This window comes from Copadichromis virginalis, linkage group LG3 (assembly GCF_057382275.1).
Source record: "Copadichromis virginalis isolate Kocher_CV1m ecotype Utaka linkage group LG3, C_Virginalis_male_GT1.1, whole genome shotgun sequence".
Classification (NCBI taxonomy): Eukaryota; Metazoa; Chordata; class Actinopteri; order Cichliformes; family Cichlidae; genus Copadichromis; species Copadichromis virginalis.
This window is the reverse complement of record NC_140620.1, coordinates 51,674,503-51,962,860: the sequence shown is the minus strand read 5'-3', so window position 1 is coordinate 51,962,860 and position 288,358 is coordinate 51,674,503. Positions and strand designations below refer to the sequence as shown.

Sequence of the window (288,358 nt, the reverse complement as noted above, 5' to 3'; positions counted from 1 at the left end):
GAAGTACTTCATGCACTACGGTCTACCTGCACGAATACACTCTGATCAGGGCAGAGACTTTGAGAGTCGACTGATCAAGGAGCTGTTGTCCATGTTGGGGATTCGGAAGTCACGAACGTCTCCCTACCACCCGCAAGGTGATGCGCAACCGGAAAGATTCAACAGAACCCTTCTAGCAATGCTCGGTACCATGGACACTGCAAAGAAACAGTGTTGGAGCCAGCATATCACCCACCTGGTACACGCGTACAATTGTACAAGGAGTGATGCCACGGGGTACTCACCTTATTATCTCATGTTCGGGAGAGAAGCTAGACTGCCCATCGACGTCTGCTTTGGAATCTCGCCAAATGGTGAAAGTGAGTCCTCCTACCAACAGTATGTTTCACGGATGAGAAAAGAGTTGCAGGACGCATACAAACTTGCATCAAATGCAGCTACAAAAAAGCATCTGAAGAACAAAGCACATTATGACCAACGCGTGAGAGATCTGCCTTTGGAGAAGGGAGACAGGGTTCTCATTCAGAATGTTGGAATAAAAGGCAAGCATAAACTGCAGGATCGTTGGAAATCTACACCGTATGTTGTAGTGGAGAAGTTGCCTAACCTGCCTGTTTATAAGGTAAAACCAGAACATGGTCCAGGTGTACTCAAAACTCTCCATCGAGACCACCTGTTGCCCATTGGTTATATGGTCAGGATGCCTAATCCATCGGATGACACAGGACACATTAGGAGACCCGTAACCAGAGCACATCGTGCCCAGAAAAGTCAAGCAGTTAAACCGCCTGATCCAGTTGAAGAAAGTGACACAGCATCCTCAGATGAAATGTTTGAAGCTGTCCATAATCCGCAAAGTTTTGGTGTGCAAGAGGTCAGGAGACAACTGGCAATGCCACATCAGACTTCGGAAGAGGATGACACTTCTGAGGAGGAACATTTTGAAGAAGCAGAAAGTCAACCAGTAAGAGAAAGTGAAAACTCATCTGGAGATGATACACCTACTATGCTGGAATATGATGCTCAAGAGACAAATGAGTCTATGGGAGAGCAAGAGGAGGAACGGGAAACAAGTTCACCCTTTTCAAACAGAACCCGAAGTGACAATTCTCATAGAGGTACAAGAAAGGAGAGTGAACAGTTCTCCACATCCCGAAAATCCCTCAGGAAACCAAAACCACCCTTGAGATTGACCTATGAAAAGCCAGGTCACCCATCTTGTGAGCCTGTTACCATCATGCACCATGGTATGGTCATTCAACTAAAATTAAACCCTCCAGACGTCAGTGAAACAAAGGGACGTTCTAAGTCATCGAAGAAGTTCTTAGGAAGTGAGGATGACCATCACCCTGTAAAGCTAAAGAGAAGTCAGAGGTGTGATGAGGACATCTACACGGTTAGAAGGGGGAGGATGTAGCCCTGTCTGCAATTATTCGGGCTTGCAGTATAAAGAAAAAGTGTACTGTAATAAAAAATGGTTAAACTATAAATAGTTGATAAAACGTTTAAAAATCATATGCTTTGGTACAAATGTATTTCATTTACAGTTAAGAGTCCAATAAGTAAAAGGGTTTCATGATTTAGAGTTCATTTTCTGTGCACACTAAATATGTTGGGGTGTAACCTAAGTTTATTTACCCATCTAGTGTCAGTTATCTCAATATGGTATTGTCATTGGTTGTTGTGCTGACAAGCCAGTCAATGTCACTCTTCTCTGTTATGGGGGCGGGACAAGTGGTAAGGTTTGTGTGAATCTGTGGGAGCGGACACAGAAGCTAAGTCCGAAGAGAGAGATGTCGTAAGGCAAACGTGGTGTGGATTTTGCATCTAAGTGTGTCATTGAGGTTGACTACCCGTGGTCCTGATAGTACTTATTTGTGATCTGCAAGAGGTAAATGAGACTGTGTGCCTTGACATTTGTACTGTAACTATTCGTTATAGTGATATAATATCGTGATATGTGATGCTAACTAGCGACTTGCTAATTAGCGCAACTTACCGCGTTATGTGCTGTGGATACCATGCTGTATGTTTAGCTCTGTGATTTTCAGCAAAGCATGCTAATGCTAAATCGTTATGTGATAGCATTTGGTATTGTAGCTCAAGTGTTTTAATGTGTTTAGAAGCCGAGGGACGCTCTGAAAGGAGAGAGAGGTTTCTGCCCGGATGGACCCTGCTGTTTCCTCGCCCCTGACTGTTGTTTTCTTACCCCTGACTGTCTTCACTACTGGTGAACTAACTGCCCGTTTCTGATTGCCCCACTAACAAACTCATTGGACTCGTGAGTACTAACTGGAACTAAAGTGCACATATTTTGTTTATTGCTCAGTTTGAGTGAAGCGGCCATCAGTTTTAGGCCTCACCGCACCCAAACTTCGAATCAGGCCTGCATCAAGCACCGTGCTACAGGTGTAGTGTGGACAGGTTAAAGTGTGTGTGTGTGTGTGTGTGGGCCCACTGTTACACAATCGGTTTAAATTGAGTAAGTGTGTAGTTGATCAAAGTTATTGTCAAAGGTTGAAATTCATCCATGTTAAAGGTGTGAGCTGTTGTAGCTGAAATAACAGTTGAAATACCTAAAAAGGAGGTATTTTGGGTTGATAATCTTTTATTTAAAATCCATGTAGTCATTTTTACAGTATTTTTGTTTGTTTATTTGAATTCAATCCATTTTATTAAAGTAACTGTTTATTTTATTCATTTCTTTTGTCTAAATAAATACCCGGTGAGGGATAAATTTGTGTAAAATACAGTTGTGGTGGTCCTTATTATAGCAATTAGAGGGTATCAGGTATTATTATTAGTAGCACTACGAACCCAGGCCCAGTCTCATTGTACTATATACTCTAGCTTTACCATAGCTACGTGGGACCTGGGTTACAGTAATAAGATTATCTTCTTTTTTTAACAGGCAGATAAAGTTTTGCATTGGCATTGGCTAATTTGCCAATTGTATGTTAAATATTCAAAAATGTTTTTGCTCAAAACATATGTGCACTATATGTCAGTAAAAATACTATGCAAATATTGCTGTCCTTGAATGCTGAGTAAACACTGACAAAGCACTGATTGTGTCTCTTGTACTTTATCAACGCAGTGTCTAAAAACTTTGCACCGTAGTGGTTAAAATCTCATTCTAATAAGAGTTAAAAGCGCATTCGGTTATTAGGTTTACAGGGTTACTGAATTATGGTTAATGGTTGGTAGAATTTTTTTTTAACATTATCTGCCAATTACATCTGCCACCCTTCTCCAAATCTGTGCCCCTACCTGGCCCCCCCAACAAAAATTTTCTAGACACACACACACCACTGCTTGGTGGGTATGCAAGTGAAGAGAGAGACTACATCAAAGGACACAATGGTTTCATCTGGATCCAAGGTAAGTAAAAACGGCAAAAACGAAACAACCAGGTCGCTGGACACACCGCTCCTGTGTCAGCGGAGAGCAGGCACACTTTGCTCCCTCTCCCCCACTCTTATGTTTCGGTGTTGCACTGACACGTCACGTGACTTAGACACTTTGGGGGTTGTTAAGTTGTTTACATATTAATTATATACATTTTTTTGTTTTTGTTGTTGAGAATTTTAATTGTAATTTTTGTATTATAGTTTATAAATAGTATTTGTTTTAATTTGTGTACTGGTTTGCGTGCACTTAAGATTTAAAAAAAAAAAAAAAAAAAGATCGCCACCAGGGCAGACCCGATGACATTTTCATGCTTCGCAGCATCATTTATTCTTACAATAATCACACGGTTGCTGTAACAGTACATTCAACGGCTTCAGCTCTCCCGCTGGCAGCCGTACACATCACCACCACCAACCCTGCAGCGGCATCGCAGAACACACCCTGCCACATACCCCCCTCGCCCGCTTCACCTCACCTCGCGAGCAGGCGAGGGAATTGGCCCGGACCATCGGCGCCCCATGCCCTAGCCCAGCGACGGGGAAGTGTCCACTCTGGCGGTCGCCCGCGCCTCCAGCGGAAGCCCCGGAGCTGGCCTGATGGCCACCCATATGGCAAGCAGCGGTGGCGCAGTAGGCGTGGAAGTGAGCTGGGGTTCACAGGTAGCTGGGCAGACGGCCGGCACGCAGGACTGTGCAGCCTGCGTGCCGAAGTTGACAGCATGCACCCCCGCGCACCTCGACCTCCGTCTCCAGCTTGGCAGGCGCGCCAGCCTCCGGCTCACCCCAAGCCGTGCGCTGTCCACCCTTACAGTGATCACACGGTTGCTGTAACAGTAGCCTACATTCAACGGCTGCAACCCTCCTGCTGCCAGCTGTACACATCAACACCAAAAACAACAACAGCACAAGCAGCGCACAGGTTTTAAGCCGGCGAGGCATCATTGTAGATGCCGTGAAGGGGAGTCCATCTCATCTGCAGGGGCATCGCAGACCACGAGCCGCAACAATAATAAAAAAAATTTATTTAATTATGAATAAATAATTTCTCCTAATTATGTCCTGGGTTTTAACTAATTAATTATACCAAAGGAAACATCACACAAACACTTAAGGTCATGAAAATTAATTGCGATTTAGCAATTCAATGAGGCATCCACCTTATTTATTGAAAAGTATCGTATCAGTATTGGTATCGGCGATACTGGCCCGAATTTACTTGGTATCGGATCGATACCAAAATATGCAGTATCGCACACCACTAGTGTTTGGGAGTTCCCTTTCAGTCGATTCACTCGGTACAACACATAAGCATGGGATATCACGCCCTCGCGTGTCCTGGCTGAAGAAACCTTTAATCACGCCTTTAAGGCAGATGACGTGTGATGACACGCGCACGGCCCTGCCTGCACATATAGCCGCTGTCATCACAGTCATCCCTCAGTTCGATAGCCGCTCTTCACCAAGCCAAACTGCTCAGTGGGGCCACCTTGTGTTGTACCTCGTTCCTCTCCTTCAGGGAACAGAAGTTATAGACATAACTATTCGTTCCCTTTCAGTCGATTCACTCGGTACAACACATAAGTATGGGACATATATACACGCCCCACAGAGCAGCCACCAAACCGGAATCGGACCACCACATCCTTAGTGAGTGGTAGACCCAGCAGAAAGGACAGCATGAGCCACCGAAGGGGCTGTAGCATCCAACCGATAAAACTGCACAAAAGTGTGCGTTGATGCCCAACTAGCTGCCGCACAAATATCAGCTACAGGCACCTCTTTAAAAAGAGCCCATGAGGTTGCCATCCCCCTGGTGGAATGAGCTCTGACCCCGTGGGGCAAAGCAAGACCACCGGTGCTGTATGCCAGTGAGATAGCTTCTATAATCCAGTGGGACAGCCTCCGTTTGGACAGAGCTCTACCTCTATTTGGATCAGCGAAGCAGACAAACAGCTGGTCACATAAACGCACATTCTGAGTGCGCTCAATGTAGGTGCGTAGCACACGCACTGGACAAAGAGAATGCATCCTCCTCTGCTCCTCAGATGCAAAAGGAGGGGAGCAAAAGCTCAGCAACTCAAACTCCATTGAGCTAGAAGATGCAGGCATGATCTTGGGAAAATAGGCAGCATTTGGATGCAATACGACCTTGTGGCCATCAGAAGAGAACTGTGTGCACGAGGGATGCACAGAGAGCGCATGAAGGTCACCCACTCGCTTTGCCGAAGCCAAAGCGAGAAGTAATGCAGTCTTATATGAAAGAAATTTAATATCCACAGACTCAATGGGTTCAAACGGGGGGCTACAAAGGGCCTCCAGCACCAAAGACAAGTCCCAAGCAGGCACACTGGACTTAAGCACGGGCCTCAGCCGGCGAACTCCTTTCAGAAAACGTATGGCGAGGGGATGTGCACCTAGTGTCACCCCGTCAGAACCAATATGACAAGCAGATATACAGTGGGGCAAAAAAGTATTTAGTCAACCACCGATTGTGCAAGTTCCCCCACTTAAAATGATGACAGAGGTCAGTAATTTGCACCAGAGGTACACTTCAACTGTGAGAGACAGAATGTGAAAAAAAAAAATCCATGAATTCACATGGTAGGATTTGTAAAGAATTTATTCGTAAATTAGGGTGGAAAATAAGTATTTGGTCACCTCAAACATGGAAAATCTCTGGCTCTCACAGACCTGTAACGTCTTCTGTAAGACGCTTTTCTGTCCCCCACTCGTTACCTGTATGAATGGCACCTGTTTGAACTCATCATCTGTATAAAAGACACCTGTCCACAGCCTCAAACAGTCAGACTCCAAACTCCGCCATGGCCAAGACCAAAGAGCTTTCGAAGGACACCAGGAAAAGTATTGTAGACCTGCACCAGACTGGGAAGAGTGAATCTACAATAGGCAAGCAGCTTGGTGTGAAAAAATCTACTGTGGGAGCAATCATCAGAAAATGGAAGACATACAAGACCACTGATAATCTCCCTCGATCTGGGGCTCCACGCAAGATCTCATCCCGTGGGGTCAAAATGATCATGAGAACGGTGAGCAAAGATCCCAGAACCACACGGGGGGACCTGGTGAATGACCTGCAGAGAGCTGGAACCAAAGTAACAAAGGTCACCATCAGTAACACACTACGACGGCAGGGAATCAAATCCCGCAGTGCCAGACGTGTTCCGCTGCTGAAGCCAGTGCATGTCCAGGCCCGTCTGAAGTTTGCCAGAGAGCACATGGATGATACAGCAGAGGATTGGGAGAATGTCATGTGGTCAGATGAAACCAAAGTAGAACTTTTTGGTATAAACTCAACTCGTCGTGTTTGGAGGACGAAGAATACCGAGTTGCATCCCAAGAACACCATACCTACTGTGAAGCATGGGGGTGGAAACATCATGCTATGGGGCTGTTTTTCTGCCAAGGGGACAGGACGACTGATCCGTGTTAAGGACAGAATGAATGGGGCCATGTATCGTGAGATTTTGAGCCAAAACCTCCTTCCATCAGTGAGAACTTTGAAGATGAAACGCGGCTGGGTCTTCCAACATGACAATGATCCAAAACACACCGCCCGGGCAACAAAGGAGTGGCTCCGTAAGAAGCATTTGAAAGTCCTGGAGTGGCCTAGCCAGTCTCCAGACCTCAACCCCATAGAAAATCTGTGGCAGGAGTTGAAAGTCCGTGTTGCTCGGCGACAGCCCCAAAACATCACTGCTCTCGAGAAGATCTGCATGGAGGAATGGGCCAAAATACCAGCTACTGTGTGTGCAAACCTGGTAAAGACCTATAGTAAACGTTTGACCTCTGTTATTGCCAACAAAGGTTATGTTACAAAGTATTGAGTTGTATTTTTGTTATTGACCAAATACTTATTTTCCACCCTGATTTACGAATAAATTCTTTACAAATCCTACCATGTGGATTCATGGATTTTTTTTCACATTCTGTCTCTCACAGTTGAAGTGTACCTCTGGTGCAAATTACTGACCTCTGTCATCATTTTAGGTGGGGGAACTTGCACAATCGGTGGCTGGCTAAATACTTTTTTGCCCCACTGTAAATGTGTTAAAGTATAACATGTTTATTAAATTACTATTTCTGTTTTTCTTTTAATTAAGTAGATGTCATGTAAGAACTTTAATAAGTTGCTCTTGTTTATGATCAATATTTAGATTTGTTTCACAAAAACCATTCAGTTTGTATGTCGTGTTGCATGAGTAAGACAACAAATCAACAAGAAACACACTCAGGGAGTGTGTGAGTTATCTGATATCAAATAAAATTTCCATCTGTGCACAAATGTTTTTAAAGAGTGATTTAAAAACATTTAAATTTAATGTCTCTTTTCATTCATTTCTGTCTCTCTCTCTCTCTCTTGTGATTGTTGACATGACTGAAACTCTACCTTAATTTTTGATATGTATGTTTTTTGAACACGTGACCTTTTCCCTATTTTCTTAATAACAATGCCTTTGTTGTAAAGCTACACAAAATTAACATGCTACATTCATCCAAGGTGATGAAATTCTTTGACAGTTGCTATATATAGTACACTTTAGGTCAACACAGTCAAAAGTTTGGACACACTGTCACGGATTTGCTGTGTGGTAGGCAAGATGTGGAGCAGGCACGTGCAGAGGGGGGGGGGGGGGGGGGGCTTGAGCACCCGCCCCTTTCCTGATGGGTGCCCAAAGTGCCCTTTTGTTGAGGCAACTTTTTAAAAAAAAATCTTTTTATTTTATTTTTTTTTATGTGTGTGTGTGTGCATGCGAAGTCCTGTCTGTGCCCCTCAACAATAATATTTAACTATTAATCACCTGGTTCAATGTGCCCCTTTTTAACTTTGAGCACCCACCCCTTTAAACCTCTCTGCACGGCCCTGATGTGGAGTCAAATGCAGGACTCAATGAAAAATTGAAAAAATGGACTCTACACATGTTTTATAGTTTAGATTCCTGAAAGTAGCCACCCTTTGTTTTCTTGATATCGCTGCAAACCCTTGGCCTTCTCTCAATAAGTTTCATGATGTATTCACCTGAAATGGTTTTCACTTCATAGATGTGCCTTATCAGGATTCATTTGTGAAATTTCTTGCTTCCTTGAGATGAGATCATCAGTTGTGTTGTGCAGAAGTCAGGTTGGTACACAGCTGACTTCTGACTGATACACCCTAAATATTGCACGGTTAAAAATAACCCAATTTGTAACCCAATGCTGGGTCAAATATTGTTGTTGTTTCAACTTAACAGGGTTGGGTTACTGGTTTGACCCAGCACTCTGGGTTAGGATAACTATCCAAAAATTGGGTTAAATTGACCAATAACCAACTTGAGGTTAATAAAATTGGGTCAAAACTCAAAACCTATCACTAGTGTTATATTACCTTTAGCATTTAGGTTAAGATTTCTACTTACTATAAAATTCAGCATATAAAAACTAGATTCAAAACAGATTTTCTCAAAAATACGTTTATTGCCATATGATACATAAAACATACAGCAAACTTCATACAAAATATATCAATGAAAGTAAAATGCAAGTAAAAAAAAAAATGTACCAAAAAATATATATAATTTATTATATCGATTACTTCAAATCAGTCTTTGGTTACAGCACATGTTAATACACATGAAGACATGCTATGTAAAGTCAGCTCTGTTTTAGAACAAATTACATGTAAAAACTCTTAACTTTAAAAAACTGAAGAATTTATGATTTTTTCAGTACTTAACATCAGTGTTGGTCAAGTTACTTGAAAAAAGTATTGGCCAAATGTCAAGGCCACAATTTTTTTGTTGTCTGGAGAATTACGATCTACAATCGCGTGGATTACATGCCTTTTAATAATATAAAACTGGTGTCACTGAATGTGAATGGTCTGAATAACCCAATCAAAAGAAGTAAAGTGGTAACAAAACTCAAAAAAGAAAAGGCACAGGTAATATTCTTGCAGGAGACTCACCTGCCCCAACAGGAACATGAAAAATTGAAAAGATTTGGTTATAAAAACACCTATTACAATTCCTACAGTAAACCTGTTTCTCCATCACCTGTTCAGCTCTGATAATTCAGTAAGGACATCTCCTGGTTTCATCTTCATGTTTCCCTCTCACCACATATCAAAACCCACATCATGACCAGCAGCTTTACAGCTGTGGCTCCAGCAAACACCAGCTGATACCTGAAAGTAATAATAAATACATTCTAACAACAGCTGATCAAGCTTAAACGTGCTGCTGTTGTTTAGCGCGACCTCCGCTGGTTTCCTTTTTCTGGCTCAGAAAGAAAAGCCGATCAGCTGATCATTGATCAGTTCAATTAGCAACTTTTTGGCTGAAGTAGTACGGACTAATCGTGTTCCTTTTTACCTCAACTTTAAAGTTCGATCTCCTCGGCTGTAATTGGTCCAGCCCAGAATCGATCATGACCAACTGGCCAATCCACCACCATTCATTTATACCGTAAAAAAAATAAAAATAAAACCCCATCTGCCCATAAAAATGAAAAATCACGAGCGGCCCACCAGGCAAATGCACGGTATGCCCGATGGCTAGTCCAGCCCTGGTTGTGTGTGAGACTTTAAATCATCAAACTGTAAATTATACATTTTAAATTGATCCCTTTACCCCGAGTCCTAAAGTGTATATTTATTTTCTTACTCTTCTTATATATATTGTTTGTTTACTTGCACTGCTGTAACTGGAGTCTTGTCGTTTCGTCTCTCTATATACTGGACTGTATGTAGCGGAGATGACAGTAAAGTTTACTTTGACTTCAGCAGCAAGCAGGCGCACCGAGGGCTCTCGCGCTCACTTTTAGCATATAGAATTTCGAAATAACATCAGTGCAATGTCTGGTGTTTTGTTGGTTTGTTTTTATTTTGTTTTATTTTGCGAGTTGGTTATTAGACGCTGCTCCAGCCAGCCAGAGAATTCCCCGCCGCCCCGCCCTCTCCTCCCTGTGCCGCAAGCAGCAGGCGCACCTCGCAAACGGAGGGCGCCCTTACTCCCAGCAGATGGGCGATAGAAAGCCGATCGGTGCCTATGCCATTCCCACTATGCGCTGGCATGACGTCGGGGCAGCATTTTTTTTTTTTTTTTTTGGCCGATGCCCGTGATGCTGCCCCCACCACAATGCCGCCCTGGGCAACCGCCCATGTCGCCCTTATCAAAAACTGCTACTGAATGCAACACCCAATCTCATACTTTGTTCTATATACAGTGATCTCTAAATAGTTTGTCAAACAGAGCAACCTCAGCCTTATTTCAAATTATAACTTTAAAGGATTATATCAAGCATTTTTAATTAGAAATAGCTTTCTTCATCACAAGCTAGCTGGTGTTATCTGTTAAAAGACCTTTAATGAGTGGGTAAAGTTCAAGAATAAACCAATAAATTGCATTATCAACCTTATAATTTTCAAACTGTTGGAATTCATTTTTTTACTAGTTCAGTGATATCTGATCATGTCAGCCGGTGATCAGCTGTGATCAGCTGATCACGGGGCCGGGGTTAAAAGAGAGACGCCACCCACCTGTTCGCCGCTCAGACATCATTCTCTTCATGTCAGGAGCTCCGAAACTCTGCCGACGTCAGTCTCCGCCTGACACCCCGGCTGGGAGGCTCTATGTACCATCCCGGTGCCGTCAGAGGCCTTGCTCTGGGCTCACTCCTCCCCGCTCTCTGGTCACCCTGGGCCCGACAGGACCCTCCAACTCCTCCGTCGTGCCTTCTGGTGGCCCTCCATGGCTCGGGACGTCCGTGACTTCGTTTCCGCCTGTGACACCTGTGCTCGGGCCAAGTCCTCCACCCAGCCGCCCGCTGGCGACCTTCGCCCTCTCCCTGTGCCGAGACGTCCCTGGTCCCATGTCGGCCTTGACTTTGTTACCGGCCTCCCATCTGTGGACGGTCTTGACACCATCCTCACCTTTGTGGACCGGTTTTCTAAGGCGGTGCACCTGGTTGCCCTGGCCGGCCTCCCCTCCGCCAAACGGACGGCCGAGCTCCTCCTGGACCATGTCGTCCGGCTTCACGGATTCCCCAAGGACATAGTCTCCGATCGGGGGCCCCAGTTCACCGCCAGGTTCTGGAAAGCCTTTTGCCGCCTGATTGGAGCGTCTCCCAGCCTCTCGTCCGGTTATCACCCTCAGACCAATGGGCAGGTTGAACGGACCAATCAACAGTTGGGGCGCTTCTTACGGTGCTTCGTCTCCGCCCAGCCGTCGCTTTGGCCTCGTTACCTGGTGTGGGCTGAGTTGTCTCATAACCTTCACGTCTCTTCCGCCACCGGTCTCTCGCCCTTTGAGGTCTGTCATGGTTTTCATCCTCCTATCTTCAGCCATCAGGAAGCGGGGGTCGACGTGCCTGCGGCTGAACGGATGGTCCGCCGCTGTCGTCAGGCCTGGATCAAGGCACGGGCTGCCATTACCCGGGCCAACGCTCTGTACACCCGGCAGCATCGTCGCCGCCACCACCCGGGTCACCCCTTCCAGCCGGGGGACCGCGTCTGGCTCTCCACAAGGCACCTGCGGCTGCGCGCCGAGTCCAAAAAGCTCACTCCCAGGTTCGTCGGCCCGTACGAAGTCACTGCCCGGCTCAACCCCGTGGCTTACCGTCTCCGGCTTCCACCCGCCATGAAGGTCCATCCGGTTTTCCACGTCTCGCAGCTTAAGCGGCGCGTCACTTCCTCGCTGGCGCCCCCCCCCGGGCCCCACCCCCGCCCAGAATCGTCGATGGGGGTCCTGTCTACACTGTCCGGCGGATCTTGGACTCCCGTCCCCGGGGCCGGGGGGTCCAGTATTTGGTGGACTGGGCTGGCTACGGCCCTGATGAGCGCTCCTGGGTGCCGTCCCGCTTCATCGTGGATCCTTCCCTCATCTCGGATTTCCGTCGCCGCCGTCCTGGCCCGTCGGGTGCCGGTCCTCGGGGGGGGTCCTGTCAGCCGGTGATCACAGCTGATCACGGGGCCGGGGTTAAAAGAGAGACGCCACCCACCTGTTCGCCGCTCAGACATCATTCTCTTCATGTCAGGAGCTCCGAAACTCTGCCGACGTCAGTCTCCGCCTGATTCAGCAACCGTGAGTGTTTTTCCCCTTCAATCCTTTTTCTCTTCCCGGCTCTGCTTGCTCTCCGTCTGTAACGACAGTTCCGAAGCCACGCTTCGTGCACTGATCGTTACTAGAATAACTGCGTGTCTGCTCCAAACCCACCACTAGCCGTAGCCGCGCTTGGGTCTAGTCAGCACGCTACACAGGCACGCCGAGCTACTGTGTGTAGCTCGCCCCGCCGTGACAGATCAGGTCACAGTCTAGTTCAGGGGTCGGCAACCTGCGGCTCCGGAGCCGCATGCGGCTGTTTAGTGCGGCTCCGCGTGGTTTGGGAAAATAAATTAGAAGTATTTAGCTGACGTGTACTTTATTTATGTTAGTTCTTTTTTTAACTTGTAGTTCTATATTGGAAGATTATTGTAATATTGAAATATAAAAATAAAATTATATTCTATTATTTTTTAAAAGTCAGGTCAAGGCTCCAAAAGCCCAAAGGCGATATAAGGGTGGCGGCTCACAACAGTCGTTGTTTGCTACATGGATCACTTTAGTTCAGCTGGGTGTCTTTCCTTTTGTTATATTTCTTTAAGAGTTCAAAATGTGTTAATTACGTAAATAAAATGTCATTTTCTCTGTAGCACTTCATGGATTTCATAAGCAACACACTTTAGTTGTTCACACAAAGCATAAAGGCAAAAAACAATATATACAGTGTTATCTTCATTTTAGATGTCAAAAAGTATTTGCGGCTCCCAGTGTTTTCTTTTGCGTGGAAACCGGGTCCAAATGGCTCTTTGGGTCTTAAAGGTTGCTGACCCCTGGTCTAGTTGAAAATGGCAGCTTGTGAAGAATGATGTGGCTTCTTCAGAATTAGTCAAGAGGTGGAGTCAATTGAAGATCCTGGCACATTACCAACCCAACTCCTGAGTCATGGCTTTTGAACCAATACTTGGTCACAATAACCCAACTTATGAACCCACGGCTTTTACCCAGAAGTTGAGTCATGAAAATAACCCAGCATTTTTAGGGTGTAGTGTATACACTTGCAAAAAATAAACAGTAGCTTTTACTAAAAGGAAAAATTGTGACTTATTTGAATCACATTAAATATTTGTGCTTAAAATTAAACTACATCTGGCCTAAGCTGAAAAATGAAATCAGTGCAGCTCACATGTAGAAAATTCTGCATATTTTGCAGGGTCCTAAAAGTTATCCATGTAGAGTTTTTAAGGAACAAAAAAGAAAGTAACTGCACCCAGCAGATTAAAGGAAACCTTAAGTAATCGCGTGACATTTACTGGAGGATGGATCACTTATTGATGTTTGTTGGATCGCTTCACTTCTTATTAAAAACTGGATGTACAGTACACCTGAATAAATATAAATCTTTTACCAAGGCATGATACTGAATAACATCCTGTTTTGTTGTTCTTTATATTTATTTCTACTTTCATAGAATATTAAGATGAAAAACAGGAAACACAGTGGTGGAATGTAAATCAACACATTTATTGTAGTCTATCTTATAATCAGGTGCTGATATAACATATGTTAAATTTTTTCATTGAATCAGGCTAATATATTGTTCTATTGTTGTTTTTGATTCAGTAAACTTTCTGAAAACACAATTTAAAAAACAACTCATCAGGGCTTCTGCTTTTCTTTTCATTCCAATTATAATTATCACACTCTTAGACATAATATTTCCACTGTGGGATTTCCACCCGCCAGCAGAAGTAACACTTCTCCATGATGTCAATAAATATCATGGTACCTAGCACTTGTTTTGAGAGTTTTGGACTCATATTTTTTTTTAATGATTTTAATGGTTTTGTTCATCATTTCTTTTGAAAATTTAGGTTCTCAGTATTGTTTATGTATTATATTACTCTCTGGCTGTTGTGTATGTTTACCTTTACTTTGTGTATATTATTCAAGTCTTGCATTTTCTTTTTGCGCCTACAAACTAGATTTGCCACACCAACAGGATGGCAAATCTAGTTTGACATCTAGTGACTTGTTCCCATCAGTGGAAGTGGCAAGTTCTGGGGCCATTGTTGCAGTGATCTCTAAAAGCCCTCAGAGCTCAGTTGTGGTGTCGCGCTCCTCCCTGACCCCCCCCCCTTTTTGGAATTTGATTGGGTTCTTGGGACTAGTGATGGCAAAATAAGGGAAACTGTGAACCTTTTTGAAACACTGTGTCAAAAATTGGTTCATAAGCTTCATTCATTAATATCATGGTTGACATCTGCTGGCAACAGTGGTTGATGTGCAGCCAAAAGCAGCCTTGCGAGTGTGATGCATCTTTCAAATGTATTTTAAAATGATTGTAATAATTTCTCAAATATACTGGCAGTCTGACGTCATTTTACACATCTTTGTTTTGTGTATTCCTTAGAAAAATCTCCCCGACTAATTTGATCCACAAAAAAAAAAATAAAAAAAATAAAACATTGTGAAATATTGTAGATTGTTAAGTATATACTGGTCAGCGAAGGAGTTCGTGTCATCATGTTTGTTCTACATTGTCAAGCATCATTATAGAAGCTGGCACATCATTAAGATTTATTTTTAATTAATAAAAAAAATTTAAATAAAAATAAGATTGAATGTGTTTTTGTTCTTTGTGAGAAGGTAACATTAATAACGTTTTCATGGGCCTTTTCATTTCAGCCAGTCACAACAGTCCGCTTAAAACGTGGTCCTCATTGCATTTTTGAATCATCTTCTGCTGAGCAACCTTTTGGACCATAAAGAAACTTTCCTTAGCTTTATAGCTACAACTGTGTCTCTTGTATGAGGATGAAGTCACATGAAACATTTTCTGATGTAAGTAGAAAAAAAACAGAGAAGAGACAGAATCAGAGCTGGAGACTCTTGCCTGTTTAATTTTCTCCATGACAGCAGAGGCTGTTTTTACTAAAATATTTTAATGAATTTACTGCACAGTGTGCAGCTCTCTCTCTCTCGACAGAACTCAGTGTAGCTCACCCAGCAGTCTCTTTCTTGCTTTCTCTCAAGTGGTAGCCAGGGACATCACCACGCCACCAAAGGGGGGGCTGGGCAGCAAATTTGGGGCCCTCCAAAATTTTCAGCTTAAAACAAATTATTATACATTTCAATATCTTATTTTTTTTTCATATGTACTTATTTTCAGTGATATCTTTAATAGCAGAATATCAAATAGGCGTAAAAGTTTTTTTTCTGTCTCTCTTTGTTATCATATTTGCTATGACATGTTTTTTTTAAGTTACTCATATTTGACAACAGAATAATAAAACAGGAAATTCTGTTTTGCCACCCTAATATTTTTAGTGGTGCCCATATATCAACCTCTATGAAAAAAATCTGGAGGTGCCACTGGGGGTATGATGAGAAACATTAATTCAGTAACTCCAGGGCTCAGCCTAAATGGTTCCGGTTCATAGAAGATGGGGCTGGCGGCACATTGAAATGGAACGCAGCCCTTCTGTGGAAGAAAGGGAACAGGAGCAATGGGACGCGCCTGGCTCACCCAAAGCATCAGCAGGCCAGGGACATAAAAAATGTTGGTCATGTGAAATTTTGGAGTTTATTTGATATGTTGTTTTTGTTGTTTTGTTTGTTTGTTTGTTTTCCTCCAACGGTAGGTGCAGTCATGACGCCATTTTATGTTCAGACCACCTTAAAGGTCTCCAGCACCTATTTTCTTTTTGTTGATCGCTTGACCGGTTTTGATGCACAGATTTGCAGTCTGATTGTGTCACTGCAGCTTACAAGTTTTGGCAAACAAGTCTACGTCAGAGCGATCACAGGGAGGTCTTTAGTGCAACACTCTCTTTGTATTTGTGAACTTTAATTTCAGGTTTTGTTATTTTTGTTTCCAAATACATATTCTTTGCTGCTAGAAGCAGTATTTACAGGATATGAGTCAAGTCCTTATGTATCTTATCTTGCCAAAATATAAATACCTGGTTGTAGGACTAAATTCATTTTCAACACTTGTTTCAAAGGTGTTGAAAATAATCCTATATATAAACAGACTGGTCGGTATGGGCCAAAGCATCTAGTGTAACGAGTATCAGATCAGCAGTAACGTGTTTAGCTGCAGGTTCACGTTAAAACGCTGTCTGTCTGACTGATGTGAGCTTTCTGGGGAAAAGGTGGTCTTATCAGGAGAGATGGCATCCACACTACTTTACATGGAGCACCGCACATTTATAGAAATCTGACTGAATGGATTCAAAACCCCAAAATGTGGATCTCCAGACCTTGGACCAGGAAGCAGAGTTACAGACTTACACACATCTCTGCAACCCCATCCCCATAGAAACTGTCCTGGTCATGACCACTAAGAGACAAACAGAAAACCATAAAAAATAATTTCAGTATAAAAAGTCACAAAGAATGAACAATAAAACATCCTCAACTACACCAAAGAGTAAAACAGTTACAGGAAAAGAATTAAACATTAGGTCTCTCTCTTCTAAATGATTTAATAATGATCAACATATTTATTCTGCCTTACAGAAACAGCATTGCACATACTGAAGGCTCTCACTACTTGATAAAAGTCTGTTCATTTCCTTTTTGTATTCAGCCTCTGTATTGATCTTCCAGTTCAGCCTGTTTTCAATGTACTATGAGTATAAGGTACTTGTACTTCAGCTGATGATTGTTTCAAGATTACATCACAAAGTTATCCATCAGTGCTTCGAACTCCTCCTCCTGCCATCACTATTAAATCCAACCTCTGCAGAATCAGAGTATTTCTGAAGGTGTCTTGACTCAGACTTGTACTGAAAGTCTAAGTGCATGAAGTCCAGGACAGAACTGTCCACCTGTGGAGCTCCTACTGCACATCACTAAATCAGACAGAGCTCGGCCCAGTCTCACATACTGTGGTCAGTCTGTCAGGCAGTCAGTGATCCATGAGGTGGTGTTTACTGACATTACTTTGCTTTTTTTCTCACTAGCAGCAGCTGAATCATTTTGAATGCACTTGAGAAATCAAAGAAGGTGATCATTAACCCTGCAGGAAGTAGATGATTTCATCATCCAAGTTCAACAACTACAATCCATCACAATAACTGATCTCTCAAAGCAGACATGGCTCTCTTATACCTAAATACAGGTGAAGGATTAAACTGCTCACCCTACTGTCTAAAACAGGTATGAAGAACAGGACTGCAACAGCTTAGGTTTTTCCTCATTTATCTGTTCATTGCCCTTCTTTTCTGTGCTGCAGGCTGTGACCCAGTAATCAGTCTTAATGTGCCGTCTTAAAGCACAGTTAAGTTTCTAAAATGCATCAGGAAAGGGGAGATCTGGAGGATCTACTATATCCTGAGTAAAGTGTTTTACCAATGATGTATAAAAGAGACATAACAAACAGGGAGTGGAAACAGGACTCTGTAAATATGTAGGAGTGTGCTGCAACAAAACAATGGACAGCAGCATCTGTGCCAAACATCATTTTTAACTGACTTTGCTGTAATGGCTCGGAGGCATGAATACCTCTCGTCTTAGCTCCTTTCTCTTCATGTCTTCTTCACCTTGTCTGCTCACCTGTCATGTCTGAGGGACTGAGCTGCAATTTGATGATTGGGGAAATAAGAGCAAAGGAATCAAGGATGTAGAATCCAAAATATAAGAAAAGGGGGAATAATTTGTTTCTGTGTTATCTTAACTGTTAAACTGCATTCAGTATTTCCTGGATGAGAGAATTATTCTGTCTCTGGCACAGACTTAAAAGTCTCACTCATCACACGGACCCAACCAAATACTTTAGTAGTAGTCTGCTGTAACGAAACAATGGATGTGCTATATTTAACTGGCATTGCTTTAAAACGACTAAAGCAAGGATGTCTGATATTGTTAAAGCCTCTTAGCTCCGCTCTACATGTTTTCCTCGCTTCACTTGCTCACTTCTCTGGTGGGAGGAGCTAAGATATACTGATAGGTTCAAGGAAATGAGAGCAAAGAAATCAAGGATGCATGAACTGAAAAATAAGAGAAGGAAGAATTTGTTCATTTGTTGGTTCGGCTGTTTCCTCGCTGTTGGCATTCCCTGGATGTCAGAGTTAATCTGTGTCAGCTACTTGACACGTGAAGACTGAAAGCACACGCATAAAGACCTTAAAGAATTAGACAAGGAGGATAAGTTCAGTGAATGTTATCAGCAGATTTAAGGTAGGGCTTTACTCTATTTGTAGCCATTGTTTAATAGAACGCACACTTGTGTAGCTGCCCAGCAGAAATCATTGCACTCTTAGCTACTTCATCCAGCTCACTCACCAACACCTGTGACGCCGAACTGGCAAATGGACTGTTTCTTATTTATGTTACACTTTTCTACTCTAACTGAGCAATCTAAGTGCTTTTTATTATAAGCTACAGTCAGGTAGAGCAGAGGGTCCCTAAATATTCATATTTTTAGGAATCAAATTAATAATAATAATAATAATAATAATAATAATAATAATAATAATATAACTGTCAGAGTGGAATAAACTCTTCTGTCTCTCAGACATCCCTGGACAGCAAAGAACCTCTTCCTTTTTTGATCTTTTTGTTTCCAGTCTTTAAGTTTTTAAGAACTTTTCATGTGAGACTGCGAAGATTGTCCACCCACAGCTGCAAAGTCTTAAATCTTAAAAATAAAATAAAATAATTAGTAAAATTACATTCAGAAAATCGAAGAAACATTACCCCAGCAGTGTAATGAGTCATGATGGGTAATGAGTAAGTGATAGGTTTGTAGCTCGAACCTATTCGCTGGAACGTTAAGGACAATCTGCTACGCAGCAAAAAGCAAGACTCAAGGCACCAAAGTTCTCTGGTTTACTCATGCATGAGGGAGACCTGCCTAGAGCCAAGTGTCGTCCCACCACTTGACCTCCATCAGACTCTCAGCCAGGCTCGCCATAGCACTCCTTTTATTGTGGTTACATGAATATGCATAGGGTCATTAACATATAGCATCTTACATAGGTATACATGTGAACAAAGAATACTGTGTGTGTGTGTGTGTATGTGTGTGTGTGTGTGTGTGTGTGTGTGTGTGTGTGTGTGTGTGTGTGTGTGTGTGTGTGTGTGTGTGTGTGTGTGTGTGTGTGTGTGTGTGTGTGTGTGTGTGTGGTACTGCTGATCAAAGGGTCATATACATGAAAGCACAAAGGCAAACATCCTTGGTCAGGAAGAGGGTAGACCCCCCCTCACCCTAGATGGTTCACCCTAGATAACACGGTGAGGAAGTCCAGCAGTTCATCTAAACAAAAAGCACTTAGACTAGAACAGACGTAGCTACGTTAATCCTACCATAAAACAATAAGACAAGGTACGACCTCTTCCCATGCTCCCAGGATGTAGGTGTGGAATACACACCAAGCCTTTGTAGCCTGTTAAAGATCACACATCCTATCACTACACAATTAATTATACACCTCTAAGCATACATGGTTAAATATTTCTAAGCATAAATGACAACCAACAATACAAAATCTAACAGTAAGTCAGTGAGTTAAATAGCAAAGCATCACACAGTTGCTGCAGACCTTTACAGGAACTCTATTGTTTTGAGATCTGGTGGCTGTGGAGGCCATTTAAGTTCAGTGAACTCCTTTTAATGTTCATTATACCAGTTTGAGATGATTTAAACTTTGGGACATGGAACTTCATCCTGCTAGAAACATCTGTCTGAAGGTGGGTGCACTGTGTTCATAAAGGGGTGGAGATGGTCAGCAGCAACACTCAGACAGGCAACGGCATTTAAATAGCTGCTCAGATGGTCCTCAGTGATATAAAGTACATCAGCAACAGCAGCATGAACTGTTGATACAAGGCAGGATGGATCTAGGCTTCCATGTCATTTTGTGCTAAGTTCTGACCCTAACATCTAAATGTCACAGCAGAAATCACACAGCAGTTTATGAAATATTCAGACCAGCCGGTCTGGCACCAAAAACCAAAATCACTTTAATTACTTTTCTTCCCCATCAGCAGGTCATCTTGAATAAAATTCAATGTGGAGCTACTCTTTATAGTCATGGGTCGGTCGTGAACGAAATGGCTCTTAGAGCCCGGTCTTTGACGTGAACGACGCGAGCCTTATTTTTTTGTTTTTTTTTCTCACCCTCTCTCTGGCACTTTTTTTACGCTTCACTCCGCATGCGAGCCTTGTGCTTTACGCTGGGCAGAGGGGGGAGGGGCGGTAGTTACACTCAGTAACACAGGAACAGAGCAGGAGGGAGAGAGAAAGAGCCAGGAACAACAACACCACATTAGAAAGGTATAGTAATCACTATTTTCAATTGCGGATGATAAAGGATTCAGAAAGTTTATTCATGCAGGTCCATATGACAGAAAATATGCATGTTCTTTTTGTTTTCATATTTTAATTTATATTTAATTGTGTTGTAGTTTGCAGTGTTTTGTGTTGTGTCACTTTAAATTTGTAAAAGGAAAAAGCTGAAAATTTAAATAGTTAAAAGTTGAAATGTGAATAGTTGATTTTTGTATTATATGATTTATTTATAACATTTTATGTGGAGTAAATAAAAGTATATTTACGGTGGCCCCTACAGACAAAGCACATACAAACTTCAAATCACGTACAAACTCTGAAGCACGTACAAACTCCAAAACACGTAACAACACATAAAAACTCTGAAGCACGTAAAAACTCAAAACACATACAAAAGACAACAGGAGTGCTCCAGGATGCTAGGGGCAGTGTTGAGCTTTTGTTACCTAGTGGCTACACAAGCCAGCAAGTACCAACGACCAGATTTGGTGTGTGGTAATAACAGGTAAATTAACTTTTTTTTTTTTTAATTATTTGACTATATATGAATGCTTGTGTATAAATACACAAACAATACACATATGCTTTCATGCTTTCAATTGTGTAATTTAAGTGATCTAGTAGCTCTGTTTTGGAAGTTCAGTTCATGCTAGAAATGTGTTTTGGAGTTTGTACGTGTTTTGTCTCTAGGGGCCAACGCATATATTTATATATAAACATATAAATAAAACCACTTTTTTTTTTACATTAGTAATTCCTTTTGTGCATAATTTTATATTATTGTTAATAATAAATTAATTAAAGCAACAAAACAACCTAAAGAGCCGGTTCGGAGCCGAAAGAGCCGGCTCTTTTTAGTGAGCCGAACCGAAAGAGCCGGTTCTCTAAAAAGAGCCGGAAATCCCATCACTAGCTCTTTATCATAATCCTGTCATAAAATAATAACAACAATATTATAAAAAAAAATAAACGTATTCAATACAAGAGACCTGAATGCTATAAATGTTTTGTCTTCCACACCTCAGTTAGATCATGCTACTTTAATAAAAGTGTGTTTGTGGAAATGTGAAATTATTGTAATTCTTACTTTCGTCTGTGAAATTAACCCTGAAGTTTATAATTATATATATAATAAATGTATTCCACATATTTCATGTCTTTAATCTGCAACACAACAGACAAAAAAAAAAAAATCTGATTTATGCTTTTCATTGCTCAACACTAAAATTGCACAATATCAAATGATGAGTAAAAACTATTACTAATATCATCAATATTTCAATTATCATTATCATTATCACAGTTCCTTCTTGCTGCATGAAGACAACATCGTTTCATATCAGCAGTGAGTTGGTGCCCCAGCATTTGGATGCTCCTGCTGGTGAACTGGAGAGCTACATCATGACCAGCTGCAGTAAGTAAAAGAAAGAAAAATAGCCTCCAAAATATTAAAAATTCACAAAATTCAATTACCAATACATGGACATTGCGCACAGTGTAAAAAAAAGAAAAAAGAAGCTTTATATGTAAATGTTTTCAAATTTCAAATGATTTTAAATCTTACGACTTCCATTATAATAATAATAATAATAACGATAATAATAATTATTAACCTTTTTTGACTTCCTTCTTGGACTTTGGAAACCTAGGTTTCTTCAGTGGAACTTTCTCCTTCCTTTTTGCCTTTGTCAGGCGTTGTGTGGAGGCGAGGAAGAAGGAACCCAAACGCAGGACTGGCAGGTAGGTGAAGGTTTATTATAGGGAGTGGGTGAACAGAGGGTGAACGGACACTGACTGGCTGGACAACCGAACGGCTGACTGAACTGAGGGAACACACGGGAAGGACAACATAACATCAATGACACGACAGTGAACGAGTAGAAACAGAGGGCTTAAATACACAGACTGATGAGGATGATAATGAGAGACCGGTGAGTACACAGCTGAACATAATCTGGCTAATGACACAAGACGAGCTGACACAGGAAAAGCAGGAAGTGAGCACATGGAAGTGGCAAAATAAACTGAACATGAACAAAACTGAAAACACTGGGTCACCGACCCAGGAACCCTGACAGTACCCCCCCTCCAATGGCCGGCACCCGACGGCCAAAAGAGAAAAAAACCCAGAACAGGGCGGGCGGAGGGGGCCCAGGACGGAGGGACGGAGTCCACACCGAGACAGGGACGGAGTCCACACCGAGACAGGGACGGAGTCCACACCGAGACAGCACCGGTGGGCGGCCACGTGGTCCGCGGCCGAGACGAGACGGTTCCGGTGGGCGGCCGCGAGGAAGGCGGCGGCGACCACTGAGCCGGTCCGGTGGGCGGCCACAGCGGTCGAAATGAGACTGTTCCGGTGGGTGGTGGCGAGGAAGGTGGCGGCGGCCACCAAGCAGGTCCGGTGGGCGGCCGCGAGGAAGACGTCGGCGGCGGCCACCGAGCAGGTCTGGTGGGTGGCCGCGAGGAAGACGCCGGCGATGACGTCCAGAACATGGCTGGCGCGACGACGCGGCAGCTGCAGGACCAGGCGAAGCAGAAGCTGAGGCCGAGGCCGGACCAGGCGAAGCAGAAGCTGAGGCCGAGGCCGGACCAGGCGAAGCAGAAGCTGAGGCCGAGGCCGGTCCAGGCGAAGCCGAGGACGGACCAGGCGAAGCAGAAGCCGAGGCCGGTCCAGGCGAAGCAGAAGCCGAGGCCGGTCCAGGCGAAGCAGAAGCCGAGGCCGGACCAGGCGAAGCTGAAGCCGGACCAGGCGAAGCAGCAGCTGAGTCTGATGCCGGACCAGGCGAGGCAGTGGCTGAGTCTGATGCCGGACCAGGCGAGGCAGCGGCAGCCTCTGGCTGGAGACAGGCAGGGCCAGTAGGCGCGGAAACCCCCGGCTGTGGAGCAGGAGAGCTCACAGCTGGCTCTGGGTGCTGTGGCTGCAGGTCCGGGAACTGAACGGGATGGTGGATGGGCGACTGGGAGACAGGAGGCGACTGAACTACAGACTGGACAGGAGCAGACTGGACAGGGGCAGACTGGACTGACTGGACTACAGACTGGACAGGAGCAGACTGGAGGACAGGAGGAGACTGAACTAGAGTAGACTGGAGGGCAGGAGGAGACTGAACTACAGGGGACTGGAGGGCAGGTGAGTGAACTGCCTGGACTGAGGAGACTAACGGATAAACAGAGGTCGGTGAGGCTAATGGCTGAGCTGAGGTTGGTACAGCTGATGGCTGAGCTATAGACTGAGCTAATGAGGGAGCTAATGCTACAGCCTGGGCTAGTAAGGCTGGTGCCTGAGCAGGGGACACCTCAGCCAGCCTAACCAGGGATAAAGCTAGTGCGTGAAAGGCTGGATCAGGTGGTGGGCTGGTGAGTAAGCGGGATAGCTCTTCCGAGCCTCCGGAGCATGAGGGCACTGGCTGGAGAGCCTCGGCTGGGCCTCGGGGATGGTCAGATTGGATTCGGGCTGCCCTCAGCCTGGGTGCTGGGACAGGCACGGGAGGTGGCCCCACCTGAGAAACAGAAGCGGGTGTGGAGGTAGACAGGGTCGCAGCTGCCCTCCTCCTGGGAGCTGGCACTGGTGTGGGTGTAGACTGGGCTCTAGCCATCAGAGGAGGTGAAACGGCTGAAGGGGAAGGCCGAATCTGGGCTGTCGTGCTGGTGGGAAATGACTGAGTAACGGGTGTGGAAATAGTGACGGTGTGTGTGTTACTGGCAGGTTTATTGGGGATTGTTCTGGTTTTTCTGCCACCACTATTTACAGTCTTTGGAGCAGAGCAGAAAAACTCTTCCCAGTCCACGTCCTCGTCTAGGAGGGAGACTCCCCATGAATCAGAAGTGAGTCTATTGTGCGTTTTAAGTGAATAATCAGATGGTGAGTGCGAAAAACAGTCACTGGAGCTCACCATCGGGAGTGGCTGAAAGTAGTCCGTTTTATGGCGGCGTGTGCGCCGCTTTTTCCGGGAAGAGGAAGCGGCCAGGGTAAACAGCAGAGCCTCTGGCGCGGTAGCCTCCGTTGAGCCGAGGTGGGAGGCGTAGCCGTTGTGCCGTGGCGATGGTGGAGGTCCGGCGAATGAGGCGGCTGGTGTGTGAGCGAGGAGCGGAGTGGTGAATGAGAGACCGTCTGATACCCAACCTGACATATAGACACAGACATACAGGCACACACAGATACAAACATCCATTCCCACCCTCATGCTCTCATATGCACTTACTCCACACTCAACCTCTACGAACCGGGTCTAGGTACCCTTGCCCCTGGAGGGGGGAACTGCACCCAGACCCAGGTGGTGTTACCCTTTTCCCTGCGGTGGGGAGAGGCAGACCGCCCCGACTCCGCAGCAGCAGGGAGGCCCCACACTCCACACCGCAGTCGGACGGCCAACTCCTCCTTCTAGCCCCCCCGCTCCAGCAGCTCGCAGAGAATGGGGGTGAGAGAAGACTCCAAACCTCCCTCCACCCGCTCATTGTAGTGTTGATGCATGTGTAGCACTTACGTGGAGTTACATAAAGTACCAATGGATAATTACCAAGGTAATAAGTAATTTGGGCTAGTATCAGAAGACTGAGAACGACTCTTAGAGCTCTGGTACACGAATGACAGAGAAACCAGACAAACACAGTTGTGTGGCTTTAATAGTACTTTAGTGATGTTAAGCCTTGTAAAAGAAATTTGTAAACAACACAGTATCACAACAGGTTTTAACAGAATGTCAAGTATAAAAATTTCCCCCAACGTAGCAAAAAAATAGAATTAAAATGACTGATATATTGAAAATCAAAAATCCAAAGTTACCCAAAAGGGTAACTTTTTTGACGAGGAACGCCCAAGGGTTAAATAAAATTGTGCACAAGTAAAAGAATTAGTCTTTTTTAAGTCCAAATGGTACCGGTGGGGCCCGTGACAAACAGGTGTATCCCAATAGAATTCGTCCGACAAGGAGTGTGTGTGTGATTGTCTGTCCTACCGTACTACTTGTACAGTAGAGGATTGTAGTCCATCAATGTGCAAATGAGTGTGCGTGTATATGTACATGTACTTGGGTTGGCTCGCCATCCTGGAACACTGGAACACTCTGGGTTCTGGAATCGCTGACCTGGTCTTTGGATTCGTCCCATATAAAAACCTGACCTATAAACAATGGCCAAATATATGTCACGTGCCCTTTAAGGATAACTCTCACAAATTAACCTAAAGTAGTGTCACAGTGCAGTAACAACTATTCAGATCAGCTATCGTCAATTCAATCATCATCAGTTCAGTCATGTTGTACAACATTAAAATATCAAGTTTCAAAGGTCAGAGTATCAATATCCAAAATTTCACAGTATCAAGGTTCAATTATTTGTAACCTGCAGTAACATTAAAGATTATCTACAAGGTCTTAAACATTCAGGAATTATAGTCACCATATAATTCACTTTCATTGTAAACATTAATTACATCCATCAAAATAAACTCACTGTACATATATATCTAATCACAAATAAATAAGTATATTACCCCTTTTAAGAAATGGAATAATATGCAAATGCTTATCAGAAATTGAACAAAGTGCAAATAATCAATTTCAATAACACGTAAACACAAGGACTCAGTCCACAAATAGGAGTATTAAAATAGACGTGCTTAATCCCGCTTGTACCATAGGCCTACTAGTACAAGTGGAAATACACTAAAAATTACCTCCAAGTGTTCAATACTGAGTATTGTAAAACAACTGATTGACATCAAAATTTAAACAAGAAGCAGGATAAAGTCTGCTTACAATTATCTCTCATAAAGTTATTTTTAGCTGCTTTAACCATTTACAGCTTTTCACATGTTAATGACTTAGTTAATGAGCTAACTAGCATAACAACAGTGCGTTTCAGAGACATCCAACAACTGTACCCACACTCTGCACATCATGTGTCTGATTAGCCACATTTAGCTTACCGCCGTCGAGTGGATGCTCAGCATTTACGTGGAGCCACAGCTCAGTAAACCCTCCGGTTTCGCTCTGCCCTTGACAACAACAAGTGCAAATACATAATTTGTGAAAAATATCAGTTTAGATGTTTTTTTTTTTAACTCGTTAGAGGTTAATTTCTCCAGCTTACCGATAACAAAAGTTTTAGTCCCTCTGCTCTGTTCGGCTGTAGAAGCAAGAGACTGAAAACTTGGGAGCTGGTACTAAGGAGGGACAAGAGCTGCCTAGAGCTTCACCGATTGGCTGACATGTGAGGAGTGGAGTAAAACAATAGGCTCTCATCAGAGCTCATCAACCCTCTGAGAAAACTTAACCCTTGTTTGACCAGAGCATATCATATATAATCTGCGTCCCTTCTATGTTTAAATAAATATTTTGATCTCATTTCACTTTCATTAACCGGGACAGTAAGAACAGAACAATGAACATTAAATGTTTTAATTTTTCTTCTCTTTTTGTTTGAGATGATTTTAGGAACTGGGTTACACATGTGTGTTCTAAGGTGCATTTAAAACCCAGGAGGGCATGGAGCTACCTGCCAGAGAGCAGCAGGTAAGCGCATAGTCCCTCCTGCTAGCCCTCAATGTCTACGTGTATTTAAAATTGAGAGGTGGGCAACGACACCAGGGGTGAGGTGTACACCCTGATGGTCATTTGGAATCCGTGTAGCGTGCCCACCCCCAAGATCCTATATGTATGTGTAATGAGAGTGTGAGTAATGTGAATGTCTAAGTTGTGAGATAAAATTAAGACAGAGGCAGCCAGAAGGAGACGGGGGGGGGGGTAGCCTCCTCTGCACCCTGGTGACACACCCCTACTCCAAGGCCCTGCATGTGTGGGTGGTTGTGGTGGAGCGGGAAGAGGGAGGCAGCTGGAGATGGGAAGGGAAGGAAGGGAGGGCAAGTGACCCCTCCCTGGGGCCAGCTCCCCCGCTGACCGCAGTAGGCACCCCCATACTCCGCGACCCGCCAGGGAAAGGGGGCCCAGGCCCATCCAGACCGGGGCCCAGTGCAGCAGCGCCGCCCGGCCCCACAGAGCCCGGGACAGTCCACCCAACTCCACCACAGAGAAAACTGCACCCACCCCACCATCCACTCATCTTCCAGACTACATAAGACAATAGACGCCCAGGCTGAGATCTTCCTCCACCTCTCCTGTATCTCCCCCTCCTGCAGAGAGAGTTCCTGAAGAGAGGAAAGCTCCTGCAAGATGTGACAACCTCCCTCACCAGTTGAAGAGCCCCCCAGGTGGCTCGACGCACCGGCGGCACCTTGCGCCAGGGCTGGGCCCCCATGCACCCACCCGCCCACAACCCCGGCAACACACCAACCAGGACCCAAGCCCCCGAGGCCCAGCCAGGGCCCCAGCCCAGAGCCTCACGCCCATCCCGGACCCACCCAGGGGCAGCCAGGCTACCAGGTCAGTAACCCACGTCCGTCAGCACAGACCCTCCCCTAGCCCCGCTGCACGCAGCCACGAGGAATCCGTCACCTGAGAGCCAACAGAGCCCCTAATTGGACATGACCGCTACCCCGGGTTGAGCCCCCAAGAAAGATGCCTCCGGGGAACCCCCCGACACCCTAAGCCTGTCCCTACCCACACAACAATCACAACAGTGAAGGCGGGACCAAACTATGACCCCCCACCCCCACTAGGTGATGGAGCTGATCAAAGGAGCCCAGAGCAATTGATCTGATGTGGTGGCAGAGGCTGTATCAAGACTAATGTAATCTAATAGATAATTTCTATATTGGTTAGAATTCAGATTATTTTTATTTTTCCAGTTCATAAGGACAGTTTTCTTGGCTATGCATAGGGCAGTGAAAACCATATGGGCTATATTCTGGCCAAATACACAAAAACTGATCACTGACATATGCTCTTCTCTTGTGATCAGTGACCAGTGTTTTCGCTGCAGTGATACAAACTATGAATGGCACCCTTACAAGAGATACAAGGAAATTTACCCAGACTGGAAAATCCCTCCAGATGAGAGCTTTAAGGCATCAGACTACTGGAAATATGTGATGGCGAAGTACAACAGAGACTTTGCCAAACAGTATAATACAGAAGCTGCTGATATTCGGTGTTGTTTCACAAAAGAGGATGTAAAAAAAAGACTCAAAGAGTCTTTTAGCGTCCAATGAGACTACTAGAATTTCAGCTAATTTTCTTCTGGTGTAAAGAAAATACAAATATAATATATAAAAAAAATTAATTATAGTTTACAATAAGGAAAGAAAACAACTACAGTTTGTGTTCACCTTCACCTGAGTCTGCATTTAACACATTTATTAAAAAAAATCTAGGTATATCATGTTTATTAAAAGATTCTTTGTGTTTTTCTTCTAATTAAGTAAATGTCACGTAATAACCTTTATTCATTGCTTTCATTTATGATCAAATATGATCAAATATTTACATTTATGTTTTTAATTCTCATTAATAAAACAATAAACAAATCGAAAGAAGCAAAAACTTACAGCAGCAGCAGCAGCAACATTCACATCACTGCTCCTCCTACCCCCTGCTAGAACCAGGCTGACCACCGGCCAAGATCAATGAACATTTACTCCTCTTATTTCTTTAGAAAGATAAAAGCCAAAGGAAGACACAGAGACTGTGAGAAACCACCCAGAACACCCATCGGCCAGCTATCGGGATAGCTAACATCCCACTGACGGTTTCACAGAGCAGACTGGCTCCAGCTCAACATTTCCTCTTAAACAGAAAACATGCAGAGCTTTGGAACTCTGTTGAACTGTATTGCACAATCAAGTCCTTAATAGAAAGCATAATACAGTTTTGATGGACTCAACAGCAGCGGGGTCAGCAACGGGTTGGATTAAATGCATCATATATCTGGCACTGCTTCTGTTGACACATGACCAATGTATCTCTCCCTGTCACTGCCACGATGATCTACGAAGGTGTTGAGTCTCCTGGCATTTGCCCTTCAGATTAAAGAACCACTAGTCTGGGACCAACTCTGTAATTTAAATGAACTTATAGGAAATAGTTTAGTCATATTATAATAAAGGCTGGGTAATAAATGTTTCCAAAGGGCAACATGAGAAACTAGGACTGTTGTGGAGGATCGCACCATGAAGCTTAAAAAGAGATCAAAGTAATATTGAGCAGAATTGGGTTCAACTCACTGGTAAATGGACTGGTTGTAGTGTTTTTCTGTTCTACCTGAGCCTGCAGGTTTTAGATCTCACCCTGGGTCAACACACCTGAATCAAGTGATGAGTTCATTACCAGCCTCTGGAGAACTTCACGATATGTTAAGTAAATAATTTAGCCATTTAAATCAGCTGTGTTGGATCAAGGACGCATCTAAAACCTGCAGGACACCTGCCCTCGAGGCCTGGAGTTGTCTACCCCTGCTCTAGTGACTGTTGACATGACAGTCAAAGGTTTGGACAAACCTTTAATGGTTTTTCTTTATTTTTACTACTTTCTACAAACTGAATAATAATAAATTTAATAATTTCCCCCAGGGATCAATAAAGTATTCTGATTCTGATTCTGAAGACATGAAATATATAAAGCAAGATATATGGAATTTTGTAGCAAAAAAAAACTTGATAAATAACTCTAAACACGTTTTATATTTTAAATTCTTGACAATAGCCACTCTTTGCTTTGTTGACAGCACTGAAAACCCTGGACTTTCTCTCAATAAGTTTCATGATGTAGTCACCTGAAATGGTTTTCACTTCACATGTGTACCTTGTCAGGGTTCATTTGTGAATTTTCTTGCCTCCTGGAGCTGGGACCATCAGTTGTGTTGTGTAAAAGTCAGTCTAGTACACCTGACCTCTGACTGGTAGTGTATTGTCACGGATTGCCGGGGCAAGCCGTGTGGAATTGTAGAAAGGGACCAAAAAGGCGGCAGCTCTGGTGCAGGTGAGTGTTTATTTACAGGGGTGGGTAAGTACAAACAGCGGTGGCGACAAAACATGAAACTGGAAACCTAAACTGGGTAAACTAATAAGACAAACCAGAAACGAGGATGCAGGGAGGTCCGGGGAGACGCAGGGAGACCGAGGGGAAACAACACAGACGAACCAGCAACTACCATGACAGAAGACAACTTAAATACACTCAGAGAACACAGGGAGATTACACACAGGTGGGGAACACAGCTGGGAGTGATTACGTGACGAGAGTAGGGAGACAAACTGAAACCACTCACATAAGACGCAGACCTTCACAATAAAACAGGAAACACATACACGCAATGACACAACACACCAACTTAACACAGACTGGGGGACACAGAACATAGGAACATGAACCATGAAACAGAAGAGTACAAACACCCAAGGTAACCAAAACCACAGAATACTAATACACTAAACATAAACACGGAGTCGCAGACTCCGGACCATGACATGTATACAGTACCATAAAACTAAACTGTATCTTTTATCAAGTCTAAAAACTAAATTCAGATTTATTTGAATCATATTAAACATGTTTATGCGTATAATTTAACTACATCTGACCTTCAAAATGATTTGTTAAGCTGAAAAATGAAATAAGTGCAGCTTATTTGTAGAAATTTCTGCACATTCTGCTTATCCCTCCTCCAGGGTCCCAAAAGTTAATTGATCTTGGACTCAAGTTATCCATGTAGAGTTTTTAAGGAACAAAAAAGGAAGTAGCTGCATCCAGCAGATTACAGGAAACCAGAAGAATCAGACTGGCATTTGCTGGAGGATTGATCATTTATTGATGTTTTGTGGATCGCTTCACTTCTTATTAAAAACTGGATGTACAAAACATCTTTTACAAAGACATGATACTGAATAACATCCTGTTTGTTGTTCTTTATATTTGCTTACTTTCAAAGAATATTAAGATAAAAAACAGGAAACCCAGTGGTGGAATGTAAATCAACGCATTTATTGTAGTCTAACTTATAATGAGGTGCTGATATAACATATATTACATTTTATTACACATTAAAACATTGTATCAGGCTCTTATATTGTTCTGTTCTTACTTTTAATTCAGTAAACCTTTTGAAAACACAATTTTTAAAAAACTCAGTGTTTCTGCTTTTCTTTTCTTTTCATTCCAATTCCAATTATTACACTCTTAGAAATAATGATAATAATAATAATAATAATAATAATAATAATAATAATATTTCCACTGTGGGATTTCCCCCCACCAGCAGAAGTAACACTTCTCCATTCTGCTAATAAATATCACAGTACCTGGCACTTGTTTTGAAATTCTGGGGCTCATAACTTTTTGAATAATTATTGTTTTGGTTTTATTCATCGTGTCCTTTGGACCTTTAGGTTGTCAGTATTTTTTATATATTATGTTACTCTCCAGTGGCTCTTGTTATTTAGCTTATTAGTCAAGTCTTGCATTTTATGTTTTTGCCTACAAACTAGATTTGCCAGCCTGTTGGTGTGGCAAATCTAGTATATAGGGTCGGAGAACTGGTGTGACTTGTTGCCATCATGGAAGTGGCAAGCCCTGCTGCCATTGTGCCAATGATCTATAAAAGCCCCCAGAGTGCAGTTGTGGTGTGGCGCTCCTCCGTGACACACCCCCATTTTGGAATTTGGTTTAGGTTCTTGCGCCTAGTGATGGCAAACAGAGGTTTCATGAAGCTCTGAACCTCTTTGAACCACTGTGTCAAAAACTGGTTCATTAACCTTCATTAATTACACTCATGGGTGACATCTGCAGGCAACAGTGGTTAATGTACAGCCAACTGAAGCCTTGCACCTATATTGTGATGCACCTATATTATAAAATAATTGCGAGAATTACATGAATGTCCTGGCAGTCTGACTTCATGTTACACATCTTTATTGTTTTTATCTCATATTAAAAAAATCTGCCTCACTAATTCCATCTATAGAATAACTATAAAAAAATAAAACACTGTGAAACATTGTTGATTGTTCATTATATACTCTAAAGGGAAGATAATTTTTACATAAGGCAATGAGGAAGTTGCAATGTGTTTATATGGAAATTGATATTGTCAGTTTAATAATCTCACATTTATTTATTTCCCACATAATATGGTATTTATTAACAGTCAGTAAAAAAGTCACCCCATGAATGATAGAGACCTTTAAGTATATTATATTTGAAAGAACACTAAGAGTAGACTTAGTGTCACAGGATTATTCCATTACTAAATGGAATAATGCTGTAAAGAATGTTATTAATGCAGTTATAATGATGCAGATTATATGGCACCAATAAAATAATTTCTGTATCTCCACACAGGGTTTTTCAAAGTTCAGTTCTGTTAGTTTCCACATGCCAGTTGTTGTGTGCTAAAAACAATGGCCACCAGGCCAAAGCAATGGTTTTGACTCGATCAGTGTTAACCCCGCCCCCTGGGTTTGATGGGTGAGGTTGATAAAAAATTTTCATGGTGAGACCTGAAGGAGTCAACTGTACCAAAATGAATTAATTAAATACACCATTAAATAATTAGTTAAATGTGTTAATAATTAATTAATTAAATGTGTCAAAAACATTTTTAATTAATTATTTCCTATTTTAATTAATTATTTCCAATTTTAATTAATTATTGCCACACTTAATTAATTATTTAATGGTGTATTTAATTAATTCATTATGGCAGTCCTGGCATTCCATACTAAAAGACTGGCTATCTGTAAAAAGTAATGGTTTTGACTTGATCACCGTTAACCCTGCACGCTGACTTTGATGGGTTAGATTGAAATAAAATCCAATTCATGAACACAGCAGCTGGGCCAGGAGTGCCAATGTGAATTAATTAAATACATCATTAAATTATTGATTAAATGTTTCAATAGTTTATTAAAATTGGAAATAAATCAATAATTAATTAAATGTATTGTGGAGGTTTGTAAGCACAACACGAGAGATCCCAGTATTTCACTCCAACTTTAATCTCGGCTTATCACAACTAAACACTCAAGGCACCAAAACCTAACCCTCTCACTTCCCCTCACACTGGAGACACCTGGTGGTCCACCACAGTATAAAAAATTAAATGTATCATTAATTAATTACAAATGGAATTAAATACAATTGATAGGTTTGTAGCTTAACCCTATGCACTGGAACGTTGAAGACAATGTAATTACACAGCAAAGCAAGACACGAGTAGGCAAAGTTCTTCATGTTTCTCGTGCACGGGAGAGAACCGGACAAGCGCCGTTCCTTCGCTTGACCCCAGTTGCTCTCGTGCGCTCCCCCGTAACACTGCTCTTTTATGGAGGTTACATGAATATACATAGGTTCATTAACATATGACGTCTACATACACACAAAGAGTACCTTGCCTGTGGTTTTGTAAGTGTGTGTGTGTGTGGGGTCAGAGTGTGACCCCATAAATGACTTCCCTAAACCTGCTGGTCTGGAAGTCCAGCAGTTCATCTAAACAAAAGGCACTTAGACTAAAACAGATATAGATACATTTATCCTACCATAAAACAATAAGACAAGGTACGACCTCTCCCATGCTCCCAGAGCACTCTGGAATGCACACAATGTCTCTGCAGACTACTAAGCATCAAACCTCTATCAATCTACAACTAATTATAAAACTCTAAGCATATATAAGTAGATATTTCTAAGCATAAATGATAATCAACAATACAAATCCAACAACAATAATTAAACATTTTAAATTAAATGAATGACCATTAAATAATAACATATTTGTTTAACTGATTATTCCAATTTGTATAATTAATTACACATTTAATCATTTAATGATTAATAATTAATTCATTTTGGCACTCAAGGCCCCGGACGCACCTGCACAGCATCCGCAATCACGCCCCGCCGAATTAAATATTGTACTGGGTCCTGTGGTTGTTGTGGTAATGTTGAGCGGGCAGCGGGAGAGCTGCAGCTCTGTGTGCGTTGTAAACAGCAACCGGCTAAGTATTAATAAACAGTATCAAAATGCCACTGGGTCTGCCGTGTATGTTTACATCTTACTTTACTGACCTTTGCCTTTTCTTTTCTTTTGTTTAAAAATTTTAGGATGCATGGCTCAGCCCTTGCAGAACTCATAGGCCAGCAACTGGATTTCTGTCTAGTAGGGCTGCCACGATTAATCGACTAGTCACGATTACGTCGACTATCAAAATCGTCGACGACTGATTTAATAGTCGACGCGTCGTTTGAAGCTTTGTAAGATCCCAAAAGACGCAGGAATAAGTAGTAGGATTTAAGAGTGTAATAACGGACTGAAACAGAAGATGGCAGCACTGCATGTACAAGGATGCCAGCTGCCGTTAAACCCCGAAGAAGAAGAAGAAGAAGAAGAAGAAGAAGTAGCTTTGTCCCAGAATTCATAGCGCAGCCCAGCTCAGTTTCCAACAATGGCGGCAGCTAGTTAGTTTTAATATTACTCTTATTATTCTTTCTGGGTCACAAAATAAACATTTAACATATTTTCAGGCGAGAATGTAGCTGTGTAAACCTCAAATATCTGCTCAGTTTATCAAGACACCACATATTTTCAAAAGCGCTCCGACGTTTTCGGAGACATCTGTTACCCACTAGCTCGATAGCTAGCCGGGGGCCATGAGAGCACCGGACTCCCGGCAGATCGTTTTCAAACCCACCGCCCTACTCAGGTTAAACATATATAAGTCACTTAGATAACTTAAAAATGTTATTGTTTGGCTTTTTTCAGTATTTTATTTGTTCCTGAGTAAATCGGCTGAGTTTATTAAACTCCACCGAAACAATCTGCACATTTAATTAAAATTCAATAAACTATCATCTTGTCTTTATTTTTAGTTAGCACAGACCTTAAACACTTAAAGCTGTAAGCTAATGATAGTTATATAAGAGCAGATGCTGCTGGTGCAATAAGCTGTACTTTTACGTTCAATGGATGATGATCTGATTAGTCGACTAATCGCAAAAATAATCGGTGACTAGTCGACTATCAAAATAATCGTTTGTGGCAGCCCTACTGTCTAGCAGTCTAAGGTCTGTTGATGGCTGCTTCAAAGTTGTTGTTGTTTGTTTTTTTTAATGCAAGTTACCCATGCACCCAGGTTTGGGAATTCCTTCACACTGTCATCTATCCCAAGAATAGATGAATCCCAGGACATGAACCAAATATGACCAGTGTTGGGTAAGTTACTTTAAAATAGTAACTTAGTTACATTACTAGTTACTTCTCTCAAAAGTAACTCAGTTACTTCAAGTTATTCGTTACTTTCAAAGTAACTAGTTACTAGGGAAAGTAACTTTGGTTTTACTCAGAATTCTCTTGTTAATGTGTTGCTTCCATAACTTTGCCAGTCTTCTAGCTTGCTTACTTGCCACAAGTGCACTGTGCCACCTACCAATAGAAAGGAAAAGATAATGTGCATATTTCCACGAGAGAAATCCCACGCCTGGACCGTCATTGACTGCTGCCATGATTCTAGCCTACGTCACAGCGTCATGTGCGCCTTTTACATCCAACACAAAAACTGCAGTCGTGGTGCTCTCGATTGTACTCAGAACTCGGAAATTCTGCCTTCTGAATAGGAAGATGTAGGTAACACCAGACTGCACATGAGCTGCATACAGAGCTGGACTGGGACAGAAAATTGGCCCGGGCATTTTGACTAGAGACCACCATTATAGGAAAAATCATAAAGCCTTTGAATGAAAACAAACACTGTTGTGACAGTGATGCACACTGTTCTGATGGTATATATGCATTAATCTATCAATCGTTTGTTGTAAGATTCAGATAATGATTTATTAAAAGCCAGACATTTTAAATGAGAATAAGAAAGAAAAGTATTTCTTTGTCCCCCCCTTTCCCTGTTAATGCCCTACCTGGCCCCCTGGCAACACTTTGCTAGATCCGCCCCTGCACAGTTACCAGCTGTCAGCTACCTAAAAAAGGATCCTGGGGTTATTTGTCTCTCAGAAACAGTTCATAACTTCCCTTCAACTCATTCATGTCACCTAAAAGGTAAACCTGTTTCTCCATCACCTGTTCAGCTCTGATGATCCAGTAAGGACATCTCCTGGTTTCATCTTCATGTTTCCCTCTCACCAGATAACCAAACCATATCATGACCAGCAGCTTTTTTGCAGCTGTGGCTCCAGCATCGAGTGATGGGAGAAGAGAGCCGGAGATCGACAGACGGATTGGGGCTGCGGCTGCAGTAATGCGGACGCTGCACCGGTCCGTCGTGGTGAAGAGGGAGCTGAGTGTAAAAGCGAAGCTCTCAATTTACCGGTCGATCTACGTCCCTACCCTCACCTATGGCCACGAGCTGTGGGTAGTGACCGAAAGAACGAGATCGCGGATACAAGCGGCAGAAATGAGCTTCCTCCGAAGGGTGGCTGCCTCTCCCTTAGAGATAGGGTGAGAAGTTTGGCCATCCGGGAGGGGCTCAGAGTAGAGCAGCTGCTGCTCCACATCGAAAGGAGCCAGCTGAGGTGGTTCGGGCATCTGACAAGGATGCCCCCTGGGCGCCTCCTGGGTGAGGTGTTCCAGGCATGTCCCACCGGGAGGAGGCCCCGGGGCAGACCCAGGACACGCTGGAGAGATTATATCTCTCGGCTGGCCTGGGAACGCCTTGGTATTCCCCCGGATAAGCTGGAGGAGGTGGCTGGGGAGAGGGAGGTCTGGGCCTCTTTGCTTAGGCTGCTGCCCCCGCGACCCGGCCCCGGATAAAGCGGATGAAGATGGATGGATGGATGGCTCCAGCAAACATCAGCTGATACTAGAAATTAATATTAAATAAATTCTAACAACAGCTGATCAAGCTTAAACGTGCTGCTGTTGTTTAATAATAATAATGGATTGGATTTATATAGCGCTTTTCAAGGCACCCAAAGCGCTTTACAATGCCACTATTCATTCACTCCCACATTCACACACTGGTGGAGGCAGCTACGGTTGTAGCCACAGCTGCCCTGGGGCAGACTGACAGAAGCGAGGCTGCCATATCGCGCCATCGGCCCCTCTGGCCAACACCAGTAGGCTGTAGGGTAGAGTGTCTTGCCCTCTTTTGGCGCAAAGTGGGCGATAAACAAACAAGAGAGCCGATCAGCTGATCACTGATCAGTTTTCATGATTGAAGTAGAAACGGGAGAGGGAGGGGGGAGAATGAAAGAAGAAGAGGCAGCTGTGCAGCGTAAAGACACAGAATAACTCCAGCTTTGTGCCTTTTTCATTGTAGCTGAATTAGGGGACAAACTGTTCCTTTTCACCTCAATAAGAAACGCGTAATATTTTCTCTGAATACAAGACTGGACGGTTGGCAACTCTAATAACTTATGAACAAAATAAAGTGCAACATCATCAGAATCAGAATCAGAATCAGAAAGGGTTTTATTGCCAAATGTTGAGCAGGTTTACAACATTAGGAAATTGCTGCGGTGCTTCAGTGCAAACATACTTTCATAAATTACGCTAAAATAGACATTAAAATAAAAATAAGAATAAGAATTAAAAGTGCTAAGTAGATAGATATGTACATGAGTGCAGGTGGTGATCAGTGCCAAACATTGAATGATGCAGTGAACACAGCGTAGGGTCATGTGTTAGTGGTGGGAACAGTCTTATGGTTATTGTTCATGTGTTCAACAGCAGAGGGGAAGAAACTGTTCTTATGGCGAGAGGTTCTGGTGCGAATGGACCGGAGCCTCCTGCCTGAGGGGAGCAGGTCAAACAGACTGTGTCCAGGGTGAGAAGGGTCAGCTGAGATCCGAGCTGCACGCCCCAGTGTCCTGGAGGTGTACAGGTCCTGCAGAGATGGGAGTCTGCAGCCAATCACCTTCTCAGCAGAGCGCACAACACGCTGCAGTCTCTGTTTGTCCCTGATAGTGGCTCCAGCGTACCATTAACTTCATAGCACCCACCCAGCTGTATAGAAACTCCCTCATGCTAGCTAGCACGCAGTACGGAAAAAGTCAGCACAACGAAAATAAACTGCACCTAAACTTGGTTTATATCTGACCCAGAGAGACTGCAGGTCATAACTTCTTACCTGAAGTTCAGTTCACACTCGGACCGGCGGCCGCTTCAGGTCTCTCCTCTTGCCTCCCTTTTCCTTCATCCACCTGCTGGCTTCCACCACTTGCTAATGTTATTGAATCTGTGGAAGCTCCGCGACAGCCACCACACGAAGTAACGAGTAACGACCCTATCTAAATCCCAGTAACGACTAACGCGTTCCTGATTTTGGCATAATAACTAGTTACCGTGCTCGTTACCACAATAATAACGTAGTTACTGTAACGCGTTACTTAATAACGCGTTATTCCCAACACTGAATATGACAAATCGAGTGAGAGCTCATTTAGCTATGATGGAAGCGTAAAATGTTGCTCATAAAGGTGCATGAAATTATCTGAGAAGGAGATTCCCTCTTGCCACTTTTCTAAGTCTTGCCAAGTGTTGATGTATGTTAAGCGATGTATGTTAAGCAGAGATGGGCAGTAACGCGTTACGCGTTACTGTAATCTGATTACTTTTTTCAAGTAACGAGTAAAGTAAGGGATTACTATTGCAAAATCGGTAATTAGATTACCGTTACTTTCCCGTAGGAACGCTGCGTTACTGCGTTACTAAAACCGTGATTTTTTTGCGAGAATGTCTCATGACAGTGACGTAAGCAAGTGCGCCGTTGGTGACAACAGCTGTGTCCAGATCAACAATGGATCATATATCGATTGTGGGAGCGAGTATGAGCGTGCAGCGTTTAAAGCGTGGAAGTACTGACCTTATTTTGAGTTTGATTCCATAAAAAGTGACAAAAACATTAGCGTCCGTTGTGCGTGGGAAGAAAACTTTTTACAGCGAAAAAAAACCCCCTAAACTTTCAAGCAAGCACCGAGTGCGCAACGACGTAATGGGAAACTCACAGAGAAACTCGCGGATTCGTCAACTGACCGCAGCACACCTGCACCAGGGTAAACCTCCGCCTACCCCCAGTCCTGCTTTACAGGTGAAAATAGAGCAAAACGACCACTGAGTCTTTGACTTTATTTATTTTCTGCTGTGTTTTACTTGCATCTATTTGAAAGAGTGAGTGTAAACACAAAAAATATTTTATTTTATGTGCTGGAATGTGCAGAAAATAAGTTTAAATATTAAACTAAGTTCTTCAAGTCAGAGAATGGTGCATATAATTTAATATTTATTTGATGCATAAAGTTAAAGGATTAAAACTGATAAAACAAGTTAAAAAAAAGAGACTTTTCCATTTGATTACATTTTGTATGATGGATTATGTAGAAAAAGTAGAATTGGGCTGAAAGATCTATCGCTTTATCACCTCTTCAGGTTGTAAATCGTGTTTTTAAAAAGTAACTAAGTAACTAAGTAATTAATTACTTTTGAAAATAAGTAATCAGTAAAGTAACGGGATTACTTTTTGGGGGGAGTAATCAGTAATTAGTTACTGATTACTTTTTTCAAGTAACTTGACCAACACAGATGTTAAGTACTGAAAAAAATCATAAATTCTTCAGTTTTTTAAAGTTAAGAGCTTTTACATGTAATTTGTTCTAAAACAGAGCTGACTTTACATAGCATGTCTTCATGTGTATTAACATGTGCTGTAACCAAAGACTGATTTGAAGTAATCGATATAATAAATTATATATATTTTTTGGTACATTTTTTTTTTACTTGCATTTTACTTTCATTGATATATTTTGTATGAAGTTTGCTGTATGTTCTATGTATCATATGGCAATAAACGTATTTTTGAGAAAATCTGTTTTGAATCTAGTTTTTATATGCTGAATTTTATAGTAAGTAGAAATCTTAACCTAAATGCTAAAGGTAATATAACACTAGTGATAGGTTTTGAGTTTCGACCCAATTTTATTAACCTCAAGTTGGTTATTGGTCAATTTAACCCAATTTTTGGATAGTTATCCTAACCCAGAGTGCTGGGTCAAACCAGTAACCCAACCCTGTTAAGTTGAAACAACAACAATATTTGACCCAGCATTGGGTTACAAATTGGGTTATTTTTAACCGTGCAATATTTAGGGTGTATCAGTCAGAAGTCAGCTGTGTACCAACCTGACTTCTGCACAACACAACTGATGATCTCATCTCAAGGAGGCAAGAAATTTCACAAATGAATCCTGATAAGGCACATCTATGAAGTGAAAAACCATTTCAGGTGAATACATCATGAAACTTATTGAGAGAAGGCCAAGGGTTTGCAGCGATATCAAGAAAACAAAGGGTGGCTACTTTCAGGAATCTAAACTATAAAACATGTGTAGAGTCCATTTTTTCAATTTTTCATTGAGTCCTGCATTTGACTCCACATCAGGGCCGTGCAGAGAGGTTTAAAGGGGCGGGTGCTCAAAGTTAAAAAGGGGCACATTGAACCAGGCTGAATAACAACAACACACATTCATCAAGAATCTAATATGGGAAGGGCAAGGCTGTGTTGATCTGAGACTGTAGACATTAAAAAGTCCACAGGAGAGGTGGTAGCTGATTAAACAAGTGTCATGAGATAATAACAAAATGCAAAGATTGGTGACAGCGCTTGGAACCATAAGGCAATAAAAAACTGTGAGAAATAATTTAGGCTCTGCCTGTGAATCACTCTTTGCTTCTCTTCTTCCTTCCATCCCATCATTTCATATATCACTCTCCCACTTGCTATGTGAGAACAAGGCACAACTCCACTTATCTCTCTGCCTTTACGGAAGTTTCTTTGTTATAGCTAACATGTTGGCAGGCATGTCAAGCTCCTGCATATAACTCAGATCTTCCATAGCATTGCAACAGCCTCTTAGGAATATTGTGTAAGCATGAAGAGCTTTCGTGTCCTCTGCTTTTATTGAAGACCAAGCAAGTGCTTTGCTCATGTAAGCCGTGGCAAGTTTATGTTCATTACCAAAATGCTGCCGTAATAAAGACTTTGCCTTTCTGAATCCTGCTTCTGAAGTCATGTGTAGGCAACTCCTTACAAGTTCTCTTGGTTGACCCTTTGTGTGTTGTTCCAGATAATAAAGACAATCTCCAGGGTTTTTATTTCTGCTTTCAATGTTGTGTTCAAACGATTTAATAAAAGTCTGGTACTGAAGTGGATCTCCATCAAAAACTGGGATCTCCTTTTAGGTAATGAAGAAAGACTATGTTGTTGGATTAATAAAGCAGTGAGTTCGTTTTGCTTACTCATGACAGATAAGATGTTACAGTCTTCTTCATGACTAGAAATTTGAGAAGGTACATGTTTATTGTCACGTGAATTTCTAATGTCTGACTGATATGTCAAGGGATCTTCAGAAAGAGTCTGAGGTTGTATTGGAACTCTGCCTGTGGTTAAGAGGGATTGTGAGTCTGCAACATTATGCTCCCTAAAGATATGCACATGTTGCCTTTCATGTACAGGAGTATCCGGATTAGTATTCAACACTTGAGTTACCTTCTGTCCCTTTTCAAAATATGACTCCATACCATCTGATATTTTTGATAGTTTACTTTTAATACTGGATCCTTTTGAGCCTTTCAGTACTTTCATTTTTGCAACCGTGGCAGCTATATTTGTTTCCAGCTCCAGTTGCTCCCGCTGTCTCCTTAACTGTGTTTCATGTTCCTCCAAGGCATGTTTATCCTTAAGCAGTTTTTGCCTTCCCATCAGAGCAGCTGCTTCAGCTTCAGCCATTATTCGTGCTGATGTTGTACTTGATGCTCTGGAGTTTGAGCTTGAAGAACTGATTTTACTCTTTTTGCTTCCTACGTTTGAAACACTGTCACCTGGCTGTATTTCATCTTGTATGTCAGAATTTGTTTTAACCTGCTTTGGAGATGTTAAGATGTTATTTTTATCATTTGTGGAAGAAACCGTCTCCTTTGATAAAACAGGCTCAGCAGAAACGGGCACATCCAAAGTAACAGCAGTAGGCACTTTCTCAGCTTCATTGTCTTTTTCCATATATGGTCTTCCAGCTTCAAGAAGCCACCGTTTCACATATTCAACAAAATCATCATTACATTTTGTTATGCGTCCAAACCAGTCAATATGAGCATCTTGTTCATCTTTAGGAATCAATAAAATGAATGCATCATGAACAGCTTTGGCATTTTTATAAAAATCATTCAGTTTTTCCAAGTTAAGCAGCACAGCTTTTGCATTGTCATCCTTGTTCATCAAGTCTTTAATATCACGAGTTAACCCTTTAATCTTGTTAACATGAGCTTTTCGCTCTTTCTGCAAAGTTTCCATTTTAAAAGCAAGTGCTTTAGCCGTCAGTTTTGCAGATCTTTTTTCTTCCAGTTCATGTTCGGCTTCTTTTATTTCACTCATCGTCACTTTTTCACATGCATCAAAACAACATTATATTCCACAGCTTCAAAGATAGACCACAGCCAATACTTTTCTTCCGTGTAAACCATTGCGCAGCAGCGTCACAGGCTGTCAAAACCAGAGCAGAGTCCTCCAGCTTGCCGAATCAAACACACGCACGCACACAACGCAGATCAAACCAATGTCCCCAATGGACAAGCGATGACACTTACAAACTGTGTTCAAAACATCCAATAATACACAGAGTGAATCCGCGTGTCCTACCGCTTCTGAAGTGTCTGTTGCGCTGCGTTCCACCATGCCAGTGTGACGGTGCCGTTTCCAATTACTCATTTGAGAACTGCGTCCACTCATCTGAAAGCTCCGAGACTCCAAAACATATATCCAAAAATCCTCTTGTTTTGATGCGTGCAATAAAAGACAAGATTTTCTGTTGCGACTTTCATCCGTAAATAAAGCCGCGGCCGGCCGAGTTGGTTGTGTCCCTGTGACGCGCCTCCAATAATCCATAATGAATCGTACTTGTACTTTGCGCATTTATTTTAAGAACAAAACAAAAACAAACATTTGCGCTTTCAATCAATTTACAACTAGCGCATGGATTAACTGGTGTGCCAAAAAATGACGGTCAACAGAAAAGTTTGCCCACAAACCACTCACCCAACACACCTGCTGCGAACACAGACACCAGGTAAATAGACTGTGACCACACCCACATACCATCACCTGAGACGCAGGTAAAGCTATACACCTGTGCCACCAAAACAAAAAGGAAAAACATAAACATTGACTTTGGCTCTTACACTTGTTAATAGTCATTATTTTCCTGTATAACTCGTTGGTTGTTACAATAAAAACTGTCAGTTAAATATATCATATAGGAGACACACACAGTGATATATGAGAAGTGAAATTAAGTTTATTGGTTTAAAGAAAGTGTGCAATAATTGTTTAAACAAAATCAGGCAGGTGCATAAATTTGGGCACTGTTGTCATTTTATTGATTCCAAAACCTTTAGAACTAATTATTGGAACTCAAATTGGCTTGGTAAGCTCAGTGACCTGTGACCTACATACACAGGTGAATCCAATAATGAGAAAGAGTATTTAAGGGGGCCAATTGTAAGTTTCCCTCCTCTTTTAATTTTCTCTGAAGAGTAGCAACATGGGGGTCTCAAAACAACTCTCAAATGACCTGAAGACAAAGATCGTTCACCATCATGGTTTAGGGTAGTGATGGCCAAATGAAGCTTTCCGAAGCACTGAAGCTTGTATTGAAAAACGGTTCATTACTCGAAGCTTTTCAACACAGTCCTCTCTGGAGACATCTGGTGGCCAAAAATACGAAGAGCAGCTTGAATCCACAAAATAAAACCAACTGCTTCATTATGATTGCCTACTCTACAGAGTGGAGTTTTGTCTGATATTGGGCCGCTGTTGTGTTGCTTTGAACGTGTATTTTTTGGTGGTTAAAAAAATGTGTTTTATTTGTTTAATAAATAGTTTTGACCAGTAAACTCTGTTTGTTTAAACATGCACCATGGTGTGGTCTTCCTTTGCTTGTGACTTCTTGATGTTAGTAAATACAATAATTGAAAATTGCCACGTTAAATATAATATATACATATAATAATGTACAACACATTATGGAGTATGCTTCAGCTGTGAGGTCCTGCCTCCATGCACTTATGCAATTAATCGCTAGACAGGTGTATTTATAAATAAAATTATATTAGGGAAATTTTCCCAGACATATTTTTGACCTGGGGGTAGAATTGATTGTGAAATGGAAAAGGAAAATGCTTATGAACTTGCAAATTAAAAACATGATGCATTTAAGGTAACCCTTTTTCATTTTTATTTAAGAAGAGAATTTGTTCTAATGTGCGATGGCCGAACCTGCTCCTTTTCGTGGAGATAATTTCTCCTGCCTTAAGGAAAATCCCTTCACATGGCACAGAGGAGGCTGGAGTGCAGAGAAACTGGTAGAGATGCAGTTATACAGTCTACCTGGGCCCCACAAGCTATCAGCTAAAGAGAATAAATAAATTCAATTGCTGCACATTTGGCAGACTAACATTTTCCGATTAATTAAACAATAAAATATATATTTTTACAACATTACATGTAAAGAGTCAAGTGGAAGTTTTTCTAAAGTTATTTAATGATATTTATATTGAAGCAGATTTTTGACATTTTACCTTTTTCCCGTTTTCAGATATAATAAACACACACAAAACAAAAGCAAACGGCCAGAACACAAAGCTGGAAAACCCACCCGATTGACAAAAGTCAACTCAAAATTCTCCCACTCACAAACTCTTAATACACCAAAGAAACACATGACAAGCAACAGGGGTGGGTAAAGGGTGAGAGACAGCCGCTTTAGACAGTACATCTGGGCCTGCAGCCTGTGCGCTGGTCTCCTTGATCCACCGTCAGCATCGGAAGGGAATAAGCATCAAAGGCATTTGGAAAGGGAGGGGGATGAGTGTGTGCATATCAGTGTATATGTATGTGTGTGCGTGTCCAGAGTTCAGTGAGACAGTGTCCTTCGCCCTGCTAGGCTAAGTAAACAGTCTTCCAGCCAACCCAGGTGGCCTTGCATGGAATGGGAAGGAACAGCCTAAACACAGTCGTTATCAGGGTGTTTTTGTTCAGCTCCAGCCTTCGACCGCAGCTGGCGCCGAAAGGGTATCCGCATGAAGTGATGATAGTTTTTACTTTAGTGTGAAAAGCTCATATGAATTTCAAAGCAGTTCTACAGTCCAACACTGGTCTCTCACTCTCCCGTTAGAGAGCCGCAAGCTTCGCCATACTTGCGTTCTGTGATGTTGTCATTTCTTGTGCTCAAAGAGCCGATTTCTGAGAACTCACGACAGTGTGCCTCCCCGAGATGTCATCCAATTTGCGCTCAGAGATGTTATTCCGAGCTAGCCCTTCCGAGATGTAATCCAGTCTGCAGTCAGAGATCTTATTCTGAGTATTCACAGCAGCTTTTATCCGTGCTGCACTCCATGAGCCCATTTTGAGAAACTCACGCCTCTTCCCATCGTTTCAATCCCAGCGGGCAGCCTTGTGGGAGTTTGAACAGCCGGTTCCGCTTTCTTAATTCTGCGATAAGTCAGGGCCAAGCCAGCTCCGATCAGCAAGAACCCTGTTACCATGGTTCCGAATACGTAGATATCTTCAGCACTCAGGCTCACCCAAGCCCAAACTTCTCGTTGAGAAAGGGGTGTCAATTGCATTTAGGGACCAGTTGATCCAATCCATAATTCCTCTTTTAGGTTTTAGAGAACAGACTGTGAGAGAATGTTCCAGGGAAAAGTAATACAAAAAACACGAGACTAGACAAGGACATAAGAGGCTAAGCAGGGAAGCTAAGGGAGAGGAGGAGAGGAGAGGAGAAAAGTGCGACCGCCTTCGTCAAGAGCAAGAGCAGACTGAGATTCCACTCAGTATCTGCAGATTCTGGAGACCAATGTCCAGGAATCAGTGACAAAGCTGAAACTGCGCCAGGGCTGGATCTTTCAACAAGAAAACGACCCAAAGCACTGCTCAAAATCCACTAAGGCATTCATGCAGAGCAACAAGTACAACGTTCTGGAATAGCTATCTAAGTCCCCAGACTTGAATATTATTGAAAATCTGTGGCGTGAGTTAAAGAGAGCTGTCCATGCTCGGAAGCCATCAAACCTGAATGAACAAGAGATGTTTTTGTAAAGAGGAATGGTCCAAAATACCTTCAACCACAATCCAGACTCTCATTGGAACCTACAGAAAGCGTTTAGAGGCTGCAATTTCTGCAAAAGGCGGATCTACTAAATATTAATTTCATTTCTTTTTTTGTGGTGCCCAAATTTATGCACCTGCCTGATTTTGTTTAAACAATTATTGCACACTTTCTGTAAATCCAATAAACTTAATTTCACTTCTCGTATATCACTGTGTGTGTCTCCTATATGATATATTTAACTGACATTTTTTATTGTAACAACCAACGATTTATACGGGAAAATAATGACTATTAACAAGGTTGCCCAAACTTTTGCATTCCACTGTATTTAAATCCTCTGTTTTCAGTGTGTCATTGTCAGATCGTCTGCCTTGTTTTCAGGCCTAGATTTCATGCCAAGTTTTCTTATGTCAGGTCCATGTTCCTGTTGTAGGTTTTTATTTAATTTAGCTCACCCAGTTTAGTTTATTGTTAGTCTTGCCTTTTGCCTTTTGTTTGCAGTTATTTTGCCAGCCTCAATAAACAGTTTGTTTTTGGTTATTCAAGTCACGTTTCACGTTTTGTTTCATCTACATTTGGGTCCACCTGTCACTCTACACACAGTCAGCCCCGCTGATTGTGACAAGCTATTTTCTAAAATAAAAACCATGTGTAGAGTTTATTATCAATTTTTTGAATTTTTCATTGAGTCCTGCATTTGAGTCCACATCCTGCCTACCACACAACAAATATGTGACAGTGTGTCTAAACTTTTGACTGTGTTGATATAAAGTGTGACATATATGACTACTGTGAAATAATTTCATCACCTTGAATGAATGTAGCCTGTTAATGTAGTGTTACAAAAAAGCATTGTTATTAAGAAAATAGGGAAAAGGTCATGTGTTCAAAAAACACACATATCAAAAATTAAGCTGAAGTTCCTGTCATGTCAACAGTCACTAGAGAGACAGAAATGAATGAAAACAAAAGATATAATAAGCTCCCAGTGTGAAAACCCCAGTATATAAAACATTTGTGCACAGATGGAAATTTAATTTGACATCAGATAACTTCCACACTCCCTGGGTGTGCTTTCAGTTTGTTTGCCGTTTTATTAATATAACACACAATTTTTGTGAAACATAAATGTAAATATTTGATCACAAACAAAAGCAGCTAATAAAGATTCTTACATGACATCTACTTTATTAAAAGAAAAACACAAAGAATCATTAAATAAACATAATGTGCTTTGATTCTGTTCATAAATGTGTTATAGACTCAGGTGATGGAGAACACAAACTGTAGTGGTTTTCTTGTCTTATTAAAGTATAATGCTTGAACATATACATTTTCTAATGATAGCTTTATATAGTATGATATTTGGATTATTTTATCTAGATATTTTATTTTTCTGTACTCCAGAAGAAAATTAGTTGAAATTCCAGTAGTCTCATCAGACACAAAAAGACTCTTTTAGACTTTTTTCTGCCTGATCTTTTGTGATGTCATTCCAAGCAGCAGAAATATCAGCAGGTACTGCATTAAATTTTTCAGCAAAATCATTGTTGTACTTTGCCATCACATATTTCCAGTAGTCTGATGCCTCAAGACTAACATCTGGAGGTATTTTCCAGTCTGGGTAAATTTCCTTGTAACTCTTGTAAGGGTGATATTGATGGTTTGTATCACTGCAGTGAAAACACTGGTCACTGATCACAAGAGAAGAGCATATGTCAGTGATCAGTTTTTGCGTATTCGGCCATCTGAAACCTCCCAGACCTCCAGGCCGATGCAGTGCAGCAAAGTGCTCAGTATGACCTCTTCCTCCTGCATCACAGGGAGCTTTGCAGAATGGACACTGTTTGCCACAACCAACCAGTTTGTTGAAAAGCTCATTGTGAGGCTGTACATGGAGATGCTGTAGTTTCATTTTAAAGTTCAGTGTCTGAAACTCTTTTCTCAGAACTTGTTCCATCTCATTCACAGACACTGTGAGCCAGTCAGCAAACTGTTCCTTGTCAGCATTATTCAGGAACATGAAAGCATCAAAAGCATCCTGGGAAATGACTAGTTTATCACCAAGTTCTTTACAAAGATCTTTAACAAATGTCTTCAAATGATCACTCTTTCCTCTTTGGGCCATGTTGATGGCATCTTTTATGCTTCTGATACATGACTGGAGATGTCGGTCCTCAAACTCAGATATTGTGGACACAGTTGAAAAGCGCTCCACTATTTGGTTGAGTATCCATTTCTTGACATACTTCTCATATGAGCAAATATAGCTCACATAGTTTTGAAAATCATCCTTTGAAAGTAAATCCAGTAAAACTGAATACTGGAAGGACATTCGTGTGCTGAACTGCTCACATGTCAGCATTTCACCAATGATATCAGGTCCCAGACATCGAGTGATAAAATATTCAACAGCAGGCTTCAAACATCGGTTGGTGAATTCTTCTGCCTTCTTCTGACACTGGTCTCTTTCATGGAACACATCAATGAAATCATCATGAAACTTTTCCTTGTTTTTCATCAGACATCTGTGGGGATCATTTGCTTGGATGAAATCTTCGTGCATTTTCTGAAACTCTCTGGCTGCAAATACACAGATGTGCTGTTTTAGAGAAACTTCAAACTCAATGTTTGTCCTAACATCTTGATTGTTATTTAGTTTATAATCAATTATGTATAGGATCTCCTGGATGTAAGTATCTGAGTAGTTGTTTTTTCTTTTCACTTTTTCTCTCACAAACTGAGTGCAGTCATTGATGATGCTGTCAGCCAGTTTTTGTACAGCCATAGTGTGATCTTGAATTTTGAAATATTTAGCCAATCTGCCCATTGCACTTGTATATTTGAAAGGCTCTTTTCCACAATCTTGTAGACTTTTTCGACTTAATAATTCACATGCATGACTCCCCCTGTGTGACAGATTGATTCTCAGGCAGTAAGATACGCTTGTGAAGACATTTGTGATCTTTTGTTCAAAAAAAGAAAGTTTCTCCAGTGTTTCATTCCACATCTTATCAAACTCTTTGTCCAGCTCTTTGTCTGTCATCTGGGATTTTCTCTTTCTGCATGTATCTATTAACACACAAACTGCCTTTTCAATCTCTTTTATATGATTTTGTTTTATTATATCAATTTCTGCCATCCCCTCTCTGATTTCTGCTGCTGCTGTGAGCTGATTAAAAACACTCCTCTCCATTTCTTTTCGAAGGCTCTTTGCACTATTTGAGAATTCCTCTTTGTATCCTTCAACCAAAAAATCTGTTTGCTTGAAATACTTTGTCAGATCTCCTAGAAGCTTTGTCTCCCATATGGACAGCACTGTGGAGGCTTCACCTTTCAAACATTTGAGAAATTCTCTCATGTCAGAAGATTCAGATTTTGCTGCAATTGTACCAAAATTGGAAATTCTTGTTTCTGCAGTTGTTACCCAGGTGTACATCTCTTTTTTGAATTCACACTCCCATTTGTTGAATTCTGTGCAGAGTCTCATGTATGCATCAGCTCCGAGGCTGTTTCTGGAGGTGAAGATGAAGTTTTCATGCTTTACTGCAGTCCACAGACTTGTCACCCACTCTTTAAACTCCCACATATCATTAGCAGATGACTCACAGTTTCCCAGCAGTTGGATGATGTGTTTCTTGAGCTCATATACAGCCTCACTGTACCCTGCATTGACTGGTGCCATTGGTGGGTTTCCATTCCAGAGTACAGGAATGTACCAGTTCCCAGTGTCTGGACTGTACTCCATCACATCAGTGAAGCTCTTGTTCTCCTCTTTCTTTTCCATTTTGGCTGCTGCCTGGGTCATCTCATTTAACTGTTCCAGGAGCAGTTTCCTGTCTCGTAAGTTCTTCTCATGGGCTGAAACATCGGACACATTCTGGTGAACAAACACACATTTCGGCTTTTTGCCCACCTCCTTCATCCTGAGAAAAGCATGCACAACTATTTGTAGGATGTCCTTCATTTCAGTTGAATTCTCCATTTCAATGTTGACAATAGTGACATCACTCAGCCCCACAACAAGTGTAGCAAGCTCATTGTCGTGCTCATAGTTGTTGTCTAGTTGTGCAAGTTCTGGTGACTTTAAGCCCTCAGTGTCAATGATCAGCATGAAGTCACAGTTTAGGACTTTTTTCATGTCTTCATTGATTTTGATGAGCAACATAAAAGCACCTCGAGTACATCGACCACTGCTGACTGCAAACTGCACTCCAAACATGGTGTTAAGGAGAGTGGACTTTCCTGTGCTCTGAACTCCAAGAACTGTGACTACACGTATCTTTCTGTTTGGAGACACCAAGTCACTGAGCTGAGAGAGAACATCACTCACCCATCTGAGAGGGATGTTGGATGCATCTCCATCTACAAGCTCAAGAGGAAATCCATCAAGCAACAACTCTGCACACAGTTTGGGCAGATGCTGCAGCTGTTGACGTGCTGGATCTGTTTGTGGAAGGGACAGTGAGGTTTCATAGATCTGACCCATTTCACGGAAGAAGTGTTCAGTCCCCAGTGAGCTGTTGGAAATTTGTCTGTCAATTTTCTTGATTTCCTCTTTGTTCTCAGAGTTCTTACATTTTTCTTTATATTTCTCCCGGAGTTCAGACAGTTTTACACGAGACATGTTATCGAGGTTCATTCGCATCAATTTCAGGAAATAAAACCTCTCTGTTTCTGTGCTTGATATTGCATTAATAAAGCACGTCATAGCTGTCAACATGCCATAAGAGTTTTGTTTTTTTCGTAGTTCTTTTTTCCTTTTCTGAAGTTCGCTTTTGTAATCTTCTATATTTTTAGACCCAACATGTTGAAGTCGAAAATCTTCCTTCTCTAACCAGGTAAGTAGTTTCCATATTTCACCTTGTCGTGGAAGCTGATCTTCTTTGAATCTATGGATATCTTGAATTTCAGCAGTGATGGCTTCTGCATTTGTCTTTGCAGTCTGGCACTCTGGAGAGTCTTCATCAACCAGGATTCCCAGTTTATAGGCAATGTCTGCCATCTGCTCTATTGTCATCTTCATTTTTGAGTTTTCCACCACATTACTGACTTTTTTTCTCAAACTTTTCACAAAGTCTGCTTCATTTTTCTGTTTCTTCCTAATAATTATGATCTTGTCTTTAGTCAAGCCCAATTTGTTTGCTACTTTTTCTAAAGCATCTTTACTGAACCGCTTGCTGTAATAGTTACCCACTAAGAAGATCTGTGCCTTGTGGTGTTGGTTAGTAAGTAGACTGCACTCAGAGTCCAAATGGTCAAAGAACACAAAAACTGCAGCAGATGTCTGACACAGAAAGGAGTATTGTGTTTCAAAAGATTCAATGTCACCACGAAGGTTAGCTACAGCCACTGGCTGACTGAAAATATCAATGTTTGTGTTTCCACCAGGAAGATACCAAGTAATTTCAGTCAGTCCGTTGGATATTCTTCTTGGACTGTCACCACACTCCATGTTGCAATGAACAAAGGTGTCATGGTACTGCTGAGAATTGCTCAAAAGCTTATTGAGAATTTCTGACTTGGACGAGGAGCACTCACCCAGTCTGACAAAAGAGATCATTGGAAGTTCAGACAGAACGATTCTGTCTTCAATGAAGCCCTTGGATTCTGACAGAGACTGAGGTCTGTACTTTTTAACAATGTCTCTCATGGCCCACAGCATGAGTGTGCACTGATTGGTGTCACAATTGGGAAGCAGCAGAGGAAGAGAGAACTGACATGTGGACATTTTTAGTGCCATTTCCTGCTGTACAAAACCATCAGAACACAGAAAGAGAGCAGTGATTATGTCAAGAGGGTTCACCTTGTCATCTGTGTTTGAACTGTCAGAATCAAACTCTGTACTTCCTGAATCCTCATCACCGCTTGAGTCACACTCTGAGGTATATGTCACATTTCTAGCTGTCACATTAACCATCATCAGTTTCTTTAGAAAATGCCATAGTTGGTCTGATTTACACTTTGCAGGTTCATCAGTGATGGTTCTTTTTGTGATCTCAAGTATTTTGCTGAGTGATAGTTTCTCTCTGTAGTACTGCTCCAAGCCCAGGTCCTCCAATAACCTCTCCAGCTGTGTCTCTGTGGATACAGAGAATCTTAATTTTAACAAAATACTGGCATTTTAAAAGGCCATTTAAAACATGTTTTAAATCAATTAATGATTTTCTTTATGCAAGAACCTTAAAATATCCTCATCTCGTTTTTTTTGGGCCGCAATGACTGAAAGGTTTTCACACAGTATGGTATGAATACTGTATGACTGTTGTAATCTTGTTAGCTGTTGTATATTATTATTAATATATATCTTTTTGCTTCTCACTGGATTTTAGTTCAACATGTGTAAGAAGAGAAATACAATTTGGTTTTATGTTAAGTTTTATCCTATATTTTTATAGTAGAGTTTAGTGGAGGTTACCCATATGGAAAAGAAATAGTAAAAACTTATAAGTGATTACTCATGAAAGTGGCCACTTTCTCATTACTTTCATATATTGTTTTAGTAAGTATCCAAAACATACAAGTTTCATTATATAATTTTTCAAGGGATCTTATATCTGTTTTCACTCTTGTATGCTTTTCATACAAGTTTCACACAAGACAGATACAAACTTTATAAGATTTATATATATCTTTTCCATATGGGTAGTTACTGCCTAATGAACTGTTCTTCCTCTGAGACAATTCAAAATGCTGATCCACAGGTCTAAAGTTACATTCCAGTATGTTGTCCAGAAGTTAGGTTCTGTGGGAACTGGTCCCTGTGCAAAATCCCTGGAATTTTTTAAAGGCCCTGCAGAAATGCTGTGCACTGTTCTAGCTGATGTATTCAAGTCTAAAGCTGGACAAGATAATGACCATGTTAACACAAGTGTGTACAAAAAATAACACAGTGTTATGTACTTTAAATACTTTTTACTCTTGCCCACTATATTTTCCACTACATGGCAGGGAAGACATGATATCTCCACTTCACAGTTGTTGTAAAATCACATCAACAGTGTGATCACTGAAAGGCTTCAAAATAATAGCACTAATGCCATCAGTCAGATTCATCTATAACTTTAGATTTTCAACGTTACAAGTGAGGCTGTAACAATAACTCCACAAAAGCAAAGAAAAATGTGTTTGTTTGGCTCACATGCTGTTATGATGAGGTCAAACGTATGCACAAACAAATGCAGATATGTTTATGTCATTGTAGCTCCTGTTTTTTACAAGAATCTGAATTTGATCATCTACATCAGGAAACAAGTTGTAGCGCTCCTTGAACACCTGTTTTTAATTTGTGTTTGCTTTGAGTTACTGAATCTGCACTTTGTAAAAGGAAAAAAAATATCTGAAATATTTCTTAATTTTTTTTTCCAGTAAATTCCTTTCACTTACTTGTGTTCATAGACGTCTCAACAGACAGTGTTTCACTGCTGTCCATTTCTTCGGGAGCCTCAAAGGAGTTTTCTTTGTTTGATTTTATGTTGCCGAGAGTTGAGCTGTTCATTTATCATGCACGGTTTCTCCCCCCATGCAGTGGTAGGAGCAGGATCAGGATCTGTGGGGATTAGTGATGTTAATAATAATAAAGCATTTTACTTACAATTGCTGCTCACAGGATGCACATAATATCAAGCCTTTTTACTAAAACATGATATTGTTACTTCATTACATTAAAACTTTAAAAATCAATCTTTACTGCTTTTTTTTCACTGCCCAGCAAATTTTTTTATTTATTTATTTATTTTAAATCTGCCATTTTCCAGAAACTAGATGATGATGGATTCAAAAGCAGCAATAAAAATATTCAATCACATACACTTTTGTGCAAATCCTTTTTTTTTTTTTCACATTTCTGCTCATTGTGTTTATGCTTCTCCAACACAATTTAAAGTTTTTTTCACAGGTTCCTTTTAACTGGACAGAATTGCCGACTGGCCTGGATGCAAACTAATTTCCAGTATGCAGCAGGAGACATTTTAAGCTGGCCTTTGCGCTGTCAGTGAACAGCCTCCACTCATCTGCATCATAGTCAGAACCAAATGCACCCAAAAGCACTTTTACATCAACACAACAAGTGAAGTCATCACATAAATATTTTCTCATGAGAACAATATTTTTGTTTCAGGAAAGTAGTTCCTTGCCTGTCAAACCCTGTCATCCCATCCTCCTGTCCAGTTTAAATAGGCATCTTCTCTCTGAAAGTAATAAGAGGAAAGTCTGAAAGTCTGTATACCACAAAGGCCACCACCCTGACAATCAAAAAAAGGGTAAATGGGAAAAATACCTTATTAAGAAGGGTGTGAATTTAAGGCACTTGTGAAATCCTGCAGGCCTAATACAGAAGATATCACTTAAAAAGTGGCACAACACAGAAGACAGAAAATTATTTTATGTTGGATTACTGTGTGGGGCTTTTATTTGAAGTCTGAAACTCTTTGTAAAGTGCTTTACAAATAAAGTCATTATTTAAATTATTTTAACTGCTCTGCAGAGTAGGAGTACTCAGATTACTCAAATATTTTAATGAAGTATAAGCAAGTAAGAGTCCTGTATTTTAAGTCCTGCATTAAATTAGAAAAGCATTAAAATATATTTAAATATTCTAAGGTAAATGTAGTTATTCTGCAGAATAAGCACACGCCTTTTGCGCAGACTCAGGAAAGATCTTGCGTCGTCATCCAGCACCCACTGTTCTCAACCCGGAAATCAATTTATCGATCCCTCTGTGATGCATAAAACTGTTTGTCATTACAACATTAATGGTGTTTAGACTGAACCAGCTGCTTCTCTCTGCTGCACTTATTAAAATGTTCTTATTATGTGACAGAATTCCTAAAACAATCATAAATCAGATGATACGCAGACACACACACTGAGATATCTGTTACAAAACATCAGTATTAAAACAACTCACCTTTACATAACAGCTCTGCTTTTTCTTTTCTGCTTCAGGCTTTTTTCTTCTTTATGCAGTAAATTTACGGACAAACCGTCCTGTAGATCTCCAAATGTGGCAGCAGTGAGAGCGCTCCTGCTATTCTGTTGGTGTTGGGGAACTATGATTATTTTCACTTTTGTTTTAATGACCACGTGACAAGTCTCTACGTTTTTTTAATTTACAAAAAAAATAAATAAATAACGGCAAATTACCAAGAACAAAGTTTCCGTTTTCATTTTCCTAACTTCGAATGGATCAGATATTAGAAAAGGCAAGGCACACGTTGGAATCAACGTTTATCCTTAAAATGAAGCATAAAGAAATAGAAGAATTGCAGATGGTAAATATTCTGAATTATTTTTGTTATTATATGTTCGAGTCCGTATGTCCTGAATATAAAGCTTCTTGTTTTCGCTGTTTATATATTTTGCGTTCATTCATTTTATTTCAGAAAGTCTTAAAGCCGCAGGCATCAACACGCCTGAAGGCGGCGCTGTGACCCACCTTTTCCCAGCCAGTTATCGAGCTTCCGGTACGCAGAGAATAAACTACCAGTTTATCTAGAGAAGCTTGCGGTACAGCTTAAAAAACATGCTCCGTATAAACTGGCCATGATATAAAGAAACATTGTGACCTGAGTCTGTGCTCTGAAGGTAAGAGTACTCCCAGGATGGAGTGACACAGAGGAAACACTCGTGTTTCATTTACACGGTTAGCTTAGCTTAGCCACTGCACTGTTGTTTATAGCGTTAGCACGTTGTTAGCGAGTTGCTCCTAGAGCAGTACATCTTTATTAATGTTAGATTGAGACACTGGGTTTGTTCGGGATACGGACGTTATCGTTACTGGAAGATGTGATAACTATATGAGCTCACCAGCACAGCTCAGGTGAGCGTATCTGTAGATGTTTGTATGTATTTTCATTTCGAAACTGATTACTCGAGTTATACAGGGACCGTTCTCATCTTTCGCTCTTTTTGTTGTTGAATTCACTTTTATCTTGGGCCAGCTTGAACAGCTGCAAACCACAAGATGATTAAAAATCTAAAAATATTATTTGATTTATTTTTCATGCATTAATTGTTTTATCTAGTCATGCACAAATAAGGTGATTTGTATTCGTGTGTCCTTAAGGTAATTTTCCTACTACCAACGAAACAATATAAATTAACTGAGATTTTACAGGAAGTGACTATATTTGCTAATGTGACTCCTACTTATTCTCTTTAAGCTTAGCCTTTTAACCAGACTCCTTAAGTTCTACTAAGTGAAATGGAAAATGCATGACAGAAACATGCACTACAGGGTAGACTGTTTACCACTGGGTAAATACTGAGCAGATACTGCAGATAAACTACAGATACATTTATTCAACTTCAAATTTACTAACAGATGATAAACTTGATGGATAAAATGCAAGAATCTTAAATTTGTTTCAGCTGCACCACCGTCATCGGTCTCAGAAATACTCCCATCATCTCCAGCATGGCATCATGATGAAATGGGTTTTTAAGAATGGGATGAATCATAAATAATAGGAAATTTCCATCAGTGAGTCCACGGATAAATGATTGTCCACAGCTCGGTACAGGTTTTTTGAAACAGTGATTACTACATACAGTGGCGAGCAGCTTATTGACAACCTGACGGCTGCCTTCATGTCCACAGAGCAACAAAGCAACAACATCACTACATAAAAATGCAGGTTAAAGTGTTCCAGCATGTACTCTGATATTGACTGGATGAAATGAAAGTGTGTGTCAGCTAAATACTTTATTTGCAGCAGGAGAGAAGGCGTCAGAAACTTGAAGTTTATCAAAAAAAAAAAAAAACCTGCCACTGAGCTCGCTGATGTCAGCTGCTGGGGTACAAACTCAGGCCTGTGTTTAAATTAACTTAGTGAACAGGAAATGGTGGACTTCTCTCATCCCAGGGTTACGTCTGTTTTCACTTAACCTGCGCTCTAGAGACTCCGGATGCTTAAATGTTGAAATGTTGTGTATATGTCACCTTACTGTCGGTTTTCTATGTGCAGATATAGAGATGATGCATTAGATCCATTCTGAATAGTATTTCTGAAAGGTATCCTGAGGCTAATCTGACCATGTTACACCACCTTCTGTCTACTTTCCTCAGCTTCTTCGTGTGGCCCCACCTGCTACCTCAACTTGATCCCCTGGCACAAATCTAAACATGACGGAGCCACGCAACCCCAGTATGTCCTCCATCCCTCAGACGGGCCCTGCACACACAGACTCCAGCTCACCTGCTGTTGAGATGGACCCAGTGGAGTACACACTAAGGAAGCGTCTTCCCCGGAAGCTCCCAAAAAGACGCAACGACGTCTACGTCAACATGAAGACGGACTTCCGGGCTCAGCTGGCGCGCTGTCAGAAGCTTCTGGAAGGTGGGGGTCACAGAGAGATCTGTGTTCACGGCTTGGGCCTGGCCATCAACCGGGCTATTAACATTGCCCTTCAGCTGCAGGCCAGCAGTCAGGGGGCGCTACAGCTGGCAGCCAACACCTCCACAGTGGAGCTTGTGGACGACCTGGAGCCCGAAGATCCGGACGAGGCCGGAGAGCCGATGACGCGTACACGTAACAATTCGGCCATTCACATAAAGGTGTTCTATCCTGACGCTCAGTGACCAATCAGGAGGTTTCCTGTGGATCAGCCTGAGATTCTCCATTAGTCCTCAGGCCCTGTTTGTTCCTTCGTTAACCAGTAGATCACAAACACTGAGTTTATGTGGAGAGCCACCTTTGCTATTCTTGTATTGTATACATTTTTCAGTCTGCATGCTTTGGAGCAACACTAGTGTGCACTATAATTTATACATATGCGGCTGTGCCAACTTTTTTTTTTTTTTTATGTGTATAATGTTTGTGTGTTCAGGTTTTAAAGATGCCGATAAGAAAGCAGCAAACAGGTGTTATTGTTGTAAATCTCCACTAGGTGGCAGTAGCAGCTACAATAAACATGCCAGGAAGTTGTTACTCTGCAGACTAACTTCTATAGCTCCATCACAACAGTGTTTTGTCAAATTGTTTACAGTGTGAGTTCAGCTGAGGGTCACTGAGACGTAGACTCTGTTTAAATGTGATTTGTGTCTCTGAACTGCTGCTCAAAATGTATATAATGAATGTTGGATTGTTTGAAATCTGGGTAAAAATAAAAACTTGCCAGAGTGTATCTTTCTTTAACTGTTATTTCTGTATTCGTGGCTGGAAAATTTTTATGTGGAACCAGTAAATTCTGCTGTGGCAGCTTGTACTTGTGCTTGCTTGTTCACCCCATCGAGAGGGGGGAAAAAAGGCAAAAATAATGAACGAGATGCACAAACTTCCCCTTTGTTGTGTTTCCATCCATCCTTTCTTTATCCGAGAACAACATTTCGTATTTAAATAGGGAATCATACAGTGATGGGACAAAACAACACAAAACAGGAAAGAAAACGCATACAAACATCCTTAAAAACATCTTGCACTTGCACGACAAGATATAAAAATAAGGGAAAAAACAAGGAAGAACACTTAACTAATCTGAAACAGTTGAGCATCCATTTTACAGAAAGCCTCGAGTTCCCAGGGCTCGCTGATTGCCTGGCTGAGGTTTGATGACGAACAATAGAGGGAGGGAGAAGACGGCGTCGCGTCAGCCTCTGGAAAACTATTTGCAATTACAGCCACACAGGATGTAAATTGTACGTTTTTCCAGACAGTCTGGCTATCAGCGTGTAGAGACTGGGTGAGTGTAGTCAGGCAAAAACAACAACACGGACAATGACGTAGCAGCTTCACAGTTCTCATGTAACCCTCCTCACTGACCTCTCACACCCCCAAACTCACTGGAACTGAACATCAGCTATGTAAGCCTTTGTTATTTGGAAAGGACATGCAGTGTCAAACAGCCAATCAGGTACACACAATCATCAAAAAACTAAAGAAGAAAGAGCAGCAAACACCTTTGCAAATGTGTTCAGTGTTACACAACAAAACATGACAAAGAGCCCAACTAGCATGTTAGACCTGACACTACGTCAAAGATTGAGCTTAAAGTAGAAAAATCTGTATAAATAGTAATTCCTCAACTTAAAAATATATTAAAATATTCACTGAAAAAAATCTGAGAGACTGTTTCTGTGAGGCAAAGTTGAAAAATGTGGAAACCATGAGTGAGGCCACGTTAGTTTCTGCCTCCAGTAGTGAAATTGATGCCCAGGTGTAGTCAGTATTAACTGGGTGTTTCCCTCTAAAGAAATAAGTGTAAGGGTCAGACTCGCTGAAAACAGACGCACACGGACGACACTGAAACGTTCAGTCTTAGCTCACCCTGAAGTACATTCACACACAAAGTGCAAGAGAGTGCCAGTAAAACAGCTATTGGAGCAGTGCTTCCCAAAAGCATCACTTTGGTCTTTGTCACCGTGTCCATGAGTCACATCTACTTTCCAAGGTGCGTTCATCTCCTGTCCATCCAAAGCGTTGCTGAGACAGTCCTATCCTTTCAGCTCTTCCTCTGCATGCGACGACTGCTGCGTCTTTCTCATTCCACACCGCTTCCAGCAGCGTGCAGGTTAACCAGTGTCACATTTCTCCTCTTGCCTTTGGAAACACAAATTTCTTCGCCCGGGATGGGGCGATCGGTCGATCAGCTGACATCTGGCTTGCATGCCTGTGCACTTGAAAGAAGAAGGTGCACTTTGCCTCGCAGGAAGTTGACGTGGACCTGAAGCAGATCTGTTGCTAAGGACACCCTCCATGTTCCCTCAAGGTCTGTTTCATTTGCTGGTGGTGTAAATTCCTGAAAGAGAATACAAAGAAACACGATGTGACCCCTGAGTCATGTTCTTACGACAGGAGTTTGTCCTTCAGGACAGTTTGGACCTGAATGTCTGTGACTGTGCTCCGTTTGTCTGTTGCCAAAGAAAGAGTCTCTATTTCACTTCAATGCAGTAAGTGAGACCATCTTAGAAACAAATGCACTGTCTCTAATCATCAAGTACATACCTTTCCCCACATTTTCCAGATTTTTTAACAGTAATATTATTTTTTATATGGTTTATGCAAAGTAGCAATGATAAGAATAAAACATGCATCACTCTTCTGCAATGCCTTTTCCTAATCTTGCCCAGCACATGTCGAGTGGCGTAGATGTGCTGGAACACAGTGTACTGATGCTTCACCAATTTTTCCCCCAAATAACAAAATTCGAGCCAACATTCACAGCTGGCTCGATTGGTTATCACAGTTATTAAGACAGACAACAACAAAAAATGTGGGGTCAAAGTTGTGATCGTGGTATTTAGGGCTAGATTTACTATTCTGCACAGGTGCAAAAACTTCTTTTCACATCAAAAATCTTGTTTACCAAAGAGCATTTCCAAAAATGAACCATAGGGGTGGAAGGACTCACGGTGCACTAATTTATATATAAAGATGCAGTCTGTTCCAATATTCAACTACTAAGAGCCGCACAAATTAGTGGCTCCAAAGTTAGCACACGCAATGAGGGTCAAGTGATGTCCTAGTAACAGTAATATTGTGGAGGCTCAGGTTTTACACATCAGTTTCTCTATGGAAACAGTGTAGCACTTAAGATGAATGAAAGGAGGCTGAATGTTTATGATATGAGGGCCCTTTTTTTGCTGCAGCCTGTAATAAATAAATGTAGTATTACATAGTTTAAGATTCAAACACTGATAGTGACACACTAACAAAGTCCCATTAACAGCTGTGTGCACACTTCTGTAAATATTTTAATTATGTATCAATATTAAGGTAGAAATGCAACCGAAAGCCTGAAAGTTCAGCTCAGTCTATTCTGCTTGGTTTCATTCACATATTAACATCATAAGTGAAGAGCAGGAGGGGACTTGGCTCTAAACGTGCAGTGTGAGAACACGGGGAAGTTGCAGGACAAAGTTTTGGCACTGCACTCACAGCTGGAGCCATCTCCCAGAGTACCAGTTACTCACTCGTTCATTGAACACAAATCACATTAACTGTGACAACCGAACAACACATGCTTTTTTTTTAATGTTAAATTTAGTGTTAAACTGTTATGTTTGTGTTCTGAGAGGGAAATTCCAAAAGTAGCTTTTAAAGCACCCAAAGATGTTTTACTTTGGTGCAGACTGTCTGTGCAAACCACAAATCATTTAATATCCGTTTCTTTTTCTTCTGCTCTCAAATCTGTAATATACTATTGACCTTGTAGTACCATATCACCCTATTAGAGCACTTTGCTCTCGCTCTGCAGGCCTACTTGTTGTTCCTAGAGTATTTAAAAGTAGGATGGGAGGCAGAGCCTTCAGTTTTCAGGCCCCTCTTCTGTGGAACCAGCTTCCAGTTTGGATTCAGGAGACAGACACTATCTCTACTTTCAAGATTAGGCTTAAAACTTTCCTTTTTGCTAAAGCATATAGTTAGGGCTGGACCAGGTGACCCTGAATCCTCCCTTAGTTATGCAATAGGTGTAGGCTGCTGGAGGATTCCCATGATGCATTGAGTTTTTCCTTTCCAGTCACCTTTCTCACTCAACGTGTTAATAGACCTCTCTGCTGAATCACACTTGTTATTAACTTCTGTCTCTCTTCCACAGCATGTCTTCATCCTGTCTTCCTTCTCTCACCCCAAGCAGTTGCAGCACATGGCCCCGCCCCCCCTGAGCCTGGTTTTGCCGGAGGTTTCTTCCTGTTAAAAGGGAATTTTTTCCTCCCATTGTCGCCAAAGTGCTTGCTCATAGTAGGCACATATGATTGTTGGGGTTTTCTCTGTATGTATTATTGTAGGGTCTACCTTGCAATATAAAGCGACTGTTGTTGTGATTTGGTGCTGAATTGAATATACACTACTGAAGTGTCAAACTGCTGCAGTTCTCTAACTCTGATATTATCTTTGTAAATGCATGCAGTAGAATTCAAAATTCACCAGAGAATAGGAGAGGGAGAGAGATGGCATCATAGTTAGGGAGTGCATGGACATCTATCCCACAGGAAGTAATGTGAAAAGAGAGAGTAGATGTGTCCGAGGAGGAGAGAGCGGTGAGCAACAAGTAAGGAGTGATAAGCATGGTTAGACAGAAGACTTCATATATTTTTAAAGTCAGTTTGATCCCATTTGCTTAGTTATAGTTGAATAATGGTCAAAAATGTAGAGCTTTAGAAGCAGATAACTCAAAAGTGCCTGACTGATGTGCTCCACTACAAATAGCACTGCACCTCTGCACATGCCTGACCCGACTAAATTAGCTGACTGCTTTCAAAACCCACTACCACAGCTTATACTGCTCATTAAAGAGGGTCTAAATGGACAACAATCAGATATCAAAGCAAGATCCCCTTTGGTTGTGAACCAAATATTGCACATTTTGGCACCTGACCATGACCATTTGCCCATGTACACAGTGACAACACAGTGATGTTTGCTGGGCAGCTGCTGACCTGTTATTCCTGAATTACTACCTGGGAAGCTTCTCCAACTCACCTGGATGTTGAGACTACGCAACACAGCGTTGATGCTGAGCAGGTTTCTGATGGTGTTGTCTATGTGACTGTGCATTGCTGTGTTGGTGACCGACGTCTGTAGCGTGTTGAGGGACTGTTGTAACAACCATAAGCCAGTCTGCACCTCCTGGGCTTGTTCCTGTGCCTTGCAGGAAAAAAGAACCGGGGGCAGGATTTAAAGACCGTCCCTATACTAGAACAAACGGAGCCAGTAATAATGATCAGATTAGAAACGAACAGGTACTACGGCTTTGCCCACAGGTCGACTGAATTTGATAGCTGATTTAAATCTGCTGCTTAACATCCAGCAGTCATCAGTGATTACTTACATTTTTCTTCTCCCATACATCAAAGTCTACTGTAGTCTGGGGGACGGTGACAGACTGGGACAGGCCACAGCCTTCTCTACATGACTTCTGCAAAAAGAGAGAGAGAGTATTGATGACTTCAGCAGACAAAGAGTCTTTAGAGGACAACATAAAGCAACCTTCAGCTGCTCTCAGGTTTTAATGCATGCATACATTTTCCTCTCACCATAGCACCTTCTGCGTCTCGTGCTTCCTGTATGAAATGGTTCAGGACCCTCAGGTCACAAATTGGCCTCAGTGGGGATGACAAGCCTGGCTGGGTCCAGTCCAACACTAACAACAGCAAGGCAAGCAGTCCTGCTTATCACACACAACGGACACACAAACACATTTCATCAAAGTCTGGCGATGGTTTGATACCACTTCACATGTCCAGTACCAGCACTGAAACTGTGACACTGAGTTTCTTCTGAGCTGAAAACACGTTTTACATTTTCATTAACAAAAGAAACGTAACTTAGTTTTCAAACCATCCGCTGTGTTTCTAATGATAAATCTGTCTTCATTGCATGTTGCAGTTAAGCATTTACATAATTTTTATGCTGAAATCATATCAGATTTTTCTCTACCATCCATATATACATCTTCAAGTTAACAGCATGGCTTGGTGCATAATTTGCACTTGTAAGAGGGCAACAGCTGTGAGAGAAAGTGTGGGAATACTGAATAATATAAGTTTAGTTTAAGACATAACAGCCATATTATAATCATGGCACTCAAGAGGACTTCAGATATATAAGGGATAAGCATAGTCAAATATAAGCACAATCTAAACTTTTGTGTATGACACCACAATGTGCAAGTGATATGCACATTAACAGTTAAGCATGGTTCATTGTTTCACTAACATTTTAAAATGTCTTTCTCATGCGGACTCTGCAGGTCACCCCTCAGGTAAAGAGCTGTGAGGCTGGTAATTTTCCATTTGTTTTACTTCTCTGCTTGTTTGTAGGTCAACTTTGACCATTCTTTCATGACATGCTTCACGTCAAAATAATATTTTATTTAGGGGAACAGGGAGAAGATGAGCCTCTTGATGTTTTTGTGCATCCGTCTAACCAGCATGAGCAAACAAACAGAAACCTAAATCCAGACCGATACAAAATATGAAGTAATCTAGTTCATAGAGCAGCCTAACGTAACCAGACAAACCAAGAGGCACAGGCTCTGATGCCAATGGCTGGGAAACTTTACAAAGAAGCAAGCAGAGCAAATGTTCTACATAGTCTTAAAGTAACACTTCTGCCCAGGTCAGGTCCATCATTCTGAAAACAAATTATAAGAAAAAATAAAGTATCTTAGTAAGATACTGTACCTCAGTGCTCCTTGGTACTGGTACTTCAACTATCTGTAACTCTACTGGAAGGATGGAACATTGATCCACCAAACGATATCGTCTCATTTGATGTTTGAGCGCGGTCTAGCACGCCAGCCCAAACTCTACCATTGGTGTCCGACTGGGTTAAGAGCTGGTGCCTACAAAGGCCACAGCAGATGATTTACAGAGATCTGCTGAGGAAACAAGTGGACCTAAACCATGCAAGCAAAATAACCACCACTGGCTAACAGAACCAGGTCAGATCATCTCAGTGGAGCCATCCAGATTCTTTTTTTCCTCACTTATTACCCCTCTGGGAATTTTCGTACGTATAGCCGCATAGCCAGGGATCCTTCAGAAAAAGTAATTCTACCAAGTGATAAAATCGTGACAACTATTTTAAATACACAACTACAGAAGAGACATCAGCTAAAGGAAAATGCACTCAAATGCTGAAGAACACAAAACAATCTATTTATTTGTTGTCACACTTAATTCAGACCCCTGCTGTCCTGTGACCTGTGTTCAGTGTGAGAACATGTGAGGCTAGAGGACTGTGTCAGTTAGCCAACAAAAGCCTTTCTAGGAATAGTGTACCTAACTTTGATGCATTGCTACTGACTGAGCTGCTCAGTCTTAGTATGTGATGCATTACTGTTTAAGCTGTGTCACAACAGCATGATTCGGCAAATGAAACCATGTGATCTGCTGCATTATGAACAGAAACCTGCAGATACCATGACAGTGCAGGAATGACCTTGTTTAATCCTTGCTGTAACAGGGTATTTCCACAGCTGGGACATTAGTCAGCTGTGTTTCTAACTTTTTCCCATGAGCATAAAAGAAACTTGTCACATTCATAGAAATCAAACCACATTCTGAACTCTAACGATACACTTGGAAATCTTGAGGGTCATGTGGGCATCAGCCTTGTTCCTCTGTGCCACATGTTGAATGCGCTCTTTCACAGCAGCCTGGCTGTGTGACGCAAAAGCATGACAGAAAATACAGATGATTTTCCCAGGCAGATGGGGCTGATACAGGTCACATTAGGTTCTCAGACCTCCTCATAACTACAACAAATTGAGATGGTTTCCAATATTAGATGAAGTCTTTTGAAAGTGATAACACAAGAGAAAACATCAAGAAGAGGTCAACAGCCCTCTACACCTCCCGTTTTCCTCGTTGGCAGTGACATGAGGATTGTCAGTGGCACATCTGCTTCTATATAACTGGAATCTGGGCTTTTTCACCCTCAGTGACAGAAAGTTTAATTGTTATTTGAAAAATAACAACATATAGTTACCAGTGCAGTCTCTGATAAAATAACATATGCAAGTTTGAGAGGCAAACTGGTCTCTGCTTCTTTTTTTTTTCATCCGATCTGGCATTTGTTAGTGTGTGTGACTCAGCTTGAGGGTTATCAGCGAACTTTTCAACTCCACCACTGCCTACGTGAGAATTCATCAATCTAAAAAGTGTACGCACATGCATCCACTCTCGACTTTCTCACCACGATGGTGGAGTTTGCGGCCCAGGACTGCGGCCAGACTGGAAGTTAACAGGTTCGCCTGCCAACGGCTGCCAAAACCATGTTGCTATTTTAAATTGAAATCAGCAGTCCACAAGTGGCAGTACTTTGGATAATGGCAAACTTCAGGCCAGGTATGTGACAGATGCTTTGCAAAGGTGACCGGCCGACTTAAAGTTGGCACTTTTGGTATGCGTTATTCTATCTAACTCTCACAAACACGTGCAAAAAGACTGTAGCATTTTAGATGGCACACAGGGCTGATAAGGAGATCCTATTTAAAACACATATCACCAGTGGAATGGTTGCTGCTGAATGCTTTGCAGTCTTCTACTTTGAACAGGTCTTCCACATGATAAAGTGCAGAGTTGTAAATAGGTAGCTATCAGATGACACAGGTCTGACATAATTTCCTGTTCTGCTGGAATCCCTTATAGCGGTCACCCTTTGATAACCCTTTGCTCTTTTCTGCTGACTTAAGTATGCAATGACTGTGCCAGAAAGCACAGATTCAGCTTGCATGTTTGAACATTTTCCAGTATGCTGTGTCACGCTAGAGAAACGCAGTGGAGATGGATTTCCCCAATGAACGAGACAAAAAAAGTCCTCAATACTCAGCACCTCATGTAGAGCAGCGATTTGCAGTAACAACTGCTTCATCAGCAGACTTTTTTTTGTCATAAACATGCATATTCACTCCATCATACATTTGTTCCACCAAATACAATTCATTGGCTTTATTTCATTTTTAAATGTTAGTATCTTAAATAATCAAGAGCCTCTGGGTGTATTACAGTCTTAAAGCACGGTTCAACGTATAACTATGCTACAGGGAGTAAAGCACAAAAGAAGAAAAATGACAATCCTGTAGCACAGGACTGTCATTTTTCTTCTTTTTCTTCTTTTGTGATCTGCGAAAAACCGGAAAAAGTAGCAACTTATCTCCAGATGCTTAAATCCCAAACCCCAGAACCAATATTCTTCCATACAGGATAAGCTGTACATCGAGAAGCCTAAATGCAAGCATCCATGTGTCATCAGCGTGATGAGCGTGTTCAAAAATGCCCAGCACAGAGACCGCTGTGGCACGCAGGTCATGCACACCAAGCGAGGCACCAAAATAGAAATCTCACATGCGCTCTTACCTCTACCTGTTTTCTGCAACATTCGCAAACAGGTGCAGCATCTTTAAAACACATCGTGAAACAACTAAACACATGCGCAGGCGTCACGATTCAGGTTCCGTCCAACAGATCCAATACACCACCAAGTGCGCTGGTCTCTGCGTGAATCCCGACCAGCGTGCAGGTCCGTGTAAAAAAAAATAGGTGCGTGCAGTCACCTTCCACACTTTGCATCACCGCTGTGCTTTGGCAAAACCTTTTATTTACCTCCCCCAAGGATATAGTGATAACGTGATAGCCCGCAAGAACGACTACGCGCCTTTCTACGTACCGCGGTGACATTAAACATCAACCCACCATGCAGTGACTCATTGCGTAAAGAGTGAAAATAGAGTAACTAGTAAAGCCAGAGTACAGAGAAAAAAACATGAAGGCATGCCCATAACTCACTGGGAAACTCCATAGCGGCATCCGCATAGCCCCTCACAGGGTCCTCGCGGTTTGGCCCATAGGTCCGTCTATTGCCCATTAATTGGAAACGAAGCTCTTTTGTGGATCTCTTGTGCACTTATCCGGTAGGTGTTTCTAAAAAGTGATGCCGTTTGATTTTTTTTATTGATGACTTTGAAAATATAGTTGCATTGTTTTAGTGATGACAATATAAGCCGCTCCTCCCTTAAGGCAAAATTTTTCTTTCATCGTTATCCAAATAATAGCCCCATCGGTGTTTAGATAACAAAAAGTAAATAATGCCTCAAAAAAAGCCGCGCAGACACTTCCCATTCATTGTCTGGGTGCTTTCAGAAACGCTCATTAGAATATATTTATTGCCGAAAATGACAAAAGAAAACTTCAGAAATGCTTTCGTTTGTTTTCTCTTTCTTTGTTTTATACGCCGTTTTTCATTAAAAAAGCGTATTTGTTTTGAGGTGGAGTTTGGTAAAGAGGGACGGTTTTTTGGAAAGTTTACATACATTAGCAGCTTAACCCCCCAAAAGTTACGTTTTCTTAAACGACTTCTCTTTTGTTCTATGTTAATAGATTTTTTTCGGGTCTGTGTTTTTATGTTTCACAGGTGATTCTCATATAGACACTCTGTGCCCACCAGCCTGTGACCAGGTAAATTGGGTCATGTGTAAAATGGGCTGTTAAATATTTATCAAAGACAAATTTTGAACAAAGAAGGCAAATAGTTTATTTAACATTTAGATCTCAAGAGAATAGTGTTTGTGTTTATATTTTATGTAGAAATATATTATTAATCTATTTTGTGGCTTTGTTAGTTTCCATTGCTCTGTAATGAAGGATATTTGGTTTCACTTTCCCGTTTCTTGATATTCCTCTGCTCTTCTCATCCCATCTTCTAGCCACTGATTGTATTTCCTGTCTGAAGTGACATCCTGTCTCTGTTTTGTACCTTTCCCCCATTTTTTAACATTTCTTCCCTCCGGAAGAAAAAGTGATAGGCTTTTTTTTCTTTTTTAAAAAGAATTCCATCTACCTTATCCTCTAGCCTATCCAAACTGAGAAGTAAGGTGCAACCTGGATAGGTAATTGCTGTTTCTTAAGTTATTACGGAAAATATGTAGCATTTCAAATATCACTGCACTACCTATTTTATCGCCCCATCCCTGAGCTACCGTACCTTCCTTAGCAACCTTAGACCAATAAAACCAGAACACATCAAATACATTTTTGCAGCACTTTAAAAATATCTAAGTGAGGAGGGGAAATGAATCAAGTTTGTGTTCTTTTTGGTTAGCAGTGATTTTTCCTTGAAACTCTCAGATGGATGCCATTTTTGTCCAATCACGTTCTTTTTGTTGAATCATCAATACTGAACATAACTGAGGCAAGTGAGGCCTGTACTTCTTTAGACGTTGGTCTGGGTTCTTTTGTGATGGATGCGTCATCGAAGCACTCTTGAAGTATTTTTGGTATGCTGGGAAGTTTCACCACTGTTCTGTGTTTTAGCCTTTTGTGGATGATGGCTCTCATTTTGGTTTTCTGGAGTACTGTTAATTAATGGTTAATCAAGGGGGACAATCACTTTTTTCACTCATGGTCAGTTGGTTTAAAAATGTTACATTTTTTGTTACATTTGTTAATCTCCCTGTTATCTACAATTCTGTTGCCATCTTTTATATTTGGGGGTCAGTTTGACTCAAAAATGATGCATTATTTATCCAAGAAGTTACCATAGCATGAAGAAGCATGAAACAAAACACACTTAGAAGGATTTTATTCATTATAGAGATGAAAAAAAGAAACAAAAAAACATATAGAAAGTCAGTTTTGGCATTGTGTCAGACTGTTTAATAGTAGTGTTCTGTGGATATGAATGTAGATCTTTAAGACAGCCATCACCAAATGAACTTTATAATAGTATTCCAGATGTGGTCTAGGTGTCCCTCATCTCTCACTATGAATTTCAGCATGTCTTCACGTAAAGTAAATGCTTCTGAAGAATACTCCTTGCATTTAGATTTTCACAGTTCTGGTGCTTGCTGTATAGGAAAACTGGAAGCACCATGGCTCGGTGGGAGGACATTTTTCATTTCCTTGATGCAAAAGATAACAGTGACTTCATCAGGCAGTTTTCACTCTCCTCAACATGGTAATTCTTCGTATTCAACAGCTCCTCCTATAGCATGAGTCTAATACGTCACACATTGCAGTCACTTTGTCACTCTCTCTGGCTCTGCCTCTAATCAAAGCATATGGCTTGGGAGAGCACATGGAAGCCTGCAGAGACATGGTGAGTGGAAAGACTGACCTTCCCCTGTCAGCATTCCACAGCGTCGCTGCTTTCACCTTCTGACATGTACCCTCCTGTCCAAATGAGGAAACCACTGAAACTTTCAAGTGGGGCACAACCAAGTCTTTCCTACTGTTTCCATAAATGTGCCTATTTCAGCCTTGTTATCTCTACTTTTCACGATGCTGCTATTTATCTTGTATCTCGGAGATGGCTGATAGCTATGCTGAGAGTGGTCAAAGGAGCTTTGAAAGAAAAGCGTCTGGACTTCTTTAAGTTGCTTGAAGACGTTTCACCTCTCATCCGAGAAGCTTCTTCAGTTCTAAGGTCAAATGGTGGGGAGTCCCAGATATAAACCTAGTGGGAGTATCCCCCCAAAGAGGGACAAAAGGACCCCCTGATAGTCCTCTAATCACATGAGCCAAGGTGTGAAAACGGGTGTGGGTCACAATCAGCCAGGGTTTCGGGTGAGCTCATTGTGAAACCTGACCCCACCTTATCATGCGATTTCCTGAGGTCAGATGGCCCAGGATGTCCCCAGACGCCTTAACGCCCACTCACATTTGACCTTAGAACTGAAGAAGCTTCTCGGATGAGAGGTGAAACGTCTTCAAGCAACTTAAAGAAGTCCAGACGGTTTTCTTTGAAAGCTCCTTTGACTTCGATGACCTGGATGACTGAGAACCTTCACAGACATATGCTGAGAGTGAAATATTTTTTTTGCAATTTTTGAAGGTAATGTAGCTGCTACGAGTTGAGTGACAGGAGGGACAACACTAATGCTCTCATTCTTATAAGATGAGGATCTCTCATAGTTAACATCTGCAACATTAGGCACATTCTTCTGTCAGTTTCATTATCCAATAGCATCTAGAAAACTGGAAGGTTTTCTATCAATGTGAGAGTTTGACGGGAGTACGCATGCATGCATGAAAGAATAGCACAGAAGCCTGTTGTGCAAGCTTTTATATAATTTCTTCTCGTCTATGATATTCAAACGATCACCTGCCAACATCAGAACAAATTTTACATCGAAACAGTTTGACACATATAAAACTTATTGCATGGATCTTCCCTCCACTGTGTTTGGCAACTCATTCCTAGTTCTATTACTACGAGATTCATTAGGTCAAGCACTTGAATCAAGGCAGCTCTTTAGGAAGGCATGGTCTCACTGTGCACATCTTGTAACCTCCAAATTGGTAGACAATGTAGTACATAGCTCACAGGAAAGTATAACTTTCAACACCCCCAACTTCCCACAACCAGTGACATGCATCCTCAAATGTTACAACTTGCACTCATTCAGGAGGAAATTCTGAATGTCCTTCACGTCACTGTAAAAACAAACAAACACACATAGAAAAATAAAGAACAGACTTAAATGCTGAAATAGTTCTTTGTACAAGTTCTAGCTTTACATTCAGCAGGTTGTCCTTACCTGTGATGAGTGGGAGACTCTTAGCTGCCATTTTCAACTTGATGATTCTCAATGGAGAACTTTTGCTCTTTCCACCCAAGAAGCCTCGACTCATCTCGTGGAACTAGAAATGTTTTGGAACTTTATAAATAATTTCCCTTTTAGTATAATAAAATAATCGATTTTCTCGGTTTTTGAGACATCTTAATTTTTTTTACTATGTTTAAAACTAGTTCCATTTAATCAAGTGCACAATAAGCTTAGTGTTATTTAGTCATTTAAGCTACTTATTGCTTTACAAAGTCTGTTAGCATGTGTTAACCTGAACTTACATTAAATATGCAAAAAATTTACAAAGATTTGGTGCATTTCTCTCTCCAGTAGAGTTCAGAGACTAGATAAAAAATAGTCAATTGTACCAACCATCACAAACCTCTAAAAATTGGAAAATAAAATCCCTATGAACAGTGTTAATCTTGAACATTACTTAATCTGTGGAAGGTAAGTAAAATTTGTTGTGAATAGTGCAGTCGAGCACCATTCACAACAAATTTTACTTAAGATACTATTATGCTGCTGCAGCAATACCATTTAAAAATCACAACACATTCAAATTAATTAAGTTCTAACCCCACCATGACCACAACCTATTTAAAGTTTCACTGAACTACATACAAAAACATAAATCAAAACTGACCCAGGCACATGGAAGAGCAATCTCATCCATCATCTAAACAAAGCATCTGCTACAGGAAGATGAAGGCTATTTAAAGGAAAGTGTGAGTGTTGGAGTTCATTCATGATATTCTTAGAATAGTTTTCATTCAATATGACTTCCTCATGAGACAACGAAACAATCAGAAGTAGGACAAACATTAGGAACCAGAATGGCGTTACTAATTCTGTGCACAATAATGAATTTAATCAGTTTTATTTACTAAATAAGATCAAATTGATATTATGTCATGTGAATGGTAACGATTCAGCTCAATGCAGGTCTGTTAAAAATGTTATGCAGCACTCATTCTCTGCACTTCAGTCAGGGGTATTTGTGTCCAGTGCCCTCGTGCTGACAGTCCCTTTGGAGCCAGAGTATAGGAAATATATTGAAATTTCCTGGAAGTCCCTTCTGTGTGTGATAAAGGAAAAGGGTGTCCTTCAGGGGCCACATGAAAAAGCTCCGTCAGACAGGAAGTAAAGGTATGTTTGCATATGTATTATCGTAAGCTAACAATGCAATGGTCCCAGTATGCAAGGTCCCAGTATGACATGAGGGTTAAGTGACACATACAGCTTTACTCACAAATACTTGGAAACCCTGATAAGTCACCAAGCTTACATACCCCCACGCTTACCGTTTCAAAATCCTATGTAAGCTGCACGTATAACACACACACAGACACACACACCGACACACAGAGAAGTTAATAACCAGATATTAACTATGACCAGTGATTCACTACAACAGTCATGATTGTCCTGATGTCAGTAAATAAAAAAAATAATATTAAAAAAAGTTTCTCAATTCACTTTTAATCAAAAGCCAAGAAAAACAACTGGAACATTTCTGCATTTGTTCCTTTCCTAAACATGCAACATCTAAAACACCAGCTGGAGGACAAGTATGAACTTAAAACAACTTGATTCAATGTATTTCAGGTATTTTTCTAAGTTCATAGATATAACTCTAGACCCAGATTCTGAGTCAGCTTTAATTGTACATGTCAATGCGGTGCTAAACTGAAGCCAGTGCTGACAACTGTGCTGCACTGTTTGCTCAAAGGGCTGTTTGCTTATGTCTGGGCCAACATGAGAGAGAGAGAGAGGAGAGGGAGACAAGGTACGTGCTGCGAGCCATGCTTCATGATCAGAGCAGAGGATTGGGGTGGGAGGTGAGGGATGTGTGGGGAGTGCGGGGGCAGGGGTGTCCAGTCTCAGTGACTCCTGGTTTGGAATAGGACACAGTTATTGAATTTAGGATGACATGGAGGAGGGGAGATGTAAAGTTGGGATGAACCCAATTGCACATTCCTCGTGCCATGAGCTGGGGGAACTGCAGGAGATGCTGCACCGTACTTTATAGGAGACAGCCAAAGAGCACAGCTGTTAGCGTATGTGTGTGTGTGTGTGTGTGTGTGTGTGTGTGTGTGTGTGTGTGTGTGTGTGTGTGTGTGTGTGTGTGTGTGTTTCACTTTCTATCTAGGTTTTTGGCTTGGACCCAGCTAGGTCTACTCCTCTGGCGCGCCACAAGACAGGAAACTGACATAAAAGAACAGGGAAACTCTCCGTGAGCGACACAGGAGCCGAGGCAGGAGCCAAGACAGTGGTCACTGACAAAGTCAGAAGTTATTGTTTCAGGTTACAGGCATATACTGTGACAAGAACTGTATGTTATTGGAGTTATTGTGATTCCATTGTAACGGCCACAAGCTTGGAAAGAGTCCCGGGACAGGGATTTCATCAGTGAAACCGATGCCTTGACCTAATGCTGTCATTTAACCTCCAGTGGAACTCCATGCTACTGTGATCACTTACAGATATTCATTTGTACTGAATGCTCCTCCTGCAAATAAAAGGGGGATACCTGTAAAGGGAGCATTTGACCTACTAACTAGAATTGGGATATAAGGATAAGCTTGTGTGAACACCTGTGCTTCTAGCAATCTAGAAACCATCAGCTAATCTACTAAGCCTCCTCTAGATGCAAAGACCAGTTTTATTGTTCCAGTATAGCCAGAGTGGACAATTAATATGTACTTCAAGGTATCCAGTCCAGAAGGCTGCTCATGAATGCAGACACACTTTTTAAAAAGCTAATTAAAAGCTCTTATGCTGAATGTATACAATCCAGTATCAAGAAAGCTGCAATCCTTAATCCGAGGAAGAGATTGGCAACTATCATTTCAGATGTGATGCAACATCACGAGTGACCTAAACTGCATTCCTTACTCTGTAGCTAACTCTGTGTTTTAGCTCCTCAGATTTTCCCTATTATCTTTTGTATAATTCTTTGAAAGCATAACCACTTATTTTCCTTACATTTAGTCCTCTTCCTGTTGCCCATCTGCCCTCTTTGGTATTTCTTCTGACCTAACTGCCCCTAGTCACACTCCCTCTTATCTATTGGCCACTCATCACTTGTCATTTCCACTTAATGCCCTTTTCCCTCCTCCCTGCCATTTCACTGACTCGCTGGCCCTCTATGGCCTGAGATTTAGGTTTAACATTCCACCTCAGCCTCTTTCTTCCATTTACATTCTTCACTGTGCTGCTGTTCAATGAGCACACGTTTAACTTTGACTCTTAGTTTTTCTGGTAAAGGCAGCAGTCCCCAACCTTTTTTGCGCCACAGACCGATTTAATGTCAGACAATATTTTCACGGACCGGCCTTTAAGGTGTCGCGGATAAATACAACAAAATAAAATAATACGACCGAGACAGAAACTGTAGTATTTTGTAAATATAGTCATAAACGTAAATTCACTGTGTTATTGTGTAACTTTATTAGCAGCGTCCTCCTGAAATATGCCAACAACATTGAGAGTAACATCCTCCTCTCTGCCCCTTAATAATGCTCTCTGGTCGCTATGGTAATGCGAAAATATTTCTTTCAAAATAAGACACAACTACAACACGGGAAAAGACCCAGGGAAACTGAGTTAATAATAAAAACCCTGAAAACCATCATTTTTACACCCGAGCCTCAACTCTCGTGGCCCGGTCCCAGTCCGTGGAGCAGAGGTTGGGGACCGCTGGGTTAGACCACACATTTTGACTTACAACACCATAAGCCTAAAACCATCCAACTTTAATTGAAAACCTCATGGCTCTCGGATACAATAGTTTAAAGACGCCAATATTTTCCAAAACAAAGCACTCCCTTAATTTTGCTTACCACCTATCCAGGCCAGTGAACAACGCTGTAGCCCTCATTTTTTATTAGGTCTTCAAACAGATTCAGTCAATACAGCTCATAAAGCACTTTGTGAGACTGGCAGAACATATCTGAGTGTATATTAAGCTATAGCCCAGATTTTGTGATATCAGATAGCATAATGTCATCTGAGCTCCAACTGAACACAGGAAACTCTTCTCATTCTACACAGGACCGTCCACTGGATATGTGCAAATCTCATGATCATCAGGCAACATATACAATACAATAACAAGCAGACAGTCTAGAAGCTGTCCATCTAAATAAAGGATAACAGCCAGTACGGTACAACCAGAAAGTACATCTTCAACGTCAGTGAGGGGAGTTTTGGAATATACATGCATTTGCTAACTAACTTATTCTGCAGCCATTAACAAACACCAGAATAAACACCCCGAGGCTGCTTTTATTGTTGCTGGCGACTTCAACCACACCAACTTAAAGACAGTCCTCCCCAGATTCCACCAACATGTCTCCTGCCACACCAGAGGAGACAAGACTTTAGACCATGTGTATTCCAACCTGGCTGGAGCCTACAAAGCCACACCCCTCCCCCACATTGGACAATCGGACCATCTCTCCCTGTTCCTCACACCTCGGTATTCACCACTCATCCAACGTGTGAAACCTGCTGTGAGGACAATTAAAGTGTGGCCAGAGGGGACAGACGCAGTGCTCCAGGACAGATTTAAAAACACAGACTGGAATATGTTCACCCACACAGACCTGGACCAGTACGCCTCATCTGTACTGGATTACATCTCCAAAACCACAGACAGTGTCACCACCCAGAAACGGATCACCATGTACCCCAACCAGAAGCCTTGGATGAACCGGGATGTTCGTCTCCTCCTGAAGGCCCGCAACACCGCCTTTAGGTCAGGAGATGCACACGCCTACAGTACAGCCAGGGCTAATCTAAAGAAGGGCATCAAAAAAGCCAAACACCATTACAAAAAGAAGGTAGAAGAACACTTCTCCATCTCCAACCCCTGACGCATGTGGCAAGGACTCCAGACCATCACAGACTACAGGACCACCAAACCCTCCCCCGCATCCTCTGATGTCTCCTTCCTCAACGAGCTCAACAACTTTTATGCTCGTTTTGAGCGAGGGAACCCCACAACCACAACCAAAGCAGACGTGACGCCAGACCACCAACCTCTGACTCTCTCCCCCACCGATGTAGGAGCGGTGCTGAGCAGGATCAATGTCCACAAGGCTGCAGGCCCTGATGGCATCCCCGGGCGTGTTCTCAGAGCGTGTTCTGGGGAGCTTGCAGGAGTGCTCACAGACATATTCAACCTGTCCTTGGCCCACGCTGTGGTACCGGCCTGCTTCAAATCCACCTCCATCGTCCCGATACCCAAAAACTCCAACCCATCTTGCCTCAATGATTACCGCCCAGTAGCACTCACCCCCATCATCACTAAGTGCTTAAGCAGCTGGTCCTAGCACACTTCAAATCCTGTCTCCCCCCAACCCTGGACCCCCACCAATTCGCATACCGCCAGAACAGGAGCACAGAGGATGCAGTCTCCATCGCACTGCACTCTGTCCTCTCACACCTGGACAACAACAATACCTACGCCAGAATGCTGTTTATAGACTTCAGTTCAGCATCAATACAATCCACCCCTCACAACTCATCAGGAAACTGACAGACCTGGGCATCAGTTCCCTCATCTGCAAATGGTTACTGGACTTCCTGACCAACCGCCCCCAACATGTCCGGCTGGATAACCGCTGCTCATCTACCATCACAATGAACACCGGTGTACCACAAGGCTGTGTGATGAGCCCTTTCCTCTACTCCCTCTTCACCCACGACTGCAGACCTGCTGATGGTTCCAACACCATCATTAAGTTTGCAGATGACACCACGGTGATTGGCCTCATCAGTGACAACGATGAGGCCGCCTACAGGGAGGAGGTGGATCGTCTGGCTGAGTGGTGCGACAGAAACAACCTGCTGCTTAACACCGAGAAGACCAAGGAGCTCATCGTGGACTACAGGAGGAATGCTGACCCACATCCACCCATCCACATTAAGGGGACGGCTGTGGAGCGTGTGAGCAGCTTCAAGTTCCTGGGAGTCCACATCTCCAAGGATCTCACCTGGACGACCAACTGCTCCAAGCTGGTCAAGAAGGCTCACCAGCGCCTCTTCTTCTTGAGGACTCTGAGGAAGAACCAGCTGTCCTCAGACATCCTGGTGAACTTCTATCGTTGCACCATCGAGAGCATCCTGACCAACTGTATAACAGTCTCTTACGGGAACTGCTCTGCCTCGGACCGGAAGGCGTTGCAGAGGGTCGTGAAAACTGCCCAGCGCATCACCGGAGCACCACTTCCTGCCATAAAAGACATCTACAGGAAGCGGTGTCTGAAAAGGGCTGGGAAAATCATCAAAGACCCCTTTCACCCATCACATGGACTCTTCACCCTCCTGCCCTCTGGGAGGCGCTACAGGAGCCTCCGGACTAAGACCACCAGGTACCGGAACAGCTTCTTCCCCACAGCTGTCAGACTCCTGAACTCTGCCTCCTGACATCTGACCCACGTTAACACATGGACTGAACATACACACACACACAATGGACAACTGTACCCTCAAACACACAATAATAACATGGACTGAACCACCACTCACAACCACTAGCACTTTATACAGCCTCTGTAGGAATTATCCACATATCTCACTTATCTTAACTGCACTACTGTATAGCTCTGTGTAAATAATCATTCTGTACATTCGATAATCTTTAATCCTACAACTGTTTACAACTTGCATAGTTCCCATTTCTGTATAACTGTATATCTCAGATTTCTGTAAAGTTATTTATCTCATATTCTGTATAGTTTTTCATATTTATATCCTGTTCATGTCACGGTTCTGGGTCCGTTGGACCCAGTATTTTGAGTTTATTGTGTTTTGATTTAAGTTTGCATCAGGGATTGTGTTCTTGTTCTCTTGTCGTGTTATGGTAATGTTTATGTCTATTATTAGAGTTCCATGTTTCTGTTTATGTGGGTTTAGTTTCATATGTCATTTCAAGTCTGTCTCTGTCTAGTCTGTGTCTTAGTAAAGTGTGTTTTGTTTCCTGTTTTATTGTGAAGGTCTGCGTCTCATGTGAGTGTGTTCAGTTTTACCTTTGTCTCGTCTTGTTGATTATTCCCAGCTGTGTCCACCACCTGTGTGTAATTCCCCTGTGGTTCTCTGTATATTTAAGTCATGTCTTCCGTCATTGTTGTTGCTGGTCCGTCTGTGTTTCCACCCTGCCTCATCTGTGTGTTTCCCTGCAGTCAACCATCATCTGTTTCCGCCCGCTCTCATTCAGGTTTGTGCTTTGTTTCCCAGTATAGTTTAGTTCTCCGTGTTGCCGTTTGCCTCTCCTTTTGTGTTCAATAAATCACCTTTTACACCTTCACGACTGCCTGCGTGTGGATCCTCCTTTTCCTCCTCCGCACGGCTCCTCTCACTCGCCGTGACAGTTCATATCCTGTACATAGCTTGTACTCACTACAGCCTGTACATACTTATAGTTATAGAATATTCACAACATACTTCATACCGTGTACATTATAACATACCATAATAGACCCATTTCTGTAATATACTCACATATCTATATTATTGCTAATATATATTGTAATATATCTATATCACTAAAGCACTTCTGGATGGATGCAAACTGCATTTCGTTGCCCTGTGCATGTGCAATGACAATAAAGTTGAATTCTATTCTATTATTTACTACATTTATTTAAATCCAGTAACCTACAGCAGAGGTTTCTAACTTTTGTCATCCAAGTTCCCACACAGATGGACTTGAGTGGCCTTTTATCCTTAAAAAAACCCATTATTTGATCTAATTTAAAATGCATTTTAAAACTCTTTTTAAACATGATCTTAGCTATTCATTGGCTTAATCTGTAGATTTACTGCTATCTGTTACTTTCAGCTTTTTTTCCTACCTATTCATTTCCAAACCCCTTTTAGTCTGCCTCTCAGTACTAGTGTACTTCTGTGCCTGGTTGGGAATCGCTTCCCTCCACACAAAAAGATGCCTATCATTCTGGACATCACGCTGCTTTTGGACATTCAGGTCACTGTCTGGTTCATGTCGTCTCATCATACAAACAAAGACTGAAATCTGCTTAACCTGTGTATAAAACACTGATAAGATGGACCAACAAGGCAAAGAAGGAACTTCAAGTTTGCTTTGACTACACAGACTAGGTCGTCTTTGATCCTGCAGCCACTGACCCCTATGAGGTGACTGACACCGTGACCTTACATATCAGCTTTCGTGAGGATGTGTGCATTCTCACTACAATGAGACGTGTCTACCACAGTGACAAGCTATGGTCTCCTGAGCTGAAGGTCATCCATGAGGTCAGGGAAGAGGCCCACAGAAGACAATGCAATCTGAGCAGCTACGCAAAGCTCCTGTGCCAAGCCATAAAACTGGAAAACAGCTAGACTGAAGCATTTTTGACAACTGGTCAAAACTGTCCTTTTCTAACATTTAAATTAGTCACTGACCTCAGAGCGTTTTACGACAGGTTTGATATGTCCATCCAAAGATAAAGATGCAGCAAACATTAAGCTGTAACACACTTTCAAACATCTGGAGTCTCCAACAGACTCAATTAGCACAGCTGCCCTCCACATCTGCTTCCTCTTTACAGTATTTTTACCCCATACAAGACTCTGTACAGCTTCTGAAGTTGACCAGTGACAGCGTGTCTTTCAACAAGGCAGCGTATAGTAAGATAACATCAAAAGACAAATGAGAGACTAGTTAGAGAAATAATAAGAAAGATGCCAGAGAGAGTTCAGACTGTGATGATGAAAATAGTCATGGCAGTTATTGACTTTCAAGCTCGTTAGAATGGTCTCTGTTTTATATGGTGTTTACACGTGTTTGCCAAAGTTTCAATAAATCGCTGCACCTATTTCCCATTTTCCTAGCTAAACATAAAAAGAGGGGTTGCTCAACACTTTTGCACAGTGCTGTAGACCAGGGGTGTCCAACTCCAGGCCGCGAGGGCCAGTGTCCTGCAGGTTTTAGATATCACCCTGGGTCAACACACCTGAATCAAAGGATTACTTCATTACCAGGCCTCTGGAGAACTTCAAGACATGTTGAGGAGGTAATTTAGCCAATTAAATCAGCTATGTCGGATCATGGACACATCTAAAACCTGCAGGACACCAGCCCGCGAGGCCTGGAGTTTGACACCTGTGCTGTAGACCATCTGGAGATTTAGTAGACTTAATTTGAGGAAGTTAAAGTTAACTTTAAAAATCAACTATTAACAGTTACAAACATAAAAAAAAATCTACAATACTGCACTAAAGAGCCTCATTTCAGGTATTTCATTCACAAAATTATTCCTTTACAAAAGAATAACATTGCTCTGAGATCTGTGACACAAGTTAAGTTATTCTGCATGAGAGAAAGGAGAAAACATCCCTGGTCCACAACCTCCCTTTGTCAATTTTATTACATTAATATAATAGATTATATTCAGGGATAGAACCAGGTGTAGTGTTGCAGTGATAAGATCACACAGCTCACTGTGGTTTCCCATTTGGTCCTTAATGTTTCCTTTTAAAGGACTAGATTAGTGTTTCCACTGCATATGGCATGTAATGAATCACTAATCACGCCTTTAAAAGTTTGTTGATTTTACCCCAAAATATGGATTTAATTGTTCCCATCCCACCCCCACATGCTGTACTTGTATTGTGCTTTATTAAATAGCTCAGGGTAAAGACCTGTTATAATCAGTGTCTCCAGCTCATCTCAGCAGGGCACTGAACATGCCAACTGACATTGTGAATACCATTATGGCAGGGTTGTCCAACTCCAGGATTCGCGGGCTGGTGTCCTGCAGGTTTTAGATGTGTCCTTGATCCATCACAGCAGATATAACGGCTAAATTGCCTCCTTAACATGTCTTGAAGTTCTCCAGAGGCCTGGTAATGAAGTAATCCTTTGATTCAGGCATGTTGACCCAGGGTGATATCTAAAACCTGCAGGACACTGCCCCTCGAGGCCTGGAGTTGGACACCCCTGTATTATGGTATTTTGTGAGAAAAGAAGCAAGAAGTGCTTGCCTCTGCTCCTCACATAGATAAGATTTGTTAATTTGTCTATTTTCAGGGGAAAAAATAGATTATTGATGTTATAGAAAACACAGCTCCAAAAAGACCGCTCTGGGTATACATTTTTACAATTAAATGAATTGATCCATAGGAAAACCACTTCATTATCAGTGTTATTCATTGTTCAGCTCCTCAAGTTTGTCTCAAGAGTACCTGTACCTACCTAATTGTGCAGCTAAAAAAGGGGTTTTCAGCGACTGACAGAGATGTGAACAGGGCCAACTGTCTTGTCAGCCTCGTCCTTCGTTTCTGTCAAAAACATGTACAATTCTTGGAGACATGAACTTATTTACATTAATCTGAAGGTTAAAAATGTCAGCTTAATGTCTAAATAGGCACAATGGCAACTATTGTAAGCAATCCTAATAGATTAATGAATGTTTGGATATTTCTTGTGATGGCCCTTAAAGCAATAACACAAACTGAATGTTTCAGAAAGCAAACCGGCCTCATACATTACATCACCTGATGTACAGTCTAATGTCATACTCACCACATCTTTCTCCATCACTGTTGTCTGAATGAAGCTGTGAAAGAAATTAAGGTAAAGGGACCTGTCTAAATGCTGTCACTTTAACAAATTCCTGAACACACCAGTAGTACAGATACTATATTGCATTTAGAACAACTGGTAAAAATAACCTCAATGATTGTGTATATTGTGTTTGTAAAGGGATGTCCAACCTGTCTCCAGCTGAGTCGTGTGTCACCAGCAGACAGGTTAGAGCAGCATTCACACAGGTCACTGTCTCCCTCTGTCGTACGCTGGCTGAACAAAAGACACATGCTGACCTTTAGATGGGAAACTACACCTTTAACAGTACATCTCTCATCAGTGGATGTGACCTGAGATGAAACTGACAAGTATGAAGATATGAAACTGCAATGTTTAAAATTTTAGAAGCCTAAACTGAAGGTGGGCCTGTGAAAGAAGCAGGTTTTTTTCAAGCTTGCTATGTAAGCTTTGTTTCAAAGTGGCCATAAGATGGCAGCTGATGAACATCTTTAAACAGAAACATTAATTAAGCACACTAGTCCAATATTTAATTCAACAATATTACAGTTCTTCCCTAACGTTTTCTACACAGGCAGTAATTTAACCTTTTTTGTAATTTAACCTCTGTACACCACCTCAGTGGATTTTGAATCAAACACTAAAGATGTGACTGAAGTGCAGACTTCAGACTGACTGACGGGTACAGTTTCAAGACCACTGATGATGGGTTCTATACTTCAGGATTTTTATTCACATATTAAATAGAAACCTTATATTTAAATCTATGTTAGTTTGTACTGTTAATGTTCAGCCTCTGATGCGGGTTTGTGTATAAAAATCCCTAGAAATATACACCTTTATAAAACCCTTTGAAGTGCACAAAGTCTGCACTTCAGTCAAATATTGACTGACTAAATCCACCATGGTGTCGTACAGACACAAAAAAAATACAAAAACTGCCAATTGTCCAACAAATTATAGAACGAGATGAGTTAAAGTCATTTATGGTAGAATGTAGATGGAAAGTCTGGCAGTAAACTGTCCATAAGACATGTGTAATGCAGGAGGACTGTATCAGACTTGGACATGATGTGTTTTGTGTTCTATTCACAAATGACTACAACTGTATTGACTTTTTTCTTATAGTCAAAAGAAAATACTCAGCCCTGATTTGTGATAAATCTGTAGCCTTGCAAGGAGAGAGGGTCAGGCTTCAATGTAGCTACGCAAGAGTCGACATATACAGTGACAGGAGGGTGCATCAGGGCCTCCACTCTGGCTTCTAAAAGCACTGCTTCCCCCTGCTGATACACTGTGGAACTACACTGAGAGGTGCACACATCTGTGGAACAAGTTTTCTTTCCAGTGCCTGCTTCATTTAGACTCCACATACAAACAATATCGCCAAACTAGAGAATGAATAAGACTTCAGTTTAACCTGCCAAGATATGAAGGGAGAACTGCTGCAGTCCAAAGACACTGACCGTGGATGTCATTGGTTCCCAGGTTAGGCTTAGTGGTTCTCGACTTACTTTTTGCTTCCTGTATTCACACAAAAATTACACACAGGTTATGCCAGTGTTTGTCATCATATAAACACACAGGCGTTGAACTCAGTTTAATCTGGACAAGTTTCTTGTTACTGTTAACCGTTTGAACCCTGCACTGTTGGTTTTCTATTCTAATCATTCAGCTTTTACTTTTACTCCACTAAAGTGACCAGCTTCGCTTATTTTGCCAGTGATACAATTTGTACCGTTAGCCAACAATTAAAAAAAAAATCAGCCATTTAAACTGTTTACAATTTAACTACTAGCTATAGTAACATAATTGATCAATTAACAGTATACAACAACACATTACATCATTCATATACTTTTAGCGAGCCGTATGATTTGCCCCCTTTCCCGCCGTTTATTGATCAATTATAGTAATTTATCTTCCTTTTAGATGCCATTTTCTGCCTTTTATCGGTTACGTTGAATTCAAACTTGCTCTTTTAATCCTTTAAGATACCAGCTGAGCTTATTTTTACACTGGACTCAGTCTCACATTCTCGTAGCCCTGCAGAGATAACCATTTCAGCTTCAGACACCGCTTCCTTTGGTCTGCAGGAGCTTTCCTGGGACAAGTTTTCTCCAAGTTGAAAACACTGGGGACTGAACGTCTGTCCTGGGAAAACTGATGCTTCTCGGCTATTCTCACTTTGTTTTCGCCGCATCGCATTTGAAGTGCTTTAAAGAGTTTCTACATTATTTTGGGGGCAAAACGCAGATATACCAAAACTACGAAAATGTAGGCGACACCGGTGTGTTTTCCCTGGGTAGCCATTGCCAAAGAGAAAACCCAAGGCCTGAGAAATAAACGTGGTTGTACACAGGTGTACTCCGCCGTGCTCTCGCGCGGTGGACCGTGGATTCTACTTTCAAAGACTGTGGGGGAAAATACAAACATTTTTATTCACGCTATACTTAATAAAAAACAGGTGCTACATTAAGCAATTTTGTTTTGGTGACCTTTTTTTTCTTGTCAACACACTGCATCCTAATTCTATTTTATCAGTACACATATGTGGAAATATTCATTTCAAGATAACGATATTTTCGCACACTCGAATATTTGTTTGTTTAGTAGTAGTAGCAGTCGTAGCCTACAGTAATTTCACTTTCAAACGACTGAAACCGGTGACTTTTTGTGTTTAGAAACAAAATGAAACGAAAAGACCGAAAGGCTCTTGAGGGCATAACTGTGAGTGGAACCAATGTCAAGACGGAACTCAGTTACTCCTCTTAGTGTTCCGTAGGGATAGTTATTGTAGCTGTACTTAGTAAGCGTCGGATGTTTTGAAACTGCTGACGAGTGTTTGGATGTTATATGTGTTTGTAAAAAATAAAAAAGGACAGAAAAGAGGAAAAACATGGATAAAAAGTCCGTGCCAGCGCCGTCAGAGGAAGAGATTGACTGGGGAGGAAGTGGAGCAGGAGGGAGCAAAAATTTACAAAAGGACAAAACTTTATTGAAGAATGTGCACACTGGTCTTCCTAATCCACCTTCGGGTGCTATAAAATGTTCTCTAATAAAAGGAGACTATCTCTACTTCCACTATGGATGCGATGGACAGGATGACAGAGGCTGGGGATGTGGCTACAGGACCGTTCAAACGCTGTCTTCGTGGATTTGTCATAACTGCTGTCCGCCTAAGAACCACTGCAGGCCGGTACCAAGCCTCCCCGAAATCCAGCAAGCGTTGGTAACAATGGGGGACAAAACCGACTCCTTTTCAGGCTCCAGGGAGTGGATAGGAACATTTGAATGCTCTCTAGTCCTCGATCATTTCTACGATGTTCCCTGCAAAGTGGTGCATGTCAGAGGCGGAGGGGCCGAGCTGGAGCATGTCGCAGTGGCTGAGCTCCATCAGCACTTTGAGAAGCATAACTCTCCAGTGATGATGGGAGGAGACAGAGACAACTCCTCAAAGGGGGTATTGGGGGTGTGGACCGGGGATAAGGGGAGCTATTTGCTGGTTCTCGACCCGCATTACTATGGATGTGACCTGGACAGGACAGAGCTGCAGAGGAGAGGGTGGGTGGCATGGAAAAGAGTATCATCTCTGGATCAGTCTTCATTTTATAATCTGTGTCTGCCACAGACTGCAAGACTGCTAAATGTGTTTTAGACATTCAGTATGGTTGTTTCAAAATGAGCTGCAGTGCCATCCTGTGGTTAAACTCATTAAAGCTCTTGAAGAGCAGCAGTACCAGTCGTATATGTTGGTTTTTGTTTTGTTTTTTTTTTTATTAGAAATTTGAGGATCAGTTAATTTCTTGGTCAAAACAGTGTGTTTGGCTTCTCAAATGTCTTCATTTTGTGTTTTTGTGAAAAATATTTTTCAGTATTCTACAGGCCTACATAGACCCTTGACAGCTGCTCATTTTTATTTCACATTTTGTGCACAAGATCATTTACTACAAATGCATGCGTCTCCTGATCATGCTGGATACACAAAGCCATCATAAACTGAGGAAAGTCTTGTGATCACCTACACATGATATGTGCTGGACAATGCTTCAATATGCACTGAGAAAGAGATCTGTACGCATGTAAACATATTAAATGAGACAAGCTTCATTTAGGCTCACTCAATTCTCCGTTTTATTCCTTCCATCATATAATTTAATTTGACATGACATCTGGGTTCCATTTATTTCTCGAGCTACATTTCTGCCAAGAGATCAAAAGATCACCTTTTATATCATTTATCTGATACACAATCTTTATAGAAAATCTGGAAGTTCTTGTCCACATCCATCCTCCCCTTGAGGAATTTCTCTAGGTTTTTGAGAGGAACCTCCACCATTTGGTTGTTGACACGATCATTTAGCCCATATGCACCAAAGACAGGGAACTTATAGCGCACAAAGTACGGCGCATTTTGGTCGAACTCGGTGCAGCAGTAGGCCGACCACATGTACTCGGGCACAGCTACCCGGTCCTGGTTGTTGCGACGGATCGTGTGTCCAGAAGTGGTGACCCCGGTGATCACAAAGGCTTTGCCGCGGCAGTAGTTGTTGAGGCGCTTTCGGACGATGTCTCGGTGTTCCGCCCAAGGACCCATGTTGAACTCCCTGATCTGAGGCACCACATTCGTCAAGGTGTAGGTGGACGCCTTGTCTAGAGGGTCAGCCTGATGCTCATCGGGATTTAGTTGGCCGCGTTCATACTGAACCACATCGGCGTAGTCCTCCAGGACTGCCTGGGAGTCCTCAAAGTTCATGTGCATGTTTGCAGACTGGGGGAAGGGCTCCATGTTACTGCTGCTCTTTTCTGAGGCCAACTATGGAGAGAGAGAAAATAAAAAGCAAAGTAGTTTTACTCACAGTTTGCACACTCATTTTTTTCTGGGAATGGTGCAAAGACTCATGGGAATAGAGATGATATGATGGTATTGTTTGCTTGTGCGACTGTTTAAATAGACCAGTAGTTGTCCAATAACTCAGTGGAAATGTGAATAAGCTCATATCTTGTCACACTTATACAAATATAGGAGACAAAACTCATGGTATGTGGGCAAAGAGTTGAAGTTATACTTTTAAAAAGATAATCTGTTTATGAAGATTAACCCCAACCTGACACACCAGATGGCTGCCTCTCCCTTAGCCTGTTTCTGTCGGAGGTTTCTTCCTGCTAAAAGGGAGTTTTTTTTCTTCCCACTGTCTCCAAGTGCTTGCTCTTCGTCTGATTGTTGGTCTTTACCTTACAGTATAAAGCAGCTTAAGGCAACTGTTATTTTGATTTGGCTCTATATAAATAAAACTGAATTAAAATAGGAAGACAAAAACAGTATAACAGCATCCAAAGGGTTGAGAGTCAGCTACTAAAGCTTACAATAAGCGCAGCCATGAACTGTAAACTCTGTTGTAGTTTACACAAAGCACCGTTAAAAGTTGACAAATCTAGCTGCCAGTGCTTTTCTGCAATTAAACAGCCACTTCTTACAGAAAAGAAACGAGCTTTTGTCATTTTTAGAGAAAAATGCCAAATTTGCATAAATGGTAATGGCAACACTATCTCAGTGAAATAGCACACAGAGCTAATAAAGCAGCTTATCTCAGCTTTACATTGTTTCTATTACAGTAGCATAGTTGCTGCAGTTCTTTAGCTGCTTGTTAAGAAACATCAGGTGATATTGCCTTTACACTTCCAAAAATGTCAAGAAATCTCCAATGACTGCATGTGAATAGATACAGAGTACTGTGAATATATGGTATATATAGTGTGAATAGTATTATGTCAGATATATAGCACACTGTATGGGCAAACATGCAAAATTGAGAATGAAACCAGGCTTCTGTTTTATTTGTTTCATCCTTGACTGAGCTCGCAAGCACTCTCACCTGAGGCTCGAACATCCAAGGGAAATCCACCTTCTTCTCCCCGTCTGACTTCTTGAATGTATAGGCTGAGTAGATGGGGACGTGTTTGTGTGAGTCGTACAGGGTGACATAGCGGGGTTTGTCCTCATACCGCTGGCAGATCTTCTTAAAGGAGTTGCTGAGGTATCCTCGTGGTGGTGTTCCCATAAAGAGAGAGTCCTTGCAGCGCTCCGCATGGTTGAAGTCTCCCACAACTCCTGCCTGGGACACTTCAAGCAATCCACACATTAGGAAGATCATGGCAGCTGCCGTTGCTAAGGCCCAATTTGTAAATGTAGGTATCATCACTGCAGCTTTTTTTTCTCAGCAGCTCTCTTTTGTGTCTTTTTAGATGTGTCTTCTCTTGCTAATGTGTCTCTAATTCACCTGTGACACACCACTGCAATCTACTACTGCCTAACAAGTACAGCCTCTGTCCCAGCTCTATCACACCCCACATTTCCCTTCATGCCTCACCTGCACTTCAAGCGAGCAATTCTCTCATTGTAAAGGCTTTTCCATATATTCAAATTCCCACGAGTGTCGTAGCAGTAGTTATCAGTCACTGAGAGCATTTTATTACTGTAAAGTGCAGAGGACAAATGGCACTCACTTCAGACCTTCAATTCAAAAATAGCCTTTCTTCCATCGTCGGCCTTGTTGCAGTGAATGAAGCTGAAGTTTAATGAAAGAGTAGAAATGGGAAACTCATGTTTTAAAGCCAGTTTTTGTTTAAAGTGTAGAAGGAGTCTTGCATTGGAGAATTTCCACATATCAAGTTTAGATTTTTCATTTCAGCAGCAAATTAAAAAGCTCTATCCCATCATGAGCTGGTGCTGTAACTTAATATGCATATGACGTCTGATGACAGGTTTCAAATTGCCCAGAATATGTCAAAAACAAAAGTTCAGAGACAGTTTCATTCAGTGGTTTATTCCTGTGAAATATATGAGAAAGTTACATTTTGTTACATTGCAAGAGTGTTTAAAGTACAGTATGGCCCCTCCCCCACACCTTTCCAACACGTGAACAACCTACTAATGTAAATCCTCCCCTCCCCCCCCCTCCTTGATAGCTGGCTATGCCTCTGCCTTCAAAGTAAAGGTTATGCAGAACAACAAAAAATACACGTGATATCCAGTGTCAGCAGATTTTATGACCCGCTTGGAAGCTTTTGTTTTACCTGATGTAACGTGTCATATAAATTACCATGCACAGTAGAAAAAGCACAGGTGTAGATAACAAAAGAAATTCTGGTTGCAAATTTCATGGATACTGTTAGCGATAGCTCACTGTCACACTGTTATAATTTAGCTGGATGTTTTGTTGGCACATGATGGCACCTCATTTTACTTACAAACACCGCAAAGATCAGTGACAAATTAAAGGAAAAATTAGTAACCTGTATATCTCTTTTATGGTTTGGATTCATCTGTCCTCTTTGAAGGGGCACTGCAAGTTAAAAGAAACTTTTCTATGATTGCAACATTTTATTCTGATGGGTGTGGTCTCCTCTATGATGACAGTGCCCCAATCCAGAGGGCATGAGGATTACTGAATGGTTTGATGGGTATCAATTTAAAGCAGTTCATAGATTATGGCCTCTGTAATAACAGGATTAAAACCCAATTGAATAATCACAGGACAAAAAATCATAAAAACACCAAATAATAAAGGGAATAAAAAAGATACAGGAACGTCTGTTGAGAGATTGATGTTCCAGAGACCAATGAGAAGGTACACTGGCACTCTTCTGGTAGGACTACTTTTTTTTGTCTTTCTTTAATTTGTCAAATGTTGAAATATCTCTAAATATTTTCCCTATGCAGTTTTCTCAGGTGCTTGTATGGAACAGTCGCCCACAAAGATCTGAAAGTTCTGGCTTACAAATTCTGTCTTCTTGAGAAACTCCTCCAGTTTCTGGACGGAGACTTCCACCATGTCATTGTTCTCATCCTCGTTGAGGCCATAGTAAGCAAAAGATGGGAATTTATAACGGTTCATAAAAGGTGTGTTGTGGTCATAGTCAACACAGCAATATGCTGACCACAGGTAGGTGGGAACTGCAATGCGGTTCATGTTTTCCCGGCGGATCATCTTGCCAGAGGTGGTGACCCCGGTGACAATGTGCGCCGTTCCACGACAGTAGTTGTTAAGCCTTTTGCGGATCATGTGTTCCTGTTTGTCCCAGATTAGGTTGTTGACTTCAGGCACCACGGGTACCACATTGGTGAGGGTGTAGGTAGCTGCTTTGTCGTCAGGTTCATTCTGATGCTCGTCCGGGTTGAGCGTGCCGCGCTCGTAAAGGATGGCATTTGTGTAATCGTCAAGAACAGCTTGGGCATCTTCAAAGTTCATGTGCACGTAACTCCGTGGAAAGGGCTGCATCTCGTCTGTTTCAGAGGATGTGGACAGCTGTGCAGAGAGACAGACCCACAGCAAATGAGGGCATGAGCATGACTGAATGCGATTACATGACTACGCAACAAATTCTTACGCACATTTCAAAGCAGGGAACTTTCTAGTTTTCTTTACCTGAGGTTCGTACATCCAAGGGACATCCATACATTTCTCCCCTTCTGAGCGTTTAAATATGTAGGCAGAGTAGATCGGTATATGGTCCACAGTGTTGTACAGAGTCACGTAGCGTGGCTTTTTGTTGTAGTACTGACAAATGAACTGGACGGAGTGGTGTTCCAGTCCTCTCGGTGGCGTTCCCATGTAGAGGAATTCTTTGCACTCTGGAGAAAGCTCTTTTTCCACTTTGCCTATCACTGCTAACATTATGCTGAAAAGTAGAAAAGCTGTCTGTGCCCAAGCTGCCATAGCTAGGAGGGATCCTGAAGCCACTCTGGTAACAAGTTAAAGCTGTTAAATAGTATGTTAGGTATATTTTTGAGCTCTGCTACAAATGACTGCGTGCGTCTTTATGCTCAGTAAAACAGCTCATACACATTTCCCACTCTGCTCTCTGTAATCTGGCCTCAGTATGCAAAGTAATGCCATCTTTATACCTTATCATATCCACCCACAGCTGGCGAAACAGGGACTATGGCCAATGGTGCCTCACACTGGTTAGAGTAATGTTATTTCTTTGAACACATCCTCCCAGATGGTCAAGCATTTATCAAAAACACAAAGCTATACTTGCAATTTTAAAGTGCCTTGGGTTTTTAAAGACCGTTGTGCGTCATTATGAACTTTATATTTGCTACCAATGAAGTGTATACTCTACTCTACTACTACTGATATCACTGACAAATGCAGAAAAAATACAAGTTAAGTATATCAGGGTTACATTAACGTACATTTTTGTGTGTGTACACTCATGTTGTTAAAAACCCACCATCTGCCTGTTCTGCACAGCCTCATTTTTAACAGGCACGGTCACATGTATACAGTGAGTGTATCCTTACAGCCATCCTTTTTTTCAAAGTAGTAACTATTAATCGCTGCATGTGATGCCTTTAAGGTACATGTGTAAGGTTTGGGTTTTTTTCTTTTTACAGAAACATGAGTTACACTCTCGCCTAAGGATGTAAATGCTGCAAGTACAGAATGCAGACTACTAAAATGACTACAATTGCTATGATATGATCATGGCTGCATTCTATGTTATCAAGACTGTTATGACTGTTGGTAGCTGTAGAATTCCCACAGAGCTGCATAAACTTGCTAACAGCTATCTCAGCCCCACAGTTATTAATTCTAACTGCCTCAAAAATAATAACTTGCAGCACAACAACAGGGTAGTAACATGAAAGAACTTTTATTTGCAAAATTAAGAGATTACTAAAATAAAATACAGAATAAAATACATTATAAATAAAATACAGAATGATTGTGCCACAAAAGAGGCATATCCTGAGATATCATTAAAACCAGCTTATTTGTGTCCTCTGTAATGGACATTTGTTTTTGGTCTATAGCTTTTCACTCATTTGAGCTTGTCCTGATGTACTAAATAGAGGAAATCCTGGGCTTTCCATTGATATCTCATGTGTTTGGGTGGCCCCTTTTAGCTCCAAAGAGGAAGGAAATCACAAAAAAGTTCAAAGTTCTTCTCAGGAAGATATAACAAAATCAAATACGTGATTGTGACCAAATGCATATTTTCAACACTTTCCAGACATAGAAGCACTCATTTTTTCCAGCAGCAATATGTGACATGCTGTTTTCTATCTGCTGGTCATCCTGTGAAATGCAAAATAATGAAACATTTTTGGATAAAGACAGAATATAAGTTAAAGATACTCGTGGTTGCTCAGTTCTTATATATGGCTATAATTTTCTTTCCATGGAGGAATTTCTGAAAATTGTATTTTACTATATAAATAAGTGCACATTTGAGCTTTATTTCTTCAGCATTACCATATACAGCACAGGTCAGTAACAGTCAAATTCTTCTCCGTCACCTAGATCAAAAATGAGGTAGAATATTTAAGCACAATGTTTTAAATTTGGTTTGAACATCTGGACTCTGAAATTGAGCACTTTAGAGTTCATAATACAAATAGAGTCGAGGAGAACAATAGGTGGGATAAAGACAAAGATGTGGACAAATTACAAGTCAGGTCATTTTGGCTTGAATGTATTCAGTTTAAGTGCAGGAAATTTTAACAGCTATGGCAATTACCCCAGGAAGGATTTAATAAAGATGCCATTGGGTTCATAATTTGTTTCCATAAAGGCAAGATTAATAAATTGTAACAATTCAATGGCTCTATTCCTTTCTAACTGAATTATACTTTAATTTATTCAATAACATGTGAAGCAGGATTGCTCAACACTGTAAAGTTGGCTTAGTCTTGTTTTTGCAATAGATGCATTTCAACATTCCTGCATTACTCTGCATCCTGTTAAAAAGTCTGCAACTTTTTTTCATGTGTGAAACCCTTTTTTATTGCCAGTGTGTGAAACAGACTGCAATGTGACTTTAAAATATACTGTTTGTTAATTTCTGTGTTGCCTCTAAGAGCCTGTGAGTGAGACAAGGACATGACTATTATGGTCACAATGCCTCTCCTCAGCTCCCAAAGATAGCACTGACCAGCTTTAGCTAAGTATAGCATACAAATGGACTCAAAATAGAAAACCTTAGCAAGCAAGCAAATTAGCATTAGCCAGCGAGCTGCCAGTTTCTCCATAAAAGTAGGGTAAGCTAACACTAGCCAGAAAGCTAATGGCTAGTTTTATCTAATGAAGCCTGTCTATCTGTAGGACAAAAACAGCAGAGAAAGCAGGACAGACTTCAAGTCAATTATAAAGTTTTTCTAAAACCAAGTCATCTTTCTTAAAACACCTCTGGGTAGTTGTTTGGGCTTTTAATTTGATTCATTAATTGCTAAACATTAACTTTAACAAAATAATTGTCAGATTTTTTTAAGTGGTTAAAAACACTGAAGAATATTTTTTAGAAAACATGTTTTCCTTTTATTCAGGTTTTCTCTGAGCTGGCTCATGTTAGCTAACACTAGCTTGGCTACTAACTGCAAGCTAGCTTTTGACAAAATACTGTTTTTCATGTAGAAGATCAACTATGAAAATTCCATCATACTAAAACATTGGTAAGGTCTCTCTTCTTCTTTAAGGGATTTTCTGCCACACATCCCTTGTAGAATATGGCCATGTCACTGTCTATGTCAGTCTGGCTCCTTAAGAATGTCTCCAGAGTCTTTAGAGGTACCTCGACTACACTAAATCCAGCCTGTTCATTCAGCGCATAGCCGCCGTAGCTAGGGAACATAAACCTCACTTCATATGGTGAGTTATGATCAAACTGTGGACAGCAGTATGCCAGCCATAAGTGTTTTGGAATGATGAGACGGTCCCTGTTATTACGCTGAATGGCAGCCCCTGAAACAGTCACCCCTGTCACTACAAAAGATTTGCCGTGGCAGAAATTGTTGAGACGTCGGCGAACGATGTCTAAGTATGGGTTCCAAGAGGTTTCCAGGAAATCTGTGATCAGTGGAACTATGTTGGTCAGGGTGTAAGTGGAGGATTTGTCATCTGGTTCTGCTTGGTGCAAGTCAGGGTTTAGTGGGCCACGTCGATATCCTACGGCATCCGTGTAGTCCTCTAAAACAAGCTGGCTGTCCTCGATCAGAGGGGGAGTCTTTTCACTCAGGGGAAGTGCCTTCATGTTACTACTCTCATCATTTGAAAGCAGCTGTAAGAAGAGGAAGTAAAAGAAACATGACATTTAGCAATTTTAAAGTCCTCAATCCACAGGCCAAGACACTTAAATAAGAGCAGTAAAGCCTGGAAGCATCTTAATCTAAGGCAGGTATTACACATCATATTTCACAGCCTGATTGTTTGTTCACATGACAGTTAAAAAAATATAGGTGTCAGATTCTTAATCCTGTGTTGCCAGATTCAGGTCAGCTTAAAAAAAAGAGCCAGATCCAGGAGGTCAGATGTACCTTACCATAACCCAACCAACCCTATTCTGGATGCCGAAACTGAACACACACACATCTCTCACACTAAAATATAATTGGAAAGCTGGTTGTCAGGGATACCAAAGTAATTATGGTTTATAATGACTCACATCAAATGAGCTAGAAAAAATAACTTGCCTTAAGTGTGCTATGGATGAATACAGTGAATGTGCTACAGAAGAAATGTTGAAGCTAGACATTGATTTTAAAGATGTTATAACATTAATATCAATGTTTTCTTTCACTAAAGTGATGAATAAGAATATGTATCAACATTCCAAGCTAGTCTTTTAAGTTATTAAATCATCATGATTGAGCGATTATTTCAACAGTACAATGCTGTCAAAGCTTAAAACACTCACAATATTGAGATATGTGCTTATTCAGACTTAGTGAAAACAGATGAAATACGGTGATTTATGTGAAATCAATATGTAGCAAGGAGCAACAATTAGTCAAATTCAGCGCCAGAAGGTATTTCTTTTAGCCTTGAGTCCAAGGCTGAACCAGAGCCAGAATACACCAAGCCTTAGCACTTGAGGCAATTTATTTCTTCTGGCCCATTGGATATGAGTCATTATAAACCAAACCTACTTTGGTAACCTAAGAGGCTCTGTTAATCAGCTTTCTTAGAATACATATTTAGCCAACACAAACAAGCTTCGACTTTAACTCTCATCTTTCAAACTGCCAAACTGTGTCTTTAAAATAGAGGTGTGTTTGAGGGCATGTCTGGGTGATTAACAGCTTATACTGTGCTGTTGGGTCTTTGGTAACAAGCACCAGACTGATTTGAAGTAAAATTAACTCATGTAAACTAAAGTAACTCTGGGAAAAAAATATAAAAATTCTAGTACCCGGTATATGCACTGTTCTTGTATAGATTAGATTTTTTAAACAAAATGTTATCATGCCCCAAAACATGTAACATCTCTTCAAAAAGTGGCAAGTTATAGCTACTGTGCTGCTCTGAGGCTCTACCTGAGGCTCATACATCCAGGGGGTGTCCATCCTCCTCTTCCCGTCAGACTTCTTAAAGATGTAGGCCGAGTAGAGGGGGAGATGGCGACTGCTGTCATACAGTGTGGCGTAGCGAAGTTTGTCTGCATATTTCTGGCAGATCCACTTGAGGCTTGTTCCTCTGATCCCTGCAGGCGGGGTCTGCATGTAGAAGAATTGGCTGCACTCTTTGAAGCTCTTGGACACAGTGGCGCTCACCAGGTGGGACGCCATCAGCAGGGTGATGGGGAATAAAGACGTGAAAAACAGATGCATCCTCACACAGCTGGAGTTGCCTGAAGAAAATATAACTGGGTTATTTCTTTATCGGGTCTGACATGTTTGCTATGGCTGTTGCGCACCAATAAAAGACCGAGAGACTCAGACTCCATACTCCGGTTCGGCTTAACGTGTCATCCTGTATCAGCATTTCCTTCAGCAGGCTAGTACAATGACAGCTGGACAGAGACGTTCTATGCAAAGCAGCAGTGGCTCAGGTTGGCCTGGTTGGCTGGATACCTCACTTATCTGGTTTAGTCATGCAAGTCTGCACCTTTCTACCTTTCTAAAAATTACATCACCATGTTCACTCTATAGGCTAGGCTTCCTACACCCGTGTGTTGTTGTAACTTTATATTTTCTATATTTCATGCAGCACATGGTCTTATCAGTATGCACTATGTAAAAATGTAAACTCCAAAGATACTGGACAACCTGGATGGATGATATGGATGTTGTACAATATAAAACGTTGGGGTGTTGTAAATGTAACTCAAAGCAGGACACAATGATTTACAAGTTACTTCCTCTTGAGTTTGCAACTAGTCATAGTAATGTACTTCTCTGACTTTACTTTATAATTTGTGTTATCGCAGTTCGTTTCTAAATTAGGATTCCTTAATATTAGAAATTTCCATTATCATGCTCCTGCACTGGTCGTCTCCTGTGGCCTAACACTTCTCTGAATCGAGGATGGGCTGGATTCATTTGAGCTCCTGAAGTCCTGTTCTTCTGTCAGTATTTAAGGACCAGCTCCACCACCAGATTGTCGTCTTCACTAGAGTGGTGATCCATCTCCTTGATGACCTTTGCATTCTCCAAGCACTGATGTCCTCTTTTTCTCAAATTCCTGTGACTCTCATGTGGCGGAAGAACAAACCATCTGCAAGATGCAATCACATCTCACCGTCAAGCTGGTCCATGTTTTCAGGAAATCCTTGCTTAAACACTCACCTCAGCAGCTGACTTGCCTGCCCATCCTCCAACAATTAGGAAAGCCTGCAGAGATCGGATCAGTGGCCCTACCCATAGTAAGCATCCTCACCACCTTCTGACACCTTTCATAAACAGCTCAGCATCAGATTCTGTCCGGACTGACTTTCTTTTCCTCTGTCCTAGGGTAATTCTACCAAGTAGCTGGCTCCATTCCCGTGGATCCGCAGTTCCTCTGTTTTTGCTCAATGCTCTACGACATTAAAGCCCCTTAACAGTCAAATACTCACTCTTGGGTCTTGCTTCAGAGTCTGTTGGTAATGGCTTTAAACGCCTTGACAAAAATCTCCGTAGCCAACAAACATAAAAACTCAATTTAATGTTTTGAAGTAAAAATTAATTCCTGGACTGTTAAAAACAACGGATTATATTTTACAGTGTTCTGTCTTCTGAGATTAAACACTATGTCTATATTAAATATACATATGCAGCATGTGAGGTGATGTAAAAGTGTAAATAACGCAACAAAATATCTAATTAACAATTGAATCACTTCCTGTCTGTAAAAAAAAATCTGAAGAATGAAATAATGTAATGTTTGGTTAGTAAAAATATCACTTTACATTGTACCACAGTGTTCTACTCTTACTTCCAGCTAATGTAACAATAACCTTTTCAGAAATGCTGAAATGGTCCAACTGAGAATAATAAACTCAGCCGGCTTCTTCCTGCACCTTTCATTCACAGCATCTCAAACAGTGCTGCTGGCTGTGTGCCACGAGGCCCACTTTCCTGCTTCACTAGCCAAGCTGAACGCTGCAAGAACAGCACCTGGGACCAGGCTAGCTGGACATGGCTTTGATGTGATTGCTGTGAAGCATAAGTGAGCCCATGTAACTGACATGAACATCTGGCAGCCTTCACAAAATCCTTCATAGGGGGAAACTCCAGAGGTGTTAGTGCGGTTGCAGAGAACTGGGTACGCCTGAACCCAGACATGAGCAATCATTCTGCATGAATCCAGTGTGGAATTCATAGGACGATGTAAAACCATGACAAGCTGGGACATGACCTGAAGACCAGAAAGACGTTAAGAATGAACTCTATCAAGACTGGTGATATTAAAGGTTGGGCACTTCAAAAAACAATTACGTTTCTGCAGACAGTTTGAGCAGAGGTTCAATAATGTGGTGGTAGTATAACTAAATTCCTCTGCTTAATCAAAGCCTTCAGAAACTTTAAGAAAAGGTTGAGAGGCAAACAATATACCACCATCTACAGCTGCAACATCCCCTACCAGCTGACTGGTAGAGGGTCCACTGTCTCTGTCAAGGGGGCCAGTGCCCACATGTTTTCCCAAACTGATGGTGTTATTAACCATCTGAACATTGTCCAATATGTGCTTCATTTGATTAACATTGAGTTGAAAACTATTTACTTTGCAATATATGGCATATTGGAATAAAATATTAGAGAATCCACCTCAAGAAAAGCTGATATTGTTTCAGTTTGTTTTTTAAACAAACTGAAGGTAATCCACATTCCATATTGAAATTTGCAACTAAGTGTTTTGATGACACTGAGATAATATGAGAAAATATTTATATGCAATGAAATTAGTCATCTTCAACCTGTTTTCTTTCCGCTGTCATACAACAATTAGAAGTTGTAAGATTTTTTTGTGCAAAATTATCATACATACTATTGTAACTATTATTCGTTTTTAGTTTTTAATAAACTACATTTCTGAAATTTACTTTACCAGCAACTGAAGAGGGCAGGACTGCTACTTTCATCTTCATTAATCCCCATTTAAACCATCCGGTTGTGTGCACACTTGTGCTGCTGTGCATTTAACAGCACCCTCTAACGACTAACTCCCACAACTACCGCCAGAAAAGCATTGCGCATGCTCAGTAAGTGTTTGCTGCCAGCACTGCGAGGCATACAATTCACTGTTGAAACAATATTTAACTGTGCTTTTACGCTCAACGCTACTGACAGCAGCGTTTGTGAATGCAAGTTGAATGGAAGTTAATTTCATTGCTATTCTGTGACTGTTGCCTCGCGAGTTTGCATTGCTCTGGCTGTGTTGTGCATTTAATACAATTGCGTGCTAACAAATGCTTTCGCTCGCCAGCTTACTGGCTAAATAACCCTTCCGGACGTTCTGCCTGTAAAAGCATCGCGGCGTGCAGTACACTCCAGTGTCCAGGCTGGTAAATAGGGGTGTGTTTGCCCTGCTACAGCATTGGTTAGGCGCTTGTCAATGTCCAGTCACGTGGTGTCACACTGACGGCCATGTTTCCGAAACACAAACAACAAGAAGAGCAGCGACTGGGAGCCAGCAGACACATACTGATACGCAGAAGCGACCGTTGGTGGAGAGGGGAAAAAAAATAATAAATAAAATACAGAGCACGACTTTCTGAAAGTACTATTCTGTCGAATGAATACGTTTACAGTGTTTAAAGAGACCAATGCATTCGATAAATTGGCTGTAGACACGCCGTGCAGACAAGCAGTCTGGTAGCTATAAACAGTGAAGGTAAGCCATGGTTCCTCTTTGCTGCCTGTCTTTTAGCTAGCTGGCTAACGGGAGCTAACATGCTAATAGCTTCTGCAGCTCGAACGGGTCGGTGTTATCTGTCATGAAAAAAAAAACATTTTCACTGAGTTGTTTAAGAGCTAAAATTCTGTTTCTGCTGTTGTTTGTTTTGTTTACAACGCATTAGTACCGACAGCGGAGTGGCGCTGGTGGTCGTCCGCACATTAGCGGAGCAGGCCGGGGACTCAGATCCCAATACTCCGCCCCCTTTGCCGACATATCTGGTGTCATTTGAACCTACAAGCCAAGGCCTTTACGATCAGTGCATACCTTGTGCTAAGTTACGAAGCAAGCTAGCTAGCAACTGCTCATATGCAATAGAAATATGATATCGAGGCCAGTGAGGTTGTAACTAGGGCTTTATTGCACTTTGCCCACAAATCAGTTCGCTCTAATTGGCTTGAGAGGCGAGCAGGGTACGCGCTAGCGTAGCTCGCCACAACTGTCGGTAGCTAACGTCAACTCCGACTGTTCTGTTTAAATGTTAGCCACATTTAGCACCATCGGTATAGTTAATTTAGTCAGAGTTGCAAGTTTGCTTGCACTTGTATCACTTTGAGCCACTGGTACCGCTCCCTTTTACTCAGAGTGGAATCTTTATCCCGCCACGTTTTGGAGTGCATGAGTTTTGCTAATATTCATACGCACAAGAAATCCCATATTCCGACCTTGCATTATTTATTTAATTATTTATTTATTATAATTTTTTAAGCAAAGTTGATACAGGGTATTAAACGAAGTTAAAAAAAAAAGTCTGTTGGACGGCGCATAAAAGTAAAGAAAAATTTGCCATATCTGCTAGGAGCTTAAAGAGCAATAAAGTGTCATTTTATTCGGTGAGGTTTTCTCTGTGAAATTATTTTCTTTCTGGATTTCCCTTAAGCCATAACTGATCTGGCCATTATAACTGGAGCCTGGTATTACAGGTGTTTTTATTGTGCTGCTTTTAAATTGACAATTGGTACACCTGCTAAGTACACCTGTTTAAAGTACAGTACTCATGTAAAAAAAAAAAAAAAAAAAGTACTTTGCGTTCTGATCAGGAGCCTGAACATGTCTGACAAACACAAACTGGGAACTGTGTGACTGGAATGGTTTGAATCCTGTTTTAAAGGGCATGTTTCAATTTTCCTGTTCACACATGGCAGTTCATTAGGTCCTACTGTCTTTTAAATTCATGTAGAAGTTTATATGCTTTTGGTTTACTAATGCATAAAATGGTCTTTTCCCCCAATAATTCAGAAGAGAAATTTAAATTAAGATTTTATATTTGCTGTATATTGGAATGTAAACTGGACCTGCTCAGTATCTTCCATTTGTCTTAAACATGTCTGTATTGCAGTGTTAATAGTTTAATGTGGACTGCTCTTAAATCTGCTTACTCGGTAATTATTAAATTCTCCTTTTTACATTTTTCTGTTTTCTGTCTTTAAAATCTTTACCAGTTGCAGTGATTATGCACTGAGTAGTTCCATCAATTTGTATTGCCTTCTAAAATGATAATGAATGTAATAACTAATGTAAATAAGGCAATCATATCTACTGGCAATGTAGCAGATTTCTTATAGGTACAAAAGTTCAATTAAGACCTCGATTTTCCTACTTTTTTTTCCTTTTCTTTTTTTTAAACCAAGAAAACAGGGATATGTGAGCAGTGGGGCTTTTTTTTTAAAACTGAACTTTAGTAATACAATAGGAGGATGTACTGTGCAGTTGCTAGGAAATTGCATTCATTTGTAGGTTGAGTGGGTTAGCGGTCTTTAAACAGGTGAGCAGATTAATTAATTGGTTTTGGACATTTGCTTTAAAATAACAAAGGCCAGCATCCTAGCTGCTAGGATTTCCTGGAGAGAGGTTTAGGTGAAAAGTTTAAAAAAAAAAGTTTCTGTCTGTATTTGAGATGCTCTGATTAAAAGGGCAGCAACTACATTGTTAGTGGGGGTGTCCAGTTGAGTCTCAAAATTATATCCAAAGAAAATTTGCAGTAATTATATTTTACAGAAACAATACTGAATGTTGAAAAATGCAGGCAGCAGTAGGGCTGGGCGATATGGCCTAAAATTCATATTGCGATATAATTTGAAGCATGTGTGGTAACGATATATATCGCGATATATTCTTTTCTTCTGTATAACGTATTTTCCACACTATAAGGCACACTTAAAATCCTTTAATTTTCTCAAAAATCGAGAGTGTGCCTTATGTATGAATTCTGGTTGTGCTTACTGACCTCGAACCGATTTGGGCAAGCAGAAATCTGTTAAAAAATGTTTTAGTTCAACTTTGGTAAGCCGCACTGCTTGATGGATTGTCAGAGCATTCTGGTGCCGTAGTGAGGAGCTTCGCGGAGTAATCTGGGTCCAAAACTCCGTCTTCTTTAGGTCCCAAAGTCAAACGAACACTAAGAGTTAAAAACGGTCTAAATTCTTTCATCTTTAATTAAATCATCAGCATTGCTGCTTTATCGGGTGTAACAATTAAGTTTAGCATCCATGAAAACAGAATTTATTAAATTTAACGGAGTTACAAGTTAACAGGAATTTAGCTCGCTAGTTTACACCTAAACATTTCATACCATGTTCTGACAGAGATCTTTGAAACTAATTAAAACGTACAGCTCTGCTACCACTTCCAACATAAATGAAGACAGAAAAATAAACAGCAGTGGCGTTTGCAGGGTTACTGAAGTTGGACTACCTGGTATATAACGTTATGCTACGTGATTGCTAGCGACACAGCTATGTTAGCATAACATTAGCACAGTGAAGCTGGAGGATGAACGCCAACTTTTGTTAACGTGAGAGATTCTGGTGGTTGGGGACAAATGCAATCGCATAGCAGGATGCTATACACGGGCCAAACTTCAGTCAGGAGAACAACTGAGATTATTCATCCACAATACGAGGTTAGTTATTAATATACTGCAACAACATGGGACTAGAACAGCTGCGAGAGAATTCAACATTAATGAATCAATGTTACGGAAGTGGAGGAAGCGCAGTTTTTGGCTTTCCCCATATTTCAAAAGTGCTTCATCTCTTTGCTATGACTGTCGCCCACCATAATTTGCAGATGATAATGGTTTTAGCCGGTGCGATGCTTTCAACCAAAACAGGCGCAGCTTGATGACATCATCAACATGCGCTATCGCGATAGAGCGATATAGTCAAAATCTCTATCGTTGGCCAAATTTATATCGTTTCTGTCGTATATCGTTTATATCGCCCACTCCTAGGCAGCAGCATTTATAAGTGTAACTAAATGAAGTGCATTTTCCATCCTTATTTTCTGGTGAGCTGTCACTGATGGCACGTGTACTAATTTGAATTGTGAGTCTAATGAAACAAAATGCGGCAGCGTTTATAGTTAAATGTTAGTGACACAGTTAGCCCAGGTAGTGTTTTCCCTGGAAGTTTTAAGCAATAGTGTGAATAAGTGCGTAACACTTTAGTTTAGCAGTAAATAAAGTTAAAGAAGCTGCACAATATTGTCACATTAAAAAAAAAGCAGTATTTTTTCCCTGGTATTTTCTATCTAAGGCTGAGCTTTTTAAACAGGTGCTTAAGTCTCTTTTTTCATGTAACTGCATCAGTAATTGCCTAATTTCCATCCACTTTGTTCTTCTTTTTCATAACAAGTGCAGCTAACCATGCTAGGTTGAGTCATTTGTAGCCTGGTTGTAGTTGGCGGTGTTTTTTGTTCTTTTTCTTCAAGTCATGAAAAGTTTGTTTCCACCTTTGGCAGGAGCAGTTTTCTTGCACATTTTTTTTTAGCATAGTGCTTTGTTGGAGGTTGTTTAAGTAGCTCAGTCTTTAGTTAAATAGTCGTTGGAGAATGACATGTGACTCTTGCTCTCAGACATGTCTGGGCCTTGTCTTGTTGTAGTGCACACTAGGGATTGTAAATGCATGCCTTACTATAGCAATGATATTGCACTGTGGCGGTTTTATAAGATGTGAAAATATTTTATACCAATATTATCGTGAAGGATGGCACAGCCCCAACTGTAAGAATAATAAAACCTACAGCTTCTCTGAACCAGTGTGTGTCATTGGCTAACATTATCAACAGAAGAGCTTCTTGGCTCTGTTGCAACAGGGTTCATCTAAAAAAAGGAAAAACAAAAAAGGGAGAGGAAAAATTGGCTTCAAACCATCGTAGCCAACATCATTTTATCTTCTTTTTTAAAATTTATTTATCTATTTATTTTCACATAGATTGTCAGTTGTTGGGAATCTTTTGTTTCAGTTTAAATAAATCAAACTGTAATAAGCCTGAGTAAAGTTTTCTTCTCTTCATGCTTTCCTCATGTGCAGTATTTACTACCAACATAACTAAGCGTGTAGCAAAACAGCGCATTAGAGGGCAGAGAAAGTAGCATCCGTGCAAATGCAAGATGACAAAGCTAATTTAAAACGAAACCGATTGAAACAGCAATGTCTATTTTCTCTAGTTTGCTAGCACCATGTAGCCAATCTCTGTAAAGTGCGTAGGTAACCTTGCAAGTGTCGGTTATATGCAATGATGGCCATTTAATAAAATGTTGTGAAAACTTGTGAACTTAACCTTTTTTGTTCAGCGTCTGTGGTGAGGGAATATTGAAGGAAAGTAGTCACCAAGATGGGAAGAAGCTGGAAAATATGGCTTGTGTTTAGTCATCAGTGTGCGAACCTAAGTGGTGTTCATGTTAAAGGGGCAATATATGTATGTATGTGTATGTGAGCATTTGCTGCTGAAGTTTAGTTGCCTGGATATTGCTTTAGTTGCCATGACATTTTGAGGAATCATCCCCAGCCAGCTGCATGGTTTAGGAAGCATCTGGTTCACAACATGACTGAAATAGACTCGGTGTATTTCAGGATGGAAAATCTCCTGTGAGCAGCAGAAATGTTGGAGTATGACTGAGTGCTATACTAGAAATAGTTTTCATTTATTCAGTGAAGGAATACCACAGCACTTTCCCCTCAACTCAGAGTGCTGCAACACATTGATCAAATTGGGTATCTGTTGGTGAGTCCCAGGCACGCTGCGTAAATGGTATGTCGAGTCTTTGCGGAGAAAATCAAATTATGGTTCCTTCACTCACTTACAACAGAGGTGGACTGCCAAGCGGTGAAAAAGCATCTCAAGAGCAGCAGCTAATTTATGAAGTGTTTACTTCTTCCCATTTTTCTTTGAAATTTTATATTTCTCTCATTCTGTCTCTGTTTAACACTATTTTGTTTTCTTTTTTTTTTTTTCCAGTGGTGCAAAGGGAGGAGGTCAGGAAATAAAGGAGTTACCTAGAAGGTCTCCGTCAGTCCACATTTCAGTTGGAGCGAGAGAAAACGGCACAGAGGGAGTGAGAGAAAGGAGAAGAGGAGTGCGAGTCGCGTCTGCTCTTGGCAGCTGTTCCAGCAGCCTATTTCATTGTTTTTTCGGCTGTTATTTTGTTCCTGCGTTACGTCTTTTGATCAATCAGTTCATATTTTTAACGTTAATGTGAGATATAACTGCTGTAAAAAAACAAAAAGGAAATCGCAAACAAAAAAAAAGAAGACATTATTAGCAAGAGTGTTTTATTTTGTTCCATTGTTAATTTCTAAGGTTCTTTTCGTTTCTTTTTTATGTTAACAACCTTTTTTGGCTGTGAGTAGCAGGAGCTTCCATTCTCCAAACTTATCATTGAAAGCCCTTCCTTAGTTAGGACCTGATAACCTGGTATTCCTCAAGCACCTGAAACTGGCAGCTATTCTCTTTGTGTGTTTGGGGAGCTCTGTGACCACAGCTTAAGCACCACTCAGCCTTCTAGTCACCTAAGCCTAACTAAAGCCAGCCAGCTCGAGCCTGGTCCAGCCCAGTCCAGCCTGCTCCGATTATCTGGACAGGGTAAGGAACCGTTTTCTTTTGTTAACCCTCCTTTTCAAAGTTGCATTTTATTCGTCACAAAAAAGAAAAAACATAAAGAAATCTGGATACTTTTTTCCTCCTTAGATACTCAGTTCTGTGTGGACGTGAGGAATATGACTGCTGAGACTCTTAACTTCGGCCCAGAATGGTAATATTTGTATTTTATTTTATATTTTATTATTTATATATTTTCAATTTTTTTTTATAAAGAAATATTTCCCAGAGGAACCAAGTGCTTATTTTGTGTTTGTTTTTATTTGTGGGGGAAAATTAAAAGCGGATGAGTTATGCTGAGTGCCATTCTGTTTTTTTATTTTTAAGGAAACTTTGGACATAATGAAATGTACAGATTTAAGCAACCTCCAAATGACCTTCTTGAATGTGGCCGTTAAATCGCAATGGCAATTTGCTTAAGTCTTAACGTCCTGTGTCAATTGGACTCGTTCCCCTGAAAATGACACTAGGAAAAGATCAGGGGTTAGTGAAGTTGGTTAGGTTATAAGCTGCTGTTCGATCAAATTCAGCTCAACCAAAACGGTTCAGAGTGTCCGTACCAAAAACCATGAAAACAAAGGCCCAAAATGGAAGCGATGACCTGAAATACTTAGATTTTTTTTTTAATGGTCTCTCATTAAAGTAGAGCTGATGTCTTTTGGTTTATGAGTTTTTGTTGGACAAAATGAGTTGTGTGAAGGTGGCACCAGCATTACCTGAGAAAATCATCGTAAGAGTAAACCGGTATGAAAACGGCTGTTAGAGATGCTGTTAAGTAACCTTAGCTGTGCAGATGGCATAAGCAGCCTTCATTCTTCAGTTGGCTTCAGGGTGTTGACCTATCCTTTCTGTTTGGATTGGCAATGTGACCAAGAAATGAACACTTAAATTGAAATATAAACATTTGTAATGTCATACCTTGGTTGGATCTTTCTGCAGTTTGAATATAGGCGGCCAAGTTACCACATAAGACAATATGTTGTAACAGGAGAGAGCATGCAGTTCGTTTACAAGTGTGAATGAATCATGCACGTGTAAACTTTAGTTCTCCCCTGAAGGCCTTATTTTCTGTTTGATCAAACTTCAGTTGGATAAAACAGACTTTGTTGTGGCTTTAGTCACCATGTTAGCAGGTAAGCTAATGGTTACCATTAGGTGAAATTACATGGTATGCCCAAAGCACATCAGCTACCTGGCTAAGCCTAGCTTCGCTACTCACTTTTCATAAGTGAAATGTTGTCTGAAGTCAGTTCTGTTGTCCTTCTCTGGAATGTGTGTTTGAGCTTTTGTGGACTCGGTACTACTCTTGGCTAGTGTTGCTCACTGTTGGCGCTGGGAGTAGAAGAGAGCGACACTAATGGTAGACACTAAGAATCAAGCATAATATTCTCGGATTCTTACAATAAATTCTCGGTCAGTCTTCACATAGAAATCATTACACAGGTTCTTAAAGGCAACAAATAGTACAGAGGAAGGTCTCAGTTTTAAATTCCGTTACAGTCTGTTAACACATGGGGAAAAAAAAGACGTTGCTGAAGACGTTTAAACTTGATATGAAAGTGCTTTTAAAAATGAGTCTTGCTTGCAGGCGCCCCGCCGTGGTTAGTCATTTCAGTGGTAACAAAGTGTCGGTTTTGTCACTGCTCTCTCCTGTCCATCTCTCTTTCCTTCTGCTGTTTCTGTAGCTCAGTGAATGTTTGTGCAGCGATTAATGGGGGGGCGTAGTCTGCAGTTTGGTAGCTCTCCATCTCTAACGGCCCGTGACTGCTGTGTGCATTCTTGGTGCAGTGCCAGTCTCACAGAATATTTCTGCCTTTACACATCTGCAGCTGCTTTGCTCTCAGTGGCTCTCGTAGCTCACTTTCATCCTCGTACCCTTTTTAATATAGTTACAGAGCGGCCGGTTCATGTGCTCGCCACATACAGCTGCCTGACCAGCATGTTTACACGTCTTTAAAGGCCAGTTAACCTTACGAAATTATTTAGACCATTCGAGCTTTAGTTGGCAGCGCAGCCTGCAACTATGTTAGTCATTGTGGTCAAATTCAAAGTAAAATATTCGGCCATGCTTTTAGGTTGGTGTAGTTTCTCTTACTCCAATCTTTGTAAGACTCTCAAAGGATTATTCATGTAGAGATTTAAGTGTGTAGAGGATATTTGAATCCTTGTTAGGGAGGAAAGCTCATGTTTTGCTGCAGGTAAATGCAGGTGGGTACATATGATGCACAAATATTTCTTAGTAACCCACCCACTGGCTTGCTTCCTGAGCGCTTCTCTTATTATGCATATTAGTTGCTGCTCCACTTATTTTTATCCTCTTTGATTTGCTACATGCTACCAACTGGGCTTTCATGAAGCTTCCCTTTACCTTTCTACCCCCCACACCCGCCTCTCCATCTCTGAGCTGCATATGGTTTTGATGTGGAGCTGAGAGTCACTGACACACTCTGTAGAGGCATGTGAAAGGAGCCATTGTTAAACAGCAGGCCTTGGAAGTTGGCCAGCTAGTAATAGCTTTTTAAAATGAAATCTTGAGATTGGAAAGCTAATATATCGTCAGCATTGAGCCAAGTGTGTTCAGGGGGAGCTGTGTGGGAGGAATTTGTTACAGAACATTTACTAAAAAAAATTTCCTGCTGCAAGATGAAGAAAAATAACTAATAGCATCCAATTGAGATTAAAAGGAATTGTGTCAAGGTTACACAATTGCTCTGATTTTCGTGTGTGCGTGCGTTCAGAGCCAACTGGGGAATTTGCACCAAGTTATTTATAAAGCTTGTTTTTTACATTACATGTCAGAGATTGTTATTAGCTTGGGGGGAAAAGTAGAGCAAATACACAGCTTTGAAAGCTTTAGCATGCAGTTGCAAAACACCTATTTGTTGTACTGGACAGTCGCTTTAATTCCTGTTGTTGAAAGTAAAGTACTTTATCCTATGTCTTTTACTCACAGGCTCCGTGCACTGTCCAGTGGGGGGAGTGTGACGTCTCCCCCTCCTTCCCCCGCCATGCCAAAGTACAAGCTGGCCGAGTACCGCTACGGCCGAGAGGAGATGTTAGCACTTTATGTCAAAGACAACAAGGTTGGTTAATAGTTTACTCATTCTCTATTTATTACAGTCTATACCAATGTGAAACACTGAATCCCATTCACATGGGGCAAAAATGATGTAAGCTTACAGTCACCTGTTGACACAAGGAGATGGATATCAGCTAAAGCAGCGGTCCCCAACCTTTTTTGCGCCACGGACCGGTTTATGCCCGACAATATTTTCACGGACCGGCCTTTAAGGTGTCGCGGAAAAATACAACAAAATAAAACTAGTACCGCTACTGAAACAAAGAAGAGTTATTCATAACACACGTGAAAAGACCCAGGAAAACAGAGTTAATGATAAAAACAATAACAAAATAACGCTGAAAACCGATTAAAAACCCTGAAAATCACACCTGAGCCTCAACTCTCGCGGCCCGGAACCAAACCGGTCCGAGGCCCGGTTTATGAGATGCCGGGCTTGGAGTACATTGACAAAAACCCTGCCTTTAATATCTGTCTATAAGCACAGAACACCGAACTGCAGTTCACCCCTGTTTGTGAGGGGCAGTCAATCAGAAGTAATTGTCTTAGAGAAGAAGAGAAGAGAGGATGGCCTTACAGGAAAACTGCTTCTTTCAGACAGAATAACCCGACGGGCTGAAAATAAGGCTTACTCTGAATTGCGACTCATACAAAGCAGCATAAATAGTGTAGAACAATAGGACTTCTCTAAAGTGGTGTATAAGTCTGTATCCTTAAACATATGAACATGTTTGAAGTCAGAGTTCAAGTTTTTAAGAGGTGGTTTTGTCCTCTTGTTGTTGCTTTTAGGTCCCAGAGGACATGCAGGATAAGGAGTTTGCTGCTATTCTGCAAGAAGAGCCCATGCAGCCACTGGCACTGGTGCCTCTCACTGAGGAGGAGCAGGTCTGCACCAGCCACACTCTCACAAATGCATATCTGCAAATGTTAAACTGTTTGAGCCCTATCTTGTGGTATCTCACCCTCATACAGATTCAGTTGACAGATGTGCCTGTGAGCTCACATTCCTCACATTCCTCTCTCCTTTTTTTTTTTTTTTTTTGGCTCGTTCAACTCACTCTGCAGAGGAACTTCTCCATGTCTGTGAACAGTGTGGCAGTGCTGAGGCTCATGGGAAAAGGAGTGGGTGGTGCGGCCCCAGCTGGAGTGGTCCGTGGACGAGGAGCCACACGGGGTGGTCGAGGTAACGGCAGGGAAAAAAAGTTGGATGAGGGACACAGGCAATAAAGTATAGCCCCGATTGAGCCTGTTCACAATCAGTTGTGCTGCAGAGTCCAACAACAACAACAGAAGGGCTGCTTAAAGCCCTCGGCTCAAACTACAATGGCTGCTGCCCAGCTAAAGTAAAACAGTTTATTTAAGGCAACTACTAAAGTGTTCATTTCCTTCTTTCTTCCACCATCTTGGTGCAACACACTTCCTCTTGGCCTGTTTAAAATAGTCCTCCTTTTGTCCAGCCGCAGCCTAAAAGCACGGGGCTTACGCGCTTACCTTGTCAACACATGCCAATGTAAACACATGCACAGTTCAGCCCAGCAAAGGAAACCACAAAAGAAGAATGATGTTCGATGGTGTGTTGATGTGTGCACCTGCCTGCAGGATGAAGCTACTTAACCACACATGCCTTGTTCTAATGTGTATAAACAGGCCGAGGCCGTGGTGAAGGTGGATTCTACCAAAGAAGTATTGAAGATGCCGAGGTGGGTTTCGGTCGCAGCGTCCGAGAGATTCACCGCAGCCAGAGCTGGGACGACCGGTAAGGATAAACTGCGCACGGCACCTGCACTGTCCTTAAATTGTTGGTAAGGTCATGCAAATAATGACTCCAAGTGCTCTGTTGCACAACAGAAGCCTGTTTTATCATTACTCAGAGCAGCTGTCAAGCAGTGCAGCCTAGTCTGTAATCCTTTCAGGTATTTTTTGTATTTCTTTCAGTTTTCCTTCCAAGATCTGGATAAGCTGTGCAAATGTATTGTCTCCAGTGTGAGGTGTTGGTTGCACACACTGCTCTTGGGTTAAAAACTGGCCCATGTTTTCTTCTGCTAACTGGTCTAATTTTCCCTTCATTTCCCTCCTTTTCTCAGGGGTGAGCGTCGATTTGAGAAGCCGCTGCGGCGGGAGGTGGGACGTCCTGGCTTTGAAGAAACTGGAGGTCCCGTGGGTCCGGTGAGGAAAGAGTACACAAGGGCTGACAGTGATAACTGGCGCACCCTACGGGAGGAGCAGGAGGAAGACGAAGGGGAGCCGGGCAGTAACTGGAGACTTGCTGGATCCCGTAGGGATGGTATGATAAACACAAACGTTTTTTTTATTGTCATAAACTCTGCTTTGTTTATTCCTCTTTCTGCTGTCAACACAAGCTAAGACTTGGATCAAATTTTTAATGTTCCTTTGACATAAACCTTTTGTCCTAACTCATTAGTGTGGAAGCTACACTTTGGTATAGCCTCATTAAAATCACTAAGATGGAGCATCACTGAGATTTGTATTACTCATCATTCCACTGTTATATTACTGTGTTTTTAAGCCTATGTTAACAATGTGTGTGTCAACTTTAGCTTAAAGGACATTGTACTGGCATCTAGTGGTCAGTGATGGGAAAACCAAGCAGCTGGGTTTAGGTTAAACTAAAGCTTCCTGAGTTTCTGCAGACTCAGCAGTCGGCTTCAATGAATCATGATCTTTCCAAACCAGATATCTTGAAAATGAAACTCCAGATTGAGTTAAAACAGAAAAATAAATTTCTGAGTGTAGCTCAGGTCAGTTTTGAAGCTAATAACTTTCCATTTGTTTACCAGATGGTGGTCCTCGCTCAGCGGGCTGGCGGGACCACAGTGGTCCAGGAGAAGGTCGGAGGAGGAAGTTTGATTTCGACTTCCGGGACTCTGACGGGCACGGTGGCGGGCGTCGGCGCGCAGGCAGCGATGGTCTAGAGGACGATAGGGACGGCCTGCCTGAGTGGTGTACAGATGAGGAGGATGGGGAGATGGGCACTTTTGACTCGTCTGGAGCGTTCATGCCTATGAAGGTACTCAGAATGATGTTTCTGTTACTGTTATGATATTGTTTTAATATTTATTTGTTGGGATTGCTTCACTTTTTTTGGTCTGTATCTTGTATCAGAAGAGTGGCAAGGAGACAATCCTGGAGGAGTTTGAGTTTAAGGGGATTGAGGAAGAGGAAGAGGAGGGAGACAGCCTTGCTGATATGGAGAGGAACAGCGCTGAAGGAGACAAAGACAAGGGTGAGGCGAGACCGGATGTCTTTATTTGATCTTACATTTACATGTTGTCTTCTATCTTTTACCTTCACTGATCATAGTCAATGGAGGATTCATTACTTTTTTTCCCCTTCCTTTCTTCCACTCCTGGCCTCACAGAGATTAAAGAAGCCATCTTTATTGTTGGAGATGGTGAGACAAAGCCAGCATCTCCTTCGTCTTCTCCAACAGCTCACTGTCCCCCTCCATCGCTGGAGTCTCAACCCAGCAGTGCTAATCAAGTGGTGGATAATGCCCAGCTGAGCAACAGCCAGTCTGTGAAGGCCAGCAGCACGTCTGGTGAAGGTAGGTCATGTTCCACATACCTCTGTGTTAGTGTGCCAACAGGACAAAACGGCAATATTATCTTTTTTTAAATATTTGTTTTAGGCAATTTCATTAATGTGTTAAACTCTTATAAGAAAAAAAAGAACATGTTAACTGTCTATATCAAATATACATGCTTCTGCATTTCAGTAATTATTAGACTGTTTGATTTTGTATAAATCCAGAAAATAAAGTTATTTAGGCAACTTTTTATTGTGCAATGATTTAAATTTAAAAAAAGGCTTCTAAAGTGAGAGATCCTGAACCTTTGGTTTCATGACCTCAGCCCTTTCAGTCTCAGGTCGGCGTGTTTGAGCAAGGAAATTCAGCCATGTTGATATTTTGGTTTGAAATAGAATATGTTTGCCTCAGTCATTTGATACTTTGTTTACTGAACCGGCTGTGGCTGCTGGGTGTGACACAGAGCCAGTAGGCGGCTCTACCGCTCACATCAAACAACACCAAACGCTAAACTATAAATAGAAACACTAAAAATAGGGCCCATTGTTTTACTCGTTTCTTCTTTTTCTTTTCATGTGCGTATGTCAGATGCAGCTCCATTAGGGGGCTCCAAGGCCCAGCTGAGTCCCAGCGGCGCAGCCACCTCCTCCAGCCTGCCTCCTCCACCCCCTTCATCTGCTGCTCCTCTACTCCCGCCATCTGGAGGAGATGCTGAGGACGACGAAGGCATGAAACACCTGCAGCAGGTAGGAGCAGCAAGAGGAACATTTCAGACAAATTATGTAATCATGTCTAATCAAACTACATTTCACAGCCTTCAGGTGAGGGATGAAACTGGTGATTATTTTGCTGCTGAATATTCAAAACCAGAACTGCACTTTTCTTTTTTTGTCTTTTGATAAAGCTCACTGCTTTGAATAAAAACGCGATGGTTAGGGGGGAGGCTGCAAATATAGAGCAGTTCATTTGATGCTGATTGATGTGCCGGAAACTGAAAAGGACGTCTGCATGTCTGTTCTGTGCTCTTCTATATATTGTTTATATTTTCACATATGTTACTTTAAACAAGCATCACTAACATAACCTTGTCTGACTAGGTCTAAAACCTGCTGAGCTTTGTTTTAGCTGGTATCAGTGCATTCAAAGTTGTGAGTCTTAGCTGTACTATTAGCATCGCCACCTTTTCATCCTACGGGTGAGCCTGCTACACCAACTCTTGTCGACTAGATAATAAATGTTTGTTTATATTTGTGTAGGAGGCAGAGAAGATGGTGGCATCACTGCAGGATACTTCTTTGGAGGAGGAGTGCTTCACCCAGGCTCTGCAGCAGCAGGAGAGCAGGAACACGGCAGCTGCTCTGCCGCTAACTCACGAGGCTGCCATGAAGTGGTTCTATAAGGACCCCCAGGGAGAGATCCAGGGTACTCCTCCTGATGATACTTTCTAAAAACATGAATAAAAACTGTTAATTTCTTGAGGTGAGATGAAGCTAGTCCGACATCTAAGGTCAGTTTCTGCATTGCAAACTCTCCTCTGTCCTGCCCACCAACCAGGTCCATTCACCACGGTGGAGATGTGTGAGTGGTTTCAGGCTGGCTACTTCACCATGACCCTGCTGGTGAAGCGGGGCTGTGATGAAGGTTTCCAACCCCTGGGGGATGTCATCAAGATGTGGGGCCGCGTGCCCTTTGCCCCGGGTCCCTCCCCGCCGCCCCTGCTGGTGAGACAGCTACCACCAACGCAGCGCCCGCAGCCCAACCGGGGGCCCGCCGGGACTGTGAGTCAGAGCTCAGCCACCCGAGAGGATGGGGAGGGGAGGATGCAAATGAGAGGGCACATTTCTAGACAGGTTATGGTGGCAGGAATTGTAATTTTAAATTCTCACCTCTTAATGTCACACAGTTGATTTAATGAATTTTCTATTGCATGCTGACTTGGATAAATGTGTGTAAATGTAGCTGAAATATTACCAGAAGCAAGTCTGTTCTAGATGCAGTAATTTGCTATTGTAATTTTGAGTCTGACTTTTCCTTTGTGTTGACATTATATCTTTCCCCTTCATCAGGGAAACCTGGACCAGGAGCGCCTGAAAAAGCAACAGGAGCTTGCAGCAGCAGCTCTTTATCAACAGCTCCAACAGCAGCAGCAGCTATTCCAGCTCATGAACAGGTGGGTGGAGGCTTCGCCCTAAATTTGTTGGAGTTCATTCCGGTCCTAGTTTGAACTTTGGAGGACATGTTTAGTTTCAAAGTAAACGTACACGTCGGGTGTTGCTTTATGTCCCAGGTGCAGTGAGCAGAGTATGATGCCTTCGATGAACAGATCGATGTCAGTGCCAGATACAGGGTCCATGTGGGACATGCATACCTCAGCTTCACAGCCGTCAGGTACAGTGTGGACTGCTGCTGTTTGGTTTGTGCACACACAGGCAGGCACAGTTAAAACACACAAACTGTAGCTGCTGCCGCTAATATGATCCTTTTTCATTTTCATGTAGGTGGTGAAGCCAGTCTTTGGGACATAACAATGAATCCTTCTACTCAGGGTCCAACTCTCGAACAGCTTCAGAAGGTGAGGGCTGTTGAATAGTAATATCAGACTGTGAGTCCATTGAGTCATACCAGCGTCAGATCCAAATATTCATTCAGAATTACTGATGACGCATTTCCTTTAGCTCCAGCAGGAGAGGCGAGACGCTGAACTCAGGGCGAAGCGTGAGGAAGAGGAGCAGCGTAAGCGAAGGGAGGAGAAGAGAAGGCAACAGGAGGAGCAGAAAAGGAGGGAGGAGGAGGAGATCTTCAGACGCAAGCAGGTGGAGAAATTTTGCATTCATTTTATCCCATGTGTTGCCTTGGGGTTGTTAAATATGTTACTGGCTTTGTTCATTAAAGCAAAAATATTCCGTGCTGCTTTTTGATTTAGTTTTCATAATGTTTGATATTTTATTTGCTTTGCTGAGCGGCACTAAATGCTGTTTTCCTCTAAGAAACGAGAACCACAGCTATAGCCTGATCTGTCATATGTTCCCGCAGTGTCGTCAGCAGCAGGAACTGATCATGAAATTGCTGCAGCAGACCCCCCAGCAGCAAGGACCGGGGGCAGGCAGCTCTAGTTGGAGTGGGGCTTCCTCTTCTGGGCTTTCTAAGGCAGGAAAGCCCCAGGCTCTGGCTTTGCTGGAAATACAGCAGGAGACTGAGAGACTCCTGAAGCAGCAGCAAAGAGCCCAGCAGCAGAGAGACCGCGTGAGTTCACCATTCAGGTCTACAGCAATGATAATGTTAGCATGTAGCAGGAATTTGCATGTTTAAAATAAAAACGTACATATTGTTGGTCATTTATGGAGCCTGATTTTTATCTGTTTGCAGCACTCTGGTTTGTCGATGGGGAGCTCCTCCATGGGAGGGCAGTGGGTGGATGGCGTCGGTATGTGGGGAGGGCCGGGTAGTCTGGAGAGTAAGAGCAGTAGTGGAGGGTCTTCGGGCAGCATGGGCATGTGGGACGAGGCTGTGAAGAACCAGACCGGCCTGCGTGGGAACAGCAACAACAACATGGGCCTTAAGAACAGCCGCAGCAGCCCATCACTCAGGTGAGCATGTCTGGGCAACTCAGCTGATGTGGATTGTTGGATTGCCCAGTTATAAAGCACTGCTTGCAGGAAAAAGTGGATTTCTTTTAGTTGATGATAGTAATGATATAATTTGCCTGGGTGTCCTCCACAGTGATCAGTACATGATCCGTCGTAAGCGCACCGAGGAGGAGGAGAAGCTGCTGAAGCTGCTGCAGGGCATGAAGCCTCAGGACGGCTTCACCACCTGGTGTGAACAGATGCTGCACGCTCTCAACACCTCTGCCAACAACTCCTCCTCCTCTGTGGATGGTAGGCGGTTCAACTTTATCACATTTAGCAATCTAAAGGGTGTTTAGAGTTTACCCTCAGCTTACAGACATCAATAGCTGATGTCTGTGTAAATTACAGCAACACTTCTGTGTCACTAATCATTCACGTTGTGTGTTTATCAAGTTGCCACAATTGTGGCATACCTGAAGGAGGTGGAGTCTCCCTATGCAGTGCTGGATTTCATCCGGTCCTACCTAGGGGACACAGTGGAAGCCAAAGAGTTCGCCAAACAGTTTCTGGAGCGACGTGCCAAACAGAAAGCCAACCAACAGAGACAGCAGCAACAGGTAGGTTGAAAGAGCATCAGTCCAAAATGTCACCTGCTCGGTAAACAACATCAGTGTAATTTAAAGAAAAGAAAAACATTGCTGAAATGTTCTCTTTATAGAACACAGAAAGCCTGCCCATTAAAGCCTTTAATTTATAGTATGACGAGTGGCTAATTGTTCATTTTTATTGTGAATAGACACAGACTGTGTTCAGTAGTTTGCATTTTCAGTCGGAAACTGATGGTTTTCTCAGGTGGGAATCGATGGTACATTCTAGTCTGTACAAGTGTTTGATGTAGTGTTCAATTTCTGTGAGTTAACTTGGAAACCTAGGAGATTCATAGGCTGTATAAAATATATGGTTGGAGCCGCTGTGACATTTTTTTTTTTTTTTATTTGACCAAGACTGAGTTGTTTTTCAGTGCCAGCTTGAGACACTTAAACCTCACTGCCATCATTCACAACCAAGAACAGAAAAACTGCCTGAAACTGAATGTTTAGAGCAGTCTGAAGTCAAAGCTCAGGGATCACTTGTACATACTTGTGCGTGTGCGCGTGTGTGCGTGTGTGTGTGTGTGTGTGCTAATTAAAAAGAAAGACAAGATGATAGTTTATTGAATTTAAATGAAATTTGCAGATTGTTTCAGTGAAGTTTAATAAACTCCTTGCTATCTAAAATATAACAGGACACTGGAGTAAATTCTCCAGCATCTCACACTTCTGATAATCAGCTGTCTGCCTGACATTTATTCAGCTGTGTAAAAACTATAACTTTAATCTCAGCCAAACAGATTTACTCAGGAACAAATAAAATACTGAAAAAAGCCAAACAATAACATTTTTAAGTTATCTAAGTGACTTATATATCATGTTTAACCTGAGTAGTGAAAGACAGCGGTGGGTTTGAAAACGATTTGCCGGGGGGTCCGGTATTCTCACGGCTCTAGTGACCTAGCCCCCGGCTCGCTATCGAGCTGGTGGGTAAAAGACGTCTCCGACAACATCGGAGCGCTTTTGAAAATATGTGGTGTCTTGATAAACTGAGCAGATATTTGAGGTTTACACAGCTATATTCTCGCCTGAAAATATGTTAAACGTTTATTTTGTGACCCAGAAAGAATAATAAGAGTAATATTAAAACCAACTAGCTGCCGCCATTGTTCGAAACTGAGCTGGGCTGCGATGAGCCGCACTATGAATTCTGGGACACAGCTTCTTCTTCTTCGGGGTTTAACGGCAGCTGGCATCCTTGTACATGCAGTGCTGCCACCTTCTGTTTCAGTCCGTTATTACACTCTTAAATCCTGCCACTTATTCCTGCGTCTTTTGTGATCTTACAAAGCTTCAAACGACGCATCGACTATTAAATTAGTCGTCGACGATTTTGATAGGCGACGTAATATATAAAAGCATGACGCGTCCTCTTTAAGACATTATGGACGTGGTTTCACACACAAACCTTCTGTGGTTAGCTGGATTGAAATTGTAGGAAGTGAATATTTTGGATGAAGGTCAGGCTTTGCACATATGTGTTTTAAAAGTATTATTAACAGGCTGAGAGTGGCTTTAATTCCTCCTCTTCTCTTTGTGTCCTAGTTATCAAAGGAAGTGGCTGGATTGAACATGAACTTCCCTCTGCAGGTAAATGCAGACATGCCTCTAAGCCATACACGCAGGATTGTTATTAACACAGCATCAATGAGTGCTCTCCTTTACTACAACTATAACTTCACTACAGCATTAAAGACTTTTTATAGACAGTGAAAACTTTAATTTCTTTATGAGGAGTCTCCTGGATTGAAACTCGAAAAGAAAACGGAAACATCAAAGGGTCACGTCCAACCTGGCACTGTTACGATCGTGATCATTTTTGCTTTGTGTTTTTTAGGATTCAATGCGAGGTATGAATCCCAACACTCTGCAGTCCATGTTTCAGGCCAACCACATGGGCAAGGCTGGTCTCTATGATAACCAGGGAGGAAAGATGAAGAAGAAACAGCCCATGATGCTGCACTCTGACCCCAGCATCTTAGGTACGCGACCTCAAGAGCTTTTAAGGTTTTTCCTTTGAACTTCTTCACCACGTACATGGACAGCTTTACCAAAAAGTGTTTTTCTTTGGTTTTAATTTTGTTTAGTTTCCTTCTGTCCAGTTTTTTTTTTTTTTTTGTTTCACTAGGTTTCTAGAGTGTATTTAGTACTGTTGGTGTTTGTTATAGTTCCCAGTATATGTTCATATTGCCAGTTTTTTTTTTTTTTTTTTTTTTTACACAGCTTAGTTTGAGTTAGTTTTCGATCCTTTTCGAGCCTTCGTTTTTATTCACACCCACCTTCAGCTTTTAGTTCAGAGCCCAGATCAAGTACATGAGTTACTCACTAGAGGAAATGCTTAGCATGGAAACGCAAAGTGGAAAATGTAGTCATTTGTGCAGTAGGATTATGTGTGAAGTGAAACCAGGTTGTTTCCACTGTATAACACTGATCTGCTTAAATGACCTACCGAGAGTAGAGATGCAATAATAAATCAGCTAGCTACCAATGCTCCGTCTCAGGGAGCGTTCAGAGTCCAACTTGTTGATATGTAAAACAGTATAAACACAGCTTATTCACTCTTCTCTGACACAGTGTAATTTGCAGTGGGCCCTTCCTTATAATGCTAACACTGCAGCTGTTTATTCGCTTTCCGAAAACCTTTTCAGACAAAATCCGAATCGGCAAAGAAACCAAAAAGAAGCCAAGACCTCTTCTTATGATATCGTTTTCTTTATTCCCTCCTGTCAGTGTTTAAGCCAGCCTTTAACCCCTTGTGCCATCCTTCTCTAATCTTGGTGTACTCTCTCCCCTCTCTTCCCTGTGCCCTCTCCTACCTGCAGGGTACTCATTCCACAACACGGGCGAGTGTATGAGCCTGAATGAGATGGAGATGGTGGAGGATTACTGATGTGACGCAGCGCAGCAGCAATAGCTACCTGAGGCCTTCTGTCTTTTAATCAGACAAACCTGATGACGAATGTGCACTGCTGGGGGAACCGAACTGGGGGTTGTGGGGTACAAAGGGGGGCAAGCATGGTGGTGAGGGGGAGGTGTGGAGTGGAGGCGCCCAGTTCTGCGCCTCCCACTCGTTCTTTCCCTCTGGATAGAAAAAATAAAAAGGGCTCCCTGCTGCACCAGTTGATCACTAGAGCAGGGGAGAGGGGGGGTGAGGCGCGGTGAGGTTAAAAGGATGATGGGTATCCTCTGGCACTCAAAAGATTAAGCACCTTATACTGAACTAATGCACTTTATTGAGATGGGATTTGAATAGTTTTTCTTTTTGTTCGTGTGTGTGTATGCGTGCGTGTTCAGAATCAGTGCGCATACGGTGTGTGTACGTGCACATTATCGGCGTGTGCAGCAGAACTGGAAGGCGGCGGTGAAAACAGCGAGCAGGGCCGAGCGGGCGGGACGTTAGGTTTTCAAATTCAGGGGGACCTTTAGTTGAAACCTTATCAGAGAGCAAATCCTTTCTCAAAAGACAAACACTGTTGATATTTCTCTTGTTTAGCATTTTTTTTTTTTTTTTTTTTTGGTTCTGTTTTTTACGTTTATATAAAAAAGTAAAGCTATTGAAAAATGGATTATAAAAAAAACTTGAAGATTTGCACTTGCCTAAAAAAACGAAATAAGAAAAACGACAAAAAAAAGAAAACAAATGGGGTTAGTTAGAAGTGAATATTTTTGTGAATGTGTATGAGCGACTGGGAGTGGCTGATGTGTGGCGGCTGAGTTGTGTCAGTAATATACAGTCTGCACAAGTTTTTTGTCTTTTGTTGCTTACCAAGATGTATGAAACATAAGAGGCCATTTTTGTCTTTTCTGTTTGGATAGTCATTTTGTATTCATGTTTAGAGTGAGTGTGTGTGTGTGTGTGTGTGTGTGTGTGTGTGTGTGTGTGTGTGTGTGTGTATGTATGTGGTCCTTTCCAGACAAGGACGTGTGTGTTTTATGGGTGTGACTGAATGCTCGTGTGTGTGTGTGTGTGTGTGTGTGTGTGTGTGTGTGTGTGTTTATGAGAGAGAGAGGGCAATTGCACAACACATCCTTTCTCTCACCAGCTCTTCATCCCCTGATAGAAAACCAGAAATGCATATATTTGTAAATGTTAGCTTTGCTCTCATCACATGACGACCACCACTAGTTTATTTCCCTGAGCTTCTCCCCATGGGGAGCCGTCTCTAGACCTGAAAGGGACTAAGCAGACGTGGCGAATCATGAGGGACATTACTGTGTGCGCATGCGAGTGAGATTTTCAGTGTGCGTGTTTAGAGTACATGTTCATTTACTGTTCATAGAAATGAGTTAAAACTACAGGTACTCATTTTTCTTGTTGTTGTTGTTTTCTTGTATGTGTATGAATGCACATTTGTGCCTAAGAACTTGGATAGGGTGCATGGCCATCGAGACATTAACTCTTTTTTGAGAGCGAGTGTGGTGCGTGTCAGTGCTCAGCACAGTGTATGTAAAGTATGTACGTTGGTATGGTAAATATTTCTAGTTGAGTCTAGGGGTGATCCATCGGAAGGCTTAGTCCAGCGTGTTTTTCCTGGGGGTGTGATCACGTTGCCTTTTGTCAGCTCTCGAACTTGTGAATGAAAGGTGTCGAGTTTCTGACTCTGAAATACAGAAAACCACAAAAAAACAATTAAAAAAAATACAGCATCTTAATGTGCAAGTGCACAGAGCGGTGCATGAAATGTTAGCATATTGTGTTACATATTCGTTGTTGCAATTTGATAATGACGAGTTTTCTTTTTTAAATGAAAAATATATATAAATATATACATTATATACAAAGTTTAAAAAGTATTTGGACTAAGATGAGCACTTGGGGCTGCTATTTTTGTTGTGTGTTTTTAATTTTCTTTTCCTTTTTTTTTTTTTTTCATTTTTTGCCATGTGAAGTGTGTATTATTTTTCTTTTCTTAAGAAAATATTGAATGTATTCCAAAAAAAAAAATGACAAGAAACCCGTGCTGATACAAGATTTTGTTTTTGTTCCTCAGAAGATTTCAAAAATGGAAACAAAACCGAAAAAAGCTTCAAAGAGTTGAGCGGGGTCTTTTTTTTTTTTCTTTCTTTTTTTTCATTTACACAGTGGAGGAGAGAGACAAACTCGAGATGGATACAGTTGAACACACTGCCTCTACAATCCTGGTCGTACAAATGGTGACTAAAGAAAGGACTCTTTCTATTCCATACTGGAGCTTTGGTTGTTTACAAGCCACATGGATATCTGTGGGTGCAGTTTTATTCTTTTGTTTTATCTTTTTTTGTTCCCACATGAGACGGGTGGGGTTTGCAAGTGCGCTTCTGCCATAAGGACATTGAGTGGTGTGGTGGCGTTTTTGTTTATTTTGGTTCGTTGTTTTTGAGGAAGAGTGGCAGGCATCACAACAACATGGACAGGATCCTCTAACTAGATCTGTGTCGTGGGTCCTGAGACTTGATCAGCCGCGGAGCGGAGGTAGAAAAATCAAGGATGGGGCTGTGTTTTGTGGAGAACCGAGTGCAGGGCTGCAAACCCTGGAGGGGGAACTTGAGAGGACGGTATGAGCGCATCCGCTCGGTGCTCTCGTCTTCACCTCGGCCCTCGAAAGCACTCGCACCCTGCCCTCACCGACTCACCTATGCACTTTTGTTCATTCAAGCTGTGAGGTACAATTTTGGGGATGGGAGCACAATTACAACAGGAGGATTGCTACGACTTTGACAAAGTCACTGAAAAAGAAATTCCCAAACTGAAATAAGAGACTCGAGAAGCTCGTCTTCTCCCACCTCCTGTACATAACCATATTTTTGTATTACCTTTCAGAGTAGAAAGAAAAAAATGCAAAATGGATGAAGGAAAATTCATTGATTATATGGAGTGAATGTTCTTCAAGAAAACCAATCTTTTTTGTTTTTTAAATCTAGTTTGAGATGGGACTCGCTGAGAGTTTAGTTTGCCAGTAGCCCTGAAGTAATCGGGGAAGGAACGTAAAACCACATGGACTGAGGTGGTGGCCATGCTGCAGTGGCTCCAAGACTGACTGATAGCTACTTATCAAAATGGATGTTGCAGTGGCTACAAAGAGCCCACCAAGAGTGTTTGATCAACACGCACAGTAAAGAGATGGACACTGATGACAGCCTCAAGAGCTGCAGAGTGACTACCGGAGGACAAGTGCTTGGCATTGGTAAGATGTTCTTCCAGGATTTTAATTGTTTTTATCCTTTTTGTTTTTGTTTAATGCTTTTCTACAGTGTTAATTTTCACAGTAAATTTAGTCTGTTGACTAAAACTTTTAATTTTAGTCATAATTTAGTTGCCTAAATTCTATTAGTTGACTAAATATAGTAAATCTAAAATCGATTTGACCAAAATCTAGAATTTGTCGTGTTTTTACTGGTGAGCGGCGCTCCACACGTTTTGCAAAACCTCTTATTTTCCTTGACGTGTGAACTGTGTACATGTGTCTTCTCTTCCTCTCAAGCCTCAAAATTGTTGCTTTTTCATGAGAAACAAGGATGGGAGTTGTGTCGTTTCCCGCCACCTCAAAAACAAAACAAAAGAACTTACTGTTTCCGGGGAAGATCAAATTTGTGCGTCTAACCTCACTGCACGAGGAGATTACTTAATTTAATGAATTGATTCAGATTGGATCTAGTCTCTCCAGAATATCTTCATCTTGTTATTTGCTGATGGAAGTATCCATACATTTTCATTTAGTTGACTTGTTTCCATCAGCAGGAAAAAGGTTGCTGACAAACTATGACAAAAATTATTGGTCAATGAAGCTTTCGTAAAGTTACAGGTTGCTTTCCGCACCTTCATGGATTTGTTAAATTAATTGATAATTAACTATGGCAAGTTAAAATTGTGGTAGATGATCATTGTAAGGCTGTAATAAAACTAGATGTAGCGGCCAGAATAAAAAGTGAAGCCAGTGTAGCGTTGCCGTAACTCGCATTCTCTCGCTAACGTCCAGCAGAGGGCGTTTGGAAGGCTACAAGAAAACTAAGCTTTAGTGTGACCTTATTTAAAGTTCTTCCTGGTGAAAGACTTGTGGTCTTGTGGGCATTTCAAGTCTTGCTGAAACTTTATGTTCATTTAACAAATTTTGGTGCTGGTTAGCATGAAAAAGTGGGGTAGCCTGTGAGTCTATGCCCTGGTGTCTCAATAAGCACTGACCCTTGTTCATCACAAAAACACCACAGTGGAAATATTCAGCTCAAAGCTTCACAACAGAACTTTTAACAGTTGCCATCATTTATATACAGTCCTGTCCTCTGTTAATGCCTGTGTCCAAGTTTTGCTGATTATGTCTTGCACTCTTTCTATGTGTTTTCACAGGAGTCTGGCTGTGCTTTATTTGCTGCCCTCTGCAAGGAGGATCTTATCTACAGCCAACCCATGAACCAGTGAACCCTAAACCTGTCCTTTTGAACTTAGACCCTAAGAAACTTTTTTTGACCTCAGTGTGGGCAGGCCAATGGCATTATACGTTGGACAGATGAAGTTGCAGGTTTATCAACTCTTCATCCCCTTTTTGCTGGAAGTGTTCGGTTAAGGATTTAATCCCACACTCCATCTAAGAAGAGGATACAAAGGCTTGCGTTGCCCAGAAGTTCATCATCCACCTCAGCCGGAAAACTCTCGGATGGTGGTCTTAAAGGTCTTCTAGCCATTGGGACCGATGAGCCGCTCTCCTGCCCAGATGTCAGAGACAGTGTGCTGGGATGAGTTTTGGTGGACGTGGCCGGATTACATCTCAGCCATCGCAAAAGGCTGCTGCTGTGGAACTGGATGAACTGAAAGAATTGTACAAGGAAAAAAAGGACTTTTGAAAACAAAACACAAAACTATCATATGTCACATAAATTCTCAAGTCCAAAGGAGCAGGCAGACACACTACATGCACACACTCAGCTAAAGTTACATTGGCTCTCCTCTGGAACAATGTCTACACACACATGCACACACACACACACACACCAGAGATACACAATATCAAACGACACAAAGACACACAAGCATCAACGCCCAGCAGCATAAACGCTGAGCTTTGTAAATAATGTAAAAGTTAGTGTTTTTGAGTTTTCTCCATAATGGCTTTTGCTTTATTTCTTTGTTCAACATGCCTTAAATTGTATAGTTCAGTCTGAAATGGCTTAATGAAAACGTTCTCAGTTTAAGTTGGAAACCACCTCGTTAACTGTACTCTAAAGAGCGTTTTAACAAGACGTCTGTTCGCTGACAGACTTGTCCTGTATAAAAGTGTAAATGTGATCTACTTTAAAGATACTAGTTAACTAAAGAATAGAGCAATGAGGGCTTTTTGGTTGATCTAATTTTACTGGTGGTTGGATTTTTGTTGCCCTTTTTTTTTCGTTTTGATCCAAATAAAGTGTGGATTCCTTGAGATTTCCTATTTAGATTACTGCTGAAGGTGCAGGCTTGACAAAGGGCTGAAGTCTGTGCTGCCTGGAGCTGGGCTTACTGGGTGATATGCAGAGGTTCATCTCAGAGCACGTGCTTGTTGCTGTGTCGTATCTGTTGTTGGATACAGTCCTCGGCAAAACTGAACCAGAATGGCAGGTCGTCCTCAAATTGATTTGTTTTCTTTACACTCCAGGGGAATAAAATGTTTTAGGAGTTGGATCTTTTTACAGTTTTGACATAGTGATTCACACTTGTCTTATGAGTACTTGTAAGAACAGGCATGCATGATGGTTTGTAGTATTTGTGGGGTTTGACACTAAAATCTGTGTATCTAATAGTGCTGCTGACCATCAGTGATGGCACTGAATCGATACGGAAGCGACCAGGCTGTGGTGTGTCTGAAATCTGAAAGGTCTTCTCGGACCACGTCTTTACTCTGTATGTCTCATTAAATTTAAGAGATTCGTGTTTTTAGTCATTCTATAGTTTGTTTGTTTTTTCCTTCTTTATAACCAAACATATGCAGTTTTTTATCCAAATGGAAACTGATGTTTATTGAATACCGTCAGTTTAGACTTGTTAAAAGTTTCTGATCAACTGTGGGTGTGGTGTGCAGTTGTCTTCTATAGGTAAGTGAAGTAGCCACAGTTGGCATTGGTATGTCATAACTGTTGAATTGATATTGAATTATTACTTTAAATGTTATCACATTTTTTAAAAAGCTTATACTGTGATGGATGAATCATCAGTCTATTTTACTGCACTACAAAAGCTTTTATGATCAGAGAAACCACAGTATTGTGTCTAAAGACCCTGGTTGATGAGCAGCTTGACCCGCGTGCTTCAGGATAGAAGCTATAGATGGAAAGATTACCTGGTTCAGTTTTGCTGGTTACTGTAACACCGACTGTAATGATGGACTCATGGTTATACCCCAGTCAGCCCATCTCCTTCACTTAATATGTCGTTGAATGTTGTTAAAATAACAGCATACATGTAATGAAAATGTTTTGGAAAAGAACAACTGAAAAGAAGTGTAAATAGTTTGGCTTTTGTTTGAAGAACAAAATAAATACTAAATAAATAGCATTTAGCTGTGACCGACTCTGTGTGTGTTCTTTGGTTATCTATGAAGTTTGAGTAAAAAACCAAGAAGACATCTTGTTATGAATCACGCTTATCCGCACATAATAGAATCAGCACTCACTGAGCGCGTCTCGTCCAATGAACTCTCGCGATAGTTTGAAGCACATGGCCGCCCGCAGTGTTTACAACTTCTCCTAATGAGATGGTGAAGGGAAACAAAGTCCCGAAGCAGAAAGACGGCGATTAGTTTTGTGTGTTCGGTCTTTTTCTCCGGCTTTTGGTGAAACTCTTGATTCTGCGGGTTTTGCTTTTCGGCCAAACCGCGAACACAACTAAAGGCCAGGCAAGCCACAACACAGGTATATAGCATCAGATTGCTAACGTAGGCTAATGCTAACTTGGGCTAAAGTGTGTGCTCCGATGTGAAGGGACGCTCAATAAGAAGCTAAAGCAAATGTCGCTAATTGATTTATTTACCAAAATCATCCATTATGTATAATAGCAACCGGGCGTGCGTGGACATGTAGAAAGAATGTAATATGTATCGCTCAAGCTTTAACTTGACCAAATAGACGCGTATGCTAGTTTGGTGAGGCAGCTGGCAGTCACGACTAGCCACAGGTGTGTGCTGTGAGGCAGTGACGTGCTCCCCTCACAGCAGCTGCACGTTCACTTTATCTTCAGTCTGACTTAACGGTTTTTTTTCCTGGTTTTCGTGAACGTGCTATCATGGTCTTCCGTTGTTTTGACGAGCTCATTGTTGGTCTCGCTTTTCTCGTCTTCATGTTTTCTCGACTCAATGTTTCCTAGGCTGGTGGGTGCTGTGATGTCCTCGTACCCCAACAGACTCAAACATCCACACTGCAGGAGGAAGCACTACCCCAGTAGCACCTACCTCACCCACGTCTGACAGCGACCGCTGGACACCGGGCGCTTGAAAGCTGGGTGGAGGGCTTCACGGGAGAGAGAGAGAGGGAGGTAAACAAAGATGTCAGACTCTGTGGGAGGTGGTGAAAGTGGAGGTGGTGCAGGGCAGGACTCCGAAGCAGATAATGAGCCCCCTCAACAGCCTCCACCTTTACTGCCTGGAGGTGCAGGGGAGATCTCAGAGGAAGGGGCTTCGCCATCTGCCAAGAGGCTGAGGATGAGTGAGGAGGGCGTGGGGCAGGATCAGGTTGTGGAGCCTGGTCAGAGGCATGAAGAAACACCAACACAGCCTAGCTCGCTGCAGGGAATGCCAGCCCAAACAGCAGAAGGTACAGGACTGTGTCTGTTTTAATTCATGATTATATGCATATATTAATATAAATTAAGATTACAGATGACCTGTGTTTAATCTGGCTTCTGCTGTCAGGAACAGGAGACCTGCTGCAGTGTGAGGAGGGAGGTCATAGTGGGAAAGAGGTAGTAGTCATCGGGGAAGAAGAAGAATACCATCAAAATGGAGAAGAAGGGCCAAAACCAGAGGAGGAACACAACGGTGATGGATCTGCAGAGAGCCCCGGTGACGGACAACAGTACGTGGAAGAAAAAAGGTTTATTTGTAGATTTAAACGTAGAGTAAGTTTGCAATATTTAGGCAGAGTTGAGATACAAGATGCGCATTCATAAAAAGGCAGAAACTGCTAGAAGAGATTGTAGCAGATGAACACAGAAGATATCATCTGAAAAATATTTTTAAAAGTATGAAGTTTACTTTTTAATTTTTCTTACACCCTTTTTTTATGTTACAATTTGCATAGCTGGTAAATTTGTCTTTTTCAGGTAAAAACAAAAGGCAGCCAGTGCAGAAGTTAATGGGCGCAGTTGGTTATTTTGGACTGCATTGAATTGAGAGAGAGAAAAGGTCTTATGGTTTAGAGTTGCATGCTCATTGGCTAATGAGTCTGTGAAGGTTCTCAGTCATCCAGGTCATCGTAGTCTAATCATTTTCACACCTTGGCTCATGTCATTAGGTAGAGGATCAATAGGGGGTCCTTTTGTCCCTCTCGGGGGGACACTCCCACAGGGCTTAAATCTGGGACTCTCCACCATTTGACCCTAGAACTGAAGAAGCTTCTTGGATGAGAGGTGAAACGTCTTCAAGCAACTTAAAGAAGTCCAGACGCTTTTCTTTCTAAGCTCCTTAGACTATTGGCTAATGACTTTTCAATCAACCAGTGAGTGTGCAGTTTCAAGGTCTAGGCACAATCTCATCTGGCCTGTTGCACCCAAGATGGCGACAGTGGAAACGCTCATCTCGTGGCTTTAGTGCAGGACTTCAAAAACCAGCAGGTAGCTTCACAGTAGCTATCCTTGTGAACAACAGGTGGGCGGGGCTTCTGTACTCACAGCCAGAGCTGCGCCCCTGAAATGACCATAACAGTGGTATTCCCTGTCATACAAGTCGCAAGAGTAGAAGAACCTGTCTGAAACGGAGCATTTAGAGCGGTGTTTGTTTAACACTGGGTCTTTACTTCATACTGTGATACATGAAATCTCCGACTATGTGTTTGTTTGTCCCCCAACTCCTCCTACTTGACCCGGCGCTGAGCAACCAAACGTACATCTTGGGCCTCTGAAGGTTCTTATCTGTATTGGACATTGTAACAACATCATGTTGCCTAGCAACTACCTTAAAATTATCTGCCAAGTAACCAAAATCCTTTGCATAAAACATCAAACACGAATTTAAGGTGACAGGCCGTATAGCATGTGTCAGGTATGGTCCTCCCATACTCCAGAGGCATGCATGTGGGGTTAATCAGTGATTCTGTGCATGAAGAGTTACAGTCTCTCTGTGGTGGATGCACAACCTGTCTAGGCTGTAACCTCTAGACCTATGTGAGTCCACGATAGGCTCCAGCCACCAACTATGTAAGCAGTGCAGAACTTGGCTGAGTGGGTGGAGACTGTGAACAGATGAAATAATTAACAGTCCAATCAATGCAGTCAACATGTGTTTGAAGCTTAAAGTTTATCAGTGACAGTGAGAGTGTCGTGTTTAGTAATGTGTTGTTAGATGTTGAGAAGTGCTTTTTTAATTGACACTCGTGTTTAAGTGGGGCAGCTAAAAGCACCACAGCATTAACTGATTCATCATTTTGAGGCTGTCAGACATCATTATGCTAAAATTTGGAGAAAATGACCCAGGATGAAAAATAATGTAGTCAACTAATAGAAATCTAATTAACAATCAGCTGTAGTGTCACTGTGTGTAAATGAAGCAGCTTATTACTTGGAAGTTTCCATTGTGTTTTATACACAGAGCGTGTTTGACTGAGGCTAGGGACTTCATTGGATGATGTGTGCCTAAAATAGCAATGAGCTTTAAAATTGTCTTCAATTATAAACCTTTAAGTGCTCATCTCCTAATAAATGTGAGCTCTAGCTTTTAGTGGAGTGCGTGAGCTTGTTGCGAGCGCCTCTCTGACCAAGGACGTCCTTGTCTCTCTGTCTCCAGGCTCAGCTTAGATTTTACCCAGAACCCTCAAATGCTGACTGGTTCCTGGACAGAGTACTCCAACCTGCCGGAGAACTACCTGAAAGGCTGCAAATGGTAAATTCTTTTTTTATATATGAAGAAAACATTGCGAGAGGCGTATTCATGGTTATTACATACTGGGCTTAGACACAAAAACAAGGCGACGTAAGGCTTTGAAATGGATACTGTGTGCATCTGCAGGGGGGCTGAGAGGTAGGTAGCACTGGGGTGCCGCTATATTTGAGTTTTGCCACTGGACTTGGAGTTCTCGGAAAGGCATCAGATCAACATGTGAGGTTCCATCATTGTTTGCATGAGCACAATAGATGCTGCTACAACCACACTGCCCAGTAATGTCACGCCTGAACTCACTGGTTGCTTCCAATGGGCAGAGTACTGGTATGTAGTCTGGGCAGAACAGTATGCAGGCTGACACTGTGAGCCTGAGCTTTGATCAAATAAGACAGCTAGGTGCAATATTATTTAGGATTTTATAGGATTTTAAAATCAATGTGATATTTAATTGGAGGCCAGAGAGAATTAGGGTAATAGACTCAAACCTACCAGTACCAGTTATAACTAGGGATGGGTATCGTTTAGGTTTTATCCGATACCGGTGCCAAATCGGTACTTTTGAAACGGTGCCGGTGCTTAAACGGTGCTCGAACCGGTGCTTAAAGAATGGAGAACACAAACTTTGTCCAAAAACCTCTCATGTTCAGCTGTTTTGTTTTGTTTTTGTAAAAAGATAACAATGTTAGCCTTTTCTGCAGCTATGTGGCATATATGGTATCACTCTTGGCTGGAAGCAGTGCTTAAACAATGGAAAAAAAAACACAAACTTTGTCCAAAAACCTCTCATGTTTAACTGTTTTCCTCTTTTTCTTTGGTCATTTTAGCCTTTTTGGCCAGGGTGAAGGGAGTATCTGCCATCAAACAAGAAGACAGCTGCATGTAGCTATGATGATGTTTGCTAGTTCACCTTACATGTATTAATGTCATAACGTGGTTAGCCTACTCAACGTAAATTACACACGGACAACATTTAGCTACTCACACAGAGAAGAACGGCTGCTGCTGCATCATCCTCATCATTTCTGCTACACTGGCAGGGCTAGGGGCCAGGACTCTATTCTTCGGGTTTTTGGGGGATGTTGCTCCGGGTCCGATAACTGGCAACCCACCCAACGTGCACAGTGTGAGGTCTCGCAGCAAGCTATCAAATACGGCGCATTTCTCGGCTTTTAAAAAAAACGCTATGCGTCGCCAGGTGTTTCATCAGTTTCGAGGTGTTGCCTCCTTTGACAGTATCACAGTATCAGCTTAAAGCACTTGTTGCTGCTGAGTTTGCATCTTTTGCTGTGAAGTACAGCCAGACTTTTGACCGCTTCGCCTTGGACATTTTTAATCTGTAGCTCTGCTCTAACTGAACGTACGTACCTGGCCCCGCCTACTATCCTGGGAAACGTAAAATGATTGGCTAGAAGTGTATCACAGCTCAGGAAAATAAAGCACCGAAATGTGCGCTGCTTTTCGGTCTGGTTACTACCGTTTATGTCAGAACCGGTGCCATCATGGCACCGGACACCGGTACCCATCCCTAGTTATAACACTTCTGCTTTACCTTTCTGACCCAGAAAAGGTCAGTTTTCTTTAATTAATGCTATAAATACAGTTGTCTGTGTACGAGCTGCTTACATGCTATAGTGCAGCTGCATATATGTTAGTATTATATGTGTGTTTTGTGTTACTTTAACATGCACACAAACCCAGCCCGAGTACTTGTTGTTCTAGTCTTTAATGATCTGTCATCCCTCCTCTTCCTCTTACCTAGGGCTCCTGATGGTTCTTGTATCCTGACAAACAGTGCAGACAATGTCCTCCGAGTGTACAACATCCCTCCAGAGATTTACAGCTACAACTGGGACTTGCTTCCTGAAATGGTGAGTACACAAATAGCTTGCCATCGGGGGCCGGACAGGCGACGGGAAATGAGAAAGCAACAAACAAATGTTAGAGCAAATATTCATTATTTTATGGATTTAAATTCAGTTGAAAGATGAACGTAGCTATAAAGACTCCTTCATTTGTAAAGGTCAGCAGTCTCAGTCTAATCTGGAGCTTCCCTGTTTATGATGTTTATGAAGGTTATTACTAAACGTCAGTTTTGCTTTTTGTTACAATAAACAAAAATCCTTTGAGACGTCTGCCTGATAAAACGCGTTAGTGAAGATTAATCTGTGGGAATAAAATGGACTTTGTGTTTTGGTCGGGGCGAAATGTCAAGTAGTGAGCCGATCTTTTAATTGTATTACAAGCTGGTTTGATTGGGATCACTGAACAAAAATAATTGAAATATAATCCATTTTCTCTAGTTGAAATCTCGCAGCCTTTGTAATGAGAGGAGAAGATTGACTGTTGATTGCTCTGTTTCTCGCATGCTTCCACTGGCTTTTGAAATTGAATTTTTCTGGGTAGCCACTTATTTAGTGTCAGCCTCAGAGCTGATGCCTTTGGCCTACATTTCTTAATGCAGGAGGTCTCAGTCCCTCTGTTACTGACTGTCTGTCTTTTCTTTTATTCTCTGCTAGAGTCCAGTGCTGCGGATGGCAGAAGGAGACACCATCTATGACTACTGCTGGTACCCCAAGATGAACTCTTTGGAGCCGGACACGTGCTTGTGAGCTGAACCTGGTCTTTTTCAAACTATTCCCTAAGCCTCTCGCTTCAAGTCCACTTTGGAGACGGTGAAATGTGTATACACTGAAAAAAGCACCGGGTTGTGTTTTGTGTCAGTTTCTAATCTCGGGTGGTTGGATCGGGTTCCCGGTGAATTTGTCGGCTTTTCTTTGTGCTGCAGTGTGTCTAATAGACTGTCTGAATGCAGAAGATTTTGTTGTAGTCTTGTGTCTCATTCTTTGATCCCAGAGGTATGTGCAGCGGTTGTGGAAGCTGGCTGCCTGCAAGGAGGGAAGCTGTAAAAGCTTTCTGATGTCTCTCATTACGAGTGAAGAGTTGGCCTGCGTCTCGTCCGCCTCGTCGCAATCCGCTCGCCTGTTTGAGGCCCACAGTGCGATTCAGCCCGCTAACAGCACTCCTGAGTCCAGACAACACCTAAAGGGCCTCGTGAATCCCTGACTCGAGGCTTTGCTTCTCATCTCCTTCTCCTTTTTTTGTGTTTAGAAGGGTGCACTCTAGCAAGTATGTGGCAATTATGTCATCACTGAGTGTTGGTGTGTGTGTGCTGTGAAGGAAAGTTAGCATCAGCAGCATCCAGCCGTCGCTGTGAAGGCTGCTTATCGTCTGCGGTGAGAGAAGTAAGGCTGAGCTAATGAGCCGAGGTCAGGTTGCCAGCAGTTTTCGTGGTGTGTTACCCTTCAGCCCCAACTCCCCCAACTCCCATCATCCTTCAGTCAGACCCTCGCGCAGTTGAGTGGATCAAGGCCCAGAACTGGCACCGACATCCTCACATCGTACAGCTTTCACCATGTTAGTGGGTGAGGGTCTGGAGCTGGACAAACCAAAATCATCAACAAAAGTCTCGCGGGCAGGGAAGCGCTCGAGTCGTGTCTATAATCCAAATGCTGATGGAAACTGACAGCAAACACTCGTGATTGTCTTCAGATCGCTGCCATCTATCAAACAGGAGCTCCTGCAGGGCGCAGTCAGGTGGTCGGACAGAGTACACCGACTGACTGTAGCAGTCAGATAAAAAATTGCGGTTGTGACGATTAAAAGAAAACATCTAGCAAAGCAGGAGAGCCATGTCTCCTGCTTACCCTTTCTCTCCCTCTTTTCACATCGCTGTTTTGTTTCTCCCTCTGCGCTCCTTGAACTATCTGCCTGCCAAAAGCCGTGTGTTGTTGATGCCCCTCCTGTAGAGAGGGAATAAGGGCCCCTGTTATGGCTCGGTTAAGTTGCGCTGAGTTCTAGGCATGGCTCCAAGCTAGCAGCAGTCTAGCATTATAATTGGGCATTTCCCTGCTCTGGAATAAAGCCGCGGCTCACAGGGGCCATAACAGAACACGGCAGCAGCGGCGGGGGCTCATTTCCTTTGTCTAATTGAGCGGCAGTGATGTTTCAGCGTTTGTTCAGTGCTCAATAATTAGAGTTAAAAAGGCATGGCTCAGTCTTTGGCCCTGATGCGGATCAATAAGAATGTGCTGCGGCCTTGTCTTCATAATGAGGCGAAGCATGTAGCTGTATGTTTGTTTTGCAGTACATGTTAGTTGTTCCCTCCGTTAGCTCAGTTTGTTCATCTCATTCATTTCTAAATCATTCATTCATATTTATTTATTTCGACCTCCTCTTCTTCAGTCTAGCCAGCAGTAGCCGTGACAACCCCGTCCATGTGTGGGATGCATTTTACGGGGAGGTGCGAGCCAGCTTCCGACCCTACAATCACCTGGACGAGCTGACGGCAGCTCACTCGCTGTGCTTCTCTCCAGATGGCGCGCAGCTCTACTGCGGGTTTGACAAAATGGTCAGGGTCTTCCACACCGAGCGCCCGGGCAGAGACTGTGAGGAGCGACCCACAATAGGTCAGTCGTCAACGTCTCATCGGCTTTCACCTTGAAGCTTGTCGATGAGCTTTCCTCAATCGGGTGACGTAAAACCCATTTAACATCTTTTCGTTTCATTTCATCAGGCCAAACACAAATATGTGTATCACCACAAATTGAGTTTGTCTTTTTTTCATTAAAATATTAGAAGCTGGCCTCCTGCTCACAGCCGGTGTGATTGTGTTTATTGCTTTCTTCCTGTGTGAGGTTTTACAGCAGTTAACGACTGTACTGAAAACAAGGATATTAAATTGGAGTTCCCTCAGGGATACTGTTACCACATTTGAGAAACACTGCTTTAAGGTTACACCCTTGTGCTATAAACACATTGTTCCTTCACAGCGGTGAAGTCCTGCTGTCAGAGTGACTGAAGAAGTGTCAGTTTGCAGTGAGACACTGACTTTCTGATGATACTGTTACCAGCAGCGTCATTTTTAACGCATTCTGTGTTGGATGTTTTGCTGATTGTGAGCAAACTTCAACGACACTCAAAAATGCAGCTATAAATAAATAGTGTTCACAAGAAATGTAGTGATGCATGCTCGAGCATCCAGGTAAGTAAATCCTAAAAGGTTCTGTTCATCTCGATGAAGCGTTTTCAGTGGAAGAGGTTTGTTCACTCATCCAAATGACTGCTTCGGTCTCAGCTGACTGCAGGTTTCTCCTAGTATTTGCATAATAACTGAAACTAGCACCAGTGGCAAACCATGGACAGTCAGTCTAAATCATTAATTTGCATATTGTCATCACCAATGATCCATGACCACTGGTCATTGATGCAATGGCCGCAATCACAGCATTGTAAGATGGTGACAGATGTACCCTTAGGCCCCTCCTCGATTCAGAGATGGTCTTTCCCTTTTCATGTAAATGGCCTCCTTGACTCTGCGCTCAAACCAGCGTTCCTCCCTGTCCAGGATGTTACATCCTCATCATTCAAAGTGTCCGCTGGCCTGTAGGTGGAAATAGACTGTGGAGTTCTGGCCTGACGAGTTAGGACAACACAGAACACCTAACTACTTAGCCTAGGGTTGTTTTGTTTCCCAGATGTAGAAATCCTCCTGGCACTTAACAGCGTACACTACATTACTCTGTTTGTGTCGGGGGACCTGATCCTTGGGGTGACAAATTTTGGGTGCAGCGTGTTTTGGGGTTTGAAAGTGTTTAGAGAAAATGCGTCTCAACTGCTCCAATACTCCTGACACACATGGGATCACTACAGGTTTTTGTTTAGGCAGCGGTTGTCCTTCTGTCCTGGATCGGCTGGAGCTTTCTTTAGGTGCCTTCCCAGCTTTGACAAAGGTCCAGCTGGGATAACCACATTTACTCAGGGCCTTCTTGATGTGCTGTTCTTCTGCCTCCCTGGCCGCTGTGTCTGTGGGGATGGTGTTCGCTCTGTGTTGTAGCCTCCTGATGACACCCAGTTTGTGCTCCAGTGGATGATGAGAGTCAAACCTTAGATACTGATCCGTATGTGTAGGTTTACGGTACACGTCAGCTTTTAGATGTCCCCCATTACTGATGGAAATCTCACAGTCTAAGACGGCTAACACTTTTTATATCCTCCCTGGTGAATTTGGTGTGTCGGTCCACAGAATTAATGTGATCCATGAATTGTGGTACGTCCTGAGATTTGATTTTTCCCTCAGGTGTCATCCACATACCTGAACCAATGGCTTGGTGGTGTCCCAGGGTAGGATAACAAAACCCTCTTTTCCACTTCTTCCATATACAAATTGGCCACAATGGGTGAAACTGGGGAACCCATGTTTCTGCCTGTAGTACTGACCCTCGTATGTGAAATATGTGGAATTAAGACACAGTTCACACACTTGGTCGGTTTATAAGGTTGGGGAAACGTGCAGTCAGCTGAGACTGAAGAAGCCGCTCGCATGAGTGACCAAACGCTTCGTCCAGATGAACAGAATCAACGTTTTGGGATTCACAAGAAATATTGTGAGAAATTGAAACCCTTAGACAGTAAACAGATGTGAGAGGGAGGATAATGTGAAGTCGGTTGTTTCTTGTTTTCAGTGAGTTGCTGTTTGACAGCTGGCTGTCACATCTCGCAGGCTGAAGCCTCCTTGAACAAACTGACAAGGAGCGTTTTTATTATGTACTTCTGACAAAAACCAAGGAGAACACAATGTTTACTGTGATGCATTTCTTTCCTCCGTCTCACATTCATATGGCATCATTTCACTGGAAGCTCTTTTTTTTTTTAAATGTACTTGAACGACTTTTTCTAAATTGGCAGAGGCAGATCCAGCAAAGGCTTTAACTAACACACACCATCATCACCTTGAGATTGTAATCCGTTGGCTCACTGGTGTAATCACTGAGAAATCTGTTGCTTTTATGGACAGACTCCGGAATGTCTGAACTGCCAAAAAGTCAACTTTGAGTCGACGAGACTGCAAATTGTGTCCTGTGAACTATAAAGTGCTGAAAGCGCTGCCAAATGCTCTCTCTTGTCCTCACCGCAGTGAAAAAGCAAGGCCAGAGTGGCATCATCTCCTGCTTTGGCTTCAGCCCTTGCCAATCTGTTTACGCCTGTGGCTCTTACTCCCGCTGCGCTGGCCTCTACTCCTGCCAGGACGGCACCCTGCTGGCTCTGCTGCCGACCCGTCACCACGGAGGTCTCACCCATCTGCTCTTCTCCCCCGACGGCAACTACCTGTACACCGGCGGCCGCAAGGTAACGCACGAACAGACTCGCACACAGCTTCAAGCAGAGAGATACCCGAAGGTAACAATCGCTGCTGAACACACACAAACTATCAGTTGTGTTTGGGTGTTAAGCAGGTAACTGATGTTGCTTTGCACAATATAAATACACAAGTATGATGTAAAGCTTTACATGATACTCAGTCCTCTCAGCATGTGTCAGCAACTTAAAATGAAATATTTAAGCTAGCATCTAACATTATTCTCCTGCTGCAAACTGTATGCCAGCTAATTCAGCTACAGGTTCGCTCTAATCTGAAGAAATGATATCAAGGCAGTGTGTAAGGAAGATTAATGGTAGGTCCTAAATTTAATAGAGCTCCCATTGAAAGTAATAGCTATCAATCAAAAGTCTGATAGTTCTTGTTTTATTGTTTTATCTATGATTATTGTAAGTACTCTGTGTCCTCTGAAGAGATGTGTGTTTGAGTTTTCAACCCTCAGAACAGAAATTGGACAAAAAGTTTGGCTTTTTGAAGCTTTATCAAGTGGCAAAACCTGAGGCTGAAAAACTACAGATGTTGGTAAATGGCATATTTGCTGCTTTCCCAGTGACTTGTGATTTGATCATGATCAACCTGAGCTTCTCCATCATTGATGATCTTTGGGTTTTTCAAACTTGGACATTAGTCAGTGCTGAAGTTGAGGAAGAGACTGCTTTATTCCTGGTTCTCACTTCTGCTAATTTCAGCTACTGAACTGCACTACTTAGCCAAGTTTGTGCCTTTGGGAACATTTTTAACCAAAGTTATCTGACGAGCATGTCCCGCCGCGAGGTGCAGACTGTTCAAGATGCTTATGGCTCATGTTCTAGTAGTGAAATCAAGAATTATCAGCTTGTTACAGTTATGCATGAAAGTGACTGCGTGTAGCACACAAAATCTATTGATGCAGCTTGCTAACCATGCTAGCTAGTTTAAGCTAACTTGGAAGTCTCTCTCGTGCTGACTTCTGGCTCTAAAGCATTAACGCTGGCAAAAACGTTAATATTAAAGCTTCAAACCCCAAAATGACCTTAGTGTGGCTATGTCCAAATTTTATATACAGGCTGTGAAGATAAATTCTGACTGCCTTTTGTTGTGTGGCAGTTGTTTGTGATGGATAAAGTTAGCATCCAGGCTTGGGAACGAATGATTTCATGGAAATTCTTTTGTGTGTGTGTGTGCAGGATCCAGAAATCCTGTGCTGGGACCTAAGAGAGCCGGGAAGAGTTGTGTTTTCTCTTAAAAGGAACGTGGCCACTAATCAGCGCATCTACTTTGACCTCGATCAGTAAGTAACAGGGAAACTGCATCAGTGATCCTGTTGTATATGAGTGTGATGTGATTCGTCTGGTTTTTCTGTGTTAAATAGCAGCAAGGATCGTCGTATTAGCCGATTCCCACTCGTGTTTCTGTTTGTGTGTGTTTAGATCTGGCAGGTACCTGCTGAGTGGAGACACGGAGGGAGTGGTGTCAGTATGGGACACCCACACAGCGCCTCCTGATGGTAATGAAGAACTACTGCAGCCTCAGCTTAGGTTCCAGGCGTACTGGGACTGCACCAACGGAGTCAGGTATGATTACTAATCTAATCCAGCTCACTGACAGATTAGATTCCAGTAATGAAAACATTTATAATATTAGACTGAAGGTGGATCTTTCTCAATAATTAACATGAGAGGAAAAGTGTTATTTTACAAAGGTGAAGCTAATCTTGATCAGCTGCATTGTTGTTCGGTAGAAACAAAACTGAATAAATTAACAATTAATTAACAAAGTTTCAGCTTTTTCTAATTCACTTATGTTACGCTGTTGTTCAGTTATGCTGCTGTTTTGCTGTGTCAGGCTGTTTGGGTCATGCAGTCATTTTTCACAAAATCATAGGAGGCAAAACAAATGATCCAAAACATTCAGTGACAGAGCAGCTTTGGCTTTAGTCAGGCATGTCACTGCTTTGTGAGAGCAGAGAGTGAAAACCAAACCACAGCTTCTCAATAATTCTGGATACTCTGGCACAAAAAACAGCTTTGATTGTGAATACGTGATTGCAGAGAATAAAGCCAATGATGTACTAAAAATGAAACGTTGACTTTTAATTAAACACAGATGGTGTAAATGTGCAGTAGTTATGTATAAAATGTTGCAAAGCCTGAGGTAATTCAGTTGTTTTCTGTGAAATGAATCGTGCATTTTCTTTTTTCAAGCGTGATGCTGCATGTGCAATAGCTGAAAGTCCAGTCATGTCACGCTAGCAGAAACAGTTTTTTTTCCACAGCTTATCACGCCATTATTTTCATTTGTCCCTTCCTGGATCTTCTCTCTGCCCCCCTCTGCTGCTCCGTCCTTCTCCTCTTCTTCTTCTACAGTATCCATCCCTTCATGCCGCTGCTGGCAACATCCAGCGGCCAGCGGCAGTTCCCGTGGCCCGGCGACAGCGAGGGTGACTCGGCCTCTGACACGGAGGGGAGCGGTGCTGTGATGTCACAGCAAGACACCCGGCAGGACAATGTCCTGACCCTGTGGTGGGCGGGACCGCTTAGCCCTGCCGCTGAAGGGAGCCAAGACCAGAGCACTACAGCAGCAGAGGCCTGAATATCTGTCACTGCACTCAGCTGATACAAATCGAGTTACACATGTGATGTTTGTGTGTAAAGCTGATTTTGGTTTGTACAAATAGACCGTCAGCGGGCTGTTTGTTTGTAGTTTACTGCCAACTTCACCAGAACGTGGAAAAAAAAGGTTAATGTCAAAGCCAAAAGTTAAGAGGTTCTTTAAAGCCTTAATGCTGAGATAAGAGGTGTGTTTTCTAAGGAGACGTTAGGACATTACAATCAAATATAACCAGCCTCTTCTTAAACATTTACCTTTATTTCATTTTAGTAGAGACTCTACTTCCTGAATAAGAATACATGTGGTGGAAGTGAAATCCTCTCACTGTGTCCGTGCGTGCGTGTCTGCTGATCGCGCCTCGGCTCTCGGCCGTGTCGGCGGGAGCGTTTGTTTACGTGTGCGTGTAGCTGCGATGCTTCCCCGGAGATCTTTCACTGCTATAGTTACAGTAAGTGCCATTTGTTCTCAAGTTTTCGCTTTTGTAAAGTGACGGGGATCTCCTGGTTTTAGCTTCTTTTTTAAAGTGCCAGACGCGACAGGTAGCGTTGCTCCGTGCATGCCCACAAATGTATATTTTTGTAAAGCCGTGATGACGATTCTCCTTTTTTTTGAATGTAACTTCAAAAACAATCTGTGAAAGTCTTGTAATTAGCAGCTGCTGCTTGAAATGTGCTCTTTCCTTTTTGTTTTCCTCCTACTGGTTGTGGTGCTTTTGTACCGTGCGAGTGGTGCTAGCAGCTCAGAAGACATTGTGTTTGATTAATTGCATTAATACTTGCAGCCGTTTGTCGAATGCTCGCGTTGTTACCGGGGTGCGCTTTCCTGTAGTGTCTTTGCAGGTTGGTGAGAAGCTCAGCGTGCTCCAACCAAAGCCTTGGATCTTTACACTGATTAAATCGATCACTTTTTAAAGCCTGTGTCGGTTGCTTGATTTATTCATTCATTCAGATATGTTGCCAAGCAATGGGAGCTATAATTTTGTAGCTATTATTTCTACACAAATTTGTACTCTGTTATGAATCGCGTTGTCCTTGAAGATAAGTCTGGAGATGGACGCCTCCGTGCACAACAGGGAGCTGTCTGCTGGTTTTATTCAAATGAATTAAAAGCACGTTTCCACAGATTCGCAGCCTCACTCATTTTTGCGTTTTCAGTGGAAGGCGGTTCAGAGTTGGATGCCCTGCAATAAATCCTCAATGAATGCAAGATGATGCCGCACTCGAGTCAAGAGGCAGCTCTTAAAAGCTAAAGGGACTGTTGGCTTTTGCTTATGAGATGGAAACTATTCATAGCTTTCACCTTTCACACACGCTTTCTGTGCGAGCACGTGCACGCACACTCGCACGCACCCGTGTATTTGATTGTCTGAAACCACAGGGGCACGGCGAGCGCTGAGCCAAGTTGGAGAGCTGCAGTGTTGTGTTGTGCGGGTTGCTTAGCGACTGTCTCCGCCTTGGGAGAGGAAAGTAGGCAGAAAGACGACAAGACGGAAAATTGGGGGCACATAAAAAAAAAAAAGGTTTCAAATAAGAGAAATAAATAATCGAGTGGTGTAGCGATTGCTGCCTGTTTGTCTGCTCTTGACCCGTCCGTATCTCAGCCCCACCAGAGTGAAGAGTGAGTGGGGTGATGACTGACACGGAGGGAGCGTGGTGGGGTGGGGACACATTAAGCTTGGGGTCTGTGGGTCCTCCCTCTTGGAAATTTTGAGGGCTGGACACAATTTCCTGCACTCGGATGAATTTTTGTTCACCAATTTGTGTCATTTTTGCATCAGAGTTTAGAGGAAACATCTATAACATGAAAATCTGCCAGCAGGTAACTGTTTGACATATACACAGAACAATGTAGTTGTGCTTTCATATAAATATTCTCGACTTTTCTCATGTAACATGATCGCACGTGAACACACAGGCGTGATTTATTCTCCTATTTGCCAGATCAAGACACGAGAGTCATTGTTATCATTCTGTCGGATTTCAAACTAGTGTTGTTATATATGGGGACATAACCTGCCTATATACGCTTGCAAGAATTCTGATTTCTGTTCAGCTCTCTGCAACATTCACACGTCACCAATATGTGATTTTAGGTTTTTCTTTAGGAAACATACCTTAAAAGCCTTAATATCTTTCAGAGGGTGAGTAAAAACAAAGATTGGACACAGCAACTAGCCATAAAAGGCTCATGATATTGTCGTCACCATGAGTTCAAATCTCCGTGGCCTGAACCTCCGGGTCAGAGGTCAAGTATTTTAAGACTGTCCAATAAGCAGCAGTCCTCTGGGTGCACAGTCTCTGGAAATTCCAGAGGATATGGACCAAACCAAGCTTATTGGAATGCACCAATAACTCAAAGAACTATTTGTTATAACCAAGGTATGAATAAGAGCATCTCTGAGTGCAAATGTCAAGCCGTGAAGCCGATGGGGTACAGCAGCAGAGGACCACACTGGGTGCCACTCCCCTCAGCTGGAACAGGAAACAGGATGCAATTCACACATCTTCCAAACTGACATCAGGAGTCTTAATGTCTCCTGCAACACTCAGAGTTAGTGTAAACACCATGAAAGCATGCCTCTTATCCTGTTTTGCAGTAAAACGCCAGGCTGCTGCTGGTGGTGTAATCATATGGGGGATATTTACCTGGCACGTTTTGGGCCCTTTAGCACCCAGTGGGCATCATTTAAAGTTTAGAGTATTGTTGTTGATCATGGCCACGGTGTACCCGTCTTCTAATACCTGCTTCCAATAGGATAATGCATCATTTCACAAAGCTCAGATCATCTCAATCTGGTTTCTGGAACATCACAGGGAGTTCACTGCACTCAGACCGCCTCCACAGATCTCAGTTCAATAGAACTCCGTTGGGATGTGCTGAAATGGGAGAGTCGCATTATGCAGCTGACATTTTGTAATTTATATGAATATTTTATGCATTAAAAAGACCCTCTGCTGTCGAGACATTCCTTTCAGAGTAAAATCATTAAAGCAGTTCTTCCTAAATATGTCCTCTGCCTCTTTCATCATTTTATTGAGGGCGCGGAGAATGATTGCACGAGTTTAGATACTCCTGCACCCACCTTGAAATCTACACCTTTGGTGCACAGCATATACCTGGAGTTAGTGTGCAGTGTTAATGTAATGCAATGAAAAACACAGACCATACATATACCAAAGTGGACAGCAAAACCGTCCTGTGACCAGAACTTTTGCTAATTTCTGTGAGAGAGAGGATCCTGAGTCACGGCAGGATTCGCTCGCAGCAAACATGGTGGAAAACATCATCTTCAGGGGAAAACAAAGTCCTCTAAAACCTTTAAATCCTCCTGTTTGGGCAAACGTTATCAGATTTTATTAGTGATTTGAAGTATGCAGGGTTTTTTCTTTTGGCCATTCAAATTGCCGTTAATTAAGATAATACCTCACAATACCTGCCCATGAGTACTTCTACTAGATCTTTCTATAAGCGGTGCATGTCTGCATTATTCCTCTACTTTGAAAAGAACTGCCAGAGGAATTTTAAAAAATCTAATTGTGAGACTTAAGAAGGATGGAAAAGCATTAAGAGAGGTCAGTGCCCTGCTGGAAATCAGCAGAAACATTTGCAGTAGAAATCAGGAGCTACAGAACGAGCCACAGCACCACTAATCAGAGCCACTGTGGCTGTCCTCTTGAAATGCCACAGACAGTGCTGCACTACTTGAACAGTCTAGCTCTGAAAACAGATGGGCGAGTGCTACAGACTTGGCACCGGGGTTATCAATGGAAATCTGAATTTGTGTGACAGCTCAGACATTTGCGAAGGACATCGCATAATGTCAAGCTTTGAAAAAAGGGAAAAAAATGACCTGATTGATCTTTGGCACCAAACTGCAGGCTAAAACTTCGCTAAAGAACATGACAAATGGATCAGATGTTTACATTCGGGTAGATGGAACAGCCTGGCTGGGACCACCGCGGTGACTGCACAGAGGTGGGGGTGTGATGATGATACGGCCTTGTAGGAGTGCAGACGGTTGACATTTATAGACGGCACCGTGAATGCCTGTGGATAAACCAAAATACTGGCAAACAAGATGGCTCGCAGTTTCCAGAAGCCTGGCAGAGGAGGGATATTGCTGCGTGAAAACGATCCAAAGCACGCTGCCAAAATTACACACCAGTTTCTAAAGAAGAAAAAAGTGAGAACTATGACCTGAGCAAGTTTGTCGCCTGACTTGGATCCAACACAACGCCTTCGGGTTTATATTTAAAGAGAAAGTTCGAGCAACGCAACCCCTGCAGTAAAGAACAGCTGAAAAAAAGTGTCTGTAAAGAGAGGCGAGGCACGTCTCCAGAAAACACTGCTATCCTGTGTGTGTGAGGCTGAGGCTGTCATTTGAAATAAAGGAGGAGATGCAAAGTATTGACAAAAGACTTGAATCTCCGAAATGAGAGCCGTATTGAAGTTGCTGCACTGACTGTGAGCTGAGTGTTTGCTCTTTGCTATCAGGACAGAAAGTAGTTATAACACCGGCGACTGAAGGCTAAATCGAATCAGCCTGTAGTCAATCTGGACACTTCCCAGAGCTTTATATCCGTCCTGAGCTATGAGACCTTTTGTGAGCAGATGAGAGTTTTTCATTATGTGCAGTAAACAGAACTTTATTGAATCATCTCCAGCCGTGTCTGAATTTTAAATATCAACAGTGGCTAAAATTAGGCTTCTAAATGCAAAAGGGAGCAAGTAACCCATCTTAACATAAGCAGCTGTAGGTCTATATATTGTTAGACTAAGAGAACATTTGCCTCGGTACATCGCCACAGATATGTTGTTTAAATCAAACAATCCAGATGTGACTGAAGTGTAGCTTTTCGGCTTTAATTCATGGGGTTTTACAGACACTCTTACACATAGGCCACCATTTACAGAGGCTCAGAATTAACTGGACTACTGACTGATGACCAGTCTCATGGCATCATGAGGTTTCCTTGCTATTTCACGATGAATGAAGCCAGCATAATGCCTGAAAATAATTCAAACTGTTGTTTTAAGTGCAATATCAGGCCAAGAAAATAAGAAATAAATGGGATATTCTTCAGTGGGCGATTCCGTCACCTGATTAGGAGACGGACCAGGAGGTGGGTCATCCACCAATCAGATAGTTGGTGTCTTGATGCATGCTCCATCCAGGTAAGTAAATGCCCAAAAGTTGATTCTGTTCAATCAACTCTCCCACTGAAAATGCTACGTCCAGATGAACAGAACAACTTTTGAGCAGATAGTTGGTGGTTTCATCCCTGGCTGTTCTAGCCAAAGTATCCTTGGACAAGTTGCTGAACCCCAAGTTGCTCTCTGGTGTATCCATCACACTGTGAATATGTATAAATGTTACACAGAAAGCACTTAAGCGTAGAAAAGTTCTTGTACGAAGCGCTTTGGATGCTCAAATAGAGTAGAAAAGTCCTTTGGCATAATCAGATATAAGCAAGGGCAGAAGGTGGTTGCAGTAAAGGGCTGGTAGAGCAACTCAAAGGAGGAAATGCAGCATGACTCAAATGTGAAAGTCTGTACAGAAGCAAAAATGCAAAAAACTGTACATGTTCATGTTGAAGCTGTGTACTGCCACCAGGGGGCAGTGTGAAAAACAAGGTGAAGCAAATACTGTATGAGGTTCTGAAGTCATGATAATGCAAATAAGGTCTTTGTTGTGAATAAAAACTGAGATTTGAAAACAATTAAAACTCTGCTTCTGTCACTCTCTGTGCTTCTCATGAACTCTGCTGTAGCTCTCTTCTGTTACAGTCAGCTTTTCGACACGTCACATACCTGCAGCCTCACTGCACTCAATGCTCTGTTGGTGTTTTAGTCAACATTATGCAAGTTTGTCTCTGCAGCCTCTATGTAGGTGGAATTCCCGCAATCCCCTTCTGCATAGCACAACATCTATGCAAGGTGACACCAGCACAGGGCCATTATTCAGGTTTTTCAGCCTCCAGGTTTAATGCTGGGCTCACTCTTATCACCCTTATCTAACTTGTTGCTAGCAGCAGGCGGCTCTATGCTAGCTGCTCTGCACAAAATAAGAAATGAACTATTACTTGGTAACCACAGTGCATCATCTAACAGCTCAGCTGTTTGCCATCAGTCATCGGCCTTGAACCTCCCCTGAGTCAGTGCTATTGTGCTGTGGAGTGATTCTACAATATTCAAGGCTAGCTACAAATTGGATTAATTTCCTTCATTTTTCCATCCCGCATTGTTGCCAAGTGCTTCCTCGAAGGCAGTCATGGAGTTTCTCTCTGTGATTATGTGAGGTCGTCACCTCAGTAAAGTGCCCTGATATGAACTATGTTGTTATTTGCTAATTGAATTGAGATTAATTTAATACAGATGGATTTTTTTTGTTTGTTTTTTTAAGGATTATCATCTTTTTTTTCTTGACTACCTTGTTTATTTTTCAGGTCGGTTTAATAATTAGCCAATACATTTTTATTTTCATGGTCAGAACATTCTGCCCTTGGGCTAAAACCACAAATTGCATATTGATTTAATATTAAATGCAGTGGTTTTCAGTGAGGCAGTCCCATTATTAAATCAATCTTTGGAGGCTTATGTGCTCTATTAGGGCTGATATTCTGGAAGCAACTCAGAACACTGACTAAATTCTAAATATATGTCACTACAAATGGTATCTATGCTGCTGTGCTCCTTGAAGCCGTGTTGGCCAAACCTCAGCGCTGTCCCGCAGTTGACAGCAAAGCCGTTATCTTCATCCCAAGGTGGCTGCAGTCAGTGTAGTCTTTCCACTTGTGCAGCTAATGAGCCAATCCACATCAAGTGTTCTGTGTTTCTGTGTTCTGAGCCTCCATTTATGTGGCATCCTGAGCGAGTCTCCATGGCCTCGCATAAGTGCCTTCCATTAGACACACGCACACATACATACACACAAAGCTCCGGCGCTCATCGCTAGGGAGTGTGGCGAATAGTAAGTAATGGGATCTCGATATTAAGAAAGACATTTGAAAACAATTATTCAAATGGCTGTCTGCCTGTTGAATCTCCTAATCCCACAGTGAGGCACTCAAGCAAACACTCAGCCGTGTGACCCCCGGTTGAATTAGCATGGAGGAAAAAAAGAGGAGCATACACGTCTCTGAAGCTGGAGATGCTAAAATGTCTAGACTGCTCTCTGGTTTGTCACTCTCATGCTGCCTTTAAAAGGAAAAGAGCTTTTTAAGAACATGAAGCAGAGGGAACAGATTTCCTGTAGCTTTTAGAGGTTGTCATACATGGCATTTCTTAAAATGTCAAACGGACGCCTCCTTTATCTCTCAGACACTTTGAATGTATTTGGCAGGCGCTTAGCACAGGGCTTCACTCTGACCCTGCTCTGACACAGCAGCCGCATGCTGTTGTTCCATCGAGTTTTCTTCGAGTTAATAGATTATCCGCGGCACTTCAACAGCCCCCACATTGTTTGGTACAGTCTACAGTTCAGGCTTTGTAACAAATGTAAGTGCAAAGTATTCAAATATATATTAACCCCATTTAATGTGAGCAATGGCAAAAGATTTGTAGCTGGGATGTACCACCAAAAAGTAAGGTGACAATGCGTTTTTGAACCTTGCTAAATTGATTCTTCACCGACTTGGCTGTGCTGACAGTAAATACGGTCTTTTCGTGCAACTAGAAAGGTGAAGAAATGGCTACTGACTGCAAATATTTAGCTAACCAGTTATCAAATTGGTCCTGAAATACCAGGTATGACATGGAGGGCAAGACATAGCTTTAAACCTTAGATAAAGCTGAGTACTAGATGGAAACAGAGCAGGGAAAGGGTGGTAAAATTTAGTATCATTCTAACCTTTACAGTTTAGGGCAGTTTAGCAAATACTGGCATGCTAATATGCCCCAAAATCTTAGCATATGTATGTATATATGTATTAATAACATCTCTATGTCTGTAAAAAACATTTATTACAAATTCCAGTTCTTTTTATTTTCATATGTATTAATTTCATCATCCCCACATGCAAATATGATGTTATGTTCTCTGTTTTCATTGCTTCACATGTCACTTTCTGTGCACAACTTAATGGCCACCATTTTTCCACGACAGAATTTTATTTGACTCACAACAAAATACATAATGAAGAAGTACCACAGGCACTAATATTAATAAATATTACTATACAGATTATAATGGTCATGTTACCACATTAGATTTGAACATTTTGGAAGAGAAGGAGTGCTAAGCCAAGAGCTAAGCTAGCGAGCTTGGTTAGCAAGGTGCATCTATAGCATGTACTGACAGAGATTCCTACCAATTAGTGCTCACATTTGGTAAAAAAGATACTTGAATTTCAAGTATTTACATATTACATATTACCTGATAGATAAATTGATAACAAATGCACTAAAAGACAAAGACAGTTTATTGACTAATGTTAGCAAAGGTGAGTGCTAGCAAACAGCTAGCACCCTGTATCGGTATCCACTTTATCGTTAATGAGCCACAGCGCTATTGTATATAGCTTTAAACCTTAAATAGTGATTTCTAAAAAAACTTTAGCACCTCATATAGTTGTTATGAAAGGAAGAATTAGCTCTAACCAAAATCATAATCACTGGATGACTTACTAACTGACACAGGTTACAGTGTGTGAGCCTGGACAGTGCTCTGTTTGATTTGGTGTGTAGTAAAGAGCTCCACAGACAACTGTGCTGTCACCATTGCTGTTCAGCCTGCAAACCTCAGTATAACTCATGCCACCTACAAAAACAATCTGATGATCCTGCAGTGGTTGGATGTTTAAATAATGGGCATGAGGAGGAGTACAGAGTATTCATGGATGATTTTGTGGAGTGGTCTGGGAGGATTCATGTACTTGTAAATAAATAAGATCAAAGAAATGGTGACTAACTTCAGGAAGGGCGAGTTTATCCTGGGAATCCACATCAACAACAAGCTGAACCAGCAAACCAATAGAGGCCGCGAACAAAAAGGAAGCGAGCAGGTTTCATTTACAAAAGAAGCTGAGATCCATCAATATGTGATGCAAAATGATGGAGATTTTCTATCACTAAAATGTGGAAAGTACACTGTATTTTGTGTGCTGAGGGAGCAGAATTGAAGCTGGTAACACCAACAGACTGAGTAATGCGATCAGGAAGGCTGGCTCGGGATCTTTTTCAACTATTGTACCAAATATGTGATAAATGTAGTACTGCTCGTTTCATTTCAGAAAGACTTTTAGTAAAAGGCTCTAAAGAGGTTTATTTTTCTAACGTTGAACATTTTAAGGTGGGTGTCTATGGGGACTGACTCACTTTTGGAGCCAACCACAAGTGGCTATTAGTGGAGCTGCAATTTTGGACACTTCCAAATTTGCTCCATTTATTGTTTTTAGGCCCAGCGATTCTTGCTTGATTAGCATTAGACTGCAGACTCACAAAAGAGCTCACATGGCAGCACACCTTGTTCGTCAATGTGTTGTTAGTGCCTGGCTGCCTGCCTGCAAATCATCAATGGCTTCTTCTGTTAACACTGGTTAGGATATGAGTGACATTCCAGAGTAATAAATGTTTTCATGAGCATGACTCAAAAATTGAAACACCTTATTGTTCACAGTCAGTAATAGTTTTCCATTTTCACATCGCCACAATTTCTGCTCATTATGGACGGACCAGTCTGAAGTTCAGACGACTTGAGGTTTTCCTTACAAAACTTGAATCCACTGGGATATTTTTAGAAATCCCAACCAACCCACATTTCATCAGCCGCCAAAATAGCGGTGTTCCTATGAATACATCCCATTTCCATTCCAAAAGGCTGCAGCTGTGATTGACGTGTCCTTGTTCTCTGGTTTACATTAGATGTGAAAATAATTGGCACCTGCACTCCTGCACATGCTCTGAAGCTGGGGGAAAAGCACAGCACCAGAGGTTTCATTTCACTCCGGAGCCTGATCTCCTTCTATTCACTCCAGATGTGGAGGCACACACGCATGGATATCCATCTGAAATTGCTAGGAAGATTAATGCAGAGTAAAGATGTGTCATATCATCGTATTCTACAGTCGCTGACAAGCAGAGATGAGAGGCTCTGCATTGATATTTTTCTCACGGATATGTAAGCCCTCATACATATCAACTGAGCACGTGCGCTTCTACTGTCCCTACCCTTCACCTCATCATCTCCTCATCCTCCACACATCCCCCCCCCCCCCCCCCCCCCAGCCATCTTTGTAGCTTGTTATCATGAGGGTGAGCCTATTGAAGTACATTAAGCATCCAGTATCCCAGTCGGCTCTCGCAGATTGGATGTGATCTTGGCGGTTTAGCGGCTGTGCATCGCCCAGGGAGAGTAATTGCTTGCGTAATTGCACTCTGGGGAAAGGTAGAGAAGCAGGGCCTAAAATCATCCTACCTGCCCTCAGGCTGCAAGCATGACAACTCTTGTCCTCCTGCCTGTCCATTCCCTGCACCCTTTCATAACAGCCCTCCCTCTCTTACTCCCCCGCTGCACAGTGACCGAAGGGGAGGTTTATCAGAGTCGGCGGCATCAGTGGAGAGGAAGCAGGTGGCGATGGGTCAGAAGATCTCTGCGAGGGGCTGAGGAGACAGATGGAGGAGGAGATTAGGAGGGGCAAAGAGGTGTCTTACTGATAAAATGAAAAGGCAGGCGAGAGAGGGGAGACAGAGACACGCAGAGCGACTGTCCACATGAGGAAAGCAACAAAGTTCCTCACAAAGATTGTGAAAATCCTCTCAGATGACACTCTGGGTGGCCTGCACCTCACGAGGGACCAGGTCAGGTAATATTTTAAGGCTAAGGCTGGAAATATTCCCTGGCAACACTTTTTGTTTCTCTCGTCAAGTCCCGGGAAAAAGACTGAATCCAGGAGATGCGGACCCTGTAACAGGGGTCTGCACACGGCAGAACCTTAAAGGAAGCGGAGCAGTGATCACTGGGTTGAATTACAATACCAGTGCATGTGGTTCACAGATGTTTTTAAAGGACAGCAAGAGAAATCTGGGAAATCAGACTTTTTCACTTAAGTTGGTGCAAAGTTTAGGCCAGCCTTGATATTTTACTACTGACCCACTGAACCTCATGCTCCACAGCTTCACCTGGTTTCATTCTGAGATGTGTTTACAGCTGAGAATACAGTAGGTGTGTTAGGTTCAAGGGCTTTTAAAGTGTGTGCGTATTTTAAAAAAAAGGTTATGCAGGGATGGTGGGAGCGTGCAAGAGGCACACTAAACAACTTGAAACTTTAGCAAAGAGTAAAGCTCAGCATTACGAGATGTGGCTACCCCGATCAGGTATACAAGAAGTTATTTAAAGTTTTCATGCAACTTTTTGTCACTCTTCTTTAATCTTCGCTTATTTTGCCTCTGAGATCCTCTGGGGTTTGGGACTCTGCACATCAAATGAGACGTTTTGAGGAGAAAGTCTTAAATACTCCGAGGTTTCTGTGTGTTCAGTTTGTAGAGGGTCGCAAAGCAAGGTCACAGCCAAAGACTTGAAAGCCACATTTGCTACACGGTTTACTACTTATTACTTAGATGATTTTTTTTTCCACCCTAACATTCAGTTGTATACGACATCAGTGCATCACTTTGTACCTATTTCCTGGCAAAGATCCATGAATAAGATCTACTCTGTGTTTCCCGAACCTTTCATCCACACGTCTCACCTTTCCCCGGTGGATGGAGTCGCTCAGCTGTCAAAGAGACATTTTAGTTTGCCGTCGCATAACCCAGACGAAGATTTGAGGGTCCTGTGATAACAGGCGGTCATGCATGTCCCTGTTCAAGGATGGTCTCAGGTGTCCGATGTGAATGACTGCTTTTTATTTTCGTCCAGCCATCCAGGACCTCCCGCTCGACGGCTTTGATCCCTCCCCAGTTGAAAGTGATGAAAAAAAAAAACCAGACTTGCAAGTTCAGAGTGGGCGCTGGGGGACGAGAGAGTGAGATTTAGGAGTGTCGTTTCGAACAAATCTCAGAAAAGACAGAGAGAAATGTTTTCAGCTCTATTTCCCTGCGCTATGGGAGGATGATGTCCAACAGCGCTGGAAAAATCAAGTTTAATCTTACATGAAAAATGAGGTGAGGGCATAAAACACCCCCCCAGCCAATAATTATGTCGTTTTATGGCAACCATGGGTGGTAATTAGGGGACAAAGTGGGCCGGATTCCCTGTCTTTTCCTTCTAATGCAACATTGTAAATATAACTGTATCATGTTAAATAACAGCTGGAATAGGATCCGGTCACCCTGTGACCCTGGACTGGATAACTGGAAGGAAGTGGATGGATGGATGGATGGATGGATGGATGGATGGATGGATGGACGGATGAATGGATGGATGGATGGATGGATGGACGGATGGATGGATGGATGGATGGATGGATGGATGGATGGACGGATGAATGGATGGATGGATGGATGGATGGATGGATGGATGGATGATGAATGGATGGATGGATGTTAAATAACACCAAAAATCCATCGGTACGTGTGATCTGCTCATCACATGTTGCACAACCCCTCCCTTGCCCTTACTTAATCCCCCTCCAGCCCATGTCTCTTTCTCCCTGTCACAAGGAGACGAGAGGGTGTGTGTGTGTGTGTGTGTGTGTGTGTGTGTGTGTGTGTGTGTGTGTGTGTGTGTGTGTGTGTGTGTGTGTGTGAGAGAGAGCACGAGAGAGGGAAGCTCACAGGGATAGACGGATGCTGAAGGAAAAAGGAGCTGAGATCTATCATCTGCAAGGCAGGAAGAGGGTGCCATGCTCTGACAACAACCCACATCCTCGTGCACACACACACGCAGACACACACGCATATCAGTACCACCCTTGGTGTGAATTTCATTCCCATCAGGGTGCATGTTTTCCTGTCTGAGGTCTTTGTATTGCTGCCACCGTGGGTGTCTGCGCTTGGTTTGTGTGTTTGTGTATGTGTGTGTATATCCCTAACCTTCCACTGCATGCATAATGTCAACCATGCACTTGGTGTAATTGCTTATGTTGATGCTCACGCGTCATTTTGTGTAAATGCGTGTATAGCACATTATGTGTGCTATGTGGGTGTATGCATGTGTGTGTGTCTGTGGTGAAGTCTGGCAGCTGCGGCAGAGTCACCGGGGAGAAGATGTGGTTGCGAAGAAGAGTTGAAGGTCGGTGCAGTAAATGAGGTCAGCCTGAATAAATGAACACTAATAAACACCAACATCGCAGCTCTGAGTGTATATTAAGCAGATGAATACATCTCCAGAAAGTACATTCTGTTATTCAGCAACATGGCAGATCTGATGTAGGTGGTGTCTTATAGCTCTGCAGTTGTTTTTTTTAACCGAGTCATCTTCCACTCAAAAATAGAGCGAGAGAGCCACAAGCCCGCCAGTTTACCCACACAGATAGATTCCCAGACAGAGCAGAAGGTTTGTTTTTCGTGCCAGCTCCACCTCTGAACCGCTGTTGTCTCTGAACCAGTCTATCTTCCTCCACTACATTTAGCTTTGTCGTGTGCCCTGCCAAGGTTTCTGGAGGTCAGTGCAACAGAAACAGCTCCATCTCTGCTCTCTTTTCTTTTCTTTTTTTTTCATTCTGTGTCTCTGACCAGCTCTATAAAATCTCTCTGCTGCATTTGTTTCTTGTTTGGCTCTCATAACCCTGCAATTACAATCCTCGTAAGAAAGCACGCTGTAATTTCGCACTGCAGAGGGAAACGTCTGCACTTCTGTCTTTCCGAGTATCCCCGGCTGCCTGCGGACCCTCGGTTTGATCGCCTGGAGGTTCACTCAGCTGATGTGCTGCAGTGCCCTTGAGCATGACACTGAATTGAAGTCTGCTGAGCCACAACTTTCCCATAAGTCGCTGCCCTCATTCTTGCTTTCCTCTGTTTCTCTCCCACTTTCATTTCCTTTCTCCTCCCCGGCTGTGCAGGAATGGCAGAGCGTGTTCAGGGGTGCGTAGAGTTTTCTTCCTCTTTGTTTTTGTGAAGTGAAATATTTTCAATAAAAGATATTACAGAATCTCTTCCTCTCAGGTATCAGCGGCTCTACTGCACTCGGCTACAGATGGTGGAACAGGAAGTCATGCATGGACTAGGGGGAATTCTTCATGCAGATGTCATGTCATGTATGTAGGTGTGAAACAAAGAAAGAATATTGATCCGTTCTTGTCACTTTATTCCAGTAAAAGCTGGCATTCCAAACTACTGCAATAACTGTGCTTTTTATTTCTTTCTTTATTTTCAAATAATGCAACAGAGAGCGGGAAAGTGTGATTTTTTTTATCATCTACTCTTTGTCAAACACCAAAATCCAATAATGCTTTATAATGCACTGCTAAAGGGGCTGTCACATTGGGGGATTAAAGAATTAGTCTTCCCCTAAGGCTCATGCGCTCTATCTACCACTTGGTGGCAGCACAGGCACAGCTTTGACAGTCCAGTCTCAGGCTTGTTGCCGTGGATGAGTGGGGAGGCTGAGGGCCCCACCGTAAACACTGGTGTGTGTGTGTGTGTGTGTGTGTGTGGCCCTCAGCGGGTCCTGCCACCCGGATCGTCCTGCAACCCATCAAGCTCAGCTGCCCGCTTTGAAGCTGCTGAGACTCTGCTCTGTCCTCCCACACAAGGAGAGCGGATTCTTTTCCCTTACACTGCGCAGATGTAGCGAGGTGAGGCCGGCCCAGTGATCATGCGAGATATCATAATTCTCTCTAAGGAGACATTTCGGTGCAAGTTCCTGTTTTCAACTTCATCCCTGAAACAGTGCTGTAACTTTGCTTTATGTATCCACGAGGCCTCATAGCGCGAGCTCCTGCTGTTCTGTGAGGCGCTTTGCGTCTGGAGTAATCACTCCTGTAGGAAGTAGCTTTGCGGGGACATTTGAATGAAAAATCCTTGTAAAACTGCATCTGGATTGTGTTTTTCCAATACGATCCTGCCTCAGTGCCACATGTGATGCTTAGTCAATACATTGAGGGCGCTCTTGCTCTTTCGTCATTTTCAGGGGCGCACGTTGGTGAACATTTAGAGAGCTAGTGGTGGTGGAGGGGGTTCTTGTTCGGCGTTTGAAAGGAGGCAGAATAGAGTGCCAGGGAGTCCAAAGGTCCGAGTTAGGAGAGAGGAGAAGGGGGGCCGAGACTCTAAAAGGAGGAGGAAAGAGGAGGTGCTGAAAGGGACTCGATACCGCCCCCGCCGACAAAGCCTGGAAGAATTGCGCTCCGTCAGTGCGCCCTGCCTGCCAGTCGGAGGATGGGGATTTTTTTTCTCCTTTCCATTCATCCATGCCCCTTTTTTCCCTCCTCCTCCTCCTCTCAAACAAGCCAGTCGGTCTGTCAATGTGCTGCGAGCGTTAGGACGAGTCAAAGCAGTGGGATTTTGAGGCAGAGAGACGGAGGAGATAACGAATGAAGCGCTTTTCCATGACCGAGAAGCGACGCGTCCTGCTCTCCAAATGATGCGCCGCATCAGATAATTTCCAGCCGGGACTGATGCTCACAACTCGCATCTTATTATTATTAATATTATTTTTTCCTTTCTATCACTTCAAAACTTTCACGTTGGCCTGTGTGTGACATTATTAGAGTGGAGATGCTTTTCTAGCGCTTTGATTTATTCCTCTCAGTTTCTTTGAATTGATTCTTGGATTTATCGTCGATTTCGGATCTTTTTTATGATTATTATTTTTCAGCGTGTCTATTAAGGATTTACAACCCGTGTGTGTTTGCTTTTGATTCCATAAAGAGGCCACTAAGGATTGTAACGCGCACTGACTGAACCCGCCGAGCATCAACACGTCTTTATGAGGATGGAGCTGTGGACACGAGTAACATCTTTTCCATTTTAAACGTTTCACCCTCACACTTTTGACCTGGTTTTGATTGCGCCCTTCTGCCACACTGACAGTATTTCTTTTCCCCGGTTCCTCTCTGATATGCTGGAAGCTAGATATTCTTGCGAGGAAACAAGGTAATGGGAGAGAAATCGCACAGAGTCGGCACAGAGAACAAGGGAACATTGTTCGAAAAAAAAAGACAATCAGGGCGCACCGAAAGGCTACAGAGTTAGAGGCTGGGTGGCAATCATTTTTTCTTTTAAATATTTTTGATTCCGTGGAGTTACCTTTCAGCCGAGGAGCGCAGTTTTTGGAGAAATAAAAGGGAAGGACAGATTAACGAGGAAAGTCATGGGATTGGCACAGAATTAGTGCAACTGTGGACGCGCAGAAATCGTTTTTTGGACACCCAGACGCGCGGATTGAACAAGTTTCTTTTTCCCCTCGCACATTTCAGTGCGTGTGCTGTGATCGCTTACAAGCTGCCACATTTCGGATCCATGAGGTTGTGCAGAGCGGGCTTTGGCTTCACACTTTGACTGTCTTCTACCTATAGCCTGATCGGCTGTAGCCGCGCATCTATTGTTTTGAGAGAGTCCCCCCTCGTGTGCAACAGCATCGAAACCGCAGAAAAGATCTTGCTTTTAAATGGGGCCGCATATGCTGGGTGTCAGGGTTGAGATGGCGTGTCGAAGAAGTGGGAATGGATTGGGGATCCTGCTGGTATTCTTACTGGATTTACTGGGGACGACAGCCAGCAACCTGGAGCCCATCTACTGGAATTCCCTGAACGAAAGGTAAGAGCGCTCGCAGACCTCACAGTTTCACTGGCTGACTTAATTGTAGGGTTGATCTTGAAGTTCTCCAAGCATGCTTGGGGAAAACTGATTTTTTTGTGGTTTCATTGCATGCGACGGGAGAATCATGAAACGTTTTATGAACGCAAGAAACTGAGTGCACTGCTGAGCGGTAATGCGACATGACACAGGCGATAAAGAAGAAAATAAAGTTGGATAAAGGCAGAAATTCACCACAAAGTGCAGGCCTAACTCGGAATATTGATTTTTTTTTTCTGTGAAGGCTGCCATTCTGACAGCTTGTTGGAGTGTCTTTAGAAAAGCACCTTCATCACCGTCTGTTGGATAAGGTCAGAAATTCGTTACAGAGTGCAGGCCTACAGCAGACTGCCCGTCTTACCGACACTGCTGATTTTTCTCAGTCAGGGTTCCTTTTGGACAGTTTTTTGCGGTATCTAAAGAAGAAAAAAATAAGACTATTTCGTCATTGTTGTATTCACTCTCAGTATTGTTTGCTCAGTCTAAACTGTGATCTGATAAATGCTGCTGCTCTGCATTTGTCACACTGATTATTGTTCCTGGTCCAGCTGCAGCGCCTCTAAAAGTCCCCGTGAGCTCTAAGGCCGTAGATGGAAGCTGTGTGTGTAGGATGATAAAGACTTGTGTGATGCTCTAATTGCTGTTGCTGGATGACCTTGATTAAAGTCCAGGGTAGCACTCCCTTCCTCCTTTTGGACCTCAGGCCTGTCAAACACCCAGTCTGCACACTTTGCCCGAGCTCATTTGCATTTTCTTTCCTCCTCCTTTTCCTCACGGAGAAGGTGTCAGGCATTAGCTGAGGAAATGCCATTTTAAACACCTCTCTGCTGTCCAGCCTTAATGACTGACACCACTTTTCTCACACCTCTGCCAATTTCCCTGTGTCTGAATGGACCTGCTGGCTGTGAGGAGGAGGAGGTGGTGGTGGAAGAGGGGAGGTGGAGAATAACAAGGCGGCTTGTATGGAAGGGAAAAGAGGGGAGTTTTTTTTTTTCCTTCAGTGACACAAAGATTCATTTCTGCAAATCCTAGCTACATTTCTGTTGGCAAATTGGAACAATGATATTTTGCAGCTTGATAAACACTTCTGTGCAGGCTATCAGCATGGAGCACCGCTCCAGAATAGCTCCCGTTTCTTCTAAGTACACTTTATAGAAGGGAGAAAAAAAAACACAAGAGAAAATTGACTCACTTATGCCAACCGGGCCCCCCCCGAGACAGCTTTAACTCACACCCATGCCAGGGGCTTTTTCAGAGACTAACAGGTTTTTAATGCGTCCGTGCGCTGGAGGCTACGTCCTGCCCAGTTTCTCCACTTCTCCACAGATGTGACTGTGCGTGGGCCCCTGCTGTGGAGCCAGGCATGAAGCCCTTAATGAGGGCTTTTTGTCAGCAGTGGGTGGATTCGCCCAACAGGGAGTAGAGTTGGACACGGGAGGGTAATTTCCACAGAGAAGCTCACAGCCTGGGCTTTTGAAGCCTTACAGGTGATTCCACGCTATTGTCTCCTAATGGAGTTTAGTGTTAGGTGGGTGTTAGGGCTCAGTGAATGGGCCCGGCTCGCAATTAGACGGGCGGTGGCTTTGACGCCACACTCTGCTGTCATTTCCACAGATTTGCTCGCTCATATATCCATCCAAAATACAAAAAGCCCTTTTCTTTTTATACTATGAAGCTTATTCACGAAGCTTACTATTCATAGTTAATCAGCTTAGTCATTCCTCCAGTTTATTTTCTTGGCCCTTTTTCATGCTGTCGTGTACTTGTTTCTCCTTGCTCTCTACGTGACATGAGCAGTACTCTAGTATCAGCTGCCTCGGGGCAGAATAGGTTTTGGCCCTTGGCTGAAATATGTTAAGAGCCCGCTGCTTGTCTAAATAGTCTGCTTCTTCCAAGGACACGCTTCTGGAAGACACACACACACACAGGTGGTTTCAGAAATGAGGTGAAAAGTAAGCAGAAGCTGCAGCAATCAGAGCACAGGTATGGTTCACATCTTGTCTGTGTAGTAAATGGGGTGTCACATTGTTAACCTCTGGACCTTTGCTGCGTATGCCTCTTTGAAGTTTGGACCATCCACTTGCAGCTTCCCCTCCACCTCTCCTCCCATCTTTTCTTCCATCCTCTGTCTTATATTCTCTCCTTCTCACGCCTCAGTATCCACTGCTTCTCTTTTTTTTCTGCAGGGATGCATAAATTCTAATATCAGCCTAATATCAGTAGTGCAGGTATGGACTGATACCAGCCTAGCAAACTGTGATATTGGCACCTTGTTTTTTTTGCAATTATCATCTGTGCCACATCATTTGTGAGCTGGCTAAGTGTTCCAACTGAAAGCTTTAAATCAGGGCAGTTGTGCAATTTTGTTGTTTCCCTTGGAATAAACAAGGAGGTAAACTAACGGGGAAAAACATGGTGGATTGTTTTAAACATCCATATTGGCCTGGAATTTTACAATCAAAGCATCTCTTCTCATTCCCCCACTCTTCTGTCCCTCTATTATTCTCTCCCTCTTTTCCCTACTGTCACTCTCCGTCTGTCTCTATCTCTTGCACCCCCGCCCCACCACCACCACCTCGGTGCAGTGACCAGACGTAGCAAATTGGAAACATGTGTCACATCCAGCCGCTAATTATGACGCTACAGCAGCCACAGACGCACCCAAAAAATGTGCGAGGGATGACATGAGGTGAGGAGGAAAAGCAGGCATCTGTGGGTGCTTTTGAGGGAGGATGGGAGGGGGGTGGGTGCTCAGCTGCCAGATTAATTCCTTAAATATAATATCAGAATGCACCAGGACATCCACCTTTTTTTATAGACCCCTCCACGGGTTGATGCTACCACAGCCTGACAAGAAGCCTTCCTGGAGGAATATAAACAGAGACAGGTGCTGGGAGGTGAAAGAGAAACACCGAGCGGCGGGGAGAGCAGAGCGGGGGGTGGAGACGGCCCTAACCCTAAGTAAATCAATACCAGTTAAGTCTCAAGTGCCAATACAGGTTCTGCTTGAGGAAGAGGGAACTGAACCAGAACGATCACCTTGGGAAGAGCTCCTCTTCAGACATATATTATCCTTATCTCAGCATCTCGTATTATCGGCCTTACACGGCCACCCTAATGAAAGATCGAAACTTACATTACTGCTTGGGAGTTCGGGTGGGGGGAGGGGTGAAGATGGCGTGGCTGGCAGGAGGGTGGCAGGTGACCCAAACACACACACATGCACAGAGAGACGAGGATGCTGGCTTCGGTCACTCATCTGATCATGACATATGGACTTTTGTAGTTTCTGGAACCTTTTTGCAAGTCTGATTTCAGCGTCTGTTCTTAATGCCAAAAAAAGCGCTCATTCACCCCTCCTTTACTCGCACTCTCTCCCTTTTTTCCTCTCCTCTTTACCCACTTTCGTAAACGGCTGTAGATTATTGTAAATGGCTGCTGAGGGTGGGCGTCTCCCGGTTTGCTGCTTGCGGTGACTTGTAATACAACTATTCCCCCTAAGATCCACATTAAAATTTAATCCCCCTCCACCCCACCACCGCCACCCTTCCCGTTTCTCAATAATTCATTAATCGTTGGCTAATTGGCGCCGGATAAAAGACTAGCTAACTAGGCTAAGTGTTTCAACTGCAAAAAAAAAAAAAAAAAAGCCGCCAGAGAGAGAGAGACTGGTGGAGTCACCGCCACAAATGTGTTTTTGGTTGAGGAGGTTATTCTTATTATGGAATAGGTGTTAGTAGGTCATATCACGGGAGCAGCATTCCAGCACCCGTTTACAGATTGTTTGTATATTTAAAAGCCCACACCCGTTTACACCCATCCTGTAGGTTTTGACTTCATGAATAATTCATGCTCGGAGGCCTTTTTCCGGGCTGTGTGGGTAAGAAAGCAGGAGCCTGGTAAGCCTACACGTATCCTTGGGCGAAATGATTAGACAATATCCACTGGGTATAGCTTTTTTTATTTTTCTTATCTTTAGGAAGAAGTGCAGAAAAAAAAGGAATGTGGCCGAGAGAGGAGGCGAGATCAAAATGATATGGACTGTATTGCTCGAGTTAAACCAACGGGGCAGCAGCCCCCCCCTCCCCCCCCCCGCCTTGTTTCCTCGCTCCCTTGCTCTCTCTCTCTCTTCCTACCGTCACTCTTCCCCCTCGGTGAAAAAAAGGAGTGTGTGTAAGTTTACGAGCTGAGAGCAACAGGAGCTGTGAAAAGAGCTTTCAGCTGATGTGGCAGAATGGAAAGGCCAGGGGAAGGAGAAAAAGGAGGCAGCCAATCCGACCAGAGGCAGCAATCTTTTCTCCTTTTCCCTCTTTCCTTCTTCCTTTGTTCGGGCAGATGGACACACAGGTAAGGGGTTTGACTATGAAAACACAGACATGCAAACAGACGTATCTATTGCGTCTGCATACACACACATATTATACACAAATGAGCCTCGGGAGGCTCGACCTCCTCTTCCCCCCATCACTGTTGGACACATGTGTAAAGAGTGTGTGGTCCTAATCTATCTCCTTTGTAGCGTGTGCTAGTGAGCAATAAACACACACCTTTACCACTAGACTAGACAGGAGGGCAGATGTGCGCACACACACAGTAGAGGTGAGGAAACTGGCACGTGTCACGGGCTGTTGTTCCACTCCGAATTTATTCATTATTTTAGCACTCGATTATAAGTTTATTTGGCAGGGGCAGTGCACATTCATCAACATCATAACAGCTATAAAGCGCTGTTGTAAATATGCTGGGGTTAGCTAAAGAACTAATTTACTTCCCCGGTCCCTTGGACTTTTTCGAAGTGACTTTGGGATTTTTGGTAATTGTTAAAAGTGCTGATGGAGATAAAAAGCGTGCGGCTGGCTGGGCTGGTTGAAAAATGTTGGAACACATGAAAAAACAAGCAACTTTCTTCCCTGCAAGCATTCACAAAAACACACAGACATACACACACACGCTCACAGGCATAGTGGTGGTAACAGTAATCCAGGCCGGAGGTCTGACGGGGTCACATGTGTCCCCAACATCACCGGGCAGAGTGCCCTGGGTGGCTGAACCCAGAACCCCTGAGCGAGGCCCGCCAACACACACACACAGACACACACAGGCCTTCTCATTAGCTTGCTTCACAGCACACCCTTCTAAGCAGGATCATCCAATCCTCCTGGCAGCATTTGGACTGGGCCAGGTCAATCCCCCTCTCCCTCCCCCGGGTGACACAGAGGGAGCAGACTGGTGGATTGGGAAGCCAGTACCAAAGTGTGTGTGGATTTTATACGCCAGAGGGGTGTGCAGTATAAGAGCAACCTCTGTCACTGTGTTGAGCAACTCCTCTATCCTGCCTTTTATTTGCCCTTGAGTCTTCCTCGAGCCCTCTTCTTCTCTTTACTCCTCCTCCCTCCGAACTCCTTTGCTCTTCAGTTTAGAGTCTTCTAGCTCTGCGGCTGCATCCTCACAACATTTGGGTTGGGCTCACGTTGTTGCAGCTACAGCTAGCTAAACAGTATAGCGGCGGGGAGGCAGCTGACTCTCTTGTCATTTTGTGTGCCGGGATTCTGCCTTGTGACAGAGAGGATGTGGTGGCATGTGTGCGTTTGTGCCCTGAATACTAAACTGTGTGTTGAGATCCCCGAGCTCTAGGCTGCTCTGTAAATGGCATGTGCAAATCCGCTTCCCATCAAGTGGTTTATGGTGGTGCTGAAATCTTTGTTTCCTCAAAAAATAATTTCTAGATACTAGTGTAGTCTCAAATTACGTGTCAGCTATGTCACACTAGCTACACGTGTGTGTGGTTTTACCTGAAAAAGATATGCTACTCTGTTAGCTGGTTAACTAGCTAGCTAGCTAGCAAGCATTTCGTTGCAGGAGCTGACGGTACTTCCTCTTTCTATTTTTGGCTAGTCTCTGCTTTTTAACAGTTAAGAGTAGCCCATCCAGGTAATTGATGTAGCTCCACCTGCCACCCACAAAATACCACAGCATTGTTTACAACATGTTTCAAGTCTTGATTTCTGTTGACACCAAACTGAGTTATTCTCAGCGCGGCGGCTGACTTCATTTCCATGTTTTAAGGCTAGATTGTTAGCACTAAAATTAACTGGTAGAAAAACATTTTTTGCAACACCTGTTTGGTGCTTTTACAACTGTTCTCCCCGCAGGCAGTTGAGGTGGAGTCCTCTTTTGCATAGACCTATACAGTTACGCAGAGCTTGTAAAATGCAAAACAAAAGACAAATGTTTTCTTTTCCCTTATCTTGCTCTCTCAACAGCCAGAATGCATTCCAGTTTCGGGCTTTACATCCTGTCACTTTCATCAACACCGCAACTCCATCACTCTCCCCTCGCCATCTCCCGGTGGACGTCAGCGTGGAGCTTTGATTGGTCGCAGGCTCAAAATGGTTTTGTAACTGAATGCTAAGAGAGAGCGCGCGTGTGTGCGCCTGCACACAAGAGAGACAAATGAGCGGGGTTTGTCAGCGGACAGCTGTGCCTTGTCACAGCTGAAGTCTTGCCAAACATCTTCGACCGATATGAGCAGGAGGGCAAAAATAGAAGAAGTGGGTGTTGTCAGGGTGAGATGAGGCAAAGATAGAGGAGACAGGACGAGAGCAGAGAGCTGACAGGCTCGGAGAGGGAAACAAAAAACCCCAAAAACAGCCATGAAAGACAGTGAAGAGGGAGATGGATTATTTGGCAGCACAACCAGGTCTGACAGAGGTACTGGATGATGTGACATGTCCCAGCTAGCGAGAGTGACTGATGATCTATAGGTCACCACAATGACTAGCTGCTTCCTGCTCAACTTCAACCGAGCTAGGCCCTCATTTCTCATTACTGACACGTCCCATAATATTTATCCCTGTGAAGTCCAGCGTGAAACCTGGTAAGCTTTAAAGGAATTCATTGACTTTTTGAGCAGAATAAGCTCTTTGATCAACTTAGCACGGAGCGATTAAGAGACTGGCAGCTGTTTCCCCTCCTGGTATTTACTTCTACAGTTTATATGATAAGATGCAAACACACGCAGTGGTTAAACTTCACATAAAGCAAGCTCACGGAGGCAGAAATGATGCCAAATGCTTCGTAGCAGAACAACGTGTTGATGGAGTTAATTTGCCAAAAGCTAAATCAATTCCTTTTAAAATAAAGCTACTTTTCCACTGTACAATCAATACTTGAAGCTCACTTTACTCCAGGATAAAGCGCTGTAATTTACATTTAGTGGTGAACCCGCTTTGTCTCATCTTCTTTAGCCGACTTGTGCTGCGCTTTCTGATTTTTACACACATGCGTTGCTTTCAGTGCCGTGTGTGGGCGAAAACAGGGATAATAATACGGCAAAGATTTTCTTAGCCATTGTAAGAGTCATGCTTCGTATTCAAAAGTCAACTTGCATTCTGGTCTTTTGAGGCTTCAGTCAAATGATGTCTCTGCCTCGTCTTTGATGGATTTCATCCCCCGCAATCATTCCCATTCTTTGATTGAGTGAACTGTACTCGGAAACCTGACATTTACCGGGACCCTTTCATTTTCATTGTACTCCAGGATAGCTTAGGTGGAACGCAATCTCGCCAAATCATGTCGGGGGATAACAAAAAGTACACAGTCGAACGGCGAAATGGACCCAGAAATGCGATACAGCCAGTCAGTAGCTGCAGTTGTAAATGATGAAGTGGCTACAGGTGGAGTTTTCTTTAAATATCTCATTTTACATTTATATTTTTGGCATAAGAAGCTGTTATCCGGAGATTTGCAGAAAGCACACGGAGCCGCAAAAGTAAGCAGACATGAATCACACTGCCTGCAAGGAGCCCGGTTACAAAGCAGAACAGCTATTCAGTGCTGAGCTACAAAATGATGCATGGCTTTTATTTGTGTGTGTGTGTGTGTGTAGGGAGGAGGGCGATGTAGCGGGTGTGGAGAGATGTTTGGTCTCTTGTGTGAGAGATGTAGGGACTTGTTACTCCAAAGCATCTTAGCTTTAAGATAATCTTTACCCTCTTCACTCACAATAGGTCAGAGATGATCTTCATGCTAAGAGGCTTTGGTGGGGGAACCCTGCGTGCTGGTATGGCCCTCTGCAATAACAGCCAGTCATCTTGAAACCCGGCCCAGTAATAAACGGCCACATTTATTACTCCACATATGCACAGTCCTGCTTCTCCTACCTCAGATCTTTTGCAATATTCTCCACGGCTGACTCCCACCACCTTGATGATTTTTCCAGCCTTCACGCTTTCTTCCTCCTCGGATGCTTGTGCGTGTGTGCGCACATATGCATACTTCTAATTAGGAGTTAAAAGACCGTACAGTAAGCGTAGTCCATCTGGCTTTGGCATTAGCCCATTGTTGCTATAGTCTACGGGGAAACTGACCTTGGCGAGCAGCGCGAGGGGGAAAAATCACGCTCCATTTCCTGGGTTCTGTAGAACATTTAATTTAAGTGGGACTGACATTAAAAATGCATCGTTATGATGGAAATGTAAGATTAGGTTGAACTCCTCTGCTTTCAGATGCACACGGGCCTCACGTGAGGGAAGCTTAGCAGCCACTGAACGCTATCAGTGTATCTCAGTTTATAGAAATCACATGCTGAGATGGAAGTCGATATAGGCACGTCTCAGGTCTCAGGGGCCATCACGCCGACCCCGTCCTTTGGGCTGTTACTTCATATAAATATATAAAGAGAGGCTGAGCTGTAACTTCAGTGGTCATCAGACATAAAAACTATGTGTACAGAATCATAATTGGAAACCTCTTAAAACATGCTGCTGCTTTCTTCATTCTGCACATGTGTAGCTGTCTGCTGCCACTTGGGGGCAGCGTCAAAAATATGTGGATTAACCGGTAACGTGAGCTACTCTGTTTGTTTGCGTTGCTTTTCTTTAGTTATCCTCCTGCCATGGGAAAGGCAAGGAGCCAAAGGTACAGAAGCTTCTTTGCAGCAGAGCGAAGCAGAGTGTTCGACAAATAAAACTGTCCACTGCAACCTTTGTCTGCGCTTCTCATCTGTGCTTCTTTGGTCTTTGCTGATCTTTTGCGCTTTCTGTGGCGAACTCTGATGCTCATTATTTTTTTTCCCCGCTCGAGCCACTCAGCATTGAGCCGATGCAACAAAGTTGTCATAGCTTTGTTTTGTCTTTTCATTAGTTTTAAATGAACTCATTTAACTAACTTCAATGTGTTTCCAGAGAGGGGTTTACACACTTTTTATCTAAAAATGTTTTAGTTGAGATGTTACTTTACTTTTAGTTTTAAAACAATATGATTTTGTTTGTCAGGGGCAAAAATTTAAAAGGTTATAAATAGTTAATACAAACGCAAACAGACTCCTTTGTTAAGTCAGTTGACACAGTTGTGCAGACGTCCCAGTCTTAACAGAAAACAGACATGCTAAATCTCCTTTGGGTTGCAGTGTTGACACATTAGACCAAACGGTCAAAGAGGAAAACTGAAGGCAGTTCCCGCACATGTGCACAATGTTGAGTTCATTTGCTAGCTATTTTTTTTTAGCTATTAGCTATGTTTAGCTAAGTGTTTTTGTCCCAGCTAATTTTGTTTTATTTAACTAAAACAACCGCGCTCCCCATAACATATCACAGGCCACGTACTTGGATGTTGCAGGGCAGAGTCCCAGCGGCCTCTGCGTTTGTCTCATAATCCTTTCCCCTGCGTAGTCGGAGAGGTTCGCAAAGGGATATTAAAGCAAAGCAAGTCTGTGTCGACTTCCTGCTAAATCCTCCAAAAGCTCAGTAATTCACACCACGGATCCTGTTTGTGTGATTCTGAAGACTGGAACAATTAGTTGCAGTCATAACTGGTTATACCAGATCTAGAAAAGCTGTAGCAGCAAAATCCCAAAGTGTATGGGGTTTCATATAATTGCTTATATGTTCTAGTTTTAATTTGCAAAAGGAAGAGTGTGTTACCTTTTTTTTTGGTTTGTCATCAGTTGAAGCGCTGCATTGTTCACTGAGACTGAAAAAAAAATGATTCAGAGTCTCAGGTTTATGAACCCCTTTCAGACCTGCAATGAATAAACTCAAAAGTGCATGGCTGTCAAACGAAAACAAGGTGGCTTCTCCCACTTCCTGAAAAGCAGACATTTTCCCGATAGAAGTATTCCACCCTGAAGCAATGATTTAAGGCCGTGTACTAAAGTGAAGTAGCTGACTGCCTCCAAATGCTCTTTTTCTTTTTTGCAGCAACGACATATGGAGTGCACTGCAGCGCTTTGTTGTCTAGCACAAGTAACTCTAACAAGATCCATCTTGTTACAGACAGAGTGGTGAAGTGGATTGTTGTTGCCCCTTCCACATCCCATCATCTGATACCCCAGCTCTGGCTTTAATACACCGCTGTGTGTGCGAGCTGCTTTCTAGCGTTTTTTAACTCCCTCTCTCTCGTCTTGCTTTTGTCCTCATGTCTCGCAGTCAACCTTAACACACTTCGGCATTCATTTAGATACACTGGCTTACACACATCCAGGCATGCACAGTGGCGAGCTTGTACACACACACACACATACTCATGTATGCACAGATGAAAAATGTTATTGCTCCCAGTCCTGGAAAAAGTCCAAGTGGAGGGGTTGAGTTTCTTCTGAGGTACACTCCACCGCCCCTCCTCTTTCTATCAGTAGCATATCCCTCACTCCCTTCTTCTTCCAGTCCTCCTTCTCTCTCTCCCTCACTTCTTCCTCCTCCCTCTGCTCCTCTGTGAACAAAAGAGCTCCCCTCGCAGAGCTCCCCACTGAAAGCCCTCACACACACTCGGCTCGCTGGCTTCCCACTCTCCCACACGCACTCTCAGCCCTCTCGTCGTCTGCGAAAACCAGTCCACTTCTCCGCACTAATCCCCCTTTCATTTCTTTTGTCTTTCCTTTTTTTTTTTTTTTTTACTTTTTACTCATTGCTTGGCTCGCCATCAGTGTAAGTTCCCTCCGCTACATATCCAAGCCGTTATCATGTTACAGCCGGTTGGCAGCCAGTAAAATTTATTCCCCCTCTCTCTTTTTTTGTTTTAAATTGCTCTCATTTCTTCCTCCTCTTATTTCTCTTGTTCCTCCCAGCAGCTCCTTTTGCGTCTCTTTTTCTTTGTGGGTGGCTTTTTTGATCTGTAGTCTCTGCTTCTTCTCATTCGCTCATCATTGTCCGGCAGTAAATAGGCCCTCTGTAGTAAAGACAGAATGAGTGATCATGATTGCCTATCACTGCAGTGTCAGAGTAATTCGGGGGTGACTGTGAACCAACCAGAGCGTGGCTAGCACACACACACACACACACACACACACACACACACACACACACACACACACACACACACACAGCCATTCCCTCATTAGCAACCCTATCTTGAAACCTCCCCTTCTAAAAATCTTTCCTCTTCTTTATCAGCCTTGCTCTCCTTTGGAGTGCAGCTGTACTGCAGGTCCCCAGCCACAGGAGGGGGAAAAACAGATGGAACACCCTCCTTTCTATTTTTTTTGTAAACTTTCTTGATTCTTCCCTCTCTCCCTCCTTCCCTACAAAGAAAATCAAGCCAGATGAATGCTAGTGCACAATGGTGGTGGTGGGGGCGAAAGCCTCTCTCTTCCACAATCTCTCTTTTAGCCAAGCGGCACGACTGCGGGTCACCGTGCCCGTACCTTGGGTGCACGCACGCTTACGTGTACGGACTCCTTATTTCGGTTACGTGGCGCCGATAACCCTTGGCTGTGTGGTCTTGGGTTTTGCTGGCTAACACACACAGCTGCTGTGGTGTTTGTGTTTGGTTCCCTATTTTGTGTGCTTCAGCAAAGCCACCAGTCCCAGTTAGGCCTAGCCCATCTGGAGCCTTAGTCCTGGGTGGCCGTTATATATATATATGTGTGTGTGTGTATGTGCAGTGTGTGTACACAGCTGAATATTGCAACACGTCCAGTCTATGAGGTGTATTCTGGCACTTGGTAAATCGTACACATTATCTGATTTCCCAAATCCTTAATGCAGCTGCTGTAGAGCAGCCAAACATCGGCGCTATCATGCATAAGTGGCGCACTTCAACTGTATTTTTAATGTTATCTCTTTTTAATCAAAACCTTTGCTTTCTCCTTATGTTTCCTCTTAAATTTAATCACTCTTGTGAGGGGCGAGCTAACTCTATTATGGCGGTACTTAGCTAGAACAAAAGAATTCACTCAAGGTCTCGTTTAAGTGCTTCTGTACCCTCATGATGCCCTTGCATGCTGAACAGAGGGAGGGTTTTTTTTAAAATGTGTGTGTGTGTGCGTGCGTTTCTGCCTGTGTGCAGAAAGTGTGATTGTGTGGATGTCAGGCATGCGTCATGCGTAGGTGTGTATCCGTGCTTGTGTACATGCCCTGCGTGGGTTTGTGTACAACCCCCCTTCCTCTTCCCCACATCCCCGTGATGCTCGATACCCCTCCACCGCCCCTTCCCCTCCATCAGCACATTAAGCATTATTTGCAAAACAACACAATCATGTGAGACAAAGCGAGCTTCTGGGTGAGCATTAAAGAGAGAGCAGGGAAACAACAGAAACTGGCCTGTACCACTTGACCCTATGGAAAGGGAGGGGGGTGGGGGTGATGAGGTGGTGATGAGGTGGTGTGGGAGGGGATTTGTAAGCCAAGGGGAGCGATAATCCCTCCAGTCATTGCAGGCCCCCTCTGCGCTTACTCTATAACGTGGCGTGCTGGGCTGTCAATCACTCAACAAAGCTGTCTGTAAGGGGATTATGAACCCATGGACCCTCCCTCCTCCTCATCACCCCGCTCTTTTTTTCCTCCTTTTTGACCCCCCCCCCCCCCTTCATTCATTTATTCCTCTTTCTCTTATTGCCATCTCTTGCATCCTGCCCCTCTGGTTCCCTACCTTCAAACCTGGCTGTCAGTTTGCTTGTCCGGCGTCCTCTCACAACAAAGTGCGCCTTTCTCCCAACACACGTTTTGCTTTGCTGTGTGAAGCTTAGTTTATCTCCAGCTTTCCATCCGGTCCTCCTCTGTCCTCCATAAGCCCCATTTCTCTCCTCTCCAAAGCCCTTTGCACGCTTTCTCTATCTCTTCGTCCCACCCGTGTTTTATTTCTCACCTGGACAAGTGACAGGTGCTTGTTAGTGTGTTATGTGGATGTGTGTCTGCTGCGGACATGCGCAAGAATAACGAGTTTGGCAGCACAAACTACAGAGGAAAAAGTTGCAAAAGATCAGTGCACGTGCTGTCACTGGTGGGCGATCGTTCTGAAAATGACCGAAGTTTCAATCCTAATGAGCCAAAATTAAGCCTCTTGTAAAGTGTTTCAGAAAGTTTTTTTTTCTTGGCTCTTAATGACATCACTAAGAGTGGTATCCCCAATATGGTCATATCAGGCCCAGCATCCAAGAGCAAAAATATTTCATACTTAAAAATGAGCTTTAAGAACATGAATCCATTCACATGTAAGCCCATTTTCACACATTTTCATATGTTTTTTGTGGCCTTTGCACCCTCATAATATAGACCCACCAAGCTGTCGTCTGGCTAAATGTCACCTTTCCTATAAATGTGATGAATGGCTCGCAGTCCTATCTTATCTCTCTGTCCTTAACTGTGCCGTTTTAAACCCAAGCGCCGCTTCCATCGGCTGCTGCAGGTGGTGACAGCCTCTCCTCCCACAGTCACCCTCCATTAATCCATCGCTTTTCCCCGCCGACTATCTCCCCCATCTACCCGTCTGTTAAAAATGTCTGTTTAGTTTAAAAGTCTGTCTGCGCCCAGACGAGCTTTCACTCCTCACCTCTTTTAACCGGTTCGACCACCTCTGTTGTCCTGTTTTATTTCCTGCTGTCTCCTTTAGTTTTTTTTTGTTTTTTTTGTTTTTTTAAAGGGCTCTGTGTTTTGCAAGCACTGTCTCCTGTTTGCTTCTCTGATTCTCTCTGAGGTTTGGCAAGCAGTGGGTCATGGTGAGTTTCTGGATCTCTTCTGGTTAATCTGCCTCAATCCTGTGAGTAATCTTGCAGCTTTAATGAAGCAATTGGGGTGGGGACAGCGCTACAAGGGAGAAATGAAGGATTGTCCTTCTGCTAGCTGTACAAAAGGGCTTTTTCAATTTCACTGAAATGAATTTCATTTTTAATTTAATTACAGGATGGTATCTTAACCTGTTATCATCTGTTTAATGTAGGTTTAGTTTTTTTTCAGAAGGTAACCATGCTTGTTTCCAGCAGCCATCTTTGACTCTACTAGAGTAACTTTGCTTAAATCACAGTTCAAAAAAAATTTCACGCAGTTATAGGTTACATTTCTTTCAGGTAACTTCACTCTGATTGGCTGCCCATTATAAACAGAAAGTTTGAAAGCAGGTGGGCGGGGCTTCCGTGCTCACCGTATTGACATCATACAGATTCCACGGTAGAAAAAAACTCTCTGAAACTAAGGGTTTAAGCAAACTAGTTTAAGCCTAAACTTTTGCCTCACAGAGATTACTTTTCGTTTTCCTGTGCAGTGATTTATATCTCATTTCAGCTGATCTGACAGTGATTTTATTCCATGGCTAGATTTTGACTTCTTGTTAACAACAATGACCCCGAAGGAGACTATGATGCAAAGAGACTTCAATTTAGGAAAAAAAAGAAAAGAAATGATGAAGCGATGGAGAGAAGCTGAGATTTAACAACCATTCATTTTCCCATTAAGACAGCGAGATTAGACAACGACAGAGAGTGAAAGTCAGGGAGAGGAGACTTAATGCAGGCGACAGGGTTGTTATCTAGGCAACTGATGGTTTTAACAGCTGTGTTATCTTGTGTATCTCATATTGGATTTAACTTCATTCTCTTACACGTCGTTCTCTGATTGACGCTCTGATTAAAGAATTCCGCTGACAGAAGAACTGAAAGAAAGAAGAGAGACAAAAGATGGGTGAGGAAGAGGGTGAGGAGCGGTGCTTGAACTGGGCTGGTGCCCACTTATACTGTGCACTAGCTGAAGTCACTACTTATCAGTCAAAACAACCAATTTCCCAATTTCTGCTGGGCGAATGTGGTATTTTTTCACCTTGTTGCATTGCAAGTAGAAAAAGAAGAAAAAAAAGGTGTTGGACATGTGCTGGTTTGCACAAGCTGCCATCGAGCCTGTTGCCTGCAGCCTAACATCTTAATTTGGCAGTTTCTGCTTGTACCATTGCTCCCTACAATATCAAAAATGGTTCTTATCACACAGTACAGAATATGTCCATATCTTGTTTTGTAGACTTGTTTTTTTTACTCCTTTTTATCAAAGAGTAGAGCCAACTCCAGCCCGATTTCACCACTGTGTCGAAAAAACATCCAATTAAATAGAGCTGACAATGCAGCAGGGGTGCCACTTCCACAGAAGCTCCAGATAAAAAACCCAAACCAAATAATAATAATAAAAAAATCAAGTTCAAACAGGTGTATATCCCGCTGCTGCTTCAGTCTCCCGTTGGTCTGCGGTTATCAAACGTTTAGTGTGAAAAAACAGTAGGAAGACTGTTTGCACAGTCTTATGAGGTATTTACACTAATGCATCTGTGCACATGTTCGCCTACACAGAGCGGTTTGCAATCTATGTAATCGTACTTGTGAGTAGTTGTTACAATGACTCCTATGACACTATAAGTAGGTCGTGTTGTGATTGGTTGATAAGTGGGCCAAAACAAGAAACAGAGTGACAGTGGGGTCATCATCACATCATCATTCATCACGAATAATTAAAAAAAAGGACAAACAGTAACTGCAGTGGAGACTTCATTGTTTTTAACACTTCACCTCCTTGTATTTTATAACTTTGCTCTTCTTGGCTGGATGACAGACCAACATGAGCACACCGCCTCAATCTGGCAACAGAGCTCGCTGCAGGCAGACAGGCCATCCCCGGGATGCCAGCAGACAGCGAACCCACCACCCACACTGAACCTTAAATTCCATTTAATGGTCAGCAGGGTGTGACTCCACTGGTTATAAAAACACGTCTGATTGTGAAGAAGTGTCTGTCTCATCTACCAGCTTTAAGTAATCTGCAGTAAAATGTGAGATTTGAAATGATATTTCCATGTAGAGCAAAAGTTATTCCCAGGTATGATTTAGAACGTGGCTACTTTAATGGAAACGCTAACGTGTAGGCGTGCAGCGTTCTCGGTCGGATCCACCATTTATGCATCGTTTCTGGTTTCAAAACACCAAGACTACAAAAACTAAAGACAATTTCCATTAGTGCTTTAAATGCGCTGCTGGAAATGAAACGTTCCATGTGGTTTAAGTGAGGGTCACATTACACCCACTTGCCAGCCTGCGCTAACGGCTCATCTGCACAATCCACCAATACTCATGCTTTGCACTGGCAGGCTAAAGACCAGCTAATGTCCGATTTGACTCCATTGAACGTAATCACGGTTTATAGTACAGAGTAAAGGTTTATATCTGGCATAAACGCACGAAAGTGATGATGAAAACTGAAATTTGGTTCGAATAGAAAGGATTTTCACAGCTTGACCGCAACAATATGGTTCAGGGCAGCTATCCGCGGCTGCAGAAGGCCAGAGTTGAAACACGCTCACAGCTTGGCGTGCTTCGGCCCAATTAAAATGCCACAATACAAATACCGCTTGCTTAAACAGATGCAACAGGTTAAAGGTCAGAGGAGGTGTGAGGTCCTCGAAAATCCATAAATAACCTGTACAGAAGTAGCTGGATTTGTGCACACGAGCGAGCGTTGCTTGTTAATTTGCGCACTCATGTGAAATAAATAATTCGCCTGCGTTATATATGCACGCATTCTTTTCTTTTTCTTTTTTTTGCTCCTGTTTTTAGGTCTGCGTGGAAAAACAAAGGCAGGGGAGAGATGTAGGAACAAATGTAAGGTGGGGGAGAAAGAGGGAAGAAATAGGGCTACGAATAAAAAAGGGAAAGAAGAAGAAAAGGTAAAAGTTGAGAATGTGTCATACCCCTTATTAGAAACTGTGACTCTGATCTGTTCAGTCTCATCTCACACCTCCGCCTTTGCACGTCGCTCCTCTCTCTCTCTCCCCCCAACTCAGCGTTCCCTTTGTCGTATCCACCTCTCGCCATTTCTCACTCTTTTCCTCTTTCATACCCTCCAGTCTCTCACCAGCATAAAAACTTCTCATGCTCAGTTTGGTGCGGAGCCTGTCAAGCTTGCTTTGAATACACATGCACACCAGCAGATACTTCTGTAACTCCAAGGGAATAATAGAATCAAGGAATACTCGGAGATAAAGCAGCGAAGGGAGGGAGGGGCAATAGAGGGATAAAGCAGACTGAGAGGGATAGAGAGCCTCATATTATTAATTTAGCTGGAGAAAGAGTAGGAATTTCAGCCCCCCCTCCAACACACACACACATTCACACACCCCGCTGCCTCCATAAAGCTCTATAGTGGTGCACAATGGAGAGATTGAAACAGGAGGGGCGAGAAATAGAGGTATAGATAATCCATCCAGCTGTATAAGCCGTGGAGTTTACTGTTTCACAGCACCAACTTGGCCTGCCTTTATTCCTCTGCCATCATGACTATGGGCCTAATTTCCTCATATTGTTCCCTTGATCTAAAAATTTATTAATTCACATTTTTATTATCATCATCTTCTTCTTCTTCTTCTTTATTTATTTCGGAGTTCCTCCATTTACCTCTTTGTGATCGCCCCCTCCCCAACATCTCTTCCAGACCTACAGATGAGAATAAACCTGCCCACACCCGGCCAACAGTGTGTGTTTACATCTCAGCACACACACCCAACACGCACATGCACAAGACATACAGAAACTCTTTGTGTCCCATATGCGTGCGTCGCATGCCAGCGTATGATTTTGCCGTGCGGTTGCGAGTGTATGTTTGCGGTTGGCAGCCCACTCGCCCGTCGGATTTGGCAGAATCTCTCCTCATCTGGCACAGGAAGAAGAGAGGGCGTCCCATAGCGAGGGATTACACTGACTTACACGAGCATACACGAGCATGCCCGCATTTGTTGGCATGTATTTTGCACATTAAGAAATACAAAAAAAACCCCATGCTTTCCGCCACACACAGACTCATTCGAGGTGGTCTCGCTCATTCAGACATCGGGATATCGGTTTCCGTGAATTGATTAGCAAAGTATTATGAGCTGGAAAAGTTTGGAGAGGAGTCCAGGGCCTTGAAGAGAGAACATATAAGTGCACTGTGCACGACTCCTGCAGGCTTATTTTGAAAGGAGAGTAAATATTTTTACCCACATGCAGAGAGATCTTGACGCTTCTTTATGTTGCTATAAACCAAGCTGTCTCTGCAGGGATGTGTCTGGTGTTGTGAAGCAGCCTTTCGAGCCTCCCTGCCCGACAAGAAGTGAAATGCCAGTGGAATGCATTTCTGTAATGGGCCTGCTGACAGTGCAGCAGCTATGAGCGCAGAGAGGAAATAGTCTCCAGAAGCCTGTTACTGTAAAGTGTTTCTTTGTCTCGGTATAGAGATGGGGGGGGGGGGGGGAACTGGGAGAGAGGGGATGGAGGGGAGCAGGCTGGGCTCTTTGTATGAACCTGATTGATAGGTGTGTGACCTTTAGCACCTCTTGAGAAATCCAACAAGTCATTCTCTCACCTTATATTTAGTCCCCTACGTATCTGCTCCCCACACACACACACAGACAGGCCCCTGGACAGAAACCTAATTCTGTCTTTTTCTTTCTCTTCTTTTCAAAAACCTCCCAATTATAGCCACTCCATTTTCCACCTCCCATCCGCTCTCCTTCTACCCCCCCCCCCTCCCCTCCCACTCCCTTTCTTAACGAGCAATCTCGTTAATGTCAGAGCGCCTCGTTCCTTTTCTCATTCTGTCTCTCATTCAGGCTTTTTTGGCCCATAGAGGGAGGAAGAGAGAAGGGCGATATGAAGAAGTGGAGATAGAGAAATCAGAGGCGAGCTGAAAAGAACAAGCTGCAGATGAGAGAGAGAGGCAGAGAAGGGAGATTACTGCCCTGGTTTCAGGGGGGACATAATTATATGCTGCACAGCCTGTCAGAAAGAATGAGATGAGGGGGTTGTATTTAGTGATGCACCAGTGAGAGATCGGTGAGGCGAGGGCGACGACTAAATCTGTGCCACAGCCTGGGCAGTTGCAGACCTGTGTGTGTGTGTGTGTGTGTGCACGCAGGGATGAGTAATGCTAAGCCATTGAATGCTGTAAATTATTCAGAGGCTTCATGCATGGAAACATTATAATTCCATGTCTAAGTGTGAATTACTCTCCATTTTACCCCCAGGCACATATCTCACTCTTGCCCAAGGCCTCATGGGAGATTAAAGGGAGAAAATACTGTGAAAGCTGGACCAGCATATAAAGCCACATGGAGTGGCCAGATATCCCAGCGGGATGTGACACTTCTACTGTACGCTCAATGAAGTTGGTTTGAATCAATCTGTCTGCTTGTTATCTCTTTATGCTTCCGTGTATCCTTAATGAGAAGAAACGCGCCAAAAACAAAAATCGTCAGGTGGTTCAAACTTTAACTTAACTACAAGGTCAAGACTGCGAAAGTTTCACTTTCTGCTGTTTTGTGTGCTATGCAGCCTTCTCCCCACTGAGATCTTATTTGAGCTTTAGTGGTAAATTAACCATTTATTATTTTTGGAAGAAAATTGAGCAGGTATTAGATCTATTCTGTGACATTTCAGCATTTATTTTTACTTCACAATGTATCTCTGAGCATACAGCTACACTTTACGCACTGTTGAATTTGAGAAGTTACATTGTCTTAAAATAGGGTGCCACAGAAAACGATTGCTACGTGATTTGAGGGTAAATGCACTCCAGTTGCACCTTTTTTATTCGATTTTATTTTAGTATATAAAAGTTTATAAAATGTACCTTTCCTATTGAGCTATGTTAAGAGTTTACAGGACATAGCGTGTATGTGCCCCATACACCGCACTTTTTAGAGGAACAAGGATTTTATCAACTTTTGAACATCACAAAGTCTAAACACAAAATAACTGAAACAAGATCACAATACTACTAAATTATGGATTTGAACTGGTAGTGTTTGCAGTACAGTAGTGTTCTGCTGACAATGAAAATACTAATAACTATACTACTTAATATTTAAGCGAGACAGTATATGTAGTTAAGCTTCAGGAAGTTATGCAAATTAAGCAGTTAAATGAACTGCTTTAAATTAGGTATCAACATTGTTTTCATTTACAGAGTGTAACTGTAATCTTTAATCTAAAAGGACCTGTCTGTTTTTTTTATTCTAGATGACAAACTGTGTATATTTGGGTTTTGGACCACGAAACTCTTCAGTGTATTTAAAGAGATGTTAAGCTTTTGATTCAAACTCTAATGTGCTTGAGCCTCACTTACATTTTCTGACAAATTCAGTTTCTGGTTATTCATTTCTGGATGTTTGCAACTGAGATTTAGACCAGAATCTGCTGTTGGGGTTTAATTGTAGCTGTCACATTTGACTACTAATTGGTCAAAAAGTATAGACAGAATTTGTCAGGTTAATACAGACTAAGAAAAAAAAGTAAAGTTAAAAACAAAACAAGAACAAGGGCAACTGAATTCATCCATCCAGCACTTTCAAATAATAAATAGTAATGAAATAAAATGTAATAAAATGAATGTCTGCATGCAACTTATTTCCATGTCTCATCACGGTGAGCTTGGTGAACCCAGAGCCTAAAATTTGCATGTCTTTGCATTTGTATTTGAATTTATAGCTGCTGAAACAATAGCTGCTCCTAACGCAGATCTTTGTCTCCACCAAAGCTTTATGTTAAACCAAATTTAATTAGATTTGAGCCCAGCCCGTGTGCCATCGACACATCTTTCACACTTCTAACCAATGCAAAACTGGCAAATCTGTAAGTGGACTGCGACAGACCGCTAAAAAGACATTACAAGAAGAGCATTACCAGAAATTTAAATCACAACATCAGACATTAAACGTGAGCGCCTCAGCATAATTAACAAAAATGTTCCTTTAATCTGCAGCTGGTGGTTCATGTTGATGCCCTTCTCCTCGCCCCGAACCGTGCTGTCAGATTAAAGCTTTCTTGTGTGTCCTGTCTCCTCCTTGCAGTGGACACAAACTAAAGCAGGGTAGTACTGTTTATCGGGTGTGTCTGTAGATATACATATGTGTGTGTGTGTGTGTTGGGTGAGAGTGGGAGGTGAACTAGCATGCAGCATTAGTTCTGCTTGAGCTGATGTGTTAATTAGCCAGCCGGGTGCATAGATAATTAATGAGAATCATGATTAATGACTGTACAGTATGCATGGCTAAGGCGGAACGCGACTCACTGATAAGGAGGAGGAGGAGGATCATTGGCTATTCACCCTCTGCTGCGTGCCCGTCAGGTTTGTGTGCCTGCGTGTGCGGGAAACATGTTTGCTTCTAAGTGTTTGCACATGTGAGTTTGTGTATCTGACCGATTTGTGTGCACTGCCAGGCGTGGGCACCGATGCCAGTATGAGTTAGCAGGCCTGGCAGTGGGTAGGCCTAATAACAGACTGCAGCAGGTCAGGGGGGCATTTAACACTTCTAAACACACTGGCAGAGCTGACCACTGATGCCAGATCAGAAGGAGGACCTCACACTCAGATCAACACTGAGAAGAAGGACATCAAAATTGATCTGGTGTTTTACATTTTTTCTTTTTTTTGAGTTGACAATTGTTTTGTTTGCAAAAACCTCTCCATCAAATCCTTTTGTGTCTGCGGTCAATTCTTTAAAATTTGCCAGTGCTGCAGAAATATTCCACACTGTTTCCAATACAGATCAGCTTGTTTGAATTATTTCCTCCAAATCAAGTCATTTTTGTTGATTTCAAACATATACCAACTCATGGAAAAGTACTTTATTACCCCTGGAAAGGAGCTGAATTTGCTTTTGGTACATTGCCAGATGTTCAGCATTTGAGACAATAAGATTTTTCTGCACTAATGCAGACAGAAATTACTGTATCTGATTCAGATTGCATGGGGATTTGTGGAGTTTCCACAACAACCTCAAACAGCAACTGAAGGACAAAAAAATAGCATAGTTTTTAAGCCCATGTGGACCAGAAGTCCTTGAAATATCCAGAAATGGAAATTTGAAGATCCGCTTTTGCTTGACAACTGGGTTTTGCTACGATCAAAAGCCTCAGAACAGCTACTAAATTGTCTCAATAGTCAACAATAAAAAAAGAAAGGAAAAAAAAGATGTTTGCAAATGAACTAATAACACATCAGAACATTTCTGTGGAACAACACTGATTCCTCACGGCAACAGAAACTATCCTCGTGCGGAGGAGATCACAGGTTGGTGAGGAGAAACAACTAACGTAACCTCTAAATTTGTCACCAGAGAGGAAGCGTATTAGACGAGTAGATCAAACACTTTCTTAGACGACATACTTGAGATTAATGCTAAGTTTAGAAGCAGAAGCAGGTTGATCTTCACTGAAGGACAAGAGTTGTGCAATTCAGTAAACATGTCTGTCTGGGAAAAGCGCACGAGGAACCAGAGTATCCTTGTGCAATTTGTTTGCAATGAATACAAACCTGACAGGCGAGAGGTGGATGACCACTGACCGCAAGGACAATCAAGGTTTTGACCTCCCATTGGTGCAACCGGCAACATATGATACTATGTCACCCAATGAGAGGGGAGGCTTGTTCCCCAGCTTCCCAGAGGGGTGACATACCACAGCTCGCCCCGTATGTGTGCGTGTTAATCTGCTTTGTCTGTCTCCATGCACCATCAGCACTCAAGCATGACCCTTAACCTCCAACCTCAAATAAACGGGGGAGGGTGAGAGTTGGAGCGGTTTAGGATCCAAGGGAAACGGCGTTTGAGGGTTTGCGTGTCTGTGCGCCGGAGAAAGAAATGTGTTGGGGAAGGACGGGAGGCTGGGAGGGAGGGGGGAAAAAAGCGAGAGTAAGGAGGCCGGCGATAAGAAGTGAATGAGGAGAAACAGACATGAAGAACAGTATGTTCTGCACTTTCTTCTCTCTCCTTTCTCTGATGAGGAGACAAATAGCTATTGTCATCTAAGAGATGCTGGAAAAAGCGACTCGCGCTCACGCTTCCTTTGTCTCCCAGCTCTGCGCTTGAGAAGGGATGACAAAGGCCATTTTCATGCTCAAGCGTCTGTCTCTGTCACCTCCTCCTCCTCCTCTTCTTTCTCCTCTTTTTCCTCCTCTCGCTTTTAAACCTCTGTCCTCCTTTTCCTTTCTTCCTTCTTTCTCTCACGCTGAGCCTGCCACCTCTTTAGTCATGCCTTAACCCTTTCCTTTCTTCTTCCCCTTTCCCCCCTCTCCTATGTCACCACGTCTTCGCCTTCAACCCTTCCATCCATCTTTCCCCCCCGCCCTGCCATTCGTCCTCTCACCTGCCACACTTCTCTGCTGGGGGTCGGCCTAATTATTCCTCATCTCTCCCATCGTTTTACTCAACCACCGTCTCCTCGACTCATGCACCTGTAGCCCAGCACGCGTCTTTTCCTTTTCATCCATCCTATCTGCTTGCTAGATTTTCACCTCCCCCTCCATTTTTCAATCTTGCGCAAACTTATGTAAGTTCGAGCTCTCTGCTTCTCTTGTCTAATTCCATGTTTGCTCTCCTTTTCCTTTTCCTGTTCCCGTTCTATTTTTCCCCTCTCTCTCCTTTCCCCGTCTCTGATTTTGCACCTGTTTATGCATCGGCTGCTCTCCTTTTCTCACCATCTTACCACTTTTAGCTGTCAATCAACAAGTCACTAAGGCTTCTCTCTCTCCCTCTTTTTTTTGGTTGCCAAGAACATAAACATGTACTCAATTTGAACCACTTGCATTCAATCCAATTTTTGTCTTTGAAGCTAAAGCAGAGTGTTGCAATCCAGATATTTGGGTGGCTGTGCAGGGAGATGTGCATAAAAAAGCAAAACAACTCCTTTTCCTTCTCACTCTTCTCCTTTTCATTGTCAGCCAGTGGTCTCTCTGGAGTTCCCACAAAACAAAGGGAGAAATAAAACAGTATTTTTAGACCCCTTTCATTTTTCATTACCATAATGATTCAGGCTTTGTAGAATCTTTTCATTTATATTTGACTGTGTGTTTGTGTTTGTGTGTGTGTGTGTGTGTTCAACAGGGTGTGCAGGGTGTTTCTTTTTTGCTGCACTGCCGCTCTCCCCACTCGGGAGCCCAGAGGTTGAAAAAGAGAGCACACACACACACTCTGCAAATCAGTCATACTCATCCCCAGCCGTGCCTCCTGTCTATTTATTCCTCGATTCATCCGATTCTTTATTTATTTTACACGCTGCTTCTTAATGCAAATAGGTTTGTCTGCTCCCCGCTGAACTGTGGGAGCAGCATGGGACTGGAAGTGTGTGTTTCTGTGTGTGTGTGTGTGTGTGTGTACGCTTGCAAGAGAGTAAGTGAATCCGTGTGTGCGCGGGAAGGATGGGTGAGAGTTTGTATGTGTGTGTGTGTGTGTCTGTGGGACCCAGTGAGTAATAGAGCCAAAGTCCTTATCTGTCACCAAAGAGCTGCCTGGCTCTCTCTCAGCTGTCAATCATCCAGCCCCAGAGACAAACACTCTGCTTCAAACACTATGAGAGGCAGAGAGAGAGAGAGAGGATGAGGGATGGAGGAGGTAAAAAAGGGAGGCAGGAGGGGAGGACGGGAAGCGAAGGAGCAAAGAAGAAAATGAGGGATAAGAAAAAAGATGGAAAGAAAGTGAAGGAGGAGGCAGGTGTGGAGGGACGGGGGGAAAGTGAAGGACAAAAGGATAGAAGTTGTGATAAAAGTGGAGGGAGAAGGAGGGGAGGTGACGGTTTCAACACCTCTGTTGTGTGTTTTTCGGGCCCCGCAGGTAAACGGGGAATGGAACTTTTAAAACACTTCACCCGCATGAATTAGACAGGCCCCTTGAAAATACCCGGGTGACTTTTTGAAAAAGCCACTCTTTAGAAAGTAAAGAGGAGGAGAAGTGGCGAGGTACGCACACGGACGTGCTCAAGCACACGCCCACACGCAGCCACTGACACACACACACACACACACACACACACACACTCTGGCAGAGCTATCAGCACTGAAATATTGGCATAACAGCCTTCAATATCCCGACGGGAGTGAATTGTATTTTTTTTGTTTTTGATGGTGCAGTTGGTGTGCAGGCATGTGTGCGCATCGTCTTGCACTTATGTGCGCCTGTTTGCAATTCAGCCAGTCATCAGCTATCCCTACGCCCATGCCTGTCCTACTTTCATCCCTCCCTGACTGCTCAGAGTCTCGCCTCTTGCAGCAAGCTAACTGTTGATTTTACCACGGGGCTCTACAACCCCTGGGTCGAGCCGGGACTGCCGCTCCAGCGCTTTCCCCTAAGCCCTTAAATCTTCCTTCAGCTGAGAACGGGGGGAGGGAATGATGGCGAGGTTAGGAGAGCCAAGGATGAGGGCGAAAAAAGAGAGAGAGAGGGAGCAACAGAAGGGTTTGAGCCCCAAATCGCTTCAAGATGCGTTCCAGTGGAGTCGGAGTAGCTGAGAATCTGGGAGTTGGGGTAGCGCTGCTCGTAGCCTTTGGGGAAAACCGACTGGAAGCCAGGTTCCCATTTCCAATGGTGGATTAAGTGCTGCTGCAGATACACAAGGCCCCTTTGGGGTGCACACAACAAACACATATCCTTGGGGCACTCCTTTGGAATATTAGAGTCTACATACCATAACTACTTCCCTTGACCTTATTTCTATTATTTTAAGATTTTATGCCAAATTGTGAAACTGAAATGTCAAAATGTCACACTGTGGTTTTACAAGAGGTAACCAGATGACTTCTTGATCTGGGCCATGGCTTTTTCAGGGTCTCTGCTGACTGGCTCGCAATCTCCCAGTGACAACAAAACTCCAGGAAGTCAACGCTCTGACAAATCAAATCAAAAGATCGGATTTCGGTCTTTTTTTGTGTGTATCCAGAGCCTTTTCTTGTTTTTCACTCATTATGTTACAGCACAAATCCTGGGGACTCTAAGTGTATTAATCCACACCTAAAAAAATAGTCCTGTGTAAATGCAATATACTACTAGTACTACTGCTGAGTTGGGCACATGCATTATTTCCATGTTCCTTTGCTCGTTCTGTGAAGAAAAGACTGGGGGTGAGGGGGATATGTCCCATGAGTCTTTGCATGCTTGGTGGCCCCTCGGGGGCCCCTATGGATTACCATGCACTCCTGACACTATGGCCTGACTGAGCTTAAGTTGAGTCGCCTTTAGCTAAAGTTTCAGACTCCCTGCACCCTGTGGCCTCTTAGGAGTAAAGTCGAACCTCGACACACACACAGGCACACACAGAAGAGTGGCCTCACAGGTCACAGATGGGGGAGAAGGGACCCTCGGGAGAATGGCTACATGCATGACTGCATGTGGATGCGCTCAGACACATACGCACACACACACACGCATGCAGGGAGCTTTGGAAATTTGGGCGACTGTGGCAGGTCGTGGTGCGCGCTTCTGAGAATGTGAATGAGAGCCACTGCATGCATTATAACCTTCATTCCTCCAGAGCACCGATTGACCTAATTAAATTAGTGAGGTGGATGGAGTGAAAGAGTTGAAGCTCAAAGACTGCTCCACCACCAGCTGCTGCTGTCTACGTATATATGTGTGTGTAGATATCGTCATAAGCTTTACACTTAAGCACAACAAGAGTTCACTGGGAAGTATAAGCTTCTGTAGTGTCAGTGTGTGCGTGTCTCAAGGGTACTCTCCAGCCCCGTCGAGGGGTAGGCGTGGGTGTATCCATTTGTGGACTATAGGGGCACTCGCGATCGCTTCCTCTCTCACACTCTTTTTCTCTCTTTCTCATAAACTCATGTGCGCACACACAGAGCTGTCAGGGCCCGCAGCACTCTGTCACAGCACACCTCCACTAGACCACCTTAATGGGACCAATCCAGACTGCTGCAAATCATCCGGAGTACACGCTGAAAATGGAAGAGAAAGGGGAAGTGGGGAGGGGAGGTGAGAGGAAAAGAGATATAGGAGCGGGAAGAAATGGTGGTTTGAGACAGTGTAGCAGGGCGGAGACAGAAAAAAGCCGAGAAGATGGAGAACATCTGAGGAGGGAAGTAAAAAAAAGGAGTAGAGTATGATTTTAGGCTCACATGATCACCCACAGGGATGGTTAGGTTTCTTTGTGGAACAGTTCGAAAGCTTTTGGACCCCCCCAAAAAACCTGTCTGTGGCTTTACGGTTGCTGGTTAATCATCGAGTTCATTTTCAGAGAGAAACTAAACACTTAGGGGGAAATTGCACCTTTCTTTATGGGATGAGAATAATCTCCAGTTTCTTAAACCAAACAAATCGTTTTATAACCTGTTAGATTTTCTCAAGCAATCGTAAAGCTGAAACTGAGCCTGTTTTTATAGAGTTAATGCTTGAGAGATAGGTGACTTTTACAGGTCGGTCAGTGCCTCGATTGGGTCTCGGTGATTTCACAGACTGTAGTCAGGAATCCTGAATATTAGGAAAACACGATTTATTAAAAACACACACAAACGCAATGAAATTAGATGTAAATCTAACAGAAAATTAGCATATGTTAGTGTTTTAAAGAGAAACCATGTTTTTACTCTTGGGCACCACTAGACTAGCTTTGCATGATTCACGGCTCAAAATCATCCTTATTTGTGTTACACTGGGTCTCATACGACCTCAGTTCTTGCATTTTCTGAAACAAGGTATCGTAACTCCATTACCCTCCTTTTAAAGCAACTTTCTTCTGATTGGCTGCCCCTCAAAAACAGAAAACTTGGTCTCAGATTTATTAAACTGGACAAAACAGCACGTGAGTGCAATCCCGAAATGGCGCTGATAGATGTGGTTTAGTTTTGATTTACGAAAAGTTTTTGCAAACACAGGCGCAGCTGGTTCGTTTAAATATCAGTTTCAAAAGAATTAGGTCAGTTTTGTTTTTTGGCATGAAATATCAGCACAGTTGATGCAACAGTTATTGAATGAGTTTGCGCGTTTGATTTAATTATTCTTCTCCCGATATTTTGCACCTTGAGAAAGGAACTTCTAGAGATACATACGCAGCCGCAGTCACGAAAATCTCAAAGTTATCACTTCTTACACGTAATCTTGCCACTGTGTTCTCTTTGAAAACGCCAAAACCCAGTTTGTGTTGCTGTAACGAGTTGATAAATCTGGCCCTAGAAGAGCAGCAGCTTTAGCTTTTGGCTAATCATTCCCTGTCTCCTTCCCGTCTTGTACATGCGTAGAAATCTAATATAAAGCTTTGGCCATGTGTAATATTTGCATCCACCACTAAAAGCGACATTTTTCTTGGTTGATAATTATGTGTGGATGTTTTTCATTGTTCCATTTTTGTTCTAGGGAGACACTTTGGAGGAAACAGCAATCGTTGTAAAGCTGCAAACGCATTAGGTGAAGAGAGGGAGAGAGAAAACAAGACTTTAATGAAGAAAGGTATAGAGAGGTGGAGAGGCAGAGCAAGGAGGGGAGGCTCTTTGAGGCATGAGAGATGGAGTGCAGTGCGGCGTCTAGAGCTCACTTTTAGCGAATGTTTGGAGGAGTCAAAAGACGCCACGAACAAAAGTTCTGAGCCAAAGACGCGGGAGCAGAAACATAAAAAATACAGGAACAAGGATGTAAATGAGAGGGAGAGATGACGAAGGAGAAGGGAAGGAGATGTTTGCTTGAGAAAAGTTTCTGTTGACCTGGATATGGCTGCGTTGCTCAGCTCTGTTCAAAGAGGGAAAAGAATCTTTTTCCATAGCTGCTTAGTTAGTTCTCGCTTCTCTTTATGATGCAGCTACAAGTTTCAACTTAATGCGATACGCTCGTCTGCTGCATTGTATCGTATGGGATGGTATTGAGTGCAGCAGGAGCACAGCAGCATGGGAGATGAAGGGTGTGTGTGTGTGTTTATGAGGGAGACAAACATAGCGAGCGCCTCTGTGTGTGTGTACGTGCTCTTTGCAAATGCCAAGGCATCCAGCGTGCCTCCATCCTGTGTCTCTGTGGTTATCCGGGTTGTGATATGTACTGGATGTGACACCGACGCTGCAGCATTCTGGACCGCCTCCGGACAGCAGAACGAGTGTGTATGAGTGTGCGCGCGTGTGTGTAAGAGATGACAAGGACGGAGTTACCTTCAAAGTCCCACGATGCCAGCTAACTATTCAAACAAGGCTCTGCATCTCTACCTGCCCACTGCCACCTCCCGCCTCCCTCTGCCTCTCTTTTCTCTCCCCTGCAAGCCTCCTCGGTGCTGCCTTCACCACCTCTTCTCCTCTCGCCCTCCCTCCCCCTCTTGCCATATGGAACGCATTACAAGCGTTGTCGTTTCTCACCACCGACATTCCTGAGGGCTTTCCACCACTCACTGACTTTACATCAACCTTGTGCTCCTCTTTCCTTGTTCACGCTGTTGTTCATAGTCAGCTTATCTTTTGTCATTTCTCTCCTCGTTTTCTTTTTAACCTTTCAATATCCAGTTCCCCTCTTTTATTTCCCTACGTGTAGGTAACATGTATGTGATTTTTCACTTCTAGGCCAAGAAAACATTCACTGTGCCCTGGTGTTGACACATCTTTTGAATTTTACAGATTTACACATGTTTAAGTTAAAACATTGGCTCTGTTTTGGCCTCCTCCAATTCCTAAAGGAATTGCTAGATCACCGTGTCAATGCATTCTCAGCAGGGCATCAAATACTGGCCTTCTGTCATGCGCTCCTCTCACACTGGTGGCTCGATGTGGCAGTGTTTAACGGTATGCTTTTCAGGAGTGATGAAGTCAAGTTGGATTAATTTTGATTTGCTGATGAAGCTCATTTGGACTCAAAAGGCTTAGGCACTTAAAATCTTCCGTCTGGCGGGAGAATCCTTTCAAAAGTTGCATTCAAAGGCTCAGACTGTGCGGCGAAGGCCCCAGAGGTGAGCGCAGACAGGAGATCCGTGAGCGAGGTTGTTTTGCTGGAGAGTGGGCAGGCAGGAAAACCAGATTGGACAGCAAGAGTCTGAGCTGCTGGCTGGCATGCGTAGGGAATCTGGAGAAGAACAAGAATCGAGGTTAGCAACTTGGAAAACATATTTAGAGAGAAAGCAAGTTTCACCAGAGAGCCTGAACAACATCACCTATAACAACAACATCGCTATAAAGGCTGTTGGAGCGGTCTGTAGGAGAGTGGGCGCGAGAGCTGGTCCTCATGTACTGCAGGTAAGTGATGATAGGATCGATGCGCCGGCTTACAGAGGAGTGGAAATCACAGGGTAGCCACACCTGTAGGAAGGCACCATAGAGATTAACAACAAAAGTACTTGCTTATAAAAGGATGCTTACCCATATAATTTTTAATTTGGTGCAAAGAAGTCGTTTACAAGCGTTTTCGTGTGACAAGTTGGTTTCCTGTTGCCGTCAACACATTGCATCACAGCCCCGACCTTTAAGCGTACCTTCTTTGAGGCGCACTTTGACAGCACTGCCGTATTTGATGCCCACGTTCAATCGTTGGTTTGATCTACAGAAAGCAGCCTCTTGCAGTGGCTGAAAATGACTAACAAAAAGCATCCTCAGTGGTGCTTCTTTGTACGACACTTAGAGCTCAAAGACGCCATATTTTTCCAGTGTTTCTCATGTTTCTTTTGTAAAATATATTCCCAAATCAAACTCTGTCAGACGTGTTTGCTATCTTTGGAAACTTTGCGACGTCCACTAGAATTAAAGAAAGAAATGCGTTATTTTGCCGACGTGATTTACTGCCCAGCATAAATCTCCGGCCACCCTGTGGGACGCTGCGAGACGAAGACGATGAGCTCGTTTTACAATGTTGAAATTACTCCCCGCTATGTATGTGATATATACCGCTAAAGATAAAACACAAGTTCTTGGAAGGAAAGCGAGCTTGGGAGATTCATTCTCCCTCTTCTACCCCTGCCTCCCCCCCTACTCCCCCGTCAAACTCACATCCATTTCACCATTTCATCCATAATAGAAATGTTCAGAGGTATCTGGGCCATGCCTTCTAGAGAGACTCAAACTCTCATCAATTTACATTATAGCTCTCTCTTCTCCCCCTCTGTCTCTTCCGAACCCTTCTCTGTCTCCCTCCACCTCGTACAAATGCGTCTCTATCTCTCTCCAGCTCTATACACACAGTCAAAGACCACTTTCTGCAGCTCTTCTCCAGGGTATATGGTTCTTTAATGAAGACAGTAATAATGATTATGGATATTTTAAAACCGTCTGTCTGCCCCGCGCACTGATGGGAGCAGAAACTGCAGTGTCTGCGTGCAAAAGGTCCTGTCAGATGATGCAGAATTTGGAACAGCTAAATCATAATCATCAGCCATTATTTCCTAGCAACAGCTTAAGATGACAAATAATGTGTCAAAAGTTCAGGAATTCAATGATTTCCTTTACTCGAGAAGCTACAGCCACAGGTTTGTATTTCTTTAATATAAACGTGTCAGGCTGATGTTTGTGTCTGTGTGAAAACTGCAAGCACGGTATTAATATATTATAAGATGACTCTGCACACGGGTGCCGCTGAAGATGATAATAGCAATTTTTTGAAGCTAGGCCTCGAGTTCAACCTGCAAAACGGTTTTCAGACATGCTCTGAAAAGCCCCCTTTTTAGTTGCAGAAGTGATCAAAGATGAGGTCAAGATAAAAGAGCACAACACGAGTAACATTTAAAAGCTCCTGAATCATTTATCGCACGCCTATCAGACGGAGCGGCGGGCAAAAGGGATGTAGGTGAGACGTGAAGAGGACAACAGGTCAAGTGGACGAAGGCGCGGCTCCCGCGAACAAGTATAAAAGAAAGATTGGGCCGAATTCATGTTCCATATACTCCTGACCATGTGTTTTACGTTACGTGTTGTTGGTGTTTCTGGGGTTCTGATTGCTGCAGCAGAAGAGTGGAAAATGATAGCTGATCCTTCTCTGTGTGGGTTCTCTGCAGAGCAGGAAAAAGAAGAAGAAAAAATCGCTTCACCGTAGCAAGTGATTTAATCCAGCATTGAGGCTTGAAATAATATTTTCCCTAAAGTGGGTAATGCAGTCTGTCAGCGGAGTGAGATAATTTTGCATTTCCAAATCTTTTAAATCATTTTATTCATACCTGAGGAGTAATTATTTATTCTTTCAAGACTTTAATGCTTGTTTGATAGAAAATTCATTAAAGTGCACTGGAAGAAAATTAATTATGGTGCAGGATCCACCGCGCGAAGCTCCGTGTGTTTTCATCAGGTTTAAAGATTCCATGAAGGCTCGAGTGACATGTTCAAAATGGACGTTTGTGTGTGTGTGTGTGTGTGTGTTTGCTCATTGTGGCACACTTTAGAAAGCACCTCTCCAGCAAATGAGACCCAGCGGATTTACTTTAGACAGCTACTAGATGGCCTGCAGGTGTTGCAGCAGCTCAGTGGGCCTGTCTACGTGCGCGCTCGTCCTGTAGAGTGTGTATTCCTCCCGTAGCCGATCGGTTTGCTACTCTTTAGTGTGCGTGCCCCCCCGCCGTGCGTTTGACAGCGTGTGTACATTAATGGTGGGTTTGGGTGCAGGGAGGGGGCTGCACTGAGGGCCCCTGTGTGTGTGATTACACTGTGTATACCATGAGATTAGCGCAGACAGCTTTATGCGCAGGGGCCGCCATAAATCTCCCCCCCTCTCCAACTCTCGAACGCCACAGAACCCAATACCGCCGTCGTTTATTATTCTCTAATAGATCGGTCCTTTGCTGTCTCTCCTTGGCTTCCCGCTCACACCAGGTTGTGGTTAGCTCAAGGACAAAACCGCCTCAGAGGACGGTAGGAGGTTAAAGTTTAGAAGAGTTTCGAGTAAATCCTCCAGACTGATTTCATTTTGGTTTGTTTTGTGTTCTCCGCCAACTCCAGTGTCCGCTCCCATTTCTTTTCTTCTCCTTCTTTTTTTTTTCGCCCTAGCCTTTTATTTTTCCACATTTGTTGCAGTTGCAATCTGTCCAACTCCCTTGCTTTCTCTTTGTCCTTATGTGTTTACTCTGATGCTTTATCACTTGGAATCCCACCTCTCTCTTTTGTCTCTTGCCTTATTTTTTTCTGTTTTTTTTCCAGCATCCATTCTGATTTTTTTCCCCTCTCGTGGACTCGGCGCTCACACTCCTATGCCCTTCCAACATCCCCCAAACCTCACCTCCCGTAGCATATTCCTCAAGTTCACACAGACATACATTTCAAACACGCCCCATCCCTTGTCCTCCCCCTCTTCCGACTGCACCTGTGTGCCCGGCTTTGGTCTGGACACGGCTCAGGTTGCCTCTGTGGAATCTGGGAAATGTTCGAGCTGTCCGATATGCCACCTAGAGCAGGTAGATAGACGGAGGCGGGGAGGACGCTCAAAAGTCCTTTTTGGTTGATTTTAAACCATCTCCTCTTGGTTTAAAATGTAAAAGAAACCAAGTGGCTACTGCATTATAATAGTGGTAGAGAGTGGGACAGGGAGGAGCGGGAGAATGGGAAGCAGGAGGTGTGAGAGGTCGGAGGAGTTGGGAGGGAGGGGTCAGGGAGACTGACACTTGAGTCTTCTCAGCTCGACTCGGGAGTCGTGGCAGGGTGACGCTTGGGTTGAGAAAATGATGTTTCTGCCCTCATAAAAGAGCTCCAAAGAAGAAAAGATTGTAATGCTCACATCCCCCTCCTCCCTCCCCTCCTCTCCATCTCTTCTACTCACGGCCTTCTCCTTTCTCCTCCCCCACCCCCCTCAGTGTCACCTCTGGCCCCCTCCAACCTCCCACGCCATGTTTCAAAGTGTGGCCACATGAATGGCTCTATTGTTAATGGCCGAGAGAAAGGGGAAGGAGAGAGACTGGACGGCAAAAGAGATGAGAGCGAGCGAGAGAGGATTTAAAAAAATAGAAGCAGACACTGAGAGAGAGAGAGTCTCTGTCAGAGCGTAATGTGGCAAAGAAGAAAAGAGTAAAGGGAAAACGTAATGTTGCTCAGGGCTGTCTCTGAATGGGATGATTTATTTAGATGTGGTCACAGATGAACTCTATAAAGTTGTTTATAAGTTCACCTCACTTCACTTTTCCCACTCCGGCTCTCCATCCTCCCCCCTCCCTTTTTTTCCTCTGGAAGTTTAACAGCCTTGTGGCACCTCTGAGATTCTGAGGGCTCTAAAAATTAAATGGCGCTTTCTGGCTAGACTTTTTTTTTTTTTTTCAAAGGCGGATTTAAACATATCCACCTTATAAAAAAAGAGTGTCCTGGGCTGAATGCAGCCCAGGACACTGAAGGCCTCACACGGAGGGCATGGAAAGCATGCCTCTGAGATAAATACACAGCATTTTCCCCCTTACCGCATGATTAGATTGGGACAAGGTCTCCCTAACTCCATCCTGTTTACACTGCACATAGACACTATCATTCACTCACAAACGCAGGGTTAACCCGGGTTAACTCGGCAAATGTGACACCCTGAGCATGGAGCCTATCAGAAAATTGAGTTCTGTTGCAGGAATAGGCTGGAATTCACCATCACTCTCCATCTTTCTGCCCTCCTTTCCTCCACCCTTTCTATTTTCCCCCATTTGTTTTGGCCTCCTCTTCCACGTTATATTTTAGGACCTTGTTCTCATCCTCTGTGGGCTGCTTGTGGCCGTGTTTCCTTTCTGCTTGTTCTCCACGTCTCTTTGTTGTCGCTACATACCTTGCCTAACGTGTTCGATTTTTTTTTTTTTTTTTTTTGTCCACACTCCTTCCTCTCTCTCGTTCACTTCACTGATTTCTCCGTCTTTCTTCCTGCCGTTCTTTTAAAGCACCGCACCTGCCCAGTGGCATTTTACCTCTAAGAGCATTCTGTGTGTGTCTGTGTGCGTTTTCTCAGCCACTCTGCAATGCAGCTCAGCTCTGACTCAGGGTACCATCAGATAGCACTCAAAGAATGCGTCACGCAGGAAGCTAAAGGTGCTTGTTGCTGTTATGGTGTGTTCATGTGTGTGCTAGTGTTCATGTTTAGGAAAAAATAAACCCAAGTGTGTCTGTGTGTGTTTGGATGTGGGTGGATGTGCTTGGGCAAACCTTTTGTGTTGAGCAGAAGGGCATTTGTATGGGTTTGTGTATGTGTTGAATAGATTTTTCTGATTAGGCTGTGCTACACAAGCCTCAGGAACTAACACCATGTTTATAGTTCTTGCTCTATAAATGGCATGAGTACATGTGCTCACCAGTCTGAAGCCGACAGGAAGGTGAAATAAATGTGTGCGTGTATGCGTTGAGTGAAGCTGAGTGCCTGCCTCTCCTGTCTAAGTATTGCCTGATAACCCCGAGTGACCTGGGTAATGAGAAGTGGAACAGTGGCTTCCCAGCAGGCCTCTGGGCCCGCCTCAGCTAAAGCTCCTCCGCCGCTCAGCCTGCATTATGAAGCTTCCCTCCAGTGTACGCCCGCTAGCCAAACACACCGACAGACAGAAGAGCTTACATCTCAATTTTTAGAAAGTCTAAGGCTGTTTAGATCACATTGCTAAGAGGTAGCTGTAGCCTGCCAGCTTGCATCGTGTGATTGTGAAAGAAAAAACATACAACCAAATAAAAGAAATCCTTATCTATTGGAAAGTATAATAATTTGCATGTACACCCATGTTTTTTTTACTCTGTTAGATAGCTGCGTGTCATGAATTTTATCAGAACAACTCGTTGCTCAAAACAGCCAGCAGAACTGTGTAACATGCTTTATCTTTTCTTCACTATCTTTGTTTAGCTTTGCTAACATCACAATGTTATCTGTTGGTCATACTTACTTGACAACTACAGTAAAACACTCTTCAATTACAGCTAACAGTGTTAGCATGCTAAAATGCTAATGTCAAATGGTGAAAACATTAAACATTAGCATACCGATGCAAACATTGTGTAGTGGTCTCACTTCTGGAAGCTAGTTTTAGCGTCCATTTTTAAAAGTGATTTTTAAATTCATTATCTCCATTGACTGTTTCTTATATCCTTATAAAAATACTGATATAAATTGTATAAACGCCCTGAAACAAGCTAACTAGCTACAAGGTGAATCATGACGATAATAAGATGTGACTGAAGTTTAATGTTGAAGGAACTACTTATCCCATAATGCATTACACATCCTAGATTGCACAGCAAATGGCTTCTATGTATGTATGTATGTATGTATGTATGTATGTATGTATCTAGAATTTAATCAATTTTTGTATTTTTGCATGATAATAATCGTTTGTCCCTGACTGCATTCCCCACTCTTGTGGTTTCTGAAGTTTGGCGCTAACTCAGTTACCTGACATTTGCAGGTTTAAGCACTTTTTGTTAGTACTACAGACATTCACCAATCAGAGATGTTTCAGTTTGGGATTGTTTGCAGAGTCGTTTGTTGAAGTGTTTCTCTTTAGACAAAGTTTGATATCATACAGGGTTGTGGTTTCTAAAGAAGTGCATGTCAGCATTTCTTGGTGCCAGAGCTCGTAGTAAGTCTTCTTTGCATGGTGCAGCATTATGGCTCATAATCAAAACCCTTATGGAAAACATAAATGGGATTTTTGCTTCTTCAGCAGGTAGTGTCCAATGTGGAGACCAGATAATCTTATTTTACTAAAGCTAAGAAAACTCAGATTAGCGACAGTAGTTGTTTACTTTCAGGGTTCCTGAAAAAGTATCAGGAAAGCCACCGCTTTACTTGTTTTGTCTCAACAGAAATCGTTAGGCCATCTGAGCCTTGGTGTAGCCTCGGAAATATGTAGCTCTAACAACACTTCAACCAAATTGCGTGAGATGCGTAGACTTGAGCGTTTTTTGGAGCTTAACCCACAATTGACACTAAAAATCATTATACTTTCTCTATAGTCTTTACTGCGACTGGATTTCATTAGTATGACTTTAGCGAGCCCACATATGCAGAACAACAGGCAGTATTAATTTGCTGGGATACTCATTTAATCCCTACAACTGAGCTAATAAGAAACATATTGTAAGTGGAAAAAAAAGTCATGCTAGATAATTTTATTACCAAAAGTCAAATAGTTTTCAGTCCTACCTAATATCATTATGGACTGGTATGATCTCTTTGTTGTCTTTTAAAGGAGGCTATGAAAGGAAAATCCTTGATAAGCAAACAATTTATGCGTTAGTGAAAAGTGTGAACAATATTTTTTTTAATTAACAAACGAAACTGTCACTTGATGTTTATGTGAGAGCAGCAGTATGTAGCCTGTCTCCCTTTGACAGAGCAGTTATGTAACATGCTTCATTGTCTTTGTGTGCTTTGTGATCCTGTATTGTTTATTTTTGATACTCAAACGGTTGTCTGACAGCAGAACAGAGAGAATAATTAAGCAGGTTTTAGTGCTGTGACTCCCCAGTGTTCGTGTGGATTTGTTGGAAACAGAAAACAGCGTTTGAGTCAGAGGTAACAGAAAATGGGCTCTTTAACATTACAGGCATTTGCTTCCTCCCACATCCACATCAAAGTGTCACGTAAGATTCTCTGAGAATGCTAACAGTAGAATAAATCCAGCAACCCCCCACCCCATTTGAACTTTTACTACTATAAACACTTTCCTTCTTCCTGTCAGTGGTGACATTTATTTTAACCTGAGGTAGATGGTGCATAGTTCTGTTTTCCCACTGTTAGCCAGTCATGCTAGCATGGTGCGTTAAAGTCATCGCAGGCCTCGGGGCGAGTAGCTAAGTTGATAATTCATAGTATTTGGCCTTATCAGCAAGAGATGGCCCTGTGCTGTGAGGGGGGGATGACACAGACTTAGTCATTTGTTAATTTTATGCCCCTGTGACTGCTGCGTTTCATGTTGTCTGCTCCGCAGAGACCTCTGGAAACTTTGAAGTCACAGTGAGCCCACCAGCCTTCAAACTGCAGCAGCTCTTTTCATGTAGGCTGAATTAATTTCAATTTTCGTATAAAAATCTTTCCTCAAATTCTACTCAGCGTTTACCCAGAAAAACTATTTAACTAAATTAAACACATAGCTGCACACAGAAAGCCACAAAAATGTCATGCTAGTGATAATCAACCTCACCCAGTTCTACTTTGGTGGAATTTAGTCAGCCTGCTGGATTAGAATCACATCAGGCTGAAGGTTTTCCATAGATGACAGGTGTCAACTCATCAGACGAAGCGGCACGCCGTTCATACCAAAGCAGTTGAGGGAGTGATACAGAAACAGCTAATTAGCAAACTAATTAACTGTACATACCTGAGAACTGGCTTTGGCAGCTTTGTTGATCTACAGTGAAAGTTGGCTGCCTGGTTCTTCCTCAGTGGACGTGAAGTTCTCACTTCAAGAGCTGCGGAAAAACGAGAGAAAAATGAAGTCGGGGAGAAAATGTGCATTGCAGATGAAAAGGAAAAAAAATCTCAATGTTTTGCTACAGTTTTGATAGTAACATTATGTTTGTACTACATTTGTCCTGCGTAGTTTCACATGGCGTGCACAGAGTGAAAAGTCTTCCTGTACACATGCTCTCTCTTACATGAATAATTAAGTAATTCAGTTCTTGAAATATTTTACTCGTACTTTGTCACAGATAAATAACAGCAATAAAGCCATCTGTCTCTGCAGTGAGTTGTACATCCTGTGGATAAACTCTGTAGTCTCTGTTCTGCTCTGCAGAATCTGTGACCTTAAGGTAGTGGCGCATAAACTCTCTGCCTGCTGCAAGTTCTGGTTAAAAAGACCTTCGTCTACCTACTATTGCCAGCTGCAGTATTATTCAATTCAGTTTTATTTATATAGCACCAAATCACAGCAGCAAATGCCTCAAGTTGCTTTATATTGTAAGGTAAATACCCTAAAATAATTAGGAAATAAACCCCAACAATAAGGCGACCCTCTAAGAGCAAGCACTTGGTGAAATGGGAAGGAAAAACTCCCTTTTAACAGGAAGGAAGCTCCAGCAGAAGCAGGGGGTGGGAGGGCAGCCATCTGCTGGGACTGGCTGGGTGACGGGAGGAAGACAGGACAAAAACACACTGTGGAAGAGAGCCAGAGATTAATAATAACTAATGATTAAATGCAGAGTGGTGTGTAAGCACAAAGTGAGTGGAGAATAAACACTCAGTGCATCATGGGAATCCTCAGCAGCCTAGGCCTATGACAGCATAACTAAGGGACCGATGGAGAAAACATGAGATCATCTGTAGGCAGCCATTAATATACCTGATCAGTACATGCTAATTTTTGTGACAAAGGTAGCAAGAATAATTAGCTAAAGGAACAACAGGCCCTCTCTGAGGAAGTATAAAAGAATATAAAATTTATCATATAATGCTTAAAATAGAGCCACATATAAATAATTTCATGCTACAAATGATAAAAAAAAAAGAAGCACAAGTCCTGTTAAAAAGATGTGTAAGAATCAAGGACATGTTTCTTTTCTCTGTCACAGCTGTCCCATTCAAGTAGATGAGATAACTTTGGCCAAAATAGGTATTTTTTTTAAGTGAAAAAGCTTCCTTTTGAATACTTCTGATTATTTTAATATCTGCTTAATCTCAAAGGCACCAGATTTTGATTAGTTACAAATATCTGTGAACTCACGGGGATTCGTTTACAAAAGAAAATGAGTGGTTTTCTAACAGCTGAATCCTTTTTGGCTTCAGCGGTGGTTATTTTCCCCGCGTGAATCATCAATTTGTGGTTATATTTCCTGCGTTTTTCTCCACCACCTTATGGGGTCAGCGGGGGATTGCGTGAGCTTGTGTAGTAAAAATTTATTTGTGCAGTTGACTGCACAGCAGTTCCTCTGCAAAGGCACCTGTTCCCTGTGAAGGACACAAAAACCAGGATAGGAGAAGGAGAAACGGTAGCGCTAAAGGACCCATCTGTTGCTCATTCAGCAGCAAGGACAGGTGGCTCTGAACTGTTTATAAAGACTTTAATTAATGATTCTCTGCCTTTCTCTCCCTCCGTTGCCTCCTTTCTGTTTTTTTTATCTTCGTCTCTCCTTCCTTTAGATTCAGAGACGACAAGGGCTACGTTCTGTACCCTCAGATCGGGGACCGGCTGGACCTCATCTGCCCTCCTCTGGACACCGCCAGGTCCACGCCGGAGTACGAGTTCTACAAGCTCTACCTCGTGTCGACGCGGGAGCAGGCGGACCGCTGCGAAGTGATGGGACCCCCCAACATCGTGCTCACTTGCGACGAGCCCACCCGCGAACGCCGCTTCACCATCAAGTTCCAGGAGTTCTCGCCCAACCTCTGGGGCCACGAGTTCAAGAGCATGCAAGACTACTACATCATCGGTGAGTGGAGGACCCTGACCAAACGCTGGGTCGATGTGTGTATGTTTGTTGAGCCTTATTTGCAGTGTGCGGTTGGTGTCGGTTGGAGGGCGGGGGGTTGTTATGATTGCATGGTTGATTTCTGATTGTGCCTGAGTGTGTTTGTTTATTTCAGAGATGATAGCGCTGATTGGGCGGGTGTGTTTACAATAATTAGGTTTGAGAATTGCGTGTGATCCAGCCCACAGGCGGAGATACAGTACAGGACATGCACTGCACTAAAAAACAAGAAACACAACAAAACAAAACATTCATGACATTTGAGGGTTTTTTTCCCCCAAATGAAGTAAGATGTAGATTTTTTCACTAACTATTTACTCACCTAAAGTTTCACCTCTGTGGGATTACCACGCTTCAAATGCAATCTGTGTTTTCTTGTCTCTTCTTGCAGTATCTCTAGATGTGCTGCATGTGTGGGATTTTGTGTTTAGCGGTTAGATTCGTATCGAGATGCTGTCGGTCGTTGCGAAGCCCTCTTTGTCCCGCAGCGCCGGGCTCGGGCCTGTTTATTGTTACTGCCAGCCTTAGACGGTGACCACAGATGGTGAGGCGCAGTTTGTTTTGGTTTGTTCAAAAGGCTTGTTTGGAGTTTAGCCGTGCGGATGACCCGATGAGGTCACCGAGGCGAGCGAGGCCAGGTGTCTGTATCGGACGGAACGATCGGCGGGTAAAGTTTGCGTCAACTGAAACATGTGGGTTGTTTTTAAATGCGGACCTGGGGCCAACTGGAGCAATGCACGCAACACATAGGGATCACACTCAAGTGCATGTATACACACACGCCCACGAGTTTCTAGTACAAACACAGGCGCTGTAAAAACACCTCGGGAGTGAGACAGCGAGCAGGATAGACAAAGAAAGAGAGAGCGAGAGACCCTGATTCCCATAGCTCCCCTCCCACGCACCTGCGAGGTCTATTCACTCAGGTGTGCAAATGCTCTTTTCATTTCTTTTCGTCTGCCGGTGGAAAATAAAAACCTAAAAACGACAGAAAGAGGAGAGCTAGGAGGAGGAGGAAGCTGGGACAGAGCTAGAAAGGCAGACAGACAGAGAGAGAGAGAGAGTACAGAAGAGACAAAGAGAATGTAAGATTTTTCCAAGTCTGTGAAGTCCCTCGTGCCTTTTGGTGTTCCATATTTGTTCACCTGTTTCAGGTGTGCTCGGTTTTTTACTATCAGTCCACAAAAGTGCCGTGTTTGTGAAGAGAGGCGAGGCTCTGGGCACATTTCTCCTTTACCCTGCGTCGATATCAGCTCACAAGTGTCTCTCTCTGATTAGATGTGAGTGAGCGAGATAGCGTGTCGCGGTGCAGTAAACCGTCGTGTACTGTATGTACTGTAGGGACGTGTGTATTGGCGTATGTGCGCCCAGAATCTCGCCCTAATAAGTAGGGAGGAAAATGAATGCAAGCCTCACTTCCTGGTAGATGAATTAGTAACGGACTCAATATTGAGAGGACCCGAGCAGCCATCGAGTATCACAGGAATGTTGTCCTGTGGTTTCAGTAATCCGGTTTTGAAGCCTTGAGTTTGGTATTCCGACTCGCAGCATCTTTGTTTTTGTAGCTACAAGCGACCATATTTGTATAAGAAGGCGCACGCTAAGTTATTAGCTAACCTTAGAAAGCTTTAATAGGAAAAACACAATTCAAAAACTGTATTGCTTAGACATAGATACCTGCTAATTAGTTCCAAGTAACAAACAAATACAACAGTAGAACGTTACTAATGGCACAAATGTAGATAAAGAAATCAAATGCAGTAACTAGTAGACAGATACTGATATATCCACCTGATAGTCAAAGTAAGCATGTCCTATGTGATACATAACTTTACAAGGGGGCACGCCTTTTATAATTCAATTTAAGCAGATAAGTCGTATAAATAAATCTCCTCTCGCTGTTGTCCTGAAGGGGGTTTATTTATAGAGACTAAAGTCAGGCTGCAAACTGTTTTATTTCTCACAGAAAGTTGGAAATTTTAACATGAAAATCTAAGAGATTGACTCTCTGTTGCAGACTGCCACAAGTGGTCTTTAGAGGAACTGTAGTTTTAATTTTTTTAATAGAAATGTAGACAAAACATGACCTGAAATGTGTTCCCATTTTCATGTCTTTCTATCTTGACTGTTCCCTGTCATACTTACACGACTGAACAGTTAAAGATGTCGAACACGCCCAGTTCCCTCCACGTAAGAAGAGTCAAAGTAGAATTTAGTTGTTGCCATGAAACATTTTGCGGGGCCGCGTAGGTGTAGGGTTCACATCTTTTCCTCCGACCTTTTATTTCGCTCCCCCTCTCTTCTGTACCCCAACCTGACAACCAGGTGTCCAGAGATAGAAACACCTTTATCTCCACTCACAGCCCAGACTGATCGATTGACAGCTCCAGCCCGATCGATGACGGCTGCAGCACAAGGTCACGCGCGCACTCTCGCTCTCATACGCACACGCAGAGGTTTACTCCCAGATTCGTAGAGAGACTCGGATAGGTGAGGGGGAGTATCCGATCGTAGAGAGCATTCGGTCCTGATAACTTATTGACGACATCGAGAGATCGCTTGTGTTTAGTGAGCAACCGGGCTTTGATCATGTGTCCTTAATGAAGAATCGCACCGAGTCTCTTACCAGAGCTTGTGTGTACTTAATGAGGTTGTGAGATAATTAATAACTGCTAATCCTGCTGCTAATTTAGTGCCACATATCTGCTGTCGCCTGTGTGCTAACCCTATAGGGAGGATATTGCACACGCTGAACACAGCGTGAACTATGGCTTGTCCCTGAATTTAGTTAAATGTATGTTTGCGGGCGTGTGTAAAGGCACCGATGTATGCAGAAGCCTCAGGGAAATCTGGTTTTAATTAACCTATAGCATAGTGTGATTTAATTTGCACACTGCAGACTGGGCACAAGCGAAAAGCATATGCGTGGTAATGCGGAGTTGCTGGCTGGAGGAACAGCAGGAGGAAACTCGGCAGTAGAGGTTAATTTAAAGTTAAACCTATTACAGATTACCTGTAACTTGCTTAAAGCCCACTGGGTGATTAGTTTCCCCTGCAGTTTGGCTCTCGAGTAAACACGCGGTAAATCAAAGCAGAAGCTCCGTGATTTGATTTTCACATTACAGTCGTCGACAAGTGCCGTCACTGATCATCGCACGGGAAAATAACCCTTACGCGTCGACGAAAATCTCACAAGGAATCTGGAAAAAGGGGAAACTTGTTTTTGCAGTGTCTAACGCGTCACAGATGCTGCTGCTTTGTAATCAAATTACTTGAATCCTATTAAATGTTATTCTTCACTTCCGTATCCTGGGGAGAGGAGCGAAGCAGCGGGGAAATTGATTTGTCATACTTATTGATTGATGTTTGCATTCATAACATGAGGTCAGAGTTTATGTAAGCCCATTTCTCTGTCACGCTCTCCCGTCTTGTGTTTTGCCGCTTGCTCGTCTTCTCCACCGTTTTAGTTTTTTTTTAACCCCTTTTACAAACAAACACACACACACACACACACACACACACACACACACACACACACACACACACACACACACTCAGTGCATCAACCCCAGACTGCAGATCAAGCCTTTCTCTGCTTTTAATGAATCCTTTGAAATCAGGCGCCAAAGCCTTGTGTAACGCACACTTTATGCATGCATGCATGAGCAGACATAGAAAGTCTGCACAGTTAAAGTGCGGTCTGGATGACGTGTATCCTAATGAGAACTTCAGGAGGAAGCCATCTCCACACAGCTTATTGGATTTACAACTAAAAAGACACTTTAGGGAAATTATTACGAAACTTCCTTTTTTTTCACTTCACTCTGGCGAACCCAAGTTATGTTAATTGTTCCTCTTTTGTTTATCTGCTTTTGGACTTTTGTGTTTAAAAAAAATAAATCAACGTGCTCTCCAGACCGGTTGCTGTGCCTTGCTGGATAATCCACAGACCTCACTATGAACTGCTTTTATCTGAAGCGACAGTCCCAATAAAATCTGAGGACAGTGTGTATTATGGATTAGCCAGAGCTTTTTGTAATTTTGGCGAACATATCCTTAAGCACCCAGTTTCTTACAGATTAATTCAAAGTGACAAAGGTGCACGCTGTATTATCTTGGGAGTGTTTGTTTACAGATAAGCCTTATGCGATATTGAAATGCATTTGCAGAAGAAGGACGAGGACAGAAAATGATCATGGGCTGTATATCAAAGAAGGATAAGCCCGATGCTTTGACCTGTTGGTTTTTGACCTTGAGAACGTTTAAGCTTCTGGTTTAGCTCCATTTTCTGGAACCAGAAGTCACAATGAGATTGGATTATTGAGTGGATCGTCAATCCATCAGCTAATGCTAGCAAATATTATGTGACTTAGATCTCAGATCAGTGGAGGTAAAGCTCCCTCTGTCTTGGTACACCTCTCTATCGACTTTAAACCTTAACAAAATTCAAAAGGATTAATTATTTAAAAATTGATTCAATCAATCAACCAACCAACCAACCAACCCCAGTGAGTTTCTTTTGTATCAGGCTGTAAACATAGAAGTCTTTGAGGACTCACTCACCTCTAGAGGAAGCCTTAAGTGGTCACTGGAAGAAATGCAGTTTTTGGTATGTCTGCATTAGCTGTATTTCTAATCTGAGGTTGGTACTTGTCAAAAATGTTCACTTTCAAAACTTGTACGTTGATCTCACTTAAATGTGCTTTCCTGTAATTCTTTATTGTGTTGTAATTCAATATGGCCCTGGTCCTGGGACCTCACACATAAATTTAAAGCCAGAGGCGAGGACAGCCACAGTGAGATCAAAAAATAGAACAGAGCAGGCATCAGCCACAGCAGACCAGCGTGAAAGAAGAGGCTGAGGCTGAAGTGGATTGCAAAGCAGCTTGCAGCACGAAAAATGACATCACCAGTATGAAATTTGCCAACTCGATCTGTTGAAAGGTATTAGATGAGCATCAGCTGATGTGGGCTGGCATTCAGATCACCTGACCTTCAGGCCCAGCTTGACTTTTGTGGCCAGCCTGAAGTAATGCTGTGCTTGATTTTATATCAAAAGGGACACCACCCTTCTTCACAATAAAGCTGGCTAGAGCTCATTTCAAGTACCAGGCATGACTGTTGAGTGATGAAAGCGACTGGGAAAGATAGCTAACTCAGAACAAGGGAGACAAAAGAGGGATGGTGTCGGAAGAGACTTTGATAGAGTATGAATATGTTGTGCATGCTGAGGGATCAAAGCTGAAGGGACAGAGCAAATAGTAAGAAGATGTCAGACAGTTGTGGGCCGGTCCTGATGTGCGTGCCTGATGTGAATGGGGTGTGAGTGTCAGCTGATACACCACCAGAGCACACCACTCATCTGGAGTGCGACACTGAAACAGCTCGGTCACTTCCAATCACTGCTGCTGCTGTCAAGGACATGGCAACAGGCGCGCGCACACACGCACGCATGTTTGAACACACACTGACTTACAGTGAATAATCGCACTCTTGATATACATATGACCTTGCATGTGAGCGAACTCTTTCTGTCTCTCACCATCTAACACACCCACCCACCCGCACGCACAGACACCCACAAATGGCAGTAATCCTCCTCGGTGCCCACTCTAACATATGCACGCTCACATCACCGTACACAGGGGCATTTTCAGAAATGTATGCACTCACACACACTTCGCCACTCCGTGCAGAGCTGTGGTCGCAAACACACACAAAACGCTCTCAAAATAGCTGCCGCGCACCCACCCACACCCGAAAAGACACAGGAACATATGCACAAGTGCGCACAAAGTTTAGTCAGATCCGCGGTGGGGAACGGGTCAGTCGCCGTGGGACTCCGGTGTTGTCGTTGCACGCCGAGACAGATGGCAGAGCGTGTATGAGTGTGCGCACATTTGTGGCAGGTACAGGTATGAAAGCATATGTGGACGTTTTGTGTGTGTGTGACTGCGCGGTTAGCAGGTGCATGTATGGATATGTAGCATTGGCATATTTTTCTGTGTTTGCGCAAGAGCATGAATGACTCCCAGCGGTGTGGTTACGGAGCAGGGCCCCCAGAGCACGGTGCTTGCATTTGCACAATGGCCGAGATAAACAACCTCACCCCACTAATATGAATAATAGAAGAGCTGACTGGAGCCTGCAAACCGAGAAAAAAATGTGTTTGTGCATATTTGTGTGTGTGTGTGCGTGTGTGTGCGTGTGTGTGTGTGTGTGTGTCGTTTCTAATTTTTTTTTTTTTTTTGTGGGAAGTTTACTGATATGTTGGTGCATGTGTTTATTTGGTAGCTATTTAAATGTCACAGCTTCTCACTCTGCAAATTTGAGTTTCTCTCTCCCACTCTGTTGTATTCCTTTTCTCTATCCATTGGTCATGGTTTCTGCTCTCTATCATTTTGTGATTTTTAAAATTTTTTTTATTGATATATATGTTCTGGGCAGCACGGTGGCACGGTGGTTAGCACTGTTGCCGCACAGCAAGAAGGTCCTGAGTTCAATTCCAACATCAGGCCGGGGTCTTTCTGTGTGGAGTTTGCATGTTCTCCCCGTGTTTGCGTGGGTTCTCTCCGGGTACTCCGGCTTCCTCCCACCGTCCAAAGACATGCAGCTTGTGGGGATAGGTTAATTGGATAATCCAAATTGTCACTAGGTGTGAATGTGCGAATGAATGTGAGTGCGAATGGTTGTCTGTCCCTGTGTGTTGGCCCTGCGACAGACTGGCGACCTGTCCAGGGTGTACCCCGCCTCTCGCCCTATGACAGCTGGGATAGGCTCCAGCGTCCCCAGCGACCCTGAAAAGGACAAGTGGAAGCGAATGGATGGATGGATGGATATATATGTTCTTGAGCACATGTCAGACTTTTAGCCTTTAATGGAAAGTTTTGGACAGGGTGGGGCAGTGTGTGTGTGTGTGTGTGTGTTTGTGTGGTCTAATTGTTGGACAGCACTGGGTAGCGCGTGCAGACAGGAGTGTTCAATAATGCAGACGTACTCTCTGGTTTATTTATCAGGGTTAAGCTGAAATAAATGACACAGAATCCACATGGGGAAGGGAGGGGCGACAGAAAAAAGGGGGGACGTGGGGCGGGGTTGGGGAGGGGGGGGGTTAAAGTGGAAGAGTGAGAGACAGACCAAGAGAGAGAAAGATGGAGAGTGACAGCGAAGCGGAGAGTGAAATAGAGAGGAGAGAAGAGACAACAGAGGGGAGAGGAAGCAGAGAGAAACGCTGCACTGCAGCCTAAATGAGCTGCACCTCTCTGCCACTCGACATTACTTTATGATTCCCCGTGTGCATACGTGCGTGGCTGTGCGAGTGTGCGGCACCCAAGTTTGTTTGTGACTGCAGTCGGGAGAGTGAAAGTGAAAGATTCTGGGAAAATAATGGAAGGATGGAACTCAGCTGGGTGGAAGAGGTGGGGAATCCAGGGACTCAGAGAAATCTATATCTGTTGAATATTTGATCAAGTTTAAGCCCTCTGATTTGAGCCTCCTGCCAGGCACTAAAGCAACCAAATACACGGGGGAGAGGAGAGGAAGAGCTGCAGGAAGGAGCGAGAAACAAGATGACCACAGTGAGGGGCTTTCGGCTAGGGTAGGGGTTGTTTTTATACAGATATCCCGCTAGCATCCAAATGCAGCCCTGTATATGCAGTCTTTACTTCTGTCAATGGGCAGAAGAAGGAATAAACTTAGAGAGGACCTACCGTCATCATTTCCAGTAGTTCTGGGCGATACTGCAAATTTTGGTACGGGGCTCGTACTGCTGATACAGATATTATTACCAATACTTTTATCATATACAGGCAGGTTATGCTGGGGAGAACAGTGTTCAAGACTGCAAATTCTGAACATGTTTTAATGACCACTAAATCACCTTTATTTTTACTTTTCACAGTAATTAGTTAACACAACTGAACACCCCTTTCACCTTTTCATGGTTTTTGAAACTAGGTTTTTTTGGAGACCTGAAATGTAAATGTGTTTTTCTCTAAATGATGTGTATTCCCCGAGTTGGCGAGTGGTTGCTGGCTGTTGTTGGGTGGAATCGGCAACAAAGCAGACTGCTAGTAGTTCCAGTACACTCACTATCTCACCACCATTCAGTAGTTCAACTTCAAAGGGTTTGATGCAAACGTGAAATAGAGAGAATTTGCCTTTAAACAATAGTGGTGCCTTACTGATGAAGCACCTTTCAAAAACACGACTGTGTGCACAACAACTGTCTCTATTTTTGGTTTGCGTTGCACTCTTTCACACGAGTTTTCCATGCAGGCTATAGGCAACTCAGTAATCTAGTGACCAAAGCAGTTTTAATTAGGTTTTCAGTGCAGCGCTATATACTGTACCAGTTTCACCTAACAACAGCAAGCAACCTCCTGCAACCACTTGCCAACCAGTCAAGGAATGCACATTTTTCCATAGCAACCAGTGGTTATCAAGGGCCACTGACTGGTCTCTAGGTCTGCGTGAGTTTAGTTTGAGCAATCGATTTCACAGCCTTTAGTGGCGATGTCCAGTAACCAGTCGGGCATAGTCTACTCATTTTGCCATAGTGGGCAGTGTTTGCCACGTAGTTTCCAACCAACCAACCAACCAACCTGTGTGACTGAGGTCTAAGTAGAAAACATCAAGCAATTAAAGCCCTCTGAGCTCCATCATTCAAAAATTTGACCATTTAATAAGAGCGTCCACCACTGGAATAATATCATGTCTTGATGATAAAACAAATTGAAAAGCATAACAGGTCTACTTTACCGACCTGCTGAGAAACTAGTCATGTATATATTGTTACATTTACGGTAACAATCAAACTTTCAACCCCACTTTGTTATACAGTTTCTTTTTAAAAGAGTAATCTTTGGTAGTTTAGTAGAAAAACTGAATCGGCTTAGCTGAGAACTGAAGCAAAGTCACAGAAACGGTATGATGTCTGTTTGTCAAAGCCCCATTAGGCTGAAAACAGGTGACAACTGAACTGGTGTCCATCTCATCCTATTCAGGCCTTGAGCAGCGTGTTAGTGGATGTTTCCCATCTCTGATCAGCACTTACTTTATTTAGTTATGGCTGTCAGAGCTTCAACGAGTCAAATTCCTCATGAATCTTAATGTATATGAAGCTTTATAAAAGACGGTAAGCAAATAAAGTGAGTAAAGAGGATATCTGGTTCATTCTCAGTTAATTGCATTTTTCGACTTAAGTTCTGCGACTCGCTGGTGTGCGAAAACTCAGCTGAACTCTTCACCTATTTAATTTTTTTCCTTAGAAATTAAAAATAGGAACCTGCACACAAGCGCTCTCTGCCATTCCGACCACACAGAATAAAACCGTGTTGTACATTTTTCAACCTCAAGTGTGTTTATGCTTTCACATCTTTTGTGGCCCTCGGGGGACATGCCTCCAGTTCGCTCCGAGCCAGCCCTCGACAACTATTTTGAGGTGGACCCGAGACTGCTTTTCTAGCCTGCAACACATTTTTCACACTCTACTAAACACGTCGAATTCTTGGGGCGAACAGCCTCAGTTAAACTCTCATGTGTGAAAATAGCCTCAAATAAAGTGCAAAAGTGGAAAATGGAATAGAATAGGCCAGCAGGGGTTTGGTGCAACGGATCCAACTAATTTCCGCCCAAGAGATAAAGTTTATCTGCATCTCTAAATGGATAAGAGAAAGTGGATAGAAGGAAGAATGACTCTATTAAAAATAATAGCAGTCATCTCAAGTGTTTTAAAGGATTATGCTTGATATTCCTCTGAGGTTCTCTGCATGGGTCTTTAGTGTATTCACAGAAATATCTAAACACAATTAAATACAGTGTGCAGATCCCACAAAACCACTGTAAACATGCACCATATGCTGACACCTATACCGGTGGTAAAAATAGGACAAAGACATTTCTGGTAAAGTAAAACGAGGAGAGGGACCAGAATGAGCTGATGTGAAGTGACACTGGGAGAGAGCGAGGGATATTTGGGCAAGAAAAAAAGAGGAGAGACATAAGAGAAAGGGGAGGGAAAAAAAAGAAGAAAAAAAAGATGTGTGCTGAGTGTGAGTAAGAGAAAGTGACAGATCGCCTGGCCGATTTAGGTCAGCAATCAGAGCTGCGCTACTGTCTGCGAGATTGGCTCTGCGTGTGTGTTTTGGTATGTGCGTGACGTTGGTTCAGAGCTTATGTGTGTGTGGGCGGCGGGTGCATTTGTGGGTGTTTGTGTGGGATTGCGTGATTTTGTACGGAGGGCTGATGCTGCTGTGTGTGTAAGTTTGTGTACTGGGGTAGGGGTTGATTGCATGAGTGAGTGTGAATACGTCTTTCCTGTTAAAGGTCAGACAAGAAAAATCCTTCCCTAATTGGACTGGGCCTGGTTAACGTTGTATGATTCATTTAACCTTCCTACACTGTATGTCTCAGACATACACAAATACACACACAAATACGCATACATTTCTCGTTCCCCGTCGCGACTTGGTGAACAAAGGCATCATTGTGCTGCTACCTTCTGCTGAGGCAGAAGGATGTGTTTCCTGGCAATCAGGCACGGCGGAGGTGGTGAAGGGGGGTTTAAACAAGCACACCTCTCAGCTGACCTCTGCCATCAGTAGAACGTATTACCCCGCTAATATAGCCTTGATTTAGTGCCTAGGTTCACGCAAACATGACCTCTGATCAACATAATGAACATGTTCACACAGACAGATGTGTAGCCGCATACACAAACGTGTGTGTGTGTGTGTGCATTTGCTTGCACACACGCTAATGACATTTGTGTTGAAACGTTTTACGATAACCCGTCTGTCCTCCCCTTGAATTGCTCACCGTTTTGGGAACATACAGTTATTCTTTTTCTCAGTGTGGGCTAAAAATTGCCTTGAGCAAGCGTACGGTTGACCTAGCTTAACATAACAACTGCAAACAGTACAAAGCTGCTTGGTTGACTCTACTGAAAGCAGAAAGAAAGGACCTCTAATTGTTTTTTTTAATTAATTTTTAAAAAAGTCCAATTTAAATCAATTTTGTAATTAAATGTTCAAATTCTTGCCTGGCGTTAGCATGTGTTTAGCCTAGCTTTGCATAACGGAAGGAAGTGTGGGTGTGATGACATTTTGACAATAACCATGCCATTTTAAAGGCAACTGAATAACCATATGATGTCATTAATACATGTATATAAAATATCCAGCACCTTAACCTTCCAGTTAATAAGTTAGCTATAAGGTAGTAGCTAAAAAGCCAGCTAGCTAGTGTATTGCACTACTCCTAGACAAAACATGAGGGAGAGATTTTTTTTTTTTTACTTAAAAAAATTATTTCTAAGCCTCAATTTGTATTTTGAGTGTAATTAATTTGCTAAAAATGTACAAAACACACATCAAATAAAGTTAAAGTTTTGGCTAGCAGCATTTTTTTTCCCTCAGCGTTTCTACATATTATACATTTTTCATACAGTGGTTACATCAGATAATTTTTTTCACAATAATCATTAAAAACTTGTTGTGACAGACTTGACTGGAAGCTTATACATAGACCAACTAAAAAAATAAATGAAATTGAGTTAGAATTGGAATTAGACGTCAAAGGTGTTTAATGTTGTTCGTTTAAGGTAAGGTTAACACAAAGTTGCCATGTCTGGACTTGAGCAATATATTTACTCTACACAGACTGAATTTTAGGTTAATCTCTCATCAAAGTCTCAGGAAAGAAAAACTTATATTCGTGTTTCCCAAAAATATCCAATCATTCCTTTAAAAGAACAAAAGAGCGCAGACACACTGCCGGTGCTGTTTTTGAGGAGAAGAGTTTGTCTCTGGCACGTGTGAAGCAGATTACTATGTTCTTGGAGCGTGATTGGACCCAGCAGCTGTTCAGTTGAAGAAGATGGAGAGGAAGACGTAGAGAGGGAGGAGAAAAAGTAAGGGAGCGAGGGAGAGCGAGAGAGCAAATTATAGGGAAAGAGACAAGCAAGAAGAATTTGAGCACACACAAGAAGAAAGGGAGGGACTGGGAGAAGCAGAGGAAGGGTCTGCGGCGGACGGCGTGGTGAAAGAAGGGATTTTTTGTGCTCTGTGACGAGACAGTTGAAGAAGACTTTGTTGACACTCAGAGGAGCAAGAGGGCCCACGGCTCAAAGACACAAGGACAAACAATCAGCTGCAAATCCTTTTTAACCACCATTTAAGCAGCCCTAATTACCCCAAAAACTCCACAAAGAACATCATTATCACGCTGTGCTCGTGCGTGTGCGCGTTGTGTGCGTGCATGCATGTGTTCTCCACTTGTTTATTGAAGAGAGATTCATTAGCGGACTGGATGTTTACTTGTTCTCGACTAATCGTCATTGTTGTGAGATACTTTGGGTGAATTTCACAAAAACAACAAGCCATTTGCTGCAGATTTTTTTTGTTTTGGCACCCCCCCCCCAGTCAGAAACCCTCCACCTTTATTGGTCAGAGGATCTCTCTCTCTCTCTCGCTTGCTCTCTCTCGCCCTCAGGGTGGCTTGTATTTTACTCGAGGTTCAACCAAAGCCAAAAAACAGCTTAATTTGATGCATGTTGTCCGCTCTGGAGAGCCAAGGGTTTGATAATTGTTTAGAATGCGCCGAACGTGCGAGCCAAAAAGGCCGGGGCACTGGAACGGGCGGTGGACCTAATGGTCCTGATGCTGTCACAGTCCGTGTAAGTCTTTGTGATGCGCCGCGAGTCCAGACAGGGCGAGGCGCAGTGGTCGCAAATCAGCAGCAGGGTTTGGCGTCTTGAATGTCACAGGCAGCAGAGCACTGAGTAAGCGATACAGTGGAGAGTTTGAGATGAAGACAACTTGAAGTAGTCCCCGTAGTTCCAGTATTAATCCTCTCTGTTCCCTCTGGGAGGGTGTGGGGGGGCTTATCTTCCATATTAGTACCACACATCTGCTCTTGCAGTATGTGCTGATTATATATTGATGTTGAGGGGGTGGGGGGGGTGGATAATTGAATACCCTTGTCATTTCTCCACTTCAGACTATCTCAAGTAGATGGGGGGAGCTAGTTTTTTACTTCTGTGCGCATATATGTGTGTGTGTGCCCATTTGTGTGCAACACCCTTTTGTCCGCCTGCAACCCCCCGGCTCCAGCTTCAGATCCGGGCCCTAACCACGGCTCCAGCCCTGCTAACCACTGGTTTAATATATGCAATTAAGAAGCTAATTAGAGTAATTAATTCAGCCAGGGCCAAGGCCCAGCCTGGCCCTATTCACAGCTTTGGAACTGCCATAATCCTCCTCCCTCTGCACACACGCACACACACACGCATACTAACCACACAAAGAATAACACACACTCAGACGCTGCTATGCCCTCATTATGAGCGGGGTCTTTGTTAGCTGTGTGTGTGCGGTGCCAGAGAAGTCGGAGATGAAGAAAAGGGCGTAAATAAAGACAGAGGAAAAGTGAGGCAGTCAGTCCGCTGTAATGAGTGAAAACAGTGAACTAATTCATTGGCACCTCCAGCCGTGCTCGGCTGCTCTCTTGGTGGCGCTGCGAGGGAAGTGGGCCCCGTTGTGACAGAATAGCATCTTACCTCATCATTTAGCAACAGTTCCGCCGCTGCCGCCGCTTCAGGAGGTCGGCTCGCCTTATTTTTATTGGTTTAACCTTTATTTATCCGGGTTTGTCCGCCTGAAGATTAAAGCACTGCTTTTACTACCATGACCTCGCCAAGAAAGCACCATTACATTATTACAGGTTCTGTTCAAATTATTTCAAGCCTTAATTAAGACCTATTTATTTTATTTTATTTTACAGTATAACAAGGCAGGCGGGGTGGTTTGTTAGTCTTCGGTGATTCATATGCACGCCATAAACCTTTGATAGCTTGCATTTGGCTTGGCTCTCGCTGTACAGAAAGAAGAGGCAAAGTAATTCCAGGTTTTGTTATTTTTGGAGTGTGATTAGGAAATGTGTGATGAATTGAAGATTAGAGGAGCGGGACAGATTTACAGCACGCTGTTTTAAATGGATTACTGATAAAGTAATCGAAGAAGTTCTGGCGACGGCGCTCGGGAAGAAAAAGGTCGCTCAACCCACAAATATGACACCGAGTGACAAATTAGTCATAGTTTATTTAGGGTCTGCGCTTTATACGAAATGCTTACACCATTCTGCGTATTTGCTGGGATTTGGGTTGCCTGTTTTTTTCTTTTTTAACCACTTAGCAGTCCTGTGGAACTGATATTTTTAGCTAAGTACCCCTCGTTTGAAGACATTGACGTTGAAGTGCACTCTCTTTGCTCCCTGACTGCAAAGAGTACATCCCACTTATATCAATCCTTATACCAGCTAATCAGTTCTTGTTATGTGAGTTTTTTTGTCAGTCACTTGGTGAGTGGAAAATATCTTCCATCTGTCATGTTTTGGCATACTTTGGCAGCTTAAAAAGAATTCAGGCCTTTAAAAGAGCTGCTAGCAGTCCTTGGAGGTAAGAGTAGTGGGCTTGTGATCCTGCGGGAGCTTGGTGTTCTGTGCTGTCAGTGCTGTGCGTGTGAATGGCACATTTAAAATATGAATTAGCCTTAGCCGTTTTTACACTAGAACCTGGCACTTGACCCCGTTAAAAGTTTAACTCAGGTGGGAAACTCTTTCTCTGCTCAGTCTTCTCTAGCTCTGTCATTTTGTATGTCTGTCACTCTGTCGCCAGCTCTTTTTCTGCACGAAACCCCCATTACTCTTTTAGACGCTCCCTCTCCCCGTCTTTCAGTTCTCTGCAGCAAGTCGAAAAGCTGCACAGAAAAGCGAGCAGAGCAGAGACGTGCATTTTTTTGTCTCCATGAGAAAATCCGAATCTTTTCTATAAGTTGGATAGACTGAGCTCTTTGAAAAGTACATAAAGTACATGTCGTGCTAAGTTTTAGTGTTGCACTCTACTCGAGTCGCTTTGCTTGATTCAAATTCAAGTTCAGACTGGTTATCTTGTCCAGATCTTCAGTTCAGACACTAAAAAAAAAGGTGATCAGGTGGCCCAGGATTGAATGGCAGGTGGGCGGGGCTTCTCTGCTCTCACTGAGAGCACTGTCAAAGGGGTTAGTTGTACATGGCCTGATCTTATCACTATGAAACTCTGGGCCATTTCAGGATGCACAAGTCACAAAATAAAAAGCAGCACAGACTCCAAAAGGGAAACCAAGTACAAGCATCTGTCCTACAAAAGAGCACTTAAGCGAGACGGCGAGTCTTTACTAACAAAATAAAAGCACGATAACCAGTTTGATATCATATCATATATTTTCAGGGATGGTTTTTTTATCCTCATAGTGAGTGGGTACAGTACAGCATTTCCCTTAAGGGCACTTTGACTGAACAATGGATCCATCCCGCGACCCTTCATTTAAAGGGTCAGCGACAGATATCGATTTTTATCAAGGTCTTTAATATCTCTCTGCAACTCTGGAGCGATTTTTTAACAATCACGTCTCCGTGAAATTGTTTTGGCATGTAGGAATGTTCCCGAGGTGGTTCTCTTACAGCTAGCAGTTGCCACACGGGTTTATTTTGCACACTTGTTTTTAATCCACCTCAACGAACCTGGCGTTGTGTACTTTATTTCTGCAGCATGAGCGCGATCTTATCGGGTTAATAAAGCTTGTTGAACTTGAAAACTAAGGCGACAGGAAGAGGCAGACGGCTATCTTTCAGCTGTCAGATAAAATAAACCGTGCATCAAACAGGCAAGAATGCAAACAAACCTTAGGACAGCACTGAGTACTAATGAGCACACACACACAGACACACACACGTACTGGTTTTTCCAGACCTACATACTGCAGACAACCGTGGATGATTTCACTTAAGTAAACTAAACCTGGAGACTAGATGCTAAAACATGCATTTGAGGGGGGGGTGGGGAAGGTTGTTGGTGGTGGTGTGGATGCACTATCTCACACACAGACACACACAATGTTATGTATCCACCCCAGGACATGCTCGTGACGTGCAAATAAGATTAAATGCACAAATGTAAACACACTTAAACTGAGGACAGAGTGACACATGCAGAGTGCAAATACACCCACATTTCTGCAAAAACAGCAGAGACAAGCACAAGCGGGAATTTGCGCACGCAGACACACACAGACACAAACACACACACATTCAGTTTTAAAGAAAAAGACAACAACAAAAAAACCAGACAGACTGCTGTACAGCTAAACACACAGTTTTTAGCAGGCTGCTTTAATCACAGAGGAGCTAAACAAACCCAACTGTCATCATGCACTTCCTCACATTGTTACACACATATCGAAACCCACTCACACAGACACACACACATGCACGTAAACAGTATATAATTGCCCTATGCTTTCTGCTGTCCATCATCTTCCCCTTCATATCTCACCCTTCTTTCCACTTTCTCTCTGTCCAATCCCTCCCTCGAGCGGCACACAGGCACAGATGTCAAGATGTATTATTTCTGGCTGGCCGGCTCTCATGTTTTGTATAAGTGTGTGTGTCTTTTTCCTGCTTTCCTCTTTTGGAAACAGGAATAATGTCGGCGGTGGTGGTGAGGGGCGAGACAGGCTGGCGAGGAAGAGGAAGGGTATCGTACTGGTAAAGATTATTTCAGAATTCCAGCAAATGCGCTAAAGTTTACATTACCAAAAGAGCACGCACACACGCGCAGATGCACATCTCACTGTTCTGGTATTGCAGTCATGGTTCAAGGACATTTAAGGCAAGCACACACTGGCGCTTTGTATTGAATCTGTGTCGATCCATTAGAAGGACCTCCCTGCTCGTCGGGATTGCGTTATGGCCGATTCTTGGCTGGTGCATTTAAACACTAAAGCTGAGCCAGGTTCGAAGTGCTTCTGTGTGTGTGTGTAGACAGTGTCTACAGTGCATGACATAGCCAGCCGCTGGTTGAAAGAATGGCATGCAATGAGAAAAGGAAACTTGAGGGAGAAAAGAAAAGAATGTTTTTCTTTGTCCTACAAGCTTACCTATGAGTTGAGGCATTAAAACGGAGAGTCACGGTGGCCCCTAAAATGGAAAGAAATCATAATAGTAATGCAAAAATAAATGGAATAATGTAGGGATAGTCAAACTGTGGCTTTTATGTGAAGAAAATCGAGTTGTAGCTAAGCAGCAAAGCCCATTAATCAGCGGCAGACTGGTCCTGAAGCTACGACACTGCACTGCTGAAAGCAGAGATGTCAAAACTAAGTGAGTAAGTCAGAAAAAGCAGCCTAATGCACTGATTCTGGGGCTGCCCTTTGTGGCCTAAGGGTTAATATGCCAATCGCGATCATTATCATTCCTCATCTCTCTCTAACCTCATTCTCTGTGCTGTTGCTGTCTAATAAAGGCACAATATGCTCCTAATAATTCCCATGGTTTCGAAGCATTTTTTTTCTTCTCTAGAAAATAAAATGAAGCAATATAGCATTTGGTTGCGTAACCCATTTACTGGGTTTAATAAACAGCTTGCTACTGGAAATAGAATGGCCAATTTGGCCTGGGTACTCCAGAGCTACTAGAAGATGCATTAAGTGGAGGAATCTGTGGACAAAACAGTTCTGAGGATGCCCTGGAGGTAAATCGGTAGCTTTAAGGGCATTTCTGTTTGCATTTGCCCGCCAATAGGAAAGCTAATGTAATGTATTAAACAGTTGGGTGGTTGGCATAACAACAACTTGACTATACCAACAACAAGTTGAAGGTTACCGGGATTAGACCTTTGAGTTTGTTATGTGTCCAACTGTTAGTGTTGAAAGCACCCATTGTATGCTATTTGGAGTTAGATAACGTACCATTACAACACAGTGTTCTCTTTATATGTTGTTAGGTAGAACAGGAGTCGCTGACCTCAGCATCCTGCAGCTCCTGCAGAGCAGGTGATGATAACCTCAAAGAGCCGGACTAACCTATCCTTCTGTGGCAAAGGATAGTGTCTGGAAAACAGTATAAGTCCAGATCCACTGTCTTGTAATTCAGCTTCATCATCAGTCTCCCCACTTTGCTTTGCTGTGTGGGAGGCCTGAGGGAGCAAATTGATATATTTGACTTGATGAGTAAAAATCGGGTTATATTTCCGCTGTTGCACGTAGGCTTTATAAAGCGTGGACTTTAATGTCAGTCCAGTTCTCTGTTTGGTGTTTCATTTTTAGAACTAGATCTGGTTTGCACAGCTGTTGCCAAAGTACCTCTGCAATGCCTCAGTTAATACATTTTTATTTATTTTTTAATTATTTTTTAAATAAGGCAGTTGCTGGTGATGCTTATGTCCCTCAAAGGTTCCTTATGTGCTGGAAGGTACGAAAGCTAACAGGAAACAGCTAATAGCAAACATGTATCTGTAGCTTTATATGAATTATTTATATGAACCCATTAACTTGTATCTTTTCATACCTTACAGCACCGATGAGTCCTCTGCTTCTTTTAACCGTTCATCAGTGCGAATCTTAACGTTTTTTTCATTTTTGTTATTTCTGGTCCATCACGTTATTGTCTCCCCAAAAGCACTTTTGTTGTCTTTTGTGTGCTTTCTGTTGTTTTCTTTAGTTGCAGTTTGTTTGACCTCTGACCCTACAGTAGCTATACAGTGGCTAACGTGCTCACCTGGTCACATTTGTAAATTTACAGGTTGGACAGCACTGCGAGCTGCACAAATCCTCCAAAAAGCAGATCACATCCACAGATCTTCAACTTAAAAGCCGAAACAATCTTAAGTGGCTCAGTTTTAATCACCGGAGAAGACAGCAGGCATTTGTAACTCCAGTTTTCCTCCTTGACCAGCAACACTTCACATGAATTCTAGGGAACAGAAAAAAAACTCAATTATCGTTTGTCAGGGGAACACTGGTTCCCCTGACAAATGCATGTTCTGCATTTTCCATTTACTGAGATGAGATGTAACTGTTTAATTTTTCAGATCCAACTTTTAATGCTGCGAGCACAACAAAATCCTGCGCGCTGACTTTGTATCGAAATGTTGGCAGCAACCTCAGGAACGCTGTTTCCAAACTCGGGCAAAGAAAACAGAAAACTACCCGTGACATGGCATAAATAATACGTTTTACTTAAATATATTTTAACAGCTCCTTTAACAACTTCAAAGATGGAACAAGCTAAACTGGTGAACTCTACGCCATCATTACATGTAATTGAGCTTGCCCACCCACAAGCAAATGTTGTTTGATTTTTGTTATTGCTCTCTATCTGACGCTAAATCAAGACGTGGCGTTTTTCTGGTCTGCGACGGCGCTCTATTTTCCAGCGGTGGGCCGGCCAACGAGAGACTGCACCCAAGAGTTTTAGCAGCCGAGCTTAATGATGTATAATGTAGATTAAACCTCTGCTGTGAGGCACTTTAGCTAAAGCCTAAATAAAGTTTTCCTTAATGGCAAATCCAATCGTTTCAAAGGTCTTTCCTATAGGTTCAGTCACGCTTCGGCAGTGGGCCGGACTTGAACAGTTTATCAGCGTAGGGAGAGATGGGAATAATTAGTGCTGTGTGTTTGTGTGTGTGAGAGAGAGTGAGTGTGTGTGTTTCGGTAGATTTTGGAGAGATGAGAGAATCTTAAAGGTGTGCGTGTTTATTAGATGGTGGACTTCAAAGTCGCACTTGGGCTCATTAAACTGTTTGATTGCGTTGGTGTTTATGTGCGTGTTCTTCCTTGAGCGCATCATTTATCACACACACACACACACACACACACACACACGCACACACACACACAAACACAAACAAACAGTGTTGTGTTCCAGTGGCTGGCGGCTTTTGTCCTTTCCGAGCTCTCGTGGAGTTCATTAAAAGCCTTAATTAGACTGACAGTTATGTGTAATTACAGTCTTTAAGATGTACAGCTCCTCTGCAGGCCCACTCTGTCACTGCCTCCTTTCAAAAGTCATTGTTTGAAGGGAGAAACTCTGAGAAAGTGTTGGTGCGTGTTTCCGAACCCTAACCTCTGAGTTCTTAGGCTCTGGTTTGCCATTAAAAATCACCCCAGCGACATTTCTCCCAGCCTCCTTCCATCCCACAGATTCGGTCATTGTCCTCTCCTTTCTCACTCACATTTTCGCCCTCACTCCTTTCTCCTCTTCGTTCACACCCTTCTGCTTCCCTTCTTCTTAATTTAGAAACCCCTCCCTTCCCTCCGCCGCCATCTTCCCACTTGCTCGCACTTTCTTTCTCTCCTGCTACATGTCACAGATCGCTGTCACATTCCTCCCTTCAGACCGTTGACCCACTTCCCTCTTTTCAGCATCATTCCTAGCTTCGTGTTTTACCAGACGTTTGTCCTTCACTCGAACAACTTCGCTTCCTATCTGGCCCCCCCCCCCCCCCAAAAAAAAATCTATTTTATCAAAAGTCTCATAACCTACATAACGAGCCCAAAAGCAAAGACAAAAAAAAAAAAAAAAAAAGGCCTGGCATTATTTGACTGTCTGTTCCTCGGAATTTCTAAATGATCTTGGCTGGTAGTGTTTCATCATTGTGATTTTTTTTTGAGTTTTTTTTCTATATTTTTCTATGATTGATGTTATTAAAAGTGAACATCAGCTATTGAGTTGGATAGAAAGGAAGCAGTTCAAAGTGCTGTTTCAAATGACTGTCACAGCCACAAGATTTCAAGGGAAAACCTGAAAAGAAATAGAAAATACATGCAGTAGTCTCATAAAAACATGGCCCAAATATACTCCAAAATAGTCATATATATGACTTTAATAATCACGAGGATGAAGCTCTGCTTGCAGCACTCCCAGAAGTGTCTATGAGTGCAGTCAGCACCAGCTACAAAGTTGAGTCAAAGTCACTTACAATAAGGAAATCTGACTGCTGAGTCCCAGAGGGAAGTTTTGGCTTCAGATTCTTACACTGTTTCAAGAGTTGTTTTTTTTATTGTCGTAGGCTTTGCACCCCGTGGCTGAGCAGAAGCCACGTGGCGAGGGTCGCCTCCTTCGCGTCTTCAGCGTATTTGTGGCAAGGCACCAAACGCTGTAATCCTCCAATGACAAACAATGTCACAGCTAGGTTCTGCCTGAGAGGATGCTCTCTACAAAGGAGGGGATGGCAGGGAGGCTGCAAACACAGAGAGGCAGTAATTGAAAGGAGAGGGGAAACGTTACGAGGGGGGTGCGGTCGGCGGCGGCCGTGTTCCTGAAAATATGACGAAAATACGACAAAGTGACAGGAGACGTGGAAGGGACGAGTTAGCTGCAGTTGTATCTTGTTTTCCTCTTCGCCGCACAGAATCCATGCTTAAATTGAGCCAGTAAATCAGACTAATGTGAGACTGCGGGCTTTTATGTGGCGATTGTGTTCTTACGCAGGTGTGCGAATGTGCAATCTCCTGCATTTATGTATGTGAGCGTGTGGGGGTCTGAGGGTGGAGAGCGAAGGGAGAGGGCTAAGAGGGTGACTTGGTGTACCCAAAAAAAGATAACACGATGAATGATGGAGGCGTTAATCTCAGGAGGGGAAGAGGGACGCGTCGCTCCGCTCCAACACAATCTCGTTGCCTGTGTTGTGTCTTACTGCTTCTTAGTGCTGCTTGATAATGATTGTTTTTGTCGGTAAATAGAAGAAACTTCATCCATTTATTTATTCTTTTAAAATCTCTTTCTGCTCTGGTTTGCCTTGAACTTTAAATACAGTTCAAATGAAAATGAAGTGTTAAATAGAGAAAGAAAAAGAGTCAGAGGTGTTGCCAAGAAGGGATTAAGACCCAGAGACACCTGGGGAGAGCGATGGACACCTGCAGCCAGTGGCTAAACTGACACGAGTTTTGTGCAGGTGGAAATGGACCAGGTGACCCTCAGAGGCTTTTAGATACAGGCTCACCTAAGAGTGGCCTGATGTGACTTTTACTTCCTCCTGCTTCCACATTTTGGCTCGAGTTCAGCTAAGATGTGAGTTAAATTTGGGTTTTACAAAGGAGCGTAAAGCATTGATTTATAACACAAGAACTGATTACCTCGTTTCCATGGCTTCAATTAATCGCTCAACTCTACTCTCTGCAACAGGTGCATGTGAGCGTAACCACCCTGACGCGCCGCTTCATCCTGTTCGAGCCCCCTAGAAAAAACAAAAATTACAGAAGGAAAAGAGTGCTAACATTTTCAGTGTGTCTCGTTTTTAGTGCATTGCAAAGAAGTGGAAACAAAGAGGTCTGCTCAGCAATGAGATGAGGAGATTTGTTTTAATCAGAGCCTTTGTTGATCATCAGATCTTGCAGATTTGCTTGTGCTCAAACTGCTTGTGCCCACGACCTCTGTGATGTAAATGGCAGGAGACGGCGAGTGTCTCACCGCACGCTGAAGCTCGGCTTGTTTGCTTCGCAAATTGGCCGTCTTATTTTGTGTTCAGAAGCCTCTGTATCATTACGCTGTGAGGATGTCTTTATCCTCAGACAAGATACTTGGATGAAGACTTGCTCGACTCCAAAGGAGAACAGAAAAGGACGCAGGAAGAAGGGAAAGAGGGAAAAATCGAGGTGGGCGGATCAATCCAAGTATCTATAGTATCGATACGATGCTGGTACTGGTATCGGATTGATAGTAGTGTGAAAGGATAGGATAGGAATACTCTAGCTATGTCCAAATTCAGGGTTAGCATGCTTCGAAGGACCCAACCTACCCGGTCCACGTAGGGCGGGTCCTTTAAAGGCCGGGTAGGCCAGAAGTGCGCGGCTGTGAAATTGGACAGTCTAGCCTTCAGATTTGCGTCACCGCTGTCTTGGTGGAGTTTAATAAACTCAGCCGTCTGCTCCTTGCTCGCTAAAATACAACAGGACACCATCTCAAACTTCTTTTTAATCAGTTTTCTGTTTGACGTTTATTCAGCTGTGTGAAAACTATGACTTTAATCTCAGCCCAACCGATTTACTCAGGAACAAATAAAACACTGAAGAAAACCCAAAATGTAACATTTTAAGTTATCTAAGTGACTTATGTATCATGTTTAACCTGAGTAGCCAAAAACCGTGGGGGGTTTGAAAATGATGTGCCCGGAGTTTGCTGTTCTCGCCGGCTCTAGTGAGCTTCAACCTTCCAGTCAGCTATCAAGCTGATGGGTAACAGACGTCTCCACAAACATCGGCGCACTTTTGCAAATATGTGATGTCTTAATAAATTGAGCAGATATTTGAAGTTTACACAGCTACATTCTCACCTGAAAATATGTTAGAAGTTTATTTTGTGACCCAGAAAGAATAATAAGACTAATATTGAAACTAAATAGCTGCTGCCATTGTTGGAAACTGGAATTGGCTGAGCCGCACTAGGAATTCTGGGATAGGTTGGGCCATGGAGGATACACCCGACCCATCCTTCAAATCTGGGGAAAAGGAGGATGTATTTGTTGCCACATTTGGAGGAGTCTTCACAACTTTGTTGCGTCGCTGTGATGTAATTGCCTACAAATCCGAAGGATGTGGCTCCTGTTTCTATAGACTAAATTCAGTATGTAGCCCACTGAATTGTGTTAAATTAATTATTTTTGAAAAACGATACCTCAAACATGCTCTATGAAAAGTGTCGGAACATTTTTGTGTTGACTGTCGCGTCTATTTATTTATAGCCTACAGCACATTTAAACAACAGAAGCGGACACACAGTGCAGTAGAGACAGCTGAAACTTGTGTTTATCTATTTATGTGGAAAGTAAAAATCCCAGTGATTAGAGGTCATCAAAATGTGTTCAAAACTTCTTCAGCCACGACACGCTGCTCGCCGCCTTTATGAGGTAAAAGTATCACTTATTGATATCGGCAGTATTGGCGCTGTATTTACTTGGTATCCGATTGATACCAAAATTCGCAGTATCGCACAGCACCAGGAGAAGGAAGAAGTGAGTGATGGACTTCACTTGCTTAACCCAGATCCAAGCAGCCGCAAAGGAGGAGTGGACAACCGGAGGTGTTTCGTTTTTATTCTGGGAGCGACTTGGGAATAAGAGAGGCTGGGAAAAAAAAAACACGAGCAAAGAGCAGAAGAGACAGTGAGAAGAAGCGACAAGGCTGGCGCTGACCCATTTCTCCAGGCCTCCAATCTTGTGGCTGATATAATAGAAAAACGGCTACCCACACGCACACGAGAACCTTAAAGACGGACACACGCCGCCAGACACACCAGCAGACAAGGACACGCAGAGGCAGACATATACACCCACACCGGTGTCCGGCTAGATTTCCCCTACGATAGCTCCGAGTGTTGCTTCTTTTTTATTTATTTTTTTCTGTGTGACTGCAGCAAATCCAGCATCACCTCAGTCGGCACTGGAAAATATCACATTCAGACTTTCAAACGTGACCGTGAACCCGCCAGCCCGCTCTGCCAGCTCAGCCTCTTCTCTTCTGGCCCGGCAGCGGCGGAGCGCGTTACATACTGAGCCGCATCTTAAAAAAAGGGGTCTCTGCGTGCCTTTTAAAGAGCTTTAAAAAAAATCAGTGCTGTAGAAGTCACTCAGGGATTCACTGATAAGTATTCATTAAGTATTGATAAGTAGTCATTGAAGTATTCATTCAATATGCATGGAGGTCCACTCAGAGGTGCACTTGACTGGGATTGCAGGGATGGCAGTTTCTAGCAGCTTGGTGGAAGTTTAGCAGATAGATAGTCACACATACAGAGAGCCACACAGGATGCCCTCGCTGCCCCGGGACGGGAACATTGACCCAGTTGTAAGGAACATTGGTCGTGACTGTCCTACATGGCTAGCACTTTACTGACGCTACACAAGGCTCATCCAACCCAGTCTTTCAGCCTCTCTTTTTTAATGGCCCTGCTCTCTCTTTTCTTTTTGCTTTAGCTTTCTGCCCCCATCCCCTCCCTCTCTGGCTTTGTCCCCTGCCTGTCTTTCCTTTGGTCCATTATGCACGTCTATGCTCTGGCGGTCACATTTATTTGGCGCTGATTATTTTCTGAACTGGGCAGACAGACTTATTACGTTTGCTCGGCCACGATTTGTTTCCCGTCATTTAATTAACGTGAGAAAGAATTGGAGGAAATCAACTTCTGCGTTTATGCCCGCTGATGACCTTATTTATGCCCGCGCCCCTCCTCACACCCTTATATATCTCTCTAAGTCGCTTTGAGAGGCCGTGTATTGATTGTTTTGTGACGCACGCTGACGTCGGTAAACACGTCTGACCTTTGCACACATGACGCGCGTTACACACACATCCGGCGTGACAATACCCAACTGGATTATCAGTATAGCTCAGGCCGTACTGTCTAACAAATTCTGATGTGCATTTAGTCAAAGGCGAGCTACAGTGTGACAGCAAACAGCGGTATTTTCAGGCCTCCGACTTTGCTTTCCCCCCGAGTCCCTCAGAAGTAAGACATAAAAATGGCAGCGGGTCTGTCACAAGTAATCAGCCTTTCCCTGTCAGTGCCGCGCGTGCATGCGTGTGTTTGTCAGATGTAGCGATCAGGTGCTCTCCTCACTTTTAGTCCTCCATTTTTGGAACTCTGACGGGCAGTAGGAGGGAGACTTTTGAGGATGGACGCCGCTGTGCCGTGGCCCAGTTTGTTGCTTGTGTGTATGTGTGTGTGTGTGTTTTGGTGCTGGAGGTTAATACGATGTGATTCTAAGCCGCCCACCCTCTGAGCGCACAGGACATTGAAAGGCACAGACGCAGAGGGAGAGAGGGGTAGAGGAGGGAGAGGGCGAATACCAAGGTGGGTATGTGATTGTAATAGAACGGGATGGATGGGAAGAGAATAACCGCTGAGAATTAAAATGTCACACAGCACAGAGGAGAGATCAACCGCACGCAAGGGAAGACACTGAGATCATATTCCCTTGGTGGATTGCATGTGTGTGCATGAGCGGATACCTGCATGTGCGTTCCCATGAATTCTTAAGAATAAGGGAGTCGGGTGTCATTGCAGACTTATTATGTGAAAAGTGGAGCTACATAAGAATTTAAACAAAATCTTGTGATAGTTGCTTTGCAAAGGGCAAAGAAGTATTTTTACTGTTTAATAACATGAAAGACTTTTTAGTTAGTAACTGTATATTATATATAGTTATACATATTATTTTTAGTAAGCAAAAGTTATAGTAAGTAGCTTGATAGTTTACATATTGTACATTCAGATATATAGTACCTAAGGTAAATGTACTCATTTGTAACTACACTTCAGAATCATATACTTGATATTAGTGGATTATAATGATTGAATTATTGATCTGTGTATCTCTTTAATGTTGCAACTGTTGATGAATTTAATTAGTTGTATGTTGCGCAGTAGCTTGAGCTATAATAAAACAATTAATCTGTAAAATGATAATTAACAAATTCTGTTAAATAAATACTGTGGAGTAACAAAATGCAGTAATTGGATTCACAATATAGAGAACCAAAATCAGAAAGCAACACAGTAGTAAAAGTACTTGTAAATGTATTCTTCCTCCTACTCACACTTGTGCTGTCATCCAAAGTTGTTGGGGATTGTGATTTTAACAGTACACAAAGGGGGGGGGATCATATTTTAGGAGGGGGGCTAGTGCCACCCCATGCCACCCTTCTGGACACGCCCCTGGATCCCTGTGTTCTGAGGCATCCAGGGGCGTGAAACTGAGTTTGGTTTGAGTCCCTTTTTTGAGGTCATAAGCCCCTCCCACCTGCTGTTGTTTACAAGAGCAGAACATCAGAAGAAATTTGACTTAAGAGGAGGGTGGCCATAACTCAGATGATGACCCGGGGGCCTGCAGCCAGGCCCAGTATGATAAGTAAGGATTATTGTGAGCTATGAATCATGCAGAGCTACTCTAGTGGCGTTCAGGAAAAAAAAAAATATGGAGCTGAAAATGAGCAAATTATGTAGGTCCACTTTAAATTTTTCATGCACTGGTAAAGTAATTTGATTTATCTTATCCAATATGGCATGGGTCATGTAAGGTCTTCTCTAATAGGAGTAGAAGACTTACTTTTTAGTCATAATAGTACTTTCCACTTCAGCTAGCATCATGCATCAGAGGGGAACATCGCTCATGACAGAATACAGAGTTTCAGAGCCAAGATTTTTTTTTGCAATCCAAGTTTTTATCAGCAAAAATCTCTTCCTTTTCTCAAAATACCTCATGTGACACAGACATATACATATCCCGTCTCCACACCACTCACATACCATCATGTCACTGTGCGACTGAGGCGCCAAACATGCAGACGTCTTTGTGTTTGTAGCTGATCCCATTTGTGGATCAAGCGCTACACCGCAACACAACAACGGCGCCTTTGTGTGCAACAATAAGAACAAGAAAGCTTGCACCTTTTGCAGGGAAACAAGTTTGGAAAAACCTTGCGCCGTATTGGAAGTAATGGCGTGTTTTGTGTTTGGAGGTGGAATGCGAGTGAAAGTAATACGGGCCCTGCGTGTTTTTTTTAAGGGGGAGCTAAAATAATGACTGTTCTGTTTCAGTACGCAAATGAATGCTTTTGCCACCGCAGCGGGGTAATGGTTTGCGATGGCTTTGTTAATGTGTCATAGCCAGGTTGTAAAAGTGCCATTGGAGATTTATGAAGGAGTTTTTAGTTACAGGAAATTTTCACGGCGAGATCCAAGATATTTTTTCTTTTGGGGGGGACGATGACTTGACTCCTTAGCTCCACAACATGGCATGTTCTCCATCATTTAGCTGAGACACATGAAGCTCACAGAGTATTTAGAGGTGCAGAAGTACAAATTTAAACGGGAAGCTATCAGTAAATCCCACCCCCGAGACCTTTCTGCACCCACACACACACACTTCCCAGTCCACCCGAGTGACAAACTTAGTTTCATGGCTCTTTGCAGAGAGCGCGGTCCAAAAGCTAAACAAGTGGAACTAAAAGGAGGATTTTAAAGCCAAAGCTGCTGTGAAGCAACACATTGGTTTTAAGTTGATTTGCACAGATCGCGACACTTTGTGCACACAAACGCGCACGGATACGTTTACACACTCGTGCCACTCCAGCCTCAGCGCGCGCCCGTGTGCCCGGGGCAGAGAAACTCCCACTTTGATTTGTGTCTTTCATGTTGCATTTGCATTTGTGATGACTGTCAACGTGACACACACATGACGCTGAAAACACACCAGAAGCTAACGGGGAGAGAAGCTGCTTTGCCCGTGGAGTGTGAGGCAACGCGGAACCAGTGAGCTTTGTTCCTCGTGGCTCTTGTTTTCTTGCTTATTTATTCCGTTTGTTGTGTAATCTGCTCTTTGGCCCGGCACCACATTCCCAGTTTTGTTCCCTTTAATCTGCTGTCAGTGGGAAGCATGTAGCCACTTCATGCTCAGAGCACATGTGGAATTTGAGAGTGTGGCGCACTAGCTCGGTTAGACTGTTGCAATATCTTTGCCACATATATAATATTATTAATACAAAACAGTAGCACATAAAGGACGTCACCTCAGTCTATTCAGTCATAAGAAAAAAAACCCAGAGTAACTTTATAACTTCAAGTGATGCGAGCGGTTTTCAACTGAAGGCTTACGGGACAAACCAACCCTGTTGACTCCGTCTTCCTCTGTGTCCTCGTTCTCACATTCTCAAATGAAACCACAGAAGTAGATCGGCGTAGATAGAGATGGTTTCACCCAGAGATGTTTTACATGATTATTTTTTTTATTTTATTTGATGGAAATTTATGTAAAAGTAATTCTTGCTATCCGGTTGTTCAGTCTGACGTCACTAGCCGTGTCTGGGTCTAAACTCCGCTGCAGGTCCATATATCAAACGATCACTATGGCATTACTGAGAGTTGAAAAACTGTCTAAAGTCTTTCATCTTTAATAAAATGATCAGCGTTCTGCTCTACCAGGTGTAAAAATTGAGTTTAACATCCAGGCATCCATGAAAACGGAATTTATGACATTTAACGGAGTTAGAAGTTAGCAGGAAGTTAGCTCGCTAGCTTCTATCTAAATACAATATAGCATGTCCTGACTGCGGGGTTTTGGAAACAAATTAAAACGTACAGCTCTGTTATCACTTCCAGCATAAATGAAGACAGAAAACTAAACAGCAGTGACGTTTGCAGGGTTACTGAAGTTGGGCTAGCTGGTATATAATGATGTGCTACGTGACCGCTAGCGACACAGCTATGTTAGCATAATATAAACAAGCTAACTTTTTTTCCACTCGATAAAAGTTACCGTGAGTGTTGTCGGTGGTCAGGAACAAATGTAATCGCATGGCAGGATGCTGTAAAAGGACCAAACTTCAGCCAGGAGAACAACTGAGATAATCCATCCACAATACGAGGTTAGTCATTCATATACTGCTGCATGGGCTGGGCTGTAGTTGCATCCTAAGGTTTTAAAAACTGAGCTTAAATAAATGATTAGTGGTAATAAAAGCCGAGGGAGGTCAACAGTGATCACTGACTGTTTTAGGAGCTTTTTGAGATCAAATAGAAGAAAATACATAACATTAAACATGTTAACAACACAAAAGCCATATTAAACGCAGACTACTTTAGACCCGGAAGTAGGATTCGTCGCGTCATCACTGAACAACCGGATATAAAACCGCCGTCACTCGGTTGAGAGAAAAGAGCAGCTGATGAAAATGCTGCTTTGCTCATCTCTGTCATTCTAGGTGGATCACAGCTTCAAGTTTCCAGGCAGTAGTGAACGCTCTGCAGCTTTTCTTTATCTTTATTGTAAGAGAGAAAGCAGACGCTACTTGGGACTGAAAAGGACTTGCCAACAAAAATATTTATTTGATTTTCCATCACTCCCCTCTCACTCCCCATGGGTGTTTGAGCTGCAGAGTCATTAAACTGCATCTGTTCTCTCTTGTACTTAGTGTTTCACCCTGTGTCTCGTTCATGGTCGTTTTCATTGGTTCTACAAGAAGAGTCTTCCGTTTAAAAGGAACTTCTTCCTCCCCACCATCGGCAAGTGCTTGCTTCGAAATATAAAGCACTTGGTGACCGCCGTTGTTGTGAAAGCAGATTAAGATTGTACAATTAAACTACTCTAATAAAATGATCTAAGAATGATCTTTAATTAGACTAAATTCTAGGACTTTCGTGGCCTTAAAGTGGCCCCTCTTTGTCTGGTCAGTTACCCAATTTGGATTTAGAGATGCATTTTAGCTTGACACCTAAACTGCCAATTTCCTGGCACTGCATATGGCACATTTAGGTAGAACACATAAAATCCTCCTAAAGTGTTAAGGTGTTGGAGCACTATCAGTGCTCCTCGGTAGTGATCCTCCATTTCCCTGAAATTCTTCTTGAGGGAAAAGATGTTCCCTTATTTGATGTTTTGGTGCTGGTCCATCTTCTCCCACAGGTGGACAAGTGGCGTGCCACCCACACTGCAACAGAGCCACTGGATCCCTTAACTGTAGAGGTCAGGGTTTTTTTTCTCCTTTAATTTCCCAACCGTCAGTATGTCCTAGAGCAAAATCAAATTTCAACCAGAAATATGTGGAATCAGGCAACAAAACAGCACTTCTCATGACTTTTGAATAGGCTGAAATGTGAGACGAGTCCCGAACTAGACAGATGAACGTGATGGAAATAAACATCAGCATGCGCACAAATTCACATCGCTTGTGCAGAAGCAAGTGTTTTGCTGCAGAAGGCGAGCTGCCACTCAGCATGTGTGGAATATATAACCAGGACTGCAAAATGCACAAGGAGCGGGGGAGGGCAAACGCTGACATCTAATGTCTGTATTAATTCAAATAACGTAGCTTTCCATCGTCGACCGCTGCAAGTACCGGCCGGCGCAGAGGCTGAGCGTGAGGCAGACCCGGTGTTTAAGCCCCTGAATGAATGAACAATCTGAGATATGCTTTGAGTGGAATGTCACTGTCCACTTTTCCATAGCAGCAGGCAAGCTTGAGGAGCGATAATGGAGGCAGAGAAATGGCTTGGCCCTACACTGACCTTGGTAATAACAACAGAGACACTGGAAAAAGACTCTCATCTACTCTGTGATCTCCTCTATGGGCTACATACACACTCCTCCCCACCTCCCACCCTCCTGCGTGGCCGCCTGCCTCCTTGTGTGCAGGGCTACGGTGCTGTGCGGTCTGATCGAGGTTAACTGCGGTATTATTTCATTAATTAAGTTTTTCCACTCCTTCCGCCTGTCCTGCTCGTCTTCCTGTCAAACGAGGGTGGTGGAGCGACGCCCTTCCTCCATTCCGTCCTCCGGCGCTTCACATCCCCCCCATCACTGCTGATCATTGTCTCAATTACTCATCCCTCCTCTCACTCCCCTTTCTCCTGCTTTCTCCTCTTATCTAATCCTAAATTGTGCTGTACACTCTTCCCCAGTCTCTCTTTTTCTTTTTCTCTTCTCTAGATCCTCCCAAAGTGAGGTGGGAAAGATTTGTAGTCTAACATCTCCCCATCTCTCCCGCTCTCATCTGTGTCTCTCATCTGGATTTCACAGATGTTCTATGATTATTTCTGCCTTGATTTGGTGATACTTTCCTGCCGTCGAGGCATTTGGAGCATTTTTAGTGTTTAGCGACCAAGATTCGGCGGGAACTATTTTCGAACCGAGGCCAAAGCGGCTGTGATCCTTCTGCTCACTTTGTCCCTGTGAAATGGAGATTCACAAAAATGGTGCCACCTGTAACATGTCTAATGGATTTAAAAGGATTTGCCATGATACAGTTCACGGTTTTAAACAAAATTGCCTTTGTGATATTTGTGACCTGTTGATTAGGAGGTTTAAAAAAATAGCCTGCATTTGCAAAATCACATTTGTAGAAGCTCTTCTGGTTCAATTTGGCTCTCCGGCTCTCAGTCTCTGTCTCTTTGTTTCTCCCTCTTCTTTGTATCCATTACTGTTCCACTTTTCCATAATGGAGACATTAGAGTCTTTTACCTCTCCGCTATCTATCATGTCATTTAAACTCTTTCCTTACTTTCTGTTTTTAACTTTTTCCCTTTCCTCTTCCCTCTTTCCTCAAATCTTGCCTCCTCCCTCTGTCCACCGCGCTCGGGGTCATCTCTGTCGTCACACAGCGTCTCTTGTCCCCATCATATCACCAACAGCTTGTCACAGGCAATCAGCCTGCCTGCCTCAACTCCCCGCACGAGCCTCTCCTCCTCCTCTTTTCTCTCCTCATCTTCCTCACCTCCCTCGTCTCCCGTCACCTTCTTTTCCTCCTTCATGTGTCAGTAGTTATTACGCTCAGAAATTTGTCGGGCCCCTCTCTCTCAGGCCAGTTAAAAGGGTATTTTCTCAATCCCTTATCCATTCCTACGGTTAGTACTGCTGCCCAGTTTTAGTCCTACAGCCCGACTTACGCCTCCCAGTGACCGCTGTAATGGGTTATACTGGAATGAGGAGAAGCTTGTGTAATCCCTTCTTATGTCATGTACTTACATTTCTGTTAGAGCATGGTTTTTACAGTATGTTGGGAGCAACGTTTCTAAGAAACAGTGGAAAATAAGATAAAAAAATTTGTTCTCAACATATTTTCCCCCATTTTTGTTTTCAAGTATGTTTTATATCTTTCATTATAATAATTAGATTTTCAGCTACAGCATGCCCCGGGGTAAGAATATGTTATTAATGATTTAAAAATGACTGTGTGTATTAAATAAACATATTATCTGTTAATCAGGACTTTATATGAATTTTGTAATTCATTATGATGTATGTTGTAATACTATAATTTTCAGTAGTACGTAACTATTAGTTAAGGACTACTTAACTATCAATGGTATCATCAATCATGGTATTATATATGTAAAGTATATAAAGTATACCCATTAGGAATTTCAAAAAACTCAGTACTGACGTATTATTTTTAGTCTGCTGTTTGTTTAGGTTCAGAAAAAGATCATGCTTTGTGTTAAAATAGACTTTCACAACCTTAACCATTTCTTAGAAAGCTTTTCTGCCAGAAAGCCCTGAAGGAAAAATTCTCCCACCACCTTATATCTTTCTTTCTTCTGACTTCCTCCCAGTTCCAAAGCTATTACTTCACAACAAAATCACTTAAGATTAATGCAGTCATGAGGAGACTGCTTTTTTCCATTTGCAGTAATTTATATTTGGAGGCATGGCTCCGTCCTGGGAGAGCGCACCTCCATGACCTGCCAAGTGGAAAGTTTGAGACAGAAAAGACCTGGTATAGAGATGGGCAGACATCAGTGACAAGAGATTTATCATAAAGCAGGAGATGGGGTGGAGGTGGGTTGCAAAGTGGCTTGCACATGCACAGCAACTGTGAGCAGGGTGAAGGATACATAAATAATGTCAGATCAGCTGATCTGCTGGTAAGGCAGCTGAGCTTGATTTTAGTGCCGCCCTGAAGTAACACTTTAATAACAGCTGGTCAGTTGCAATAGTGGGTGTGGATAGACTTGAATTATTATCGTAAGAAAATCAACATAGTGATATGTGGCTCTGCATCAGAACACACCTCACGTTAAATCACAACCTGAACATGACGTCTGAGCAAAGGATGTAGAAAAAGAAAGACAGCCCTGATCAAAGAGCTGTACCTAATTTGGCACACTCATTCGGTTTATTTGAACCTCACTGAAATCAATGAAAGTGTCTTCTTCCATTATTGCAAACGAAAAAAAATTTCACAGGTCTCAGGTGGAGAAAAAAAAAAAAAGAATACTACGATTTAAGATGATCTCGAAGGACAGCAAATAGTGAAAACACTCGAGGAATGCACAAGTTTTTTCACAGCCTTTTATATAAACCTTATTTATCCATCCCTTCATCCATCCCTGTCTCCTGGCTTCCCTACCATACTGCTGTTCGCCTTGACCTCCGCCTGCTTTCTTTCCTCCTCCTGCTTTCACACTCTGCATCCTGCAGCGACGGAGGGAAAGACAGAGGGAGGTGTTAGAAGTAAAGCTGCCTCTTTTTCACACTTTCCTCTCTCTCTCACTCACTCTCTCTCCTGTGCCATCCACCATTCATCCCTCTCTGCTTCGCTTCAGACTGGCTAATCTATAGCCTGAAGGGGAAGTGGCGGGAGGAAATATGTATATATATATATATATATATATATATATATATATATATATATAATTTTTTTTTATAAAGGAAGAATGATGACATTGAAGGTTAGCCAGGGAAAATGTGTGTAGACGGTGTGGTGTATGTGTGGGGGAAGGAGAAAGAATATGCCTACTGTATTTTTTAGTAGCCACCACATCTGTTCCTCCATCAGCTAAAAGTTGAAAGGCAGACATTGAACTCGGTGTCTTTTAATAGCTTTTGATTTGTTGCTGTGAGTAGGATCTGTAGGATCATCTGTGTGCTAATGATTGAGACCAGCTGCACAGCTAATGGTACACCGGCTGCAAAGGTATGATTCTCACTAGGAGCATCTCTCTCTTCTTTGCACCCCTCACTGCTTCTCTCTTTCCGTTCTCTCTTTTCTCACTGTGTCTTCATCTTCATGCTGATTCCCATCTATCCTCAGCCTGCTCCGCGTCCCTTAATCCTTTTCCACCTTCGGTGACCTGGAGGCTAGTCGTCGTTCACTTGCTCCTTTCTCTTTGTTTACATTCTCGATTCCTTTCCTGCCTCCTCTCCTCTTTTGCCATCTTAGCTCCTCCCACTTGTGATGCTAGTAAAGGAGGAGGAGGTAAGGACAAGACAGGAGTCAAGACAGTTCCTAATCAAGCTTGATTATGTCAAAAATGTGCAGATGTCACATTTTATCTAAGTGTAATTGCAACAACCACAGCTTATGAATACAAAGGAACACTTTGTAGAGCCCTGTTCTCATCGTGTTAGCAATTCAGCTGTTTGTCACATATTGTATATACATCACAGGTCCCACAAAGGGCCTTTGTTCCTGCGCATCCTTGCCCATAGCTCCTCTACTGAGCCGTTTTTTTTTACCCAAAACTTACATTTTTAGGAACTACAAAATCCTTTGAGAGCGAGACACCGGTGAGATCAATTTCCGGGTCACAGACAGACAAGTTGGAACAGAACAGTGAAGTAAAAAGAGCTCTTTGAGCAGGATTTTATACGTATGCATGCACGCACACACACACAGTTCTTGTGTGCATATTTTCTCAGCACTGTTTGACCTTCTTTAACTTCCTTTGTAGCTTCACTAGATAAAAAATGTGATTTACATGACGTTACATCGCTGATTAAAATCTGACTCTGTATCGCTGTATTGTGCTGATTGAACTGTTGCATTTTTTTCCAGCGTGAGAAAAGCTTTTACATCCTGATAACACATAATAAATTCCCCCATTGCCTGTATTAACACATCCCCTCCCTCATTTTAAATGGAAAAAAATCCCCTTAATTCTATTAATTAAAACATAAGCGGTGATAGTGTTGGTGTATTGATGGGGTATTACCAAGTGGAGCTTTAACACATTCCACAGTTTCTTTTCTAACCAATCACGTCCAGTTTCTGAGTCAAATCACACTGATTTGTGTCTCAGGGGCTCCCATTTGATTTCATATACGCTCTTGATTGGATTACCATCACTCCCCCCCCCCCCCCCCCCCCCCCAATCCGTCAGTCTTCGCTTCTCCAAATTGCATCCCCTCCCCACCCCCTCCAACGCTATTTCTCCAGCCCAAGCAGCAATTGCAGTTGACTGCAGTCGGTTGAGTCCATGCGCCGCAGCGGGGGTGTTAATGAATTCCAGCAGACTGCTAAATGAGGACTTATTAAAGTGCTGCCGCCTCATAGTTTGACATTTCAGAGCTTCTGGTGGAGTTTTAAATCGCTGCCTCTGCAAATGTCACTCGCTGACTCTCTGGAAGGGCTGTCCATAGAAGCTAGTCTTGGCTATAGATTGTGTGGCTGTATATTCAGTGGGGCCGTATAGCACGCTGTTCCTTTTTTTAATTGCACATTTCTGTGTTTCCATCCTTCCAGCTACGTCAGATGGGACGCGTCAAGGCCTGGACAGCATGAAGGGTGGAGTGTGTGCCACGCAAGGCATGAAGGTGGTCCTAAAAGTGGGGCAGAGTAAGTCCTCGCAACTCTCTTTCTGCTTTCTCTCACACACATCCGCTCTACATGTGAGCTATCTCATGTGCACTGCATGTGTGATGGACTCGTACACACACACACACACACACACACACACACACACACACACACACACACACACACACACACACACACACACACACACACACAAATCACTTAACACACTGTGATATTAACAAGCATTAGCTCCACATCTCCCATCATCTCACATCTGTGCAGTACAGAGCAGCACACATTAGTGCGCCTTATCTTGCATGCAGCCTCTTCCACTTTTAAACTGTCTCTCTAATCTTCCTCTTCCTTACACACACACGTACCATATAGTCTGCACACCACACACACACCACATGCACACACACGTACCTTTCTTAATGCGTGTGTTCTTGCCGAGCATATTAGGTCTCGTTAAGTGGTAAGAACAGCGAAGAAGTGTGGGATCAGTCAGCTCTAATGAGCCCTGTTGACTCCCTTCTCACTCTGCCTTTTAACTGCTACTGACTCATGCTGGACACACACACTTAAACACACACTGAAACTTAGACGCACACGCGTGCGCACACACCGGTCTGCATAATCATCAGCTCACACGTGCACATTAAGTGGACACGGACACGCATGCACCTGAGATGTCCACGGCCGGGAAACGAACACACACACACACAGACACACACATGCACAGCAGTCCCGCCAGCTACAGCATGATAACAAAACGACTCCATTCTCTGTTAAAGCACACAGTCAGTGATTTTTAATGACTCGTAGCTGCACACACTTCTAATTTGTTTGGAAAATATTCACAGCTAATGACCCTCGCACGGAGGTGTTTTTTTTTTAAGCAGCAAAGGGGAAAAAAGGCTAATTTAAGCATTTTCACTGGCCTGCACACTTCTACACATAATCGGCACCTGTCCTTCACACGACCCCCCTCACGTACACACGTACAAACACGACCAGCCATTTCTATTTCCTTGATCTATGCTGTGTTATCAGGACTTGTGTATTGTAGGTGCTCTTCAGCAAAGAGCCAAGTGGCGCTGTTGTGTCTCTATCAGCCCGTAACATCAGCATAGTCAGCTTGGCTCAATAGAAATACCACCACACACACACACACGTACACACACACACACACATACACACTTTATTTCCCCTGGCTTTTTCACCACACAGGCGATGGAAAAACTACCTTCCTTTTGACACACATACAAACCACAGCTCTGTGAAGAAGATGCACACACACCTTTTTCTTTGTTCTTCTTCATTTTCTTTTTAAATATCTCTCCTTTCCTCACTCAAACTACTCCCTGCAACACTCCTTGCCTCCTTTCCTTTCAAATTCCCCATTCCGCTTTGCATGCCGGCCATCTCTCCTTATTTTCACTCTTTTCCTCTGTTTTCCTCATCTTATCTGCTGTGTGGCTGAAAGGTCACGTCTGTGTTGTTTGTCGTCTAAATAAGCGGCGTGCCGCCTCGTGGTGATCTCTGATGAGATATGGCGCTCTGCTCCGCTTCGAGGGACCCACACTTGCAAAAACCCACACATATACATTGAGCTGTCGCCTCGTATTTTATTCTTTATATATCTTGCTTGCTCTCTGAATCTGTCACATGCACACTTTCTCACACGCACACAGCCCGAACCTCCTTCTACGAGCCCCTGCTGACCAAACAGCAGCTCCTATTGATCCAGCCGGCACCACCCCGAACCTCTGTTTGGTTTATTGTCAAGAGGGAGCCGCCAGCCAATATCCTTACCCTTCTCTAAATGTCAGCACATATGGGTTGATGGCTGTGCTTGACCACTGTACAGGCAGGACTACTATAGTCAAAAGCAGGTTGTTATTTCCATCTACAGTAAAGTGGATAGCTCTCATTATTGTACTTCCCAGTCCCAAAGCTATGACATCACTACAGCATTATTGGACGGTTGCAGTGTCATCCCAGAGCACATTAATGTTAATATTGAAACTGTGCATCAGAATTCATCACGAGTTCTTAGCAGATAGTGCAACACATCTTCATATGAGTTTTACACCAGATGCCCTTCTTGACACAACCCCAACGGGAATTTGTGTCCCTGGGTGGAACTGAATTGAATTATCAGCCTTTCGCTCGTCAATCAAATGTGTATACTTTGTGTGTTAGAGCGTGCTGGAAAGTAGACCCCCAGCTGAGAGACAATAGATACGACAATGATTAAATCAGACACAGCACAAAAACAGGAACTGGGGTGGGGGTGGGTTGCAAAGCAGCTTGCAGATGTAATTGTGAGTAAGCTAAAGAAGCTTCAATAGCAAGCCCTACATATGACAGCCAGCTAGGCGTGTAGAAGTGTATCAGCAGAGCTATCAGCTGATGGGGGCCGGCACTTAGATCAGCTGACCTGCTGGGATTGCAGCTGAGCTCGACTTTGTGGGGTGCCTGATTTAATGCCGCGCTTGATTAACTGTAAGTTTGCGGTCATTTTATGTTGCACGAAATGTTGAACTCAACAGCCCAGCGCAACTCTGTTCTTGCAGCCCACTGTTGGACAGATGGCTCAGAAGCTAACAAAATTAGTATTTTCTGAACCATCTCTTTCAGCTTCGAGGAGTAGCACTTATACCCACAACGGCTGCATTAGCATGTAGATGTGTGTGCACGCTTGTGCCCGTGTTTGCATGTGTCACATAAACTCACTTTAATGCCATCACCATTACTGAGGGCTTGCGAGACAGATGGCCTGATTTAGCGACTACAGATTACAAGCCGTTATGGCCTTGTGTAAATTCGCTCAGGCCAAAACAACAAACGACCTCTCTTTAGTTTCCCATTCAAACAAATGGAAAAGTGCTCATACGCAGCACGTCGAAGCCCAGTCAATATGTGCTCCCCTATAATGGGAAGGGAAGGGGGTCCTTTATTAAACCTCTTCTGTCTCTTATTTCTCTGGCTGGCTGTCTCTCTCTTTGCTAATGTCGCTTATTGGTTTCGAATCAGAGAGCTTTGGCTGTTGCAGAAGATGGAGGCTGTCTCGGTATTTCTGTAATTCCTCGCTTATTTTTCCTCCCAAGGCCCATATGGACTGCCTCCAAAGAAGGAGCCGGCAGCGGGACGCACCACCAGCAAAAACCCAGGTAAGCAGGAAATCAAATAGAGATAATCCACAGCAGATCCATCCACAAAATGGATGGAGGGAATAAGCAAAGACTGCTAGATAAAAAAGAAAAGCAGCAGGGAGAGGGGAGGGTGGAGGCGACAGATGGAGAATGTGCAGCGGTGACATCTGCGGATCTCTCTGTTTAATTCCATATTTCTCTCTCACTCTCTCCTTCTCCCCCCTACTCTCTGTCCCTCTCCTCCTCGTCTCTGCACCCGGCCCTTCGAGCTAAGTGCTGCGGGCGGGGAATGGATGGCTAATAGCTACCTTGGGAGAAGGACAAGAAAAAGTGAGGGAGGAAGAAAGAGGCAAGAGGAGGAAGAGAGACAGAGGGAGAGAGAGCAGCGACGACATTTCAGAGTTATTATTGTCATTAGTTTGGGGGCGAGGGGGGTAGTGTGCACCGTAGTTCTGTCTAGAAAGAATGAGAGACTGAGTGAAGAGAGAAGAGGAGGCAGGGGAGTGATAGAACGGAGTGGGTAGAAATGGGAGGCACATAAGGAGGAGAAAGAAAAGAATAATTGAAAAGCAAAGAGGAGAGGGGAAGAGAACAAGGAGATGAAAATGGAGAGAGGCAACATTCATGCTTCACCTCAAAGTTATTCAGTGAAGGGGAAAGAACACGATTCACTCTGAGCTGTGTTCATTTCTCCTTCTCTCTCTTTTTTTTCTTTTTTGGGCGAATTTGCATACTATACCAGATGTGGGAATTGGACCATTCACACATTTCCCAATCACTTGTCCATACCTCATATAGGTGAGAAGTGTATGTGTGAATCAGCAACAATAGTATGCATTGTTTGTGCTAGAATGAGAGCGGCGAAGCACGACGGCGAGGATGATTTAATCGCACACCTAAGAGGGATTTTACACATTTTTGACTTTCAGGCAAGGACATATTAACACGCACTTAACCGCATATCTAAAAATGATTGTTATGACATTCGACACAGCAGTTATGCCAGAATTTCTAATCCTCGTGTGAATACGCTCGAAATCATCTCAGCTAATAATTGGAATACTGTTGCTTATTCACAGTTTCTCATTGTGTTTGCGTGGCTCTCTTGGGATGTAAACAAATAGAAATACATTATTGGGATATGAACAAGAAATGCTCTCTGAATAGAAATGAAAGGATTGTTTGGTTTTTTTTCTGTCATCCACAAACTCAACTCACTCGAATCAAAACCATCACTCATTACAGATGTCCGCTGGGGATAAACGTCTATAAATGGATTCCAAGTCAGAGAACAGGAGACTTAAAATCATTATTTTCTAGGTAGTTTGAAGAGGAACCAAATGAATCATGATTCTTGTTGATGCAAAGTGCTGAAATGTTCAAAAGTAAAAAAAAATATATATAATATTTTGTATGTGAAAGTAGTAAGAGGACAACAGCCAGCAACATGTTTGGAAAAAAATGAGGCATAAAAAAACAGGAACAGTTGTGTAACAGTAAACACCTCATGGAGCATCTACCTTGAAAAAAAAGGTTAGTATCATGGTTGGTGTGAAAACAACGATCTAGTTCAGTTATATTTATATAGCATCAAATCACAACAGCAGTCCACTGAGCGCTGATGCTACAATAATGCGTAAAACCCAACAATCAGACGACCCCTTGCGTGTAAGCAATTGGCGACAGCGGGGAGGAAAAACTCCCTTTTAACAGGAAGAAACCTGTAGAGCCAGATTCAAGGAGAGGTAGCCATCTGCCACCACTGGTTGGAGGTGAGGGTGAGGAAGACAGGATAGAAGAGGGGTAAGACTATTTCTAAAGAGATTTAATCATGTGTTGTTTACAATATGAAAACATCCAGAGAAGTTTCTCGGTGCAAAGAACAATGTGGAACGATCATGCTTGTTAGGCATTTAGCGTTAAAAACAGGTGACAGACGAGGCATCGCTGCACCCACGAATGAAAGTTCAAGTACTGTACAAAGGGAAAAATACACCCTCTCTCAGCCTGAGCCCACTTAAGGTGGATTAAGGTGTGGAGAAACTGTGATCTGATCTTTCATATAATATCATATTGTTTGACTGACTTGCAAAACAAGATATTCTGTTTCTATTTACATTTAACGCAGCATCCCAACTTTTTCTATTTTATCAAATTTGTTTTGCAAAGCAGAGAGAAGCTAAGACTCACCCATTCCAGTTATTTGCACGAAATAAACAAAATACGAGTAAAGATTCAGATTATAGCTTTGCATTACAGTCCTAATGTGCACCCATCTAAGCCACTGATTACGACAAGGACATGATTTGAATTTCCGCTCCCGTTGCCAAGCCGCAAGCTTTCGCTTTTCCTTTCACCTGCTTTTCTCTTTTTTTGTGGCACCTCAAATTTCCTGATGTGATTCTATACGAAGGGCTCTGGTGCACATCCTCCAAGTACAAATGGATCGAAAGAGACAAATTAATTCTGTTTTTTAAAAAAAAGAAGAGCATTTTATGTGGGGAGCAGCAATGAGATGCCATAATGCATGAGTTACTGCTGCTCTAGGAATTATGTAATTTTGTCACATCCTCTTGAATGTATTCATATAAAAGGTTTCTGATGGAAGCACGCGCTCATTCACACTTTATTTTGACAAAATGCCTGAAATTTGCATTTGTGCGGCAGCCCGGTGGAAACATAACTAAATGTGGCGAGTGTTCGAAAACAGCTCCAAAAATATGTTAAAAAACCGAATATGAGACCAATTACTCCTCTCTGAAATGTGACAGCTGGCTCAGAAGCAAGGATGATACGACACCTTGACCCGTTCTTTCATTTCTGACCTGTTGCGTGTTTCTCTCCGAGGTGGAATCCGCTAATGATATGAAATAGATGGAAACAAAAACGGAAAATAAGGCCTTGGAGTCTGAACTTGTGTGTTTTAGAAAAAAAGAATTAACACAGAAGAAAGGAAGGAGACGTGCAAAAAAAAGGGGAGTGAGAGGTGCAGAAGGAGAGGTGAAGGAAGAGGATATAATAAGGAGAGCAGGTGAGCGGCGGCAGTCATAATGGAGACGGAGAATGAGGGATGTTGGGTTAATGGTGGGAGGAAGAAAGAGGAAGGAGGAGCGGGGAGTGTAATCGACTTCTGGCATTAGTGCTCTGCTCCCAGTCAGTCCAGCGCGGCAGGGGGGCTCGCAGCAGGGGGGAGGAAAGGGGATGAGGTGTGTTTGCTTGGATGTGTACGTCAGTATCGCTTGTGTGTGCGTCTTTGTGTGTGTTTGTGCTGCAAGGTGCTGAGCTCAGAGCAAGGTGGGTTATTACGGCTACAATAACCCGAAGATAGAAAGAACCACGGAGCGAGGGGAGGGCGAGGAAACGGAGGAGACGCCGGAGAGAGACAGACGGGGAGAACAGAGAGGGATGTGTGCCAAGAATAATGATAGACCAATCCAGAGGCCCTATATAGCAAAGACTCACATTACCTGCCTTAACCAGTTCGCACCTCTCATACACATGCCCAGTGCCAAAGCAGTCCGTATCAGCCCTGTTTTTATAAATGCACACGCACACTCGCACACCTCCACACCATCATTCACCTGCTGAGTTCTGACCCGACCTCCCGCGGGCAAGACAGCGAGCTCTGAGGCTGTGAAGATCTTAGGTTTCAGGCGAGACGCGGGGCAGACAGAGGGAGCAACGGGACCCGAGTGTGACAGACAGTTTGATAAACAGACAGACAGATAAAAAAGACAGACGGGCGGGCAGGGAGGCCAGCGGGCAGGCCGAGTGTGTGGTCTGGTGGTGGCAGCGGAGGGGGGAGGATCTCTTCATGTGGCTGGCTGTAATGCTAAGTAAATACAGTTGTTAAGGTTAGGGAAATAGAGTGTATTACTTTGATACACACTGCGGCTCAGCCAGGCTGTCCGCAAGAGTATATACTGCGCAGTACACTCGCACTCACTGCGGACATTCCTCGCTGCTTTATAGGGACTGCTGTCCACTCCATCACATCAATGAAGAGACCACATATAAGCTTCTGTGAGAGTTGCTGCATTCCACTGGTTTATGCCTGCTAGTTTGGGCTGAACCATCGTCATTACTCATGCTATTGTGGTACAGAGCCATAAGGAATGGTATGTTTATTTAAAAGCTCGTGAAAACGCAAGTTGTGAGAGCAAGCCGTGTTATTGCTCCGGTGCATTGGTCGTGATGAATTGTGCGGCGCCGGGAGCAGCTTGTGCTACCGGAAGTAAAGATTGTTCTGTGATTCGTTTCAGGCGGCACGGGGAACTCCAGCCAGCCTCGAGGACCCTTCGGGGAAGAAGGCAGAGGTGAGAACGGGCCTCTCCAACCCTCCAACATCGCTCTCATCGCCGGCGCCGCGGGAGGCTCTGCCTTTCTCCTGCTGGTCACCGCCGTGATCTGTGTCGTGTGCTACAGGAGGCGGCACGCCAAGCACTCGGACACCCACCACCCTCCGCTGTCGCTGTCCTCCCTCACCAGCCCCAAACGGGGAGGCGGCGGGGGCATCACCAGCTCCAACAACAACGGCTCCGAGCCCAGCGACATCATCATCCCTCTGCGGACGTCAGACTCGGCCTACTGCCCGCACTACGAGAAGGTGAGCGGGGACTACGGACACCCTGTCTACATTGTCCAGGAGATGCCGCCTCAGAGCCCAGCCAACATCTACTACAAAGTATGAGGTGGCCTTTGCTCCGGCCAACTGGACGCACCCGCCTCCCTCCACCCGTTACCGACCAATCCCTCCTCCCCACATCCCTGCTCCAAATGAAGCCACAGCAAAGCTATCCATCACAGCTCCAACCCTGATCCCCTCAATACTGCCAGTATTGCCCCTCCGACCCCCCCACACCCCCAACTCACTACCCTGTGAGCCTGCACCCCTGGCCACAGTTGTGTTTCTAGCCGAGTAAGCCTCCCCACCCCATTCTCACACAACCAAGTGTGTGTAAAGGGCAATGTCGTAACCGTGCATAGCCTTTGTTAACAAGGCCCTCGCGAATAGGCAATAGGCTCTGACTGCCCCCCCTTCTTGTTAACTCAGAGCTAAATGAGCCCCCCTACACATGCTGAATTGAAGAGTCCTCCCCTAAACGCCAGTGTGCATGTGCAGCACACACTGTTGTTTTTTTTTTTTTAACGGGGTAGGGACCTGCCGTTGGGAAATGTGATGTTTTGAAGAAGGAAAAAGGAGAACGCAAAGGACAAGAACAGCAAGAAAAACTACTCCCCTGACCCCCACTTAGCACCGCAGAACTCCATCAGCCAATCAGAGTCCGGCCCCTACCACTAACTCAATAATAGGATGCTAGTTTGTATGTGTTTGTTTCTCCTGAGAAAACGCGGGGGGAAGAGGGGGGCCTCGGATTCGCCCGATCAGCACCGTCCGAGCGGCGGTCACATGACCGAGCCAGGGCCTCTACGCAAGGTCTGACCAATCGGTGACTCTCAGAATCTTGTATATTTTAATAATGCGTGTGACTGTGAGAGCGAGCTACGAACTCGGTCAATAATCATGGCGGTGCTGCTGCTCCACATTAGACGTGTGCGTGCAGTTAGTGTGCTTCAAGTACGGCAAGTTTGCATATGCGCGCGTGGGGTTTAGTCTGTGTGCGTGTGTGTGCGTGCGCACGCTTTGTGCGAGGGTGACTGTGCGAATGTGTGCGTTCTTTAGACTTGTCTTAAATACCAAAACACAAAATAGTGAGCGAATATCAAAAAAGTGAGATTTTTTATCGCTATTGACACTTATAGATTATATATATGAATATCCAGTAAATAATTTCTAGATGTTTTTTTTCCGTTTTCTATTGTTTTGTTTTACCCACTCTGTTTAAACTACACTTCTGTTGCTAGACATCTTTTTTGTTTTTATCTATTTTTCTTTTTCACAACTTAGAATGACCTTGTTTACCCTCCACCCACCCCCACCTCCCCTTTGTTTATTAATTTAATCCCTTTTTTGTTTTTTGTTTAATTTTTCCGGTGAACAGAGGTCGTTTCTCTCTTCCCTCTCTCATTCACTCCCTCCCTCCTTCCTCCACCTCTCCCCCCTTCCCTCTAGGGTCTCTGAACTCTGTGTATATTTTTATAGCTCCTTGTACTATGCCGTAGTTTTGAAGTTTAGACCTCGTTTGTGGAAGTGTTGAGGTAGAAACATCTATGAAAGTTTTTTCTTTTCCTTTCAAATGTTTTTTATTTTTTTCGGAAGCGAAAAGAAGTTAGGGGTGGGGATGGTGGGGAAGAAGAATAAAGAAAGAACAGGGGTGAGAGAGAGAGAGAGAGAGAGGAGAGCTGCCTGGGGTGGAGGAGAAAAGCGGCGTCTGAATGCAGAAGCTTAAAAAAAAAAAAGGAAGCTAGTGGGGAGGGAGGGAGGGAAAGACTGAAGGAATTGCACACTTAAGAAAAAGAGGCTGAGGGGAGAAGAGGACGGGAGAGGCAGGAGCGCGAGATGAAGGATCCCGAGGAAAGGAGGGATGGAAGAGTGGCCGGTGAAGCAAAGAAACCTCTTCTTTAAATGGAGAGTCTCCCGTATGGAGGTGACGGACCTACAGCCAAAAATGGATTTTTTTGGAGGAGTTGAACTCTTAACCACGACAAAGAGAGATCTCATCACACACACACCCCCACACACACAAACACACACGCCTACTGTGACTCGCATTTTGGATTTGTTCCTTTTTTCTGCCAAAATTTGTGTTGAAATGCATCTCTGTGTATCACTCACGCGCACACACACACACACACACGCAAAAGAAAATCCCGCTTCTCTCTGACACACTCTGACGCCCTCCCAACACAACCTAACGCAAATTTCACACCTTTTAATGACTGTCACAAATGCCTCTTGATTGCATTGAATGGCATACATTGTCTCTCACACCCGCTTGCACTCCCAACACACACACTTACACACACACACACACACACGCACACACGCTCAACAAAAATGCTGATTACTTTCATATGACTCTGTGTTTCTGTGATTAAGACTGACCCAACGGACACGGGAGGGATGAACAGAGCGACTGTGTGTGTTTTCTCCTCCTCTGCTTTTAGATGCTCCCACGCTTTCACAAACACACACATACACACTCACACTGTCTCTCTCTCTCTCTCTCGCGCACAAACACACTAGTGCCGAGCACCTCGACCTCAGAGGGCAATAACATCGCTGTGTTCAGAGGTGCAATGTGTTCACATGTGCATACTAATAAAGCTATTTTGTGTTGCTCAAACATGCTTATGGCTTATGTGTAAACTGGATGGCAGTGGAGAGCTTTTTTCAAACACACATACACACACATACACGCAAAGCCTCCAATGCTGTAGCCATGTTTTTCTGTGTGAAGCCAGTGTTTAATCTGGACCTTCTGACATTTCTCAGCCGTGTTTTTGTACCTGACGTCATACAATGAGATACGTTTCAAGCTTAAGTGTCACACTCGTCTTAAACTGACTTTGTTGGGCACACGATGATGTTCGGATATGTTTCGTTTTTTCGTTTTTTTTTTTTTTTTAACCCAGTGGAGGAGTTTGTATTTGACTGTATGAAAATTGATGACAAAGATGAAATGACTCAAGTTCTTCTTTTTGTACAACTGCCAACATGTGCTGTGTTTTTCTTTATGTACGCTGTTAAGTCAATGTCTGTTTAAAGTTGAAACATGCTCAGAATACCTAAAAGTATCCTCCAAGCCAAATGAAGTGTCTGTTACTCTCCCTTCAGCAGCTTCTGCGACTCATTGTTTTATTTTTTTTGTGTCCACGAGGGCGGGGCGGGGTGGGGGGGGGAAGTAAACTTTGCGGACTTTCACGCCGTCGACTCCGACGAGGAAGCCGCTGGCCTGTTTTCAGCCCGCTGCGCTCCCTCTCCCGCTCCCTCTCAGCAGAATGTCAAGTATCTTTTGGACTTTTTCCTTCTTCTCCTTTTTTTTTTATTATTATTGTTTGGGTTTCATGTCGATGTTATTTCAAAGTTGTGTCTCTGGCTCTCACCGTTTGTGTTTGACTGGTCGACTCGACGTGTTGGCTTTTCTAAAAAAAAAAAAAAACAGGAGATAAAAAACAACATGGACACAGTCGCCATTGGTTGTTTTGAAAAGAGAAAGAAGAAAACGCTGTTTCTATGGAACCGGGGGGAAAATAATAATAATAATAATAATTAAAAAAAATAAGCAGCCACTGCTTAGCTCCCTCACCTCTCCGCTGGTGAAAGTGTACGTGTGTGTGTGTGTGTGTAAATGTGTGTGAGTATGTGTGTTTCTTTGTGCCAATAGCCAGCGAGCGGAGGCCACGGAGCAAAGGTGGCTCATATGTGACGTGTTGAGACTTTGTATTTGGGACACCTCCATGTGAGAAGGGTTTTTTTTTTGTGCGTGCGTGTCCTTTCCTCCTCCTCTTCTTCTCTCCTCCTTTGCCCTCCTTGTCTTACTCATCACAGCGACCCCTGAGCCCCGCTCCCTGTTCTTCCACATTCCCCTCGCCTCCACCCCCCCCCCCCCCCACCCCCCCTCCAACACACCTCTAAAGAGAGGAAAAAACTAGTACATTCCTGGTTTGGAAAAAAAAAAGATTGAATAAAAAAAACAAACAAAAATGTTTAAGCACCACTCTTTTTGTCCCGTTGTGTGATTCATTATTGTGTGGGGGTCTGGCTGAGAGCTTTTGTTCTGCCTGTGTGTGTGTGTGTGTGTGTGAGAGAGAGAGTTCCTGAGGCCTGCTAACCCTGCCTGTAATAGAAGGTCTGTCCTCTTATCTCTGCTCTGGGCTCGTTTCAGCAGGGGCTCTTTCACTGCCTCTGCTAATAACACACACACACACACACACACACACACACACACACACACGCGTTCTCCCATCGGTGTTATCAACAAGTTATCAAACCCAGCTTCGTTGGTGTTGAGCGTTGCTTGGCAACGTATTGACAGAGCTGATTTCATTCTCCATCACCCCTCTCTATACCCCTCTTCCTCCTCCTCCTCTATTTCCCCCTGGCTCCTTCTAGCCCCGTGGAACATTTCTATAGCAACTGTTAGCGTCTTTCTCTCTTGTACAAAATTCGCTTCATCCGGATGTGGGTTTGTGTCAGTGTGTGCGTTTTAAAGCCCCTACAGGGCTCGATGTGCCACCAGGGTGGCCTAAGTCTAGGTGACCAGGCAGCTGCCTTTGCCCTTTGATCTGTGATGTGTGTGAGTAGATTACAAGCAATCCCCCCCCCCCCCCCCCCCCCCCCCACACACACACACACAGGCTGAGCCCACCTACACAAACACAACCTCACTGTCACACACTGGCATTGATCTTGAAAGACACTTGTCATTGCCTCTGCCATGACAACTGTCAGCGTAACTGAGGCCAAGTACAAAGGAGGTTTGGCAAGAAGTAAACATTCAGTTGGGGGCAATCTGCTAAGACTTCTTATCGATGGCACAGCTGCAGTCAGCACCGCATTTTGTCACTTTCACTTCGCTCCGTTCATATGCAGTCCAGCAGGTAGTAATCTTATAAACCTTGAGGATATACGCAAATGGTGTTTACTGGGACTGATAAACAGAATTTTGAAGTGTTTTCAAATGAGACCTGGTTCAGCAGTTTCAGTGTTTTTTTTCTTTCCTTTTTTAAAATCCCTGTCGTAGCACATTTTAGCAGTAAGTCAGTGTTTTAGTAGGCCGCGCTGCATAATACCTGAACACTATGACAGAAGAATGATGCTCTTACAAATAACCTATGATGGGGATTTCACTTATGCTGATAAACCAAACTGTTACAGTCACCTTTCTAAGATTGCCAGGGTACCTCTTAGACCAGAACAACTTAAAGGAGTGTCTAGCTTAACCTGCTGAGGGAGGCTGCTGCCATCAGTGATAGCCATAGTGTCCACAACCATGTTCAGATACATGTCAAAGTAACATCCAGGACCCGATGATGATTATCCAATACACCTGCCAGTGTAATGTTGTGGCTGACTGGACTATGTTGCCTGATTTCACCTCAGCGCAGGAACCAGACAACCTTTTTAAACACAGGTTTGATCTACTTGTTAGGAAGAGCTCAACTCAGAGCAATGCTGTCTAAGAGGCCACGGTAAGTGAATACACCAGTGTGAGGGTTTATCGAACCAATTTGTACTTGAAATCAATTACGGAACATACAAAACCTAACAAGAGAGACAGAGTTGCTATTTTATCTACTGTAAGTGACCATAAGCAAGTTTAGTTCACTGTGGGGACACAATGAGAATATAGCAGGGGCAGGAGAAACTCATGTTACTCTAGTTATTTGTTAAAAATGACATTGAGAATTTAAAAAAGATATATTTAGAGTATACTGTAGGGACACGCTGCTCTGTTTGAAGCGTCATAGCAAGATGTTACTTAGAGCTTAGACCACTTATATATACCACATGTAGCACCATTACAGCTGTGCTGTTATGTTGCTATAGCCTTAAAATCAGAAATTATGCCGGTGGTTTAGTCGATTAGTTCCACATGTAGACTTCGTGGATGGTTAGTAGGTATTTCTCATCTGAAGGAACCGACCAGGAAATGGCTAACACTAAAGAACACAGCGGCTGCCAACATATTGCTAACTTTAATGCCAAACCAGTAGTAATAGCGCTCCGTGAATAGCTTACTGTTGTTGCTAATGCAGGGGAAACCAGCAGCAATATTCTCTTCAAAGAGGAACTAATGCTAATCTAATGGCTGTTAAGCTGTAATGAGTTTGCTCGCTTCTTTCCAGTCTGGTTTAAAGGAAGCCTGTTTAGACTATCGAGACTGCTATGGTCTCCTTATCATTACATGCTCATCATTACTCCTGCTAATCTGTTCTGCTCAATGCACACACAGATGAATATTAATGCCATGGAGGATGATAGCCGTGTGCGTGTGTCCTGCATGAACACACACAGACAGATGCAGACAGGCACAAAAAGTTCGAACGACTCAGGCGCGCGTACAGAAACGGCGAACACGCGCAGTCTTGCTTGCTCTCCGTGTGTTGCCAAGTGAGACAGCTGAGCCTCCTCTTCGGCTCCGTGCAGGGAAGAAAGCTGCAAGCGTCGCACACACAGAAACACACAAGCCTCCTTGCCTGGCACTTTATCACAGCAGCAGAAGGAAGGAAAGAGAAAAGAATCAGTTTTAAGTGAAATCAATAGAGAGATAATCCCCTAAATTAGATTTTGAAAAGCTTCGCTGCTGATGCACAACTTAAAACCCAAGGATTGGCCCACTTGACTTACCAACGAAACAATCCTCGAGTAAGACGCATTTACCATGGGAATGAGTGAAGGTCAAGGATAAGAGTAGAGTCGGAGAGAAGTGGGGATAGAGAAATACTTTAAATCAAAGGAATATACCGAGGAATCTGCATACCAAATCAGGGTAAAAAAAAAAAGTGCTGTGATTACAATGTCACTGTGATTAATGTAGTGTAGCACCTTAGCACCCGGAGGAGGAGAGCTGCACAGAGTGCAGGGATGGTTTGCACCTGACAGACCCGAAATGTCACGTCATGATTAGAAAAGAGACGAAGGGTTAAAAGGTCAAGCTGTTTGATTGGATGCAAAAGCTTTTCTCTGTGTGGCCTGATCTGGAGGCGGATAGAAAGCTCCAGTGGAGAGTAATTAAACCTCAGCCGAAGAGGAATTATCAGTAGAAAATCCATGATTTTACAGTACTGATGCCGGCAGTTTCTCCTCGGTGCCTCGGGATTCCTCGCAGTGCCCCTCTCCCTCCTTCCATAGCTCTCTGTCAGACTCAGTCTCGCTCCCCTTTTGCCACCTGAATCCCACTCATCTTTTGTCCCCCCCCCCGTCTGCCCCTACCTCCTCCTATCTTTCACTTTCTATAACATTCCCGGCGTCTCAGAGTGAGAAAAATGTTACAGTTAATAACAGGCCTGATGACAAGTGCAGCTGCAATCTGCAAATGCAGAGCTGATGGAAAGAATGAGAGAGGGAAGCAGGGAAACGGTTAGAAAATAGCTTGGTTGCACAGTGGGGGGACGTGTTGTACACATTATGTGTTTGGCTGGAGGATATAACAGCATTAATTTCAGATGATTAACTTGTTAATATTCCTGAGTGGATAGAGCCACTGCAGCCTTTGTTGTCGCAGACGAGCTAAAGTTTTGTAATGCCTCTGCTTGTCACGCAAACAGCTCCCCCGATGTCCCCCACCACCTCCGCTACAGACACACACCATTATGCATACACACAACCGAAGGCCGCAGGAAATAAAGTAGGTTGTGTTCAATTAAAAAAGCTTTGCCTCTAAATTTGATCCCCAGCTGCTTTAGAAGGATCCCATCATTATGTCTGAATACTTATTATTTTTCTCTCTCCGTGCAAATTGTTTTAAGACAAGCGTAATCTTCTGTTCTGCAGAGTAATGGTATCAAAGTGACAGTTTGGTAAACATCTCGCATGAGCAGCAATTGTCCAGTTATAATTTGCGGGTACTCAGCATGGTATGCTTGTCAAGCTTAGTATTCCTTTGATGTGCACGAGGCTGTAGTAAGAAAGCTACGAAAAGGATTGGATTACTTCCAAATTTTACTTTGAAAGAGTGAAAAAAATAAGAATGGCAACACTTGAAAAGCATCCATACTACATCCATAAACTGCAAATCTCTGTGGCCTTTAGCGTTTCCTCCTGTCGGTATCTTACCGGTCAGAATCCCTACCGTATTTTCGGACCACAAGGCGAACCAGATTATAAAATGTATTAAGGCGAAACAAAACAGTCAGATAAGTCAGACTTTACTCCACTAATACCTCTTGCTTCCTCCACTTCTGTACCATTGATTCATTAATGCTGAATTCTCTCGCAACTGCTCTATTCCCATGTTGTTGCAGTATATTAATAACTAACCTTGTATTGTGGATGGATTATCTCAGTTGTTCTCCTGACTGAATTGGTCCATTTACAGCATCCTGCATTTGTCTCTAACCATCAGGAATCCTCAGGTTAACTTTTTATCGAGTGGAAAAAAGTTAGCATTCGTCCTCCAGCTTCACTGTTTATGTTATGCTAACATAGCTGTGTCGCTAGCAATCACGTAGCACATCATTATATACCAGCTAGCCAAACTTCAGTAACCCTACAAACGTCACTGTTGTTTAGTTTTCTGTCTTCATTTATTTTGGAAATTATAGCAGAGCTGTATGTCTTAATTTTTTCAGAACTCTCTCAGTCAGAACATGCTATATCATGTTTAGGTGGAAACTAGCGAGCTAACTTTCTGCTAACTTGAGAATTTAGACAGCTTTTAACTCTCAGTGATGCTGCAGTGTTCGTTTGACTTTGGAACCTGAAGCAGAGTTTGGACCCAGATTACTCCACGAGGCTCCTGACTACAGTAGCTGTAAACAATCCATCAAGTCACTCCTCTCATCTCCACACTCCAACCTTTCCTTCTCTCTCTCACTACATCCGAACATGCCTTCCCCCTCTTTTTTTGTCTTCACTAGGGAGGTGCACATCAACATAAGGACTCATGAATGCCAGCTGGAAATTGCTGGAAATAAATTGCTGAAGCTGTTGGAATGGAAGTGAGGAAATCCACAAAAACTATAAAATGTTTACCCCTGAAAAAAACACGACAACAAAAAAAAAAAGTCCCAGCATTTTATCTGTTTCTACCGGCTGGCATTGAATATAAAACACAGGGACACAACCACAAGGTAATTAATACGTCACACACAACTATAAATGCCAGCAACGATGTTGGTCTCTTTCATAGCCTCTACAAAGGTTCACTGCAGAAGTCTAGAAGAGGCTCAACAGTAGAACAGTTGCTGGTCAACAGCACCAGCATCATTGTTAACTTGATTTGGCCCTTCCTGAAGCAACCCATTTATCTGGGTTTGACACTAAGAGTACACTGGCTTGTGAACCCCTAGTGGTTGGATTCAGCCCACTGTGGCTTTGTTAAACACTTCCTTTTGTCTACCTTCATAAAAGTGTTAGTTTTTGTTAAAATCCTTCTTTATAACTGTAATCTGTACTGAAAGCCTAATCAGCTTCCTAACTCTCCAAAGTAACATTAAACTGCTGTTTTTTTTATTTGATTGCAACAAATGATAGTAATTCACAATGCCCTCTTTAAATGAGTTTCATATCTTTAAAAGGGAGATATTACTGATTGTGTTTTGATTCAACAAAGATACTGTAAAAGTGCCTCACAAATGTGACTTAGAGGCTTTTATGCACATACACTCGCACAAGAACAATACACCATTCTAGCAAAGCAACACACTGTAAGCAAATACATTCCACTCTTTCATCTAGACACTCAGAGCAGACAAACACCACAGAAACCGCATTCTCAAAGAAATTCCGATCTCGAAAAACAGACCTTTCATACTGGTGAATCACGGCCAAAGTTTATTTCCTAAACACCTTTCCGTTGTTTCATCTTCTGCTTTCTATATTTCAGCAGTCTTATTCCTATATTTCAATTCAAATAAAACTACTGGCATTTGAAGTTCAGGGCAAAACTGAAGAAATGCCCTCGATGTCTGACAAAGAAGCTGTGTTACTGGCATCAGGGTGGTCTTGTGGTCAGAGAGCCCCACAGCTGAAGGATTGAGAGCTCTTTGTTCACAAACATCTACCCTGGTGAAGTGTCCTCGAGCAAGACACTGGAACCTGGAGAGACTTAGAGCTTGTGCATGTAAGAAACTACACAAAATGACCAAATCTGAAGGTATATAGGTATTTGTATGAGTTGTGACAGCTGGTTTCTTTCACAGTGTTACATGACTATTGCACAATCCTATGAGCTGCTAGTTGGTCTAACAGCCTCACACACTGCTGCTGTTGTACTCTTTAAAAGGAGGAAATTTATAAGAAAGGACACAACGCCCAAGGTGGTGCCAGTCAAGTAATGATGAAACAATCACCCTGTGTTGAGCACAGTTAAGATTTAATGTACAAAAATAAACATTTGTATTGCTAGAGGCACGTTATCATAAAACAATGACTATAACTGGAGAGTATCTTATTAAAATAAAAGTCCTTTAAAGCTAACACAACTGACTGCCTTGCTGTCGTTCTTCCTCCACACCAATAATGTTATTTTACTGGCAGATTAATAATACGGTGGCCCTGAGAGTTCAAATGTATTGCAACTTAAGAAAACACCAGCAAATAGAAAAGTGCCACAAAAGCACATAAAACAGCAATGGAAGCTCAAACAATAGTGCGGTGCTGGTATTTTGCAGTAAACTTGACCTCTCAGGGCCGCCTGGTTCAACCGGAGGTTTCTTCCTGTCAAAGGGAGTTTTTCCTTCCCACTGCTGAATTGAATGGAAATGTTGGCAGTAAATATTCTAGGACTCAGTACAGGGCAACAAAAGTTGCACTTCCCTATTTTTGTGTATTTGTTCCCAAGAAGGTCCTGAGTTCAATTCCAACATCAGGCCGGGGTCTTTCTGTGTGGAGTTTGCATGTTCTCCCCGTGCGTGGGTTCCCTCCAGGTACTCCGGCTTCCTCCCACCGTCCAAAGACATGCAGTTTATTGGAATAGGTTAACTAATTAATGGTTGTCTGTCTCTGTGTGTTAGCCCTGCGACAGACTGGCAACCTGTCCAGGGTGTACCCCGCCTCTCGCCCTATGACAGCTGGGATAGGCTCCGGCAGCCACCGCGACCCTGAAAAGGATAAGCGGAAGCGAATGGATGTTCCCAAAATGCCCAGCACCCATCTACACAAAGAATAAATGGAATTATAATTAATCGTTCATTTCACTGTAAGACCTACATCAGTGACAGCCTGAGAAGAAATGGAAAAAGGTTTTCCATCTTAGAATCTTTAATCAGATCAGAGCAAGCTCCAGTTATGTCGAGGCTTTAGGGTGTACGGGTGCCAGACTTGCTGGATTAGTCTTAACAGCTGAAGCACCCAATTTGCTCTTGCGATTGGTGATGAAGGGGGCTTTTTGGACGAGCTGTGCTCATCATCTAAGGCGTGTTTGTGCTACAACTTGCATAAATTTTGAAGACTGAGATGAAGAAAAAAAAGCCTTTAAGTACATTTCAACCAACTGAAGCAGAGAAAATATGCAGATAGCCCTCACAAAGCATTCTTGGTGATTCTGGACGTGAATCTTTACCAGCTGGGTTCAGCGTTCTGTAGCGCAAACTGACGTCTTCCTACAGAGGAGGAAGAAAAGACAGTTTCCCTACGTGGATCATTAGCTGACTCTGTAGTTACTCTATTTCAGTTTGAATATCTCTGGAATTTATTGGGAATGTGCTGGAACTTTACGCACTGCAAAGCCAAACTAATTAACTATGAAAGACTCACTGTGTTTTTGCAAAGAAGGGGGCAACAGGCAAGATACAGAACGGTTTTCATCACACCAATTTGTGCATGTCACACCTATTTCAAGTCTTTAATGCATCATCATTGCCGCGAGGAAGTGTGTGCATAACAAGATGAGAGGTTGCATGAAGAGCTGGGAAGTTTTTCATGTTAAGTTCAAAGTTTAGGACTAACCACAGGGAGGCGGATTTCTACCTGCACACATTTCCACGATCAAATTGTGTCATGAGACCTTTCTCTAAATGTTGCCTGGGCAGAGTTCAAAGCAAATCCTGTTCAAAGGAAATCTGATTTAATTTTCACTCAGTCAAGTCTAAATGTGATCATGCCAAAGTCATCCTGGTTAGCGCCACACCCTTTGAGATGCTCAAGCAGGCGAGCTTTTGGATCCCTAAAGACACTTTTCAATCCATCAAGAAGGATTTCACACCACTTGTGCTGTGGCAGCCTCCCATTTGCTTTTGCAGGTAGCAGCAGTCAGTGAGAGTTGAATATTTTTTTGCAAAATATCTCTCTCCTCTCTCTCTCTGTCTTCACAGTTCTCTGACTCATTCCCTGATTTTGGAGCTTACAGTCTTTGGACACCAACTGTAATCCAGCGGCAGGTGTTTTGAAAGATGTTAAATCTAATATACTTTACTTCCAGCAACATCCCACTGGTTTTTCGATATTAAAGATATCAATCATCCTCTGACACTTTGGGGCAATTTAAAGAAGGTTAATGTGACATTCTCGAATGACCGCAGTCACTATCAGTAGGAATACCACAATCCTGCCTTTTTGTGACAAAAAAAACGCACATTCAAGAGTTTCTGATGAAAAGATCCCAGATGACAGCACCTAAATCTGAGAATTAAGTGGAGATTACTTTCCTTGAATCTTGGAAGGAAAGGGGATAGTTTGGTTAAGAACGTGTGTATATTGAAAGGCCTCGCTCACGGGTATGGATGTGATTCTTGACTAGCCACCGATGTGATGCACCTGGAGGAGACAGACAGAGCAGCAGTCAGGCTGCTGAGTCATAGGATCCCAAAGGAATGAATAGCTTGATTTGCTGTTTTAAAATCTAGAACCATTTGAACACTAGGCTATCTAACCTTTCACCCATGACAAATTCTAAACAAAGAGCAGACTGGACAAAGGCAGAACAGTCCAAACAGCGAAACTGCTACCGTCACCACAGGGGGAAAATCCAACCCCGTTCTCAAGGAAGAAGCAGGAACCATCACGAGGCAGTCTGTGGTCGAAACTTCCCAAAACATCTCAGGTTTCACTGCAGAACTGGCAAGAAAACTTGTTTCGTCTCTAAATAAAACAGTCATGTGCAAAAGTCTTGACCTCATTTCTTGACCTCAAGTTTCATTTCTTTATATTTTGCTTGGAAAATGCAAAATAAGTGCAAAGACTTATTGAAACATGTTTACATAAATCGAAATACATCATATGAGGAAGGAATAGTTTGTACAGTTCTGATGAGTGAAAGTGGGTATTTGGTGTGACCACCTTGGTTCTTCAAGACGGTCTTATGAAACTTTCTTGCTGCTGTTGCAACTATAAGAAATAGTGGTATAATAAATACAGTTTAAAGAGGTAGGGATGTTGGTTTCATTAAAGTATACATAGAAATACAGTTTATAAATAAAGTGTAATGTCCATGGGTGTTGGCAGTGCAGTTATCCTCCAATCAGGGTGGAGGTAGGGCATGTTTGACAGCCTGTGGGTAAAAACTTCTATTAAGTCTGTTTGTCTTTGGCCTGATGGACCTGTAGCGTTTACCAGAGGGAAGGAAGGGGGGGGGGGGGGGGGGGGGAGTGTCCAGGGTGCGAGGGGTCTTGATGATGATACTGGCTTTCTGCTGAAGTCTGCCAGTAAAATGTCTCTGAGGGGGGTTAGTGAGGTACAATTGCCCGCTCTGCTGCCCTCACCATCCGCTGCAGTTTCCTCTTGTCCTCCGCGGTGCAGCAGTTGAACCAAAGTGTGCAGCAGTAAGTCTGAAGGCTCTCGATGGTGGAGCTGTAGAGGTTTACTAGCGGCCTCTGGGGTAACTGGGCCTGACGCAGCTTCTTTCAGTCATGACAAAGGTGCTCTGTTGGACAGAGATCAGGTGAATGTCCTTGTCATGTTCAAGAAACCAGTTTGAGATTATATGAGTTTTTTGATGTGGTGTGTATTCCTGCTGAAGATGTGCACACTGTGGCTATTTAGGCATCAACATGGACATCAGAGACTGGCAGTCAGGGGTCTTCTGTTGCTGTAGCGCATCTGTTTCCAGGTTTGACATGTTTTTATCACAGATGCTCTACTTTACACCTTGTTTGCCAATATTGGTTATTTGAGTTGCTGTTGCCTTCCTATCAGCTCTGTGCAGTCTGGCCTCTCTCCTCTAACCTCTTTCATAAATGAGGCTTTTTCTCCCAGAGAACCTCAGTGTATTTAATGTGTTGTGGTAGCTGAAAAAGTTCAAATATAACAATAATAAGTCCAGTTTGATTCTGGCAGTAAATCCTTGCTGTAAGTCAAATGGCTAAAGGTGTCTTTTTACTGTCTACACCTGCAGCACGTTCAGTGTAGGTAACCAACAAAATAACAGGGTGAACTGTTATTTTTAAAATTGTGTTGTAGCTTCAGTTTTTGGACAGTTTTTAACTAAGCAAATTCTCATATGGCCTGCAACATCCAAAAAACACAAACCACAAAAAATACAACTTTACACTAATGAATGTCAATATGAATAACTGAGTCTTTTTTAAAATGTGAAACTACAGCATGTTATAGATCTCAATGGACAGACATCCATCCTATTCCAAAGACAGGTGACCATCAAAACGAACCAATTACTAATGCATTTGTGCAGTATTAATCTTTTCTTCATGCTAAACAATTTGCAACAGAATAGAAATGGATCTACTTCATATCCACGAATATGAACATGTGTTTGTTCATAATTATGCGTGAATATGAATCTTTTCTTCATTCACTGATGTAGGTATTCACTCTTATGGTAAGTATTACACTCTGATGATTGTAAAAGAGACAGAATTTGATCACCAGTGACTGCCGAAGATTTCGGTTAGTTCAGAAGTTGATACGATGTTCACCAAACTGAAACACAAATGTCTTTTTGTTGGAAAAACGACTCTGTGCTGACAAACAGCCTATTGTAAAATCTGCCATGTTTACCGAATCCAGAGTCTGTATATGTGTCATGTTTCAATTAAGCCATCCAATGTGTGGCCCTTTATCGCGGGTTGTCTTTGTCGAAGGACCACACACACACGTCGCAAAAAAAAAGATAAAAATCAAATAAATGTTAAAAGAATAAATAAATAAGAGAAGAGTGTCCGCTACTGCTCTCATGCCTGGTGTAGCCAATGTCATTCATTATAGTGAAATTATAGTGTAACTTGTGTTACGTGTTCATGCATGTATAGGATGCAGTATTTTCTTCTAAGAAATTGAACTCAGTTTGTCCCGGTGAGCTGTAACCCTGTGACAGGAAATGTGTATGCACCATGTGAGGATAATTTGAATATGTGTGTGTGTGTGTGTTTGGGGGGGGGGGGGGGTTCCATTTACAGCACGTCAAAATATTTGCTGTAGAAGAAAATGCATCGGTGCAAGTTACACCATGGTGGTTTCCTGCTGAAGCTCCTGACCATTTTCCGGTGGTCGGCCAAACCTTTGGAAAAAATCTTCCCACCTCTCCGTATTTATCCGCTCGAGTTGCAATCAGACAGAAATCTCCATCTCATCTTATCAGAAGCAGATGACAAGGCTGCTATCTGTTCTTCAACAAAAAGGCCAGTATTATCAGACGCACATAAAACACACACCCAGAAGTGGAGGATTTTGTCCGGTGGCCAAGAGCAGATCCAGCATGTTGGTCATCATAAATACAAAGAAGGCTCCTTTCTGGTAAATGGCTGTAACCAACCGTTTTGTGTTTACATCTGCTGCAGCCAAAGAGAGTAAACAGAGTGTGAGAAAGAAGTACAACAACTGCTATTCCAAACGGTGTAAGACAAGCCAAAACAACGAGCCATCGCCCCCCTTCCTCAAACCCTGACTAAACCATCAAAATACCCCCCGCACCCCAAACTCGAACTCCCTCTGCCCACTGCAGAAAGGGAGGCAAGTGAATGAGTCACCCGCCTCCCTCTCCATCTCTCCCCCTTTCTCCCTCCCCCCATCTCTTTATTGAGGCAGCTGCACCCTTTGACCTTTACGCCTGTGGAATGTGTGTGCGTGGACCAGCGGCTGTGAGGGCCGATGGTGAAGGTGGGGGGGGGGGAGTAAAAGGGTGAAGGCGGGCGGGGAGGAGAGGAGGGGCCGGAGTTGGTGAATTTAAGAGATGGAGGGAGAGGGGAGGAGGGGAGAAGTCGCTTTTTCTCCCTACTACAAAAGCTGTCAGGGGGAACAATAAGCATGGAGAATGGTGTGTGTCCAGGGAGGCACTGAGCCGTGTTAGTGTGTGAACCGGGCAGAGAGAGGGCATAAGAAAGAGGGAGATAGAGAGGAAGATGGAAGAAGGGGAAGACAAATGATAGAAATTGCACAAGGGAAACATGGAGGGGAAGGGAATACGATGAGGGATGGAAAGACACGCGGGGGTGAAAGAGTCTGGGAGCGAGAACGATGGGAGAGAGCGACACAAGAGTGGAGAGGGGTATTTGTTTTGTCTACCAGCGCTTAAATACTGAACTTCCGTTGCCAAAGGAAACAGAACACAAGGCCCAGTACTGGGACATGTGTGTGCATTTCAGTGTGTGTGTGGTCAGCATACCAAAGGGCCCCTGCTCTGCCTCACTGTACCAATGACATCTTATGGTTAGCGCTTTACATTCACCGAGGCCTCATTAAGTTTATCTCAGAGAGTGTGTCATCGTGCATGCGTGCTTTGCATTCAAACCGCTCACATTTCAGACTACACACCGTGCAGCTGGCTGCAGACAAAGGTGTTCGCCGTGCTTTGTTTCAAAGATGCGGGTGTACGTGAGTGCATGTGAGTGTTTGAACAGTTGCAGGGGTGGAAGAGAGCGGGGGTGTGGGTAGTTGAGTGGAGATTTTGAATGTTTTGTGTGTGTGTGTGTGGATCGGGTGGTGGTGGGAGTTCCATGATAGGGTGTTTTGCTTTGAAAGCAAACTAGGGGGATGGTGAGCCCCCACCACTGCTAACACACACACACACACACACACACACACACACACACACACGGTAAAAGTATTGATTTTCTCGCTGGTGTGTGAGGTGTGGTAAGTGGTCGGTAATAGCAGGAGAAGAGTGTTGTGAAGTGGTGCAGGTTAAGAAGTTTGGCTGCTGGGTAGACTTTTTATCTCTGGGATGGGGGCAGCGTTGATGGGATGAGATGGGTGGGGGTCAAAAAACACTCCAATGTCTCTAAATGGAGAAGAGAGGTGTGAAAATCACTAAAACCACTGAAATAAAGCATCTACAAAGGCACCGTTTATTATACACACACACAAACACACACACACACACACACACACAGACAAAGTGCATGTATGACTGATGCTGGAAAAACAGAGAATTTCATGCGTGTACTGTTAACCCTCACTTTGAGTAATCTGCATGCTCATATTCTACACACACACACTTGTGCGTGTAGTCCAGATGGATATACATACATTCAGACATGCAGAAAATTATGCACCAACACGCACAAGCACACTTGTAAACTAATACATGCCTCCACAAAGTACTTATGCATATTTTAGCTCAAAACGCACATGCAAGTACACTTGGATGAGTGTGAACACATGGGCATACACTTAAGTAAAAATGCACACATGCTACACAACGGACACAGCAAAATATTGTGATGTTGTGCAATTATGCAAACCTGAGCACGTTATACAGACCCTTAAAAACTTACATAATTATGTAGACCTACAAATGCTGTCTACACACAGACATTTGTGGATAAATTAAAACATGGTGGCAAAGTGTGCCCAAACTTAAACATTTGATGTGCAAGATGTTCTAGGCCAGGGGTGGGCAATCTCAGTCCACGAGGACCGGTGTCCCTGCAGGTTTTAGATGTGTCCTCGAACCAACACAGCTGATTTAAATGGCTAAATTACCTCCTCAACATGTCTTGAAGTTCTCCAGACGCCTGGTAACAAACTAATCATGTGATTCAGGTGTGTTGACCCAAGGTGAGATCTAAAACCTGCAGGGACACCGGCCCTCGTGGACTGAGATTGCCCACCCCTGTTCTAGGCACACACAGGACCAGATACATTTTACACCAGGGGTAGGCAACTCCAGGCCTCGAGTGCTGGTGTCCTGCAGGTTTTAGATGTCCTTGATCCAATACAGCTGATTTAAATGGCTAAATTTTATTTATTTATTTATTTTATTACCTCCTCAACATGTCTTGAAGTTCTCCAGAGGCCTGGTAATGAACTTATCATTTGATTCAGGTGTGTTGACCCAGGGTGAGATCTAAAACCTGCAGGATACCGGCACTCGAGACCTGGAGTTGTCTACCCCTGTTTTACACACTTGGAATGGATTTTAAAGTGAGACATACTCCACATACCCTTTTGAATCAATAAAGATGTGACTGAAGCGCACACGTTTAGATGAAAGTTTAGATGAAACTGTTTAGGAATTACAGCCATTTTTATGCACAGTTCTTCACTTTCTGGGGGTCCAAAGTAACAGACAAACTAACAAGATTTTAAATGTAATAACTTTAGAAAATCCTTTGCAGTCAATAACTGAAGTGTGGATGCTATGGACATCACCAAAAAGCTGTGTTTCCTTTCTTCAGTTTCTGCTTAGAAGAATATCCAGATCTCTTTGCTTTGAGGAACTCCTAATTTTGTATGTTTTCCACTGTCCAATCAGTTTTTCCAAGTCTGGCTGAATCTGAGCAGCGACCATAGCCCGATACACTTCAGAAGTATTCCTGCTGCTTCTATCAGCAGTCACATTATCAATAAACACTAGCATCCTGGTTCCACTGGCGACCACACATGCCCATGCCATAACATTGCCTCTGCCAACTGACAGACAATGTTTGACAGCTCCAGACCATGAGTGGTTCTGCTCCTTCTTCATACTTCTCTCTTCTCATTCTGCTACAAGTTAATCTTGGTTTCATCTGTCTGTCTCGTCTGATATCATCAGAAATGTGGGGATTCTTTTATGTTTTGTTTTAGCATTTGCACATTGCTTTAAACTTTGTATCTCCATTCATGAAGGGATCTCTTCACTGTAAAATAAATTTTTACTCCACGTTAAATGTCATGAAATTGCTTTTCTTTGCTTGCCTTTAATTATTGCTTAGATTGTCAGCCCATTCATTTTTATATGCATGAATGTACCAGATTTGGCCTCACCTGGCTATGAAACTAGTTACCAGTCAGCTGTCCTGTAATTGTGAACGTATAGTCCCTACACAGTTATTGCAATACTTGAATCTGGAATCGTCTTGAATTAGCGCTGAAAGTCTGCACTTCAATTACATTTTCACGGTTTCATTTAAAATCCATTATGGTGTACAAAGGAAAAACAAACAGACAAACAAACAAACAAACAAACGAACAGGCCAAAGAAATGACGGACCTAACTGTATATGCCTTAATAACGTGTAGAGTTCCTGATCTATCTAGCTAGCTGGCTAGTAAGATTGTCGCTAGCTAGCTAGTTAGCTAACTATCTAATGACTAATTTGGGTTCCAGAGTGTCATTATTCATTGATTAGCTAAATCTGCTAAAACTTTGGCAAGAAGAACTCAACATAATATTCTTTAAAAATATAAAATCATATGAGGAAAGCAAGCATAAGGTATTTAAGATGAATTTTAAGCCTTGTGAAATAACAGCTTCTTTTTTAAATCAACTCTGAAGATATAGAAACAGTGAAGCTGCTCTTCTAATAAGTTGCTCATGCTACATCTGCTGTGTGGAAAAATTCATGAGCTTGAAGTTTCTTATACTTTCCAAGCAGCATATAGTAGTATGGAACGATTTTACTACAGTAAGTCGTTTAATATTTCATGGCGATGAGCCAGATAAACAGAAATGCTTTGTAATCTATGCAGCATGTGTGTGATGCGAGTGGCTACCTCAAAAGACGAAGCTGTAAAAGCTGCGCCGCTTTCAGTTATTTTGCTTAACAAATTTGCTTCTGTTTGTTTTGTTTCAGAGTCAAACCTAACTATTCAAATAAATGAGGGGCTGCACTTTTTATTCAGAGGCCAGTGCTGGTTTGAACACCGTCTAATGGTATTTCCTGTGTTGCTGCGTCGAGACGCTGTGATTGCCATTATTGATATACAAAACGAGCAATCATGGAGACAGTTGGAGGCGAAGGAAACCATAAGTGCCTAATCACGTCTGCGAAATTTTACAGCTGCATGGAGCTTCAGAAAGCTTCAGTCGCCCTAAAATGTGCACAGTGTGGAGAGCGTTTTAGGAAACAGCACTGTTTCAGAAGCTGGAAAATGTCAAGTGAGTGCGTATGGAAGGCCTCATTCAACGGACCTGTTAAATGCAGGCTGTGATGTAAGGGCGCACGGAGGAATAACATCCTTCAGACCTGTGAAGTTCTCTGATGCTTCTGTGCTTGTTTGCTGACACGCTCCAGCTCCGTGTTTGTGTTTTTTCCTCTGATGAAACAGGTGGTCTCCGTGTAGATCCCACAGACCGCTCCTCCCTGCTTTACACACAAGCTCCTGCTCCCCATAGGTTTTCTCCAGAATAGCTATAAGAAGGTTTTTCCTCCCCAATGCTTTGACGGCATTCCCCCCACCCCATTCCTCTTTCTCCTGTCCCTTCAGCAGCCACCCCCAATTACACACAACAGCTGCCAGTGTCCTTTGGAGGAAAAATGATGCGTGTCCAACAAAACTGATCTCTTTCTCCTCCTCTTTCACCTCCTCCTGTACCTCCTCTCCTCTATCAACCAGTTAACCCCCCCCCCCACACACACACACTGCTCAACCCCAGTTCGGTCCCCCTTGCACCTGAAGCATGTACCACATTACATTCAGACAGGCAGCCAAAGAGCAGTGATGATGGCAGATTTCCTGTCTACCAGGCGTGCACATGTGAAAGCCCCGGGTTGCCTTTAGTACCTCGCCTGACAGATACGCTGCTGCCGCTGTAGTGCACCAAAGCGCAGACTGTCTCTCACTCACGTGCACACAGATCAGCAGACATGACTGGGCCACGTCGACCGAATCACCAGGTGAAGGTGACAAACCCTAGCACCGAACAACTGGGCGAGCAGCTGATTTTACTTGCCTGCTTGGGCTCTGAAAGAGTTAAACACGCTCATGTTCTTTATGAAAGCCGTACAGACGCAGTGCTACAGAGGAAGGGAAACACATCCATCAAGGGTACCTATAGTAACGAAGTCTCAAAGCTCCTCGCCGGGCTCGAGGTCCAATCGGAGACCGAAAGTTAAGTGAGTGTGTGTATGTGTGTGTACTTTTGTTGTATTCACCTAAGTGTTTAAAGGGTTTGTTAAGGGTCTTGTTTTATTTTGTCCTCTGCGGCAGTGCGATAGAGGGAATTTCATTATGCAAATCTATGTCTCTCTGCTGATGAGCATGCCCTCAGGCTTCTGTTTCACACACAATGGCACTTACTCACACTCACACACACACAAACACTCTGTCTCACACCCTTTTGCATGTAAATACTCTCATCTATGCAGACTGTGTGTATTTTCACCCATGCACACACACACAAACGCGCACACACACATGCTAAGACACACATGGAAACATGCGTGACCGTGCCACACAGACACAGTCACGCATATCATGTCTGAGACTGGAGGCACAGCGGGTGAGTGTGTGTGTGTGTGTGTGGTGAGGCTAAAAGGGGATGCTTAAGGTTACAACAGTTTCAGGGTTTATGGGACTGTGTCTGATACCTTAACACACAGATACACGCATGCGCACCCTCTTGGAGACGTGCACAACTGCACTGCATTTACAGTGACACATGCAAAAATACTAAACAACACACCCACGGAAAAATACAACAAACGCACATTAAAGTACACCTTAGCATGCACACATATACACATATACACACACACACACACACACACACACACACACACACACACACCAACAAATACATGTGTGTACACGGAAGGTCAAATTACACACACACACACACACACACACACACACACACACACACACACACACACACACACACACACACACACAAAGGAGACCCCTACCCCATGTGGATGCGACCCGATGACCCTGCTGTCACACACAGTGCCCATCTGCCACAGAGAGGCACAGAGGGAGGGGACGGGGTGGGGAGAGAGGTTGTCTTGAGGGAGGGGGAGGTTGGATTTTGGAAGGGGGGAGGCAGGGCTGTGAGGAAATGAAACGGGGGTGTGTTGAAGCACAGGAGAAACCTGGAACAGAGAGAGAGGGAAAGAAAGAAACAGTCTTCACGGTAAATTTTCAGTTTACTTTTGCACAGATGTGCTCTTTGAAGCCCCAAGAAGTTTTAGTGGGTTTGACCCTTCTCTCTTCTTTGTGTGTGTGTGTGGTTTTCTCTCTCTTTACATTACAACACACAGACACAATCACCTCAGAATATTCCTGTTGCCTGGGGACGGTATATCCAGAACCTCCTGCCTGCTTGTCTCTTTTAAACCGGAGCTGTCTCCGGCCTCCTATGGTAAATAAAGAAAATAAAGGGAGCAGACTGACTGAGTACTGCTGACTGACTGAACGTAGAACAGATGAGGAGCAGAGAGGCAACAAAGACATCACAAAGAGGCACAGGATGGCTGATGGGGGGGGTGGGGGGAGTTCAAAATATATGGAAAAAGTGCACCTGTACTTGTGGTGTGGGATTAGAACGGCTTAATTCTCCAAGCTTATGAAAACTGAACAAACAGTTCTTATGCTTTTAATGTGAAAAGAATACTCTGACTCTTAGTTAGAGATATGAGTTTGATAGAGTGGAAACTTGTAAATATTAATAGAGAAATCTGTTCCAGTCAAAAGGAAATTTGGATTATTGGAAGTTTTATGGAAACTTTCGGGCGCACGCGCAGCTCGCAAATGAGCACCAAGACAGAGTCGATGGGTCTGTTAGGCAGATATATCGTCCGCAGTTACATCGAGCCGTTACTGCTTTTTTTATTACATATCATATATTGGCATCCACTGCCAATATGATGGCAGTTCCACTCTGACCACAGCTGCCTGAAAACAGCCTGTAAAACCTGCAATAAAGTTTTATTTTCTGCGCAGGCTATGTTTCATTATTTTACTGTTCAGTTATAGTTTTTGTGAATTAATTTTTTTGCATTAAATGCTAGCTATAACCATGCAGAATATTGGGCAGCAACATCTTTGGTCTCAAAGTGCCAGCTTTTGAAATTCATGCAGAATCAGGTTTAGAGATGAAGGAAAATAGATCAGGGGCTCGCAATAAAGAATGAGAGGGAGAAGAAGGGGGAAAAAAAGTTGGATAAGGCACACAAACCATCCTTGTGGAAGAAAGGAGGGAGGAGGGAAGGCAGTTTGTGGAACAGGAGAGCGGGGGGGTGCAGAGGATATCCAGAGGGGACCAACTGTAGTGGTGTCAGACGGGGGGTTCTGCCAGCGCACATCCTGCCAACGCACCAGGAGCCAGACACACACACACCCTCAGGCCTGGCCTTAAGTGTGTGAACAGCCCTGCCAACTGTATTCTCACCACCTCCACCACTCATCAACCCACAATACCCCCGCAACCCCCGAAGACCCAATCTGGAATCGGTCTACAGCGACAACCCCGATGCCAACTTTGCCCTGCTGCCGCCCTCCCCCTCGATTATTTTAGCGTGTCAGAGACACGGGATGACTGAGCTCTCGACACAAAGACTGAGCGCACATCACAGCGCTCAGAGGTTTAAAAACATTTGGAAGCCGTGAACTGTTTGAGAATATTTGTATTCTTCTGAAACACTGGCGCAAAATCAATCTGGATGTTGTATAATGCTGGGAGCAGGAAGCGAAGAAGAGATTGTTTTCCATGAGCAAGCATTAGCTCGGAGAACCTTTGTGTACACACCTGCAATTCTTTCACTCCCAAAGGTGAAGTGGTGGATTCAGCAGACACATGTACCATTTGCAGCTGATGTCGGGGATTTTTTTTATTCCACTCACAACCTTTGCTGCGTGCCATCTTGCTCTCATGTTTTCTGCTTTGTATCAAATGCATGCTGTCTTGGAAGAAGTACTTCAAAAGCACATTGTTAGAAATCCCATAATACAACTGTAAATATATCTTTAGCCCAACCCCCCTAGCTCCAAGTGACACTTACCCCTAACCGTCTTAATTCCCTAACCACGTTTATGTAAATTCCATTTGTGTGTAGTATGTGTACATAATAGATGCTGCTATCACGCATGGGCCAGACATGGCATACAGATTTCTCTATTAGAGGGAGGCTGATAAAGCTTATATAGAGTCTGGAGATAGGAGAATTTTGAATTGTTGTGTTTATATAGTAGAAGATGAATTTAAGTTGGAAATAATAATAATAATAATAAAAAATCCCTAATTTAAAAAAACAAAACAAATTTTTCCATGGTTATCAAATGACTTTTCAAAGATTTCTCCACTAGTGGTTTGACAAAAAAACAAGTGTGTGGAGCCATGATTTAAAATCAGGCAACACCAGACAAAGCTTCTGTAGCAGGGGTGTCAAATATATTTTACACCGAGTTTCACATGTAGCCCACTTTGATCTTCAGTGGGCCGGCCTGGTGAAAAAACCCTTTTGGCACATTTAATCCCTGAGATATCATAATATAGAAGAGTATATTGTAGTTTTCTACATGATAAAGAAATTATGCAGCAGTAATGAAAGAAATATGTCAGTGTGACTCTTTGGGTTTAAATTGTAAGAAATAATGTATAAAATTCTGGTATCTTATGGCCAAGAGTGTCTTCTAACTATAAAGTGCAGAGTTTATGTTAATTCATAGAAAATATCCTATTTTTTCTTCTTCTTCTTCTTCTTTTTTTTAACTAATTACCCCCAAAGAAACACATTTCTTTAGACTTTCTCTCATTTGTTTATTACTTTGTTACCGCAGTATGATTTGCTGTAGGGGAAGTATTTATCAGTAGGACCAGCTGTGAAAACTGTATCCAAAATTTATGCCGTCCTTCACATTTTCCAAAGATGTCCAGTAGTCCAGATCGGAGTCTTTGCCAGACCGATTCTGGCCCCCGGATTTGACTCCTTGTTCTACAGCTATGCTTGTGGCTTCATAAGTAGCTGAAACGCAGAAATGTCAAAAACTACACTTGAGACTGGATCCGAAAGCGACTATGCCCATAGACTGCTGTGCTGAAATGCCCCACCTAACAGCGTTTTTACATCTGGTGCAAAAACTATTTTGGTCACTTTAGCCAATTTATTCCTTCATGACAACTACAAGATGGTACTCATCTATTAAAATTCCTAAATATATATATATATATATATATATATAAATCATTAGTTGTAGGGCTGCTATGAGTGACAGGTGCTGGCTAGGACAGTAGCTGTCTGCTAGGATTTACTTCAGCTAATTATGTGGTGTTACTGCATTTTGGAGCATTTTTAAGGAAGTCAAACATTACATTTTGCTGCGGTTACTTCTACGGACAGCACTTCCAAGAAATCTGTCCTCCAGTTTTGCTGAGTGAAACACTAATAGTTAGTTTATCTGTGTTTTTGCAGCACATCGTTACATTCCTAGCTTATTAATCAAGATTGCTAGCTTAAGCTCCTCTGAATGTTGCCAGAATGGGATTTCAAAACCAGTGCCTATCACGTGTCAGGAGGCTACATCCATCTCGTATATAAAGTTTGTGGTGTATAAGATGCTTTGACTTCAAATGATACTTGGGCATTATGAGCATGGTAACATCTGCTAACTAGCATGATGAGAGCAAAAATCCCTGCACAACTAAGCCAGAGGAGTTACAAATGATTTTAAAGGTGACGTAAATATGCAGATCCAACCTTCAAATGGATAATTGAGTCCTTTGATGTACTTTTGGCACGAGGTGAAAACTCAGGGCAGCATAAATGCATTCGGATCCCTCTTTAGGGGAATATCCAGTGCAATGCAATTGGTAGCAGTGAGCAGAAAAACCTATTACCTTACGTACAGCCATGTAGCTCATTAGATGAAAGATGAAAAGAGGAATCTAAATGTTTTTTTTTCCCTGAATACTGTACAGCTCACAGTGGAGTGAAGCCTAAAAATAAATTCCTAAACACTCAGTCATAATGTTTGTATTACTGGTGCATGTTAGTCAAATGAAGCAAACATGAATTTTTGTATGTTACATAAATTTGTGGTTTGTCTTGTTGTAGCCTGTATCCATTCATCTGCTTTACAGTGTATAATGCGTGTATAATGCATCGGATAGCAGCAAACATAGCACAGAGATTAATGGTTACGTTGACGGTTTTGTTCTTGCGCCAGTTTTAAAATGTATACGCTGAGACGTCTCCACGGCGAGACAAACAAAAGCCGTAATTGCTTTACCTCTGAGGCTAACATCGGAGCAGGCATCCTACAATTTGCTAAACAAACTCCATCCCTTTGGCCTGTAAACGATTTCCTATTATAAACACATGTTGGAGATGAATCACTCTTTAGTTCAACTCCGAGAGAGGACATTTCAGACAAGTTCCCCCTCCTGTTTTCCATTTGGCTGTTTAATTGTCTCAGCGCTGTCAACAGACTATCAAGGTAATTAGCCATGACTGCACAACAACAAAATCAGACAGACAGGAATGAACTGCAGCCTCTGAACATGATACTTACAGAGGGAACGGGTGGGAATGCGGGTGCACGTATGCCCTCACGCATCCGGGCATGGATGTGCAACTGCCACACGAAGCCTCTCTTGCACAGTCATTACCGTGCCCTGAGTACATAGTTCCATGCCACACATTATATTTCCTCCACCAACCATAACCCTCCACCCACCTCCTCCTTAATCCTTTTACCTGTTACAACTCTCTCTCACTCTCTCTCTGACATACACACACAGTTACAAAACCAAAACCTCATTTCCTCTGTGCCTCAAGCTATAGGAGCAGTGTTAATTGTGCGAAGGTGGGGAGTGAGCATGGGTGCGCGTGTGCTTATATATATATATATGTGTGTGTGTGTGCGTATGTTAGTCTTCAGGAACATGAGCTTTATAGGTGTGCGCGGGCCTTTGCAACTGTATGCGTGGCTATATGTGTGAGTATGTGTGCGTATATGTGAGATCATTTATTTTAAGTGTGTAGGCAGTCTCTCCTATGCCAGTCTGGGCGTAGCTCCAGGGTTTCCTGCACCACCTGGGCATCTGCGAGTCCTAGTGCCTGTCACTGGGTACCGTCCCAGCTGGAGTGTGTGTTTCGCTGCGTGTACGGGCTTGTGTTTGTGCGTGTCAGCAGAGGATCCTGCCAGAAGCAAACACCATTGTCTTATCCTCTTTGAGCCACGGGGGCTCATACGCAAACACACACAAACTCTCAGACTGTACACCTGGTTCCGACCCCCGTCCTCTTCTCCAGTGGATTCTTCCTTTTTGGGAAAAAACCAGAAAAACATTATCAATAAAAAAAAGACAAAAGGAATTAAGAAGTGTTGGCAAAGAGGGGAGAAGGTGGAGGGGGGTTCGTTTAAATAGCCACCATTAAGTCGCCAATGAAGCTCTTTGTGCCAGCTTGCTTGGACTGTACATACACCATTAGTTGTACAGGCCGTGGTAGACTTAAAAGTACCCCTGACTTAAAGGTCATCTACCTCCATCGAGCAGAGCTAATATTAAATTAGGTCCGCAGCAGTATGTGAGTTTGAAAAGAAGAAGAAAAAAAGCATTCTGGAGAGACAGAGGAAGATATTATATTGACTTTGGAGAGGCTGCTGGGGTTTTTTTGCTCCGCTTGAAACACAACTGAATTTAGAGCTTTGATTTATGTTTTTCAGAGAACATTTCAGTTTTAAAAAATGCAACAATAAAGGATTTCAGGACTGTAAAGCCCTGCAAAAGCCTGGTTAATCCACTATTACAGTTGCAGAAAAATGTAATGGCATATTTTGGCTGAAATACAATCTATTTTGATGGATTTACTGTGATCTGTAATATTGTAAAAATCTACAAAGCACTGAAGCTTTTTTTGTTTTTGGGAAGGTGGGGGCATATTAGTTTGAAACTGTGTGGGGTTTTTTTTTTGTCCTTGTGATTCTAAACTAAAGGTTGTTCATTATCTCTCCTTTTATTTACCATTCTGTTACTGGGAGTAGGTAATAAAGTTAAGAGATGATAGAGGTAATTGGCAGTTAAGTTAACGTTTAAAATAAATAACGGAGACAATAAAGGCGACACACTACAGAGCGCCAACGCTGCTGTCAGCCGGCTCAGGTAACGCTAACGGCGATGAAAATTAATGACAACAACAAAGGGGGCAGAAGAGAAATAAAAGTGCAAAAGTCCTTGATCGTCTCTGTTGGTGAAATTGCCCTCAAACTGATGCATTTTCTCTGGGTGATTACTGGAAAGTGTGTCAAAGCTTCGGCTGTGAAAACAATTTTAGGAGCATTCACGCAGGGGTCAGCAGATCGCTGTGTACCGAAACACTTCAGGGTTGAAACAACACACCCAGCCCTGATACAATAATGCTTCTGGCCTCAGGCAGCCCCCTCCCACCCCACCGCAGCCCAACACACACACAGACATAAACACACACAAACATACAATCCTGTGTTCTCTGCCTCCTGATGCCCCAAGGTTGAAACGGTAAACCTAATCACCAGGTACTCACTGGAGGCAACACTTCTGCACTCAGCCAGCTAATCTCTCCACACTTTTCTTTCTTGTGTGTGTGTGTGTGTGTGTGTGTGTGTGTGTGTGTGTGTGTGTGTGTTTGTGTGGATCTTTGCATATAAGCAGATGCCCTGCACCTTTGTATGCACAGTAGGGTTGCATGTGTTTTTCATTTCTTTTTCAACTCCCACTCTTGTGTGAAGATATTAATCCTGTGGTGTAGAGCAGCATCAAAGTAAACTGCCAGAGTGGGTGTTAGTGCATGTGTTTTTCCTGTGGGTAAAACTTGCAGTGTTTGTCTCTGTTTACGGCGCGCATCTCTGTTTATACGGTACATAAGTGCCGGGCTGGAGTTGAGCACAGGCCAATCTGAGATGTGCCCAATGTGCCCCGGGATGTTATCCGCATTTTTAAACAGAAAACCATTAATCATAAAATAATCATTATCCAACCGTTAAAGCCATTCTTTTGCTAAATGTTGTTATCAGAGCAAACGGTGCGGCATGTTGATGTGAAATTTACATATCTGATGAAGATGAAAATAATATGCACATGTTTGCGCAGTACATGATAAAGTAAAGCTAAAAAAAATATTAAAAATGACAAAAACTGATTTCACTCCATTAATCAAACTTTTACTAACAGGGCCGCTGCTGTTTTACAAACTCATTAAGTGTACGGCTGGCTTTGAGTGTGACAGCTCACCTGTCTGTGGTTTAGGAGTGTGGTTTACCAGTACTGTCTCCTGTAGTGTGTTGGGAATAATTAATAGATCGTCTTGTTATTTTAGCTGCTTTGCCACAGTGGATCATCCATCTCACCCTATCCGATCCGTACCATCCTCCTTTGTCTCTTTTATCCAGCTTTACTACATCCACGAGTCTTCTCTGAAAACTTCCTGTTGTCCTCCAGCCTGGCAGCTCCATCTTCAACACCCTTTGTCCAGTATACCCACTATCCCTGCCCTAACTTGTCTCTCAAAATTAGTCTCCAAACCGCTCAACTGGAGCTGTACCTCTGATGCACTCAATGCATTCCCCCCCAAAATTGAGATTTTGTGTAAAATGAAAACCATATCAAATGTCTAAATGCAGATGGTTCACAATTAAATCATAAATATTAGTTCATTTTCAATTTGATGGCAGCAATAAGTCTCAAAAAAGTTGGGATGGGTGCAACAAAAGGCTGGAAACAGAAACAGGAAGGTTGCCTGTTCGAGCCCCGGCTCGGGACAGTCTCGGTCGTTGTGTCCTTGGGCGAGACACTTCACCTCCCGCCTACTGGTGAGGGCCAGAGGGGCCGATGGCGCGATATGGCAGCCTCGCTTCTGTCAGTCTGCCCCAGGGCAGCGGTGGCTACAACTGTAGCTTGCCTGAGAGTGAATGAATAATTGCATTGTACAGCGCTTTGACGGCCTCGAAAGGCTCTATATAAATGCAATCCATTATTATTATTAGAATATTGTTCCTCAGTGTAAAACTGGTAACACTTTGAATCATAACCATCAATAATAATAAAAATAATCAGATTACATCCTTTTTTCTCCACCGAGACGATCTTAAACTGTGTACTGCATCTATTCCAACAGCACGTCTTTATAATACAACACTGTGGGTGAAAAACTGGCCTGTGTGCAGTTCAGACCTTTCGCTGTCTGAAAACATTTGGTGCATGATGGAAGGCCCAGGACTGTTGAACAACACAGCGATACAGTGGTTAGCACTGTTGCCTCACAGCTAAAAGGTCCTGGGTTCATCTCCGCCTTTTAGCTGGGGTGCTTCTGTGTTTAGTTTGCATGTTCTCTCCAGATCCAATGGCTTTCTCACAAAAAGGTTAATTGGTGTTTCTAAATTGTCCATAGGTGTCGGTGGTTATTAGTCTGGTGACCTTTCCAGGTTGTACCCTACCTCTTGCCCTATGGTAGCTGGCACAGGCTACAGCAACTGTAAGTGGACGAGAATGGATGGAGATGTGAAAATCATCTGTTTTTATTTAGATTTTAAAAAACCTCCCAACTTTTTGGGATTACACTTGTAGATTAAGCCACAGCTAATATGATAAATGCATAAATATACCCAAATTTCTCATTTGGGGGACACTCATATGGATCATGCTGTTTTAAGTAAACCCAAGAAGCTGTAGGTATTTAATAGATTCAGGAGAAAGTCTCAGACAGAGAAATGTATAGGGAACAAACAGAACTTTAGTGCTTTTGATTGATTTTGTTTTACTAAACCTGCATTAGGTAAGTCTAATTAATAACCCCTTCGAGACAGGCGTCCCCTTCCCCTCTGTTTAGACAGACGTTGGGTTCAATATGTGAAAAAAAAGACCTTTGATTAAGACTTTCAGACTTGCCTATTGTTCTAATAAACGTTGGTCTAGTAAACTTTACTTTATTGGGAGATTTGTTTGGATGTAAGAGTGAAGGTGAAACTATACACAGAGGTGTGCTTTTTGCAACCCTGTTAACAACACTGCCTTCTGAAGAGTTTTTCACTCTTGTCCCATCCACTCTTTCTACGAATTTCTCTTTAGCATGACATTTATTCAGGAGTTATAAAGTAGCATCCCATGGTTGAAACAGTGCTGGTAGGGTGTGAATAATGACATCTTTGGCCATTAAAATGTCCTGAACACGTCCAGCTAACTGCATAAATATATGTTTTACAGTGCATGCGCAATGTAAATGGTTCAATTGCCTGTCCTAATGTGTGCATAAAGTATAGGCTCTGGTGGCAAATCTTTAAGTATATGCCTGTGCAGCAATATAAATACATGTGTGTGAAAGTGCAGCGTGTGTTATGTGTGTATGAGCATGTGTAATATCTTTGGGGATTCAGCAGGGATCCCGCGAGGCTGATTAGCGGACCCTACAAAATGTCATTAGGATGTAATGAAAAAGCAGCCCTGGTGCTAATGCATAATAAAGTGAATGGGCTGTGACATTACCGCAGCGTCCAGACCACGCCTGTTGGCACATCAGCACTACATTGGTTTGCTGGCGAATGTGTGCGCAGGAAGCCCACATCAAATATCTGAGGAAAAGATGACGGAAACAGAGTGAGCGCTGACAGCACGCCAACATTAGCGTGAGAGAGAGAAAGAAAACGAGAGAGAAGGGAAGGGCTGAGTCGGGCCTTCACACTACAGCCACACTAATGTGATTTTTTGTAAAGTCTCCAGTCATATTACCGGGCTTGAAGATTCATATGTGACCATGTCAATGCAGGTACACACTGGCGGAGGTTTGGTGGCTCAGTTGAACTGTAGAATTTACCACACAGCTGCTGTTATACACAAGAAGACACGGAAAACCTGCAATTCTTTAGTCTATTCAAGACTCAGTCTTTGTTTTGCTCAGGAACACTGCAGTGAAGGACACACAGAGTCTGATAAGATCAAATCCAGACTAAAACACAACCAGTTTTCCAGCTAAACAGGGTCAGCGGCATATCCAGAATTCCCAGCTAGTGTGAGCTTTTAATGCAAACCTATGTTGAATCAACTTAGGGTTTTTCAACTGAAAACTTGAATCTGCTAAAAGGTTTGTGCGTTCACCTTTGCCTTTATTCGTGTGCGTGTGTACGTGCAGCTGTGCTCGGATATGCGTCTGTGTCTCGACCTCATGGCTGAGCCACGTTTTCCACGAGTGATATCTGTAGCAGAGCCAAAGAAAGTGCTTTGGTTCAGTGGTTGATACAGTAATCACATAGAGGGAGAAGTAATAACTGTTGAATATGGCACCGTTTAACTACTGCGGCCTTGACTTCACTATTGACTGCATTAGAAGTGTTGCGTTTAGCTTCGTTGTGCTCTTGTGTGTGTGTATGTGTATGTGTATACGTTCGTGTGTGTTACGGACTTATGAGCCGTTCTGTGGAGAGCTGTGAGTAGTTACTTATTGTGGCAGCTGTTAAATGTGAGAAGTGCATGAAAAAATATCCCCATCACACGTTAAACGGCTGTCTGTCTTCCTTTTCCTTGACGGAGCCCCCAGTGAAGGGCAAACGAGGATGCGTTTGAATTCACCCCCCCTTCCCCCTTTTTTCTGTCACAGCGACATCTCTCTCTTTCTAAGTCCCAGAATGATTGAATATTTACTCTCATTTAATGTTACTGTCCAAAAGACAACAGGCAGCCGAGACACATATACACAAACTCGCGAATCTTCACACACGCACACACACACACGCAGTCTAGTCTACCCATTTAATTAAGCACTCTATGAATAATTCAGTTTGAGCCTCTGGGCTGAAGATAATTATAACGATCAGGATAATAATGTTTATTTTGCTTTTTATTGTATTAAGACATCAATATCTCTGCAGTGCAGTGTGGACAGTTTGCAGCTACACTTCTAATGCCTGAAGCACCAACATCTAATATCCGAGTGGCAGAGTGTCTGTCTTTGTGCGTGTGTAAACTTTGTGCGCGTGCGCGTGTGTGCGTGCTTGACGCAGAAGGTGGTGCTTGAATATATGAGCGTGATTCTGAAGCTGTTAGAATTTGCTCTCCTTTCAGCAGGACACAGAGGCGAATGCAGACGCCTTTTACATTTGGTTTCATGAGTGCAACTTTGATTGGTGTCAATAGTCCCGAAGGTCACGGGTACAGTCCTGGTGCGACGCAACCTTGAAAGCCACGACTGTTCTCATTCCCGGCAGAAGTATCAGGACCCATAATCCTCGGTTTAGCAGATCAATAACATATAATGTGATTACAGTTGAGCTCACTGGGCACAGCAGCTGCTCTCCACCCTATGTGGCTGCTGTCAGGTTCTGATTAGTCAATGATTGTCTATTCTTTGCCGGGTATATGGAATCAGCACTCTATTCGCTGTCACTGTATAGTCATTGATTAACCCCAGGAACAAATGTGGGAACAGTGATTGTGCCGCATTGTTGGTCTGCACTCTGGATTATTGCGACACACTGGGTAGCCTTTACCCAATGGGTGCAATTTGCTATTCTTTCTGTGGATTATTGTGAATCTTTTCTTCTTCATTCTGCAGCCGAGAGGCTGGAAGAAATGGAATGACACAAAAACGAGTCCTGATATAAATTCGATCTTGCGATGTACTTGTGTTTGGAATGTACTGTAGTTTTCTGCTATTCTGCTAGCTACTGTTTATTATTGCCTTTATCGCCGTAGGCTTAACCTGCTGAATTTAAAGTCACGCTAATCTTTGTGTCTGATAGATTTGCTGTCAGAATTATCCTTATCTGTCTATCCGTCTGACCTCCGATCCTTAATACATTCACATTTATCATCAGCTGTCTGTCACAAACACAAGCACACACACGTAAATCCACAAATGCACATCGCATTTATTCTATTTGGCCCGAGATCCTTAGGGTCTGCAATTGATCCTTCTCGCTGTCACCCTTCAAAGCTCCAGGGTGTCTGTCCAGACTCTCAGCCTCTTTAAGAGGCCTGGCCCAGTGACGGCCTCTCCCTCTGGGCTTCAGCAGAGGGAAAAGTCCATCTGCAGAGCTGGACCTACCAGAGTTAACCCATCAGTCACTGTGGCTGATGGATGGGCCAGACAGACAGAGAGGTTATTGGGGTACATGTAGACACACACAAACCCACACAGGCAAACGTGTACGGAGGCAAACCAAACAACAGATTGACAGACTACAGACTCTCCCTGTGTGCATGCATGTGTGTGTGTGTGTGTGCGAGACTGTGTGTGTGTGTGCGGGTGATGTAAGTCTAAGAAACTTGAGAAACTTTCAAGGGCCTCTTGTGTCCCCTCAGTATCTACCTCATTTGATTAGTGGCCTTAAGGGGTCCTGTGGATCAATAACATACTTTGGTAGCCCCCTTAAGCTCTGCACACAAGCACACTCAAACACACACACGCACACACACACACGCACAGCGCTCTGCAGCAGTTCATTTAGGCCGAGCCGTCAATCATCATAGTGTGGAAGGGTCCACTCTGGCCTTGCCTATCTAGGGCGCTGGATGGGGGTTAGGTTGGTGTGCATATTATGTGTCTGCCTCATCCATCTGTCTCATGCATGCACCTACCAATTAATTCATGCTTCTAGTTGTGCCTGTCAATAATGGCAAGTCAATTTGAGCTGGTGGGTCAATATTAATAAGTCTGACATCACAAAGGTTTTTCTTGACCATTCAAATCTCATTTAACTGGGAAATAAAACCCGAAAAACATATCTATCAGACTTTGTACACAGGTCAACCACTGGAATAGACTGAATAATGCCACTATCCAGTGGAACTATACAATCCCTCACCAGTGAATTGCAGGCTAACTGCTGTGCTCAAGGGCACTTTGACGTTAATTGTGGAGGGAAGTTGGAGCATTTTATCATCCAGATTTTCCCATGTGGTCCAGTAATTGGAATGATTGGAACAAAGGAACCATTAGGCGACCACCTGCAGCTTGATGAAGTGTGTTAAAAATATTAAATAATAAAAAAAAAACAGCAGCTTTTTACACGTTGCGTACTCAAATAAACACAACAAAGGCTTGTGTTTTAATTATTCCACACTGTCCGCTTTTAGAGTAGTTTGCAATACAAAGTCTAATATTTTGCTCTAAAATAACTAATTGAGACACATTTTGTGACAAGTTGCAAAATAAAAAAAAATTATCCCACTTTTTGATTTCCACTGGGACCGTGTTGACGTCATATTCATTATTAGCGGTTGCAGAGCTGTTATTATCTCTCATCCTTATTTTGGCTCTTCAAAATAAGGTCAGGGATGAGCAACAGTGAGGCAGGTAAGCAGTACCTTCATATTTTGTGATGAAAAGTATCAATGTTAGTGTAAAGCGGGAGCTGAATGAAAGGTTACCAGGTTATTGTGCCCGAACGACTAAATATGTGACAATTAAAAGGAGCTTTTACTGTCATGTGAGAAAGAAATTTGTGAAAAACTACCCATGATCTCATAGCTTGGAAAAACTTTACCAGTTTATCACACAGTCGCTGAGTAATTTTAGTCCACGCTTCCATACAATATTCCTTCGTTCACTGAGATTTTCTTGCATTGATTTATGCACAGCTCTTTCCAGGTCACACCACAGTATCTGAACCAGTTTGAAGTCTTTTGTTACCTAGTTTCAACCAAATGTGACCTCTTATTTGACTCTTTTTGACTCCTTACTGATTGTAAGGTACCCAAGTATCCTGGTTGAAAAACAAGCCCAAATCATGATCCCTCCACCACTGTGCTTGACAGTTGGCTTGAGATGTTGGTGCTATGCTGGCTTATTCAGATGCAACTCTAAAAAAAAGTGGATTTCTCTTTGCAACACTTCAAAAAATATATATAATTTTTCAGTCTTTTTCTCATTGTGTTGTCATGCAATGTAACAAATTTAACATAGTAACAGGCCTGTAGAGTCTCAGATGTAGTATGTATGAGTATTGCAGGGGTGAATTTGCTGGGATGCTCACTCCTGTAACACAGCTCAATGCTCCAGTCCCACAACAAGTCAAAACTTCTTCTGTTACAGTGGTGCTCACTCTTGCTGATGATCAATTACTCAAATGCATTTGATTAGTTAGCACTTGACTGCTACTTACCTGAAGCAATAAGGGTGTTTTTCACGCGATTGCAGTCCTTTTTCCTTGAAAAATGAAAAATGTATTTTTCATATCACTGTCCCTATAATAATATCTACCCCTTTAAGGCCTATAATTTCAACAAAATGAATTGTATGGTAAAGAAGTTTTGCTTAGAGGGAAAGAGCCTAAGGAAAAGGATCTTTTACAGAGACAAATCTAACAGGAGAAATGGGATAATATCTGGGAATGGTTAAAGACTGATTTTCATAATCAGTGACAAATTTGTGTTTGTGACAATTTGCAACAGTTTGGGACAATCGGTGTCACACACATTTTATTTATTTATTTTTTTCAATACAGTCAGATTAAAATTCAAACTAAAACGTCATCCCAACGGAAACCCACATCAGGCCTAAGCATGTCACAGGGGTGGGCATCATTCCTAATTGCCCTTTTGCTGCTCTGTGTGGCCTTCCTGTCCAAGCTAAATAGAAATAGAGTGTTCAACAAACAGCCTGTCCGCCCACGGGCGTTTGTACCAACAACCTCGTGGCAGACGCCACAGCAGCTGGACTAACCCCTGCACACTCAATTTCACACAACACACACACTTAAACGTACATTGTCACCTTCCCCAGGGTGCTCTTCAGCCAACGTGCCCTGATACAGAAACACAGCCCACCGCCTACGCCGCTGTCACTCACCGAGCTCCGCCCGGCTACTTTTCATTCCCGCGCACACACAAACGCAGTCGTTGGCCACCCACACGTGCCAGTTAACCCTCTAATGAGGCGGCACGGGTGGTGTTGTGTTCTGCTGTCCCCCCTACATCCACCGACCCGCTCCTTGGGGATGGTCAACCTGTCGGCGCGTTGGCTTTATTCCCGCCCACGCAGACTGCCCGATGGACCTCTTCACCTAATTGTCGGCCTGAATTACCGACTGACTGATCGTCTGGATGACTGACTGGGTAAACATGTAGCATGCTGGGATGGCGTGGGTGTGGGAACTTTAAGCAAAGCATGGGGGATGTAAACCGGAGTGTGAATGGATGGATAGCACAATCGCTAAAAGACTGGGCAAACACACATCACTAAAACATTTACATTTTTATATTCAGAATCATTTGTTTTTCTGCATCTTGTACCAACTGCTGAGTACTTTGTGGCTGCTGCGTATGCATTCTTCAACACCCTGTTGGTGTTTTTTCTACACTCCTTTGGTGGTTTGGTGCGAAAATGTCTGATTTATTCTGTTCAACAAGTTTCAAAGATCTTTTTTTGTTTGTTTTCAGAAAATAATGATTACAAAACCAAAGAAAAGCAGCGTTTGCTCCGTTTCCCTGCTCTTTAATTATCTATAGGAGATGTTGGCATAGCAGTGTTTTTAAGTGTGATAGTGAATGCTAACACTGGCAGAATGTAATACATCTGTCTGCTCACTTAATTTTCCTCGCAATAACAATGCTACCCACTTCCCGCTCTCGCACTGTCAGAATAACAGTGGGGAGTTATCAGACCTAGAAGCAACAATTAAAACCAAATGAAACTTCACTGCTTCCTACGCAAAGCTGATGGACAGTCACTGCAGCACCGGCTGATATGCATCGCCTGCCTTCCTCTTGCTTTGAGCGACTCCGTGGTGTCATGTTTGTGTTTGCGCGATGATCTTCCATCGCGAACACGGCAGCAGCCCGAACACTCAACTGCACAACTGTTAATTTCTTTCTCAGTGAATAAATTAATAGTTCATAAATAAGCGAATAAATTAAAGAATGGATGGGAGGAGAGAATGGGAGGAGAGGAATGGGGGCAGGAAAAACTTTCTCATCAGAAAAATTTAATTTCTCACTCCAACACCCACGAGAATGGGGGGAGGGAGGACTGGGTGGCGGGTAATGGATGTGAGTGCTCACGTATGTGTGTGTGTGAGAGAGAGGGAGCAAAAGGATTCATTTTAAGGTTTTTTTTATATCACACCCTTCTGAGCGCTGACATGTTTGCATGTTTTTTTTTCTCTTTCCAAGATCAACATCTGCGCCTGTTATTGACAACACACAGCCACAGATAGCCGACAGAGGCGGTTTCTTCATTAATTATGATGAACCGCGATGTTGGTGCATGTAAATTTTCTTTAATTCAGTTTGTGTTGATAACAATAAGTTAATATGAAGTTAAGCTGATGTAGCCACTCCTCCAGTTCACCTCAAAGACCTCGGGTGAATATAAAGCAGAAGAAGCTGGTAGAAAGCAGCGGAGACCGTCCGCCGCCGCTTCAAACCACTTCAGAACGCACATATGCACAAATTATAAAGGTCAGACGTCCAGAAGAGCAAAGATCTCTTCTCTGAGCAGTAATAAACCCACGGCCGGAGTCTGCTATCTGCTGTAGGAGATTTCATTTTGTGATAACAAACAATACAATATTTACGAACAATAATTACGGAAGCTGTTGTGCACGTGGACGAGTGACTTTTTTCAAGTTTTCGAAAAACATTAGAAAAATAAGTTAAATTTGGGTGCAACACAGGTGTTAATGAGAAAACGTTTAGGCTGTCTTTGCTTTAACTCAAATCTTTACATAACATAGGTCTGTTCTAGTTCCCCTTTTCCGTTACCACCTACTCGGCTTGACTTGACGTGACTCGACTCGACGTGGTTTTGGTCGTTTTCCATTCAAATTAAACAGCAAGGCGGCCTGAAAGTCCCATGACTTCTCTTCTATGTGACACAAAGACAACGATGCTATACCTGCTGCTGGACTGATGGTATTTGTGTGCGTTTCGTTGGACCACGGTGTTGTTGTGTGTGTCACCATTTCCCTTGTTGTTGGGTTTCAAAACTGACGGGTTTGATTCTTGTTAACCTAATGGAAAACAGCCGAAAGTAAATGTAGTCGAGTCAAGTCGAGTGGGTGATAGTGGAAAAGAGATCTGACAGGTTCCAGGGTTTTGTGTTGGAATTTTAAAGTTTCAATGATAATTCAAGGGCAGCACGGTGGTTAGCAGTGTTGCTGCACAGCAAGAAGGTACTGAGTCTGTGTGTTAGCCCTGCGACAAACTGGTGACCTGTCCAGGGTGTACCTCGACTCTCTATGACAGCTGGGATAGGCTCTATGATATATTTTTTACTTTGTATCCTGTTTGGGTTTTGTTGTCATTCCAACTTTGAGGTTTCATCCATATTGTATTATTGATATTGAGTTAGTGCTTTGATTTTATTGTTATGCCTTCTTCTGCCCTATTTTGTGTGCAGGGTAAGAACAAGTCTACTCGGATAGTAGTGAATGAGGCCCAATAAATGTGCTTCAGAGCATCCTAGTATTCCATCTGAATGTCGCAGCTTGTCGTAAGACAACGTAGAAGCTGGAGGAGTGATAAGTGCAAAACAAAATTCAAATGATTATTATTAGTCACTGTAAAGCTGCACCGATTTATCTATATGTGTATATAGAAAGTGAACTGCATTGTGAAATGTGATGTGATAGAGCACTGGAGCTTCCGTGCTAACATGCTGCTCATCATAGTAGTTGATGAAATATTCCTCCACATGTCTGGAATATAAAATCTACTGATAAGGTTAGACAGAGTTATGTGAATCAGCTTTCGGTGCAGCAGTAGCTGCTGAAAGAAGGTTGGCAACAACAATAACAGCTAGCAAGAGCGGCGCTGCCATAAATTGAATACGATGACTCGAGGTTTGGGTGGTGGCTGGATTTTTCTCCGCTTTCAGTGCGGGGCTGCTATGTTTTCTAGCCGGTGGCTAGTGTGTATTTATCAGCAAACGTGATTTGCAGCAGTAATACTTTAAACTGAGTAATATGCAGTATGACTAAAGTCCTGGATGATGGATAGTGTGTTTCAGCTTATAGCGCCGTGGCAGCCACTGGTGAATAACTGCGGTTAGCAGCATCAATAGGTCATACTAACGGCAGTAGCGAACGGTGTATGCACAGAGATTAATGTGTAAAATACATCACTCTGTTTTGCTAATGTGTGTGTGTATTGTAGGTGCATAGTTGGCCCTGTACAAAGAGTGAAGCTAATGATGAACAGCTGTTGATCAACTCCTGTGAGTGGCACTAATGGCCTCATGTTCCTGCCCGACTGTGTTATGAGCTCCATTTTTAGCAGCTTGTCTACTTAGAATGCAAACAAGTTTAGCTGCATAAAGTGCTCTCAACTTTTTGGCTACTTGCTTTCTTTTGTTCTTTTGGACTCTTGACCTCTCTGTTCGGTATAAAATGTCACAGAAGACCCGTCATTAAATTCTGATGAATTGAACTTTAACTGTGGTCAATAGCCGCTAAACATGACCTGAGTTTTATGCCCCGAGCGTGAGCGTGGTCGCATAAGGTTAATATGCCTCGGTGGGCTTTCAAGATCCGATGCCAAGAAGCAGGTAAAAGTCCACCTGCAGTTTACAACGCTGTGGCCAAAAAGTTTGGGGACTGGTGTAAAAATTTTAATAAAATAGGATGCAGTAGCTGGTGAACAATTCAAACCCTGTTTAGGAGAAAATGGCACAAAGATAATATATCAGATTTGGAAAGTGACACGTTTTATTGTTGGCTGAAAAATACATGCACGTTTTGAATTTGAGTCAACTGTGTCGCGTCAGAGCTCTGAAGACAAGGCAGGAAGGCCAGTTTAGCACCAGAAGGGTGATGTTCAGTGCTAGCTGGCTTGAGAAAAACCGCACAGTTTGCGCTGGTATAAGTTTACTGCAGGGCTTCATTTTGCAGTACTAGTATAAAATGCAGAGACTTGATAGCCCACTTTGAGCATGTCTGAGAGCATTCTTATAGATTATTTTAACGTCAAATGTCTGATCTATGCTGGACACATTAACCTTGTCTAGAGCAGGTTGTGTGTTCAGCATAAGTAACCTTGGTGATCTAGCCAGGTAAAAAGAAAGCTATCTTCATGACATTGACAACTCTAGCTTTAGGCTCAGCATACCTGACTTACCCGACATATCCATTAATCACGCTTCGTAGTACAACCCTCAGGGCTGTTACACTACATTGGTCTGCTGAAATAAGCAAAGCTTTCCCTGGAAAAGACATCGTACCGATGGAAGCCGCGTGAGTTTCATGATCATGCACCTTCTAGCTTATTTTGGAAGATCAACCGCTAGAGAACTTTATAAGAGAAGGATTGGTACGAGCCAAAATTTTAAGCGTTTTGGTTTACTGATCCTGATCTTTCAATTAACTAAGAAGGTGTAGAAATTGACTAAAGATCATCATTACGTGTCCCTTATATCTATTTGTAACAAAGCTAAATCCCCGTCTTGTTCTGCAGGCAGGTATGGTGAATCAAAGAAGCGAGACGCTACTAAAACGCAGTTTGTTTATGACTTTAACGAGAATAGGTCCTCATTTTTGATTAGCTACCTATCAAATAATAATGTGCCGGCATCCGCAATGTGTGATAATGCGTGTGGTTTAGAATTTGTAATATGCAAAAGCTGATTTCCCTTGCTAGTCATTAGCGTTTCCAATAAAGCGCGGATTGGCCCAGTGCTGATACTTGGCCAGCCATTTGGGCTTAAGGATGACTCCTTTGGGTTGGAACATGGCCACGCTGGTGAACAGCTATGTTGGTTTGTTTGTTTTGATCCACTCCTTTGCACAGCATGCTGTTTGGAAGACTTTCCCCAGGATTACATATACCCTGAAAAGTAGATTACTACACTCACTGGATTCCAACCAAAGACTGCTGAGAGATGAGGTCTGCTGAGGTCTGCTAAGACTACTCTGATTCAATTATTTATTCTGGCGCTGCTTTTGGATGTGGGCTGTGCGACTGAGTGAAATCCCGAGAAGACGAGCCTCTTTTAGTTTTCATTGTCCTTAAGCACAAATGATTGTATGAAGAGAAAAGCACCTTGAACGCGCTACAGTCAAAATAAAGGAGTTGGATTACCCAGTTAGCCAGATAGCTGTGGAGAAAAAAGCCACAAATAATGGTTTTTGGGGGGATGATTTGTAGTGATGACCTTTTTTTTTGTTTGTTTTTTTTAGAACACTGCTATCTTTGGCTTTTTTTTCCTCCTTTGCAACGTTTCCAAACTTTTTCTCTGTGCGATTGTCCCGAATGTGCCCTTGAAGAGAGCAGCCGACAACAGACGCTGCAGCAGAAATCCTCCCTGTAAAAGTGTTTTTAATTATTAATGCTGGCCCTCCATACTGGCACAACTCCAGGCTGCCAGTGGACAGCCACTACATTTCACTCACTCACTGCCATGAATTATTCTCACACTCTCATACACGTCCGTACACAGGCACATGCATGCAAGAACAACGTGAAAGCCACAGTAGGCATATGGAAGTACATGCACTCGCCGGCCTGAGGAAATATGACCATTGCATATGCATTAAAAAAATATCATGACGCAGTGCACAGCGCTAAAATAAATCCTAATGGAGTATTTATTATGTAAGCATGCGTGCATGAATGTACAGAAGCAAGTACGCACGTTGACACATTTTCACTCCTGCTGTACGTTATCTGACGTATCGCACACACACACGCGCGCTCACACTTCACCAGACGCACAATGGCTCTCCAAGCACACACGGGCCATTTGCAGTATTTCTTCTATTCAGTGTATTCTGTCCAGCTGTCAGCGGGCTGTCAGTGTGCTCAGTTGCCAGGCAAACAGCCCCACCTCCTCCCAATAATAAAATATGCCTTTAAAATGTCACTCGCTCCCGAAAGAGCAAAAGCAGAGGCAACAAATCGATTCACATTAGTTGTTCAATTGACTTTGGCTTGAACTTAGCTCCTACTCTCCCTTTGCCTCCATTTCCCTTTTCTTACTTTCTTTCTTGCCAGCTTTCTGGCCCTTGCTCTGTCCCCTCCTTGACACTTGCTTTTTTTTTAAAAATTTTACTTTCTTTTTTTCTTTTTCACCCCCGGTTTACAGCTTCACAGATCTCCCCACCTCCTCTCTCCTCCTTCTCACTCCATTTTCACCTCTCCTCTATTTTCTCCCCCAGCTAATCTAAACAAATAAATGCAGCGGCGGGCGCCGGCAGCGGCTTCGGGCGCAACTCCTATTCACTCTTCCCGCCGACCACCACCGTGGCAGCACTCATTTCAATTTTCACCTCGTTTTAGACTTATCACATTGACATCATTAAGGCTCCCTCTCAGCGGCGCACTCATTCGTTATCCTCTCCATTTTACACCTTTCTATCTGTCTCTCTCTCTCTGTCTGTTTGTGTGTGTCTCCCTTTCTCTCCCCTCTTCTCCCTCTCCTTATCTGTCCCGCTCATTGTCAGAGGATTTAAAAGGCTCTCTATTTGAGAGCAGCGAGTGTCTGAGCTTTGGTTTTTCATCCCAGTGACAGAAACCTGTTGGAGCCTCCTTATTCAGAATGAAAGAGTGAGACGTTTTTGCCTTTTTAAAGGGGGTAGCTGGAAGCCGCGTCGAGCTTGTAAAGCTGAAAAAGTGACACACGACTCGTTCTGTTTGTTCATTTCAGTGGGGATAATATTTCTTTCCACAACGCAACACAGCAGCAATATTTCTATTATAACTTAAAGGCTGGGGTAGGCAGAAATCTAAACAAGGTAAGCAAACAAAATGAAACATTTGAAAGGAGAGAAGCCTCCTCCCAGCCCCTCCACCAAATAAGCATGGGTGCTGAGCACTGGCAGGGTTCGAAGGTCACTTAATGCATCATATCAACGCATTCACTCACATCCAGCACACCTGATTGTTTCTAAAGCCTGAAACCAGGACCAGGACTTTCTCTTTGCAGCACTCTGAGTATAATATGTTGAAAGGTTACCAGGGACTCTTAATGAAATGACACTCTAATACCACATTGCCCAACCCAGAGGAGTTTGATTTGTATTTAAGCCTCGGTCTGATATCTAATATTAGTTCAGTGAAAGTAATCCTGTATCAGCGAACAGCTGAGACCCATTATCAGTGCCCAAAGAGTCTGTTAGGAGATTAGCAGATCAATCGGAGATTGATCGAAAGAGTTTTAAGGTATTAATCATTTTAAGCGTTTAACAAGCCGGAGTGTCACATCCTCTTATTTCAGCTTCTCAAACATAAAGAAGTCGTAATTATTTCTGAATATTTTTTGGAATTTGGTCCTTGAGCGTTTTGAGGCCATTGCCTTGGGTTTCTCGGAATTTGTGGCGAGCAGTTTCATAACATTTTCTGATATCTTGAGGACTAAATTATTATCAAAAGACCATCTCTGAGGGGGAGATTGGATGCCCTTGGGATGCTCGAGAGAACAGAAGCCCTCACAAATGGGCAGACGTCTCCTACAGAGGAAGAGAGCTTTAACAGAGTTTAGTGCTGCACAACCACAGCAAGAGTGTTTTATGATGGCACTTTGCAACGCTATAGCCAACAGCGGGCAACATTCACACATCCCATTTTGGCAAAATTCAGATTAGGAGAGTAAAATTGAAAGTATTAATTAATCCCTGTAATGAAGCGTATCGTGTCATGTGACTGGCCCAGAGCTCCTCCTGCAGCACCGTGTTGTACTCCGCTCATATTGCGCGCACACTCAGAGCTATATGTTTGCCTGACTACTTGCACTAGCTTATCTTCCAGCCAGCAGCATCTTGTTATCTCCAACGTGAAAATAAAGTCATAATGTGTTGTACTTTATTCCTCTTATCTTACTGCAGTGTTTTCTCAACATCGGATCGGTTTTGCCGCAGCGTTATCTTACGCTGCTGTCCGCAACAGAGAAAAGGCTGTTGGGTCTCTGAACCCAGTGTCTTGTTTGGCCCAGCTCTGCCTTCAGCTTATCTGAACACCAGTGTTTTCACAGACGGTGTTTGACACGGAGGACCCCGTGGTTGGCTTGGTCGGAGCTGATAGGTCAAAGGTCGAGTGAAGTGAAACGGGCAGAGGGCGAGGTCGGGAGAGAGGAAAGAAGCGAATGCAGGCCACGGAGAAAGGAGGTGGAGGTAGGTTAATACCCCTCTGAAAAGGAGGACAGAGTTAATATCCCCTGTGCTTTAACCCTGGGCTAAGCTAATATGGCCTTTCCTAATGAACAACAGTGGCCCACATCTGCATTGTTAGCTAGGAATCTGTGCTGCCATCTTGGATCAATTTGAGGGCAAATAAAATCTGAGTGCCAGGGCCATTTCTGGGTCCCCGGTGTCCTATTTGCCACACCGCAGGCTTTCACAAGCAGGGAGTCAGAGTGTAAGACTATGCCTTAAGGGAACAAAGTGAAAGCTTTTACACACACACACACACACACACACACACACACACACACAGAGCTTGGAATAGGGTGCGGTCCTGCGGTCAGTGCCGGGGTGGTGCGTGGAGCGAGAGAAGGTACAGGTTACAGGCCGGTGGCGACAGTGGCAGCGCCGCGGTGAGCCTTACGAGCTTGGCGTCGTGCACCCAGCGTGTCGTACCTCCCTGCCACGAGAGCCCGTAAAGACGCTTTAAAAATCCAACAGCCTTTCGCAACAGGAAACTGAGGTTTGGTGATGGATTTTTTTCCCCTTCTTTTTATAAACATCAAAACCAGCGAGTCCTAATTAGCATCCACCCCGCGCGTATCCGAGAGCCCGTGCTTACGTAGATGCTCGTGCGCAACTGTCTGCTCACACGTGCACGCGTTCACACTTTTCAGACACACAAACTGACTTCTATAATAGTGGCTGTGTGTTTGTGTGCGCATGTGTGATGCTGTGATAAAAGTCAAAATAAGGCTGCCACATGGGATCGTTTATCTCGCGACAGACCACTTCTGTCTAATTAGTGTGAAACACAGTAGAAAAATATAGGCAACTGTAATTAAAGTAAGGGATCAAGATGTGTGTATTGCACATGGTGCACATGGATGGGTTTTTCTCACAGTATGTATATCTGATTCCCCGCGGTGTTTCAGGTAAAGCTATCACTGCTGTCAGAGTGTGCCGCACATGTTTTATCCACGCCTCACATCTCCGAAATAAACTAAAAGATTTCCTGTGCGTGTGTAAGCCTAAAGCCTTCTTTTCAGGTGCAGTGAATCACAGGGATGATTTCAGCACACATCGAGTATGTGTGCAAAAGTTTAGCTGAACTCTTGAACTCGCTCATGCATTATTCATCTGTCCAGGTGAGACCGAGTTTTGCAGAAATAGCTCAAAATGCGGCTCCCTGTGTCCCAGACAACTGCAGCATGTTGTGGTAGGAGTGAGAACATAATCTGAACAGGAAATTGCTTCGGAACGCAAGGGTTTATGGGTATATGGAGACAGATTATAACGTCTTAAAGCCAAGTCACTGATGCTTGGAAAGCATAACAGAAAAAAAAAATAACCAAGGGCAGATTACAGTCTGGGCTGATCCTTAGATTCTATTTTTTGGACGTACTGTTTAACCAGTTTGTACACCAAAGGAGGCTAATACACCAGAGCACAAAACCATTATGCTAAGCTGTTTATTGGGCTAGAATCACATTTGTTTTGTGTTCCCTTAGGGACAAATATACAATCCAGTCTGAAGTGCCAAATGCCACAAGCACAGTGCAATTGGTCTGTTTTGAATTTTCTGGGTTCTCCAATCTCATTCTCCGCCTAAAAGCGCGCACACACGACTTTCCACAAATAAAGCAATTAAAACAATTATTAGGTCATAGCTTAGTAGTATGCATAGTGGCACTGTGGTAGTGGTCAACACATTCACCTTAAATGCAAAAGATCCCAAATTTGAGATGCGGAGGAGACACAAACCCAGCCTCCTACTATTGGTCCCATGCCCAGGTGCATCAGGAAAGACATCTGGTGTAAAATCTTTGTTGAATTAACATCTGCAGCAAATCCATCCAGAGAAAAAAAAATGGGAGCAGCCAAAAGTATCTTTTGCTTATCTGTATATATAAATTCAAGCTAGAGAAACTTTAAAAGGGCACCTGCTCTGATTATTTCCAGTTTAGTTTGATTTATATAGCTCAAGATCACAGCAACGGTTGCCTAAAGGTGCTTTATATTGTAATGTAAAGACCCTAAAATAATACAGAGAAAACCCCAACAATCAAAAGGCCTGTTATGAGCAAGTACTTGGTGACAGTGGGAAGGAAAAACTCACTTCTAACAGCAAGACATGTCAGTTAGGAGCCAATTAAAGAAATCTCAAATCAGAGAAATTTGCTCTTTCTTTCTAGTCCCGTGAGTATTCTCACTGCAGCATGTTGAATCAACTGAAGACTTTCAAATGAACAGAAGCAAGCAGAGCCACTGTGTCACCATGCTAATCAAAACATGCTTAAACATGCTTAAATAAGTAACTGGAGCTGTTTCAAGATGGCTAACATGTCAGAGATATGCACCCTCACCAACAACATATAGAGCCAACTGTAGGAAAAGAAACTGTGAAACTGGGTGTTAGGTATCACTAAACACTCACTGACCTCATTATTTGAAACTCTGACCACATTTAATTTGGTCATCTAGCAAAATAACACCAAACACATGACAGCAAATATGGAAAAACATACCAGACCCCCTTTAAACACAACATTAAGAAGATACCTGAGGTATTGATCTGCCAACCCTGACTTTGCTCTCCATTCTGCTTTCCATTGTTTTGACATTTGTCCTTTACCTCATCTTTACCATTCCTGTTGTGTTGCACATCGAGGGTTTGGGAAAACAATTTGTCTCAGCATAGAATGTGATAAATGAAAGCCATATGTCATTGCGAGAACAGATTGAGGCCCGTGTGCGTCGACAGTACATTTTGTCCCAGTGGGGCTCCCATCTAAGCCTTGACATTTTCAGACAATATTGCAGTGTTGAGCCACAGTTAGGATTTCATAAGTCAAGCTAACACTAGAGACGTGTGTGTGTGTGTGGGAGTATATCTACTAACATAACGATCATCTCCCTGCCTGTCTCAGTCTTTCAGTGCCTGTGTCGCAACACTTATTACTTTCTTGCAGCATGTGTGTACATGTTTGAGTGTGTGTGTGTGTGTTTGCATGCATCTGTCACACAGTATACTTCAAGCCTCTTAATATGTGTTCTTTTGAATTCCTCTCTCCGTCACTCTGTTTGTCCTTTGTTTCATAAGCCTGCTGCTTTTTTCTTGTTTTGTGTGTGTCTGGAGTAAGATGACATGTGATTTTAGCGTATTTATCAGCCTATCTTTCCCCATTTTGCTCTTTTATCCAGGTGTTTTTCTTGTTTGTTATTTGTGCCATTAGGGTTCACAGTCTCCACAGTCTTGATGCTATCTGCTGCATTACATCTGAGCTAATGCAACACTTTTTGTGCCATCCTTGCTAGTAACTGCTGGGTAAAAACAGCCAGGCTTTCCTCTCTTTTCAGCTGTCGGAAGTCACAAGGAACGGTCTGATAGGTGGCTGACAGAAACTTCTGTTTTATATCTCGATATATCTGCTTTAGCTTTATGTTATTAACACATTACTGATTTTCCTTTATGCCTTTTTATGCATATATTCTAGTCTGACTGAATCTGTATGTTTTTTTTTCATCCATTAAAATCAACACAAAACCTCAGCATTTTTGATGAGAATCATTTAGTCTGTTTTGGAGCGTTTTACGTTCAAAGACTCATTAAA

The 288,358-nt window shown here is 43.0% G+C and overlaps 10 protein-coding genes and 1 pseudogene across 20 annotated transcripts; 5 read left to right on the top strand and 6 right to left on the bottom strand.

The window, feature by feature from the left end:
* Nucleotides 1-46,806: 46,806 nt before the first annotated feature.
* On the bottom strand, nt 46,807-54,291 carry LOC146715192 (up-regulator of cell proliferation-like). Its single transcript, XM_085451628.1, has 2 exons — nt 54,131-54,291; nt 46,807-52,825 (listed from the first exon to the last, which is right to left on the bottom strand). Exons 1-2 carry the CDS (start codon nt 54,240-54,242, stop codon nt 48,183-48,185), a joined length of 4,755 nt encoding a protein of 1,584 aa, XP_085307754.1. The 5' UTR covers nt 54,243-54,291; the 3' UTR covers nt 46,807-48,182.
* Nucleotides 54,292-55,938: 1,647 nt separating this feature from the next.
* pop7 (POP7 homolog, ribonuclease P/MRP subunit) lies at nt 55,939-58,870 on the top strand. Of its 3 annotated transcripts, XM_085451625.1 has the most exons (3): nt 55,952-56,016; nt 56,128-56,329; nt 57,813-58,870. In XM_085451625.1, the coding sequence occupies exon 3, from the start codon at nt 57,870-57,872 to the stop codon at nt 58,323-58,325; it is 456 nt and encodes a 151-aa protein (XP_085307751.1). In that variant the 5' UTR covers nt 55,952-56,016; nt 56,128-56,329; nt 57,813-57,869; the 3' UTR covers nt 58,326-58,870. The 3 variants fall into 3 exon arrangements, with proteins under 3 accessions (XP_085307752.1, XP_085307751.1, XP_085307753.1); XM_085451626.1 differs by lacking the exon at nt 56,128-56,329 and having other exon boundaries at nt 55,939-56,016; XM_085451627.1 differs by lacking the exons at nt 55,952-56,016; nt 56,128-56,329 and adding an exon at nt 56,356-56,564.
* Nucleotides 58,871-58,888: 18 nt separating this feature from the next.
* On the bottom strand, nt 58,889-68,083 carry epoa (erythropoietin a). Of its 3 annotated transcripts, none has more exons than XM_085451621.1 (5): nt 67,977-68,083; nt 63,720-63,850; nt 63,515-63,601; nt 63,166-63,330; nt 58,889-60,481 (listed from the first exon to the last, which is right to left on the bottom strand). In XM_085451621.1, the coding sequence occupies exons 1-5, from the start codon at nt 68,053-68,055 to the stop codon at nt 60,329-60,331; spliced, it is 615 nt and encodes a 204-aa protein (XP_085307747.1). In that variant the 5' UTR covers nt 68,056-68,083; the 3' UTR covers nt 58,889-60,328. The 3 variants fall into 3 exon arrangements, with proteins under 3 accessions (XP_085307747.1, XP_085307749.1, XP_085307750.1); XM_085451623.1 differs by lacking the exon at nt 67,977-68,083 and adding an exon at nt 67,548-67,838 and having other exon boundaries at nt 63,720-63,853; XM_085451624.1 differs by lacking the exon at nt 67,977-68,083 and adding an exon at nt 67,548-67,836.
* Nucleotides 68,084-82,714: 14,631 nt separating this feature from the next.
* Nucleotides 82,715-84,539, bottom strand: LOC146715189 (zona pellucida sperm-binding protein 3-like; annotated as a pseudogene).
* A 564-nt stretch (nt 84,540-85,103) lies between these two features.
* ufsp1 (UFM1-specific peptidase 1) lies at nt 85,104-86,441 on the top strand. The gene has a single exon (XM_085451620.1). The coding sequence runs from the start codon at nt 85,231-85,233 to the stop codon at nt 85,987-85,989; it is 759 nt and encodes a 252-aa protein (XP_085307746.1). The 5' UTR covers nt 85,104-85,230; the 3' UTR covers nt 85,990-86,441.
* A 124-nt stretch (nt 86,442-86,565) lies between these two features.
* LOC146715187 (endonuclease domain-containing 1 protein-like) lies at nt 86,566-88,635 on the bottom strand. The gene is made up of 2 exons (XM_085452799.1): nt 88,208-88,635; nt 86,566-87,147 (listed from the first exon to the last, which is right to left on the bottom strand). The coding sequence occupies exons 1-2, from the start codon at nt 88,529-88,531 to the stop codon at nt 86,566-86,568; spliced, it is 906 nt and encodes a 301-aa protein (XP_085308925.1). The 5' UTR covers nt 88,532-88,635.
* Nucleotides 88,636-89,305: 670 nt separating this feature from the next.
* Nucleotides 89,306-91,051, bottom strand: LOC146715186 (endonuclease domain-containing 1 protein-like). Its single transcript, XM_085452798.1, has 2 exons — nt 90,761-91,051; nt 89,306-90,640 (listed from the first exon to the last, which is right to left on the bottom strand). The coding sequence occupies exons 1-2, from the start codon at nt 91,049-91,051 to the stop codon at nt 90,047-90,049; spliced, it is 885 nt and encodes a 294-aa protein (XP_085308924.1). The 3' UTR covers nt 89,306-90,046.
* A 975-nt stretch (nt 91,052-92,026) lies between these two features.
* LOC146715185 (endonuclease domain-containing 1 protein-like) lies at nt 92,027-99,084 on the bottom strand. Of its 2 annotated transcripts, XM_085451619.1 has the most exons (3): nt 98,645-99,084; nt 95,653-95,966; nt 92,027-94,397 (listed from the first exon to the last, which is right to left on the bottom strand). In XM_085451619.1, the coding sequence occupies exons 1-3, from the start codon at nt 98,733-98,735 to the stop codon at nt 93,777-93,779; spliced, it is 1,026 nt and encodes a 341-aa protein (XP_085307745.1). In that variant the 5' UTR covers nt 98,736-99,084; the 3' UTR covers nt 92,027-93,776. The 2 variants fall into 2 exon arrangements, with proteins under 2 accessions (XP_085307745.1, XP_085307744.1); XM_085451618.1 differs by lacking the exon at nt 98,645-99,084 and having other exon boundaries at nt 95,653-97,361.
* Nucleotides 99,085-99,186: 102 nt separating this feature from the next.
* Nucleotides 99,187-125,728, top strand: gigyf1a (GRB10 interacting GYF protein 1a). Of its 3 annotated transcripts, none has more exons than XM_085451616.1 (26): nt 99,188-99,430; nt 104,735-105,358; nt 105,464-105,527; nt 108,327-108,456; nt 109,242-109,337; nt 109,518-109,635; nt 110,100-110,208; nt 110,537-110,736; nt 111,251-111,480; nt 111,576-111,696; nt 111,832-112,017; nt 112,588-112,745; nt 113,256-113,421; nt 113,554-113,777; nt 114,066-114,169; nt 114,293-114,387; nt 114,498-114,571; nt 114,675-114,812; nt 115,033-115,242; nt 115,366-115,586; nt 115,720-115,877; nt 116,022-116,185; nt 117,764-117,808; nt 118,056-118,200; nt 119,041-122,382; nt 123,540-125,728. In XM_085451616.1, the coding sequence occupies exons 3-25, from the start codon at nt 105,493-105,495 to the stop codon at nt 119,106-119,108; spliced, it is 3,195 nt and encodes a 1,064-aa protein (XP_085307742.1). In that variant the 5' UTR covers nt 99,188-99,430; nt 104,735-105,358; nt 105,464-105,492; the 3' UTR covers nt 119,109-122,382; nt 123,540-125,728. The 3 variants fall into 3 exon arrangements, with proteins under 3 accessions (XP_085307743.1, XP_085307742.1, XP_085307741.1); XM_085451615.1 differs by having other exon boundaries at nt 114,287-114,387; XM_085451617.1 differs by lacking the exon at nt 117,764-117,808 and having other exon boundaries at nt 99,187-99,430; nt 114,287-114,387.
* Nucleotides 125,729-125,864: 136 nt separating this feature from the next.
* wrap53 (WD repeat containing, antisense to TP53) lies at nt 125,865-139,974 on the top strand. 4 transcript variants are annotated; one of them, XM_085451614.1, is made up of 11 exons: nt 125,865-126,073; nt 126,525-126,970; nt 127,075-127,231; nt 129,157-129,252; nt 131,012-131,120; nt 131,769-131,857; nt 133,495-133,718; nt 136,226-136,437; nt 137,635-137,738; nt 137,878-138,021; nt 138,814-139,974. In XM_085451614.1, exons 2-11 carry the CDS (start codon nt 126,703-126,705, stop codon nt 139,037-139,039), a joined length of 1,629 nt encoding a protein of 542 aa, XP_085307740.1. In that variant the 5' UTR covers nt 125,865-126,073; nt 126,525-126,702; the 3' UTR covers nt 139,040-139,974. The 4 variants fall into 4 exon arrangements, with proteins under 4 accessions (XP_085307740.1, XP_085307737.1, XP_085307738.1 ...); XM_085451611.1 differs by having other exon boundaries at nt 127,075-127,249; XM_085451612.1 differs by having other exon boundaries at nt 127,069-127,231.
* Nucleotides 139,975-154,259: 14,285 nt separating this feature from the next.
* Nucleotides 154,260-241,447, top strand: efnb3b (ephrin-B3b). Its single transcript, XM_085451609.1, has 5 exons — nt 154,260-155,692; nt 195,695-195,984; nt 231,849-231,941; nt 235,016-235,078; nt 239,323-241,447. Exons 1-5 carry the CDS (start codon nt 155,544-155,546, stop codon nt 239,748-239,750), a joined length of 1,023 nt encoding a protein of 340 aa, XP_085307735.1. The 5' UTR covers nt 154,260-155,543; the 3' UTR covers nt 239,751-241,447.
* Nucleotides 241,448-288,358: the final 46,911 nt, after the last annotated feature.

What these genes read in the sequence shown, in the direction of transcription:
- LOC146715185 (XM_085451619.1), bottom strand. Translation starts at nt 98,735, where the DNA reads ATGCACAGCAGCACAAGTGTGCACACAACCGGATGGTTTAAATGGGGA. An exon ending in CCTGCCCTCTTCAGTTGCTG is followed by an intron (nt 95,967 to 98,644) that starts GTAAAGTAAATT and finishes TATTTTCTTCAG; the next exon opens with GCAACTCCAGCTGTGTGAGG. An exon ending in CCTGGATGTATGAGCCTCAG is followed by an intron (nt 94,398 to 95,652) that starts GTAGAGCCTCAG and finishes CTCTTCTTACAG; the next exon opens with CTGCTTTCAAATGATGAGAG.
- epoa (XM_085451621.1), bottom strand. Translation starts at nt 68,055, where the DNA reads ATGGGCAATAGACGGACCTATGGGCCAAACCGCGAGGACCCTGTGAGG. An exon ending in TGCCGCTATGGAGTTTCCCA is followed by an intron (nt 63,851 to 67,976) that starts GTGAGTTATGGG and finishes TGTGATAAGCAG; the next exon opens with GACTGCTTGCCTTGCTGTTG. An exon ending in ATGTATGGGAGAAGAAAAAT is followed by an intron (nt 63,331 to 63,514) that starts GTAAGTAATCAC and finishes TTTTCCTGCAAG; the next exon opens with GCACAGGAACAAGCCCAGGA.
- LOC146715192 (XM_085451628.1), bottom strand. Translation starts at nt 54,242, where the DNA reads ATGAACAGCTCAACTCTCGGCAACATAAAATCAAACAAAGAAAACTCC. An exon ending in TGAGACGTCTATGAACACAA is followed by an intron (nt 52,826 to 54,130) that starts GTAAGTGAAAGG and finishes CTGTATCCACAG; the next exon opens with AGACACAGCTGGAGAGGTTA.
- efnb3b (XM_085451609.1), top strand. Translation starts at nt 155,544, where the DNA reads ATGGGGCCGCATATGCTGGGTGTCAGGGTTGAGATGGCGTGTCGAAGA. An exon ending in GCAAGACTACTACATCATCG is followed by an intron (nt 195,985 to 231,848) that starts GTGAGTGGAGGA and finishes CCATCCTTCCAG; the next exon opens with CTACGTCAGATGGGACGCGT. An exon ending in GGTCCTAAAAGTGGGGCAGA is followed by an intron (nt 231,942 to 235,015) that starts GTAAGTCCTCGC and finishes TTTCCTCCCAAG; the next exon opens with GCCCATATGGACTGCCTCCA.
- ufsp1 (XM_085451620.1), top strand. Translation starts at nt 85,231, where the DNA reads ATGGATAAAAAGTCCGTGCCAGCGCCGTCAGAGGAAGAGATTGACTGG.
- wrap53 (XM_085451610.1), top strand. Translation starts at nt 126,703, where the DNA reads ATGTCAGACTCTGTGGGAGGTGGTGAAAGTGGAGGTGGTGCAGGGCAG. An exon ending in TTGGAGCCGGACACGTGCTT is followed by an intron (nt 131,858 to 133,494) that starts GTGAGCTGAACC and finishes CCTCTTCTTCAG; the next exon opens with TCTAGCCAGCAGTAGCCGTG. An exon ending in TGTACACCGGCGGCCGCAAG is followed by an intron (nt 136,438 to 137,634) that starts GTAACGCACGAA and finishes GTGTGTGTGCAG; the next exon opens with GATCCAGAAATCCTGTGCTG.
- gigyf1a (XM_085451615.1), top strand. Translation starts at nt 105,493, where the DNA reads ATGACTGCTGAGACTCTTAACTTCGGCCCAGAATG. An exon ending in CCCCCAGGGAGAGATCCAGG is followed by an intron (nt 113,422 to 113,553) that starts GTACTCCTCCTG and finishes CCCACCAACCAG; the next exon opens with GTCCATTCACCACGGTGGAG. An exon ending in CGCAGCAGCCCATCACTCAG is followed by an intron (nt 115,587 to 115,719) that starts GTGAGCATGTCT and finishes TGTCCTCCACAG; the next exon opens with TGATCAGTACATGATCCGTC.
- LOC146715186 (XM_085452798.1), bottom strand. Translation starts at nt 91,051, where the DNA reads ATGGCAGCTTGGGCACAGACAGCTTTTCTACTTTTCAGCATAATGTTA. An exon ending in CTTGGATGTACGAACCTCAG is followed by an intron (nt 90,641 to 90,760) that starts GTAAAGAAAACT and finishes CTCTCTGCACAG; the next exon opens with CTGTCCACATCCTCTGAAAC.
- LOC146715187 (XM_085452799.1), bottom strand. Translation starts at nt 88,531, where the DNA reads ATGATACCTACATTTACAAATTGGGCCTTAGCAACGGCAGCTGCCATG. An exon ending in CTTGGATGTTCGAGCCTCAG is followed by an intron (nt 87,148 to 88,207) that starts GTGAGAGTGCTT and finishes CTCTCTCCATAG; the next exon opens with TTGGCCTCAGAAAAGAGCAG.
- pop7 (XM_085451626.1), top strand. Translation starts at nt 57,870, where the DNA reads ATGACGGAGCCACGCAACCCCAGTATGTCCTCCATCCCTCAGACGGGC.